The sequence below is a fragment of the Cryptomeria japonica genome, chromosome 2 (genome assembly GCF_030272615.1).
Source record: "Cryptomeria japonica chromosome 2, Sugi_1.0, whole genome shotgun sequence".
NCBI classification, from domain to species: domain Eukaryota; kingdom Viridiplantae; phylum Streptophyta; class Pinopsida; order Cupressales; family Cupressaceae; genus Cryptomeria; species Cryptomeria japonica.
Genome location: NC_081406.1, coordinates 578,104,057 through 578,332,209, shown reverse-complemented (window position 1 = coordinate 578,332,209; position 228,153 = coordinate 578,104,057). Strand labels below are relative to the sequence as shown.

The 228,153-nt window shown below is 37.2% G+C and overlaps 2 protein-coding genes across 3 annotated transcripts; both read right to left on the bottom strand.

Annotated features, from left to right (window-relative positions):
- Window positions 1–22,676: 22,676 nt before the first annotated feature.
- Window positions 22,677–24,098, bottom strand: LOC131866671 (uncharacterized). Its single transcript, XM_059215475.1, has 3 exons — window positions 23,859–24,098; window positions 23,214–23,312; window positions 22,677–23,075 (listed from the first exon to the last, which is right to left on the bottom strand). The coding sequence occupies exons 1-3, from the start codon at window positions 24,096–24,098 to the stop codon at window positions 22,677–22,679; spliced, it is 738 nt and encodes a 245-aa protein (XP_059071458.1).
- A 24,446-nt stretch (window positions 24,099–48,544) lies between these two features.
- Window positions 48,545–211,451, bottom strand: LOC131051195 (uncharacterized). 2 transcript variants are annotated; one of them, XM_057985593.2, is made up of 7 exons: window positions 211,213–211,447; window positions 188,891–189,063; window positions 188,677–188,729; window positions 135,673–135,787; window positions 86,029–86,151; window positions 49,923–50,133; window positions 48,545–49,169 (listed from the first exon to the last, which is right to left on the bottom strand). In XM_057985593.2, the coding sequence occupies exons 1-7, from the start codon at window positions 211,348–211,350 to the stop codon at window positions 48,984–48,986; spliced, it is 999 nt and encodes a 332-aa protein (XP_057841576.1). In that variant the 5' UTR covers window positions 211,351–211,447; the 3' UTR covers window positions 48,545–48,983. The 2 variants fall into 2 exon arrangements, with proteins under 2 accessions (XP_057841576.1, XP_057841585.1); XM_057985602.2 differs by lacking the exon at window positions 86,029–86,151 and having other exon boundaries at window positions 211,213–211,451.
- Window positions 211,452–228,153: the final 16,702 nt, after the last annotated feature.

Here is a 228,153-nt window from a genome sequence, read left to right as displayed (position 1 = left end):
CCAGTATATCTCTAGACGATTTTCTATTGGCATCTTATTGCCTTTGATGTCTTTATACATGATAACCAGTTATTTTATCAGTGTTTTTTCCCTTGGCCTAAGAAAGAAACTTGAATTATGGATCGCTTGATCTTAGGGAGATTTCATAATCTTCCTCATAAAAATCCATTTTAGTTTGAAATTTCAGTGTCTCTATATATTATAACCAATTATTTTATCACTTTTTTTCATAGGTACTTCGAAATATGGATCACTTGATCTTTAGGAGGATTTTGATAATGTTCCTTTTAAAAATCCTTTTTAATGAAATTTTATGTTATCAATTCCCTTCTATCCCTTTCTTGGTGGTTCAACATATTGAATTGTCATATTTCTAGTGTTCCACAGGGATGCGTCCACCCCCAAAAAACTGTCTCTGAGGCTTGGGGATTTGGGGAAACATCCCCCCCACAACACCACCACTTACACCAGCTTTGTTTGGGATGCTGCCAAGTTGCTTTCTATATGGCACATGCCCTTACATACTGATTGCAACCTTTAACTTCGTGAAAACTAGTTGGCCATTCATGGGGAACTCACAGAGATGTTATATTGCAGATTCTATCTTGAAGATTTCAATTCACCTCTATTTTTATATCAATACCACTCCCCTAATCACTGCTCTGCCACCATCCCCTCGTTTTCCACAAAGCCCTTAGTCCCCTGGTCCCCAAAACCTGTCCCCCCATCAGGATACTCTATGGAACAATGCATATTTCAAACACATTTACAATACTCACTCACACAAGATTTTTGACTTGTATTTAGATTGGTCAATTGAGAAATCCTTTATTTTAGCATTTAGAATGTTTATTATGCACTTTTCATTGTATCAATTTTAAAAACACAATAAACTAATCAATTAGAAGTTATTTTGATTACATAGTACATTGTTCAAATGTGTTAAAAGTGGACTTTAATTGAAGGAAACAAATATAAATATTTATGAGTGTTTTTTAGTGCATGGATTATGGCATCCATGGCAGAAAAACAAAAATCACATGAGATCGTGATTATGGTTGAAAGGAGCTTGTGTCACTTGGCCTAGCATAATTAGTAACAATAGTGTTGTAGTCATTGTAGCATTACTCAAGATTAGGATTGATATGACAAACCAAAAGTATAAATGTTTAGTTGGGATTTAACTTATTAAAAATGATGGACTAGAAAATGTTTTTTTTTTCGCATGCATAACTTTTCTATACATGTACGTGTTGCTTTGTGTGTGCATGTTTGTTTTAATGAAAGTAGCTTCTTTTTTTTTTTTTCCTTGTAGGCCTTTTTAATTTGTGGGACTTGTAAGTCCCCAAGGGTCTAGTAGAAACTCACTACCAAGTCTACAAGCCTTGGGTGGCTTAGATTGGCTTGACTTGAGACTCAATGAGTTTGCCAAGCACCTAATGAGTTTAGGAACATTAATTTCAGAATTTCTTGACCATCCATTAATATGTATGATTTTGGATGCAATATTTTTATAAAGGGTGACTTGAAAGGTATATTTTATAGTCTAAAACCTGTTTCTAGAATAAATCCATCAACTCAAATTAGCAAAGGTTAGAAGCCCTTTTTCCAAGTCCAAATCTAGATAAGTTTAATTTTTTTTACTATATTATCTATAAATTAGTCGATAGGAAACTAGGAATTCGTAATAAAATTTCCTCAAATAGGATGAGAGTCTATGATTAGATGGGTTTAAATCTTGTTAAATATTTCATGAATACATATACTTATCCATTTACAAATTATGACACAATAATTGTTCCTTAAGCACAATGACGTATGTTATCTTGGAGTGTCCAAAATAATGATATTTAAATTGTTTGCATTGATGGTCACATTCTTTTAAAATGACACATTGAGATACATAGTCTTCTCTAATCTTCTAGGAAACAATCAAGATCATCAATACACAAATATAGATGAAATGATACTAGTAATTTTCATGTCCCCTTTGTAGTGCCCACTCTCTTTTTGGCTTGTTAGACTCGTGGTTTTGAGGTTTTGTGTGGCTTAGACCCTTTTTGGTGGTGGTCGATTTTGATTTGGATATGATGCTTTTATATGTCTTTTGGATTTATATGTGATATTTTTACTCTATGCTCTATGGATCATTGGTATAATGATAATTTACATGTTGTTGACTATGATGTGATTATATGATGTTATTTATGCTCAAATGATCACACGATTATTGAGATGGATTATATATGTGTTGTTAGGATTTAATCATTATATTTATCGATGTTTATTTGATTTGACATACACTGTGTTCTATCTTTGATGTGTTTGGGTGAAAGGGAAAAACATCGCACTACTCTTTATGAGCAAGCTATGTCGCTTCCATTATCTTTTCACGGTATGATATTATATGGATATATATATGTTCGACAATTTGTTTATGCAGCTATAGGTATTGAGCATCGACTCCACCTGAACCTTTAGGTCTAAGCGTGCTCTCTGACTCAATGGTAAAGTGGAAAATATGGAGTTATCGATCAGACCTTTGATGTGACCATTGCTCTTACAGGAACGAGTTTCTAGTCAGGTATCCTTGTACTTGGGTTGTTTGGTCATGACAATATTAGTCTTGTTGGCCCTTCGTGTTTGTTAGTCGCGGTTCGTACTCTTGTGTTTAGTTTAATGTTTATCCAATATTATTAGCGAGAAAGTATTAATATTAATATATTAATGGTAATTGAATATTAATGATTAATTAATTAATGTAATTGAAAATTGTTGCAACATTATATTAATTTAATTTGTGGAGTTTAAAGATTTAAATTATTTAACTATTTTGAAAGGATTATTTAATTAGAGAATTAAATATTTATTTTGTTATTTAAATGTGCCCATGATAAAATCTATTAAAAAACCATTAATATTTGATTGTTTTAAAACTAAATATCTTTCTTTGGTAAATTTAAAATGTTTAAATTGTTTTAAAGGAGAAACTGTTTTAAATAAATTTAGATAAATCAAAATATGAGTTATTGGAGATAGTGGGAAAACATCTTGCATGCAACATTGAATGAGGAGTTACATTTTGGAAAAGTACATCTCTTTCTTTTTGGAAAAAGATTGGGGGGAGAAATTTGGGTTCTCATGAAGAATTGTGGTGAATTTCTGGGTAGGGGTTTTGGAAACAAATATGGGGGAAATTTGGTTTTGGGAATTTTTTAGGAAAAATTGAAAATAGAGGACAGAGGAAAGGGTTGGAAGAATTTCTTGGAGATTTTTGGATTTGTGTTCGTTGTATTTTGCGGATTGTGATTAGCGAAGTCGTGGATTTCTTAAGGGTTTCTACTTCTACCTCTATGTTTGATTCTAGATAGCGTAAGAGGTAGGGATTCAGTTTCCCTTTTTATTTGTGAAATTTCTTCACAGTTTGTATGAAAATTAGTTTGTTTTGTTTTTTTGTAATGGGAAAATTAAATGAAATTGTTTGTTAAATGGGGAATTTTGGTTATTGAATTGACTGTGATTCTGGGTTAAATTTTTATGTCATGGTCTTAAATTTATGTACTCATGGAGTTTATTTCCATATGGATACCATGTAATGTAACTGATCATCATATGTATATTCTCATGGTAATGTACCTTGTAATAGATAGTGTTAATATATTTTATGAGATTTTCTTATGTTCTTGTATGTTGGTTAATGTTAGTACTTGAGTAACATCGTTGTGGGTGTTGGCTTGATGATGATTGTAATGAATGACTTCATATGTTGTCATTGATGGAACATGTACACACACATATGTTTGTCTACCGGTGTTATTTCAAAGTTAATTGCATTATATTGCGACCAGTATTAAAAGTTTTGCTTATGATGGTGTCAAACTGGTACATGTCGTCATCCGGTATATACAAGAATGTCTCGACACCAACTTGAAGATCCAATGGAGATTATCAAAGAAGCAATGGCGGACAATCGGTTTATATGTTGACAGAGATTAACTCTAACTGGTATTGGTGTTCCAACCGGTATTCGTTAATTGTGTGATGAGTTATCATTGGTCGTGATGAGTTATTCTAATCGACAAATTTTGGCGGTATTTTGTGATGAGTTATGTTTGATTGTCTAGATACACCGCACCTAGGAAATTGTGATATAATTTCTAAGGCCGACATAAAATCTAAATGTCTATATAATGACATTATGATGAACCTTTTTGTATGAGGGAAGGAGATATGTTATGCGATGATTTGATGCGAAGACAAAAGTGTTAAGTTGTAGAATATGTTGGTAATGTAGTTTTGAGTGCGCAGAAGAGGATCTATTCAAGAAAGTTGTGCTACTTCTAGATCACACCATCTGTTGTTTTCTAATCACTAAAACACTCAAATCCCCTAACCGAGTAATCTCTAACAAATTTCATTGTACAAATCCTCTAACCAGGTGATCCATTAGTTTGGATTCATAAATCCTCTACCAAGGTTACTCCTAATAGGGTACTACCTTTAACAAGGTATAGCTTCTAACTGAGCTTTGGGATCTTTAACAGGATTCGCTCCTAACAGAGCATTTTTGTAAACCTTAACCGGTCAGTTACCTATTACTGCAGATAGTTAACTTGTGAGTCCCATCTCACCGTGGTTTTTTCCATTTGGGTTTTCCACGTATAAACACTTGTGTTATGGTGGATGTTTTAATAGTGGATGCACTAATATCATTTTGGATTACATGCATAGTGTTTAACAAACTTGTTAAGTATATCTATCGGTCAGTGTTTAAAGTAGTATTGTTTTTGGTGTCACTGATTCACCCCTCCCCCCCCCTCTTAGTGCTATATAAGTCTATCAATTGGTATCAGAGTCTAACTTCTTTAAGGCTTAATCGCTTGGAAGGAAACCCTCAAGCCACCATGGGGGATATGAGCTACTTTGAGATGGCTAGAGTGCTTGAAGCTACCAAGGATGAGCTTGAAACTCTAAGGGTTATATTCAAAGCATGACAAGTCAAAATGAGAGAGCTAACTGAACAACTATTGGAAATATCTGATAATAGTTCTTCAGATGCAGCTAATATTGATGCATCAGCCAAAGAAGTTGAAAAATTGAATGGTGAAAAGCTAAATCTAAGAAGAGAGTTAGAATCTCTAACTATTCGAGTGAGTCGAGTTGGAAGCTAGGAGTGCAATTGAAGACCTTGTCAAAGAGAGAAATCATGAGATTGCCAAGATCAAACGAGAGAATGCTACTTTGCATGAGCATTGGCATGCAGAGAAAGAAGAAAAAGAGGCCTTGCAGCTAGATCTTGAAATGGCATCATCTCTGAAAGAGACTCTTTCAAAACACAATGAAGATCTTACCAGAGAACTTACTGAAGCCAATGGAAAGCTGGAAAAGTTCAATAAAAGTTCTACCATGCTGGATGAGTAGATCTAGTTACAAAGGATGAAAGATGATACTTCTGGACTAGGTTTTAACACATCTGAGAAAGGAGAGTCTTCGGGTACAAAGAACAACATTCACAAGGACAAAACTGCTCCTAAGGCTAACAAGCCTACAAGTAAGAAAGTTTTTAAACATGTTTGCTTTGTTTGTCATAAGCTTGGGCATACTGCAATTGTGTGTAGAAGCAAACCTAGTGGAAATACAAGTTACAATGCAAATGCTAGGTATGTATCTAAGAGATTTGAAGGTCATTGTTTCACATGCAAGATGTATGGACATAGATAAGTTGAATGCAGTTATGGAGCAAATAATCCAGTACTTCACATGAATCCAAGACCTAATTGCAACTGGATGAGAACCTATGATAACCGGGGTAACATGAATTGGCAGAGACCCTATGTCAACCGGTTTAGTCCATTTGAGATGGAAAAAGTAACCAATGTCATTTGCACCATTGGTAACAATTATGGTCATGTGGCTATGAATTGCAGAAGGTGATTTGGAAGAGGCAATGCAGGACCTTAGAGATCATCTGGAATGACCTGCTATCATTGTCATAAACCAGGACACATGGTGAAGTTTTGTAGATCCAGAAAGAACAAACCGGTTAGTTATTTTAATGATCAAAAAGGAAAGCAGAAGGTAAATGTTGAGGAAACCAGAGAAGAGATGAACCGGATTTGGAAAAAGAAGAGCAATGATATACCTGCAAAAGAATCTAATACTTCACCCAGTGTGGAGATCCTGCATCGGTGAACTAAGCCTATCAACAGGGCTAAGGGGAGCATAGTGGTAAATCTACTTCCGAACCCCTTGAAAGATGAGAAGTAAGAGAGTTCGAATTTTGAGTTGTTATGTGTGAAATCTTGATATCTTTTGTCAATTGGTTTTTTAAAAGTTCATCAATCGGTTTTACACTTGTTAATATTGTATGCATCGTCAAGCGGTGTATTAGAGTTTGTAACCCTAGTGGTCGAGCATTTAATGTAGTAAGTAAAAAGGATAAAAGCGAGTTTTACTATGTTATTTTTACCTTAAATGCATTCGAGAGAGAATTCTTGAGCACTTGCAGAGTGAAGAGAGAATAGCTAGCTGGTTTTAGTCAAATTTGTGTCATGATTTGCGTGATTGAAGCTGATTCAAAGGTTAGTGAAGGCTGAACTGGTGTGCATTTGAGAAATCAATCGGTAACCGAGGCAGTGTGTGAATTGAGGTATTTCTTTGTAAATCCTATTTCAAATCTAGTTTATCTTTAAATGGTATCATCATCTGAGCAAGTAGAGAGCTTAATGATCACATCAGAACCTATGGAGGTTGTAGAATCAGAACGAATTGTGTCTTATAATGCTTTATCTCAAGCTCCTGACGGAGTCATTGTAAAAGGAGATTTGTCTAGCTACATTTATTGTAAAATTGAAGATTTAGGATCATTGTCAATTTATTCTCAGTTGAAAACCCTTTGCGATAAGAGCGGAAAGATTCAACTTGAGTATATTAGGGTTTATGAGAAAGGTTTTCATAATGCAGCTTATTTTCTTGAGGGTTTTGAAGAGGAACATATCCGAATCATTTTGAGTCATGTTCATGGTGAGAATATGTATTTGGAAAGGACACACACTATAACCAAGGAGGCTATTCAAGATCTGACTAATTTTTGGTCAATTGGTGAAGTGCCTAAGCTGAGGCAAATTTCTAAGGAGACGGTAACCATTTTAACCTCGTCAACCTCTGATGGGTGTGTTTTTTTTGTTAATAACATTAAGGACCCAACAGTTAAGCTGGCTACTATGGTTATAGACTAATGGATATTCTATTCTAGAAGAATGAACAATGTACCATCTGTAGCAGTGCATACTGCCTATAAAATGATTGTTGAGAATGCAAATTATAACCTTTGCGAGGCCATAAGAAGTCAATTAATGTTGAATCTACAGTCAATCATGAAGGACATTAGTCAAAAGTTCAAGTTTGGTCAGTTACTGATTGGTCTATTCTTTTACTTTCAGAATTTCCTACCGGGAATTGGTGATCTAGAATGGTCTAAAGACCTACCGGTAACCGCTCAAGTCAAGAACAACATTAAGGCTGTCAAGAACACCTTCTCGACCGCAATGAACAAATATTTCAATGAATTTCAGAAGAAAATGAGTATGAGGATAAGGCTACCAGAGGATGTGAAAAACTTTGCTACGGACATCATTTTCACAGTCACCACTGATTTCTGTCTGATGGAAGCTATTGAACTGAGAGAATGAAATGGAAGACATAAGCTATGAAGTCATCTCCAGTGGACAAAAAGAAGAAAAGACTGGATACTGTTTAGGAGCAAACTGCAAAAGCTAAAACCAATAGTGTTCCAACCAGTAGTGGTAAAGGAAAGAAGAAAAAGGCTGAGCAAGCGCCTCCGGTGACAAAAAGTACTAGAGTGACACGAAGTGTCCAAACTAAAAAGGAACCGACACCTAAGGTATACATAAAGAAGCAGATTGCAACAAAGAAAACAGGTCGACAACTGATTCTTCAAGCATAATTTGATGAAACTGATACTGAGGAAGAACCAAGGAAGGTAAAGGCAACTAACAAGAAGTCCAAACCAGTTGAAGCCACCTCTCAGCAGACTATTCCCATTAATGCTTTGCCTTACAAGCCTATGTCTAATTTTGAGAGAATGGCAAAGACATTGGGAAGAAACAGATTTGATAATGTCAAAGAATATTTTGATTCATTTGATGAAGATTAGAAGGAACAAATTGTTCAACAGGTAATCAGTTATTTGTGTCATTACAATCGATTACCTCATGATCTTGAGAAAGATATTTTTGATTCTTTATATACTATTCTTTTGAATAAACAGGAGGAAGCTGTGAAGAAAGAAAAAGAAATTATTGATGACGTGTTTTTGCAATATTTTCCTGATTTGTCAAAAGATGAGTTAATTGCATTGCTTGAAAAACACAAAGCTCTATTTTCTTTTAAGTCAAGGAGATTGAAACTACTCAGTGGGAAGGTGCAACCAGTTGGAGTTGATACACAACAGATAGTGAAGGAAATTCAGAATATGCGTAAACTGATAGAGTCCCAATAGGATAATGAGCAAGATACTGTGGACTTACCGGAAATGGATGAGGAAGAAATAGTACAAGCTGATATTGTCTATCCTATCAAGAAGGATGACACTACTTCCCAACCGGTAATTTTTGTTGATGATATTCAGGATACAATCGATCTATCTGGAAACATCATTGTACCAAATATGCAGCCACCTGAAATTACTGATTCGTAGGTTAATACAGTGAAGATACTGTCAACTCAACCAAGTGTGGATATTCCACCCCCACCGGCAAATGATCAGCAAGTGAAACCCCAACTCCCACCGGTTTCACAGGCTACTCAAGTGGAACTTGTTGAAAAAGTTGATAAACAGACCGCTGAAAAGGAGAAGGAGAAAGGACAAGAGGAAGAGAAGACTAATAAGGAGACATATGCTGAACTAGAAAAGGCATTAGTTAAACATCAGCATGATGATGATGATGACTCATTTGGCATCAAAGAGCCTATAAATGTTGATTACATGAGTGCATCAGAATTGCTGGAATTTGCAAATGTGATGCAATCTCGAGCTCAGAAGAAGAGGCTTAAAGAACAGAGAATGGAAGCCCAAACCATTCAAAATGTTGTTGATATTTTGTCAAGCCTTCTACCGGAAACTGCTATCGGGAACTTGTTAACTCCCATTGGCAAGCTTGGCCAGTTGGTTGCTGATTCCTCTGACCAACTTAAGTCCCTTGAGGAAGCAGCACAGACCTATGCAGAGAAGAGCTTCAGGAAGAAGCGAGGAGAATAGATCATGAAGGATATTGATACAGGGAGAATTGCCCTATCATTGAATAAAGATCTGTTAAGAAAAGCTATTGAAACGGGAGGGAAAATCCTTGTGTTTACATGTAATGTTTCATTCTTTTATATTGATATCAATCAAAGGCGAACAGAAACCGAGCAAAAACTGGAAAGAATATGTCATGCTTACATACCTTTACAGGATTCAATTTTAGCTTTTGGCAAATCTGTGGATGATTTGCAAAACAAGTTAGATGTTTATGATTGTGAAAAAGCAAAAAGACTCCGATCTCTGAAGGAGTTGAAGAATTTACTCAAACCAAAAGTGGACATGTTACAAAGAGCATAGAATAATGCAGAAGCAATTTTGGCTACTCCAGAGACGTGTACACTTGATTCAATGGAAGAATTTTGTACATAGGTCATGACTACAATCAAGCTCACTGAAACCTTGCTGGAGACATGGGGAAATGATTTTTCTCAATTGAAGCGTACTTATAGTGACATTTTTCTGAGAATTGCACTGAACAATCCTTAACTTAGACTTTCAAGTTTTGTATATGTAAACTTTTGCGCAAATTTTTGCTATATATGTATATATTTTACTTTTTCAATTTGGCATTGTTGTCAAAGGGGGAGTAGAAATATGTATGTGTTGTAAAATTTTTATTTATTGTTAAGGGGGAGTAGGACATTTTTGTAAGCACACTTAGTTGTATAGTTTGAAAATTTTCTAATTGTTGCCATCAATGCCAAAGGGGGAGATTGTTGGCTTGATGATGATTGTAATGAATGACTTCATATGTTGTCATTGATGGAACATGTACACACACATATGTTTGTCTACCGGTGTTACTTCAAAGTTAGTTGTATTATATTGCTACCGGTATTCGAAGTTTTGCTTATGATGACATCAAACTGGTACATGTTGTCAATCGGTATATACATGAATGTCCAGACACCAACTTGAAGATCCAGCGAAGATTATCAAGAAAGCAATGGGGAGGACAATCGGTTTATATGTTGACAGAGATTAACTCTAACCGGTATTCGTTGATTGTGTGATGAGTTGTCACCAACCGTGATGAGTTATCCTAATTGACAAATTTTGGTTGTATTTTGTGATGAGTTATGTTTGATTGTCCAGATACACTGCACCTAGGAAATTGCGATATATGTTCTAAGGCCGACATGAAATCTAAATGTCTATATAATGACATTATGATGAACCTTTTTGTATGAGGGAAGGAGATATGTTATGAGAAGATTTGATGTGAAGACAAAAGTGTTAAGTTGTAGAATATGTTGGTAATGTAGTTTTGAGTGCGCAAAACAGGATCTATTCAATCAAGTTGTGCTACTTCTAGATCACACCACCTGTTGTTTTCTAATCACTACAACAATCAAATCTCCTAACCGGGTAAGCTCTAACAAGCTTCATTGTACAAATCCTCTAACCAGGTGATCCATTAGTTTGGATTCATAAATCCTCTACCGAGGTTACTCCTAATAGGGTATAGCTTCTAATAGAGCTTTGAGATCATTAATAGGATTCGCTCCTAGCAGAGCATTTTTGTAGACCTTAACCGGTCAGTTACCTATTACTGCAGATAGTTAACTTGTGAGTCCCATCTCACAGTGGTTTTTCCCATTTGGGTATTCCACGTATAAACACTTGTGTTATGGTGGATGTTTTACTTATAGTGGATGCACTAATATCATTTTGGATCACATGCATAGTGTTTAACAAACTTGTTAAGTATATCTATCAGTCAGTGTTTAAAGTAGTATTGTTTTTGGTGTCACTGATTCAACACACCCCCCACCTCCCCCCCAACCCCCTCGATGCACTAATATCATTTTGGATTACATGCATAGTGTTTAACAAACTTGGTAAGTATATCTATCAGTCAGTGTTTAAATTAGTATTGTTTTTGGTGTCACTGATTCAGCACACCCCTCGCCCCCCCCAAACCCCCCCTCAGTGCTTTATAAGTCTATCAGTGGGGCCCAAGGACTATTGCTAGTTATTATTTGTACATCTTTTCCTTATCATGTTGTATCATGTTACTCAATGCAAATGTATGGTTTATTCTATTTATTAAAAAAAAAATTATTCACATTTTCTTTGGCATCTTTGTTTAAGACCTTCAGGCCTCATAGCAGGGTGTTACACCCTTTATGAAATTATATATGTTATCTATTTTTTTGCATATTCTTTGGTCCTATTTTCTATTTGTGCTCTTCCTCTTCCTTCCCTTAATGTTTGTATAAGATCTCCAAAGTCTTTGAGCTTGAAGGCACACTTAGTCTTCTAAGTGTTTGTCAGATGCCAAAGTTTCAGAGTTCCTCATTTATACATGTTTTCCCATCTAAATCCAACCTTTCCTTGGCCCTTTGTTGGATTTTTTGACTTCTTCATCGTGTTATGCTTCTCATCCTTCATCTTGCTCTTCGTTTGTATTTGTGAGACTTTTGGTCATGTAGCACCCTTGACTCCTAAACTCTTATATTCTCACCTTTGTTTCTAGGAAGATTATTTAAAAGTTAAAGTTGTGGATTCTCATGTACATGTGGTATTAGAGAATAAAACTGGCATTACTTTCATGTAATGAAACAACTACAATATGAGGCTGACATTTTTAAGATCTAGTATCAACCATTGTTGTGGAGGATATAAAAGGTACACGTCCATTCAGGGAGGATCGTCTATTAGTTTCTATAGAAGTTGATGAAAAATCAACTCTACATCTCCCAAGGATCACCTACATGCAAACCTGTCACGGAAAGAGAGAAGCAAAAAACAAAGCTATGGAGGCCAGAATTCAATGATCCAGAAAAGAGGAGTCATATTGATTGTGCAAGATTAATGCAATACAATTACTTAAATTACAAAGAGAGAATCCTTATAAAAGGATACTAGAAACCCTAAAAGAGAAAACCCTAAAGAATTATAAATGCCTAAGTTTAGCTTAAGCGCAGAGTATAATAGACTAATAATTAAAGAAATAATTATTAGCCACAACATGATAACTCTAACACCCCCCCTTAAGATGAACTTAGGGAGTAGCTAAAAACAATTAAGGACTAAAAATGCATGAAAGTAACAACAGGTCCCGATAATCATGGGAAAAAACTCATCTCCTAAAGAGAGAAATACAAGTGAAGGATTGAAGAAGCCTCCAAACAAGAGAATGTTCCAGAAAACAGGAACAAACGATAAACATGAAGAAAACCATTGAAGCATGAAGCTGCAAACACTGTCAATCTGAAGAACCTCCACTGAAATAGAAGATGATCGGGTAGAGAAGACTGTAATCTGCACGAGTGCCCTCAAATAACACTACTCGAATCAAATGGCAAACAAAGGCAAACAACTGAACTCGAAGATACAAATGGCAAAAACACTAAAGTCTGAAGAGTTGATCAATCGAATATGGAAGGTTGCCTCCAAAAATAGGAATGAAAGAGTGTCCATATGGTAAATGATCCATCTCACCAAAATGCATAGGTAACCAGCCACTGCATCCGCCTAATACATAGGAACAAATATTGAATACTTAGCTCACTCCAACAAACCAAGGAAGCATTAGAACCAACAACCAACAAGAGAAACCCCCCCATAATGCTGACAAGGGAGAGGTGACAGGTACACTGAAACTGAATGCCAAGAAAAACTACATGATGAAGAACTAGGAACATTGAGAGTGCAACAGAAAGTACAAACACATATAAAGGCTAGTGGCGTGGAAGGAACACTCACTTGACACACATCATAAGACTAATGTCGTAGAAGGAACACTCACATGACAAAGGTAGATGGCAAACAAAGGAAAACATGAAACCCCCTATGGCTCTTTATAATGGAGTGCGAGTACAATAAGGCACAAGATGTGCAAGATCTCAAGCATGCAAAGTATAGTGGCACTATATCTTGGTGTGTTTGCCAAAAAACAAAAGCTTACAAAATGAAGTATACAATGCTCAAAGAAGACAAAAAGGCTGGAAATACAAAAATAATAGCCAAAGATCAGTCATCCCACACAAAGAAAAGGATCTCGGGAGCTGAAACATCCAAGATATTCACCAAAGTGCATATATGCAAAACACTAAATAAAATGTACCTAGAGAAAAATTTGGAAAGAAGACCCATACCACTGGAAAGTGCACAGAACTATCTTTCCAACGATATCTCATGTGCCAAAAACGGAGTTCGGATGCTCAAGATATGCCTCTCGGAGTGCAAAAAAGAACTTTTGGCTTTGACGTCAAAAAAAGACACCAAAATGGAAAAAACAACAAATCTCGCCTCCAGATCTAAAAAGAGCTCGAAGAGAGCTTTCCGACGATATATTTTTTTCCAAAAAATGACTTTGTTTGCCCAAGTTATGGTGAAAAAACCACCCCTATCCAAAAGGCTTGCAAGAGGGGCCTAAGTGGTTACTGGGCGGAGTTGTCAGCAGAGGTTGCACGTAGGTTGAGCGGTGATGGCAGGTTAGCCGGTAGTGACTGCAGGCAGGGTGGTCGACGACGGTGACAGATCGGTTAGGTGACTATGGCGGTGAACAAACCGCCGATGGTGACGTCTGTCGGTAGCGGTTAGCAGACTGCTGGTTGTGGCAGTGATTAAACCGTTGGCGACAGTCAGCGATCTCGTGACTACAGCATCTTGGGAACACCGTTAAACTGCCCAATAATAATTTTTAATATATATATATATATTTTGGTGAATTTTCTCGAAATATGTGCCTAAAATGGGCAAAAACCAAAAAAAACTTTCAGAGGCCAAAGTTGTCCAAATTGGACAAATTTTATATGAAAATGGGGGTTTTGGGGTGTTCTAGAGCTCAATGATGAGGTCCGTTTGAGCCCAAAATGCCTAAAAACAAATAAGCACCCCATATCCAAATAAAAAGCTCTAAAAAACTTGAAACCCTCAAAGCTCCAAAAAATCTTCAAAAAACAAGAATAGGCATCAGTAGATCCGAGCTCTGATACCATATAGAATTTGATTACTGAACCCCACAACTCTGAAGATCACCTGCAATCAAATACCTTCCACGAAACAAGAGAGAAGAAAAAAACAATGCTATGGAGGCCAGAATTCAATGATCTAGAAAAGAGGAGTCATATTGATTGTGCAAGAATAATGCAATACAATTACTTAAATTACAAAGAGAGAATCCTTATAAAAGGATACTAGAAACCCTAAAGGAGAAAACCCTAAAGAATTATAAGATGCCTAAGTTTAACTTAAGCATAGAGTATAATAGACTAATAATTAAATAAATAATTATTAGCCACACCATGATAACTCTAATAGTTTCTATATACAAACACTAGTAGAAAAAATATTGAGCACTTGTGTTTGAGTGTGTGGATCTAAGGGTGAAAACCCACATATTTATTTGAGATCAAAGGATGAAACTTGGTTTGATTTCAAAGGGTAAGAATGTTTGGAGGACAATCTTACTCAAATGTTGCATTGAAGCTTCATTGTTCGCATATTCAATTGCTTTATAGTGGTGTTATTTATTGTTTGTCATGGGCATGTCCATAGTAGTCCATTGCAATTATATCCTTTGAAGATACACTCTATTTTACATGTATTTTTAGATTTTGTTGTAATAAGGAAAGTATTGGGAATTGCACCTATTATTTGTTGTTCATTATTAAAAGAAGTCTGGGAGCTATTTTTTCATTTATCGTATGTAATGCAATGATATTGTTGATGCACAAACAATAATTTTAGTTTGAGTTGTCTAAGATATCGATGAATTCTAGGGCCTATAGTGTTACACATAATGTGTTTGTGGGCGGTTAAGATTTAGATTTGTAATATTGTTTGGGTGAGGACATCAAATCAAATTTTGCAATCTTGCGAGCCTGCGAATTTAGAGTTTAACTTTAAATATTCTATCTTTATGCAATACATTTATAACTCAACCATATGTCACTTGAGGGAGACCAAGAAACGAGGCCAATTTGTAGAGAGTCAAAAGACAACTCTCTCCTATATAACCCAATCTAGAGAATAACAATATATTAGAAAGAGAAGAGAACAAATGTAGATAATCAAGATGGTTGGGTTGAAAGAAAGTTAGATGTGTTCCTTGATATGATAGCATAGTTGCTTCAAAGATGGGTAGTAATATGAATATGCCTAGATAGCTAATGAGTAATGTGCTTCTAAGGGTAACAATCTAGATGCCACTTAGTGATGCACACAAAAGATTTTTCAAGTTTCAATTGCAAGATCAATCTAACTTACTTTCTTGAACAAAGAGGTGGAGGTTGTAAAACTTGAAGCTCATATCTCACTATTTGAGGATATTAAGGTTTATCATGCAAAATATAGAAAGAAGATCCAAGATATACACACTAGAGGGTGATACAAGATTTCCTACTAATGTTAAAAAAGGAGTATGATACATATCTTCTCTTAACACCATGGTTCCTTCTATGACGCTGTCTCCTATTGATAATTCTTTCTTGGAAGAAAATTGGGGTCCTTTAGACTTTACACCACACTTTTGTGGAGAATATAAAGTTCCTAAATTTAAGACTCGAGCCTCGAAGGACCCTAGTGTTTCTTTTGTTAAAGCTTCTTCTAATTCCATTCCAACCTCTTGTTCTTCCAACACGTCTTGTTGATGATCAGGGCTCTTTAGACTTCAACTTAATTGAAACTTAGAGTCAACCCTCTCCTCTTGACATTTTAACAACCAATAAAGATCCTACACTTGATTTAGAAAGATATTATGGAGTTGGTTTCAAAATCCTTTCTAAGCATGGATACAATGGACATGATTTAGGATGTGTGCAACAAAGTATTTAGGCTGATGAGAAATCTACATCACACTTTTATAAACAAGGTTTAGGTTTCCAACCTCCTCTATTGACATCTCCTTCCCCATTGTCTAATGCATTTGTCTTCTTCTCCTAACTTTTCATCACAAGAGAATTTTGTTTGACCTTCTTCAAGCCAAATTGATTACTCTCACTTTGAAAAATTGAAGCAACAATTGTACACACAAATTCATGGCCATTCCACTAGTGAGTGCCACGATTTGGAGTGTAAAATTCAACAACATATTATAACGGGTGTCATTCAAGTGTTAAGTGACAATGAGTTGCACCCTTATCTTATCCCTTCTAAATAACATTTAGTTCCTATTATGTTGCTCCTCATATGTGACATTAGTAGCTTACCTTTTTGGGACTCATTTGCATTCATGGTGTTACAATTTCATGCACAATCATACTTGGATAACAACATAATAGCCTATTTATTCATGTCTTTGTGCTGGGGGAAAGAATAGTTTTCAAATCATTCAACTTCCTAAGGATTGACTTTCCCTTTGTTGAGTTGAATCTTTTATAGCTTGATATCCTTTCTTGCATTGAGTTGTTTTTCATTCATATGGATTTCATCCTCGCTTGGAAGTGTGTATCCTTGCATCATGCCTCTATTGGAAGAATGTTGCAAATATGTGCTTGAGAGATATTTGAGAGATGTGTTGTCATTGATGTCAACATATTTCTCTACCTGTGACAGTGATGCAGTGAATTTGAATGAGTTAGCTTCTTCAGTATGGTGAAGATCAGAGTTTCTGGATTAAAGGGTTTGTAGATGGTTATCTTGAGTTGATTCAGTTCAAGTTTCAGAGGTCCACATGAAGATTTGATTGAGTTATGAGTATCTGTTTTATGTCGGGTTTTTAGTTGTTCAATGATGACAAAGTGAGTATTTTGCTTCGCATTGTAATATCTTGTTTTGCGGATTTGGTGGTATGTTTGGAACGTTGGTGTGTATCCTCAATTCAAGTGGTTCGTGGTTTGGAGGTCCGCAAGTGATTTTTCAAGGTTGACGGTCGTTACAGTTAGTGTTCCTAAGGTTCGATATGAAGATGTTGGTGATTCTTGTAATTTATGTTGGTGCGGATGTTGCTATGGCTAATCATGATGCTTGTGGATGTTTCTAGATCATGTGCCTTTTGTGTTGGTAGTCTGCATTGATCGTTGAGCTTGTAATTGATGATTTTCTTCGGTATATTGGTGTTCATGTTCTTGGCCAACCGGATGCTTGTAGCGTGTTGTAGATGTTCGAGGCATAATTGTTGGAGGTGTTTCATGTCCGAGGTGATGATTTGGGTCCATGCTATGTCTTAGCCGACATTGCTTTGGTCCACATGTGATAATTTGTATCTAATCAATAGCTATATCATTGTAATTGTTTTATGTGTGTTGAGCCGACCTTGTTGATCTTTCCAAGGCTGACGTCATGTCTAAATAAATGTAATAATCTTGTGTGAGGCAAGAAGAGTGGATGGGTGTGAGTATGTATGAGAATAATGTATTGATCTTTCAAAATCAGAGAAGAAGTGTGAAGAAGAAAATGAAAGTTGTTATATGCTTAACTGGAACTGTGACCAGGCATTAAGGATGTTATTTCTCAGTTCATGATTTCCAGAAGTAATTCATAATTGTTTGTAAGGTAGTGAGCCTTCCTTGGGTTGTAGCCCTTTTTATTTTGAGAAGTGAGTTCTAGGCAGTGTGCCTGAATGCAAGTGCATTCCCCATTGTAATACTTCTAATAGAGTATACCTATTTTGTGGGTTCATCCCCACTGTGGTTTTTCCCCTAACAAGATTTCCATGTCAAAAATATTGGTGCTATGTGTGTTTATGATGTGTTGCTCATTTATGATTTCATGTTTAATTATCAAATCTAAGAATAAGTTCAAGTTATGTAGGTTTTTTGGTGACAACTGATTCACCTCCCCCTCTCAGTTGTTTGTCCTATTTCTATCAACCTCGACTAAAAGAATCACTAAGAAAGTTGCAGCAAATAAGAAAGCAATGATTGGTGAAGAGTTGTGACCTCCCCCCTCTCTACATGAAGATATAATTAAGAGGTTGAGTCATTTGATGAAGAAAATCAAGCAAGGAGAATTAATTTAATTTAGAGCATATCAACTAAAGTTGAAAATAGGATTTCATAGTCCATTGAAAAAGCAAAATTCCAAGTATAAACAAAAGATACATAAATATATTATAAACATATTTGGAAAATGGAGTATATGCAAAATTTATGAAGAATAATGTATTTATAAGTAGATTATTGAATGGGATCAAAATTTCATAAATATATATAATTTGTATGCAACAATCAAGCAATCATCAATCAAGTTCATCGAATAACAAGGATGATAAAATAGATTGGTAAACTAAGAAAGAGATCTGCAAATCAATAAAACCATGTTTGGATTTAATAAATATTTTGGTATGCATGAGTACATGTTTGATATGTGTGCTTAATGTATGTAGAATGATAATGATAATGATTTGAGGCATAGTTCCTCACATAGTGATATAGCCAATAATATGTATGCAACATTATAATATATTTGATACATTACCTCTCATATATGTGTTAGATTTATTGTCATTGATGTCAAAAGTATAAAGACGGATGTTTGTCATTGTTGTAAAAATAATCATGCATGAATAGTTAAACATAACAACTCAAAGGATCCTAGTGTTGAATCTTAGATCACTAAAGTGTGATTGCCCCAATATATAAACAAGTAGTTTGTGAGGACATGAAAGTAGTACTAGATCACACACCACTAGTCTATAGAAGAAATGGATTAGATCAACTATGACATGTTGTTGATGGATTTGTGAATTGTGTAACAAGAAGGTAAATACTAGTAGTGACTGGGTATTATGGAGACATGTGCAACCACACATAGATTAATTCATGCTTGTATTAGGCATCTTGAACAATGCTGGTAGGAGATATTGCAGGATTTCTCACAAAAGTCAGCAATGTTATTGGAGATATGTTAAGGAAAGCTTAAGATGCTCTATTGATCACTTGATCACATTTCGACAATGAAAATATAGCTGAAGTACATTATAAAATGCATTTTTTATATACATTGGTATGGGAGCATCATTATTCTTACATTTGGTATGAAAAAGACTTGAATACGAATAAAAAGAAAAGAACTGAAAAACATAAGCAACTAGCAACAAGTTTCAATAGCATGCTCAACATTTGCATATTCAATTTCCTCTTCACTTGAAATAACACTTACGAGTGGAGCAAAGGCCTCACCTTCACAAATATTTGACATACCTTGTCTTCTCTTCCTATGTCTTTATATACCTCATTGTCTATATGCTTCAATTTGGTCTTTTGAAAGTTTTCTTTCATGTTTTTACTTTCGATGGCTGCTACTCCCCCATCAGTCCTCCACAAAGATGCTAAAAATTGATTGCTAATGACAAATTTGTGTCAAACATTCTTTAAAAAAAGCATAATTTTATCTCTTACTACTTGAAAACCCATGTTTTCCACTTGCAAAAAGAATGTAGGGACTGTTGGAATTCTCAAAATGGCTCATTGTCCTCTTTTGTGTGGCCCAAGTATTGAATATCGGATAATATCTTATATCTTTTCATAAGGGTGGAACAATTTCGTTGGCACCCTTCTTAGAGGCATTGGATATTGAATAATATATGATATTTGATACCTTGTTTAGGATAGGGAGAGAGAGAGAGAGAGAGAGAGAGAGAGAGAGAGAGAGAGAGAGAGAGAGAGTAATTAGGGGGAGGTGGAGAGGGGAGGACATGGAAGTATCAAAAAAGAGAGAGGGAAAGAAGGGGAAAGGGAGATGGGTTGGGCAAGGGGCGAGGGAGATAGAAGTCCAAAAGTGAAAAGGGCTTGAGGGGGTAGGAGAGAGAGAGAGAGAGAGAGTAATTAGGGGGAGGGGGAGAGGAAATGAGATGGAAGTATCAAAAAAGAGAGGAGGAGAGGGAGAGAGAGGGGGATTGGCAAGGGATAGGGGGAGAGTGATAGATAGAGAGAGAAGGGGAAAGAGATTGAGAGAGAGAGAGAGAGAGAGAGAGTTGGGCAAGCGAGCGGGGAGAGAGGAGTTGAGAAGAGGAAAGGGAGAGAAGGGGAAAGGGATCTAGAGAGAGAGAGAAGGGGAGAGGGAGAGGGGGTTGACAAAGGATAGGGGGAGAGAAATAGATAGGGAGAGAAGGGGAAATGGATCTCAAGGGATAAGGGGAGAACGATCTAGATAGGAAGAAGAGGAAAGAGATCTAGAGAGAGAGTAATTGGGAAGGGGGGGAGGAGATGGAAGTATCAAAAAAGAGAGGGGGAGAATGGGAAAAGGAGAGGGGTTGGGCAAGGGAAGGGGGAGATGTTGACAGGTGTTTTGACACACTCACCAACATTCAGGTAGTTTATGTGAACACTCACCACTTCTCCTAAAAAACAGTAAGTTTTGGGAAACTAACTATTCCAAGGTCTCTATAGTTGGGTCTAGACGATAATGAGAAACTCAGTGGCTGATGCGATTGTACCTGTCAAGGGGCCTGTTGATTGAAACAACTTCGAATTACCTATTTTTTTGTATTTTCTAATTTAGATTCTCTCAAAATAAACAACAAAATATAGATCAGGGAAAACAAGGAACTAATAATGAAATCGATACAATAACAACTGAATGATCCACACAGTCAGAATTTCGTAATCCAAATATGATCAATATCACTAAATCAACATTCAAACAACGAGCCCTAGAAAGTATATAAATTCAGACAACTTCACATACCAACGGAAATGAATATCACCCAACCAATAATTGCCCTATTAATTTAATCATGATATACCATTTACATGCGCAATATGATTCATAAAATAATAAAGCATCCAAAAGAACTAGTTGTTGATTCAAATGATAGAAGTTACCAGATCACGAAGAACACAACCATATAGAACACACAAGCAGATAAGGCAATTCACAAACTGTTTTTTGTATTAAACTTCAAAGAGAATCGCAAAATCTTCTAAACTTATAAAAATATGCATAAAATCTCTTATGGAATCTCTAAAATGGACCTCAAATCATCAATTCGCAAACCATTACAATGAATTAAAATCTCTAATTTATAGAGTTTCATGTCCTAAATTCTAGGAATTGAAGCTATCTAAATTAAGCGTTACAAAAACAAGGAGTCATAGTTGACATACAAGTCTCTGCCTTAAACTCTAGTGAAACTACTAAGTAACTATCACTACGAAACATGTGTTCCCTAAATTGGTCATTACAGCCATGCAAAATTTGCCCAAAAACTGAAGTTGATGTTGCACAGCAGTTGAACTCTCAGCTCTAGTGGCAACCAAAAATATCTTCAAAAAGCTCTCAAAATTGCATGTACGGTAACTATGTGTTCATCATTTACTTCTTTTTATATCTCTTGTAGTTACTAACAAAATATGCAACTGTATCTATAGGAGGATCAGCAACATACGAAACCCGAAACTCGGACTTCTTCAAAGTTTGTTTTGCCTGCTCCCATCTACTAACCAACTTATCAATTACTCCTACCGCATGTATACATTGAGAAGTAAAAAATGAGTACCTATCCATTAACTCTGAATTAAACTCCATTACAGGTGCAAAATGATAAGTCACATACTGATCCCATTGATCTAGCACTACACCTTCCTTCATACGACCGTCTTTCAAAATGTCATGACAATATGCTCCTAACAACTTCTTCACAAAATTCTCATACTTACCAAGCGGTTTCAATAGAGGAGCATGTGTCTCCAATATATTTGATTTACACTGATCAAGAGCTTCTACCTTAAATTCCATCATAAAAATAGAAGATTGTAAATTACCAAAATTGTCTCCTCCCAACAAATCTTCATTTTTAATCACTTCGTCACCCAAGGCCAATATTTTATTCAAATTTTTACTTGGCGAAGTCTCTGATCTTCACTCCCCAATTTGTTGAGCAATCTCTTATTACTTTCTCCATTTTGAGGATCTTTTCATAGATACCTGTTGTATGTTGTAGGAAAAGTCTTACCTTTCAAACATTCTCTTTCGCCCAAGACTTTGTAGTGATAGCTACTTTCCTTGTTTCAATCAAAGTTCTTACATCACCCTCTGGAAGTGATGATGTGGAAGGCAACATGTCATCTGTTCTTGAATCTGAAGGCTTCCCCATTTCCACAAGTAATTGTTTATACTGATATAACTGTGCCTTTACTTGTAGTTGGGAACTATGTTCTTTCTCCATTCTACTCCTTATTGTGCTAGTAGCAAACTCTAAAGTGTCAAAGCTCTACCCACTTTGTTTTCCTAGCCTGACCTGTGACACTTGGTATTTTGAAGGGCCCTGTCCTTCTGTCTCCACAGGAGCTGCAATATCTACAATTACTTCACCGAAGCCAGCTCAAAACAAATGGTGAATTGTCTTAGCCTTCTTTGTTTTCTTTGGCTCCTCTGTATTGGCCTGCTGCAATGTGAGTTTAGGTAACACTACTTTCTATTTCTTATCAAAAGTGAAGGTTAGCCATTGTGGTGTTCCCTAATCTGTGTTCTCTTCTTCAGTTGTTATTTGTGAAGTCATCCTTCCAGCTTCATGTAACGACTCTTCCTCATTTTTCTCTTCTTCTTCAACCTGTGTATCCAAATGAGCTTGGACCTCTTCCTGAGCGGGAAGCACTGGTATAGAAATTTGTTGTTGTTGTTGAAGCACTTGTTGAGCCAAGTTTGCCCGTAGAGCACCATCAGTATCCAACTGTTGTTGATATTCTTCTAACTTCTCACTCACTTGCTCATTGAAACCCTTAGTTGGCTCTTGACTTTGTTGTTCCTTATCTCCACTTGATGTATCTTTCAACAAATTTTCTACATCTTGTGGAGTAAGAACCAACCTTTCATCATTCTCCTCAAATTGTTTTTGCTCAATTTCCTTCTCTTCATCCTACTATTGTCCTTGTAGACCCTGATCATCTACATCCATAGGAGCTACATGCAAAAGTTCTGATACTTTTTGTACGATAGGCTCCTTTGATTTCTCCGCACTAGAAGGAGTCATTCTCTTTCTCTTCTTTGGTTCTACCTTCTTTGGCGTTGGCTCAACCTCCTCTTGGTCTGAGTCGGACTCCACATTATGAATAGTTATTGTTTCAGTTGTAGGAGTCATTGTAGGTGCAGGCATCTGTGAAACAACAAAAGATACAGTAACAGTTGTTCTAGCCAATGGTGGAGGTGGTGTTGAAGTAGTTGTAGCAACAAACACAGTTGATGTGGTTGTTGGTGTTGTTGTGGTAGTAGTAGTAGTAGTAGCAGTAGTAGGAGTAGTAGTTGTTGTAGCAGTAGTGGAGGCACTAGAGGGTTGAGCCTCTTGAGAAGGTTGTCCCGTTGTTGATGTAATACCCTCAATAGAAGGCCTAATAGGATGAATCTCTGCTTGTGATTTGGTCCCTAGGCTCGTTGTAGTTCCCAAGCTTGCCTATTTCGCCAGATATTCTGCTTCTTTCATTTTCTCATCTACTTTATGCTTCAGTTCTTGTGTAGTCAAAAGAATTTTGGCTTCCTTATGAGGATCTGTAGAGGTATTCTTCCTTGACTCTGATCTAGTTCTTCTTGTATACTCCTTATGTACCCTAGATTGAGGATTATCAGTAGGAATATTCTTTTGTTTACCTTTGGAAGCAGTTGGTTTAATCCTCAAACTTAACTAGTTTCTTGTTCTATCTATTACCGCTTGAGAAATTGTATCAATGTCTACTACCTCTTGTTGTGACCATTTGATTGGAGGTAGTGGCCTCTTATCTATCTCTGTCTCATTATACACTAGATCTAACAAAATACCATCATCATGCAATTGTTTAGGTATATTAGTTTCAATACCAAAATCTCTTATTTGTGGAATAGTGAGGCGATGATAATATTTCTCCCTTTCCTCAAAGCTATCCTGAAGATTGGCCCAAAAATCCTCCATGGCAGGCTAATATCCTTCATATATCGTTGGCATTAGTTTTTTTAATTTATTATATGGATCATAAAATTGTCTTGAATAATTAAAAGGCTTTAGTTGTAGATTTTGCAATTCTTGCAAACTAGCCTTTGCCACATGAATTTTCTAGCATGAAAAGTATGATAAATTCAAGTGGAAGTCTTCACCTATAACACCTGTCTTATGTCTTGATGCTAGTGAGTTTTGTAGGTGTACCATCTCTCTTGCGTACTCCAACAAAATCACTCTATCTATACAATATCTAGGCAACAAAAATAGTTCTTCAGTGAACCCACTTACTCTCAAATAAGTAGATCAAGAATAAATTTGATATCCCCTGTTAACCTTATAATAATAGGAAACAAGAATGCTTCATTGATTCTCTTATAATGTAACCTAGATTGTTTCAATGAAAATTGTGTATAATACTCCCATACGACATTATGTCCTTCTTCTCCCAATCTGCCCTCAGTCTACAGCTCTATAAATTGACCTGATCTAGCTGCAAGCCAAATAACATAAGACATGAAGAAAAATTTCTTTGTATTATGCACTTCTCTAAGATAGTCTCTAATGTTATCTAACAAAATTTGAGCCCAGTCATAATACTGTCATCCATCCAAAATTGTTAGCATGAATGAGAACATCCATGGCTGAAAGTGTCTACATGTAGGTTTACCAAATGCCTTGCTAAGTATTGTGATTAAATCTCTTTGTAGTTCTTTGAAATCCTGCCTCAAAATTTCATTTGCTTTCAGGCATGTCTTTCTCTCCCCCTTGAGCCATTCTTCATTCATCCTTTTCTTGCATTGGTTCATGTTTTGGTTCCATTCTCTTTCACCATCTTGTTCCCCTTCAACCAATACTTCCCTCCTAGTGGGAATATGAAATACCAAGGCCAACATATTCGGCAATAAGTCAATCACCGGTCTCCCATTAGCCTCTACACATTATTTGGTATCGGGATTACAAAACTGTGCAACTTTCATTATGAATTCTAGCACCTGTACTGACTGTGGGAAAACAATCACCTCTACCAAACTGGATCTCTTTATCCCTCTGTGCTCTCCATCTAGTCCTGATTTCTCCAATTGTCTTTCTATATCATCAAGCTCTATGTGCCTGATATCTATGTTTGTGACCCATTGGATACTATCTTCCATCTTGGAGGCATATGTTCACCCCTAGTACTGATATTTCATTGTGATAGGCAACTTTTCAAGATCCTTTATCTTTCAGGAAGATTCCATCAAACAAAGCTAACCCTACAAAACAAACTAATCCAAAATCAAATACTACTCAAAGAAATATCACTTCAAAAAGAGCTCACCTCGAGATTTTGGGATCCCAGGGTTCCTAGGTAAGGAAACACAAAACCACAAAGAAAACTCGGGAGTCTGGAAGTCCGGGGTCCCGAGCTAAAACCCCTAATAGAACTAACAAACTCAAAACCTCGGGGTTCCGGGATACCAAACTTACCAAAAAACACAAAAGAAGACCACTTCGGGAACTCAGGTTTTTGAAGTGGTGAAACCCTAACAATGAAAACAAACCCGGGACTTTGGGGTCGCAAAGTTCCAGGGTGGGACTCTAAAATGCAACACGGAATTTTGGAAACCCGAAGTCTCGGTAAACTACAAAAATGGAAAAGAAAAAGGAGCTCGATACCCTGGGACTACGGGGTTCTAAGTTGAAAAGACATGCAAAAACTAACTCGAGAACTCGAGGACTCGGGTTTCCAAAGTAGTGAAACCTAAGACTACCATTCAGGAACTCGGGAACCCGATTTTTTGAAGTGCTACAAAACAAAAAACAAACCCTAAGACTGTCATTTTGGTAACTCAAGAACCCGGGTTTCTGAAATAATAGAAAAGCACACAACCCCTAACCTGAAACTTCGGGAACCCGAGATCCTGAGGTTAGGGTACAAAACCAAAAACTAAAGAAAAACAAATAAAACAAGCAAAACTTAAGAAATCAAAACTATAAAAAAATAAAATCTAAGCTAAAACACACAAATCCGAATAAGGAAGGCAAGAAATCCACCCATCTGGCACGAAAAATGAAGGCGATGCTTGATCGGGAGTGCGAGAGAGCAAAGATGCGAGGTCAGAGCTCTAGATTCGAATGAGTGAGTGCACAAATGAGCTCAAAAATGGCCTCCAACCCTAATTATACCCCCAACCAAGCACCTCATTGAATGCGACTTTGGGGACTCGGGAACCCGAGTTTCCGAAGTGCAACACAGACAACAAGCTCAAAAGCTCAGGGTTCTAGGCCACAAACAAACAAAACGGACAACCAACCTGGGAGTTCGGGAACCCAAACCTCCGGGGTGATAACTCCCAAAAGCAAATGACCACTTCAGGATTCTAGGAACCTGGATTTTCGAAGTGATGTTCCGAAACAAAGAAAACACAAACTCGGGAATTCGGGAACCCGAACTTCCAAACAAAACACTCAAAACTAACAAAAGGTCACCTCGGGAGTTCGGGAACCCGATTTCCTGAGGTGGCCAAAACAAAGACTAAAAACAAGGAAAACTAATAGAAAAGGACAAAAACCAAAAAAGGGGGACCCGCATTTTCATGGGAAAGAAAATGATGGGACTAGATATGCAGGGCATAACAAATGGCGACTATCTGGAAAAAATGACTCTAGGCATTTTAGAACGTCAAAATCTTTGGTTTATCTGACGCCTAAGACTACCATCATTCAAAACAATTTATAAGAGCAAACGATGAGTGAACTCATGAACAAGCAACCAAATCTAGAATTGAACAAGATCAAGTCTTAATTGTGTGTGCTTGATTTATCACTCCATCGTTTTCAATAGTGAAGATAAACAAAGGAAATTAAGCTCAAGCTACGTAGGTGAAGTCAATCAACTTGTTTCATGCAAGGTTGTCTTGGGCATAGCTTTGTTGCCAGTCGGGCATCCATAGCCCTGACAGAGATACCTCTGGTTCTTGTTAAACAGTGCTCCACTACCGACCAAGCGTCCATAGCCCTGGTGGAGATTACCTGAAACACCCAAATTTAGTCGCAACAAGTTGATTATTTCTTTTCTCTTTTTCTTTTTCTTTTTCTTATTTTTATAGAACATATTTCACCTCATAGAGTATAGAGAAATTATTTCTTCACAACCTTAAAGCAACTTTCAAATATTGAAGTCCGATTACTAGGTTGGGAACCACGGTGGACAACGTGAAACATCCTGACTTATGATTTTTCACTTGGAAACAAGTTCTCTTAACATCTTACAAAATTTTCTAATGTAACTTAGTGTGATGATGGTGTTGAATAATCAGGTTAACCTTCACCAATTGAGAGTCAAGAACTCAAATCATAACTAAACCATTATATATCACCTTGGACGAATGTAGACAAAGATTTCAAGATTAACCAAGCAATAATGAAGTTATAAAGAGCAAAGAGTCGAAGTTTGTCAATATTTTCCAATTTGTTATGTAAAGAACATCCATCCTACAGAATCTTCGAAAATAACATGTGTCCCGACACAACGAAATGAAAATGAACTGAACTAAACAAACGAACCAAAGAGAACCAAAAGGAAAACACAAAAGCAACCAAACCAAAAATGAACAACCAACATGCAAACCCAAGAAGACAACAACAAAACAACTAACTAAAACAACATGACTAAACTAATATAGTACAAAAGATCCAGCTCTACTAAGGATTAATCAAAATAATGCTTGAGAAACTGGCCATTGACGGGCAATGGTACAAGTTCTCTAGTCAAAGAGCTCAATCAAAAGGTGTTCTCTCCAAATATTTCAATAATCTGATAAGGACCTAACCACAACCTCTCAAAATTAGGGTGATCACCTTCTTTTCCTTGGCCTTGTCCCCTAAAATAACTAAGTCAGAGATCTGAAAGGCTTTCACCTTGGCTCTTTTATCAAACCATCACTTAACGACTGTTTGATGCTTAGCAAAGTGTTGTAGGGTATTTATCCTTTTCTCATCAAGTTTTAACAAATTTAGGAGGCGAACTTCTACCTGGTCCTCAATTTCAAGTTCTTTCATCAGTTGGAGGACAAGGATTTGTAGATTGACCGAGAAAACAGGGTTCTAGCCATAGACAAGATAGTATAGAGAAGTTGCCAGGACGGCTTTAACTTTGGTTCTATCAACCCATAGGGCGTATCACAATTGATTGTACTAGTCCCTAGGGTTCTTCTCAAGTAGCTTCTTAATAACATCTGAAATGTTTTTATTCATTGATTCGGCTACCCCATTTCCTTGTGGATAATAGTTAGATGAGAATTTCAAAACTACTTTGTACTCATATGACCATTGCATCAATTATGCTGAAGTAAAAGTAGGGCCATTGTCATAAACCAGAGAAAACGGCATACCAAATCTAGTGACGATATACTCATCAAGGAACTTGAGAACAACTTCTGTAGTGGCATTCTTGCATGCTATGGCCTCCATCCATAGGGTGCAGTAATTCATTGCAGTTAGAATGAACTTGTGTCTTGCAGACGCGTTAGGATTAACAACACCGACAAAATCCAATGCCCATTGGCTGAATGGTCTTACCTCAAATACTAGTTGGAGAGGCATGGCAGGGTTCCGCTCCCTGGAAGCAATCATTTGACATGTATGCCAATGTCTGACATGTTCATGGGTATCTTTAAAAATATTGGGCCAGTAGTATCCAGCCTTCAAAATCTGGTGTGTTGTTGCATCTGCTGACCCATGGCTTGTACCTTATTTCCCATGGAATTCCTCTATCATCTTACAGGTTTCCTAGTGATCAAGACATCGAAGGTAAATACTTTCGTAATTCTTTTTGTAAAGTGTCAAATCCTTGATCATATAATTGGCATTCTTGAGCCTTAAGGCTCTCCTTTGTGTAGTTGTCAACCCCTCAGGACACTTGTTATTCAACAAGATGAAGACCAAGTCAGTGTACCATGGGTCCTGAGTGAATGACTATAATGTATATTGTTGGCACTGGATATGAGGGGTATCAGTTGCCATGGCTTGTGACAAACCTTGACCTCTAACTAACCTCATTGGATGCATCTCTAGATCAAAATCTTGTAGGATGGCCATCCATTTTCCTTGGCATTCCCCCAACTCTGATTGCATAAGTAGTGACTTAACTGCTTGATCAAGTACAATTGCGTACATCTTGCTCCTTAAGATATAATGTCTAAACTTCTTAACAACTCTTACTAGGGCAAAAGCTTGCTTCTCAAGAGTAGAATATCGTACCTCAACATTCTTGAAAGGTGAACTCATAAAAGAAATTGGTTTCTCGTCACCTCCCTGCCTTTGCGTTAGAACAACCACACCAGAATGTAAAGAAGAAAAAGAATAAATGTAGAATGGCAGGGTATAATCCGAGCTTGTCAGTACAAGAGCCTCTACAATATACTTCTTGATTTGTGAAAATGACTCCTTAGCCTCAGAATTCCACTCTACTTTAGCATCTTTCTTCATCATCTCGTTCAATGGTTTGACAATTTCCACAAACCTAGTGATGAGCTTTCTTACAAAATTGATCTTTCCAAAGAAAGATCTCATCTTTTTTTTACTCCCAGGCATCTGCAATTTTAACAATGCTTCCACTCGATCTGGGTAAATGGATATTCCTCTTTCGGAGATCACGTGACCATGGAGCTTCCCTTCAACAACCCCGAATACAATTTTTGGGATTAAGGGATCCCATACTTTCGACATCTTTCTAAAATTTTACGCAGTTGGTTTGGATGATCTTTCCCAATTTTAGAGAATATGGTGAGGTCATCCATATATATGATGATGCATTTACCAATCAAGCCCTTGAAGGTTGTTTCCATCACCCTCTGAAATGTTGCCCCAACATTGATTAGCCCAAATGGCATCTTGCGGTACACATAGGTACACCACTTTGTAGTAAATGTCGTCTTCATGCAATCTTCATGGTTCACCAACACTCGGTTATATCCAAAATAACCATCAAGGAAAGACATCATCTCTGAACCATTAACAAATTGTAACACCTCATCCAGGGAAGGTAGTGGATAATTATCTTTCTCTAATGCTTTATTGAGGTTACGAAAATCAACACAAAGTCTAATCTGTCCATTATTTTTCCTTACTGGCACTAAATTAGCAACCCAAGTGAAGTGGCGTGCAGGGAAACTAGTCGTAGCAGTGAGCAATTTTTGAACTTCCTTGAAAATCAGGGGTTCCATCAATAAATTGACAGGTCGTTGTTTCTGCTTGAATGGTTTCATATTGGGTTTCAAAGGTATAACATGTGTAATAATAGATGTGTCAAATGTTTTCAGGTCTTCATATCCCCATGCTAGAACACCAATGTATTCCTTCAGGATTTGTATGATTTTTTCCCTCTCAATGGGAGTGCAAATCTTCCCAATATAAACTATCTTCTCTTGACCTTCTTGACCAATATTGTGTGGTTCATATTTTCTAGCATCTGAATCAGTGGTCAGTCTTTCTTTTATCCTTGGAACAGAGTCAAAAAGCCACTCTAAAGTGACCATACCTTTAGGAATTACGTTTGTGGGGAGATTGACAATTTTTTTATTATAGTCTCCATCAGTGGTGTCTGATCTATCATCTTCATCAATAATCTGCTCCTTGAAAGCACCAGGATTAGCAAGGAAAGCTAGGATGTGTTTATCATCTTCAAAGACTTGGCAATGCTTGATGTTGTCGGGTACGACAAGTGTGGAGACCAACTCTACAGAAAATATTTTCAGAGGAGACTGACTTACTCGTTCCAATGTACTTGCTTCTATAGCCAATGCATCTAATATTCCATTTCTTTTTCTGGGCACTAACTAGATGTCGAAAGCATCGAAATCCTCAATCAGCCCCCTACCCGGTTTCTATATGCTGCTAGCTTTTTATCATGACATGCATACTGACTTCTTATTTGCTTAACCACCAACTCGGAATCTCGTTGTACTTTCAAGCATTTGGCTCCCTTTTTATGGGCAAAGAGGAGTCCTCTAACTAGGGCTTCATATTCAGTCATATTGTTGGTGCAAGAGAACTGGAGTCGATAGGAGGCTAAAAAGGTTTTTCCTTTGGGACTGGTTAATTCAACTCCGACTCCACTACCTTGTTTGGATCTAGATCCATCAAACTTTAGAAGCCAAATTTCATCCTTTAATTTCTTTATATTGTTTTGCTTGGTTTCAGCAATCAACGGGGTAGGATTTCTTTATGAAAATGGTTGTTACCTCTTTAATTTGACATCTTCTAGTATTTGAGGTTGTTCATTTGCATGTTTTGGGAGTACTTCGATCGTAGTGGAGGTGAATTGCTCCGTTTGAAACTCCATGGGAGGTTGAGTCTCCTCATTCTCCTTCTTGCCTACTTCGACTAGAAGGACTTCCTTTCTACATCGCTTTGGATGGGGAGCTTCCATTTTGATTTCCTCTCTTTGAAGAATTGCTCTTTGATAATTCAGATTTTCACTTTCTTCATGTATGGTATCATAATCAATATCTTCATAAGGGATTGGACTCATCAACTTTGTAACTTCGTTTTGACAAGGGATGCAGGATATCTCTGAGTGTTTTGATGATGTATCCTACACCATTGTGGAAGTAGTAAATCTTGTACTCTCATGTTATCTCCTAACAAGCACATCCCCCGGTTCATTCCTGCAATGAAATCCTTAATTCTCCCCATATGTTCTACAACATCCACTTGATGGAGTTGGGGAATGGGGGGTGTAGAGAAAGTGAGAATCTCATTCACTCTATAAACTCTCGGGCTTACTTCAACATATGCTACTTCTTTGGGAGCCCCATAATCTATAACCAGTTTCTTCAACTTGGGCTCACTGTCAATTCGTATCTGGTTACTTACACCTTTCCATGGAAGCCACAAGTATGTAAAGAAAGTTGAAAAGTAACCTCCTAAAGTCTTTGACCAATCTTTGTTGAGAAGCATCTCATATACATCCAGAATATCAACTACTTGAATGTCAATGTAACGGGATATGCGTGGATCAACACCCAACTCAATATACACATCTTTCAGCTCCCCAATCACATTTACCTCAGTCTTGTCTACTTGTACCACTTTGTTATTTATACTCACCGGGTTAAGACCAAGCTTCTGACGTATGGAATAAGGCATCATGTTTCCAGAAGCACCCGAATCTACCAAATAGTTATGTGGATCCTTTCTGCATATCTTTAGGCTAAGTAGGAATGGAGGGTTCTCGATGACATCATTGTTGATATTAGCATTAACTTCATTTAAATCAGGCATCTTAACCTCATTGCTCTGAGATTCCAACTGTTCTAATTTCTTGAGAAGGGCCTTCTTCTATTCGGGACAATATCTTAACACTTCCATTAGTGGCATAGTTGTTGCAGTCCTCTCCATCTCCTTGGTAATGTCATACAATCCTTTTACAACATATTCTTGGCCTTGTCCTTGTCTAGAACATGTCCCTTGAAAAGATTGAGGAGGAGGAGGATTGTTACTTGTGTTTGCATCTCGAGGTACAAATCCACCTTTTAGGGGAGGTGGTTTTGTCAATAGTGCATTGCCTTGACTTCTAAGATTGTAATTGTTTCTAGTTTGGAAGGCTTGTGCATCGTAAACACATGGTTCACTTTCGGCTTCTGCTTGAAACTCTTTTTAAAGGAATGTGTCAACCAACATTGCAGTATTGACCTTTTCTAGTTCTTCAGTAGAACACCCTTTCGGCTGCGAATCTGCTTGAGCAATCTTAATCATTTTTTCGAATTGAGCACAATTGACTTCCGAATGTGATGTTGTATCATGCATCCTGCACTAATTAGTCAGTAAATTCATATCCACCAAATTGACACTTTGCATGTTGTTTTAGTTATCTCGTGTCATGATGGTCATGATTTACTCCGTCGTTGTTTGGACCCATGTTCCATTGTCTGTTGTATGGTTTGGAGTTATATCTTTGGTTTTGATTCTGATTATTATAACCACATTGATTATTATATGATTGGGATTGGTTATATCCTCCTAGGGGATTCATTTTTAGTTGACTAAGATCTGAAGTAACTTGCGGAATCATCTTCTTCAAAGCTTCTACCTCGGAGGATATGTGTGACCCTTGACTCCCAGGTGCCAAAATTGGGGTTTGGTTTTCTATGTCTAAGATACCATAGTGTTGTCTTGTCCCATGTATTTGGTCAATGTATTGTGTTTGGACAGGGCTAATGTTGGCATTATTTTGCCATTGCAAAGCTTGTGCAACAAATTGTTGGTTAGCTTGTGGTTGGGGTGCATAAAAAGGGACCGTGTTCATTGTTGGGGCCCCTATCGACAAAGATGAAGGTACACCGAGGAGTTGGTTGTAATTTCCCTGGTTTACTCCTATAGGCAAGTTGTATCCAATCCCCCCAGTCATTTGATTTAATTCTTGATTCATATTGATTGTCAAAGCATAAACTTTTGCCAAGGTATCCCTTTGATCTTTAGGCACACTCTTCTTAATAAACATCGCAGTCCAAGGTTCAATGGCCTTTAGATAAGAATCAATGGCTATGTTTGGTGCCACTTGGTAAGGAGCCCATAATCTCTTGTATGCCCTTTGGAAGTTGGTATTGAAAGTTGTCAAAGGTTCGTTAGGCAATTTCTTTAGGGAGGCAAATTGATGGTATAGGGTTCCAGGATCGACATACACCCAAAATTGATTGATGAAAGATTTTTCTAGAAGATCCCAACCATCAATGGAGTTTGTTGGTAGAGTCAGATACCAATTATACTCGTTCTCTCCAAGTGAATATGGGAAAAGTTGACATACCACATCTTGATGTTGAATGTTGTTACAAACCACTGCGTCCTTAAATGCTTCGATATGCTCTTCTGTAGACCTAGGTCCCCCAAAGTAAAACTTAGTACAAAATTTGTCTAGATTCCTAGGTAGGTTGTGAGTTCCTCCAGGTATGTTTCCCAATGGTGTATGATCTTGGTTGAAGTAGTCCATTGCGGGTGGTGGTGGTGGATATTGAGTTATGAAGGGTGTAGCAATGGGTTGAGTAGGGATTAGTTGGTCTTGTACGTTGGATTCAAATGATTGCATTGGTGGGTCTATTGAAGAATGTCCTTTAGCTTTGTTTCTCTTCTTCCTAGTTGCAAGTCATAACTCTATTAAGTCTGATGGGGAAGAATTACTCCTAAGAACTTTGTGAAACCTCTCTGGAGAGAAAGATAATATATGCTCCAGCTTAGTGTCTCAATTTCTTGGTTGATGAGAAGGTGGTTGAGGGTTTCTTTGGGCAAGGAGTTGCCTTTGTGCCTCAGCTTCTATGCGTATACCCTTATGTCTTTCGTTGCCAAGGACTTTTCGTGTTCATAACCAATCACTATGATTCCTTATACTATCCCAAGGAAGAGAGTATAGTTGGGAAATGATTTAGTCTTGTTCATAATTGAGGTTGGGTTGTGTGAATGGTAAAAGTCAGTCTCTTGGGAGTACCATGTTAGGTCATACTATGACCGTGCAATTAAAAGTTAGGAGAAATTGTTCTAGGCCCTCCTTCTAGTGCTAGTTTCTGTTGACGGGTGTTTTGACGCACTCACCAATAGTCAGGTAGTTTATGTGAACACTCACCACCTCTCCTAAAAAGCAGTAAGTTTTGGGAAACTAAAGACTCCAAGGTCTCTATAGTCGGGTCTCGATGGTGATGGGCAGCTCAGTGGCTAATGCGATTGTACCTGTCAAGGGGCCTATTGATTGAAACAACTTTGAATTACCTATTTTTTTGTATTTTCTGATTTAGATTCTCTCAAAATAAACAATAAAAGATAGATCAGGGGAACAAGGAACTAGCAATGAAATCGATACAATAACAACTGAATGATCCACACGGTTAGAATTTCGTAATCCAAATATTATCAATATCACTAAATCAACATTCAAACAACGAGCCCTAGAAAGTATATAAAGTCAGACAACTTCACACACCAATAGAAATGAATATCACCCAACCAATAATCGCCCTATCAATTTAATCCTCATATATCATTTACATGCGCAATATGATTCATAAAATAATAAAGCATCCAAAAGAACTAGTTGTTGATTCAAATGATAGAAGTTACCAGATCACGAAGAACACAACCATATAGAACACACAAGCAGATCAGGCAATCCACAAGTTTCTTTTTGTATTAAACATCAAAGAGTATCGCAAAATCTTCTAAACTTATAAAAATTTGCATAAAATCTCTAATGAAATCTCTAAAATGGACCTCAAATCATCAATTCGCGGACCATTACAATGAATCAAAATCTCTAATTTATAGAGTTTCATGTCCTAAATTCTAGGAATTGAAGCTATCTAAATTGAGCACTACAAAAGCAAAGAGTTGCAGTTGACATACAAGTCTATGCCTTAAATTCTAGTGAAACTACTAATTAACTATCACTATGAAATGTGTGTTCCTGAAATTGGCCATTACAGCCATGCAAAAATTGCCCAAAAACTGAAGTTGACATTGCACAACAGTTGAACTCTCATCTTTGGTGGCAACCAAAAATATCTTCAAAAAGTTCTCAAAATTGCATGTACAATAACTATGTGTTCATCATTTACTTCTTTTTATAGCTCTTGTAGTTACTAACAAAACATGTAACTGCATCTAGAGGAGGATCATCAACATACGAAACTCGAAACTCGGACTTCTTCAAAGTTTGCTTTGCCTACTCCCAACTACTAACCAACTTATCAATTACTCCTTCCGCATGTATACACTAAGAAGTCAAAAATGAGTACCTATCCATTAACTCTAAATTAAACTCCGCTGTAGGTGCAAAATGATAAGTTGCATACTGATCCCATTGATCCGACACTACACCTTCCTTCATACACCCATCTTTCGAAATGTCATGACCATATGCTCCTAACAACTTCTTCACAAAATTCGCATACTTACTAAGCGATTTCAAAAGAGGAGCATGTGTCTCCAATATGTTTGATTTACACTACTCAATAGCTTCTACCTTAAATTCTATTATATAAATGCAAGATTGTAAACTACCAAAATTGTCTCCTCCCAACAAATCTTCATTTTTAATCACTTCTTCACCCAAAGCCAATATTTTATTCAAATTTTTACATTGCTTGGCAAAGTCTTTGATCCTCACTCCCCAATTTGCTGAACAATCTCTTATTGCTTTCTCTAGTTTGAGGATCTTTTCATAAATACCTGTTGTATGCTATAGAAAAAGTCTTACCTTTCAAACATTCTCTTTCACCCAAGACTTTGTAGTGATATCTACTTTCCTTATTTCAATCAAAGTTCTTACATCACCTTTTGGATATGATGATGTGGAAGGCAACATGTCATCTGTTCTTGAATCCAAAGGCTTCCCCATTTCCACAATTGTTTATACTAATGTATCTGTGCCTTTACCTGTAGTTGGGAATTATGTTCTTTCTCCATTCTTCTCCTTACTGTGCTAGTAGAAAACTCTAAAGTATCAAGCTCTCCCCAGTTTGTTTTCTTTCCCAACCTGATTTGTGACGCTTTGTATTTTGAAAGGCCCTCTCCTGTTGTCTCCATAGGAGCTACAATATCGGCAATTACTTCACCATCAGTAACCAATTGTTGATGATATTTTTCCAACTTCTTGCTCACTTGCTCATTGAAGCCCTTAGTTGGCTCTTGACTTTGTTGTTCCTTATCTTCACTTTCTATATATTTCAACAAATTGTTTACATCTTGTTGAGTAAGAACCAACCTTTCATCATGCTCCTCAGCTTGTTTTTGCTCAATTTACTTCTCTTCATCTTGTTGTTGTCCCTACAGACCTTGATCATCTACATCCATAGGAGCTACCTATAAAAGTTTTGATACTTTTTGTACGATAGGCTCCTTTTGTTTCTCCGCACTAGAAGGAGTCATTCTCTTTCTCTTCTTTGGTTCTACCTTCTTTGGTGCTGGCTCAACCTCCTCTTGGTCTGAGTCGGACTCCACATTATGAATAGTTATTGTTTCAGTTGTAGGAGTCATTGTGGGTGCAAGCTTCTGTGAAACAGTAGAAGATGGAGTAACAGTTGTTGTAGCCAATGGTGGAGGTGTTGTTGAAGTAGTTACATCAAAAGACGCAGTTGATGTGGTTGCTGGTGTTGTTGTGGTAGTAGTAGTAGTAGTAGTAGTAGTAGCAGTAGTAGTAGCAGTAGTAGTTGTTGTTGCAGCAGTGTAGGCACTAGAGGGTTGAGCCTCTTGAGAAGGTTGTCCTGTTGTTGTTGTAACACCCTCAATAGAAGGCCTAACAGGATGAATCTCTTCTTGTGGTTTGGCTCCTAGGCTCGTTGTAATCCTCAAACTTGGTTGTTTTGCCAGATATTCTGCTTCTTTCATTTTCTCATCTACTTTTTGCTTCAGTTCTTGTGTAGTCAAAAGAATTTTGGCTTCCTCATCAGGATCTGTAGAGGTATTCTTCCTTGACTCTGATCTAGTTCTTCTTGTATACTCCTTATGTACCCTAGATTGAGGATTATTAGTAGGGATATTATTTTGTTTACCTTTGGAAGCAGTTGGTTTAATCCTCAAACTTAACCAGTTTCTAGTTCTATCTATTACCTCTTGAGAAATTGTATCAATGTCTACTACCTCCTGCTGTGACCATTTGATTGAAGGGAGCCCCCTCTTATCTATCTTTGTCTCCTTATTCACTTGATCTAACAAAATACCATCATCATGCAATTGTTTAGGTATATTAGTTTCAATACCAAAATCTCTTATTTGTGGAACAGTGATGCGATGATAATATTTCTCCCTTGCCTCAAAGCTATCCTGAAGATTGGCCCAAAAATCCTCCAGGGCAAGTTGATGTCCTTCATATACCATTGGCATTAGTCCTTTTAATTTATTATATGGATTGTAAAACTTTCTTGAATAATTAAAAGGCTTTCCACTTCGGAAACTCGGGACTTGGGGTTCCGAAGTAGTGAAACCTAAAACAAAAACCTAAGACTACCATTTCGGGAACTCGGGAACCCGAGTTTCCGAAATGGTAACAAACAAACGACAAACCCTAAGACTGTCATTTCGGGAACTCGGGAACCTGGGTTTTCAAAATAACAGGAAAGCACACAACCCCTAACTTGAATTTTCGGGAACTCGAGATCTTGTGGTTAGGGTACGAAACCAAAAACTAAAGAAAAACAAATAAAACAAGCAAAAATTAAGAAATCAAAACTTAAGAAATAGAAACTAAAAAAAAAATCTAATCTAAAACACGCAAATTTGAACAAGGCAAAATATCCACCTACCTGGCATGAAAAACGAAGGCGATGCTTGATCGGGAGCGTGAGAGTGCGAAGATGTGAGGTCAGAGCTCTGGATTCGAATGAGTGAGTGAACAAATGAGCTAAAAAATAACCTCCAACCCTATTTATACCCCCAACCAAGCACCTCATTAAATGCAACTTCAGGGACTTGGGAACCCGAGTTTTCGAAGTGCAACACAGACAATAGGCTCAAAACCTCGGGGTTTTGGGGTTCCGAGCCACAAACAAACAAAACAGGCAACCAACCCAGGAGTTCGGGAACCCAAACCTCCGAGGTGATAACTCCCAAAAGCAAACAACCATTTCGGGATTTCGAGAACCCGGATTTTCGAAGTGATGTTCCGAAACAAAGCAAACACAAACTCGAGAATTCGGGAACCCGATCTTCCGAACAAAACACTCAAAACTAACAAAAGGTCACCTCAGGAGTTCGGGAACCTGAGTTCCCGAGGTGGCCAAAGCAAAAACTAAAAAAGAAGGAAAACTAACAGAAAAGGACAAAAACCAAAAAAGGGGGACCCGTATTTTCATGGGAAAGAAAATGATGGGACTAGATATGCAGGGCATAACATGAGAGAGGATTCGAAAAGGGGAAAGGGATTGAGGGGGTGGGCAAAAGAGAGAGAGAGAGAGAGAGAGAGAGAGAGAGAGAGAGAGATCTACAAACAAACACACACACACACACACACACAAACAGGTAATTAAGGGGGAGAGGGGAGAGATGAAAGTATCAACAAAGGGAGAGATGGTGGGCAAGGGAGAGGGGGGAGAGGGATGGGTAGGTAGAGAAGGGGAAATGAAGAGGGAGAGAAGGGGAAAGGGATCTAGAGAAAGAGTAATTACAATGAGGGGGAGAGGGGAAAGATGGAAGTATCAAAAAAGGGAGAGGGAGAGAAAGGAAAAGGTAGATGGTGTGGGCAAGGGAAAGGGGGGAGAGAGAGAGAGAGAGAGAGAGAGAGAGAGAGTAGGAGAGATAGACCTATAGCTAGAGGGGAAGAGTGTCCAAATGGAAAATTATACGAGGGATCTAGGGAAACATAATTTATTTAATATAAAATGTTATATCGGGATATATATAAGTTTTTTAATATATATCAATATCATTAATTACATTATATTATATGTATTAGTAATATATATAAATATTTATATATTATACATAATTGTATAAGAGATTATAATATATTATATATTATATATATAGCAATAAATTAAAAAAAATTGATATCCAATAATATCATATATCCATTATCTGCAGATATATTTGATAGCTATTACCTTTGACAAAAATATGCAAAATTGGAAGTTGCCTCGGGATTGCTTTGGGATTTGGCTAAGACATGCCAAACCTAGGAAATCAACACACAAACGTGTAATTGATGAAACGAAAATGGTTTTTTAAGGAGATTCTCAGCTTTCCACCAATATAAATTATGCCTTATTTTGAATTTATTAAATTATTATTATTCATTTTCTATTTGAATTACGACTAAATTCTTGATAGATAGGCTGATTGAAAAACATCTATAACTTTCAAACAATATCACATTTTTTGAATACGAAACATGCGTCACATTCTATGCTTCACATACTATAGGATTAAAAAAAGAAAAATTGAATTTCATAAATTTTTGACCAAGTTATGGTGGTCAAACATACAGATTTTATATTTTTATAAAGTTGTAGTAAAACATTCATAGTTAATTATTTACTTCGAAAAAATTACAAAAAAATGTGTCTCATCCAAAAATGAGTCTTCTACTTATATCTTAAATCTTATAAAAAAATATTATGATTTGATTGTGGTTAGGGTGGTGAGACAGACACCTGCTTTTTATCCTTTTCCTGAAATTTTAGTACTATTGCATTGAAATTTCAGATTTTCACCAAATAGAATTTTTTTTTTAGAAAATAGCTAGTAGCATAGAAACTACATTCAATTTACTACGAATTCTATCTTACATATTTTTGAAATAACGTTAACTTATTCAAAATTTTATGTCAAATTGTCGAACTCTATTTTTCTAAATTTTCATCGCTACTTAAGGGCCTAGTTTGGCCCAGCATGATCCTACACATACCCTATTCATGTTTCAAAATGACTATTTTAGCCACTAGTATATATAGTAAATGTTATTTTTAGCCTCAATTATTTTATTACTTACTAATTTTGGATGGTTATTTTTAGATGATCTTCTAGATCTATTTTGAGAACTATATTTTTAAGAAGAAGTGATTTCAATATTTCTTTATTTTATATTATCTATTTCAAACAATGATGTATGTCTTTAGTTTATTTTGTATGCAAGTGTTCTATTTTCAACTTTAAAACTTTAGTAGTTTATTTTGTATTTATCTTGAAATTTTTGCATTCCTAGAATATGCAAAACATTGTGAAAACTTATAAATAAGAGTTGCACATAATTGTTGTTGAACTTATTCTTCAAGTTGTTTAGTGTAATAGATTATTTGTGTTGGTTGTTTATTGAATATCATTTTTTTTGATATTATAAGTTTGGTGTTATAGATTTCATTGAAGTTGGTGCAGCTTCATAGACAATTTCCAATATTTGATTTGTTAATCTTGTGCTTAATCCAATTCAAGCTTAATGTTGTACTCACACTATTTAGTCTTTGTGTTTAGCTAGTGAATGTTTATTAGATGTTATAGGTTCTCATTTCAAGAAAAAAGAAAAAAGAATCTCATCTTGAGTGGAAATGTTCATAAGTCTTGTGCCGATTGTAGACACCTAAAATTTTTATCATCCTAATAACACTTGATTTGCTTGCATTTATCCCCTTTTAGTATTGATTAAAACAAAACCAACTATTTATTTAACCTTTTTCAATCATCTTCCTATTATTCATTAAATGAATTCAAATCATTTAATTAATTAATTTATCATTTTAAGCCTCAATTAAATAAATTAAGAGTTCACCCTTGGTATCCCTATCCTCCAAAAATAAAAAATATATAATATATTTATTTAATTCCTCTCTTTTCACTTCTAGCTATTACTGTTAGGAATTGCATGCAAAAAATATCAATTATATGCGAATAAAGATTAAATAGAGGAATGAAAAACACATAAATAATAACAAAGAGGAGACAATTTTAACTCGTGCAACGTCCACCAAAGAGAGAGTCCAATATTATTATACAGTAAATCGAACTAATTACAACCAATAATCCCTTGCAACTCAATACCACTGCAAAATGCTACAAAATTATCTACAGAAAAAAAAAACCCTTACCCTTTGCCTTTTTATCAAGACTTATGTCGGTTACAAAATTAGGGTTACAACATGTCAGCCAATAGAAAAATAACACCCAACGCCTTTATAAAATAATAAGTCTTTTTGGCCTCGCGGGGCACTGTCCCTTGACCTCAACTTGGGGGCACTGCTCCCAAACCCTCGTCAAAAATATGAGGGGAAACCACATCGATAGAAGTAGGGAAAATTTAACCTCCGAGTTTGATTAGGTTCCATATAACAACAATTACTTGATTAAACCAATTAGTTAACTAGTAAATCCACTTGCACATTCCTAAGCATGCTTAAGCCATGTTAAAACTTGCACATGGCATGCATGTACATAGCCCATGCTTTCCACTTCTCCAAAAAATATTCTCACTCAATCTTGTCCATCAATTCAATCTAGAAAATCTTAACTCTTCACATGTCTCTACAAAACAAAATTTTTGGTCCTCCATTAACATCATTTTTTATTCTTGCCATTGATCTTCTCCCAAGAAGATCTACACAATCCAAATAGCTTGAATCTCAGACATCCTCAAGTGCATCAATCACAAAGTATCACTTGGAGGCTCATCATCTTTTCAATCATGTCAATTAATATTATGACACACCTTAAAACTAGCGAATGAAGCAATAGTTGAGGCAAATGTATGTGATAATTTCCAAGTCTTATAACAATTGATAGAATAAATTTATCATGTAATTATTTTTTAAGTTTTATAGCAATTCATAGAATAAATTTATCACAATGTTTAATTGCATGAAGATTATCAAATTGAAGTGCATTTCAGACTATTGAAAAATATGCTTTGCATTTAGATCTATAGCTCTTGAATCTTATACTGGTAACTATTAGTACACATGCTTAATGAAGATATCAAGTTTACTAGGTGCATTTTTAATGGAATTTGACACCACAATGGGTAATTTATTGCATGTTTTCATTCTCACAAAGAGGGCTTTCAAAGAATAAATTGCTAGCTTTGGTTGACATAATCTAAGAAGAGGTTAGCAATTCCACAAGATTATGGATAATTATTGCCATCTATGGTTAGTTCTCACTTAGAGATTTGGTTGAATATTTGTGTAGCATTTTTGGTAGGAGTAGATATTTTCTTTCAATTGTTCAATTCAATTTGTTGTAACTTTGGTTTTCCTTCTTTTTGAGTTTTGATTGGGACCAAAGGTGGTGTGAGAACTATCATTTTCTCCTACGAACTATGGGGGGAAATATAAGGTTTTTGTGATTAGTTTTCTTATTACAAACAAGTATATGCTAACATGAGGTTCTCATATAGGAATGGGGAGCACAAGTTTCAAGTAATCTTAGGTAGAGATGAACTTGATAATTGTAGGTACAAGTTTGATTAGAAAGGTGAGGTCATTATGGTTGATAACACATCTACAACACTAAGGAGGTAAATATTAGATATGTTGACTCAATGGTACTTTAACATAATCATGTTAGGGTGTGAGGTAGAGGCCAACCAACACTAGCTACAAAAGTTTTTTGAAGTTTGCAAAGTTGTAGGATGGCTGCCAAAGGCTATTGATCATCTCGATTTTCCCATTTTGGATCGAGAGAGGCTGTTGGTGTTGATCAAAATTTGTGTGATAGTATACTATTAAGTATAATGTTGGCCACTTATTGTTAGTGGGTTAGTGGAATGGTAGTTGATAAGTTGTTATCATATGGACAATTGCACGAGAGGTAGGAAAGTGAATTTTTTTATAAGTCATCATAATCCTTTGTAAAATTTATTAAGGCATGATTTATAAAATCAAATTAGTCGATGTATTTCATCTCTCTACAATCTAATGTGTGTTCTTTAAGTTTCTCGTTAATGCGTCATCTATTTGTCTTTTATTTTCTTATATATATGTTATATAGTATTACGCTTCCCTTTTTGGTAATTAGATTGAATTAGTTCATCACTTGCAATAAATTAGCTAGGATTTTAAGTATATGTAAGCAATAGATTAGGATGTAACATATTTTAATAAAAATCTCAATGATTTGTTGGCGATATTGGAAGAAGGTATTGTACATACCCAAAATTGCATCAATTGACATTTTTGGTTTAATGATGATTAAATACTTATACTAAGAAATTATAGTGTAGAGAACGACAATTGATCTTCATTCTCAAAACAATCTTGTAAATCAAAATATGTTAGAACCTCTCTTCAAAAATGTTCTCTAGTCCATCTTAGCCTCTTTGTGATTTTCCTTGTTTTCCAGACCCCCTTATCTAGTGTTCCATTGACTTGGACAAAACTTTTGGTTACCCATAGACAACAATTTTAAAATCACCTTGGCCTTGACAATACCATTGTGGCAATTCCATTGGGTTTGTGATGATTTTACCCACTTTAACGAAAAGTGAATTCTTATGTAATCTCCCCATTTTTGGGAGAAGAATTGATTAATTAATTTAATTAGTTAAGTTGTCCAAATTATTATTATTTTTCATGGATAGCTTAATTAATTATTTTAATTAATAATATTAAGTTAATTATTTATAAAGTTATCAACTAAATTAAAAAATAAAAGATGACTCTATATTTAATTAATTTAATAAAGTGACTAATTAAATATTATATCATAAAGTCACTTCTAGAAGCTTCTAGAGATGAAATGAAAAAAAGTATAAAGGGAGATCTAACTGAAGCTTCAAGGCAGCTTGGATTGGTTTTTTAAATTGAATTGAGTTTTGTAGAACCACAGGGTATCTGCAGACTATTGTGTTTGGGAACAAAAATTCGCATAGATAGCATAACTGAGGGAGTGCAAGATCTTCCGAAGGGTTGCAGATGAGAGTGGGAGATAACTCAGTCTTCCACATTGTGCCTAAAGAGTTTTGTTGCATCTTCATGATAGGGAGGTTCATGGTGTCTACATCAAATCATATTGGGTCTCCTTAATGCATCGATTTTCTATTGAAGAAGGAAGGCGACTTCATTGAGGGTTTTTTTTAAAGGGAATAAGGAGGTAGCTGCTTATTACAGGTCTGAGACAAAATAGACTCCTTCCTACAAACCCTCGATTTTGCCTTTATCCCCTTGTTTGAGCATTGAAGTTTACCTTGAAGGACAACGCTGATTTTAGAAGTTTAAGGCGATCCATTTTTGAGTGCTTGAGGGAAGCAATAAGAAGAATATTGTATACATACCAGATCTGAAGACAAGTCAAAGCTGATTACTAAAACCCCACGATTTTGCTCACAGCTTCCCATATTAGCATCGAATCTCCTCAAGAAGGGTAGCGCCACACTTGAGGGTTGAAGGTGATCGTTTTTGGAGAAGAAATTGCCATCTAGCAGCTGAACATCAATTATTATTAGACCATCTTGCTGCAACAGGGGTGATTCTGGATTAAGTTCGATTTGACAGTTTGGGGACTTCATCATTCGTGATATTGCTTGCTTCTTCAGCTATCAAGGAAGGCGATTTGTAATCAGGTTGCACTTATTTCATATAGTTATAATGCTGATTGTGGACATGAGTCCTCAGAATTACTGAGTACTAAGTGAATAAAGTTTGGTCACTAGTACTGCATTGTAATAACCCATCTGATAATCATTTTGAATAAAAAGGGAGGAGTAAGATTGCATTCTGATTATATGATTGTCTAAGGTGTCATGCCAACTGTTTGATAAAAGGACAGCAATCTGTTGGTGTATGTTTGTGTGTCTAAATTGGCATAGAACTCTATAATTTAGCAGCATATACATCTTGGGTAATTGTCTTATCAATTAGAAGTCATTTATAGTTGATCTTCCATGAGAAATATGTGTTTGATGACCTCTATACCAATCTGAAAATTCTGAGACAACCACATCAACATAACACGCAAAAATTATAAAACCGCATAACGCGCAGATTGGAAAGTCAGCTGTTAGCAAATATTCCTTGTATTTTCAATCAATTCACTACAGGGGATATTTCATCTTAGCACCAACCTCCATGTCCTTGTTCTTTGTTTGTCCAAATCTTGCATCTTATTTTTTTAAGCCAACATACCACACATTTTATACATCATACCAACATCTACAACCAAACTTTGATGTAAAAGTGGAAAAGGACAATGCAACTTATAACTCTACCATTCCTCTACTATAGCCACAATCAATTAATTTTCCTTTTTTCTCATTTTATTAATCATTCCCTACCCCTACCTAATCTTGAGAAAACCCATTCAATTGATGGTGACAAATATGAAATTTTAAGTATTAATTTGAAGACAATTTTCATTCTTCCACTCTAGACCTACAACATTTGGTCACTTCTTAGTTTCTTTGTTGGTTTATCTTTTAAATTATATTAGTCGTTAGATTGAACTAATCAATTTAGTTTAGAATTTGCTAGGTTAGATAAGTTTAGTGATAATTTAGATCAAATTATTTTTATGCCATGAATCCTTCTTTTCAAAACCATTGTTGTAAAATAATCAAACATTGCAAACATAGCATACAGTCTATTTAAATTTTCAACCAAACACACATAGCAATCTTCTAAATCTTGAAAAATAAACCTTGTTTATTTGTAAAAACAAAATTAAATTGTCAAACATTTCACAACATTTCTTATAATAATAGCAACCTACAACTTTCTTATTAATCCTTCCAAAAATTATCAAACTACATTTGCAACTCTATATAGACAACCCTGCTACAATGCTTGTTGAACTTACAACATTTCCGTCAGCTATCTCAAACAATATTTTCTTACCTAGCAACCTTCTTAGCAAACTATAGTCTTATTTACTCTTCTTGCGTGTTACCCTCGGTGACCTCAAGAAATTGTGCATGCCCATTTTTGGTTATTTATGTAAGCAATGACTTTTTATTTTAATAAATATTTTTAAATAGAGATTGAGAGCTTCCGAAAGTTTACTGAGTTTTGGCAACAACACTTAACTACCACCATCACTTCAATATTTCACTTTGAAGACATGGAATGCCACCTTCACCAACTAGTTGATTGGTTTGCAGTCTTCAGATCATTTTTGTTTGTCATTATTAGTAGCAATTTCTTATGCTTTCCATTTAATTAGGTGCTTGATTTTTCTACTTAACTATTCATTAACATTGCAATTGTTTTGCCCTTCTATCAACAATAGTTGTCTAGCACCCCATATACTTATTTACCTTTATATTGTAAGTAACTTAGTGTCCTACTCATATAATCAATTAAGGATTTCGAGTCTTCCTCTTTTGGCAATGACAGAGGACCACCATTGCCACATCTTTTCTTCTTAATTGACTCAAATGAAGGTTTGGTGTAACACAACTTAATGATAGGAGCTACGGTGGAATAGTTAATAGACTTGGTTTATTATTTTGCCCCTATTCTTTAGAGTTCTTGGACTACTACCATCAGTGTTTTCTACCTACTTTTTACTACCTTAAGTTGTATATCTTTTGGTTTCCTTTAGAGATAGCTAAAGTTTTAGCCTTCACATTTCAATGGTGTTAGAAGACATCCACAATCATCAAACATTTCATTTTGGCTTGCTCTAGTTAGGGTTTGTTACTTGTCTAAAGGACTTAGCACCTTTTTGTCTTCACGCTTTCCTTGTTGCAAAGTACCAATCCCACAATCAAGCTATTTGATTTCTTTATATGTGTCAAAGCTTATGCCTAGGTTCCTCTTTGAATAGACAACATTCTATAGAGTGGGAAACACATGTTGACAACCTTCAAACGTGGGGTTTGTGCCTCTATGTCTTTTAATTGACTAACCTTCATTAAGATGGCCATCACTTTTGCAACCTGTTTTAATTATCAAAATCAAGCCATGAAAAGGATTTTGGGCCCAAATTTTTCTTCCATCTTTATTAGAAGTGTATTACACCAATTTATCCAGCTAGTTTTCCTATCTCTTTACTATTAGAAAAAAATCATGTATTGTATGCTCAATGATGGAGATTCTAGTTTAATGTTATTAAAAGAGATACAATGGTTCATGTTCTGAAACCATTTTGTAGCTAGAGCCTAAACTACTAGTTTCTCTATCAAGTTTACCTTCCCTTACTAGCTATGTTATGAATACCCTCTGCCCAATTTTTCCATTCACTAATCCATGTGGGTACGGAAATAAACCAAAGATATTTAGATTTCATGCATTTTCAAGTAATCAATGGCTTTGGATTATTCCTACGTATAGGTACATCTAAGATTGGAGTTTGGAGATTAGAACTGATGCAATTATTTAGTGGACTCCAATTTTATGCACGTTTTGGCATGGCCAACTAAATTTTATGCAACCAAATTTCAAGAATAACATGTCTTATACAATACTGTGCGTAGATCAATGTAATTAAATGTTAAGTAGAAGCCACTAGGTATAACCAAGAAAACATAAGGATGAAATAAGTGAAAACAAGCTCAATGTGAGGATGCGCACAAGCCAAATTCAAAAGTCAGATGTTATTGGTAAAAAAATTAATGCATTTACTAATGGACAAAGATTTACCCTTGTAGCCTAATGGAAAGCAACTTCATCAAAAAGATTGTAATAAAATCAAATATGAAATAAGAATAGTGTCGTAGATACAAGTTACACATACATTTCAATTTTGACAAATGTTGATTATTTAATCTTTAAGAGAAGGGAAACTCAATGCACTAGTTACACAAATTTAAGATTGTATATTCCTATCTTGAGATGGGCTGGATATTTTGTGTTACTAAAATTTAATGTAGGATGCATTTCTCATAAAAATAAAAAGAATTAATGGACCTGAAATGAACATAATTTTTACTTACTGTACTGAGTTTGAAAAAGAATCAAAAGCAAGGACTTTCACTATTCTCTTTACAGGGGCATAAGCCACTAATCACATATGGACAAAATTTGCACCACTACAAATAAGATGAAGTTATTTCATATCAATTTGAAATGAAATGCTATTCAATATACTCAATAATGGTTAAGTTTTAGAGTATTTATGGAGGAAAAAAAAAGTTGTAAAATGGGATGTTATCTCTATTTTGTCCCTTGTAATATATAAAGCATTTATCTCTTAAAGTCATTCCTTACAGTTACAAATTAAGGAAAGCAAGCCCTACAAACAGTTTTCATGTATATTATTGGGTTGATACACGTGAATGTTGAAGTACTTGATAATTCTTGAATTGTCTCTTTGTTCTTACCAATATATTCCTAATTGAAAACAGTTGTATCTATTTCCTCTCTTTGTCCTTGAAAGCAATGGAATTACGTGTAGATGTCAAATGCAATAAGCATTACAAAGGCCATGCTAGAACCTCCAAAAACAATGAAATGAGAAAAAAATCTCAAAAATGTTTCAATCCTGTAAATGATGCATCCACTTGTCAAGAACTGTATTTGAGCCATACCACGGTCTAGAGATGTCATCAGCTCCAACAGGAGAGTGATAGACACCCTCTAAAGTTATATTTTTGGCTCCTTCTAGATGAGCTGAGACTTCAGGAACCACTCCATCTCCCCACACGTTAGCTTTACCACACACCTATCAATTGCATATCACGTAGAATAAAATATGCTTATACAAAATAAGGTAAGCATAGTTCTTTCTTATGTAGGAGCAGCTGCAAAGAAACATAAAGAAAGCAATAGAAAATGGAAACAACTCCGTCTAAATATGTTCATAAAAGTGATCATTAATTTATAATATTGCAACCCCTATAAAGAACTGCTATTTTATACACACTCAACCATAGTAAATTATCATTAGATGTATTCTGATACTGCATAAAACTCTTTGTAGAGCTAAATGTTTCCTACTCAACTACTTCCAAAACAAGATTTTAGGTTAAAGTCTTATTTTCCACAAGGTATAGGTGCTCAGTATATCAATCTGTAACTGACGATGACAAACTGATATGATATTTATTTAAAAGTTAGTCTGTTTGATTAAAATACAGTAATAACATGATATAGGTGAACTAGAATCTTTATACTTGCCCAAAACCTGTTATGTTTGCCAAAAGTGATTTTTAGAACAACATTTCCCGTTTGTGGTAAGTAAAAGGCTAAAGCACTAGTATATTAAGACATCAAAAACTTTGACTAAAGAGTTTTTTGTGAATGAGGACTCTCAAACCACTTACAAACAATAAGTATTGCATCAATATTTTATTTCACTGTTAATGTAATTTTGCTCTCATTCAGAATTTTACAAGTGTCAATAATTAAACAAAAAATGAGAGATATCAGGAAGCCTTGCTAAAGAAGCAAATTAGAACTATAAGAAAAAAAATACCTGCTTGTATCCTTGACCAACAATTAATGCACGGAATCTTGAAGAATTTAACTGGTTTGAGGAGCTCTTATCCATGTCATTATCAATTGCTTCAATAGTCCCTTCATTAGGTTTTACTATAAGATTACCATCAACACCTGCAACAGTTTCCATTGAGCTACTGGAAAGTTTGATACTTTGGTTTTTGAAGAAACGTTCTCCTTTAACATACCTAGAAAGTGGAGTTTGGTTACAAAATTACAATTATTCAAATAGCATTTAAAATGAAAAGAAAAAGAAAAAAATCAATAAAACTATCCAGATAGTACCTCGATTTAATTTAAGGTACTCATTCTTTCTGAAAATTATACTTGTTTACAAGGGAAAATACAAGGAAGTAAAGTATCCTCATTGAAATGTATTAAATACACAAGAATTAGTTTTAAATTACCGAAATATCCATAGGTTGAAACAATGGGTAATTATTTCCAAAATGCATTGATAAATTCAACTAACATTTTTGAGAAACAAGTAATGAAATGTACATGAGATAAATAAAGTAGATTCAAGATCAACATTTCTAACAAAAGACTCTTCATAAGAGAAGACTTCAATGGACACAAAAAATAGTTTTTTAAATGTTAGAAATAAGAGTAAATATTTATGTTGATGAGCATTGTGAAGAACCCTCTTTTCTGTTCAAATGCATTTCATGCCCTGTTTTTCTCGCAGAAACCACATTTTCTTTCTGATTTCTTTTGCTACAACTTGATATTTGATACCTTCAAATTCATACAATCTCTATTCATGTTTTTTGTTGAGGTGAGGATCCCATGTCCTAAACTTCTTGCCCCATTCAAATCAGCAGTGAAACGGGACAGCCCTCAACCATCTAGAGGTAATATTTAATTTCAACCATGGTAACTAATTTTCTAAAGCTTTTAAATAAACATTAAATTAATTACAAAAAACATTCAAAATCAAAATGCAGAAATGAGCACAAGTAACAACAATTTGCACTTGAAATCTGCATTCCTTCAAAAGCTTACAAGGAAACCTCCACAACTGCCAACTATAGCTACACGAAATTCTTACACTTTACTAAGTTATTGAACTTCTATCTTGCATCTATCTCTATACTATTCAGCTAAAATATCTAATCTTCCAACATAGAAATCTTTTCTCACATAGAAGATGACTTGGAAGATAAATTTAAATCATGATTGATTATCTACACTTTATTAGACTTAATTAACTAACAAAAAATTCTGATGATCTAATCACTCGAGTGAATTCAAAATAGATATAACTCATACTACTTACACGTTCACACTGAACCTGTGCAGAAATTCCAAAATGAGCAATAAACTCAACACTCCCTCTTGGTAATGAAGGAATTCTTAACCAATCTAAGTTTCTATCTATATGCTTCAACATTCCCTTTTTCTAAGGGCTTGGTCAGAAAATCAGCTAACTAAAGATTCACTGCTTCCTAAAGCCTGGAAGACTCAATGATGTTACTCATCAATGCTATGTAGTTAGGTAACTTCTTTGGAGGCCTACTCTCTCTGAATGTTCTCCTAGGAGCCTCAACACGCTCTTGAGCATCACTCAATGTCTATTCAAATCATCAAGATCTCTCCTAACAAAAGAATGGTCTTAAGTTTCTCCCTCCATACTCGAAGGCTACTATCATGAACTAGAAACAACTCAAATCTTTGGAGATCTAGCCTTCGGAGCCTCCTATTCCTCATCCTATATTACTAGAACTAATTCCTAAGATTTTCTAGATGCAAAGTCCTCAAACTTGACATCCCTACAAACTACAACATTCCTCAGCTTTGGAATGTAGATTCTATATGCCAAAGTCTCACTATAACCTACAAATAAACCCTTCCTACAAGAAGGTTCCAATTTCATCCTCTTCTCTACAAGTATATGGAAATATACTAGAAAACCAAATATATGGAAATGACTCACCTTTGGCTTCACACCACTAAATATCTCCTTGTGACTTGTCCAACAAAATCCTGTGAGGACACCTATTCTGGGTGTAGACTATTCTAAGACATACTTCTGCCCAAAGAAACATTGGCAAGTCTAGGTCATGAATCATGGCTTTAGAAGCCCTTACGATTGATCAATTCTTCCATTTTGCAACCCCATTCTATCATGAGTTGTACAAATCTGTCAATTCCCTCTATCCCTACCTCCTTGCAAAAACCTTCAAACTCCTTGGAGGTATACTCTCTCACATTGTTCGATCTCAAGATCTTACTCTTCCCTATTAAGTTCTCAACTAATGTTTTTAACCCCTAAAACCTACTAAAGACCTCATTCTTGGTCTTTAAGAAATAGATCCATGTCTTGCAAGAGAAATCATCAATGAAAGAAACATAGTACATGCTTCCTATAATTGATCTTATTAACATTGGTCCACACACATTCGAATGCACTAAGATTAAAATCCCCTTATATCTATGCTCACTGCTTGGAAAAGCAGCCTTGGCATGCTTGCCAAGTGTGCATCCTCTACAAACTCCTTGTTGTTCAATGCTAAACTCTGGAGGTCCTATGACAATCTCCCTCAAAATAGCTAACATTGCATAATGCAGATGGCCCAACCTCTTGTGCTATAACTCGCACATTTTATCACTATTATGGAGTTGGCTCGTCCTACAATAACCCAATTTGCAATGAATTTCATCACATTACAATCCTTGCTTCAAGCAAAGGGAGCTTTGAGTCACATGCTACTCAATGTGGAGTTGATTTCCTCACCTTATGCTAAAAGCAATGCAAGGGTTGATGTGGCAAATTGAATGTTTAATGAGCAATACTTTTGGGTACCTACTGCAAAGTTCGTAAAGGTAAATCTAATTCTCCATTATGTTTTTATTCATATTTTTATTTTATTTGCTTATTTTTGTTCCACTTATGGTAATGTTTCACAATAATTGCAATTCACAATGCCTTTGGTAGTTCTCCTATGGAGAGAAGCCCACAATGGGCTACATATTGTAATGGATGGAATTTGCCACCTCAAGGATGATGGATTCACAAGGGAAAATTATCCGTCCAATTACCTCTTCGAACAAGCGCAACGCTGAGCCAGGGGATAAAAAGAATGCCCTGGGTCTGTCAGAGAACCGAGAGAACCTCTGGCTAACATTGCGAGGTTCTGTAACCGAGACAATAGTGCGGACCCCAAACTGCAGTGCGGAACACAGACTGCAACGTGACACGCTAGTGTCCTAGGTGAACAGAACATAGTATATGGTTCTTGCAAACAGAACGCAAAACAACAACAGAAATAACTAAACTACCAACTATTTAACAAACTAACTAATTACAAATAAATGAATACAGAATGCACAAGATACGAATAAGATGAACTATATACTGCTAAAACAGAAATATAAAACAGAAAGGACAGAGAAAATGAAGAACTAGAGAGACGCTCAGATCTAGGACGCAAGCACGGCGCGCGACACTGTTGTTTATGAGTCCTGCAAACACTAAATCTCAAAATCCAAGGACTGGACTAAACCTGTACCTGCGCACATTGGAAAGGGGGAAAATGTTGGCGCTGTATAGGGGCCTGCATCAGTCAGACCCCCGTTTAGGTCTTTCCACCGCCACAGACAGCCAGATTGGAAAAATAGATAACTTGGAATAAATTGCTAAATTGATAAATAGATGCAAGAAGAAATCTAATTCCTATTGCATACAAATGAATATTAGAATATTGGTAAATACACTTATTAATGCAAAGGACTTATTGCATGAAAGTGAAATAAAGAGAGAGTAAGTTTGAAAATCAAACCCTCCTTGATACTTGGCACTGCGAGCGTGATGGAGCTCACTTGGTAGATGATTGGTAAGAAGCTGCCACGAGGTCAGGAAGCTTGATGTTGGTATTGATAGCTTGCCTTTGATGTTGATGTTGCTTGAGAGAGCTTGAGATAGCACAAAGATCAAGATAGACAAGAACCCAAAGTGGGAACCCTTTCAAATGAGTTGAAGAGGGTTTTTAATTCGAAGCAAGCATGGGGAGCCATTATGGCACGACTCGGGCCAAGGGACATGTGTCGGTGCGCATCTGAGTCACCGACACTTTTGAATTATGACTGTTTTCCAGGACGTTAGCACGGCGCGCAAACGTCCCCGCATCGCGCTGCCATCCGTTGGGAACAGGCCCCAAAGGGTTTGTAGGGCTAAGCAATAATCCTTGGAATGAAGGCCTTACAATGACAAATTGTTACAATTTCGATCACAGGGTCGTCATAAATGCCTTAGGCATCATGCACAAGTGTCATAAATGCACCGGGTACAATTTAGGACACTACATTTTGCCCCCACTTTAGTGGACTGATCAGCTTCAGGGATCAATCGCACTAAAGTAGTTTAAAAGACATGTTCACCAAGCTCACGCTGTGCAATAAATGCACTTCGGAGACACTGCGGAAGTCGCAGGAGTCAGGTCCGTGATCACGAATGATGCCTCCAAGTTTTGGTGAAGAGATGTAGCATTTGAAAAGACAAAGAGCATGCTGCAAAACAAAAAAATGTCAGCACGAAAAACGGAGGAAGCTACTCATGCGAGAAGAATGATTAAGAAGCATTAGTCCAAAAAGAAATGAAAAATCAAATGTAGGCGAGTATATGCCCCCTCGTGTTTTGCCCCCACTAAAGGTGGGGAAAACAAGAAGGAAAACGAGGCAAAATTGTCCCAAAGAGGGCAGAAACCATTTTGGGCAAAAATTTAGCCTATATACTCAAAAGTGGGCCCATGGAAGGGTCATTGTTACTATTCACTACAGGCATTCAAGCTCAGAATTGTATAGAGCTAGAGCGAAAATGCCTCGCAAACGGGAGCTTAGGGCGAGTATGATCGAGAAGCTTCGCACCGCAATGGAGCAGAGCGAGGAGCTCGACCAGGTACGGTTCGAATCACACTCATTTTTGTCATTGTTTTGCATCTTTTTAGGGTTTTTCGCAAAACCACAGCATAGGCATCCAGGGGACGCGTTGCCATTCGGCCAACGCTTATCCATCCCGGATGGGCGTTGTCGTCATGTCTGGACGCTAGCATCCTGAAGATGCAATGTCGTCTTCTAGGTGCGCTAGCGTCTGCCGAAAATGATGGTGAAGGATTCTAATGGAACATTTTTTGTTGTTTGCATGTGCAGAGATTGCCCGAGATGCGGGAGCACACTGAGGGGCATTTATTGCAAATGCTACGTGACAGATTGGAGGATCTCACACTGGCTGAGCACCGACTGCTGCGAAGGGTCGGCCTATGGTGGACTTACATGCTCCCTGAATTCCAGTTTCATGCCCCCATGCTACGGGCATTGATGGAGTGCTGGGGCGCCGATACCATGTCATTTCACCTACCCACGGGGGAGATGATTGTTACATTAGTGGATGTGTACCGGATTCTGCGGCTTCCCGTCAGAGGGGAGCAAGTTAGCACCACGATCCTATCATAGCGATAGCTCATCACTCAGCAAGAGTGGGCCTTAGGTTGCCGTATAGATAGCACAGGGCATGTGTATTTGCGAGCACTTGGCCAAGGCCGAGTCCTCATTCCCCTCGTCTGGCGCATCATGATCACGACCGTAGCACTACAGGTCCTGACGGATAGCCGAGGATCAGAGCTGGCAGCAGGGTTCGTGCCTCTTATCAAAGAGGTGGAGGAGAGACAGATCGTATAGGCATGGGGCCGCAACATGTTGGCTCATCTATACTATGAGATTTCACGGTACGTGCACCATGAGTACCATAGTTTGACCGTGTGTACGCTACTACAGGTGTGGGCCTTCGAGCACATTACGAGCACCCGACCTGTAGGATTCTCGATGCCGATGACCTTGGACATGCCACGGGCACACGCCTATCCTCTATGGTAGGGAGCGTGGCGTACGGGAGACCTCACCTTTTGGAGCATCTCATTTGATCAGATCGAGATTGGTGACGTCGTTTGGCAGCGGTACTGGGAGATGGGAATCTGGGTTGCAGACCGACTGCAACTACCACGAATGTAGAGAGGTCGATTCCTACTCGAGCGGCAGGATTATGTGGTGATGCCCTACTACTGGCACTGATGCATGAGACAGTTTGGACAGGGGTAGATAGTGCCACCTGTCGCTCCTACGTACGCCTGATCAGCCAAGAGCACTCTGAGACCCCAAGACCTTCCTCACCCCACCATGGGGGATGTCCAGGATAGCTCCAAGGGTAGTGACGATGACGACATCGATCCACAGTTGGATATCGATGATGTCCGAGTCACTGTCGACTTCACGGAGTGGTGGGAGAGAGCTGCTCCGACATCGATCTTCCCACCAAACGTAGCAAGAGATGCGGGGGCGCTAGGAGAAGACGAGCCCGAGGGCTCACCAAAGGCAGAGGAGGAGAGACCAAGCCAGTGGCAGTGAACGAGGAGTGCGAGTCCAGATAGACCAGTCGGGAGGGCACTCCCAATAGCATCAGCTGTTCCACCAACAATTGCCGCAGTTGGCATGGAGGGGTCTAGCAGCAGAGCTCCTCCGTGAGATCCAGACTGGCAGGCGGGTGATCCTGGTATGCATATGCTATTTTCTATTCATGTATTTTTACTTCTTTTGATACGCATACATAAAGATAGAGATTTTTGATATGACGAGGTACTGATGCAGAAACTCTTTGTGTTTGCAAAGGGCATGGCGGAGTGGCTGAGTTTTGTCTATCAGTCACTCGCAGAGAACATCCCAGATGTGCAGCCTCGAGGTCCTGTGCTAGATGCCTATTGGCCCATCCAGGCGACAGGACGACACGTCCGTGTGTTCGAGCCTGTAGCATGGCTGCAGACAATGTATGAGGAGGATCGTGTGGAGCTAGTGCAGGGAGCAACATAGCTGGCCACTATGACAGGGCAGCGGGATCAGGCCCTGCAGGAGGTACGGACTGTCCTAAGAGAGAGAGACCAGGCAGTGATGCGAGCCGAGAGTGTCGAGAGGACACGTGACGCTCTGCAGAGCCAGGTCGATGACCTCCAGTGACATTTGGATGCGCTCAGCAGGGTGTCGCAGGTCACCTAGACCACCCTTGAGTGCGTCAGCTGATGACGAATTTGGATGCTGCACACCAGCGAGAGATCGACCTGTGGGAGGAGTTGATGACGCAACGGGAGACCGTTGCGGAGCTACGAGGGGAGCTGAGGGGTTTGGGTTCATGGAGCACTACAGTTGCAAGGTCGCAATCCACCTCAGTTCGACATCCTCTGAGGAGAGAGAAGAATCCACCAGCACCAGCCAGCTCAGGGACACGTCCCCTAGCTCGACGTCCACCAGCACCGGGCCAGGATCCATTAGCACCAACGGGCTGATACATTTTAATGTAGATAGATGATGTATAGCATTCTTTTTTATATGTACACAGATGTATCAGACACATACGACAGCATCACGTGTTTTTGTAGTGATGCGATACATGTACATGATACATTATACATATATATATATGATGGGATACGACATTTTGATTGTCTCTCTTGTGTTATTATGGATGGATGTTTTCATTTGTATTATATGCTTATGTGATGTATGATGTAGATTAGATGGCTATCATGATTTCATTTACACGTCGTTATGTTTATACATGCATGGTGAAATACTATGATGATCTATGGGTTTTAGAATAGAGCATATGTACACGCGCACACACACGCGGACATGGCTATGCACAGTTACTTTATAACACAATATTGGAGGCTTGTGTTGACAAAGGATACACGTCATGACATGACCACCATAGGGAACTAGGCATCATGTGCAGGACACATATTATACATTTTCCAACACATAGTATTGATGCAGGTGCACAACGTTGATAGGCTCTTTGAGAGGAATGCCATCCATGGAAGACAAACCATAGGCACCAAGTCTAGGCATCATGTGCAGGACACATATTATACATTTTCCTACACATAGTATCGACGCAGGTGCATAGCGTTGATAGGCTCTTTGAGAGGAGTGCCATCCATGGAAGACAAACCATAGGCACCATAACCACATACAAAAGCGACGATGTAAGGACCTAACCAATTCGGACTAAACTTTCCGCGTTGGTCGGGTGGCGCATTGACATTTCTCTGGTTCTCATAAAGGACCATGTCACCTATTTGGAATGTTCCGGGAAGCACATTTTGGTTATACTAACGAGATTGAGATTTTTGATAAGCCTGGAGGTGAAGGGCCTTCAAACGACGCTCATCTAAAAGCTCCAGCTGATTCAGACAAAGAGTGCGATAAGAGTCATCATCAATAACCCCTTTTAAGGAGACACGCAAAGAGGGGATCTCTAATTCGAGAGGCATGATGGCGTCAGCGCCATACACGAGGTTATAGGGCGTTGTTCCTGTAGTCATACGGACACTCGTGCGATAGGCCCATAGCGCATAAATTAATTGCGAGTGCCAATCCTTACCATGATTAGTGATAGTCTTGCGCAAGATTTGCTCAATGGTTTTCTTAGATGCTTCCGCTTGACCGTTGGACTGTGGATAGTAAGGAGTGGAAAAGCGATGCTGAATGCGAAACTTCTCGAGGAATTGCTTGACTTCCTTGTTCTTAAATGGCATACCATTATCAAAAATGAGGGTAGCAGGTATACCGAATCGAGAAATGATGTTATCCATGATAAAACCACAAATCATGTCAACGGTAGTCAAATGCAGTGGTACCGCTTCGACCCACTTCGTGAAATAATCTGTGGTGATAATAATGAAGACATGACCTTTAGACAATGGAGGAGATATTTTACCAATGAATTCCAGTCCCCAGGTCTGAAAAGCCCACAGAGAGACTTGACTACGGAGCTCCTGTGCGGGGGCTCGAATCAAGTTGCTGTGTTGTTGACAGTGAGGGCATTTCTTAACAAAAGTAAAGGAGTCTTGGTCCATCGTTTGCCGATAATACCCCATATGAATAAGTTTGTGCACCAAAGATCTACCACCAAAATGACCACCTCTAGAACCCGAGTGGGCTTCTTGAAGAGCCACAGGGATCTCGATTGTTGTTAGACATCACAAAAGAAGACCATTGTATGACCTCCTGTATAATATGTCAGATAAGAGAATATAACGGGTAGCTAATTTTTGAGTTCACGCATGTAAACTTTTACTAGCGTCTTCGGGAAAACTTTCGGTCTTTAGATAATCGAATATATGTGCAAACCATTCTCCTGAGTAGAGATGAGCACATATGAGATTGTCTTGATATGTGCTATCTGAAACAGCCGGAGAGCGAAGGACTTGCACCACAAAGTGATACTCATCCTGACCAAAATCGGGGCCTACAAGGGAAGTTGCGCTTGCCATTGCATCGACATGATGATTTTCTCTCCGGGGGATGCTATCAATCGTGTAGGTAGCGAATTGTTTCAGTATAGTCAAAACTAAATCTTTATACTGAGACAACTTCAATTGTTTCACGCGATAGGCACCTGTCACTTGATTTACAATGAGTTCGGAGTCTCCATGGATGCAGATATGTGTCACATCCATGGCTCGCAGCACAGAAATCCTGCAATCAACTCGCACTCAAAGATGTTATTGGTGCAATGAAATTCTAAGCAGAATGAAAGACGAACCGGTTTTCCTTCAAGTGAAACAAAGGCTACACCTGCTCCGGAACCAATTTGACATCTTGAACCATCAAAATATATGTCCCACACAAGGCCTCGATCAATGATCAAGACATTCTCATCGGGGAAGAGATCTAAGGTGGGAAAAGATTTGCCTGAGGGAGTGTTGGCTAATTGATCAGCGATAACCTGCCCCTTTATTGACTTCTGAGAGATGAACTTTAGGTCAAATTCAAAGAGCAGCATTACCCGTTTAGCCAACCGTCCCGAAAGATCAGATTTAGCAAAAAGATGCTGAAGAATGTCATTTTTGGCAATGACCCGTGTTTCTGCATGGAGAATATAATGCCTTAGCTTCTGAGTCGTGAACACGAGAGCTAAGCACTGTTTTTCCATGGTAGAATATTGGGTCTCATAATCTATCAACGTTCGACTAATGTAGATCAAAGTCATGTCTTGTTGATAGGTTGCTCCCGCATTTTTCAACCCGAACGGCATGACAACATAGAAAAAGGCCCCCCATGGGGTCGTGAAGGCGGTCTTATACTGATCGTCTGGGTTAATGCAGATTTGATTATAACCCGAGAAACTGTCCATAAACAAAAGCAAAGCATACCCTACGGTCGAATCGACGATCATATCAATATTCGGGAGAGGAAAGTCATCCTTGAGAGATGCCTTATTCACATCCCGAAAGTCGATGCAAATGCGGATTCTCCCATCAGGTTTTCTCACTGGTATAATGTTCGAGATCCAAGGCGAGTAGTCAATAGGCCGGATAAAGCCAACTTTTAAAAGCTTCTCTATCTCAGTCTTGACCAACAAAGCAACCTTAGGATTCATCTTTCAAATCTTTTGTTTCACCGGCTTAGCATCAGGACTAAGCACAATGTTGTGTACCACAATTGACTCATCAATGTCAGGCATCTCTTCATAGGACCAAGAAAAGATGTCAGGGAATTGGTGTAACAACTCGGACTATTCTTTTGATTCTTCAGGGGGCAAGCACTTCCCAATCTTTATTACTTTATCAGGAGCCTTATCACTCATGACAACGTCAGTAGTCTTCCTGCGTAAGAGCGCACTATTGTCATCCGGATGAGAAACAGATATTTGCTCTTAATTACGGGAAACAAGTGCCCCCTGTGCAGCAAATTTTCCAAAGTAGGTTTGAGCATTCAAGCAATATGGGAATCGGCGTTTATGATGATAAGAGGGTAGTTCCTCATAAACACCTAGAAATTCCTTCAAGGATTCTTCTAAGGAGAATAAGTCCAAGGGAATCTCGGGAGGTGATGCACTAGTATCAATGAGTTCTGGATGGACAAGCTTCAGAGTCAGGGGATCGATCAAAATCATGTTTACTATCAACCATGGTTTCGCCATTCGTCTCGTATGACAATACCCTAGTCCAGTGTTGTGGTGGCAAGGTTCGGCCTCTAAAAGAATCCGAATACCTTGCTCATTAGGCCTACAACCCCTTCCATCGTACCCAAGTTGAGAAATCAGCTTGTATCTAGGACCATAGATCTCTTGAATCTCCTTCCCTGATGGTGGATTGGTATAGAAAAGATGATCCACATGGTATGCGTCACCCAACTTTATGGATGCATAATCATCCTTCGTAGCCGAAGTGAATGCTATCTTTGGAAAACTCAAGTGGACAGGATCTACTTTGTATTCACCAACATGAGAATCAGTGAAGTCCCAAGAACCCTAGTCGTCACCTAAGCATGCATTAACTCTCGATGGAGAAGACGATTTTACTGGAGATTGCTGTTTAAACGGCGGCTCCAGCATTTTCGTCTTAGGAGTGTCAATCGTGAGACTCAGATGACTTCTCCTTTTCAGCAACTTCCTTAGGGATCTCTTCTTTCTTATACTTTTCCTTTTTAGGGGAGGTGGCAGAAGAAGAAGTTATCATCGAAGAAGATAAATTTGGTACCCAATTATGAAACGAGGGTGCAGCGGCAGCCTGACCCACTGCGGCAATTTGACATAACTGCATAGCCTCAGGGTCATCCCTAACTATGACAACCCGGTTATCAATTACGAACTTCACCGCTCCATGAAGCATAGAAGATATGACTCCCAAGGCATGAAGCCAAGGTCTACCTAGAAGAAGGTTGCATGATAAAGGTCCTAGCATAACGTGCACAAGGTTTGGTATAGTTACCGGTCCAACCTTCAAGGATAGTATGATTGGTGCAGGGCACCTAGACATGAACATGATTTTTTTTTCTTTCAAGTTTTTTGTTTTCAGTTTGCATGATGTAATAAGGATGAATGTCAATCATCCATAGGTGTAATTGATCCTTTTTGTGTGGTCAAGGAACTCTAAGGTCATTCTATAAACCTGGAGTTAGCCTTAGTCCACTAGGATCCTTCTAGGTCCAATAGGGCATTTTCTCATATTAATGAGTTTTGGCATTAGGAGGTAGATTTCTAATGTTTAGTAGTCATTTTAGACATGTTGGAACCATTTAGAAGTCTGAAATCATTTTGGAGTCTTAAAATGCAAAAAAAAAATGTAAAAGTTGCAAAAAGTTGCTTTGACAACATTTAGCAACTTTGACAACTTTTTGAAAAGTTGTTAAATGATGGTTCTAACTGCCCCAACCCCCTCAATTCGGTTTAAACTGATGTAGGACGCCTATTTAGGCCCTCACATCGATGCCCAAGGGGTGGGATGAAGTTGGAGCAATTTGTATGGAGAAGACACTTGAAATTTTTGAATAAAAACCAATTTTCTGAGCAAAAACGTGATTGTACAGTTTTGTACGGACTGTAAAATCAAAAAACAGGTCCATGGTTGCATAGACATGTGAGATACCTTTCATTTGGGTCTGATTTGAGTGAATTTGGAGTTGTATTGTGAAAGTTATTGAATTTTTTCTAAAACTGCTGTAGAAACCTAGGGTTTTAAGGGTTTTGTGACTAAATGGACAATATCTTGCAATTCCAGAGGTATTAATTCAAACCCCTTTGGAATTTGCAAGGTCTGATGATGTATTTTAATATCCCAAACGCTCAGGATCTGGTGAAGGCGTTTTCATGGTGTACTTGCAAGCCCTAGGTTGAATATCCTCATGTATTCAACCAAGCAGATTGGTATATGGAAGAAATGGTTTAGGACAGCAGTAAGAAAGGTCCTAAAAACCATTGGAACTTGTCTTAGAGGGGTGAATACACCTTCCCAAATCACTGCCCCAGTCTTATGTACCCATCAATGAACTTTATGCTTGTGTTCCATGCCTAGTCTGGCCAATTAGGCCTGTGAGCCGTATAGGGTTTGGTGGTGCAGGAGTGGATTGAGGCTCTGCCCTTTTGGGAGTTGTGTTGTCACCTTGAAGAGGTCCCAAATCAGTCAAAACAGCAGCAAGTTGTTTGAGAAATTAATCTCTTGTTACCCGATTTCCAGTTGTGAGACTTAGTAGCCTAGTAGGCCTAAAAGTGAAGTTGGTGTTGTAGGGTTTGGGGAGTCAAACCAGTTGTTGGATTTTGGTTGTTTAGGGTCATAGATGGTGTCCCTACTGCTGTTTATCGTCAGAGAGTGGATTTGAGGCATTTTCCTTGTTTGAGCCTCATTAAGGGATTGAGTCACTGAATCAACTTTTGTGTCTAAGTTGAGTAACCCATAAGGGATTGGGTTTGGCCTTGGATAGGTCTTAAGGATTGTGTGAGGGTGGTCTTACACTTCCTTGCCAAGTGTGGGTAAGGTAGACTAGGTTGGAATAGTCACCTTTTGAGTCTGAAATACGGTGAGCCTATTTGACACTTCCTGTTGTGTGCACTCTGCACCAATGATAGTCCCTACAACAATTTTTCCACAGTTGTCAAAACCTCGAATGTACAAAGAGGACGCTGCCAAAGATTTCAGATCTACCTTGATCTTCGGTAGCGAGTCCAGTCCGCAAACATTAAGTGCAGATCTAGTATCAACCAGAGTTCGTCTGATACCCACACCATTCACATGGACAATAATCATCAAAGGATTTGCCAGATTCCTCACCTCAGGGGGCAGAAGTTCGTGCGGATAGAAAGTAATATTCGGCGAATCCACACGAATATGATTCATCAATGCATTCACGTCAGCCGGTCTCGCAGAGGAAGGTAGCAAGATCTTTTGCAAAGATTCCTACATCATACCTTGGTATACCGGGCCGGTTTGAAGCAAATCCCACAGTGAGATCTTAGCAGGAGTAACCTTAAGTTGCTCGATAAGATCATAATCACTCGGTCACTTGTCCGCCGGTAAAGGTGCCTTAGGAAGAGTCGGTTGAGAAGGTGGTAAAGAAACTACTTGTTGTTGTCCGGAAACTTGCTTGTTACATGTGATAACCCGTGGTGGGACGCAACCCCTCCCCTCCATGGCTATAAAATAAGACAGCCTGCAGACCAAAGTGGGAGGCACGGGAATAAAAGGAAACGGGAGGAAGAGAGGCTGCAGACTGCTAAAAAGGTAAGCGGTTAGTTTACATGCCACAGGAATATATATGTGTGTGGACGTGTGTGCCACACACACACATATGTTTATAATGGATCTGTCATATGTGATATTTCACCAATCTCTTTGACAGAGTTTTATCATAATAGTGTCTCATGTATATATACAAATATATGTACGTGTGTGTATCCACACACATATATATGTATGTATGTATGTAGGATCAATAATAGTAATTAAGAAATATGTAGAGGCAGGCATAAATTATAAATTAAAAATGATAATGAAATATAAACTGTTATATGAATAACAATAATTTGGCTATGTGATGGAGGCTATTGGGAGAAAATCCCCTTAGCCTAATTCGGGATTATGATAATCCCTGGTAGGCAGTATATACTGAGTACTCATATGCATATATGTTAAAGGCTTGGGTGTCGGAAGCTCACTCAAGAAGAGACGGATCTTGTCGGTCCTCTCTGGTAGACTTGGATGATAAGATGTATCATCCAAGGCAGGAATTGATCATATGTGACGATCTTCCTTGGCAGGTTTGGATGTAAGATGCTACATCCAAGACGGGAATCGAATTATCCATCAATTTCCTTGGTAAGGCTTGGAACCATAATGGATTCCAAGAAGGCGGGCATTACAACCGCCTAAGGACATATCCTAATACTTCATTCGTATCCTTTTTATTACCTAGGAATTGAGATTAGTTTTAATTAAGTAATTGAAGTTTAAATGCAAATTAGATTAGTAATATATATTTTGTTGCATTCGAACAGTTTGTTTTGCAGGAAAGTGATCTCTAACTAATAAGGACATTACAGTGGTATTAGAGCATAATCCTGCCAACCTGTGGAAGGGAGACTTAGTTTATGATCACATATCAGAGGAAGAAAGGCATGAAAGTAATGGCCAATCAATTAGCCAAACAACTTAAGACTTTCATGGAGCAAACCAATGAGAAATTCGAAAGAATGAGCCAATTAATCCTCCAAAGTACAAACAACAACAATAGAGATATTCCAAACCCTAGAAGAGAGACACACTCTAATCACACCAATAATGAACGATCTCCTCAAAGTTCTAGACAAACAATTCCCGAATTCCTTCTAGGAGAAGAACGTATGGGAGACGAGAAGGAGCAAGCCACACTTGGGGTGGAAGAAATCGCCCAAATTTATGCTAGATTAGAGCCGGAAGTTCAGAGGGTTGTTTCCTTCAGGGACTTCTGTGAGTCCAAGACTAATGAAGGTAGAAGGAGGAAGCATATGGGTAAAGACCTCAAAGCTAAAGTTAACAAAATGTCCCTACCATGCTTTGATGGGTCAGGGAAGGATATCGCCCAAGCTTGGGTCCAAAAACTAGATACATACCTTTCATACAGCCCCATGATCAAAGGAGATTCTATCAAGTTTGTCATACTCCATTTAACCGAAGCAGCCCATAATTGGTGGCATAATGGTCTCATTACCCTAGGCCACAAAAATATCTCCACCTATAATGAGTTTACTCAAAAACTCATCAGCCGGTTTGATCAGAAGGACTCAGAATGGTACTTCCAAGAGTTAACCCACCTTAAGCAATCAAGAACCATTGAAGACTATATCGACCAATTCCAAAACCTATCAGTAATGGTCCCCGACCTATCCCAGAGAAGGCTTACTTACATGTTTTTAGAAGGCTTGAAAGACTATTAAATTTTTTGTAAAACCCTTGGAACCACAAAACTTAGTAGAGGCCATTAAGGAAACTAGGATGGTCAAATATAATGCCCCCAAGAACATCCAAGCCAAAACATCGCATAGGAATGAGGGACCACCGGGAGAGGCCCTGCCGCTTTTGCAAAAACCCTTGGAGTATGAATCACCGATGTAAGGAGAGAGAGGAACTCATGGAGAAGGGGTTATGTTTCAAATGCAAGGCCCTATGGGGGAAGGGCCACGAATGTAAGAGAGGACAGTTAAATAACACAAAAGAAATACGGGATGAGGAAAGACCCTATAAAAGGGCTAGGTTTGAAGGCAACGAGCCAGGTACTTTGGCGGTCATCACTCAAGGAAGTGAGAATAGATGCTTCAAACTCAAAGGGATAATCAAGGGACAGAAAGTAATCGCCTTGGTAGACATAGGAGCCTCACATGATTTCATTAGCAAACATTTAGCGGCAAAGAGAAGGTTAAATACTCAAGAGTTTGGAGGGTTTGAGCTGATCATGGGCAACAGAGTCATAGATAGGTGCACTAAAATTATACCTCAATTGGAAGTCACCTTGGGGGGACATACAATTAAGAGGAACTTCTTTGTGGTGAATTTAGAGAATGACATCATCTTAGGGATGCCATGGATAAACTCATTGGGCCGGTTCACCATGGACAGTCCAAATCGGGAGATATGCTTCCAATATGAAGGGAGAGAAATAACCTTAAAAGGAATCCCCAATGGCTCTCCAAAGATAGTATCATGTAATAAAATGGAAAAAATCCTTAGGCATGATCAAGGAGAGTGGGTCGCCCAATGTATGGTCTTGGATAAATCTCCGACCGAAGATCAAGCCGTTCATAGAGATATACAACCCATCCTTAAAAGACACAAAAAAGTCTTCGAAGACATTCCCCTGGGCTTACCCCCAAAAAGGGGATTTGAAAACTCCATTGAGTTAGAAGGAGCAAAACCCGTCATTACAACTCCTTACTGCCACCCCCACAAATTCAAAGAGGAGATTGAAAAAACCATAAAAGAGTTATTAGAAATGGGACATATCCAACCAAGGAGCAGCCCCTTTGCTTCATCAATGGTATTGGTCAAGAAGAAAGACGGGACGATGAGAATGTGCATAGATTATAGGGCTCTGAATAAAAAGACTAAAAAATAGATACCCTATTCCGAGAATTGACGAATTAATGGATGAACTACACGGAGCAAGATATTTCTCTAAAATCGATCTAAGGTCAGGATACCGTCAGATTAGAATGAGGGAAGAGGATATCCCCAAAACAACATTCAGATGTCATTATGGGCATTTCGAGTTTTTGGTCCTACCATTTGGTCTCACTAACGCCCTGGTCACCTTCCAGTCATGCATGAATCATACGTTCAGGCAACAATTGAGGAAATTTCTACTAATATTCTTTGATGATATACTCATTTACAACAAGACATGGGAAGAACATCTCCAACACATTGAGGAGGTATTAAATATTCTTGAGTCTGAATCATTATATGCCAAAGTCTCCAAGTGCGAATTTGGGATGAAAGAAATCATCTACCTAGGACACAAAATAGTGAGGCCGGAGTGAATGTTGATGAAGAAAAGATCAGGGCCATCAAGGAATGGCCCACCCCTAGTTACTTAACACAATTAAGGGGATTTGTGGGGCTATGCAGCTACTATAGACGTTTTGTAAAAGGGTTCTCCAAGAGTGCAGCACCCCTTACTGATCTAACTAAGAAAGGGGCTTTCACATGGAATGACAGAGCCCAACAGGGTTTTGAACAACTTAAAATAACCATGAGCTCATGTCCAGTATTGGCCATTCCCGACTTCTCTATACCTTTTGAACTACAATGTGATGCATCTGGGGAGGGAATTGGGTCAGTCCTCATGCAAAAGAAACACCCCCTAGCCTTTGAGAGCCGTAAACTTACCGAAGCAGAATGACACTACTCTATTTATGACAAAGAAATGCTAGCCATAATGCACACCTTGGCCAAATTTTGCCAATACCTTGTCTGTGGGAAGTTTAGTGTGAAAACCGATCATAATAGCCTACGCTTCTTCTTGAGCCAAAAGGATCTTAATGATAGGCAACAAAAATGGGTGAGCAAAATACAAGCCTACGACTTTGATATAGAATATGTAAAAGGGGTGAATAACGGGGTAGTAGATGCATTATCCCGAAGAGTCCACCTCAATATCCTTACCAGCATCTCAAAGGACTGGAAGGAAGAAATCCTAAATGAATATGACCAAGATCCACAAGCAAAGGAAATTTTGAAGGGAAACCCTCCCAATGAAGATTTTAAAGTTAGGGGAGATCTCATCTTATACAAGGGAAGGGTATACTTGACCCCTCAAACCAAATTCAAAAGCAAAATCCTAAAAGAATTCCATGATAACCCCTTGGCAGGACATCGAGGATACTACAAAACTTGTAAACACATTAGGGAAAAGTATGCATGGAAAGACCAAAAAAGAGATGTCCAAAAATATGTACAAGAGTGCCTAACCTGTCAACGCAATAAAACCGAACTCATCCACCCAGCTGGGTTGCTTCAACCATTACCTATTCCCAATCAAAAGTGGGAGAGCATTTCTATGGATTTCATAACAGGGTTGCCAAGGGCACAAGGAAAGGATAGCATTTTTGTGGTGGTAGACACACTCACGAAGTATGCTCATTTCCTTGCAGTCTCCACAGAATACAAAGCCTACCAAATAGCCGATCTATTCTTCAGGGAAATTTTCAGACTCAACGGACTCCCTCAGAATATTGTCAGTGATAGAGATAGCAAGTTTATTAGCCAATTCTGGCAAGAACTCTTCAGAATGGCACGAGCAGTCTTGACCCCTAGTACCAGTTACCATCCTCAAACTGATGGGCAAACTGAAATAGTGAACAAATGGATAGAGGGCTACCTAAGGAATTATGTTACAAGGCAACAGACTGCTTGGGTTAAGTGGCTACACCTAGGAGAACATTGTTACAACACGACACACCACATTTCAATAGGGACGAGTCCCTCTCAAGCCTTGTATAGCTATGAGGCCACAACTTTTGGGGAATTAATAACCCAAGAAAGCAAAGTACCAAGGGCACAAGATTTTGTTCAACAGAGTAGGGACATCATGAAAACATTGAAAGAGAATTTACAACAAGCCCAAAATCAACAGAAGATCTATGCAGATAGGAAGCATACGGAAAGGACGTCTAAGGCCGGAGATCTGGTGTTTTTAAGGTTACAACCATATAAACAATCTTCCATCAAGAAGAATGGGGCTGAAAAATTGAAACCCTGGTTCTATGGACCCTACAAGGTAATTCGAAGGATTGGGGAAGTAGCTTATGAAGTAGAACTCCCCAAAGACAGTAAAATACATAATGTGTTCCATGTCTCCTGACTTAAGAAGCTTCTCGGACAACACTTGGCTCCATGCAGTGAACTACCTCCCCTAGATGATGAAGGGAAACTCACCTTGTACCTTGAGATCATTCTAGATACGCGGAAGATCATTCTAGATACGTGGAAAAGGGAGCTTAGGAACCAAACCATTACCGAATACCTGATAAAATGGAGGAATCTCCCAAATGAGGATGCTACTTGGGAAAAAGAAGAAGATCTAAAAATGCTTGAGGACAAGCAAAGTTGAGATGGAGGGACTGTGATAACCCTCTATTGTATCACATGATGTAAATCTTACCTCGGTATCATAGAAATCTACTTTTTATTTTTGCATTCGTAAACCCTACTAGGATTATTACCCGCAATAAATGTATGAAGTTATTAATAATAATTAAATAAATTTATGCAAAGGGTGAAAGAATACACCAATAATGATAATAGCATATATTAATGAGTTCAGTAGAAATATATAAAATGAAGAAATCAATTATTAAAATAATGTTAATATATTAAATGAGGAAATAAATTATTAAATAATGTTAATATATTTAATATATTAAATGATGAAGAAATGAATTATTAAATAATTAAATAATGTTAATTATTAAAGAGTATTGATATATTATATAAGTTCATTTTAAAAAAAGAGTTAACGCCACGGTTATTACCCCCCTGCGCGAAGTGGTGGGATGGGAGTCGCAGCCCTGGGTTGCGACCACCGTCACACCCCTTCCCATGGAAGGGACACAACCCCTCCCCTCCACGGGTATAAAATAAGACATCCTGCAGACCAAAGTGGGAGGCACGGGAATAAAAGGAAACGGGAGGAAGAGATGCTGCAGACTACTAAAAAGGTAAGCGGTTAGTTTACATGCCACAGGAATATATATGTGTGTGGACGTGTGTGCCACACACACACATATGTTTATATTGGATCTGTCATATGTGATATTTTACCAATCTCTTTGACAGAGTTTTATCATAATAGTGTCTCATGTATATATACAAATATATGTACGTATGTGTATCCACACACACACACACATATATATATATGTATGTATGTAGGATCAATAATAGTAATTAAGAAATATGTAGAGGCAGGCATAAATTATAAATTAAAAATGATAATGACATATAAACTGTTGTATGAATAACAATAATTTGGCTATGTGATGGAGGCTATTGGGAGAAAATCCCCTTAGCCTAATTCGGGATTATGATAATCCCTGGTAGGTAGTATATACTGAGTACTCATATGCATATATGTTAAAGGCTTGGGTGTCGGAAGCTCACCCAAGAAGAGATGGATCTTGTTGGTCCTCTCTAGTAGACTTGGATGATAAGATGTATCATCCAAGGCAGGAATTGATCATATGTGATGATATTCCTTGGTAGGCTTGGATGTAAGATGCTACATCCAAGACGGGAATCGAATTATCCATCGATTTCCCTGGTAAGGCTTGGAACCATAATGGATTCCAAGAAGGCGGGCATTACAACCGCCTAAGGACATATCCTAATACTTCATTCATATCCTTTTTATTACCTAAGAATTGAGATTAGTTTTAATTAAGTAATTGAAGTTTAAATGCAGATTAGATTAGTAATATATATTTTGTTGCATTCTAACAGTCTATTTTGCAGGAAAGTAATCTCTAACCAGTAGGGACATTACATTACAACGAGTGTTATACCCGTGTGCAATGGTGTTATAAGACAGTTGTTTAGATTGCACAAATCTGGCATACAGATCAGACGCTTCTCCTTTGAAAGGCTTTCCATTAATGGACTTAACCTTCTTGGGGGAAGGACTAGCCGCCATCACATGAATGAAAGGTCTCTTACACCTTTGAGGGGCTGCGGGGATGACAATGACATTCATGGATGCTTTCTCTTCGCATGAGGATGTTGAGGAAGGCGACTCATCCTTTGCACTCCTTTTTGGAGGAGGTGCATCAAGGAAGTCGTCTAAGACTTCATCCAACATATCGAAGTCATCTTTCGAGAATGCCTTATCAAAGGCATTAAACTCTGAAAGGAAGAAATCTGACATTTAGATCATTCACGTCAGGTTCACCAAAATGTAATGGTTGGAATTTGCCACCTCAAGGATGATGGATCCATAAGGGAAAATTATCCATCCAATTACCTCTTCGAATAGGCGCAATGCTGAGCCAGGGGATAAAAAGAATGCTCTGGGTCTGTTAGAGAACCGAGATGAACCTCTGGCGAACTCTTAGAGGTTTTGTAACAGAGACAATAGTGCGGACCCAAGACCGCAGTGTGGAACACGGACTGCAACGCGACGCGCTAGTGTCCTAGGTAAAAAAAACACAGAGTTAGGCAAAGGTATCTGGTTCTTGCAAACAGAACACAGAACAACAGAAATAACTAAACTACCAACTATTTAACAAACTAACTAATTACAAATAAATGAATACAAAATGCACAAGATACGAATAAGATGAACTGTATACTGCTTAAACAAAAATATAAAACAAAAAGGACAGAGCAAATGAAGAACCTAAGAGACGCTCAAATCTGGGACGCCAACGCACGGTGCTGTCGTCTATGAGTCCTGCAAACACTAAATCTCAAAATCCAAGGATTGGATTAAACCTGTACCTACGCACACTGGAAAGGGGGAAAATTTTGGGGCTGTATAGGGGCCTGCCTTAGTCAGACCCCCGTTTAGGTCTTTCCACCACCACGGACAGCCAGATTGGTACAGATTAGAAAAATAAATAACTTGGAATAAATTGGTAGATTGATAAATAGATGCAAGAAGAAATCTAATTCCTATTGCATGCAAATGAATATTGTAATATTGGTAAATACACTTATTAATGCAAAGGACTCATTGCATGAGAGTGAAATAAAGAGAGTAAGTTTGGAAATCAAACCCTCCTTGATACTTGGCACTACGAGTGTGATGGAGCTCACTTGGTAGATGAATTAGTAAGAAGCTACCACGACGTCGAGAAGCTTGATGTTGGTATTGATAGCTTGCCTTTGATGTTGATGTTGCTTGAGAGAGCTTGAGAGAGATGGAGAGAGCACAAAGATCAAGATAGATAAGAACCCAAAGTGGGAACCCTTTCAAATGAGTTGAAGAGGGTTTTTAATTCGAAGCAGCCATTATGTCATGACGCAGGCCAAGGGACACGCATCAGCGTGCATTCTGAGTCACCGACACTTTTGAATTCTAATCGTTTTCTAGGACATTAGCGCAGCACGTGGACGTCCTCGCGTCGTGCTGTCGTCCGTCGGGAATAGGCGCCAAAGGGTTGGCATGGATAAGCAATGATCCTTGGAATGAAGGCCTTACGATGACAAAATGTTACAATTTCGATCACAAGGTTGTCATAAATGCCTTAGGCATCATGCACAAGTGTCATACATGCACCAGGTACAATTTAGGACACCACATATATGAGGGCATGGATAGGGCCAAGGAGGCCATTAGTTCCAATTATACAAGAGTCAAGGAGAAGTATCGCCCCATTTGGGAAATCATTAATAGGCAATGGTACCTCTATCCAACATTCCAATTGTGCCCTGATTTCAAGGTGGATGAGGAGGTTTTGAATGGGCTCGAATAAGTCATAGAGTGGATGACACCAAATTCTGGTGTTGGAGCACATATAGTGCACAAGATTGAGATATATAGACTTGCACAAGGAGATCTATTGTCCTATGATATATGCAAGGCAACTCGGTTGTCATTGAAGCCAAGTAAAAAACTATTAATGGCATAATTTAAGTTCAAAAATAAAAACTTCTCTTTTTTATATTATTATTAAATACTGAAACTTAAAGTTGGATAATGAGATTGATTTTTTTTTTCTCATCTCAAATACATGGTGTGAAAGATCTAGTGCTAAGGTACCAAATCTTCAAAGGATTACAATTCTAATATCGAGCCAACCATGTAGTGCTTCGGGTTGTGAGCACATTTCGAATATGTTTGAGCACATACACTCCAAGAATGCAATAGATTGTCCATGCAGAGGTTGAATGATCCAGTCTATGTTCATTACAACCTTCGTCTTCACCATAGACAAATCACGCTAGAGGATGTTGATCCACAATCTAATTAGATCATTGAGGTTGAGGATCGTATCTTTTGTGATGAGGACGTCAATCAGGTTGACCAGGTGGATAGAGAAGTTGAGACAGTAGCCATGGTAGAGAAGGATAGAGCATGAGCAAACACTTTGGATGTTGGTGTGGGTGGAATTGATACAAAGGCAGATATCATGGCTACAACATAATCTAGGACATGTTGACGTGGCTAAAATCATATCGCTACAACTCTATCCGGCCAACGCAGAATAGAATGTTCTCGCTGAGTATCCTATCCTCTCTTGTGCAAGGAATCCCTAATGCTGTTTTTTATTGATCAAAGGGGATGACCTCAAGGTTCCAACTGTCAGTTCATGATTGCAGGATAACTCAACGGTTGATGTGTTTTGTTGGGAGCACAAGGGGCCTTACGTTTGTAACAAGATGGTCTGCATCTAAAATGATGTTGTGTTTCTCAAGCTAGGGAATAAAAGCAAAGGAGAAGGATTTAGGAGACCTAAATTAACAAGACTGGTGTGTGAGTAGATAGATTCAAAATAACCAAACCCTGCTCGGCTAGAATAACTCACAACCTCACAAGAACGGTGCAATCTTCAAGGGAGACTTAGAAGATTTTCAGATTGCAGGTGCATGCCTAAGCACCCAATTCTGGCGCAGCTCAGACGAACACATACAATTGATCTAAGCACGATTTTAAATGCTCAGACTAACCATACATAGGGATACACAATCAGCATATCCCAATGGTATGAACCCGAATCCATCAAATACTTGCACACCAGAATGAATCTATCTAAAACTGCTAAAGGAAACCATGCAAACAGAATAAAACCAAGATGATAAACACCATATCAATGTCCATCTATTGATTTCAACTGCTATTACAACAATATTTGCAGCAATTCTACTCTATTCCTAACTACTAAAATCTACAAAAACTTTAACTTGCTCTAACTCCAAAAACCTAACCCTTTACAATGAGAGGCATCCTGCCTTTTATAGATTTTACAAATTGAACTAGAGGCCAAGATTGACTGCATCTAACAGTCCTGATTTGCCTTCTAGAAGCCTAGCAGCTTTAACCCATGCCCATTTAATCTTCAATTATCCTCCCAACCACTTCCTCAACTACACACAACTATTTGACATCAATTTGGTCAATTTGGTAGTTGGAGATAACTAACCTGTGTCCCCTCACTTTGAATCCATTAGACAGGGCCCACAGGCAGTCTTTTACAATAAAACAGTAAATTTTTTAAACTGATTTTTTGGAATTTCTTCCAACTGTGCATTTCTGAGAATGCATTGACTTGTAGCATTCTGGGTGTTCTTTCATCTTCGTTCTTGCTGGGACTTCAACTTGCGGTTCAGGTGGTGGTGCATTTCCCCGTGCCTCGCCGCTTCGGCCTTGCGCTTTGCAGCGCACTCTTCCATTGGCAGTGCCTAGGACTATCGTTTTGATCCTACGCAGCATTCTCGCCTTCGTCTTTAATCGCGATCAAGTTCTTGATTTGCGTTTAGGTTTTCACCACCTTAGCCTCTCCCCATAGTCGTCGATTGAAGAGAACGTTAAATAAATAAATAAGAGAACTTTTTATCTTCGGCGATTGAAGGTTGATTGTGTGAATTTGCTTGATTTTGACTCAAGCTTATTGGGTATTTGGCGCGACTTTGTATCTATTGATCAAATTCGGCTCTTGAGGTTGTTTTGTGCGACTTGGTGTCTTTTAGCCGGTTTTGTGGGCTTTCGAACTTTGTGTTTCGGCATTTTAGGCCGATTCTGGGAGCCTTAGTTGTTTTTCGGCCTTACGAAGGTCAAGGGTTCTATCGGTGATTGAAGGAAAAATGAGCGAACCTACCCTTGAATGGCCAAAAAATACTTTCACCTCCCTTTGAAAACTCGGCACTTTGAAATTAAATGCATGATTTTGTCAAAACGCAGGGGTTTTGGGCGATTTGTAGACTCGCGAGTTCTTCACATTTTGCCTTAGAAGCCCGAATTTCAAACATAGTTGGCCCTTTGAATTCGCTTTGACCCTTCCTTGGCCTCTTCTCGGATTGACAAGGTCTAAACTATCTTTGGGTTTTGACTCTAAATGCTAAGCACTGGGAGTGCAATCAATTTCAACGGGCATACTTTTGGATTCCTCCCCTATACAAGCAGACAAAATGATCGTCCCCTGTCGAGACAAGGGTGTGTGCAGAACGCACAACAGGACCTATCTTAGATGCCCATGCAGGAGGGCTACAAGCTCCTTTAAGACATAGACTTCTAGCTTTTGTTTTGATATTTGTTTGAAACTTTTGATACCATGGATTTCATCTTCCATGATTTTCGTGTACATTTCACAAGTTACCAAATTCTCCTATCCAAGCCTGGAATCGGAGCCAGGTTCGAATCTGGTTATGATTTGAGCCTAGTCCTCCTTGGATTCATCCCAGGTTCCACCCAGGCAGCTAGGTCCTTTGTGGGTGGTCTTAATTTGCAAGATTCATAAAGGACCCAGCCGCTTGGGTAGAACCCGAGGTGAACACAGGGAGGACTTGGGTGGACCTAGGTTCGTGGGTTCCCAAAATGGGGCCCACGGGTCATAAAGTGCCAATTTTCAATAAAAAACAATTTTTAAATATGTTTTTCAATAAACCCTAATTTCGCACCTATGATGCATTTCATTCATCTAAACAATCGATAGTAGTTCAATTGATACTTGCCCAAGTCTCTATAGACGAGGCAGCTATGGAACTTGAGAGAGACATAGCTAGTGGGAGTGGCATTCCAATCTATAGTGGTTCAATTGATGCTGAATTTGAACCAATTGATGACCTTGGGCTTGGGTTGGATGCTTCAGATGAAGATGAATATGGAGATTAAATCCCATAGATGGCTTGCAATTTGATTTTCATTGTGTCATGACATTTTGAAACTTGAATATTATCATTTTTGCAAATTATGAATATGAATTACATTTACGATATATGAATATTTATTGGCAATTATGGATTTATCATTTATGTATGGGAAAGTTACATAGAATATTTGTATGGATTGTATCATTGTAATAATCAATAATGGTAGTGATAATTTATATAATTATATTCTATAATTTTGATGTTTGAACATATATAATATATGTACACACACACACACACACACACACACACACACACACATATATATGTGTACGTGGTGATGGCAAAAATCGTACTTCTACTTTTTTTGGTCAACACAAAATAGAATGCTAAGTATCCTATCCTCTCTTGAATAAGGAAATCCCTAGTGCTGTTTTAAATGACCAAAGGGGACAACCTCAAGGTTCCAACTATCAGGTCTTGATGGCTTAGGATAACTCATCGGTTTGATGTGTTTTGTTGGTAAACACGAGGGGACTTACAAATGCAACAAGCTGATCCGCATCTAACAATGCCTTGGTCTTCAAACTGGGGAAATAAACAACAAAAGAGATAAGGGTTAGGAGACCTAAGGGCAGTGATGGTAATAGTTGGTGCTACAGGCAGACAAATTTCAAATAACTAATTCTTGTTTTGCCAGAGACACCCTCACAACTCAGTAAGAACAGTGCAAGCTCCTAGGAAATGAGATCACCCGTGAAGGCCCTTTTAACCCGTTCAAACCGCCAATAGGAAGGTAGAGAACGGTGTTAGGGGGGTCGAAATTCCAAGAAGGGACCAAGTTTTCCACAGAGCAGAACGAAAGATAGTTGCAAGGCTGAACGCAAAAATAGAACCAATGAAGGACGTGCCGCGGAAACAAGACCAAAGTGATGTTGTTTCAAGTCTACAGGAGGCATCAACGGAGCTCAGAATGCCACCCAGAAGTAAGTTGAACTTGTGGGGCCCATTAATGCAATTTAAATTAAGGGGACACAAGTCAGTTATTTCTCAGCTACCTAATTGGCCAAAATTGATGTAAAACAGTTGTAGGTAGCTGAGAAAGTGGTTGAATGTGGTAGTTGGGAGTTATGAAAGTTACTAGGCATGGCCTAAAGCTACCAGGCTTCTAGAAGGCAAATCACAGCCACTGCATGGTTTAAATCTTGGAAAGAAGTTTGTAATGGCAGTTAGAACAAATAAATGGAACATTGAAGCATGGTGTTTTGTTGTTTTGTCCTAATTTGTTTGCATGATTTCTCTTCATTTGATTGACTAGTTAGAGTTCAATGGTTTTAACGGTGAAATGTGAGGGTATTTGATGAGATTTCGGGTTCATACCATTGGGGGCTTATTGATTGTAAGTCACCATGTATGGTTAGTTTGAACCCTTTTATTGTGCTTAGTTCAACTGTAGGTGTTTTGTCTCAAGCTGCGCCAGAATTGGGTGCCTGGATGAATGTCCATAGTCTAAAGATCTTTAATTTCCTAGGAGCTTGCACTATTCTTGCTGAGTTGTGAGGGTGTCTTTGGCAAAACAAGAATTAGTTATTTGAAATCCGTCTACTTGTAGTACCAACTGTTACCATCATTGTCCTTAAGTCTGCTAACCCTTATCTCTTTTGTTGTTTATTTCCCCAATTTGAAGACTAAGGCATTGTTAGATACAGGCCAGCTGGTTGCATTCATAAGACGCCTTGTGTTTACCAACAAAACACATCAAACCGCTGAATTACCCAAAGCCGTCAAGACCTAACAGTTGGAACCTTGAGGTTGTCCCCTTTGATCATTTAAAACAGCACTAGGGATTTCCTTATTCAAGAGAGGATAGGATACTTAGCATTCTATTCTATGTTGACTGGAAAGAGTAGAAGTATGATTTTTGCTATCAACAATACCGACGTACCTGTACCTGTACCCAAGGAAATTTTTTTTGCTAATTCCACGATTCCATACCCAATTCCGTATCCGTACCCATACCCGAAACAGTAACAATTATATATCTAAATGTGTTATTTCCTTCAACTAAAATTGCATTTATACTTATGTGATTGATGTATACTAGTGTACATGAGCAAAATAGCTTCTATTTGATGAGGTTATTGCGTCTTTAAGGTTTATTTATTAGAAGATGAATGAAACAAGTTTTAAATCCATAAAAATCTTTGAATTTCTTAGGTTTTTCAATTTTCCGAGTTTGCACCAAGTCTAGGCACCAAATCTAAGTCCGAGTTTGAGTCTTGTAACTATGATACATATTGAAATTAAAAAAACCACATCAAAGAGAGAGCATAGTAATAAATTTTGTTGCATTCTATTGCTATAGTACCCCTACCCTAATCAATTTCTAATCTCGGTTTGACCTGAGTTAGTTTATCATATTATAGTGTTAAAGTCAGATGTTTTGATTTTAGTGCATACTTGTTAATGTGGTTTTCGCACCAGTTTGTATGCAAGTTTATTAGTTTTCCTATTTCGTGTTATTATCTCGGGCTAATGCTTTCATTAAATTTATATATGTATGCATGTATGACTCTTGGTTGCAGGAGATTTCAGGTACAGTACCGCATGGGTGCGAGGTTCGTCTCCACCTAGAATTGCAGGTTTGAGTGTACCTTTTTAATCCTTAGAGTTGGATTAGGTGGTCGTAAGATCCTCGTTTGACCATAGTCGTGCTCAAGTGAGCGTCGTCAGTCGTCGTCAGTATTCTCTTTGGTTGGGTATGCGGGTCGTCTGTCTGTTTGGCTTCTTGGGTTGTGTGTTTTGTGTGTATGGTTAAATTGAATAATTAGTCCTTAGTATTTAATTTGATTAAATATGTGTTTGTGCATTAAAGATTAAGGGACTATATTAAACAGGGTTTCTTTATGCGATTATCGTTAATTTGAATTGCTTGATTTAAATTAGGAGCAAGTTCAATTAAATGGTTTATTTTAATGTTAAATTTAATATGTTTACGCTGTTGGAAAAGAAAGATTTAAATTTAATTGAAATAGAATTAATTTAATCTTGTTGACTTTTTGAAATAGAAAGGTTAATTTCAGTTATTTGAGAAAATCAATTTTAAATTGAAAAAAAAAAACAAGTTTAATTATTGATATAGTTTAAAAGAATGGTTTTTGTGAATTATTTTAAATAAAATATTTTAATTCCAAAAATGAATTTTTGGTCAACTTCTCCCATTTAACCTAGGTTTGAAAATTATTATGGGAGATTGATTTTTTTGGAAAAATATTTTTTGAAAATTTTTTTGGATGGAAAATTTGGGGGTTTTGGAAGAAGAAGGATTTCTTGAGCTGCAGGTTGGGGCTCTCCATCAGATCTTCTCCAGGAATGCTTGTTGAGGTAGGAATTTGTTTACCAATTTGGTTAATTGTTTTATAAAAAAAAAAAAAAATTGGGCTTGAATGTTCTTCATGTAAATTCTCCATTGATTGCTCAAGATTAAGTATTATAGTGAAATTAGTCAGAGTTTGGCTTATTGCTTGAATTTTTGCATGAGATATGAGCTCCTTTTTGTTTAAAATTGTTTATTTTGGAAGGTTTTTCAACAAATTCTTCTATTTTTGAAAACCTTATATATTCTGGAAATTTTTATTTTAAGTCTCAAAATGAGACTGTTTTAAACAAAAATGGGGGTTTGTTGTTTTTAGAAAAGAAAGATATAAAACAAATATTCAATCAAAAATTGATTTTATTGTTAAATCGAAATTTATTGTCGTTTAAAAAAAAAAGATAAACAAAAAAAGAAAATATTTTTCATTGGGGTTGGAGGGCGGGGAGCGGAGGCTCTACTCGTGCCTCCTCCCTACTGCGCAGGTCTGTGACCGGCGCTGGCCGCAGCTCGCTGCGACCCCCGCGGTGGCGCCGCCCGCGGCTAGGGCACGACTGCCCAACCCCTGCGTAAGGGAGGTGGGCCCGACCGCCCTTGCCGCCCCCCCTCCTTTATTTTATATTTTTTTCTTTAAAAAAAAATAAACGTGGTTTTTTTTATATATTTTTTTTAAATAATCAAAAAAATATATATATAATAATTTAATATTATAATAAATGTATTTTTTAATTAAGTTTTTTAATTATGACTGATTGTTCATTAAGTAATAAATTATTATTAATTTGTTATTAATTATTTGTATAATGGAAAATATACATTAATTAATATTCAAATTCTATTATATTATTAATGAATATTTTTCTAATTAAATACTTGATTTGTTAATATTGGTTTTTAATTATTAATTTATTATATTTTATTAATCGCGGATTAATAAAGATATATATTAATTAATAGTTGATTTTGGTATTTTTCTTCATGTGCGCAAGGAAATAATCTGTTAATTGGGAATGGATTATCTATATTTGGTTCCTTTAAATATATATTTCCTTGATCTGTATAGTGTAACTTGGTTCTGGAAAAGACGAATTTGGAGGAATTATTTTTGAACCAGTATGACAATGATGTTTTAATTGAAGATTAAATATCATATTTAGTTGGTTAATGGTTATTTAATTATATTCATGTGAAATTGGTTTAAGAACTCATAATGGTGTATTTATGTATGTTCGATGCTTATGAACCTTAGGGAGTTAGAAAACCAAGAACAACCTGTACCTAGATGAGGTGGATAACTACAATCTAACTTAGATCATTTAGAAAACTTGATCGACATTTAATGTTTAAATCAATTCGGAAAAGATTGTATCTGCTGGTTATTGCCTATGCGAGTTTAATTTCTGTATTCGCTTTTGCTTAAGTAATGGCAAGCCTTGCTTTGTTTGATTGGACCTTGTCGTATGGTTGATTTGGGTACCTGTTTCTGTCCTTGGTCTTGAGTTGACTGTTATTTTGTTGTGGTGTTGTATTGGTCATATCCTTTATGTGGGTGTCGAATGATGATTTGTGGTTGACCATAATTGGTCAGGTCTCTAGTTAGAGTACCGTTAGTAAATGTACCTCTATTGAGTCGTGTTTTGACCAAATGGTTGTTCCCTCCTTTTTTAACACCGTTTGCTTGACCATGTGTGTTCCTTGGTTTCTGAGGTCACTTGAGTATAGTCTAGTGTCGTATGGGAAAGTGGCTTTCAATTGGGGGCCATGCCCAAAGTGGCTGCTGGGTAACCCATCGAAAGTGAGTCTAATAAGTGATAACCTAACAGTAGATTAGAATGTTAATCTCTAAGTAAGATAATTGTGCCTCACACATGGGACGAGTGCTAACACAAACTCAAAATGCTGTGAGAAGGCCTGAAATGGCAAACCATCATCCTTGTCTTCACGAAAGGATGTGTGGGTCCACATGAGGCGATGGGCCGGAGGTTCGGATTAGGTTGCCAGGGTAACCCAGTGTATGGGGCCAGAACCTATGAAGACCTGCCATGGTAACCATACCAGGTTGTATGATGACACTTGTCCCTACGTTCGCTAGTGTGTTGTTGTATTGTCTGGATAGGAGCACTTTTGTGGAGTCGTTCTGTTGCTCATGCCCTTGTGAGAGCCTGATTTCATGCCAGACCTTGGGTTGCGATGACTCAGTTTTGTGGATGCTCTAGTGGACCTTTGTATTTGCTTCGATTATGTTCAGCTGGATCCTTTCCTTTTCAGGGATCGTTTATGTATTTATTGACCGATGTGGTCATTTGTATATTGGTTATGTTTCGCCTTGTTGGCAGGATTGTAAATAATGAGAACCTCATGTATTCTTAACTTTATTAATTATCAGAGGGGTCTTGCAGTTGAGCAGACCCGGAGATGTAGCCCTTTAGGGGTGAACTCCGAGATCATCTTGGTGTTATGTGATGCTTTTGTTCTTATGTTTCATGTTTGGTTTTAGCATGTATGGATGGCATCTTGATAGAATGTATAAATGGATTAGACGAGATTAATTTTAAATGCATGTATGCAGTCCTCTCTTGAATGCAGTAAATTGAAACATGAAAGAATGTAGCTTAAGATAATGGAATATATTCAGTTATTGTTAAGGAAATTAAGTATGGATGGAAATATCTCATTAGTTTATGATAAAATTCAAGTGTGTTGTTAAATTAAATGCATGACTTAAATTCTAAATGAAAGTTTGAATGAAGGGTATAGACAAATCTTAATGGATGAACCTTATATTGTGATTTATATTTTCATCTTCTGAAAGAAATTATCCTTGTTTAAGAATTATCTCGTTATAAGATAATCAACTTATTGGATTTATTAGTGTGAGTTAAGTTAAATGTGTAATTAAGTAATCACGTTGGGAAACTCTTTAGGTGTTAGTTGATGTCTTCCGCCATGTAATCTGAATCTTTGATATCTTGTTGTATCTTAATGTTGTGTAACTTAAAAAAAAAAAATTATTGCACTCTATTCTTGTGTTTTAGCTTTATCCCTTCGGGGTTTCCTGGCGGGGCATTACAATTGCTATCAAGACAATTGAGACAAACACACAAGTAAAACCTAAATTATACATTGATCGTCAGTTAGCTTCTTAGTGAATGCAATTTTATGAGATCACCTAGTAGAGCCCTTGTTTGCCATTGATGATAAAATATTCCTCAACTATAAATCTTTGGTTACACAAGGATAATATGAAATGGTTTATTGTGAGTTGTCTACCATACTTACTGACATATATGAGTGTAGGCTTTTTTTTCAAGGCCTTATCTGTCAAACTGAACAATAGTGTATCTTATATGCACAGTATTACAGTAATCAAACCCACACATACAACAACAACCAGTAAGAAGAATCACACAAGTATATGATTGCATGGTGCAACTTGACTTTGAAAAGTGTGAAATATTTCTAGATAATTAATCCTCAAAATTTATCATCAGGCGCAGCATAGAGTTTAAACACCTTGAAGTTCCCTTGTCTTAGATAAATCTTTAACATCCTTTTAATAAATATTCAAACGTTGACTGCAAATAAAAAGCCTTTTGTTGGCTTGTGGAACTAAGGAGACCAAAAGAGCCTCCCTAAGGTCTTAGGACAGCTAGGTCTTGGCTATGCTTGAATAGCATAGTGGCAGATGAGATGCTGTTTCAAACAAGGGGCCTGCCAGTATTCAGATTGTTTAGTGTTTCTGCAGGTGGCTGCATATGAAATGGATTTCCTTCATGAAAGATAACTACACATACTCAAAGAGAGCCTCAGATCTTGACAGTGAATGCAATATGCCCTCTTGGCAAGATGCAGCAATGAGGCACAATAGAACTATCCTAAAACATAAACTAATCCTATCCTGTCCTAATCTAACCCAAGAGAAAGAAAGAGAAAAAGATAAGGGAAAAGAGAAAAAAGGGAAGAAACTGGGGAAAAAGAAAGGAAAGAAGCAAGAAAGAACCCGAAAAAGAATTTGCTGATCCAATAAAACCATTGACTTAACATGATTTACTTGTAAACATAGAGAAACCACTCGTATCATTGTCAGCCCAAGCTCAACATGTGAGTATGAATGATCTAAGAGTTTACGAAAATGTAACAAACAGAGTTTGCAAATGTGTGTGTGTGTGTGTGAGAGAGAGAGAGAGAGAGAGAGAGGGAGAGAGAGAGAGAGAGAGAGAGAGAGGAGTTAACCATTAAATTGCTTGTGCAATTTGAATCTAGAATATTCATTAACAGACATACATTAACCTCATGAAATAATTTTTTATAGAGCAAGGAATCAATTAAGTTGTAATAGTTAATCTCAGATAAACCAGACAAATAGATTCTCCAGCAAATTGCTCATGTAGGAGAAGTCACTTCTTTGAGTCTATCCGCCTAGTTCTAATATAGCTTGTTCCCACCTCAAGAATCATATAGCCCCATATATATAGACATCTTGACTCAAAAGGCTGTGTTCCCAAATGCAACTAGTAGGTGCTAGGGATTAATGCAAGGGTCAATCAGGCATTAGTTCAGTTCAACCACTAGTACCACAGTCATCATATTTTAATGTGCATAGGTTTGCTTCATGTGCATCTCAACTTTGTCAAGGGATTTATCATTGATAGAATTCCCAAAGAACATTGAGCCCTGAGCTCTAAATGACGATCTCATCATACATTATTGATAGGTGCATATTTATCGTTCAACAAACCCAAAAGTAGTTGGCCATCCACACTCAAAATATTTCACCATTTTAGTGAGACATCCATTGGATCATATTTATCTTATAGTTATTTCTCACCATGTCATGTTCCTTTTTCATAACTAAAAGAATTAATAATATGTTAAGTTGGGCTCAATTACTTTATTTTCGAAAGGGCTACTTAAATATTATTATAGGTCCTATGCAATGTTGAAATAAATGTTTTTAACGCTTTATTTAAAATGTAATTCAAAAGGGGCCTTTGGATGCAATTTAAAAGTATTTTTAAATACTTAAAGGGAAGATTAAATTAAAAATAAAATAAAATAGAGGGCCCAAAGTAGACGCTATGAAAGAGAGGTCAAAGCTCATAACAAAGCACTAGATTTTTGTCATTTCAATTATTTCTTTCAATTTGGAGTTCAAAGTGTTCAAGGATGAAGACCCTTGGTGTTGGAGATCTGGAGGATGAGAATCTGCTTGGCTTTCCATAGTTGTAGTTAAGGATGAAAACCCTCATCTCCATTTGTGGTGATTCTATTCAAGGATCACATTTAAGCTTATTGATTGCTATTGTTCAATTCATATTTGCAAGCAAATTGTTGGAGATATTGAAGATTTAGGGCTTGTGTGAAGAATTATAAATTGTAATTGGGGGGTGTGGGGGGGTGCACTCACCCCACCCCCCTTTCTATAGTTATTGGGTCGCCCTATCCACAATAGGGCATATAGAATGGAGATCTGCCTACTGATCTCTATTTGATTTGCATGCCAGCCTATAGTTCCCTCCCACTTAATTAATCAGCCTGCTAATGAAAGCAAATATGTAATACCTGTTGCAGGAGGTAGATTAATTGTTGTTGTTGTTGGGTGGTACAAGGAGGACCCGTTGAGGTTCTATTCTACAGTTGACCTTTGTACTAGAATTCCCCCCCTGAATTAACTCTCTCTCTCTCTCTCTCTCTCTCTCTATATATATATATATATATATATATATATTGCTGACATTTCGAACATTAGTATATTTTATTATATTGTAATTGAATCATATGATCTTGATTTGCTCTTCACAATGTCTGTATTTTCTATGTGATTATTTGTATGTTGCAAAGTGGCACCGTACTAGCCTAAAAGAGAGCCACCTTCTTGATAGTTATTGTGGAGCTGTCACAGCTCCTCCTCATGATAGTTGGTTGACCTAGCCTATTATTCCACAGCGACCATACATAATTACTTCTTGCATTCATAGAATTCAAGGACCATAGCACCTAAAACTCCATACAATAATGCCATAATGGAGATGTTTCAGCTAATTGTGGAAATTTTTCAAGGCTTTGATGATATCAGGAGTCCTTTTACTAAGAGGGTAACTATTTTAGAGATTGTTGTAAACATCAGATCATGTGTTATTACGTTAGATTTTGATTGTGAAGATTTTATTCTTAAAATGTTTCAACATTTATTTTCTTCTATCTATGCAAATCATGCAGAAAATGTTGTAACTTCTATGCAAACAATTATGAATTTGATGATAAATGAAAGTGGTGATATTTCCTAGCAATTATCATCTATGTTATTGGCTGGTTTGAGGCAAGAGAAAAATCTTTCTCCAGCTGCACAGGTGCTGGCTAAAAATGTTGTTAAACAATATGAAGAGAAATTGAGGCTTTATTTGACAGTAGAGAATGAAGAAGAAGAGAGGTCAACTTCAAAAAAATTCAAAATTCTAACGAACTTGAAATTAGGAAAGAAGAAGATTTAGAAGAAATTGTGTTTTGTGTGTGTGTGTGTGTGGTTTCAAATAAAATTTTTTATTGAGTGTAGACCTAAAATGAACAGGCACAAAATATATACAAATAGAAATAAACCTCTTACTTACCTCCCTGCAATACACACAACTTTTAACTGCGATGCATAACTGGAAACTGGGCAATATTTTTCCACATAATCTAAGAGTCCCCTTGTCTGATCAATAACTCCCGATACTCCTTTTGGAGGTGGCCTGTAAATAATTATATTTTAAGTTTTAACATCTCAATTCATTTACAGTAAATTAACTTTATGTACAAGTATCAGAAAACAGATCTTCAACAAATGGCACTCAATAGTATAAAAGGTACATCAAAGAATGGAGCATCCAAAGCATCTCCCAAGCTATAATTTAAATAGCAAAAGTTAAAAAATATCAAAGATAAAAGAAACTTGCAAAACGAAGCTAAAATTTGAATTTGTGGATGACAAACACAAGTACTGAGTAAACTCGTCTTATTGTGACCTAGAGCTCACCGGATCCTGCTGTTCAAGGTAGATCTGATCTCTGGTCAAGCTAAAATTCCAAGAAATGGTTTTTGTTAAGTTACCTTCAATATTATGCTAAATTATATTCCCATTGCTATATACTTCTCTTGATGAAGAAATAAGTTTGAGAATTGATATGTAAGCAGTAAATTACAGTAAAATAAATTACAGATAATTTCTTTATAATAAATTGTAAGTTTGATAATATTTTTTTTATATTGCAGATCGTTGACAAATATTTTGCTTATACAAGCATCAACATGAGACCTGTTAATGCCCAAAAGTGCACCCGAAAACTTGTTAATTTTAGCACTTTCAGATTAGATGATACTCAGAAAATCAGAATTTGTTTCCAACTAGGTTAATTAGATTTTCAGATTTAAGCATGATAAGAAATGAATGCAAAAGAGACAAGACAAAGTTACCCTGGGAAAACCTCCTAGGAGGAAAAACCCAGCCAGAAAAGATGCTCAGATCTAATTATGGTTTTAGATTCAATTGACAATTACACACTTATTTGGAGTATAGAAGTTGCAGTCACAAGGAAGATGGTATGGAAGACTACACAGCTAGTTTGTTGACAGTGATCATGTTTTACAGTCCTTTTAACTTGTCTTGCTGTGTATGCACCTTTCAACTAGTTGCAGTCCTTTGCTTGAGCCTTCAATGGAGATTCATGGAATTCGTAATCACCAATTAGATCTGCTGTTCATTTGGTTCGCTGTGATCACTAAATGGATCTGCTGTTCATTCATGTCGCTGTGATCACTAATTGGATCTGCTGTTCATTCATGTAGTTCGCTGTGATCGCTAATTGGATCTACTGTTTATTCATGTAGTTTGCTGTGATCACTAATTGGATCTGTTGTTCATTCATGTAGTTCGCTGTGATCACTACTTAAATCTGCACATATATGTAGTTTGTTGTGACCTATTGCTTGTAAAGGAGTTTGTTGCACAAGGAGGATATATTTCGCATTTGCTTGCTAACTACATGATAATAATGTGAGATGTATATGACTTATTTATAGGAGAGCAACCACTCCTAATCAAGTCGGCTTATGATGAATTAATAACCTTTAATTTATTTGTATCACTTTAACCGAAGCCCTTTATTAGATAGGGTCGGCCCTATTCATGTAAGCATGTAGCGTGGTATTAAGGAATGCGAGATGTATAGGGCCCAGCCCTAAGAGTGGCGTGTGGGATGAGAAGGGCCCAGCCCTAAGAGTAGCATGTGAGAGAAAAAGGGCCCAGCCCTTGGCAGATTCCAATGTTGCCTTAAGGCAACTGGAATCCGCATTCTACCTAGTTACAATCAACACTCCCTCTTAACTAGGGAGAAAGATAATCTTACAACCTAGTCACAAGATTAGGGCCCAGCCCTAAGTAATACATACAATGTTTAAATTGTAATTTGAACTTAGCTGACAACTTCAAATATCCCTGAGAGAGGATCACAACAAGTAGCCACAATAGAGCCCATAGTATCCATCTTGTGTTGTCTGTGGAGAGTGGATGCACACTTGCAAGTCATGAATACATACACAATTATTCATGCACATCATGGAGTCTTTCCATGCCATCAATCGCATATATCCATCATACATTGTCTTTACCCTAGTCTTCTCCCAAAGAAGAATGTAACATCACAATCTTCCATCTTGCACCCAAGCATAGAGTGGAGATACATAATCATTGCTCTTCATAAGCATGGAATGAAAATATAGTCCTCCATCTTGCACACAAGCAAAGAATGGAATAAACATAATCGAAATATTTTAGTCTTCCATCTTGCACACAAGCATAGAATGGAACTACATAACATAATCTTCCAACTCGCACACAAGCATAGACTGGATCCACCTTACATTGCCCGCAGAGGGTGGAGAGGATCTTTTCTACCATCTTACATTGCCCGCAGAGGATGGTTAACAATTACACTTCTCCCTGAGAAGATTACAATACCATCTTACATTGCCTGCAAAGCATGGTTGCCAATTACACTTCTCCCTGAGAAGATTACAATACCATCTTACATTGCTCGCTGAGGATGGTTTAACAGTTACAATACCATCTTACATTGCCCGCAGAGGATGGTTTAGTATTTAAAATACCATCTTACATTGCCCGCAGAGGGTGGTTGATACAACACAATGTATCACAGAGGTTGAGACTCCCTCTCAACCAAGGCGGTGTTCTCCATAGCTCCAAATCTATCTCAAGCTTCAAGAGACTTGGTGAGAACATCTGCAACACAGGATTGTCCTGCCATAAAACACTGAATTGTCAGGTATCACTATACAATTCTGATAATAAATCAAAACAGCATAACAAGAATTTTGAGAAACCACACTGCTTCTCTTGATGCAACACTTGCAACAATGTATTTAGCTACAGTAATACTTAATGCAACTGAGGACTGTCCCTGTAGGTCCAAGAGATAGTAGCGGGTGAATGCTTGAAGTGTTTTCCTTGTCTGTAACACTTCTTGACCAATCTGAACCTAAGCAGCTTCAGCCCATAATCAATTGTGTCTTGCAAAACATCAAAATATGCTTGCTTGCAACAATATGCTTAGCTGAAGCACTTGCCAATCAACCTGCTTCTATTCAGATGAATCTACAAGATCATAGTTAGTTGCAGACATACTCAACTTTTTCCAGTTAGTTTCCATATAAGTTTATAATCCATAATTCTAACACAACAATAGAAAACTTGACTTAGAATAATTTCATTAGATCCTTGCCACACTTCTAACCTAGAAGTAATGCATTTTAGGTTTCGATCTTCTATCTCAATTCTGAGCTAATTCTTTCTTATATTAAATCATGAGACTATCTTTATGTCAGAGTTTGATCATCAGAATTAACATTTCAAGTACTTTAAGGAACAGGTTAGAATCTTTACAAAAAAAACCTAAGCTTATCAAATACTCTTTCATACCAAATGTTTTATTGAAAGTCATAGGGATCCCTCTTAATCCTCAATATCAGACTGATAGCCAAGCATCATAGATCATAATTATTCATAAACAAGGATGAGAAATGCCAACTTCACCTTTTATGAATTGGACCCATGGTTCAATTATGATCAGAACATATCCTCGAACTTCTTCTGATTGAGTGAGAAGATCCTTATGCCTTACTTCAAAGCTTCATCTGAAGTCACATCAATCCAAGCTTATGGATTTCTGATGTCAATAAGGCCTTGCTCCTCGACATACATCACCTACTATATGAGGTTATATAAAAATGACCTTAGGTGAGGATCACAACATTCATGATAAGTTAGATGCGTTCTTTTAATAGTATAACCAATGATCCATAGAATGCCGAGACAATACTTATATGACACAAATTAAAAGAGCCAGCCTGTAACCTTGAAAACTTGTACATCACCATACTTCACACTTCATGATAGTAAGTACTCAACTGAAAAGTCAGTTTTATGTAACTATTATAGAATCATTCAATTGATAGTCAAAAACTCAATCAGATCATAGGTGAGGAAGTACTGATAGAATGTTTACAAGAAGTATACTTACCAATGAAGATACTAACCAAGCAATGATAGTGAGAGCCTATACTTCCATGAGACAATAGCAATTAGTAAGCTACAATATATAATAAAATAATTCTGATAAAGGATTTCAGATCAACCTCTAGATATCCAACATCAAATACAAGCATTTGAACAATAAATTCCTAATTCACTTATTTATGACATTAATGAATACTTCATTTACTCAATTAGCAGCGATACTTATGTAACTAGCTTATTTTCCCTTACGCACATAGATAAGGGCACACACAAATTAAATGAAGTTCAAAACAGAGAGGAAATATTCAAGTTCGCAATGTTTTTACAAATATATGAAGTTCAACTTTTCTTCTTTGTTTTGATCTCACTCATTGGAACAATTAAGCACTAGACATTTAATGTGGGCATACTTCCATATTTAATTTTAGTATTTAATTGATCAGATCACAGACAGGCACGTACACAAAATTTCCCCTACTAGGTTTAGGTCTGTTTTAACCATAATTTAATCTATTTCAAAATACTTATGACTTCAATTAATTTATCAATTATTGACAAGTAGATTGTTCATTTACCATACTAGAGAACTAATTATATCATACTAGATAATTAATTTTATCATCCATAATTCTTAATGCAAGTGTCAACCTACGTTACTACTTCAGTTCTAAGGAAGAAGGGGATGGCTATGTTGCCAAAGCGCTCAGAGACCAAGATTCAATAGGCTCCCTCAAGGTTTACAGTTCCAAGCCCTTACCCTCTCTTGGGATCATACCATTGATTGGATTTAGACTGCCCCTCTTTGGAAACAACTCCATTCTCAACTTTCTTAAATACTAACAGTAGTAACAAGTATTAGGCTATAAGCATACTAGCTTGTCATGTATTATGAATATATATGAAATTAAGTATAACTGTCATACATATTGCAGCCCATATTAATATTATTATTAAATTCTGCATAAGATCATTATTAGGTATCATATATTAAGCATGCACTAAGCACATACCCATGCATACCGCCTAGAACAAAGATGTTACTACCTGTAACTTAAAAATGGTTATGATCCGATCCGATCCGAGGTGATATCACTGGATGCTTTGATTTCTTTCCTTTATGTTTCTCAATGTGAGGGAGAGGTCACACCTCCTCATCATGTATGTTCTTTGGCAAGAGACACACCCTTTCACAATCAGATTTGCAACTCTTATTTAAATCAGATCTTAACCACTACATAAAGTTGCAACCAAAAATAATAAGCCCTTAACAACAATCTTAATTAACCAAGCATCCTCTTAAAATATTCGGTTTAACAAGGACTAAAATAGAAGATTCGTTCATTTAGCATTTAATGTTTTCATTGTTATCAAAGTCGTCTTTGAGAGATCCTTATATTTACAAACATGTCACCAAAGAAAGAAAGGACAAGAGACTGAAATTACATGATTAAATATGATCGCTGGTTAGTACGAACCTATCTCTGATATTTCCATCAAGCCTATCTTCAACTTCCAGCCTCATTAACCTGACCTGTGAATGAGACAACAATCTGGAAATAAAGGAGTACTAATTCTGAAAATTGAAAGTTGATCTAGCCTATAGCTCTGATACCATGTTAATTTTAGCACTTTCAGATTAGATGATACTCAGAAAATCAGAATTTGTTTCCAACTAGGTTAATTAGATTTTCAGATTTAAGCATGATAAGAAATGAATGCAAAAGAGACAAGACAAAGTTACCCTGGGAAAACCTCCTAGGAGGAAAAACCCAGCCAGAAAAGATCCTCAGATCTGATTATGGTTTTAGATTCAATTGACAATTACACACTTATCTGGAGTATAGAAGTTGCAGTCACAAGGAAGATGGTATGGAAGACTACACAGCTAGTTTGTTGACAGTGATCATGTTTTACAGTCCTTCTAACTTGTCTTGCTGTGTATGCACCTTTCAACTAGTTGCAGTCCTTTGCTTGAGCCTTCAATGGAGATTCATGGAATTCGTAATCACCAATTAGATCTGCTGTTCATTTGGTTCGGTTTGATCACTAAATGGATCTGCTGTTCATTCATGTCGCTGTGATCACTAATTGGATCTGCTGTTCATTCATGTAGTTCGCTGTGATCACTACTTAAATCTGCACATATATGTAGTTTGCTGTGACCTATTGCTTGTAAAGGAGTTCACTGCACAAGGAGGATATATTTTGCATTTGCTTGCTAACTACATGATAATATTGTGAGAGCTATATGACTTATTTATAGGAAAGCAACCACTCCTAATCAAGTCGGCTTATGATGAATTAATAACCTTTAATTTATTTGTATCACTTTAACCGAAACCCTTTATTAGATAGGGTCGGTCCTATTCATGTAAGCATGTAGCGTGGTATTAAGGAATGCAAGATGTATAGGGCCCAGCCCTAAGAGTGGCGTGTGGGATGAGAAGGGCCCAGCCCTAAGAGTAGCGTGTGAGAGGAAAAGGGCCCAGCCCTTGACGGATTCCAATGTTGCCTTAAGGCAATTGGAATCCGCATTCTACCTAGTTACAATCAACAAAACTAAGCTATTAAAACCTAGCACTTTGGCATAACATGGGAACAATCATGAGTCTGTGGGTAAACTATTATTATGATTGGACCTCCGGATAGGCCGGTTCCTGATAATGATGGATCACCTACTCTAACAAGACCTTGAAGAACAACTTCTGGAGAAAAGGGAGAGGGAATAAATGAGGATAAAAGGAAAAATACAAGGATTACTAAAAAGGGTGATACAACATATAATCTGAAAAGTGACAGAAAAACTCTTCTAAATCGACTTGTTTTACACATATAACATCTCTGCATTCATATCACAAAAGTGTTTCATGCAAAGGATCATTGATCAGAAAATTGAAAGGAAATGACTTTCACAAACAATTAAATTGATAAATCACAATGCATGACCTGTGATTCATGCATGAGACAGAAACTTCAAGAAAGGTTATTTGATAAATAACACAAAAATGAAAATTACTCTCAATCACACAATGAAAAATAACTCAGAAATGAGAAGACATAAACTGATATCTTTATTGAAATTTACTATCATAACTGCAAATGGGTTACAAGAAAGAAAACTCAGCTAGTCTTGAGAAAAAATCCAAAACCCCCTCCAACTGAAATCCTTTCTTCCTTTATGCAAAAAGCCTTCCAAAGGCAAGGATAAGATGACTGCAAGTCAACTGAAAGTCTCCTTGAGTGATCTCCAAGTCAAAAATATCTCCCAATCCGAGTAGGGAAAGAAACCCCCACAAAAAGGCCTCAAACTCTGCATGAATGTGTGAAATCGGGTGTAAACTCTTGGTCAACTGCAGGTTGACCCATGAAATACTCAAAATCAGGCTTTAACTGTTGGAGAACTAGCTGAAACTCATGGATAATTGCATTTTAAGCTCAAATTCGACCCCAAATTCTTAAAATAACTTCACCTCTTTAGGATTCAATATTTTCCCTCCATATGCATATTGGAAACAATTTTAAAGACACAATTATAATAAATATTAATTGGATTTATAACTCATCCAATTAAAATATTCATTTTACAACTTTCAATGTGTCTATGGGTGAAAGGTATTGAATCCTAAAATTTAAAAGATGCACAAAATTCAATTTCCTTTTAAGAATATTGTTAGGAAATTTTAATATATGCAAAATAATTAATTTGAATATTTATTAATTATATTAATGTTGCTAGAAAATGTTAATTTTTTCAACATTAATATAATTAATAAATATAAAAAATTAATTTACATCTTTCAAAAATTATAAGTCTTTAAAAGACTTAGGGGTTTTAAAGCCTCCCCACGGCTAGGCAAAAAACATTACTTATAACACATAAGTGGGAGTTTGGAACTCGACCACTATGTATTAATTACCTTGCATTTTGAAAAATGCGAACCCATAAAAATGGGAAAAAGCAAGGATAAGGGGGAATATAGTAATGAAAACCTAAAATAATTTTTCACTTTGCATTGTAAGTTTTCGGTGAAGAGGAAAACGTCAAGATGTTAGGGTTTGAAGTGAAGAGGAACACTCAGAGAGTTGCGTGATGACTCCTTCTGTTGGCAACTTTCTGGGACTTAACAGGTCTGCTCCATGCTTGGAATTGAAAAGGGATTTCATTAAAACCACGACATTGCATCATTTGAAAAGAATGAAAGGTATTTTTACAATGTTTTTTTTTGCTGAAAAGATAATTTGAAGACTCTCTGCATTTTTCTGTATTCCGACTATGAACTCGACATTTGTATGAGTTTTGATAGTATTTGCTAAGAAATTTCTGCAAATTTTTTTGAAAGAAGCTGCACCTATTTTTATCTTTTCCTGTGATTCTCTGTGTTTTCATCAAGAAACTTAGTTGGCTCGAAACTCTGTAAATTTGTTCGTTTACATGCTCCGTTGGTGGGGTTTTCACACATTTTTCCCATTATCTCTGCACTTTCTAATTCAACGAAACTCTATTGATAAGTATTCTTTACGCACAGGCAGCTATATATAGGTTTTCTATTTTCTGGTGTTTCGAGAAAGAATCTCTGTAATTTGAACATAATATGGGGATTTTGGTTGCATTTTAGATTAAAAAAAAATGCCTCGTCTCTTTGTAAGATATTAACTTCAGTCACATCATCCTCACTGCTATCTTCTTCTGATGTACTTAAGACTTATATTTGCACTTATTGCTGTCAGGACAAAAGCCTTTGAGAAATCCATCACAAATAGGTGCTTTGGGATTCATATTCACATGTCTGTAAGGGCAACTCTCATTTGTACAAACTCCTTGTGCGTCAATCTGCATTCCATATTGGAGCAAGTACCTTTAAGGAACTGTGTAAAAATTGCCACCCTCTCAGAATCATTTGTGCTAGGGCATATGCCAACTTCCTTGTTGGAAGTACCACATCTTGATAAAGACTGAGAATATTGATGCTTCTTAGACAAAATGGATCTTACAGTGTGCAAACTCCATCTAATCTTTTCACCAGCCAAGGCATGACTTATTGTATTTGAAAATATAACAAGTTGGTTTCCATTCCCATCTTTTACATATTTGAAACCACTAGTTGACAGCCTCCTTGAAGTGAAATTTTTTGGGTACTAGTCATACATCTAGTATGCAGAGTGTCACTGTTGCAACTAGATCCCTCATAAGCTACTTGTTTTTTTTTGTTTTCTCCTTGGCATCAACAACTACATCTTGTGAAACATTATCTTTATCCTCTCTTTTCCCTTTCTCTACTATAGCAGTTATCATAGTACTTTCTTCATTATCGTTTTCACAGTGTTTATCAATACTGATTCCATTTTAAGTTAGATCCTCCAAGACTTGAAGCCACTGAGCCGTGCAAAGAGGAGCCATCAACCGATCTTGAGTAATGAGCTTATTTGTTTTGGAGGCACTGTAACTTCCTTGCAAGTATATGCACTGAACCTTTTCTGACTTTAGATACATATTTGATTCTTTTTGAATGAGCTGCTACATATATAGGTCTCTTCCACGGAAGAAGAGATGTCACTATCTTATTTCTCTGGAATAGTGTCAATCTTGGAGACTGAGGATAGCCAGTATCCAGAGTTGGACCCTACAATGATAGTGAAGTGGCGAATTTTTTCTGCTTCAAAACTTGTACTTCCAGAATGTAATATCCCAGTAATTTTTATTTTTATTTTTTAACAATAAGAGATACACGCAATCACCATAACCCATCAAGGTTAGAGAAATAATCCAAACTGCTGAAGGGGAACCCTTCCACCTTTTGTTCACCGAGAGCCCAGTCTGGGAGGGTGAGAGCATACGGTGTTCCGGGGATTGTTAGCAACAATAATCAAACTGAAACTGAAATGCCTGGGCGGCAAGCCAGCCCCTTCTGCTTATCCAGCAGGATAGAAACCAAACTCTTGGCGGTAAACCGGCCAAGGGAAAATGACAAGAAACTGAAATTCAATCACTCTACCGCGTGTTTCAGCAGGAGGACATTGCATTAAGCTATCACTCTACCGCATATTTCAGCGCGAGGACCATTGTATTGAACTTATCACTCGACCACTTATTCAGTGGGAGGACTGAGTACAAAAACTAAATTACAAGACTTAGAAGGCGGCAAGCCAGCCTCTTCCACTTATACAGTGGGAATTACAAATAAGAGCAGAAAGAAGGGATTATCAGTACTACTGAAACAACCTTACAAAATAGAGATGAGATGAGAAGAGTAATTGCAGATTTCTACAACAAGACTATAATTTTCTATTACAACTAATCTGCAGGCTAAAAGTACAATTCAACAGCCTATGGAAACATCAAAATACTCATAACTCCCTCATTTTTCACCCGAATCAACTCAACTCAATCCCAATCCCCCAATATAACACTAACAAGAACATCCAACCCAAACTACAACCCCAAACAACCCTTATTTAATTTGCACGCATCCCAATGCAATATCAGAAACCCACGCCATACCTAGGAATTTCGATTTTGTCTAGAAAAATCAATGCTCAATTAAACTTGCTAAAAACTTACACAATGTATCGCCATGGCTAGGAAGGAAGGATGAGCCGGTACCTAGAATGATGGAGTCGCCTGGTTAAAAGGTGTGAGCAAAATATACTTTCAGCAGTCCTGCAACCAGCAAACCAAAAACACTCAAATCCCACATAGAACACTCCACAATCTACAACTCATTCACCAACGGCAATAGGAATACAAGGACACAACTAGGTACTATCTTGCAAGTACGAAACTGAGACTTAGCTAGGAAGCCATACTTTGAAGCTCAGATTTTCAGTAGCCAAACCGGCAGCATAACGATGCAATTTTTAAAGATCCTCAAAATGGGAGCCCAAGTCTCATATTTATAACTTCACACACCACAAACCCAAATGCAATTTCCTTCAATTTCAATGCCTTTCATTTGCATTTCACTCCACTACATGTGGACCCCAAGTGTGGCGCCATTTCCCACAAGTCAAACCTCACGCCTAAGGCAAAGACCCACGTTACACTTTGGCAAATATTAGAGATAAGTCATAAAAAAATAATATCTTTCTCAATATTTCGAAATCTCTTTAATAAACATGAAATTCGCCAAGAACTTAGGAAAAATAGGCATTAATCCCCATTTTAATAAATCAATCGTCAATAATCAGATTAATTAAATATTAAACCTTAGGATAAGGAATTAATATTCAATTATTTCACATATGGCTCTGGTACTGATTATTGACACTGCTAGGATGAAACTGAGTCAGGACGACCACCAAAACTGCTGCAAAATCAGAACCCTGTCTATTGCCAAAAATAGAATTGTGCCACACTGCCACTTACTAAAAATAGTAAGTCAAGAACTAATGCTCAGAAAAGCATGATCATCGCGTCCAGAGGCAAAACATGGAGAGCTCAGTAGGACAGTAACACTAGAATGGCCATTCCTTGACTTACTAAAAATAGTAAGTCCTCGTTTCATCAATGCTGGACCCTCATTCTTCATTCCACCTAGCCTACGGGTCTCAGGAATAGGCTAATGGACCACTGGAAGGTCATCAGTGAGAAGGGGACATTACACAGAATAATTGTGATTTTCTCTCCATTTGCAATATTGATATTTGCTTGTTATATCCCTTCAGACTCCAAAACTTGGGCTCTCTTTTTTCCTTCTGCCTTTGCCTGCATCTCCATGGCTGCCTTTACATTTTCTTATGCTTCGTATATACCGGAAAATACACTCTGAACAATCATAAAGTTTCTATGAGTTGGGCTCAACCCTTGTGGGAGCCTCATTTAATCCCACTCATAATAAAACCTCTGAAATTTGCAATTCTTTACCTGTCTCTGCACATTAAACAAACAATTAAAAAAAACACTAATTCTCCAAGTAACGAGAATGACCTTTTCTTATTTGTCTTCCAAGATGTTTATTTTTTTGTCATGGGGATCTTGATTAAATAATGCAAATGTATAGGCAAGATCAGTAGGCATTTAGTCATTGCTTGGATCTTTTGATCTAACCTACTTCACTTTTTTGACTTTTTCAGCACAAGGAGGAGACTGAAAGGGAAAAGATGTCGAATATGCAGACCTACGACTTCGAGAGCAGGCTTATGCCAACCATATACCCCCAGGCAATGGCTGGTTCCTTTCTTATCTCATCTAAGCATTTGCTTTGTTTAATTCAGTTCTTCTCCTTTGCATAGGAAAATAAGGATCACTCTCACGATCTTATGTGAGAGACCATTTATTCTGTAGATTACTTCTCGTAATCTTTTCAACTGTATAAATATAATGAATTGAAAAACAATTGAAAGATTTCACTTATGTGACTGTAATCTTTGCCTAGGTACTTAAATTTTCCATTAAATTGTAAATATTATGAAAATTTCAGTAACAAGACCAATACAAGCTCTTGCAAGCACAAACATGGGACTAATAATAGCTCCTTTCAAGCAACCACACTAGAAACCACCTAGGAAGACCAAGAGTCGCAACTTATAATCCACTTTATTTAGAGACCACTTCCACATTAAAAACCAACTATGAAAGACCAATAGTCACAACTTAGACTTCCACATTAGATGTCCCTTTGGGATTTGACCTTGGATCTCCACAATGAGAACTCAACGCTTTAACCAATTAAGCTCAACCCCTTTGACGATATTATTATTTTTATGAAACATTTATCCACATATATAGTCATTTCTTTGATGATCAGTTTCCATGATAACCAACACTTTTATGATCTTTCACTTATGTATATTCATAATAATTACAAGGTAATAGGGCCCACATTGCACACAAGATCCTAGTATCATTCCTCCTCAAATTGTGCTTCAGACTGACAAAACTTTGGATGCATGTAATTCCATATAAGCTTCCCTTGTCTATAAATTAATATAAATGTGAAAATTATCATGCAACACTTTTCTTTGGTAACTTGGAGCTTCCGCAATTAATTAGGTTTTTCATCTTTGAAATTTTTAGCTGCATATCAAGTCATCTCTTTCATGATCAATTTCCATGGGTTACCATTTCATCTATGACCCTTCACTAATGTATAATGGTAATAATTACTAGGCAAGGGTACCCATAAAACACAAGCAGTTCTGAATAACGTTAATGCTAGAGAGAAGGAAGGTGCTAAGAAAGTAACTCCATATTTTCACCACAAAATATGTTTCAGATTAGGATAGCTTTTCATGCATCTAATGTATTTCAGCCTTTCTTGTGCCATACTTATAGTTATTATCAATGTGGGATTAGTTAAGACCATAAAAAGAGACAAAACTGTTGTCAAAAATAAAGTAAGCGACTCTATTAAATGATCAAGGAGCAATTTAAAATGGTGCGATCTCATCAGTTTTGTTAATTAAAAGAAATAATCAATCAAGAGGTGTGATTTTAAATTTGTGAAGGGTGCAAACAAACATTATAAGGCAGCAATATCTGAAGGGGTGCAATTTGGTTTTGGGGGATATTAAATAAAATTTGATTTGTTTTCAATATGTTTATGATAAGACATGTCTCATTCAAGAGAGGTCTTAAATCAAAGGAATGCATCCTTTCTTGGAAGGGTATATGGAAGATATAAGATCATATTGAAAAGAGTGATTGGGAGTGTGTGTGGAATGAAAAAGATCTTTGAGAAAAGTGTGAGTGTAGAAATATGTGAAGTATAATCATTATAATACACAGCAATATATGAAGACTTTAAGGGCAGAAATATGAAGATAAAAAGAAATGTATGAAGGTAGTCTTACATAAATACAATAGAAGACCATATTGCAGAGATATAAAAGAAATTTGGAGCAGATATAAAGAAAGAAAAAGGGCAGATATATGAGTTAAACTATGGCAAATATATGAGCCACATTGAAGCATCTCTTGAACAGATTGTGTGCAGGAGTTGGCTCAGATTTGTAGCAGACCTTATGTCTGATAAGAAGCAAAAATCGGAACAGGTTTTGGATCATATATTGAGCAATCATAAAGAAGACTTTGGACTAGAATTGTGAAGCATATTGAAGAGAGTTTTGTGAGAAGCAATATGGCAAATTTATAATGAGTTTCATGAGGAGATTGTGATCAGTTTTGTGGAAATTTATTGTCACCATAATAGCAGTTGAAGAAGAGGGTTTGTGTAAAAAAAAGACATTGACAAGGAGGAAATATGAATGAGGGATTGGTGCCTCTAGTAAGTTGATGCTCACAAACTGAATGAGGGGACGGTGCCTCTAGTGGCAAGGTTCTCATGAATTGAATGAGGAGTTGGTGCCTCTAGTAGGTTGGTGCCTATAAACTTTGTAAAAGAAGAATTTATTTAAAAGCATTAATTTGCCATGTTTTTCTCCCGTAAGGGTTTCCATGTATATCTTGTGTTCTATTTATTTTGCATGATAGTTAGATCTTATGTGAATAATAATATGCAATGAATATGCTTCTGAGATTAAGTTATATGCTTATGATATTAAGTTATATGCATATGATATTAACTCATTCTTCAATGAGTTAATACCCTTGATTGCTTTGAAAACTTCATAACTCTCTATTAAGTTTATAACTAACTCCAAAATCATGTTCTATTTTCAGTCAGCCAAATATGTAACTGTGAAATCTTATCAATGCATAATTGTACCTTTTCTTGTCCTTGGCTGCAAGCTTCTTGTTGCTGAAATTTAAGTTGAAGCTCTAATTCTTCCATAGAAATTTGTGCAGGTTATTTTCTCCTTATGAGATTGCTTGTTGTTGCCCTTGCTCATCTTTGTTATGCTTCTCATTCCTTGAGCATTGTGGATAATAATTGTACCAATTCCCAATTCTCCAATTAAGAAATTATCCTTGATCTTTGTAACATCTTCTTTCTCCAACCTTTGCTAAAACTGATTAGCTTTAGCAACATTCTTGCTGCTAGTCTTATCCCTAATGTACTGCCCAAGTACTCTACCATACACTCCATGAAGTGTAGAGCTGCATGGCTTTCATATTGTCCAAAAGTACATGTATTTCCTGCAACTTTCTGATATATGCTAGTAATAAAAATTGTTTGATTTATTGCAAGAATGTTTGTTGTGAATTGACATAATTATTGTCATTCTTTAATGTCTCAACCTCTACAACTCCTTCATGAATCCTATGGTGGCAAACATGTTTGGAGCTTGATTTCAAACTTATGATATGTTGAGTTCCTTTATCTAGCTATGATCCTAGGGAAAGTAACTAAAAAACACACTATACTTGTTCCAAAAACCTTGAATATCAAAATGACATCTATCTTGCTTACCACCTTCCAACATCAAGCATCTTGTTGTCCCAGCAACTCAATTCTTATGGGTTCTTTTAACTATGACTAAATCATGTTGACGTGTTTTTAATGACTATGCCTAACATAGAATAAAGTTGCCCAATAGTCATTTTGCTCTCTCTTGATCAAAGTTCAATCATATGCTAAGATTGCAGTAAGTTCAAACAATTGACTCCAAGGTTCCGGTTATGCAATGGATGTGACGCAATTGGCTTGATGTGATTTGCCAGTTATCCAAGGGGATATACGCACACTTAAAGAAGATAACTTCGAGGATTTTTTTTCGAATGATTTAGCAATGAGAGGCTTTATATTTAGGACCTTTTTGGATTGAAAAATGCTAAAAGTAAATAGGAGAGGGTTTAGAAAAGCTATGTTGAATCTAAGAACAAAGGAGACAATGATTGCTTGAGTGAAATCAACCGCATTTTGTTTTGACAACTTCGTACAATTACGCAAAGGGGGTGCAATCTTCAAAGGTTGTGCAAGAAATTTTCACAACACCAATGAACACCATCAAAGAACAATGTCCATCTGATGATCGAAGTTGATTTTCCACATAAAAAGGCTCAGACTTAACTTGCACTGTTAATAACAATCAGCTATTAACAAAAGGTATGAGCAAGGATTTCACTACAAACAATATCATCAATCCCATTCATCTAAATGCTGAAAACAAATCTACTCTAGGTGAGGAAAGCAAGATCATGCAAGCTCTGAAACAAGACAAGTGAGCACCTTCAAGAGAACAATGCATCACAGTTTATTATTCCAAAAGCTTATCGCAACAATCTTAGATAATCTCTCCTCTTACAAATGAGGAGATCACCCCTTTATATAGGCCTCCAGCCTTGATTAAATGCAAACCCTAATTAGGGTTTGACCCAAAAGATTCCACACATGATGCAACAAGGTGGGAATAAACATTAAATGCCCATCATGCCCATTTACAATAAATTCCTGCCTGCTAAAAATGGCATCCACTATGTATTAAATGCATCATTATCTATCAAGTTTGCCCATAATGTCATAAATATTCCTCCATACAAAAATCAGCCATAATGCCATAAATGCACCATTACCTCCTGAACGCGACGGCTACAAGCAAAAAGATACTCCACTACCTCAACATGCGTTGACCCAACTACCACTTGGTCAAATATTCCAACCATGCATGTGCCACTACGTCAAAAGATTTCCATCCAGAAATGGATGACCATTATCTCGCTCATTAATGGCATATGCAACGAACCTGGTGATGACGGCCTCCAATTCTCCTACTAAGACACTTGGCACACTTTCCATCTTGAATTCCATCAAGGCAATTTCTTCTTCACACTTGGAGAGAAAGTTCTCCCAATCTGCAGCCAATTCCTGAGTCCTTCACATTGTACTGGAGAATAAGGAAACATTTTCCAGATGCATTCTGAAAAATGATTCCACAAAGAAATACTCATGCAACCTATCCCTAAGGAAGTCCATCGTCAACTCTTCTTCAATCACTCTTCTGGAAAATCATGCCTTAACTGCCTTAAGGATTTCTCCTTGTATTTTCCTGAATGAGTCCCTCAAAGAAGCAAACTCCCTATGGAACCTTTCAAAATATTCCTTTCCGATGCAGACGGCATAAAACCATTGCAGGATATCATAAAAAATCGTTCTCTTGGACAACTTTCCCATCAATCAACGTCTGCCTGGGAATTTTCATTAACTCTCGGAGTCGCGAAATAGTTAAGTCCTGATAAATGTGCACATTGTCCCATGAACTATCTGCAACCTGCAACTTGTTCAAGATAGAAAGGATTTTTGAGTGAAAACGAGCCAAGTTCTCAATGAATCCACCTGTTGAAGTGAAAACACCTTCCACCCACTGCTTAGAGCACTAAGCTCTCTTCCTTACTTCTTCAACACCATCAACAGATTCCTTACGAAGAGAGGTGGGAAGAACAAAGAATGGATCTTCCTCTCTAACGGGATTGAAATTTCATACATACTCGCACAAGGCCCGATTTTTGCTCTTCAGCCTTTTATGTTTTTCCTTCATCTTTTTCATTTTCTCCTTCATGTTCGAGGAAGATTCTTCAAAATCTTCCACTATTTGTGTCGTGGATGCACGCCCCAATTCGACTTCCCTAACTGCACATTTATTAGGCGTGATCTCACTAATGTCTTTGTCTATTATAGGCTAGGCCAAGTGCAGCGTCCTGGATCTGGATTCATCATGTGTAATCTTAGAAAATTTTAGGGCTGCCTTCTTTTCAGCTGGTTTATCCATCCTGCTTAGAAGTCTTTCCAATTTCTGCGTGGGATCCATTTCCTCTTCTGGCTCTCTTCTCATTCTTTCCTAGAGCCAATCAGGAGCAGTTGTCGGTTGATCCTGAACTTCCATGTGCACTTGCTCCCGTGAAACTTTCTCCATGTCTTCAAAATGGTTTCGATGAAACCATCCTGCTCTTCCTCTTCTAGATATGGAGGAACTTCCTTCCTTCGAACCGTTGGTTGAACTAGTCTATGAGAAGCACAAGCGCTTAGCATATCTTGTGTCGGCACCTTATCAAAAATATTATCCTGAGGTTGACTTCTTGGAGCTTCCTGTTCAAACATCTCCACTTCCTGCACACTAGAGGAATTGGTTGGCGATTGTACCTCTTCCATCCTTGGCCTCTTCTGCTGAGGCTGTTCCCATTGAACTTCTAGTTAGACTTCTGGTTGGGCATCCTTCCTCTTCCTTGCTCTAGACTTCTTAGGAACATTCATTTCTTTACTATGTCTAACTCCTTCTTGTTGGATTTCTCTCTCTCCAGCTTGGGCTTGCAATGATCCTTATGTGGCATCACTATGGGAATCCATATTCCCATCAATTGGTAGCTCAGGTGAACATTTGCTTCTTTCAACGTCCTGATGTGTGAATCAACCCAATGCCTTGTAAATTTTAGAACTGGCCTAGCCAAAACATCAAAACCACCAATTTCAGGTTCTGACCAAATCTGGAGCCTAGATAGGTGTATCCTTCAACTTTTCAAATCCTAGTTGTATCACTGTCATAACCCCTCCTTGGACATGGGATTAAATAAAGACGATAATTAAAACATTTATTAATTAAATAATATTGGAAAATCGTCTCATTTATGAGACTTCACGATTTTCCTTTAATATATGATTATTAATATTTATTATTTGTTATGATTATTATTTATTATTATTGTTTTATTTTAATGTAACGTTCATATTTCAATTATTAATATTATATTAACTATTAAAGAAGTTTTACCATTAAAACATAAAATAGATATATTGAATATATTACACTTACCATATAACGTGCTATTTAATAAATATAAAATATAACATTGATTGTCGAAATACATTATAATTATTATTTGGAATAATATCGTATTAATATGATACCATAAATAGAACCAATATTAATATACAATACGAATTTCTTATAATCAATACCTTATAAATCAACGCTAAACCTGGACTATATTACAAGGGCGTATTGCACCTAGCGATCGCATTGTAGGGAATCCAGTGCGTGTAGATTAAGGCACCCGAGAGGAGATACGGGTGGACCAGGGAGCGGTGACTCCAACAGTCACCGCCGCATGTGCCTTTGTGATGTCCCCATCCTTTTTTACATCGTGCCAACCAAGTTACCTTGACACAAACATAATTCAAACCTTTCGATGTTAATATTTTATATCAGCTATCGTTAATGTATCATGGCATATATATATCTCCAATATCCTCGATATTCTGACTACTAACAATACTCTGTTGTCTCAATTGAGTCATTGATGCTAAGTATTTATCTGCAGATCTCAAAGACGTATATCTGTCGTCATCGACATCTTCAGCACCAACAATGATTATATTTGGTATAATAAGAGAGCGATATAATCAAACAAACTATTCCTTGTTCCATGGGCATCATGGAGTATTAATACAGGTGGCATAAATAATTTTTGTTTTGTCTAATTTCAGATTAAGGAGTATTGTAGTGCACAGCCAATTGTGGTCCTTGAGGAGGCCGATCCTTATCAAAGGAATATCAACACTTGAAGAAAGTGTTATAAATTAAACATCGATATCAAAATACAAAGGCATGCCACTATCCATGTTTACGATCATTGCGACCAGAAGTCGCCATTCGGTGAATATAAAATAATGGAATGGATGCCTTAATAGAGGATTGTGATAAGAATGGCATCAACTTACTACCTCTTATCTTGAGGAATTGATTAATAAGGAGCGATCAAAGAAAATTATACTAATCACTAAGATTGCGATTTATGAAATAACAAATAATCTTTAGTGTACAATCGATTAGTTTAATGAAAGGATGTATTTTCCTTATGAAGCGACACAAGACGGAAGGGACATATCTCATAGTATTAGCCTACCCTATCAATTTGCAAGCTATAAGAAGACTATCGATCTCTCTCAATGGAGAGGATGGATTGTGTTTATATCTTATTTCTTATTCCAGTTTGGAAGAGCTCGAAGTGAGGAAGGCCAAAGGCCCATAATCAGGTGCATATACCAATCAGATTTATATCCGAGGCAACCCCATCGTCGTTACAAGTATTCATTGCCAAAATCATAAACAACATACCATATAATTTTTGCAAGTGATTATATCCATATCAGAAACAACAATTATATTGCTTTAAGCGATATTACTTGTTATATATTTGCATGTATGAAGAGTCATATTAGAGAACACAAAATACATATTGCTTTAGGCAATATCACATCTCATTGCATATTCATATTGCCATACTTGACATATTAGAGATCCTAAGAGATCATTGCACTTAATGCAAATCAAATCAATTCACTTTCAGCATATATATTATTGTATATATCACAAATAGTAGGTGATATTGTTCTTATCCTTCATTACATAGTTCAATTGCACAAAAATAGATAGTGTAAGTGTGAGGAATTGATGTAATTGTCCCGATATTCCTAGATATCCTAAAAGGGGACATTACAAATGATGTAATTGTCCCGATATTCCAAGATATCCTAAAAGGGGACATTACAATCACATCCTGATCTTCCTTCACTTGATCTGGCACTTGAATGATCTCACCAATTCTGATCATGTCAAGGGGCAATCTGGAAAACATTCTTTTCCTAATCTCAAGATCATCCTTGGCATTTGCCCAAAAATCCTCCAAGTAATTTGTGCCTCAACTCATTCCAGCGACCATCCTGATTTTGTTATATGAATCAAAGTAGGATCCGGTCGTATCGAATGTCAAGTGGTAAAATGCCAATTCTTCCATAGACTTTTCAGCTGCTACCAATGACGGACACAATTCCACATAGTCGCCTACGACAACAAGGAATTCAATGGACAACTTTTTCTTTTTCAGAATCATGTCGTAAGTTGTCAATTGCCTAGTGAGTTCCAGCAATACCATTTTATTCAAAGGGTATCTTGGTAACTTGTGTGGCTGAAAGGCAAATCCTTGGACCTGGATATAAGTAAATGTTGGAAACTGAATGTACAAGGCTCCAAATTTCTATATCAGTGCTCTAGCCTCTGGCGACACCCTTGTGTGAAGTTCTCCCTGCAATAGTTTGGTTAGATACATTGTGAACGTATCATTCACCGACTTGAAAGAATCAGTACTATACAGGTGCAACTGGGATAGCATTCATGGACCTTAAACTGTCCCGGCCCACATCCCATGGGCCCCTTTCCTGGCAAGCCATCGAAACTACCCATCCTTGCCAGCGAATAAATCACATATGAGCTCATGTAAAAGGATTGGATCTACTTCTCCTTCAGATTTTTCAACTGTTCATGCACATAATGACTGATCAATCTTGCCCAATCCACTATCCCGTTGGCATTCATAACTTCGCCAATGAAGAACATCCCGGTTTCAAATGTGAAGGCATGCAGACATCCCATTATCCTATTCAGCATCATCACAAGGTCCACATACTCTTTCTTGAAGTCAAAGCTGGTGATCTGTTTAGGCATCTTAGAAATATGTGGTCTTGAGGCATCTTAGAAATATGTGGTCTTGACTTCCGCTTCCAAGTTTTGTTGATCACCTCAACACATCTTTCAACACCAGACTCATATACTACTACAGCTCTATCCTTGAGTCTGTAAATCATTGAATGATACCTCGGAATCCCAAAAGTTTCTCCAATAGCCCTGGCTGTTAGGTTAGCCAGAAGCTTGCCATTCGATGTAAAAATCACTCTTCTTTCTCCATCATAGTGCTTTGCGCATTCCAAAATCAATTCTAGACATTGAACGCCGGGAGGGAAGCCTGCAGCTGAGACAATTCTGCTCTTGACAAATTTAACAGCAGTAGGTGATGGATTGCGTCCAACAATTCTGAAAATCCTATTTTGGAAAGTACCCTGCTGGAATGTTCCCAAATTGGTGTCACTAATTTCCTTCCAATTGGAACTAATCTTTGACTCTGGAAGGAATCCCTTCATCTCATTCTTGATCAGTGCTTGCTGGGAAGTAGCCGCAGCCTTGCTAGATTCCGCCATTCCTACAAAACAAAGTAAATTAATATTAAAATCATTGTAAGGAATTAAATAAAATGATGGAGAAGAAATTCCTGCTGATAAATTCCTAATTCAGAATAAAATAGAACCTCCGCAAACACGATACTTTGGAAAAAAAATAAACTCTTCGAATCTGATTTTTTTCCACCTCTCTAACTTCAAATTTCTCCAAATTGGGCATGAGAAATGAATTGTAATTCATCGTTAAAATAGAATTTCTCCATCAAATTGCACATGAGAAATGAATTGTAATTCATCGTTAAAATAGAATTTCTCCATCAAGTTGCTAAGTTGGCTAGGGGTTAAACATAGCAGTTGCATGTAAAATTTGTCATACTTTCCTTGACAACTCGCCATGCAAACGGGTTATGCCATTAACATTGAGTTCAAAAATGGAATTTTCCATTATTCCTTAAGTTACGTGTCATAAATTTGGAATATTCCTTTTGCATGTTACCAACTTGCTGATTGTGAGAATCTTTCCATTTCGAATTCAAAATGATATCTTTGAAAGATTTTCCTCTTCACTTCGAATTTTGACAATTTATCCACTTGGAAAGAAATCATGATCATCCTGACTTTTTGGAGAGAGAAAATTTTATCCAGGGAGAATTTTTTTGTGCTTTTTGAATTCATCTTGTTCCAATATAGATTTTTCAACAATTTGTCACATTTCCTATTTTTTAGGAATTTTTTCAAATTTGAGTTCCGAAATTCAGGAGAGAGAAAACTCTATCACTTGGCCAATTTTGTCTTTGCCTTGAAATTTCAACTTTTGGTGAATTTCTATTCCTGAAAGAGGAATTTTGATTTTCTACCCTAAGGGGATTTTCCTTTCCTCTCTATCCTTGACTTAATTTCCATGCCCCTCTTTCCAACTTCTTTCTTAGGTGTGGAATTGACCTTGTGGAGGAAAATCTTGTTTGGAAGGAATTCCTTCCTTACCCTTATCTAGTGTTCTTCCTCTGATTTGGGCACTATATTCATGACAAGGAGGAATTCAAGGGTTGAGGAAGGATTCCTCCATTACCCAATTTTACCACTCCTTCCTTGATCTTGGGTGCTACCTTGACCATATGGACGAAAATTAACATTTGTTGACCTTTCATGATGCCCTGGGTTTAGCGTTCCCTTCCTGAATTGGTCGCTAGAATCACCTTGTGAAGGATATTTGGAGTTGAGAAGATTTTCCATTAGCACCTAAGTTTGGCACTCACCCTCCTTGACTAGGCATTGATTTGATAGTGTAGAGGAATTTAGGTGTGGAGAAAAATTCCTCCACAACCCCATTTTGGCACCATACTCCCATGCTTGAGCGCTAGATTGACCACCTGCAAGAATTTTGGTCATGGAGGAAAAATACTCCATTACCCCATTTTGGCACTCATGGCCCATGTTTGGGCACTGGATGACCTAGGTGAAGGAATTTTGTCATGGAGGAAAAATCCTCCATGACCTCACTTTGGCGCCCATGCTATCTTTGGAATCCATTCATTGCCAAGGCAAGGATTTCCTTGGACTTTGCCAAACTAGGCCATTTTTGCTTATTTCCGGATTGGGATGCCATTCAAGATTGAAGTGATTTTCTCTACCTTGAAAGATTTTTCAATGCCTCTCCACTTCTAGAATGAATTCCACGCTTAGCCATTCTTGATCAACTGTTTGCTTTTTCAGACTTTCCAGATTTAGGCAAATATTCAGGAATTCTCAGTCTTCAATGTCGAGACCTCTACCTGTGAAGAACCTACCAAAAATAGACTTACTAAAAATAGTGAGTACTTCAAAATGTCAAAATTAGGGCAAATCAAGACGAGAGGACACTTACTAAAAATAGGAACTGCTAAAAATAGTAAGTTTGATTTTTGGCAAAATAAAGACAATCCGGGAGGCAGTGAAATCCCTAAAAAATAGGAACTTTCTAAAAATAGAAAGTTTCTCAAAATTCGCTCAAATTTCACCAATATCTTCCTTGAAAGGGTCTTGATTCCAATGCAATGTTCAATTTTCTCAAAACCCTGAGGAAAAGACCCCAAATCTAAGTCTGAAAGGGTGAAACCCTAAAATGGACCAAACGAGTTCCAAACAGCCAAATTTCTTCAAACAACTTGAGACTTGATCCAATTCATCCAAAACACTTGCAAACTGAGGAGACCGAAGAGACTATTGCGACAAGACCCAAAGAACCAAAATCAAAAGACTGAGAGGACCTAAAAAGTAGGGGTCCCCATTTGGAATGGGGTGATGTGTGATTAGGCCACAACACCTCCACTAGACCAAAAATTATTTCAACATCATAATTGTCTTCAAGTTTAGAGTTCAACCCCAAGGAATGACCCATTAATTGCAAACACTAAAATTGCATAGCTTTGTTAGCATTCACAACATGTACCTTATGTTCATCTATGGTTAAATTGAGTTTTCTTCTTATCCAGGTGCATGGAATGATTAGATTGTCAGCAATAATGATTTTAGACTTATCAACATATTTATCCTTCATGTATCTCAAAATATAACTTGGATCCCATATTAGAATGCACAAGCCACTTTAAGCAAAAGGATCTATGTGCTCTTTCACTTTCCAACCAATATTCAAATGCTTCCCATGATGGCAAGAGTTTGGACATTTACATTCATAGGCATGTATAGTGCCATATGTTAATTTACACCAAGAAGCACTTAGTGAATTACCTTCATGACTGTTTAGCACAAAAAGCGGATGAAGATACAAATATATCAAACTACCAATACCACCTTCTTCCTTAACATGGTTAAGAGGAATCTTAATGTTCCATTACTTCCACATAAACACAATCCATTACATATAGAAAATGTTAGGCCAATGTTGATTCATAAATAAGCAATACTATAAATTGAACGAAAACCAATATGAGAAAAGAAAATTGCTATTACCCCACTAAGCATGTCATTGACTTTGTGTGCAAGATGGTCATTTGCTAACTTACCTCCAATCATAATGACCAATATCATGTCACATGTATTTGCAAATGCAACCATGGTTTGGACAATTGCACTCTCTATCCAAACATCAAATTTGAACCCAACCGAGATGGTATATATGTGACTCTACTTACCTTGTTTTTGAGCTGCTCCATTGTCACTTTCTTTGAGAGCACTATCAGATGCGAGGTGACATGCCTTTAGACCTTGCATTTGACCCATGAGTTTCAAGGTCTCTTTATTATAGTTATTCTAAGCATATCCTATAATCCATGCACTCCATGATACTTCCTTTGGTTCCTCCACAAGGATCACACATGTATTTATGGACAAATTAGAAATTTGATTTCTAGTTAGTCCTTCTAGCACAATTTTATCTAGTTCTTTGGGCCAAGGATGGATAGGAGAATCAATCAACCAAATTTGCAAAACAAAAGCTGATTTCTTTGACTTTTTATGCAGTCCACATGCATGATGTTGAATCATACCTTGTTGATGATGAATGCTTTTCTGTTGCATCTAATGAGTTGTGACTCACAAATGAGATATTTGACCACCCCTTGACGACTCATTATTTGCTATGAGCTTTGAGAATCTGTCATATAGTGCGCACCTATTTTCTTTGGAGCATATTGGGGTTTCACTGAGTTTGAGAGGTGTTTTGTGGACACCATTAGAAATTCTTGGAGCATCTTTTATAATCATGGAAACTTCACATTCAACTAGTAATGCTTGTTTCTCATTGACTTCATAAAGAAAAATATTTTTCTTATTATAAGTCATTAAAATACTTTTTTTGGTTAAGGGATCCTTACCTTCGATTTGCATAGTGGATTCTTAATGTTCTTCCTCAATGTTGTATTCCTTGTCAATGTCTTGTAGCTTTGATTTTGACCTTCCATTCTCTTTTAAGGAACATTTGTTTTGGATCCTGCTCAATAATTTCTTAACAATTTATTGTGATTTTTCTTTTAGACTTGAAGAGCACACGACTATATTGAGAGGGGGGTGTGAATCAGTGTAATACAATCTTTTACTTTTTCAACTTAACAATCACAATAACATCAACTGCACATTATCAATACCAAGAAGAATACATGATTTATGTAGAAACCCTTACGGGACAAAACCATGGCAAAATATTTCTTATATAAAACTCTTTCTTACAAGCTTCATAGGCACCAATCCATAGGAGACACCAATCCCCTCGATTCGTAGGCACCAACTTATTGGAGGCACCAACCCTCACAATTGAGCACTAACTGAGAAAGAGACGCCAATCTCTTCTAGATTGGAAGGCACCAACCTCTCCAATATCTGCTCCAAAAACTTCATTTATTTCTGCTCCAAATCTGCCTTAATCTTTGCTCCAAATTTGCCATGTATCTCTACTCAAGTTCACCTTATATGTCTGCTCCAAATCTGCCTTATATCTCTGCTCAAGGCCTGCAATAAAGTCTGCTCCAAAATGATGTATTGATTTCACCTAGGTCTGCTCCATATTCTGACCCAAACCTGTTCCAAATCTGGCATAATATCTGCAATAAGTCTGCACTAAATCTACTCTTTATCTAATATTTTATCTTAAATTTTATCTTTATCTGCTCTTAATCTGCTCTTTATCTGCTCTTTATCTAATCTTGACCCTGCTCTTTATCTACTCTTTATCTTCTCTTAAATCTTCTCTTTATCTGCTCTTAATCTACACCTTGTCTGCTCCTTACTTCTTCAAAACAAATCCCCAACATCCTTCATATTTTCTGCTTTTCAAATTGTCTTAGATATGCTTTTCAATCTGCTTTTTGTCTGAAAGATATTCTTTAATTTTGTTTTCTTTACCGACTTCATCTTTTATTTAAATTTTATACCCCATTCATACCTTCTCACCCAAGAAGTTGGCCTCATAATAATTTTAATTTAATTTCACCAAGGAGGTCGGCCAGCTTTTGCACATAAATAAATTTATTTTATTATTAAAACATAGGTCGGCCAGCCCTTAAAATTCAAGGACTTATCTTTGAAACTCAATAAATGTTATTTTACTAAACCTCCTATGACATCAATAATCAATCGTCTTGACCTTAATTCCCCCTTCGACATCAACAACAACAATCTTATGAACAATCTCAACTAAACGCCTTTGATGTAAATGTTGTTCAATTCTCAATTCAATATGCAAGATATATTCTAGTTATATTTTATTGATCTATGTACTGTCTACTTATATGATAAATCTGATTGTCTACTTTTGTATGGCAGGTGAGAGGAGCATTTTATAATTTCTATATCCTTTTTCTTAAATGCCATATGATATATATATATATGAGAGGGGAGGATCAAGCAGTGCCTTGACCGGTCATGTCTTATGGACATGACCGATCAAGACACTACTTGATCGCACCCTTTGGTATATAATATCAACCAGTGTTAAACATATTTGTCAGCCCGATATTAATCGGTGATCACATAACACATAACATATTTGCCAACCCGATACTATTCGAGACCTACGTAACATGTTTAACCAATATGCCAATCGGTATTAATTATGGCATTTGGTATTGCAAGGTAACCGAAGTGAATCGGTGTCTATGTTAACAGACACCGATCACTTAACTAATGATTATATTCATTAACCATTGATCGGTGCATATTATATTCGAAGTCATACTGATCGGTATATAGTTATATTAATGCTTCGAATGTTTTCCTTAACACCCGATATCAATCGGTGTGAGTTTATTACGTCTCCCAGCTAACAAGCGGTTCAAGCATAATAATTAAATACTAATTGATGTTCAGTTTACCGATAATCATCAAATCGGTTTTGCGATGGTTATCTTGATTTGCTAATCGGCGAATGCAAATAATATAATAGATTATCACATCGGAATTCTATATAAATAAAGAGTGCTTATCAATTGAGGGCATGATGATATTCATTTGAATAATCGATAGGATAAATGATTGAATGAAAGACTTCATTTATCTCTCATTCAATCATTTATCTTACCGAAGCTATCTATGCATTAACACTCCCTCTTAGCTAGGTAAGATAAAGGCAAACAATATATTCAAGCATCACAGTTCAAATCATAGTTACCATTCTCCACTCAATCTAACACTCTAGAAAATTATATCACCTAATCACATGATATAACCTAAACACGTGATACAAATGTCCATCACGTAAATCTTATGATGACAGGATATCACCTAAGCATGTGATATCAGTATTGTCTAAACACGCAATCCTTAAGGATAATCATAAATTCTCATCTTATCCAAGTTGTGGTATGTGCAAAAACACCTTATACAAATGTCATATCACCTAATCACATGATATGAAGTATCACCTAGACATATGATACAAATGTCCATCACGTCAATCTTGTGATGACAAGATATCACCTAAGCACGTGATATCAGTATTGCCTAAACACGCAATACTTAAGGATAATCATATGAGAAAGATTTAAATTCTCATCTTATCCAAGTTGTGGTATGTGCACTAACACTTCATATGAATGTTTTACCACAACACAATCATGGCTTCATCCATGATCCACCAGAGATCCACCATGATAACTGGTTTGGACATTATAAGATCGTCACCTTATAATGTCTCTATATAAGTGTTCATTATCTTGAGAGATCGTCACCTCTTAGATATGAATCCAGGGGATAAAATCCAAAAAATGTCTTGTCATGACAAAGAAGTTTACACATTAAACATGCAAATATAGATTACAAAGCAAATTACCTTTCTATCATACCTAAACCTTTTCTGAAGTGATCAACCTTCACTCTGAAAGAGGTTTAGTCAGAATATCTGTAGTTTGATCTCCAAGGGAAAACCCTCCTACTCGAGGGAGAAACACCCAGCATAAAAATGTCTTCTTTATATATCAAATATGTCTAGCAATAATGCAAGATACGGGCCCAATATATATTGCTTCACTCCTTGAAGCAAATTTCACAAGAACAAATCTAATTGGCCTTCTTCACAGGATCGATCTGCTCTAACTAATATATAAACTGCTCTTCACATAAATTGAATGGATCAGAGAATGAGTTTGCATCTTCTATATATATGAGGGAGGCACCCTTTCACAAGGGGTTGGTCCTCAATGATACCATCTGTCTCTTCACAAGGGTGGCCACTACAACATCAACACTCCCTCTTAGCTAGGGAGGAATCCTTGTTAATAATATAGTTATGAAATGACATCCACCATGGCTACTCCTAGAGGGTGGAAAACGATTCATCACGGTACCCAACATGATGACATTCATCATGGCTATTCCGAGAGGGTGGAACATGGGCCTTCTCCTCAAACTTCACCCTCACAGAGAAGAGTGTATTAACAAGGGCTTTCTCCTCAAACTTCTCTCTCACAGAGAAGAATGCTTTAAGCATATCTTACTGATGGTGTGGCTCCCTCTGAGCCTGATATCAACCTTCTGACCTCCTTGTCTAAGGTTGCTTCTGATGAAATGTTAGACTCCCTCTGAATCTGATATCAACCGTCTGACCTCCTTGTCTAAGGTTGCTTCTGATGAAATGTTAGACTCCCTTTGAATCTGATATCAACCATCTGACCTCCTCTTCGAAGAACCAGATTGCAAGGACAAACTGTATGGGTTCTTCTTCTTTGATAAATACTTACTGCCATCAACTCAGTCCTATGACTGTAAGCATCGAGTTCTTTCTCCCTTGAATGAAATCTCTTATGCTTCTTGGTCTGTCCTTTCTTTATCTCGAAAGATCACCTGCAAAACATGACTTATAGAACTTTGGTATGTACTTAGCAAATTCACCACTAGTAGCATAAACAAGAGCCCCTATGTTCAACATTGCTTCCTCATGGACTGTTACACTTCTGCAGGCAAATACTTGTTTATAGATGGAAATGTGAAATCTCAAAATCTCCACTTAAAGTCCCCTCCATATTCTTCCTGAATTCTTCATCACAAATAGTACATCAAAACTCTATAGCCTAAAGAGCAACAAGCTCTTCATCACTTTTAACTGCTTTTGTTGTGATTCCAAAGAAGTCCTGCATGTAAGGGGCAAGTTTCTCATAGTACGTTGAAGAAATTGAAACAAGATATTCAAATGCAGCTTGTCGTGTGTGGACACCTACTAACAATGTTTGATTCACAAATAACACGCATAATGTAATTGCATGAATTAATAACAACATAGGAAATTCATGACCATTAATCAAACATGGATTACTTATCTCTTTGTTTATCAGTCTTCCTCGCAATCCAACAATTGTTCATTCTTGATTCTTTGCACTTGAAGATTTAGATCTCATTTGATGGTTGCTCTTTGATACACATACTTTTAGTTGTTGTGTTCATCTGACATAACCAGGATCTGTGAGATGTTGAGCCCATATGCCACGTACACGACACTCAGCAGTATCAATGTGGCATCGATCTTCCTCAATAATCTTCCCAGCCATGCATTCAAATGAAGACCCTTCTCTGTGAATCTGTACATGCTATGGAAAGAGAGTATCGAATTGGTTTTGTCTACAGTAAGACCGTCGTTTCTCATGTCGCTCTCTGACTGGCAAATATATGAGTATTGTTTCCAATGTTGTGGCGCTAGCGCCAAACAACATTAAAGATAAACCTTAATGCCCAATTCAATAGATGGAACTATTAATCACAAAAAACTTGCTAAGTGATTTGATACGCAGACAATCCATCAGATCTATGTCAGATCGAGATCTTGCTGCCTCCCTTGAACTTTCGTTGTTGATCAAATTTTTTTATTTTTTTTATTACTACAACAATTTGTTCTAGTTTCATACAGACATTTGTGACTGCATCTTGTCTACATGTAATTGCATTGTCCAGCAATGTCTGTTTCCGGTCATCTTGAACGTCTACTTCAGCTCCTTTCTCAAAAGCAAATGAAACGTATTTGCGTGACCCTGTCGAGAAAACAAGATGAAGAGAAGTCTCTCCACATTGCAATGCTTTGTAGTGTCTGCTTGGAACATGGAAGATCATCTCTCCCGCATTTTGATGCTACATACTCTATCATCTTTGTAGCGCAACTGTATCCATAATTGTGCTCATGGGGTGTGTCTACTATGTCATCGCCTCTGCAAAAACAGCCTGCGATAATATCCATCAACTTATGTATCATTACTCTATGAATGTGATAGACCTCTTCATGTGGCATGTTCGAACCCATCCTCGTACAGAAAGGCACTTAACAAGATAATATTGTCTGATGATAACAAGGCACTGCGAACAAGTGTTCATCCAGAGTGCACTGGCTACTCTTGTGATTTTATGGGCAGTTAGAGACACATATCCGACATCAAACTTTGACTTGCAACCTTCCTTATTGCCTTGTTCGATTTACAAAGAATCACTCCCTGGTGATTCCACAAAGAACTTGGCTCTTAATGTGCAAACTGCAGTTGATTCCCTGAGAGTAGAGTTGATCTTCTTTAATATCTAGATTGCATTAGAATAGGCAATTGGGATATCCAAATCACCACGCTCAAAGAAGTTCCAACCTAGACAAGGAGTTGTCTGATTGCTTCAACAAATCTGATAGGATCTTCAAATCTGATGGTGCTACCCATTAGAAGAATTTGATGTTGAATATATGCTTGTTTGAATTTTCCACAAAATTGAACAGCCTCAGGTTTGATTTAACCTGGCTCTGATACCATGTAAATGTTGTTCAATTCTCAATTCAATATGCAAGATATATTCTAGTTATATTTTATTGATCTATGTAATGTCTACTTATATGATAAATCTGATTGTCTACTTTTGTATGGCAGGTGAGAGGAGCATTTTATAATTTCTATATCCTTTTTCTTAAATGCCATACGATATATATATATATATATATGAGAGGGGAGGATCAAGCAATGCCTTGACCGGTCATGTCTTATGGACATGACCGATCAAGACACTACTTGATCGCACCCTTTGGTATATAATATCAACCGGTGTTAAACATATTTGTCAGCCCAATATTAATCAGTGATCACATAACACAACATATTTGCCAACCCGATACTACTCGAGACTTACGTAACATGTTTAACCGATATGCCAATCGGTATTAATTATGGCGTTTGGTATTGCAAGGTAACTGAAGTGAATCGGTGTCTATGTTAACAAACACCGATCACTTAACTAATGATTATATTCATTAACCATTGATCGGTGCATATTATATTCAAAGTCATACTAATCGGTATATAGTTATATTAATGCTTCGAATGTTTTCCTTAACACCCAATATCAATAGGTGTGAGTTTATTACGTCTCCCAGATAACAAGCGGTTCAAGCATAATAATTAAATACTAATTGATGTTCAGTTTACCGATAATCATCAAATCGGTTTTGCGATGGTTATCCTGATTTGCTAATCGGTGAATGCAACTAATATAATAGATTATCACATCGGAATTCTATATAAATAAAGAATGCTTATCAATTGAGGGCATGATGATATTCATTTGAATAATCGATAGGATAAATGATTGAATGAGAGACTTCATTTATCTCTCATTCAATCATTTATCTTACCGAAGCTATCTATACATTAACATTTGACACCAATGACAACATCAATGATAAACTATCTTGGCATAACATGACATAAATGACAATTTTGTCCATGCCCCTTTTAAATCAATGACAATATTTCCAATAGGTCTTTCTTCTTTCTTCATCAACTCTTTTCTTCTTTATGTTCTACTCTCCTATTTTTTCATTCCTACCTCCAGATTTTTTCAGAAACTATTTGCTTAGATTTTGCATTTTCTTTACCAAACCAATAAAATGTTTTGGAGACTTTTTTCTATAATTTCCTGTTATGATTTGTAGGCTAGCAAGATCAAGAGGCTCTGATACCACAATAGTCCCTTTCTAGTTTTTTTATAAACTCTGAAATTATTTTGTATTTACTTTCTAAACAATATCAAGACAATATTGCAAAACTAACAAGCAACATGTAAATACTAATATGAATGGTCCAAACCTCTTGCATAACAACTGATAATGATATAGCAATTGGCAACTCACTTACAAACCAACAAACTGATATTAACTAAATACTGATGTAAATAGCTACATACAACCAACCCCTATGCATTTGTAATCCAGAATTACATAGATAAACAAATAATAGCAAGTTCCAACTATCAAGACTGCAATAGCATGATCAATATAGAATATACCAATAGGTACAAACATTAATCATTGATGCAAACTACTATTTTAAATATAAAAATTGTTGTTACAACCTGGCATTCTAAATACTCATCACAATGACGACGTATTGTAGCAGGACTATATCAATATTATAAAGTCACTATAGTGGCACTGTAGCAGACTGAAACTAAATAAATTGTGAACTTTCAGCACAAATGTGATTTCTAAATAAAACTGCCCCAAAAGCACAAGAGGGTTTACAACTTTTCGTCCTCTAAATTCCCATACTCAAAGAGTTTTCATCCTTGAGTGAGAAGATGAATACAATTGCTCAAGCTCTAAAAAAGGGTTTGATTTCAATAAACAATGAATTACTCCCTTTGAGCAAGTCTCTTCCTTTTATAAACTCCTTTTTGGCCCCTCATAATTTGAATTACCTTTTCCCTCCAAAAATGTTCACCACAACAATTTAATGAAGTATTATGTAGGGACTTATTATGTCCCATTTAGATGGCCTACTTTATAATAATAATAATAATATTTAAGTTGTCCTTTTATAATGTTTTAAAATGAAATTGCTAGGACTAATTTAAAATATTATTATCAAATTATTTCCCCAACTTTATCCCTTAGCTTATGGGAATTAAAGAAATAGGCTACATATCTCCCAATCATTTTAATTTTGGAAGGAGGACATAACAAACTTTTGTGATGAAGTTTAAGATTGAAATTAAAAAATTTAGCATCCATACTCCTAGTATCAACAACATTAGCACACCTATAAGGCCCTATTTGTATAAGAAAATTATCTCCCAAGTTATGTTTTTTCTTACAATAACAATGAGCAACTGATAACTACAAACAATATTCCATTAAAACAACCTAATCACTTGGATACCGAGGTAACTTGTATAAAAATTGAAACCACACACCCCGATATAAGTAAAGGTGGGAAATTGGATATACCAGTGTTGGAAAACTCGGCGAGCTGTTTCTAGACTTGCAAGTACTCGTGAGCCATATTTGGCCATAAGTCACTCGTTAAAAAACTCGCAAACAAGTTTTGTATTGAATTGTGATGAGTTTAACTTGCAAAATTGCAAGAAATCAGCTAAAAAATCGTTACAAAAAACAAACAAAAAAACTTAAGTTTCGAAAACCTAAAATATATACACCATTTTTATGCATTTCCCAACCACCACAAAGGAGCTATTTTTGACACATGAGAAATAAGCATGACGACACATGAATAAAGCACAACTGAAGGTTTTCTTCGATTTCTTGATCAAACTTTGAGTCTAATGTCGATAGTCTACTGTCTTGCATTACATATTGAATATTCCTTGTATTTATCAACTAGTTGTTTGCAATCGCAATTCCCTGACATTATGCTAATTGAATAGTCCCTGACATTATGTTAATTGAATATTTCCTGACAAAACAATAGATATAATTCGCAGTACTGTGTTAACATTCTGGTGTTTTCTAAGGGTCCATCTACAATAATATTTCCATTAATCACAACTGCTATTATATTTAGAGAGCATGAAAATATAAGTTGTAAACCACACAAGAAAACACTCTTACTAATGGAGGAACATTCTATATGCAAGAGATCAAAATATGTTCACTAAGACTCCCTATATTTATCAACTGGTTTTATTGAATAGTCTATTGTCGATAGTCTATAGTTTGCAATAAGATTTGATGTAGATTTCTCAAATACAATTGTGAGTTTATCTTCTTCTGTTAACTTTCTTCGTAACGAGAAATGTGAACTATTCAAATCGAATACCTATTCATTGCATTTGGTAAAATAGTGTGACTACCACACAAGGATACAGTCTTTTGAAGGCTACAATAACTATATTCCATGAAACGATGTCTCATTCCTTCCTATGTTAAAACACTTATGAGAATCCAATATACAACTGATTTATGTTTTGACAAAAAAGAATTTGCTAATTGTTGTGAGGAAACTCATGTGACTAAAAGGTGGCAGAAAATGAGACAAAATGTACACTCGATCAGTAGTAAATAAACTATTGATGCTTAGAACTCTAAGATCTTATAGCTATAGCAATGCAAAATAAAGTAAATTCTAGGTGCAAATTTGCTTCGTCACCAAGACAAGCAATAAAAAACTGCTACCAAAACATAGCATTTCCAGCAATTTTTGAAAGACTAAAAGTGAAACAATTTTTATTCATCTCAATGTCAAATCTGTTATACCTGTACTAATTTTTATGTTCTCTCACTTTTGCTAGATTAAAAGAAAATGGCTTCTGCAAGTAGAGCTGGTGGCAAAAAGAGGGACACTTGTTGGAAACATGGGAGACAGGTGTAGTGCAAGGAGAGGTTATTTGTAACCACTGCTCTAGGATTACGACTAGTGGCATAAATCAGCTCAAATATCAACTTGAACATATCACTTGCCGAGATATTACACCATGTGACAAATGTCCCGAAGAGGCTATGAGGGAGGTAATAGCAATGCTTGCAGCATATGACCATAAGAAAGCAAAAAAAAGAGAATAAAGGCAATGGCAGACCCAATGGCGTATTTGAGTTCTACAAGGTCACATGAAAATATGGGGGCCTCTTCTTCTCTTGGGCCATGAATATGAGGACCGGGAAGTGTGGGAAGCCATATGGCTAACTTTTTTGTTCCACGGAACACTCCTGGTACACAACCTGAATTGCAAGGCACTACATGGAATAAGGAATTGCAACATGAGGCAAAGTTGGCATGTGCTAGATTTTGGTATTACAATTATATCCCATTCAATGTTGCTTCTAGTCCATATTGGAAGCAACTAGTCATTGCATTGAACGTGGCAAGTAAGGGGTTCAAGGCCCCAAGTCATCATGAGTTGAGTGGGTTGCTATTGCAAGATGAGGTCCAAACAACACACTGACTATTGGAAGAACAAAGGATAATTTGGGAAAAAAGTGGCTGCACATTCTATCTAATGGGTGGACGGATGTCAAGAATAGAACACTCATCAACTTTCTAGTTGCTTCAAGGGGATAGTTAGTATTTTTAAGATCAGTAAATGCCTCCAATGAAGTGAAAAATGCATAGACCTTGTGAAAGATGTTGGATGAGGTGGTGATGGAAGTGGGAGTGCAAAATGTCATTCAAATTGTGACCGATAATGCAACTGCAGATGTGAAAGTCGGCAAACTTCTAGAGGCTAGGCATCCAACATTATTTGGAGCCCTTTTTCTTCCACTGTCTTGACTTGCTCCTTGAGGACATAGGGAAACTAAGTTGGGTGAAGAATGCGGTTGAAGATGGAAGAATATCACAAAGTACATCTACAGCCACACATGGGTCCTAAATCTTATGAGAGCACACTGATGGTAAGGATCTCATGAAATCTGGGGTCACATGCTTTGCTGCTAATTTCCTCATCTTGCAAAGCAAATTAGCTACATTACCCAACTTGAAGTGGATGATTGTGAGTGAAAGATGGTTGGAGAGTCCTTATTCCAAGAAACCTAAAGTAGAGGTCCTGAAGGCCATTTTTGATGATAGATTTGCCAAGATCATGGAGATCATTAATATAAGTTTTCAAACTTTCAATGATTTATTTTTTAATTTTCTGATATTACAATTTGCTGATTTTGTTAATTTTTTTATATCTAGGTGTCAAAACCATTGGTGAGGGTTCTACAAATGGTGGATGGGGATCAAAACCCCATGGGGCGTCTATATAAGGTCATGGATGGGGCCAAAGAGGTGATTCAACATTTGTATGGGTTAAACAAGACCAAATATAAACCCATATGGCACATAATTGATTGGAGGTAGAACCGACAACTCTACCAACATATCCATGCTGATGCCTACTATTTAAGCCCCAAGTTTTATTTCTCCCCTACTTTCAGAGCAAATGCAAAGGTTCTTGTTGGCCTCGACACATTTATTTAGAGATTAGTTGATGAGAACCTTCAAGACCTCAAACTCGATGAGTTACAGAGTTATAAGAAGGCTGATTGGCCATTGTTTTCTTCACCTAATTGCACTTGTTGAAGAGCCACCCTATTGCTAGGTGAAAAAAACATGTGTTTAATTTTAATTTACCATTTATTTCACTCTTTAAGTTTATTAAAATCTTTACTAAGTTATAAATTGCTTTCTTTATCCTTGAAGATTTGTGTTGGGAAAATTATGGTGCCACAATGTCTAATCTTCAAAAAGTTGCCATCGGCATATCATCTCAGCCTTGTAGTGCTTCTAGTTATGAGTGCAACTAGAATGTTTTTGAGGCCATTCACACAAAAAAGCGCAATAGGTCAACTCAACAGCGCTTGAACAACCTTGTCTATGTGCGGTACAACCTTCGATTGCATGAAAAGAAGGTACAAGGGCAGTGTTCACATGAAGCACTTGATCTAGATGCCATTGATCCATATTCAATAGATTGGATTGCTGCACAAGATGATGTGAATGCTGATGTGGATCCAATCTTTACTGACAATCACTTAACTAAGTTGGAGAGGGAGGCAGCTTAATGGAAGGCAGACATGGCAGCACATGAGGAGGAGGAAGGCAAGGTTGGACATCCAACAGAGGCACCTATTGAGGCACCTATCACTATGGATGAGGCGCTTGTTGAGGCGCCTATTGAGGATGTTGTAGCTACTTTAGTATCACCCACACAGCAGCAACAATCTTTTTTGAGATTTAGCCATAGATGAAATTTATGATTTCTTATTTTCATTAATACCAAAACTTGAACTTAATATGTATGCAGAAGTTGTAGTTGTTTTGTGGTCACGATATGTATTTAACTCAAATTTATTCAGATGTTGCACTTGTTCTTTTGGTCTATGGTATATATTTAACTCAAACTTTGATTTATATATGATGGAAATCAGTAATTTGTTCTGCAAATTCAGTGTATATGTGTGTTCTTTAGAATATTTTACGAAATTATATATTTTCAAATGTTCGACAAATGTGTCAAGTTATTGCCGATTTTTCCTAAGTTTTTAAAAAATTTGGGCCAACCAAGTGATTGCCAATCGTTTTTGAGATTTAGTCATAGATGAAATTTATGATTTCTAATTTTCATTGATACCAAAACTTGAACTTAATATGTATACAGAAGTTGTAGTTATTTTGTGGTCACGATATGTATTTAACTCAAATTTATTCAGATGTTGCACTTGTTTTTTTGGTCTACGGTATACATTTAACTCAAACTTTGATTTATATATGATGGAATTCAGTAATTTGTTCTACAAATTCAATGTATATGTGTGTTTTTAAGAATATTTTAAGAAATTATATATTTTAAAATGTTTGACAAATGTGCCGAGTTATTGCCAATTTTTCCCAAGTTTTTTAAAAATTTGGGCCAGCCAAGTCATTGCCGAATCCAAGTTTTTCAACTATGGGATATACCAATTAGTACACTAATGAATAACCATTATGGCATTATTAGAAATATGAACATGATTTTTTGTTCTCTAAATCTGTGATAATTGACATTAGAAAAGCATCATTCACCTTTTAGTAATATTCCATACTCCAACTAAATGCCAACTATAGATATTTTTTTAAGAAGCAGCAATTTACATGAACATTATCCAACTCATTGAATGCTTGAGCTTGTACCAATGAAAACACCAAACATAACATCATGTGAAAAGATTTGGCTTTTAAAAAAATTCACCGAGTATGGATGCAATTAACCCCAATCAATAAGTGTTTTCCTTTCACGCATGAGGCTAATTAGATACAGGATACAAGATCCAATTTTTTAAAGTTGATGCTTCAATTTACCTTGTCACCCGATTCAAAATTGTGATTATTAAACTGAATTGAACTCAAAAAAAAATTTAGTAAAAGAACCTAGGCAACCATGAAGATCCTTTGGATTCAATCATCCTTTCCTAGTAATCGCCTTTTGACAGTTCCATGAGTTATTATGATATTTTTCTGCACATCCCTTGAAATCGATCAACTGAGTCACTTCAAATTACAGAGTTCCGTGACTCGCGGCAAGTCACTCGAGTTAGCGGGCCAGGTGACCCCAGTCGGGTCACGGTGACCGTGACCCGAGCTCGGACGGGTCAGGGGGCGTGACTCGCCTGACTCGCCGAGTCAGCGAGTCACTCCCTGACTCGCCGAGTCCGAGGGTCGTGACCCGGCCGGCGTCACTTAAAAAAGTGCAATCCGATCACTCTAGAGGAAATCGACCCCGAGTCTGATTGGCTCACTGAGTCCACCAATCCGGTCTTCACTGATGAGGAAGGACCTTGAGTGGGTTGACCAGGCAGACAAAGAGGCTGAGGCTGTGGCTATGGCAGAGGAGGAGGATAGAGCACGATCAGGCACAACACCTATGGCTACTCAGACTGGCACATCACAGGCAGAGACTATGGCTACTCAGTCATCTTGGACCTACCTTAGATGCCTTTCTAGGAGGCAAATAGACGAGGCTGAGCCTGAGCCTGAGCCATAGACTTGTTTTTGTTTACACTTTACAGTTACATATATGTTTGGGAACATTTGAAGTCATGGATTTTATATACATTGGACAACATTTATAACTCTATATATCTATGTTTTCTAATTCCTTCAGCTACAATTTACATTTCTACGCATGTGATGGATGTATGTTTATGTATATGATAAAATTAGCTTCTATTTGATGATGTTATAGTGTCTTTAAGCTTAATTCAATAATGGGTGTATGAAACAAGTTTTAAATCGTTATAAATCTCCAAATTTCAAGGGTTTTCTTATTTTGCCAAGTCAAGAGCCAAGTCAGCCTTGCCGAGTCAAAGCCGAGTCCGAGTCTGGGAACTTTGCTTCAAAAGATTGCAAGGGCAACATCAAATCAATATTCTCCTCATCCAAGCTACATATTACCCAATTATTTGAAGACACAATCTACCTAGTACTTGACTCGTAATGTTGAGCACACACTATAACCAACTCCAAAGACTGAAATGTAACTAGAAATGAAGTTGCTTTACTTGAATCAATCCATTTTCAACCAATTTGCTAGCCAAGTCACTTCCTGCTTTTTTTCCCCTGATCTTCTACGACAAATTTAACAACACTGTATTGGATTCCAGCATACCTTCATGTAACTCCCATGCTGAAAATGGCTCTTCTTTGACCGTTTGAATCTCGAAAAAAATAAAAAATTGAGTACACTTCTCACTGGAAATGAAAATCAGAACCTAAAAATTAGATTGACCAGTAGTAGTCAACAAGAATGATGAAAAATAGAAGATACCAACCCTAATACTCTTTCAGCAATAGTTGCTGCAGTTGAAAAATCTTTGCCATGAAGTCAAAATCAACTTTCAAAACTTATAGAAATCAGAAAATAAACTCTATTTACTGTCATCAACAGCAGAAAGATGGATTCGAAAAATTTGAATGAGTAACATTCCACTACTTATATAGTGTATTTGACTTCTACTCCTTCCAAATTGCTTAAGTGAACTGAGAATATCTTTCCTTTTCCATATTTTAATATTTCCAAACACCAAAAATAGGTGTATGATACTACACATAATCATCTAAAAAGATCAAGTCAGGAAAATAAATTTACCATTTTGCAAGTCAAAAAAAAAAGAAATATTAAAAAGTGCAGCCAACTTATTTCTGATTTAGACACAACTGTTGTCGGCATAAATTGCCTATTGTTATGGTTGATAATATTTGTTATCCGACAAGGTATTAATTAATTGTATTGAGTGGGTTGTCAGTCTCGGGTAGTTATGTGTCGGTCGGTTAACGGTTGTGTACCTCTCGGCAACCGTCGGGTCCTTTAAATATGTCATGTATTGTCAAGGAAGGGGGAGGGTATTGTCAGATCTAGTGTAATCCTTGGCCGACCATCTTTGGTCTCTTCTCAATAATAATTGAATGTGCGAATAAAGATATATTTTACTGCTATGTCTGGTATGCATTGTCATGTACATTATTATTTCCTGTATTTAATTTACCAGTTGTACCAGCAAACATTTTGGCACCATTGCCTTAAAAGAAATCGGGTCAGCCTTGAGTGATTCATGTCCGTAGATCCCATCAAAGGTGAGAAGAGGCCATAGGGTGGTCAAGACCAAGCGATTAGGTGATCTACCTACCCTTGACCAGAGGGAGCACAGAGACAAGTCGAAGCCTGGAAGTACTCGGAGTGTTGGGACGCTGGAGGTGGACATGTAGAGGACGCGCACGTGTCTGAGAGTGCAAGGAAAGCACCAAAACATAGCGGTCAGAACAATTCACTCAGGTCCGACACACTTGGAAGTACTCGAAGTGTTGGGGACACTGAAGGTGGACGTGTAGAGGACGCTTGCGTGGCCAAGAGTGTAGGGAAAGCACCAGAACGTAGCGGCCGAAACAGTCCACCCAGGTCTGGCACACAAGGCGAATACACACGTACCTTCCGAGTGAAAATAATGTTGAACACCCAGGAGAAGCAAAAACTGCCGAAGTTCACGGGAGATGGGTCGGAGGACTCGGTACGGCATTGCAAAACATGCATAACCATTTGGGAGGCAAATGGCCAAGATGACAAGGACTACTGGCTAAAGGCATTTCCCACCACCCTTCAGGGGATCGCCATTGACTAGTACATAGACCTCTATGCCCAACACAAGATGAGATGGAGTGATCTGAAGAGGGCGTTCCAAGAGGAATTCAAACTCTTGAGGGATGATAATGAGATCGTGGCCGAAATCTATAATACTAAGCAAGGGAAAAAAGAGAGTGTACGCGCTTACAACCGTAGGCTCAAAGAACTGTTGAACAAGATGGAAAACCAGCCAGCCGACGGGTTGAAGAGGAGGTGGTTCACAGAGGGATTAATACCCTCACTGCGCAAGAAGATGAAAGTAGTGCCTCCGTCCTCATACGTCGATGTGTACAATCGAGTGATGGACATCGAGAGTGAAAATAAAACCTCCTCCCGAGAGAAGCGGAAGACCGATGATGACGAGAGCATCAAAGGTAGCAGTGACAAAGAATCCAAAACCGTACGAGCCCTTCAACAGGATATGTTGAGAATGGTGAAAGAATTGAAGGCTGAGAAGGGAAACAGCAACGAAGGTAATGAACTATGGTGTATTGAGTGCAAAAGGGAGGGGCACACGAAAGGTAATTGTCCTAGAAATATGTTTTGTGAAATTTGCCAAGTGCTGGGGCATTCAATCAAGGAGTGCCTGTATAATTTGAAGATGAGAAGTACACAAGTACTCTTCACACAGGGAGAGTCGAGCCCATCAAAATCACAAAATGTATCGCCAAGTGGTTATGGAAATCAACGAGGGCGAAACCAAATACAGTACGACTCCAGAGGACGGCCTATCATACAGTGTCAGCAATGTAGTGAATGGGGACACTTTGCGAGAGACTGCCATAACAGGAAAGACAACATACAATTATTGTGCAAATGGTGTGGACAAGGTGACCATGAAGACACCAACTGCCCGAATCAGAAGGGTATTAATATGCTGGACGTGGAGGAACAAGAGGACGTAGTTTTGGCAATCACAAGAGCACAAACAAAGAAGGCAATGTATTCAAACTCTGGTACGGAAAAGGAACAAGCCGAAGTAGAACAAGTGTTGGCGAAGGAACAAGTAACTTCCAATGGAACTGCAAGTATGTCATTGCGGGAGTCAGAGAAGAACATAGTCTGGCAGGTGCTACAAACAATCGTACCCATCAAGGTGGTAGACCTTCTTCAAACTATGCCGCAACTGAGAATGGCAATTGCACAGTCTTCCAGAAACAATGTAAGCCACATGAGGAGGAACTAACGGGAAAACCATCAGCCGAAGGGAATGAGTCCAGTGATCCAATGTTGTTGACAGTGAGCATCGGGAGGAAGCCGGCGGTCGTTGAGATGGAAATAATGGGGAAGAAGTTGACAAACACCATTGTCGATGGAGGCTCAGGAGTAAATGTACTGCCAAAAGACACATGGAAATGTCTGGGGAAGCCGAAGCTTTGGCCGCCAACCTTCCACTTGGTAGGTGCCAACCAGCACGACATCCAGCCGTTGGGAACATTGATGGCACAAAAAGTAATGATTGGGACACAACAATTTTTCTTGGACTTTGTAGTTATCCGGTTACAGAAGAAGTTGTACAATGCACTCCTCGGGAGGGGATGGTTGGTTACTGCCAAGGCGAATCATAATTGGAAGCGAAACACACTCTCGATCGAGAGTGACGAGAGGAAGCACATCATTGACTTGAGGAACTAGGCGGTGAGTGAAAAATTGGCACCCTCGGACTCTGAGTCTGAGGGTGGAGAGTTAGGTATGGATGGAGGAAGGAAAGGCATGAAACCCAATGATGAAGGGGTGCTCAAACTAGAAGATTGCTCTGAGGATGAGATGAGTTCTCTTAATGGATTATTTCACTGGCAGATGGAGGATTATGAAGTTTTCCACCCCGACTGTAACATGCTACAAATTGGCCAAATTGAGGAAGTACAAAGTCCGTCGTACGATATTCATCTGTGCACATCTGGCGTTCGTGTGTCTGGGCTGTACGAACAGTTACCAAGTGAGCCTATACCGTATGAACAGAGGTCGCCGAGTGGGAATGGGGAAGTATCTAAGGTGTACAAAGAAGAAAAACGGTTCACATCAGCCAAAAGTAATTCAGTCGTACGGTTCAGAGCAGACAAGAGCAAGTTGGCTCCTGAGAGTCCAGGTTGCGTCGACGTGATGAGGTTACCACACGAAGCTAAGAGTCCCAGCAACACCGTACAAACTAGAGAAGTCGAGTGTTGGAGATCTATACGGTCAAGGGAGAGTCGGGGAAGCAGACTTGACAACAAGACAAAATTGAGAGAGGGAAGGGACATTCCCATCCAGCCACAAGAGAAGTCGAATCCGTACAGTGCAGGTGAAGAAGCAAAAATACCGTATAGTGTACGGTCGATACGTATGGTCAGCACGCAAGCACAAAGCAAGGCGAGGAATCCGTACGGGGTACGACAAAGCACCATTCCGTACGGCGTAGCTCATCCACCCATTTCGTACGACATAGTCCATTCAATTGACCCATACGACGTACGGCATAAACTGCATAGCGAACATGGTACGGTGTACGGTGAAACCATACGAGGGATATCGCACTAGTGGCATCGTACGACATACATGGAAGTCGTACGGGCAGTGTACAGGAGGCATTGCACAACATACATGGAAGTCGTACGGACATCGTACATGAGGTATCGTACGACATACATGGAAGTCGTACGGACATCGTACATGAGATATCGTACGACATACATGGAAGTCATACGAACATCATACAGGAGGCGTCGTACGGTATACAAGGAAGCAATCAGGGAGAGGTTGTTCGACCACGCTACAGGTACGACAACCAAAGGCAGAGGTCGTACGACAACCAAGAGAAATCCATACGGACCACAGGAGGAATACCATACGATCAAGGAAGCCATATATAAAAAACTCGAAGGCATCAGCTTTGAGTTGGATGAAGAGAGTCTCAAGCCACACACCTATGCATCGTACAACCAAGAGAGAAGCACAAGCCTGTACGACAGAACAAGTCTATACGCAAGGAGGATAAGCCCATATGGAAGGAGAATAAGTCAAAAAACACAATACCCGTACAGGAGAATGCACCCTGATCAGAATTTTGACTTCATTGGCCTCGTTCCTCACGTCTTAAAAAAACAAAAAATTGATGCACGCCATGGAGTTCCGTGTGGGTTTGAAGGTTGTAATATGGTGTTGGCGCTACCCCGGGACCTTGCGAGGGGCGCTGCCCCTTGACCCCACTGGGGGCGCTGCCCCCAAACTCCCGCAAGGGGCACTACCCCTTGACCCCGTTGGGGGCGTTGCCCCAAAACCCCATTTGATTTGGCAGGTACACTACAAGTTGGGGTTGTCCAGTCGAAGTCGCTGTTTGTTGTTAGTCTTCTCGAATATTACTTGATGGTTGCTTGTTGTCTGGAAGACGACTTTTTCTTTTGGGGGGGATGATATTGTCGGCATAAATTGCCTATTGTTATGGTTGATAATATTTGTTATCCGACAAGGTATTAATTAATTGAATTGAGTGGGTTGTCAGTCTCGGGTAGTTATGTGTCGGTCGGTTGATGGTTGTGTACCTCTCGGCAACCGTTGGGTCCTTTAAATATGTCATGTATTGTCAAGGAAGGGGGAGGGTATTGTCGGATCTAGGGTAATCCTTGGACGACCATCTTTGGTCTCTTCTCTGTAATAATTGAATGTGCGAATAAAGATATATTTTACTACTGTGTCTGGTATGCATTGACATGTACATTATTATTTCCTGTATTTAATTTACCAGTTGTACTAGCAAACAACAACTTTTTCCATGCACCATAATCTTCAAATATTTAAAAAATGTGTGTTTTTTCATTTGTCTTCACATAGCTGTAGTTCCTTGGCCACACTTTTCGAAAAAGACAAAAGTTCTAATAGTGTGTTTCATAATTTCTTTGTTTTGTGCTAACTAGGACTGATTTTGTTTTACCATCCAGCTGGAGAAGGCGTGGTTCCTCTTTACTCCAATAAGGACCAGGGATTAATCTTGTTTCACCCATTCATCTACCACCTGCTATTTGTTGCTCTTATAAATGCAAAATGAATGTGAAACCAAGAATTGACAATGTGATCCTGATCAATAAATGACATTTGGCCCGCGGGAGTCAAAACAAATGAATCCAATCAGTAAAAATTTTCCACCTCCTTAGCTACCATCTATCGTCTCCATTCAAATGTCAAGCATTGGAATAGAAGCACGGAAGGATCAATTCTTTTTATTTCTAACCACCACTTTCATTTTTGTAATTGGGCCTTTTTTTATCTTGGTTTGATATCTTTTTATTGCTAATGTCATCATTTCAAGTTGGTCATAGCTTTTAGAGGAGATAAATCTTTTGTATTTTTTGGTTGCACTTTTTTCCTTTTCTTTTTTCTTTTTATTTTAAAGCTGTCTTTTTTGTTTGCATCTTTTTCAAAACAGGGCAAATCTTTTAAAGACGGCAATTAACATAATTTTCTAATATTTTTTAATGTATTATATTATCAATTATTTATTAATAATTAATTTTTTAATTTTAATAATATACAAAAGGATTTGATAATTTGAAATACTGGGATTTGATATAACAAGAATTGATTTGACTAAAAAACATTACAACAAATTTACATTTGACACACGATCACTAAAGTAAGTTATTGGTTCTAGTACAAGTGCGAGTAAATTCCTTGGGTATTAGTATGGGTTCGGCTATATTGTGTGTGTGTGTGTGTGTGTGTTCATATTTATAAATTATAAAATATAAAAAACAATGATAGTCATAATTTCCAATAAATAGAATATTTAGATACCTCATATTCATAATTTGCAAAAAGAAAATACTCATAAATTAATAATTCAAAGATTATCAAAATGTCATTACACAATAAAAATTCAAAATTACAATCAAAATTTAATATTCTTCATATTGTTCTTCATCAAAAGCATCAAAGTGAACATTTGATTTAATTTCATTTGAACTACAATCAATCGAAGTGCCACTGCCACTAGTTGTGTCACATGCAAAAGTTGCCTCATCTATAGAGACTTTGGCAAGTTGTGCAACGATAGCATTTAAATCAGCACACTCAATACTTAGATCTCAATTCTTTGTCACACCCTTATTATATTTAGGTGTCTTATCTAACAAGAGATGAAGGTTAGAAAGTACATAGACCAAATCATCAACCTTTTCTTCACTCAAATAGTTGTGCTTAACTAAATGGATGGAGTATGTACTCCAACTTTACTCAACTAAAGAAGAACTCACAACTTGTTGAATTTGCATAAACAATTTAGTATTTTATTCTATAAATATAAAACATAAATTATAAAATATAATAAATAGCACAATAGAAGCAAATAAAAAACAAAAATATAAAAATTAAAAAAGATACATACTTCAGAGAGAATTTTAATTGAAAGAGGCTACAAGTAAATAGAGCTTTCCCCATGTATGTACCACCATTCATGAGCATCTTTCTTGTATTTTTATTGAAGAGCAGAAACATCATGATTCCTTGAAGATATGAAGTGACCAAACTCACTCACAATAACACTTTTGATATCTTCATCTAGAAATATTCTCCAAAATGCAGTCTTGTAGCTAGTAGCAACCTCTTCATCCCTATACGATGGAACCCTTCTTAGCAAGGAAAGTATCTCTTTGCTACAATATTTTGGTGACAAATAAAATGCTAAGAGATCTAAGGGTGTGATCATCTTGTTCCAACGATCAATGATGATCTATTGCACGCTTTTGTTCCATTGGGTCATGTTCATTGGCTTCTTTTATATTTCGTATTTTCTCAACCATGGAGTCCATGCCATCACAAATTTCACCCAAACATGGGTGATCAATATCAGCATACCTAATCAAGGTAATGATGGGCTCAGTGAAACTCAAAACATATTCCACACAAGCCCACCACTCATCATCTAGGATCAATGCTTTTACTTTTTCAACTCTATCTATACTTGACTGCCTCCATACACTCCAATGGTTGTTGATGACCATAGAACGCAATGCCTCTCTCACCTTCAAAGGTCATTTTAAGAGGATTGTGTGAGATGCAAATCAAGTTTCAGCAACCTAACAAGGTGTAAAAAAATGTGTCACATATCAAAATTAAAAAATTAAATTTATATTACCTTCAATAACTCCAACTTGGAGAAGGTCCTAAAGATACCTTGTGATATATGATGATTGGTCACAAACATTTGAATATCATCGACCTTAGTGTAGATTTTTTTGATTGGGATCCAATCTTTTGCAATATCAATTTTAGTGAAATGCACATGGTGTCCAAAAAATGTGACCATAAGTACCCTCCACTATAGAACTAGTTGCCCTACAATTTTTAGTGTTGCCCGTTATCACTTGGACAATATTTTCAAGGTCCATCATTTCAATGGATTCTATGAGGATATTGGCAATGAAAGTTGCATCTTTCACTTGCTCCTTACAATCCACTGCCTTCAAAAGCATAGCCCCTTTAGGGGACACTACTATAACATTGTGCAATGGTCTATTTTTGCAATTTTTCCATCCATCAAAAATGATGGACAAACCTATTTTTGGCCATGTATCTTTGATTGCTCCAAATGATGCCTCTACTAAAGCTTTCTCCTTCACCAATAAGGTGATTCGCATATTTTCATACCTGAGACTAACATAATCTGTTGTATTGGAAATATCCAACCAATATGGTGATCTAACAAGGTTGAAAGGAATCCCATTGCCATAAATGCAATGATCAATGCTCTAATTTGCAATCTCCCTTGCTTCATTATTGAAGGCCTTTTCCAATGGGTCTTTTTATGCGAAGCCGAAACATTCTCTTCTTCAAAAGATGGTGGCATTAGGATAAAAAGATGTAGGCCAATCGTTTGTGATAAGCCACTAGGAGTTGTGCAAGCTTTTCTTGGTAAGGGGATGTGCTCTTTCCTTTGATCTATTACTTACCATGTCAACATCCTCTTGTTCTTTAATATAAGCCAATATTTGATGCTTTGAAAACCCTTGTTTATTTATCCTAGGAAAAACTCTTATTCTCTATAAAGGAATATCACAAAAGTGAGCTTTCACTTGAGAGTACGAGCTCCTATACTTTTTTCCACATTGGCTACAATGCCAAGTATAATCCTCACCACCAAGATGTTGTTCGATCACTGTCATGTCACCAAAGAGGTGACGATGCGTCAAATTTAAATGGATTCTCCTTAATTTGTTTATTTAAATGGTATTTATATATTATATAATTAATTTTTGTGTCTTTAAGTATATAAATAAACCAAAAATATATAAAATATCAATAAGATTTTTTTTTAAACTCAGCAAACAGCACAGCAAATGTGGTGGGTTCTGATTACTTCGGATTAATTGCAAGTTTTTCAAGTGTAATGCTACTACATAATACAAACACAACTAATTTATATCATGAGACTATTTATCTAAGTAGCACGTCAAACACTAAAAATTTTGATAACATCTAATAAATTAAATACAAGAAGTAACAATAAGATGACAATGCATACAAGATACAGGAATAAAATATATCTTTATTCGCATATGAAATTATTATAGAGAAGAAGACTAGAGATGGTTGGCCAAGTATTCCAATTGATCCAACTCTATCATGCTACCTTCCTTGATGTACACAACATATTTAAAGGGCCTAACAGTTGCCAAAAAGAACACAACTGTCAACCCAACTGCGCTTATAACTACCCGAGACTGACAAACAATCAATACATTGTTGGATAACCAATATTATCAAACATAACAATAGACATTGTATACTGACTGCAAATAGCACAACAAACGCAATGGGTTCTAATTACTTGGGATTAACTGCAGGTTTTTCAAGTGTAATGCTACTACATAATACAAACACAACTAAAAATTTAAAAGTTTGATAATAATGACTACTCAAAAAAATTGATTTCTCTTTATTATTTATTTAATCTTGTAAATGGTGTACCTTCTCTAAAACCATTGCAAGAATGCTGCTTTGAAATGTATTTTCACATTGTTATGTATTTGAAGAGTGTAAAATCTACGCACAAATGAGGAGTTCCAAGAGTCAACAGAAGAGAAATTCCATCGAACCCATACTCTGCCAAGTACACACGTGCTAGCCAACCTCCTGCTGAATGACCAATTAAGGAGATTTTCCCACCTTAAAAAATGAAAAATGTAATTAATACCAGTAAAAGTAAATCATAGAAAATGGTGACACACATGACAAACTTTTAACGAAGAGATTTGTTCATGTTTACTCTGTAATCAAAAAACTTAAAACATGTATTTTTCACATATTATGTCCAAAAAAAACCCTACAAGTTGCCAGTAGAGAATCTGTAGAAAACAATTTTGAAGTTTCTAATAACAGGGATACCCTTTTTTAACATATAAAAAAAAAAAAGATTCTAGTAATAAAAAATAACAGATATTCATACTAGTATTGTATATCTACTATCAATCTGCTAACATTCCACACTAGGACTGAAGTTAACAGTTGAAGCATGCAAATGATCACATAGCAGAAGGGGACTCGACTTGTCATTTCCTCACAAAATGTTCTATAATTAAAAGTACCATAAAAAGAGTCCAAAGTATCCCCAACATTTCTCATATTACTAACATTATTGCAGATACCATAAACATTCATTAACCAGCTCCGATCAAAAGTATTTATGAAAGTACTTCAATTAACATTAAATTAACATAAAAGCATTTATAATGGTCCTGAATTCCCATCTCAAAACAAACGGTATGACATAATCATCAGATTATCACACATTGATAGGAGGAGCAATCTTACACCATCAGGAATTCCAATTCTAATAAAATCATTACAGCTAGAAGAACCAGATGAATGATTCAGGGATCATTGTTCTTAAATGAATCTGGATCTATGCCTTGTGATCAATGGTATGCTCCATCTCCTCCAGGCACTTCTGCTGGTCCATGACAATAACTCTAAGGGTAGCCACCTACATTCTGAGATCCTCCAAATCAGAATTTCTCCTTCACTTTTCCTTTCTTAGAGGTCCTGACTTCTGCATCTCCCTCAAACAAGTCACTTGCATTCCGACCATGCTCAAAGGCAAGAGATAAATTTTGTCCACCTTCACTTTTCCTTTCTTAGAGGTCCTGACTTCTGCATCTCCCTCAAACAAGTCACTTGCATTCCGACCATGCTCAAAGGCAAGAGATAAATTTTGTCCACCTCAACAGAAATGAGAAATGCCAGCAATAATGAGGACCGAAGTCTCCTCCAATTTCTTCTTAATATCAATTATGCTCTTTTTCAAACCATCTATAAGCTACCCAAGCTCTCTACTATGTTTTGGGTTAGAAGGGATGAACTAATCAACATCGGTCAGAGTTATTTCAACATGGCATAACTCTGACTGATGTTGATTAGAGCGTCCCTTCTAACCCAGGTAATGACACTTATAATATACAAAACTAATCCTTTTGACTTTACTAATCCACTTAAAATGGTCTACAATCCATGCCAACTTTTACTCCCAAGTGTTGGTGCATATTTACATGTTATTGTTAACCCACCTTGTCAAGATCCTTGATCACCAATTGTGAGTATTCCTTATGAAGCATAGGTTTAACATTATTCTCATGCAGTATTAGAACTAAGGGGGCAACTCCCCAAGGTTGATACTAGCTCTCACAAGCTTGTGAAAGTGTAGAGAGGAGGAACTCCTGGACATCATTATGTTTGTTTGAACTTGGATCTAGAGGACAAAAATTATCTCTTCTTATAACATGAAATTTATACCAAATTTGTGTTTGTAAGGCAAAGCTTAAGGTGCAGATTTAAAACTTGTTAAGTGCACACTTGGCTCACGAATACTAGCAAGTAATTTTCAAGGTCGTGTTACTTGACCTCAAAATCACCAATTTGTAGGACCAATTTTTTGCAAGTTTTTGGCCAATCCTCAATAAGTTAATCCCCAAAACTCATAAGTTAGTGGGATAACTTGCCCATAGTCACATAATGATAGTCATTTTTCACATCTTTTTCTTCTAGCTCCCACTCCTTCAACATGTTGACACAATCAACATCAATTCACAAGTATAAAGGTCTATGCGGTCTCGATGGCCTTAATTTGAGATTTGTGGTGAGGGCACTACCTCTCAACCTGCTCTACATTGCAACAACCTAGACCCCACAAAGGGCCCTACCCCTTGACTCCACTCGAGACCGCCACCCCCAAGCTCCTACTCTAGTTTTAAAAAGCAAAAAAAAAATTGCTTTGAGCCCATGATTTCTACGGATGAACCTTGCAAATATAATATCACAAAGTTGTAATTTGTAATCAAAAAACACTATGACATACATTGAAGTTGTTTATCTATCTATAATTTAAGGAAAAACTACTTATGACTACATGCATGTTTTTATAGATTATTTAACAAATTTATGTGTATTTAATGTTTGAAAAAATGATTTTTTTTTCCAAGTCATGAAGTACTAATCAAAGTTCAGCCCTCCAAGTTTTTTGCCTAATCCAAGTTTATGAACTATGGGTGAAGATCTGAAGAGATCATGATCCATTTTCAAGTCCTAACTCGACCTGTTGTGCAATTGAGAGAAAGATTAGACAAAAACCTAATATTATTGAACTGCTCAACAAGATCTACAATCCATGCCCACTTTGTCTACCAATTGTTAGTCAATATTTGCATACCATTATAAACCCACATTATCAAGATCCTTTCTCTGAATGCCCACGTCTTGTATTAGCCCCATTAGGCATTAAGGTGTTATCCATCTTGGTTTATTTTGAATTGGATCCAATTAGATACAATTGTGTGGTACTTTGGGTGCAGGTTTATTTAAGCCTACCTTTGGTAAGGTAAAGCATGGTTTTCCTTACTATAACATAGAAGGTTAACATGTGGAGTGCAAAACATTACACAATGATATCCAAATATATGATTAATGTTTGACTATGAAAACCTAAAATTTTCGGTGGGTGCAGTCGAAGAATGTGCCAAAACAAAAACTAGTGTTTAAAGCTTTGTACAAGTGTGTGCCTAAACAATGGTGCGTGAAATACAAAATAGAATGTTTTTTATTTTCTCTCCCTAGACTATGGGGGCATATGCTTAGATAATGGTAAAAATGTAAGCAAAGGAAAGACCTTTCTGTCTATTCTAAAAGGAGCACAAAGGAGTTTATAGGAGTACATGCAAGGGGTTAGATGCATGAAATAGTGTGAAGCCACAGACAAGTTTGAAGGCACATTTTAACAAAGTTTTGACACATCTTCAAAAGGAAGCATGTGCTTCTACAAAGAAGGTAATTTTTTTGAAAATTTCAACTCTAGTGTATAGGCATGCGCCTAGACAATGTGCGTACCAATACAAAGTAGGTATGTTTAGATTGTAGTCTAGTGTTCAAGTGTTCCTTGAACTTGAGACGCATGCTTCAAGAAGAAAAGTTTTGAAAATGTGTTGATTTCAATGTTCAAGTGCATGACTACCAACAACCACACACCTATAAAAATAACAAGTGTATGAATAGGAGCATGAGAGTGCTTGAAAATGCATGGGTGCACATCAAGGAACAAATATGCACCTATATAAAAATCACTTTTCAGATGCATGAGGAAATGTAGTTCACGCCTATCAAAGAGATTCAAAACATCAAGGTAGAATTTTAGGGTTTCTCAAAGGGTTAGCTTTGAGCAAAGTCATAAAAATCACCTAAAGCCACTTATCAATTAGTCTATTTTTAGCAAACGTTGTTTCCAAAATGAAATGCATATTCTAGGATTTGCTATTTTTCGCCAAACCTATTTAGCATTTATAGCCCATGCTATATTTAGCACAAGGAACCCATCCTATTTTTAGCATTTTCTATTTATACCTTGGAGTCAGCTAATTTTAATCTCTTGTTATGTGAGAGATGTGAGCAGTACAACATAGTTTGTAAAAAATTCAATCTACAGCTTCATTAGAGGCTGCATGGTTCTAGTTTTAGTACTAGAGGATAAGATTTTGTAAAAAAATTGCATTTCATCTAATCAATTATCCTTAGAGAAGTGGCAATTAGTTTTTTATTTATTACTGTTATCAATGAAGCCTACACCCTTGCTAAAGTTGTGAACTTCAGCTGCCTATTGAAACATGGGAACACTTCAATGTTGTGGGTAACCTAAAACTGAAGTGGACCTCCAGAGTAAGCTGGTTCTTTTCAAAATCTTCACCTAAACTAACAATTTCTTCAAAGAAAAGAGTGAGGAGGAGGACATATAAAACTAAAATCTAACCCTAAGGTGATACACCAAAATGAATACCTGAAAATCTGGGCAAACTGATTAACACACGAAATAACCAGTAATAAAAAGAAACCTTGCACAACTCAAAAAAATCATAACCTCTACATCAGCACTTCATAAGAAGGTTGTAAAAATAATAATCTCAGCAGGAGAAAAGATGTTTTTTCACAACCTGAGGTTACTCTTACAACTGGCCTGGCACAACCTATGACCTGCAAATAATTAGAAAAACTCCTGCATAAAGGTGCTAACAGCAACACAATCACAAGGATAAAAGACATCACTTGAAACTGTATTAGCACTAAGCACACAAAAACAAGAAATCTGAGAAGGCAAAATATGTATTACTGTCAAAAGGTGTCAACAAAGCTTATCAAAACTCTCTGAAACTGGTTACAAACTCCTTCCTTTCTGCAGAGAGAACTCAACAAATTACAAATATGCAAGAAGCAAAAGGTAAGAACCCTTGAAATAATGAAGTCTTGCAGTATATATGCTTTCCAAAAAGCAGATAATGAATAATATAAATCACCTCCTCTTGGGCAAGCAGAAACATAAAGCCCACTTTTGAAGACCTAAAACAGGTTTGAAAGGGAACACACTTGAGCAAAAGTCAAGCCAGCCCATGCCTTGCCATAAAAGCTCCTAAATCCCCCATAAATGACCACAAAATATCATCTGACTGGCCTACAAGCCTTCATAAATGTAAAAAATATCTTGACTTCATCAATAAATGCAAAAAATATCTAATAAAGTGATTTATAACTTATCACTTTAGTAAATACCTTTCTTATTACATTTTTACATTTTAAGCCAAGATATTTTTTGAATAAGAAAGATATTTAATAAAGTGATGATTCATATATCACTTTAGTAAATATTTTTATTATTTAAATCTATTACACTTCAAGCTAATGCATTTAATAAATATAAAAAATAATAAAGTTATTTATTAAAGTGACCATTTAAAACTTCACCTTTAACAAGTAATTTATTATTTTATTTTATATTTTTGGCAAGGTGGCAATGCCACTTGATATATTTTATTAATAATAAATAATTTTTACAATATATTTAAAAACTGGTTCAAACTGAGCTCCCAGAAAAAAGAACTAGCAAGAAAAACTCTAGTCATTGCTCATCAACATGATTATAGAAAAGAAGTAGTGAACAATCCTCTAGCCGAAGCTAGTTACAAAATAGAGATCAACAAAGGAGCATGCAGGCTCTTTTACACATAGGAACATGCAAGCTCGTTTTACAGAATAGGAGCATGCAAGCTTATTTACAAAATAAGTTCCTAGGATATCTTGAATGCCCTGCAACAAAGAACTCCTGCAATCAAAATTGGCATGCCCCTGCACCAAAAAACAACTGCAACCAAAAAATATATATACTACAAAACGCAGAGAATTTACAAGAAACGCAAGGTTCCAAAACATGATTGACACCAACGACATGAGATCTGCGGTCCACCATTATAGACAAATGCCAAAGGAGAAGAGGTGAATGCGGAAATGCTAGAGAGAAATGAAGCCCAAAATTTTTATGTCGTAAATGAAAAGAAAGAGGAGATATATCATACAAAACTGACAAACCAAAAGAAGCGGCGTACAGAGATAATCATGAAAACAACGCTACGTCAAACTTTAAATGACATATGAAGGACGGATTCCCAATATGAAAATAAATATCTCCATATTTCGCACCAGAAGAGAGTACCAAACACACAAACAACATCAATAACAACCAACTCATCATTAATGAATGCCAAGTGATGATCAAGTAAAGCAAAGTACCTCAAATCAAAACCAAATGGAATTATGAAAATAAATACCTCACCAAGGGAAGAGAATATCAACTCGTATAAACAAGCAATCATATAATAAGAAAGATTAAATCCTCAACTTTCTACAGGCTATAATTAATAGGTTTGGGAAGCTCATCAAATCACCCCCCAATCGAGAGGAATCAATAACAGTTTTGTCACAACCCATATTAGCGAGGCAATCAGCCAATGCATTACCTTCACGATAAGCATGCGAGATGATGAGGTGCTCAAACGTATCAAGAAGAGTCCATATTTGTTCAAGAATATACCGGAAATGCCAATTATCAGCTTTTCTTGCCTTGCAAGCATTAATGACAATAGCTGAATCACCTTCAATATGAAGGTATTTAAAATTCAAATCCTTAGCCATAGCAAGACCTTCTAGAAGAGCACAAGCCTCAACCATATTATTTGTGCCAGGAGAAATTGGCATAGCTTTTAATGCTAATAAAGAACCCAAATGATCACGAAAAACTATCCCTATTCTTGAATCACCAGGGTTTCCACGGGAGGATCCATCAAAATTCAATTTACAAAAAGGGGCATTAGGAGGATGCCATTTTATGGAATTTCTGTCTACAGGTGTTTTCCGAATCCTTGGAAAGGCGGGTGATACAAGAATAATGATACTTTTCCAAGAAGAGATCATAAAATTGTCCCAAGAAGAGAACTCTGAATTCATGTTAAAATATTTCTGGACATGAGCATTAACTTGCTCAATAATACTTCTTTCCAAAATCCCAAGAACAACTGATAAATCCGATGAGTCGCATCTAAAAATGTGCTTGTTTCTTTCCCACCAAATGGCCCATATGACTGAAGTATAAACCACAAACAAGCAAATAGAGAAGATGAATACAAAACTGGCCAAGACTGAAACATGTCCCATAAAGATAAAGGTAAAGGGAATGAAAGAGATAACTTTTGCAGGACAAAATACCAACAACTACTCGCAAACTCACAATGAAGACAAAGATGATTGACATCTTCAAGAGCTTTACCACATAAGACACAAGAAAAGGAGGCTGCAATATTAAATTTGACTAAATGATCACTAGTCAAAATTCTATTTTGCAGCGCGAGCCAGGAAAAAACACCAGCTTTAGGTAATACTGAGTTATTCCAACAGAACAAAAAGGCACAATGAGGAGCATTTTGATTGGCCATTTGTTGAACAGCAAAATATCCTTCTTTAACAGAGTAGTTTCCCGATTTAGAAGGGCACCAAATAAGTTGATCTTTGATGTTAGAAAGGAAAGCCACTCGGTCTTGCAAAACAGATTTAAAATTTTGAATTTCCTGCAAGGACAATGGCAGAGTAGAGGGATCCTTCCATGAGACCTTGTGAGAAAACAAATCAACACTATCTACATAATCAACCAATCTAACTCCCCATGATTGAGAAAGAACAACTGAAACAAAAGCAAGAGAATCATGCTGCGAAAGAGGGGGAAAGCCATTCCAGGAGTCTTTCCAAAAAAGAATATTCTCCCCCGAATGGACCTGCCAGGACAGAAAATTAGAGACCGCTTCCCTACATGAGATCATAAAGTTCCCAATAGCAGACCCATGTGGAGGATTAGAAATTGTGAAGATCCTAGCAAGGTTCTGGGAATCCAAATACTTAGCCTACATAATTCGGCACCACAAAGATTGGGGCTTAGTATACATAGACCAAACTAGTTTGCCCCCAAAAACCCTATTTCTTTTAGATAAGTCATGAATCCCAACACCACCAACTTGCTTGGAAAGAGACATCTTGGTCAAAGAAATCAGTGGAATTTTTTTATCTTCTGTCATGTTATTTTTCAAAAAGAAAAGATCGAATAATCTTTTCGATTTGGGAGATGACTGATCTGGGAGCTTGAAGAACTGAGATATAGTAATTGGGAATGGTAGATAGGACTATTTTAATGAGAAGTATCCTACCTGAAAGAGACAACCACCTAGCCTTCCAAGCAGAAATACAAGATTTAAGTCTCTCAATAACCGAATTTCAAATAGAAGACTTAGCAGATCCCATAAAGAAAGGAATCCCCAAATAGGTAGAAGGAAGAGAGTCTACTGGGAAACCTAAGATATTCACAAGTCTATCAGCCACCGAGGAGTATTAAAAATGAAGATCTTGGATTTATGGGGGCTAATCTGTTGGCCAGATCCAACAGTATAAGTATCCAAAATAAATTTAATATGAGTAGCCTCTTGGATAGAAGAAGACCCAAATAAAAGTGTATCATCGGCAAAAAGGTTATGAGTGATTGACATATCAGAGTTAGGAATTAATACCCCTTGCCAAAAGCCCAGATCCCTTTGCTTAATAACCAATCGACTAAAAGCTTCTGCCATAATGATAAATAAGAAAGGAGATAAAGGATCTCCTTGTCTAGCACCCTGGGTTGAAGAAAAGTATCCAGAGGGAGCTCCATTAATGATGACAGAAAATGAAGCAGTAGAAATACAACTCTTGATCCATTTACACCAGCTTTCAAAGAAACCAAATTTTCTCAAAATTTTGAGCAAAAAAGCCCAGCAAACTTTATCATAAGCCTTCATCATATCAAGTTTGACCACAAAAGCTGGGATATTGGACATATTTATGGAATGTAAAGCTTCATGAGCAACAATTGCTCCCTCATGAGTTTCCCGACCCGGAACAAAACCTCCTTGTTGAGGAGAGATGATATGAGGAAGGAGAATTTTAAGTCTTAAATAAATAGCCTTGGTGAAGATTTTGTAAATAGAGTTGCACAAAGAAATGGGTCTAAATTCAGCAAAAGTTTGGGGATTCTTAGATTTCGGGACAAGGAAAATATAAGTGATGTTAAAAAAATTTAGGATATAAAATTTTTAGGATATACCCACCCCTCCTAGACTCTTCCAAAGCCATTAATAAGTCAAAACCAATAAAATCCCAACATTTCTGAAAGAACAAGATAGTAAACCCATCAGAACCTGGAGCTTTGTCAAGGGCCATGGAAAAAACAACAAAATGAAGCTCATCTAAAGAAAAAGGCCTCATAAGAAAGTCATTATCCTCATGGGAAACAAGGGAGGGGATAGAATCTAAAAGCAAATCCACATGATGATCCATGGACGAAGAAGAAAAAGAAGGAGATAACAATTCCTTAAAAAAAGACACCCCCTCCTCTCTAATCTGTTGATCTGAATTAAGGACATAACCAGACTTAGAATCCTTAATACTAAAAATTGTAGAAGCAGCTCTTTTAAGCTTGGCTTCAGCTTGAAAGAAGGCAGTATTCCTGTCACCTTCTTTAAGCCAAACCTCACAAGACTTTTGCTGCCAATAGATTTCAACCCGGGAGCAAAGGATCTCCCAGTAAGCTTGCAATTTCTTTTGAGCATCATTAGTTGAGGAATTAGTGCCATGTCTAATAATCTCCTCATTAACAACCTTCAAATCATTGGCAATTGCCTCTTTTTCATGAAAAATATTCTTAAAGACCAATTTATTCCAAGTCATAATTTGAGATTTCACGAATTTCAGTTTGGAATAAAACTGGAACATCTTAGTCTCTTCGCAAAACGGAGCACTTATCCACCATTGCTTTAATAAAGAAAGAAAATGAGGATGAGTGAACCACATTTTCTCAAACTTAAAAGAAGGTCTAACAGAGGGAACATGATCCAATTTATCAAAATTGAGCAAAATTGGGAAATGGTCAGAATCTGAGAAGAAAAGGAAAAGTTGCTCAAACGTAGGTTTAGGGAAATAAGAAATCTATCAAGGCGAGAGGAAATCTAGCATTTAGATCTCCTATTAGTCCAAGTGAAAGAACCATTAGAAGGGAAAATATCGAATAACGCACTATTTTGTACAAAGGAAGAAAAGTCATTAATAACCTTCTGAGCTGTAGGATTACCCCCTCTTTTTTCATTCGAGGAAAGGAGAGCATTAAAATCACCCCCAAGCACAATAAAAAAATCATCATATCGTAAAAACAATTCAGATAAGGAATCCCATAAGTCAGTTTTATCTAAAGGAGAAGTCGGACCATAAATATTAAACAAAACAAAAGAGACTTCAAACCAGTCAACCTTTAACAACTGCCAATGAGAAGCAAAAGATAACATCTCAACTTTGACTAATTTAGGATTCCATAAAGTTATAAGACCACCAGAAGCACCCAAAGAAGGAACATGAATAGCTTTCCAAAGTGACCATTTGGAAATTATGTTATCAAAAGAATCCTGAGAAAGTTTAGACTCTTGCAATAAGATGATGTCCACTTTTGAAGAATCAAGAAATTTCTTGATCCTTCCCCTTTTGTCACGGGTATTTAAGCCCCTGACATTCCAAGATAAAATCCTCATTTATCACAAGGAGAGCAACATGCCCTCCTTGTTTTGACATGGGAAGAAAATTTCTCTACAATAGTGGATTGAATACTAGCCGCAATCTCCTCCTTTATTTTAGCCAATTTTGGCTTTCGACCCCTCTTCTTAGGAGTTTTAACAATAAGGGGGGAAACAGAAGGAGATTGCTCCAAGGCTAGCTTATGAGAGAAATCAAATCCATACACATTAGAAACAGTTGAAGAAGGACTATCAATAAGATTCACATCCACACCTTCAACTGAACTTGGCTGAGAAGAGGAAACATGACAACCATCATGGACAGACCCCGAAGAGGCAGAAGTAGAAGAAAAAGAAAATTCAGGAAATTCCTTTGCAACAATCTCATCAAATAGATCAGAAGAAACTTGTTTGATATCCTTGAAGTCCTGCAACCTGATCACTGCTGTCTTAAAATTCTTTAGGACTGTTAAAACCATGTTTGAGCTGTCCTCTTTTGTTCATTTGCTATCCTATAGCACGCTGGGCTCAACCCTTGTGGGAGTCCATTTTACCCCACATGCCGAAAATGAACATGATCAGATTTGTAGCTGCACACGAAATATACATATTAGATAAAAATATGCCTATGTATGATGATTTTCTTGATTTCTTCTGATCTGATATTTCTCCTTCTGAGATTCCTCTATGATGCTGACTATATGCACCTAATGCATGTAGGGACTATATATACATGCATGCGTTAGTATACATGTTAGGAATGTAATCAGCCATTGCTTAGAACAAAATGTTCTAACTCATTGTATATTTAACTCTTTTGCAGATACCAGAAGGAAGGCAGATGTAGACAAGGACGAAGCAACAAGACAAAGGCAACATCAAGGGTACTCCAACCGTACAAGTCATTCAGGCAATGACTGGTTCCACTCTCAACATGCTCTCCTTTCTTTTATACTCATGTATACATGCCTATGTATTTCTTTCTTGCACCAGTTGTGTATTGCTAGTCTCACGGCTCTTTGTGTGGGACACATGCTTGAATATCAATAAAAATATTTCCTTTTTTTAGATGAGATGTCTCTCTCTTTTGCTGCCATGAACTAGAAGCATGAAATGTAATCTTTAGTTCATTCTTCCTTAATATAATTTGGAATGCAATATAGCAGAAGTAATATGTATCTTTGTTCCATTTTGTAAAAACAAGCAAAACTTAACCTATTTTTCAGCTAGAAGCAAAAAATAGGTAACAATTACCATGCAAAATCTTTGTAAACAATATATATGACCTTTTGCACTTAAATCAATCAATAGTAATTCTCCCACCTACATATTGTTGGAGTTGTTATTCATGAAATATATATTGCTATTATGATCCTATATTTGTTATTCATTATAGTTGCACGGAAACCTATCTCTTGTTGAATTTTTGTATGCTCAATTTACCACTGGCAATGACACAGTGTTGCCCTCCCAACCATAGACGATAAACTCTATCATCACCCCCGAGCACATCTCTTCTCAAAATATATATCTTCTATATGATTGAGTGTATATCTATATGAATGGAGATTCAATCTCCTTTAAATGCACCGCTTATGCCTTTTCTCCAAGAGTCGGCCCTCTCCTAAGCAACACATCTCAATACAAAGAGATGGTGGACATCCAACTCGGCCTCAATCAATTACTATTAAAGAAGGATGCTAATCGGCATGCATTAAGACCTTAATTATGCTTAACACAAATGAATATAAATCGGACCTATAATTGTCTAAGGCCGATAGGCCAATTAGACAATTATATTAGCTATGTCGGCCATAGAAGGAATCCGACCATAGCTACAACCATCAACACTCCCTCTTAGCTAGGGAGGAATCCTTCTCAATATTTGAGTCACATAGTGACATCCACCATGGCTACTCCCAGAGGGTGGGTCCATCATGGCTACTCCCATGTATGGAAAGGTAAGCAAGCACAGGTGCTTCATCACAGAGTCACTCAACGTGGTGTTGTCAACTCAATATGACGTTCACCATGGCTACTCCCAGAGAGTGAATAAGCACAAATGCCAAGTCATGGAGTCTCTCACATGACATCCACCATACCTACTCACAAAGGGTGGATCCACCATACTGTAATGTCCCCTTCTCATTGATGCTCTTTTAGTGGTCCATTAGCCTATTCCTGAGACCCGTAGGCTAGGTGGAATGAGAAATGAGGGTCTAGCATTGATGAAACGAGGACTTACTATTTTTAGTAAGTTAGGGAATGGCCATTTTGGTGTTACTCCACTACTGAGCTCTCCATGTTCTGCCTCTGGACACGATGATCATGCTTTTCTGAGCATTAGTTCTTGACTTACTATTTTTAGTAAGTGGCAGTGTGGCACAATTCTATTATTGGCAATAGATAGGGTTCTGATTTTGCAGCAGTTTTGGTGGTCGTCTTGACTCAGTTTCATCCTAGCAGTGTTAATAATCAGTACCAGAGCCATATGCGAAATAATTGAATATTAATTCCTTATCCTAAGGTTTAATATTTAATTAATCTAATTATTAACGACTGATTTATTAAAATGGGGATTAATGCCTATTTTTCCTAAGTTCTTGGCGAATTCATGTTTATTAAAGAGATATTGAAATATTAAGAAAGATATTGTATTTTTTATAACTTATCTCTAATATTTGCCAAAGTACGTGGGTCCTTGCTTTAGCGGGGGAGTTGACTTGTGGGGAATGGCGCCACTCTTGGGGTCCACATGTAGTGGAGCGAAATGCAAAGGAAAAACACTGAAATTCAAGGAAATGGCATTTAGGTTTGAGGTGTGTGGAGTTATAAGTATGAGACTTGGGCTCCCATTTTGATATCTTTGAAAATTGTGTCGTTATGCTGCCAGTTTGGCTACTGAAAATCTGAGCTTCGAAGTTGGCTTCCTAGCTGAGTCTCAATTTCGTACTTGCAATATAGTACCTAGCTGTGCCCTTGTGTTCCCATTGCAGATTGGTTAATGAGTTGCAGATTATGGAGTGATTGATGTTGGATTTGATTGTTTCTGGTTGCTGGTCGCGGGAGTGCTGAAAGTGAAATTTGCTCATATCTCTTAACCAGGCGACTCCATCCATCTGGGTACCGACTCATTCTTCCTTCCATGCCATGGCGATACAATGTGTGAGTTTTTAGCTGTTTTGATTGAGCAATGATTTTATTAGACAAAATTGAACTTCCTAGGCTAGGCATGGGTTTTTCTATTTGCATTGGGATGCATGCAAAATAAAAATGGGTTTGTTTGGGATGTGGCTTTGATTGGTTGTCATTGCATTTGATGTACGGTGGGATTGGGATTGATTTGAGTTGATTCGGGCAAAAAATGAGTGAGTTATGAGTGTTTTGATGTTTCCATAGGCTTCTGAAACTGTACTTTCAGCCTGCAGATCAGTGTAACAGAAAATTACAGTCATGTTGTAGAAATCTGCAATTATTCATCTCATCTCATCTCTATATTGTAAGGTTGTTTCAGTAGTACTGATCATCCCCTTCTTTCTGCTTTCGTTTGTAATTACCCACTGCATAAGTGGAAGAGGCTGGCTTGCCGCCTTCTGAGTTTTGTAATTCAGTTTTGTAATTCAGTTTTGTAATCAGTCCTCCCGCTGAATAAGTGGTCGAGTGATAAGTTCAATTCAATGGTCCTCCCGCTGAAATATGCGGTAGAGTGATAGCTTAATGTACTATCCTCCCGCTGAAATACACAGTAGAGTGATTGAACTTCAGTTTATTGTAATTTCCCTTGGTCGGTTTACCACCAAGAGCTTTGATTTCTATCCTGCTGGATAAGCAGAAGGGGCTGGCTTGCCGCCCATGCATTGTAATTTTCAGTTTGATTATGATTGCTAACGATCCCCGGAACACCGTATGCTCTCACCCTCCCAGTCTGGGCTCTCGGTGAACAAAAGGTGGAAGGGTTCCCTTTCAATTGTTTGGTTTATTCCTCTAACCTTAACGGGTTATTTGTTGTGGATGAATTGTTATTGGTCTAAAAACAAAAAAAAAATTACTGGGATATTACACATACCTACTCGTAGAGGGTGGAACAAGGGCTGCAACCTCAAACTTCTCTCACAGAGAAGAATGCACAACAAGGGTTGTGTTGACGTGTATTTTATATACAATCATACACAGAATAAAATACCAATAGGCATCTTATCCTCTCTTGAGAAAATAGTCTCTAACTGCTGAAGATTCGCATAAAGGATCAGTTAGGTAGACTCCAAGGTTCTTTTAGTAGGGTCTCTACGTGTGGACAAGCTTCCAGCGGTATGATGTGATTTGCTGTTTCCTCCAAGGGGCCTTACTTATTCCGAAAGTTCAAGATTTGCTAAACTAAGAAACTTTTCAAAAACAACAAAAGAGTAGGGTTTGAAAGAGGTCTGATCTAGTCTAACCCTATGAATAACTTAGTATGGACAAGACTTGGCGAGATTCAACCAACTTCAATTTTGCCATAAGATAACAACTCAATTGAAATTAGTGCGATCTTCTAAGGTAATAAAATGATATTCAATGCATCAAAGATCATGGACACTACCACGAAGGTACATATCCAAGATACAATAATGATTGAAGATTAAGGGGTTCAAGGTATTCTCCAGTCGACCATGCAAGGCGTTCCTACAATCAGCAAGAAGCTAGTGGTTTGGATTACGAATCCTACCAAAAATCAAGTCTCACACTATGTCCTTCAAATTAATAAGCTACTTTGATTGAGCATGATTCAAGTAAATCAAACAACCATGAAGATAACTTAAGAAAGTTGCAACGAAACACCATAACTTTAATATTTCATTGATTTCCAAATCATCATATACAACAATTTGCTTGAATTTCTCTCTTCAAAACTCAATCTTGCTACAAAATAAAATTGCTTCTAACTCTAATCTTTCTTCTCTATTACATCAACTATTGACTATTACACTATTAACTATTACCAAATGAAATGAAAAATGGGGGTATAAATAGCATCCCCAATTACAATGAACGGTCCAGATTGAAAGTAGATCAACAGTCAAGATCATGACACCTAAAACCCTAATTAGGGTTTGTTACAAATGGCCTCCTTTTTACTGAACAATATTAAATACATAGCCAAATATTAAATTTGGCACAAAAACCTAGGAGACATAAACCAATGACAAATAAGGTGCCATGTCATCTATAACAACCTTTCATCTAGAATCTTATTCCCTTTCCAATGTTCCTTTTTGGCATATGCAATGAATCTTGTCACGATTCCTTCGATTTCTGCAATTGAAATCTCGGGAAGATTCTTCATACTCTCTTCCAAGTGGATGACCTGATCGAATGCATCTAGAAGAGCTGCGTCCCATGAAGCTTCAAGTTCCTTTGTTCTTTCAATCAGGAGCATGGTAGCAAACATTTGATCATATTGCTCATCTGTAACATTTGCGTCCTTGCAAAAGATGACCTTGATTCTATCCTCTAGCTCCTGCATATCCACATCTGTCTCGACCTCGATCCTTCTGCCAAGAATGGTACGAAGTACCTCAAATACTCTGTCCTGGATCGGATTGATCACCTCTTCAACTCGGCCACATCTAACACTGATGTCTTCAAAGAAAACACTCTTCATATGGAGTAAGGTTGACCAATGAAACAAACTGTGAGATTCTCCCTCCAAGATCTTCTCCTGCACTAAAATCTTCCTTGAAGTATGTCTTATTACCTTCAAGACAGGAATGATGACGTCCTTGGTATGGGCAAATGCAGCTACTGTTATCATCAAATTGTGGATTATCTCAAGAACTTGGATAGCTTGATGAATAATCTTCATCATCCTTGTTACAAACTCTATGGCCACTGTATGAGATCTATCCATCCAATTACTTGTACGTTGGACCATGTTCCTGAATCTCTCTGCTTCACTGATTGATTGAAGTGGAAGTGCTTGCACTGGTGATCTAGCTGGATCCTGACGTCCCAAAGGTTCATTGATGTGACTGAAATACGTCCTCCATGCACCGACCTCTCTCTCAAGCTTTCTATTCTTCTCCATTTCTTCTCTAAGCTTGTCTTTCAATGCCTCAAATGAGTCGGTAGCATCATCTAAAGTCTTCTCTACTGTGGATGGTCCTAACTCAAAAGTCTGTATATCATATTCCTCTGCTAGGATCTCACCTTCATATTTGCCTACTGCCGGTGTAGCTATCTGCAGTTTTCTGGATCCAGTTTCATCTCGAATCATCTTGGACATCTTGGTAGCCTTCTTCTTCTCTGTTACTTCGTGTGAGCGTCCAACAAGGCTCTCTAAATCAATTGCATTGTCCTCTACTACGATCACCTTAGTTAATCTTTCCTTCAACCAATCTGGGATAATCGATCTTGTTTCTTGAACTTGAATCTCTTTATGCACTATTTCTTCTTGTCTGGGAGGAGATGTCATTTCATTGTCTTCTTTATCTTCATCTAACTCATAGTCCTGGAGAGATCCATCTGGTGACCCTTGCTGTGCCTGTCCTCCTTCCTGCCTGTCGTTCTGTACCATAGACTCCATGGATTCTTCCACTTGAATTGTTCTCTTCTCAGGTCTGGAAGAAGTACCGGATGATTGATCTCTGTTAGCCCCTTGTTTCCTCTTGGAAGATTCTCCCTTTCCAGGTCTCTCTTTCCTCTTCGAACCTCTTGGATGGAGATTGCCCTCACTGGCACATCGAAGATTTCCTTCACCTGAATTTCTAGGATTAGGATTGCCTTTACTCACACTAGCTCCACCTTCGGCTAGTTTCTCTTCCAAAGTGAAAGTCATAGCTATGCCTTGTTCTCTCAACCTCTGATGTTGTATGTCAACCCATCTGCGAGTACAAGACAAGACTGGTGCCATCAAAGTATCTAAATCCACGACCTCGGGCTCATTCCAATCTAACCTTATTGTTTTGCTTTCTCGATCATAGGAAGACTGGATATGTCTGCCACTGTCTAGAGCTTGGTCGGCCACTCTGTAAATCCTGCATTTCCTAATGAAATCCAAAGGTAATCTAGAATGCATTTTTCGTTTCACTTCAAGATCATCTAAGAGATTCATCATAAAATCTTCAATCTGATACTCATGTCTAAACTTCCTGCCGACTATCTCCTCTAAATGTCCATGTGGATCAAAGCTTTCTCTCAGAGCAAAAGATGAAAAAGAATACAAGGCTAACTCCTTCTCTGCGTCATCCATGGCTAAAGCATTAGGACATACCTCAACTGAATTACCCAAAATGATAGGTACTGGAACTCCATTCTGATGTCTGTGTCTGAATGCCTTCACATATGCTGCCAACTGTCTTGTTACTTCAAGTAACACAATTCTGTCTGTCGGATATCTCGGCAACATGTATGGAGGTAAAGGACATCCATGCACCCTAATATAAGTAAACTTGGGAAACTGAATGAACCAAGCACCGTACCTCTTTATGAATTCCTGGGCATCCTGAGATAACCTGTTGTGAATTCCACCTTGCAACGTCCTTGTGATGTTCATCGTGAAAGTATCATTAACCAACCTATAGTTGCTCCCTGGTGGATGATGCAAGTAGGCATAGGAATCACAAGCTCTGACCTCGCTGGGTCCTCTTCCAATCACTCCTCTGTGAGGTAGTCCTGCGTACTCAACACTCCTAATCAAGGCATAAATGACATATGAACTCATGTGGAAGGACTTAGTAGCCTTGAGTCTCCTCAACTGTACGTCCAAGCAATGGCTAATAATCCTAGCCCAATGTATGGTACCTTTTCCCTGAACGATCACCTGGATGAAGTAAAACATCCACTTCTCAAAATAGAAGGCATGAGGGGCTCCTATAACTCGGTTGAGTATGGTAATCAAATCTCTGTACTCCTCTTGGAAGTCAATCATGTGCGGTGTGTTCGGGACCTTGCTCAGACGGGGACGGCTCTTGAGTAACCAGTTCTTATTGATAATGCTTAGACAAGCATCTGGATCATCTTCGTACATTGATCTGGCTCCTTCTGTGCTCTTGTATATCATGTCCCTGTGCTCTGGAAGATGGAAAGCTTCACTTATAGCTTCCTCTGAAAGGTACGCCAAAGTGTTTCCCTCTTTGGACACGATCGTTCTGGACTGTGGATCATGATGACGAGCACACTCGATCATCAACTCATGACACTGAACAGCTGGAGGAAAGCCGGCCGCCTTAATGATGCCACTCTCTATTATTCTCCGGGCGACAGGCGATGGCTTGCCAATATAAGGGATCTCTCGAAACTTCTTCGTGCTAAAGTTGCCTAAGTTTGTATCTCCAATGTGGCTCCACTTCGACACGATCTTGGTCTCCACTTCTTCAGTCTTCTGATCTTCTTTCATGAGAGCTGAACGACTGGTGGATGCTCCCGCCTTCGGGGTTGCCATACCTACACAACATTTCATAATGAGAACTAGATTTTGCAATAAATAACATAGATTAGAGAATAAATTTTAGGAAACTTCATGATAAGTCTTGAGTTATCATTTCCTAAAATAAAACGATTGAGCTAGGAATTCAAAATTTCAAAAAAATCAAAATTTAAAACATGACGATGAATAAATAAAACAATAAAATCAAATCGCCATACCTCAATAAAGAGGTAACTCTAGAATGCAAAAAGGACAAAATCGCCTAGGCAAAAAGATCGAAAATAGCCTTCAATGTAATCGTCTTAGCAAAATAGCAATTCGCCACCCTTTGAGTTGCCTTTGACGTGATCTTCAAAATTTGTTCAAATGGATCCTCAAGTTCGCACAGATAAATCTCCAAGTCTCGCACCACCTTTGGATGATGTTAGCGTCACCTTGGATGATAGTTCGCACCACCTTTCTTGGAATGAAATTCGCACTTCTCCAAACACAATTCGCACTTTCTTCCTCCAATCGCATGTGTGAGATGATAAATAATATTGTGAAAATGAAGATTTCACCTCTCCCTTTATAGAGCTCACCTCACCATTCACCCCCAAGGCCGACTTGGTAAAAATAAGGCAATTTTAAACGATTTTTTAAATAAATAATAAAGGCCGACCTCCATTTCTAAATACCAAGCGCTCCTCTTGATTTTTATTAATTAATAAATAATTAATTAAATGCCTTTATTATTTAAATAAATAAATTTCGATTTTTATAAAGGCAAAATAATTAATAAATATTAAGCGCAATATTTAAATGCTAATTAATTGAGTTTTTTGAATTTATCAAACTTTAGCATTTAAAATGAATTCAAAGATGTTTATTTAGTGCCAAAATTTTGAAAATGGTAGATACGTACCTCATCGCCCTGGTCCCTTGGAGAGGGACAGGAGCGATCCACTATTTTGGTCATGATTCTTGCGTTTTTGTCGTCCAAAGTCTTCATCTCCGCGTTCAAATCAACCACTTTGTCGGGTCCTTCGAGTTTGATTGTCTTGCTTGTGTGAACAAATGCCTTTATAACCATTATCGCCCTGGTCCCTTGGAGAGGGACAGGAGCGATCTTCATGTTTTCACGTCGATCTTACATCTTCGAACTCCAATTTTCATCATAAGGCAAATAATAACATCGCTTGTTCATTCCATGCTCGTCCCACTTGCTTTTCACAAGACATTTTGATGTTTAAAGGATCATCGCCCTTGTCCCTTGGAGAGGGGCAGGAGCAATCCTTGTCTTTTCTCCATTTTAAGCTCAAATTGGTAATACTTAACGTCCATTTCCCTTTGCATCGCCTTCCAAATGATGTCTAAAACCATGTGCGACTTTATCTTAACGTGATCTTCAAAGGATATCATGTGTTTTGGCAAATATCGCCCTGGTCCCTTGGAAAGGGACAGGAGCGATCTCCATGTCCTGGCTCAAATTTGTAAACATTTGATCTTCGTTCTTCGTTCATTGTCTTCCAAAGGACGTCCCTTTACTTCGCCAATCCTTGCATTGTCTTGATTTTGAAGGAGCATGAGTGTTTTTGCAAAAATCGCTTTGGTCCTTGTCCAAAGGACAGGAGCGATATGAGTTCGTTAGCTTGATTGATAACACTTTGACATTCAAAACCTTTGGTATATCATCTTCGAATGACACCTTATACATTGTATGACCTTGTGAAGTCTTGACTTAACGTGATTTTTGCATGAATCAGTCAATACATTCAATATCGCTCTGGTCCCTTCCTGAGGGACAGGAGCGAAGTTCAAGGTTTTGAGTTTGTTCTCATGTTCTTCAACTTGCCATTACCTTCAATGCGTGAAATGACATCCCTTGATTCTCCTTGGTCGCTTGAAACTTGCTTAACTTTTGAAATCTATGCCTTTATGGAAATATCGCTCTGGTCCCTCCCTGAGGGACAGGAGCGAACTGGGGGGTCTTAGTGTAAATCCATTCAATCTAGCAACTTTGGATACTTCGTTCTTCATCGGGACACTTCGAAACGCCTTTGCCACCTTGTTCTTCGCCTTGGAGTGTCCTGAACTTGGAGGAACGACAATATAATCATTATATCGCCCTGGTCCCTTGGAGAGGGACAGGAGCGAATTTAAGCATTTTGGTCCTTTGTTGGCATTTGGCAATCTTCAATTTATCTTCAATGAGTTCATTTCACCTCCTTCCTTGCCTTCAAACATAAACTTGACTTGATCTTCGCCTGAATCTCGCCCTATGAAGAATATCGCTCTGGTCCCTTGGAGAGGGACGGGAGCTACAATGTACTTCGCCCTGGTCCCTGACTGAGGGACAGGAGCGATTTTAGCATTTTGGACCATTTTTCTTCATGTTTGCTCTTCAAGTTATATTCATTCGATAAAACATATCCCCTTGGACATCTTCAAATCGTCAAGTCGTTGAAATCCTGCAAGGACAAAGCAATATTTGATTTGTAGCTCCGGTCCTTCACTGAGGGACAGGAGCGATTTTGATTCCTGGAGGCACCTCTGTGCTTGTGAAAATCTTCAATTTATATTCAACGGAAAGATCACACTTTTCTCTATCATTTCCAACTCGAAATTCACGTTGACCCTGCAAGGACAGTAAGATATTCGAAAATGAGCTCCGATCCTTCATTGAGGGACAGGAGCGATTTTGCTCCTACAGGCCAAAATATCATGATTTTACAAATTTTATCACTTCACAAGGCGAAAACAAATCATTTACAATGCCCAGGATCAAAAATCAAAAAACTCAAAATCTGGTCAAAATTGGTCAGTTGGTCAAAATTCACATTTCATCTTAAACACTTAGACAAATTTAAGCTCTGCACTCAAAATTCCAATTGAAAATAGACCATTCTGGCAAATTCATTGCATTCAAAATTTGCATCCTTCAAAAGGAAGCTCAAAAGCTCTCAAAACTAACTAGATTCTGGCCTGAAAAGACGGCAATTAAAACCCTAAGGCTTGACCCTAAATCTAGACAATTGACTGACTAACAAAACCCTAAAAGCGAAGCGAAAAGCGAGCGAAAAACGAGCAAAAAGAGGGGGTCCCCATTTGCAATGGGGCGATGTGTGAAATGGTCACAACAGGTTGATACCTCAAACTTCTCTCTCAGAGAAGAATGCACAACAAGGGTTGATACCTCAAACTTCTCTCACAGACAAGAATGCATAACAAGGGTTGAAACCTCAAACTTCTCTCACAGAGAAAAATGCACAACAAGGGCTGATACCTCAAACTTCTCTCACAGAGAAGAATGCATAACAAGGGCTGAAACCTCAAACTTCTCTCGCAGAGAAGAATGTACAACAAGGGTTGATACCTCAAACTTCTCTCACAGAGAAGAATGCATAACAAGGGCTTGCACCTCAAACTTCTCTCATAGAGAAGAATGCATTAAACAAGGGCTTGCACCTCAAACTCCTCTCACAGAGAAGAATGCATTAAACAAGGGATTGAACCTAGAACTTCTCCCTCACAGAGAAGAACTCATTAACAAATCTTAATGATGGCGTGGCTCCCTCTGAAGCTGAAATGTTAAGCTCCCTTTGAAGCTGAAATGTCAAACTCCCTCTCAACCTTCTGACCTCTTCGTCCAAGGTTACTTCTGATGATATGTGAAACTCCCTCTAAATGTTGATTCTTCCTCTGCGAAGAAATGCAAGCAATCTTCCTTCCTTGAATGCAATCTTTGATTCGTCTTGGAAGCATTTTAGAGAGAGATAATGATAGTCAGGGGAAATGTCAATACAGGATTCACTATTCAATGAAGTAGCATGACTTAATGAAAATTCATGAACATTATTCAAACATAAAGAGTACTTATCTTTTATATTTTTTCTCAGCAATGGAATTTCCATTCACTTGGATTGATCACACCGAAGCACCTAGTGATGATCTAATGGTTGGGTGGCCTTTGGCCCTCACCATCACTCATCATTTGTCCACAATATCTGCTCAGTGCATAGCTTAAGCATCATCTGAAGAACTGCCTTTAATACCATCCATAGCAAAGTGATGGATTAACCTAATAAATGTGACAGAAATCCACCCATTCAACAGTGCCTGAAAAGAAGACGAACAGGACCTCTAACCAAACTTTTGCCCAAAGCCAAAACCAATCGATTCAAAACAACCGAATGAGAAACACCACCACAGGTGATGATGAAAGAAATTGATCACCCAAAAATGCAAGCTGCAAAATTTAATGAGGATTATTGGGCAGAATGTCGATCTAAGGAAAATTCCTTGGGTAGATCAGATGAACGAAACCACCATCAAGAGCAGATTGATCAAGCCAAAATAATGTGAGCACCTACGAACCAAGGCAAATGGAGAGCAGACCACACAATGACATATGCCGACTAAGCAAGTTCTAAACTATAGAACAAGAGGTAATCGACACAAGCAATGATGATGTTGTCTGCAACAATACATACATTTGTCACTGCAAACTCTCAACAATAAGCCAATATAAATCGACTTGATCTGACTGAGGAGAACGCAGGCCGGTAATACGCATTGACCAAACTGAAAAAACACTTGATCTGTCACAATAGCAACGAAACCCGATCTAATGCAAAATGACACCAATGAAATGGCATTGCTAATCGCCAAGAAACACCTCTATAAAATGCAAGTCTAATGGAAACTCCAAGAATCAATGCCAAGAAGGAAAAAGTCCCCCCCTCTCGACTGGATCAGCCGCCACAAGGATGATGAGTCACACAGATCAATGACACGGGATATACGCCAACACATCTCTACAAAATATATCTCATTGGATCCACAGAGATCTGCAAATCGTGATCTTGCCAACCACGATCACCCGGCCAAAGGAAAGTACTACACAAGTGATTAACACAAGTCCAAACTTTGATCGGGCCAATCAAAATGCCAATGATGGAACGAAGCAAGTCCTTTGACTGTGATGTCAATTATCAAATAAGACTTTGAATAGCTCAAAATGAGCCTACGAAATAGCTGTGTTAACCAAAATACGAGCCACACAAAGTAGGGCCGCCAAATGCAAAAAAAGCACATCAACACAACCACAAGGGTGCAACCCACAACATTAGCATCGGCCTGGATCTCATACTTGCACTCGCCCAGAGTGTTCCACAGCTGATTGTGCGGTCACGCAAGACGGACACAATCATGTCCGAGTTGTCAATGGGCGTCACAATGGCCGTCACCCAGTTTGAGTGCCCCTCCATTGTGTCACGTAGTACCAGTGCTTTCGTCATGATTCCTCGCTTGACCAGAAATTCTTCATTCTACTCTAGTTTTGGTTTTCCCTTTGCCTCTCCTCTGTGAAGTGTATTGAACTCCCTCAAAAACACAAGATCTACCTTCAAGCAATTAGGCTCTATAGAAGGAACCTGGCTCTGATACCATGTTGAATTTTTGTATGCTCGATTTACCACGGGCAATGACACAGCATTGCCCTCCCAACCATAGACGATAAACTCTATCGTCACCCCCGAGCACATCTCTTCTCAATATATATATCTGCTATATGATTGAGTGTATATCTATATGAATGGAGATTCGATCTCCTTTAAATGCACCGCTTATGCCTTTTCTCCAAGAGTCAGCCCTCTCCTAAGCAACACATCTCAATACAAAGAGATGGCGGACATCCAAGTCGGCCTCAATCGATTATTATTAAAGCAAGATGCTAATCGGCATGCATTAAGATCTTAATTATGCTTAACACAAATGAATATAAATCAGACCTATAATTGTCTAAGGCCAATAGGCCAATTAGACAATTATATTAGCTATGTCAGCCATAGAAGGAATCCGACCTTAGCTACAAACATCAACATCTCTTACCCCTTGGAACGCGTCTCGGAGACCAAGACACATCCCAATGCCGGAGACCTTGCCTGAGACGTCTCCAATTGCAAGAGACTTTCAACCCTTGTCTCTTGAAGACTCCCACAATCTCCCACACAAAAGGTGTTGACTCCCACACAAATAAAACAAAAATCCCTAAAATTAAAAGTTAAACGCACTAGGAAGTTGGAAAATAAACACACCACAGAAGGGGAGATAGGAGCCACGCAAGGTAGGAGTCAACATGAGCTAACAAGACCACAAGTATTTGCCATTTGGTTATTTTTAATTCGATGCAAAACTCAAAAGATATTAATAGTTTTTATATTCTTTTGCTCTTTTAATTCCTTTAAGTAAACTTGCGATATACACAATGGGGGTAAATTCTATAAGATCCTTGAGAGTCCGGAATTTTCCTATGATATACATTTTCTTTCTTCATTCTTGTGAGTATGTCTATGTTCATATGCTCATATATATAATCTATATTCACATTCTCATATATATAGTCTATATTCACATTATCATACATATAATCACATAGAATACCAAAAGGATTAGCAATGTTGAAAGATTCAACTTGTTGGTTTGGGCCATTTTAAAAATATACACCTATTTTCAAATTTTCTATAATTATTAAATTATAGAAAACAAATTGGCGTCTCCCACATCTCCTATTTTTTTAAATAGTTGTACCAGTACTAGTACCAATCTTCAAAGTCTCCAAGAACCCCCGTCTCAGTGCAACCTTGTTATTCACTCAATGACATTTATTATGCCTCTCTTTCTTATAAATTTTAATTGAGATGTCTCGTTATTTGTACTACAAGTAGAATAACTTCAATGAATTTGCAAGCTTTGTATTGCAAGTGATCTCAAAGTTGTATCTCGTGGCTTTGTACCAAGCCTTACATTCAATTTAGCCCTAGCATTCATGTTTATATGTTAGCCTATCCACTATCTTGTGCACTTACCGTACTTAGTCTTTGTTTTTAATTAAATGGTTTGTGTATCATAAGATTTGATTTAAGTCAAAAAACTTTAAAAAACTTGCCTAGAATTCATAAAGCATCTTAGTCTTTTACCCTAGGTAAAACCAAAAAGATACAAATTTACATTTTATTCAGCATAAATATGAACCACAGCAAAAAATCATTATAAAGATTGTGAATTGCAAGTATATATTATCCAATTTTAGGTTAGATTTTAATTTACAAGGAGCTTCCTCTTGTAATTTGGAAAGCAATTTCACTACACATCTGTTTCATTTTGTGTCAAATTGAAAGATGCAAATTAAATTGCTAACAATTATGATACTCACTAGGAGTTTAGTTAGATTTATAATTTTAAGTGTATAGATATGACACTTTATAAACATTTGGTACCAATAATATGCTTAGGAGTTCACAAACAAGTCTATTATATCTAAACTATTTAAGACCAATTCAGTGTCAAGTTAGAGGACATAAGACAACTCACTTTTTTGTGGAATAAGGATTGTACTCCTATTTCTATAAAGGAGGATTTTTCATTATTGTAATCACTCACATTTATTTTATCTTCGAATATACTTTTTATGTGGTCGTTGATCTATGTTTGGAAAGTACAAAGTGAGTGCTTGTGCTTTTTCTTTACTACTTGTTAATGTAATGTCCCTATTTCTGGTTCATTCCATCATTCCTAGAAACTCCAATTTTCTTGGAGAGAACCAACTTTATTGGAAAGGTATTTTGATAGTGGCAAAGAGTTCCTAGAGCCAAGATGACTACAATGGTACTTTTTTGTGTGCAGATCCGACATTTTCGAAGCACTCCATGCTTCTTGGAGAAGTTTGTCATCTTGGTAGAGCACCAACCTTCATATAGACAGATTCCCTATGCACTTATGGTATTGGTGGTGTGGTCAAAATTCATGTCTAAGCATTTTAATATTTTCTATAATGGTGGTTGTGTGAAAAATAATTAAAATATTAAATGGTTAAATGTTTAAGTTGTTGAAAAGTGGAAATTTAAAAGACAACTTATACTTAATTATTTAAAAAAGGTAAGTGTAGCCCCATTTTTAAACAAGTCAAACTTTAAACTTTTCGTGTCAAAATCCTTGAACTAATAATCTCATGGTCGAAGAAGTTATAAATGAGGGGTTTTGCATTGAAAGGGTACAATTTATCAGCCTTCTTGCCTACTCGCCAAACTAATCTACATTATTGACGAATGTTGTCAAAATAAGTCAAAATGTCGATCATATTTTGAAGGTGTCTCCCAAATATCTAAAATGGACAATGAAGTTATATCTTGATCTCTCACACCAAATTAAATTTATGGATTGATCTTTCACATAACATTGACAATAGAAGTCCATCGACAAGTTGCTACATGTTAAGAAATTGCGGAACTTGAGGAATTCACCTAACAAGGAAAAGTTTGCTAACCCTAAAAGAAAAGACCGATATGCTCTTAAAAGAGAAGTCAATTATTATCTCATCAGTGAACTATTGAAGTTGCTCAAGTTTATTTAACATCGACATATTCCCAATTCAAAGAAATAGGTTATTGCAATTTGTTTATCAGTGATCTTGAAAAGTTGGCTAAGTACATGCAAAGGCCAATATCTATGACTTGTTTCAGTTTTTAAATATGTCGATGCATTCCATCCACAAAAAGTTAGTTGTAAGAGCTCATTCATCGGAGATTTAAAAAAGATGGCCAAGTTTGTTCAAACACTTTGGGAAAGTTGTTGGTTTGTTCAAACACTTTCAGTGACAAAGTCATCATCGGCAAGTTGGTTTATATTCCAAAGAGGCCGATATACTTGTATGCGGCATGCTTTCGAAGTTTCACTCACTTGTCGGGGAATTTCTCAAGTTTCCAACGTTACCAAATTTTCAATTCATTAACATCATTGGCAAGTTGTTTCAGTTTCGAAAGATGCCGATAACATCAGAGAGGAAAGAAAATTTTTATAACTAACATAAAATTAGTTATAAAGTTTGACAAAATAGACCTGTTGTGACCTAACCACACATCACCCCATCCCAGATAGGGACCCCCCTAGCTTTTAGGCCCTTTTGGTCATTCGGTCTTGGCTTTTTGTGTGTGTTGGTAGCAATCTCTTCAATCTCTCCGCGTTGCGGGCGTTGCAGATGTTCGGGGATCAGTTAGAGCTAATCTGCTTCTCTGTCGAACGAATTCTATGAAGTCTAGGGCATGTTTTGTCCTTTTTCTAGGGTTTTGCCTTTGTCCTAGATTTTAGGGGTTCTTGTTAGGGTTTCGGGAGAACTGAGCATACGACTGGAATCAGGACCCTTCAAGGGAACTCCCAGTAAAATTTGAGCCCAAACGGAGCAACTTTCTATTTTTAGAAAGTCCCTATTTTTTAGGAATTTTACCGAGTCCCGGAATGTCGCCATTTTGCCAAAAATCAAACTTACTATTTTTAGTAATTTCTATTTTTAGTAAGTTTCTATTTATAGTAAGTCATTCCTACACCTTGTCTAAGGATCTAACACTGACACCTGGAAAGTTTCTATTTTTGGAAAGTCAGTACTGGCAGGATCAGTTAGACAAGGCGACAAGGATCAGGCGTTCGTAGACATTTCTAATTCCGGAAAGTCAGACAGTAGACAAAGAAAGCCAGAAATGGGTCAAGTGCTGGAAATCCATGCCTAAAATGGAAAGCTTAGGAAAACACTTCAAAATCACAAGACGTCAAAATATTCTAAGTTTGGGAGATTAAATGGTGGAAAATCCATGAATCCATGGACATGGTGAAAATGCTCCCAAGTCTGGACTGGGACACCAAAACGAGGATGCCAAGGAGAGGTGGAAAATCCATGAATCCATGGACATGGTGAAAATGCGCCCAAGTCTGGACTGGGGCGCCAGAATGAGGATGCCAAGGAGAGGAGGAAAAATCCATGAATCCATGGACATGGTGAAAATGCGCCCAAGTCTGGAATAGGGCGCCAAAATGAAGATGCCAAGGAGAGGAGGAAAAATCCATGAATCCATGGACATGGTGAAAATGCGCCCAAGTCTGGAATGGGGCGCCAAAATGAAGATGCCAAGGAGAGGTGGAAAAAAATCTATGAATCCATGGACATGGTGAAAATTCCACCCAAGACTAAAAAAATTGAAATTTCGCCTAAGCCATGGAATCCAAGGAGTCAAGGAGGAATAAAAGCAAAACTCCCCTCGGGCGAATTCTCGAATATGCTATTTTTAGACACCAAATCTCGACCAAGTGTGGAAAATTTTATAGATTCGGAATCAGGATGAAATTCCCCATCCAATGAACTTGATTCCTAAATTTTAGGAAGATCCCTCAAAAATAGGGATGTGGAGAAGAGGCATGAAAATTCCTTCAAAAGCAGGAGATGACAAGTTAGAATGGAATCGAGCAAATCCTGAGAATATCCTTCGATTTCCCTCCAAAATTGGAAAGAATGAAATCAACGAGTTGGCAGAAGGAATCTTCCAAGTATGACGCATGACTGGGAGCATTTAAGGAAAATTCTAAATTTGAACTCATGAATGTAATTGCTAAATTAATGCCTCTTGAGAAATCTATATAAGTTTGGAAAGGCATTTCATTTCTCAAGTGCGAGATTCAAGAAAGAAGAAGTGGAGAAGTGAAGAATATTCATACTTAGTCTCTATTTTCATCATTTCGAGGTGCTTCCAAGATGGCAGAACCAAGCAAGGCAGCTACTATCTCCAGGCAGGCATTGATCAAGGCGGAGATGAAGAGTTTTCTTCCTCATTCTCGGTTGAATTCAAGATGGGATGAAGTCAACGATACTAATCTAGGCACGTTCAACTTGGCTGCATTCAAGATCCGAATGTTCAGAACAACAGGGCACAATCCATCCCCGATAGCTGTCAAAATTGTGAGAAGTGGAATAGTTGCAGCACCTGGTTTTCCTCCCGCTATTCAATGCCCAGATCTGGTTTTGGATTGTGCAGCACATTACAATCTGGAGCGGAAAACAATCTCAACACCAAATGGAAAGTTACTAGCAACATTGACACCAAAGTCAATTGGTGAAGCTTTTGGAATACCTTCACATTATTCCATGACGTACAGGACCAGCAGCGGAACTCAGGCAGTATATGAAGCAGGCCCTACCAGGTGTGCTGATTTGATCAACAAGTGGTGGTTGTTGAAGCCTAGAGTGCACGCTTCCAAGATGCCCAAAACTCTCACAATCTTCAAGTTCAAGCAAGAGTATGTGGACCTGATAAAGAAGCGAAGCAGAGTAATGGGATGCCCACACTCAGTGAACTTTGAGGCTTGGATGTTCTTCTACATAGGCGAGATCATGAATTCAAATACGCTGATCGACTGGGCTAGATTGATCAGTCACTACTTGCATGAACAATTGAAGAACCTAAAAGAAAAAAGGTCCCAGTCCTTTTTCATGAGCTCCTACCTGTTCTAAATGCTTGCACGAAGGGGAGGATTCGATGGGCTGCCAGCAAGAGGAATCATGGGTTGCGGACCAGCTCAGTTAAAAGTGCATGAATGTTATCCCCAGCTACATCTCTCCAATGTTAGCTCTTACAGGTTGGCGAATGACACCTTCACCATGTACCTGACACGACTTATGCAAAACAAGTTACACATGAGGTTGTCTCCACAAGCAAGTGCCTTGGTCCAGAGGTATGGCACTGCATTCTTGCAATTCCCCAAATTCACCTACATCAGGATGCAAGGGTTCTCCTTCCAGTCTCACAAATTGCCCAGATATTCGTCAGACAAGCTTATATTGCTCGAGCTCATGAGGCAGTTAACTGCCTATGATCAGCTACAGAAGAAGAAGAAGCAATCTATTGAATTTCCAATTGTCTTGGGGGATTTCATGGAGATATGGCCAGGTTTAGAGGTCGTTGAAAGTGCAGCAGGGGAAATGGCATTCTATCGCCTACCATTTTACACATCCAGGGCCCAATATGATCCTTACAGCCAGATTAGGAAGGTTGACGGTATCAAATTCATACACAGATTTCACTTGGAGGATTATTGGGCAAGTGTCGAGGATGACCTTGAGGTCCGGAGAAGAATGCATTCCAAACTGCCCCTCGACACCATTAGAATAAGTGAAATTCATCAGGTACCGGATCAGGTGAAGGAAGATTCAGATTTGACGCAACCCGAATTCAAGAAAGTAAAGGATCAACCTATCCAGTTGCCAGATTGGTCAGAGCCTGAGGTAGATGATTTGAACATCTTAGCTAGACCAGTGCTAAAATTCACTAAGCACTAGATTGACAGGCAGATAAGAAAGTTGGTGGAAGACAATGTCCATCTAACATACCAACTAATGGGAAGTGTGGATTCCCACAGTGAGGCAACTGAAAGCTCTTCACAGGTTCAGGCAGGAAAGGAAGCCCGGATAGATAAAGGGAAAAATGCCCCAAAGAGACCAAGGACAACAAAGAAGAGGGATATCCAGCAGGAAATCCCACATGAGGTTCAACAAGAAGCCCAACAAGAAGAACCTCCACGAAAGAGAGCAAGAACAACAAGGGAGCATTCACCAGTTAGTTCCTCGAGCGTGCGGGAAGTGGAGATGTTTCCACAGTCCACAGGTCCACTTCTAGGGAACGTTCCAACACCCGATATACTTAGCATCAATGCCTCACAAGGCCACCATCGACCAAAAAGTCAGAGGCAAGAAATTCCCCAGCACGAAGAGGAGGTTCACCGAGATAGCTTCGTGGAGACTATCCCTAGTGAAATGGAGGAAGAATCCCAAGAACAGGAGCATGTAGAAGATCATAGCCATTCCATCCCCACTCCAGACTGGTTGATAGGTAGGCTGGGGAATGAAGAAGAAGGAGGAACCGATCCTGCTCAGGAGTTAGAAGAATTATTGAAGAGGATGGATCGGCCACCGGAAAGAAAGGCCCCCCGAAAGTTTTCCAAGGTGGTCAGGGAAGAATCTGGATCCCAGACCTTGCACATTGCTGAACCTGCAGTGGATAAGGATAGGAGTGAGATTAGACAAGAGGATTATGTCATCAGACAAGTTGATCTTGGCCATGCTTCCATCGGTCAAGTTTTGGGAGACTTTGAAGATTCCTCCTTAGGCATGAAGGAGAAGTTGCGGAAATCAAAGGCAAAATGTAAGTGGCTGAGGGAGGAAAATAGATTCCTATGCGAATACGTTAGGAGTTTCAAAAGACCCCTCAGGGAAGCAGGTCCTTCATCCACTCCTCCCTTCCTTCCCAAGGAAGTAGTTGATGATGCAGAACTTGTTAGAGCAATGGCACAAAATTCCCGGGAATGGGTAGAGGATGTCTATGCTGAGGCAGGAAAATTCGTTGAGTATCTAGCTCAACTTCATTCGAAGTTCGTGGCCCTCCTAAGCAGATTAGAGACAGCAGAAGGACTATGGGAGGATGTAGATGTTTACCAAGACTTAACCATTTCCCGACTCAGGGCTCTGACGAAGACTCCAAGGCAAACTCTGGTGGACAGGAAAGTGATCCAAGAGAATGAAGCTTATTATTTTCCCCGATGGTTCTATGCTATCTGTTCGGGAAAGAATTGTTGGCATTATGTGAACCGGCATGGCATTATGTAAACCGGCATGAAGACATAATGATATTGTATGTTGTCATTGATGTCAATATGGGACATAGTGTGAACCGGCACATGTGATAAGTGAAGAGAGAGGAACCGGCATATGTATGAACCGGTTTATATGCCAAAGTGAAGCGGCATATTTGTTCAAGGTGAACCGGCATGTAGTTATGGGAACTGGCACATGGAAGCATTGTATGACTACCGATTGGTAGGTAGCTTCCACTTCGGGGTTTTCGGTTGGAGTACCTCAAGTCTGTGTGACTCAATCGGTGATCTTTGTGTGATGAGTTAGCAGTATGATGAAGGACAAATCGTGTTGCCACGTAAGCTCTGTGTGCGTGAAGGATCTTGCATGAAGATGACTATTCCTATTTACCTCGAGAATGTGCGAAGTCTGTCAAACGGTGATAACGCGTGATGGATTATCAGCCGCCATGAAAACGGTGGATAATGGACGATGGAGAATATCTTGAGATCGATTCAAGATTGTTGCATTTAATGCAGCATGATTCAACGGTCAGGATCGAACCGTTTGAATTGCTTAACCCAACAGGTTTAGGGTTTAGAGTTTTTTGCTACCGACCCGTATGTTTCCTATAAGGTCGATGTTGGGTTTCCTTCTGAGGTTGTTGGCAAAAGTTGTGAGTGTGTATCCAAGGAAAGTGATACGTGATTCTTGCCAGACCAAAGGAGAGAAGAGATACCTGCAAAGTGAATGTGCAGAAGGAAAAGAGGAGCCTAAACGGATCTGCATTAGCATTAAGTGTTGTTAACAAATCATTGTAATACTTGTTGATCTCTAATCATTTCAATAGTTGTAAAATCCCCTAACAGGGTAGCCTTAACTGGCTTGATTCAAAATCCCTTAAATCGGGTTGTCTTAACCGGCTTGTTTCAAATCCCTTAACCGGGTAACTCGAGGCTAATGAGTTCTGAGAAGCTAGAGAAGCTTAGGAGATCCTTTCAGCTATTGAGTTCTTGAAATCCTCTAACAAGGTGACCCTACCAGGTTTAACCCTTAACCGGGTATCCCTTAACCAGGTGATCCTTAACAGGTTCTGACCAGAACCTATTGTAATGTCCCTAACTGGACAAGGCTCCTAACAGAGCGGACTTCTATAGAGTTCAAAAAGCAGCTTGTGGGTATTCATCCCCACCGTGGTTTTTCCCAGTTGGGTTTCCACGTGAAAATTATGTGTCATGTGAAATGCTTCTATCTTGTGATGCTTTGTTTTATCTGTTAAGCACATGAAGGTTCTATGTTTTATGCCTGTCTATAAAACATATTGAACTCATTGTTGTGAAGATCTGATGGTCAAGTTTACTGGTTTATGCATGAGAATATAATGATACTGTAGTATTGAGTTAAGAGGAAAGCTTATTGAGTGACCGGTTCATGACCGATTGAGCTATACTGGATGTTACCGGTTACACTCTGTTTTACCGGTATCCCTGTTTATCAGTCATTTGGAGTATTTGCTGTCAAACCGGTTTTTGACTGTATTTGTGTTTGTACTGATTCACCCCCCCCCCCCCCCCTCTCAGTACCAGTTTGGTACTAGTGGTTCATCATTGAGTTATCAAGAACACCCTTGACAAATTCAGCATTGACTCTGTCACCTTGAAGGAGTCTATAAGGGGGATACAGGAAGAAATCCTTAGTGCCATGGAAGCTTTGTTTACAAGGAAACTCAGTGACGGAGGAATAACAGTGAACTCCCTGAAATCCCAGTTGCACGATTTCTTCTTCGCCGGCTTGTTCCCTAAGGAACATTTTGCAAATGTTTCTTCATTCTCCGATATGATGAAGAAAATGCAGGAAGTCATGATAGAGTGGGAAAGCTTCTTTTCCAGGAGCGAAGAAGAAATTGCCTTGATGGAGTTTAACATTGAAAACGTGCCAAGTGTCTCCATCGGAGAATTGGAAGTTGTCGTCGGCAGATTCATTGCATAGGCCATAAATGAGCGAGATAATGGTCGTCCATTTTTGGACGAAAGTCTTTTGGTTGAACAGTAATGGCATACTTATTGTTGAAGGAATATTGACTAGGCGTGGGTCAAGTCAATGCATGTCACCACCGGATAGGGAATCTTCTTGCATGTCGCCTTCTCATTATGGTTTTATGACGGATTCTTCGTGCATGTCGCCGTCACTTGGAGAATGATGGGCATTTATGATGGTGTCGGTTATATTCTGGGCATGGTCAACATCATGTTGCACATTTAATGAGCTAGTGGGCGCTATTTTAGGCTCTTTCAAATTAATTGTACATGGGCATAATGGGTTATTAATTGCTGATTCCCACCTTGTTGCACCTTGAGTGGGGAATCTTTAGGGCAAACCCTAATTAGGGTTTTGCATGTAATCATGGCTTAAGGCCTGTATAAGGGGGTGACCCCCTCATTTGTAAGGAGGAGAGACTATCGTCAGAGATTGTTGCTAAGAGTTTTTGAAGCAAACACTTAATACATTGTTCAATTGTTGGTGTGTTCTTGTCTTGTTTTGGAGCTCGCATGGTCTCATTCTCTTCATAGATTAGATTTGCTTTCATGCTGTTAGACGAACTGGATTTGATAGGATCGCTTGTTGCAAAATTCGTGCTCATACTTTTGGTGTGCAGTTGATTGTTGCATACCGTGCAAAGTTAGCCTGAGCCTCCGTTATACGTGTATGTTTAACTTCGATTATCAGAAGAGATTGTTCGATTTGATGGTTTCTCTTGATGATTTGAAAATCTTTAACACACCCTCTGAAGATTGCACCACCTTCGTGTAGTTGTACATTGCTAGCAAAGCGAAGCGTGGTTGGATTTTGTGCAGGTTACCCCATCTCCTTGTTCATAGGATTAGATTACTTTTAGTCTAGTTTTCCTCTGCCCTATTCCTATTTACTTTCCGCATAATTCAAAATCCGAAAGATCCAAAAACCAAGAGCTTTTATTGCAAATCATTCGTATAAAAAAATCCTTGAGCTTGCATAAGTTTCTTCAAACATACATAAGGCCCCTTGGGTTATCAGCAAACCCATCAAACAACTGAGTCACATCCACGCACTGAAGGAACCTTGGGAATTAGCCGTCTGAACTTTAAGTAATCCTAGCATACGGACTAATCTTGATCAAGAGAGGATAAGGTGACCGTTGGTGACTTTATTCTGTGTTAGATGCGGTCATAAAAAACACGTCCACAAGACCCTCTTAAGCCAGCATTACAAACTATTAAGCAAACATAATTGACAAGTGAAAAGCCAATTCCACAGCCTTTGCTAACATCTTCTTCCTTGGTCGGGCATTTCATTAAGTTGTGTAAATGGTTCAAGTAGTCGAAAGTTAAAATGAGCAAGGTAGTTATTATAACTATCTAAGAAGTTACTGCATTGGTGGCCTATGTTATCAACATCGAATTGCAAGATATGCAAAGAATAGATTAGTTGAAAAGGCTTTGGAAACCTTCTTCAAGCAAATGCAACTGGACAGTGTAAATTTGATTTACCAACCTATGCCAACATTCTCCTGCCCACATGTATGAGATAGGAGTTCTCAAACAAGTCACAAACATCTACCAATGCTTATTAATCTTTGTCCAATATTACAATTGCAATTGCCACAAGTCAAAATACATGCAAAATGTAAAGCACAAACCCGACGTATGAAGAGTTAAAAATCATGCCTCAAAGAGATGTCATCTCAAGGAATAGAATGAAATGATTGCAGCTAGTGCAGATTACCATTTTATTGTTAAGGCTTGAGAAACTTTAAAGCAAATATCGGTGAGCAATTAATTGCTGCATCTTCAATGCTCGTGCCAATATGGGAGCTTACGAATTAGTTATGGACATGCACCAAAGAATAGCAATAAGGAGATTTTTGTCAAGGATTATAGTTGACAAAATTCATGCTAGATATGCATGCAAAAATGCAGAAGCACTCTGTTGATGCGAGAAATTGTACTACCACTCTTTCGGTCAATGCAGAATAGAAAGCTAAGTATCCTATCCTCTCTTGTATAAGGAAATCCCTAATGTTGTTCTAGATGATCAAACGAGGCAACCTCAAGGTTCCAAATGTTAGGTCTTGACGGCTTAGGATAACTCAATGGTGATGTGTTTTGCTGGTAACACGAGGGGACTTATGGATGCAACAAGCTGGCCTGCATCTATCAATGCTTTGAATCTCAAGCTGGAAAAAATATGAGCAAAAGGGATGGGGTTTAGGGATCCTATGGACAACGACAAATACAATTGATGCTGCAAGTAGACAGATTTCAAATAAACTAACCCCTACTTAGCCAGAGATATACTCACAACTCCACAGAGATAGTGCAAGCTCCTAGGAAATTAAATATTTTCAAACTATGGACATTCATCCAAGCACCCAATTATGGCGCAGCCTGAAGCAAACACCCACAATTGAACTAAGAACAATTTTGGGTTCAGACTAACAATACACGGAGACCTACAATCACCAACCCCCAATGGTATGAACCTGAAATCAAATCGGATACCCTCACATTTCACCATTAGAATCAATGAACATTAACTAGCTGATCTGATGAAAAGAAACCATGCAAACAAAAGAGAACAAAAAGACAAACACCACACTTCAATGTTCATTGATTTGTTTCAACTACCATTACAACAATTTCTTCCAGCAGTCATATTCTACTCTTAATCTACTAATTGCTAACATCTAAAAATCTAATTATCTAACCTTCTAACTACTAAAATCTAAACCTTTACAAAAGAGAGGCACTGGCCTTTTATAAGTATTACAATATGAATCAATGGCCAGGATTGACTACATTCAGAGGCTACAATATGCCTTCTAGAAGCTTGGCAGCTTTAACCAATACCTAGCAACTTCCATAACTTCCCAACTGCCACTTTCAACCACTTTCTCAACTACCTACAACTGTTTTTCATCAATTCTGCAAATCAGGTAGTTGAGGAATAACTGACCTGTGTCCCTTTTGTTTAAAATGCATTAATAGGGACCCACAGGTAGTTATTTTACAATAAGTAAATTCTAATTTACAACTTGATTTTCTATTGTTTCCAGTTGTACATTTTCTGAGTCTACATACTCTCTAGGTAGCATTTTGTGTTCAACATACTTCTCGTAACATCACTTTGGTCTTGACTTTCAACTTGTCGCCAATGGTGGTCGGAGTTCTTGTCTGCTAACACCCTTTGGGTCTAGGATGATCACGATCACATCTTGAATTGGTGTACTGGACTTCCCTTTGAATCCAACATCACGTCGTGCAACTTCCTATTCTCCTTAACATCTCCTTCTTATGCTTCAATCCAAACCTGAAAAGAAAATGCAACAGACCAGGAATAAAAATAAAACGACACAACCCCCTTGATCACACTTTGGTAGCAATTTTGTGCTTTAGAAGCTACAATTGGGCCTTGAAGATAAATGCCATGGTGTTTTAATGCCTAGAGATCAAACCTTTGAGCCCTTCCTTTCTTCAGTGTTTTTTACGGCGTTTTGGCTTTTTATTTCTTAACACTCTTTTTGGTATTTAGCTCAGCTGGTTTAGGAGGCTCGATGATGAAAGGCGTTTGTGAAGGCAAAATGTTTCCCCTTTTAAAATAAACTACGAACTTTAGTTTTACTTTGACCCCCCCTCTGACTTGGCCAAATACCTTTCGGTCAATACAAGAGCACTTTATTTTATTTCAATGCCCAAGACTTACGTTAACTGTTTCAACCCTATTCTTAGCTCTTTTGGTATAATCTTCAAGGTCCACAAGGCGAAAATAATAAATGGGCTTTGTTTTTAAATCATCTAATTTTATATTTCCTCCCACTTGTTTTAATGCTTTAAGCACTTTTTGCTTATTAATGCTTTCATCGGTATATGATGGGTATATTTTCGGCCTTTGCAAGGCACGACAACAAAATGTTTCGGCTTTGATAACTCACGAACTATATGCACTTTGACCTTTTCGTGCCCTATTAATATTGCTTTGATACATTTCAAGGCTTTTGATTGGGTCTTTATCAGCCTTTATAACCAAAATACCATTCAAAGCTTTGTTTTATTTTCATCGACTTTAAAAATAATGCTCAACTCGTCGATATTTTTGTCGACATCTGGAGGGGTTTGGCAGAAAGAATGATAGAAACGGTTCAAAAGAAATACCCCAACTTTATTGCTTTCACTTTGATTTTGCGGGGTATTCTTCGGCATTATTATCAGCTATTGCAGAGTCGTGGTGGAGAAAAGAGTGATGGTGACAATGATTCATTTCGTCGAACTTCACCATTGTGTGCTTCGACCTCAAGCAATGCATTTCAGGACTATTTTCGGCAATGTGGAGAGGCCCAAGAGCAGTTGCCGGTGTCATTTTCTACTCTTATCTCGACATATTTGATGGGGCATGGTGACAAAATGATTTCAAAGAAGAAAAATTTGCACTCCCTTCATTGGTTTCAACCTTACACTAAGCATCGGGGGGATTCATTTGGCATCAACAAGGCATTGGAAGGCTTTACGGGGTCTTTGAGCAAAAGGATGTCGATCTTTGTTTTGAAAGAAAGATCATAAATACCGAAATTTTGTTTTCTCCTTCCAGTTTTCCTTTCAACACTTTCGGTGGTTTGCTCGGTAAAAGCTAGAGATGAAAAACAACCTTGGCAGATTTGTCTTGTCTCAAAACCTTTGGGCTTTCAGTACTTTCATAGGCAGGGCAAAACGATGTCCCTATCTGGAACAGGGCGTGGTGTGATACACACAACATACTTCAAAGACAAGGCACATATGTGATTTGACAAAAACAAAATCTCAATGATACATCTCAAGGAATCAAATGAAATGATTGCAAGCATGTGCACAAAATGTATTTGGTAAAGGAGTTTCAGAAACTTTCTAATGAATGCCATTGACGGGTATATACTCAAATTATTTGCCGCCATCCTTCATGCCCTCGTCATCGAAACCAGCTACGAGCTAAGTTTTGTTGTGGCAAATATTCTCATTACTATGTGTGGGAATTGTCAAAAATGTGGAGAATTCAAGAAAGGTGATGGACAAAATGCCCCAAAGAGATGTATTCTCGTCAGCTCTAATGATTAAAAAGTTTGAAGAAAATGAATTCCGTTAAAAGGTTTTAGAAACCCAAATTCCACTTTTCCTTGCACGGCCTGTTATTTTATTAACAGATTAATAGAATGCAGATATAAGACAATTCAATCAGATTTTGCACAGCATATACCCTAGGAAAACCCTCCAACATGAATGGAAAACCCCAGCAACAAGATCTCTTATTATATTCAATAAATAGGTACAATAAGATGCCTTACAATTTCAGTGTAAATCGCTTCACTCCTTGAATCTGTCTGCTGAGAATACACGAACTATTTCAGATGATACCCGATCTATCATAGAAGTGCAAATTGTTGTAGATGTATGCTGACTGCTGTTGATTATATTCGATCTGCTGTAGATGAATACAGACTGCTATAGATAATATTCGATCTGCTATGTCTATTTGATGCAATGAAGAGAGAACCGATCTATATTTATACCCATACGTGGGTGCCTTTTCACCAAGGGTCGGCTCTATTCCAATCAACACGTCTTTCCTCAAGGGTGGCGGACTTTTACCAAGTCGGCCCTTTAACAAAATAATTATGTTTTGGTTAACAAATCGTTTTATTTAAATCAACATATACAAATATGCAAAGCCGAAAGGCTAATTACATACTTGATTGTAGTTGGTCAAGGATACTCCCACCACTACAATCGACAACACTCCCTCTTAGCTAGGGAGGAATCCTTCCTGATATCTATGTCATGGAATGACATTCACCATGGCTACTCCTAGAGGGTGAAACAAAGTTCATCACGAAGGCACTCAACATGATGACATCCATGATGGCTACTCCCATGTATGGCTATGGAAAAGTACACAAGTGTCCATCACGGAGTCACTCAACATGATGTCGTCATCTCATCATAACGTTAACCATGGCTACTCCCAGACAGTGAATAAACAAAAGTGATGTTGTCATAGAGTCTCTTGACATGACATCCACCATGGCTACTCCCAGAGGGTGAATAAACAAAAGTGATGTTGTCATGGAGTCTCTTGACATGACATCCACCATGGCTACTCCCAGAGGGTGGTACAAGGGCTTTTGCCTCAAACTTCTCTCTCATAGAGAAGAATGCATTAACAAGGGCTTGCACCTCAAACTTCTCTCTCACAAAGAAGAATGCATTAACAAGGGCTTGCACCTCAAACTTCTCTCTCACAGAGAAGAATGGATTAAAGTACATCTCAAGAAATCACTGATGTTGAGACTCCCTCTCAGCAAGGTCTTCATTCTCCACAACTCCAAGATTGTCTCGAAAATGCACAAACTTCACTTTGGCAAGGGACTTGGTGAGAATGCCAGTCGTTTGTTCATCAATACAAATATATCTCAATTGAACAGCTTTCCTCTGTACTATATCTCTGATGTAATGGTATTGGATCTCAACATGTTTTGTTTTGTCATGAAACACTGGATTGACAGATAGCTTCACAAACCTTTGATTGTCACAATGAATAATAGTTAGCTCCAATGTTTGTCCAAACAATCCTGCAAGGAGGTTTCGAAGCCACACTACTTCTCGAGTTGCTACACATGCTACAATATATTTTGCCCCTGTTGTGCTTAGTGCCATTGAAGACTACTTCTTGCTGCACCAAGAAATCATTGCAGACCCCAAACTAAAGCAACAGTCAGATGTATTATTCCTATCAGTCACACTTCCGACCCAATCAGAATCAACGTAACCTTGCAACTTCAAGTCTGCACTGGAAGTATATTTCAAACCATATCCTATTGTGCCACGCAAGTACCTCAAGATATGTTTTGCTGCAACTAGATGAATATGTCTTGGTTCACACATAAACTGACTAAGAGCACTCACTGCATAACAAATGTCAGGTCTAGTATTGACTAGATACATCAATGAACCCATCAACTGCCTGTACATAGTAGGATCTACCAAATCTGAACTAGCTGCAAACTCCCTCAACTTCTTCAGATTTGTTTCCATAGGTGTAGACATGGACTTGTTGTCCATCATCCCAAATCTCTTCAAGATATCAATGGTGTACTTCTTGTTATCACTTGAACCTCCACCCCTGTTTGCTAAGCTATCAACTCAGCAGGCTTGTGACACATGGGAACCCTCCTAGGCCTGCGGGTTGCCTAAAAATTGGAGTGAACCTCCAGAGTAAGCTGGTTCTTTTCAAATTTTGCACCTAAACTAACAGCTTCTTCAAGGAAAAGAGTAAGGAGGAGAACATGTAAAACTGAAATCTAAATCTAAGGTGATTTGCACCAGATGATATTTTGAAATCCAACTAAGCAAAAGATACACAGTATAACAGTGATAATAAACCTCTTTTACACTAACCAACAACCCATGATCTTTGCATCAATACTTCATAAGAAGGCTGGATAATCACAATCCTAAGAGGAAAAAACCCCTTTCACAACCTAAGACTGGTAATTACTAAAAAACACAGCTTATGACCTGCAAGAACATATATGTTTCTGTATAAGGCATCAACAGAAAGTGCAATTTTAAGGGGGGCAAAAAGCCAACCACAAAGAACTGACTAACACTAAAGACACAATAACAGAAAAGATGAGAAGTAGAGAGGGAAGCCAAGCTATTATCCCTGCCAAACAGGTATCACCAAGCTTTATAATTCTTGAAAATGTGTTACAAAAACATTCCTTCCTGCAGAGAGAACTCAGAAATTACAGTCTGCTAAAAAGATGAATGAAGAACCCCAACAAAAATGAAGGCTTCTAGTATATATGCTTTTTTCCAAGGCAGTCAAAAAGACTCCACCTCCTCCTCTTAGGTCGAGCAGACTCAAAAAACCCACCTTTTTGGCCCCAAACATGTCTGAAAGGGAATGTACTTGAGCAAAAAAGTCAAGCCACCCATTCTGCAACCATAAAACCCCTTAAATGCATCATAAATGACTCTGAAATATCCCTGACAGGCCTGCAAGCCTTCATAAATGCAAAAAATATCTCTCTTTGACCTCCTAATAAATGAAAACAAATATCTGATAAAGTGATTTTCAAAAAAAATTATTACCTAATTGAACATTTGTTTGATTTTTTATTTTTTATTTTTTTATATATTAAAGTAAAGATTTTAATAACATAAAAACAATAAAAATTATTTCATTAAAGTGATAAATAAAATAAATCACTTTAATGAAATAATTTTATTAACTTTATTTATTAAATAATAAATGTAATTTAGAAAATATATTTATTAAAGTGTTTCATTTACACTTTAGTAAATAATTTCCTTTATTATATTTATTACATTTTTACTTTAAATATAAAAAAAAGGAAAAAAAACAAGTGTTTAATTTAGTAATGATATTTTTTTTTTAAATACTTTAAAAAAGGCATTCATTTACATTTATTAGGAGGTTATACTTCCTAAGTGATTTAAAATCACTTAATAAGTAATTTGGAAATAAAAATATTAAGTGATGTTAAATCACTTAGGAAGTAATGCAAATACACATTAAATCGCACCCCCCCCCTTAGGTATTTCACGGGGAGAAAGAGAGGGGAAATGAAAAAGAACAAAGGCGAACATAGGCAACGATAATATATTTTAGGGGAAATATAACCCTAAAACTCTCATTTCACTCTTCATTTTGCATTCGACTTTCTAGAAACTTCGCTTGGAAGCTCTGCTAGGCGCCGCTAGGGTTTGAACTGGGCATGAAAGGAGGAAAACATTAGTCATTTTCTGTTGCTAGGCACTGAAATGAGTGCTGGGGTTCGAGTTCTGCTGGAAACGGTTAATTGCAAAAACGAAGTGCCATTTGATGACTTTCTGTGCATATTGGGTGCCAAATCTGCGAATTTCTCGCGTTCCTTTGGCATTTGAGACTCCCTCCTGTTGCTGCGATGCAAACTTTTGGAAGCTGGGCACTTTTTTGTCTGATTTCTTGCACATTTTCAGGTCTCCATGGGTTTTTAGAAGGAATTGCAGGTATCTTCGCCATTAATGGCTGCTACTAGTAACCCTCCTTTTGCTTTTTTGCTGTTCTGGTTCTGATTTTCTGAGCATAATTCCGAAAATAATGGTTTTAATCTCCACATGTTTCATTCTTCATAACATGCCAATGAAACCCCTTAAGATTTTTCTTAAAAAAAATGTGGAAAACATATTGCTGTGTATATCTCTGAATGACTATTTTTAGGAGATTTTCACTCTGTTTCCATTTTTCAATTTGATCTTTCTCAATTCTGAAAAAGACTTTCTGAGCATAATTCCTTTCGAAAACAATGGTTTAATCAGATTTTTTCTTAAAAAAAAACTAAAAAGATGTGAAAACCATATTGCTGTGTGCATCTCTGAATGACTGTTTGGACTGAAAATGGTGGAAAAAACATTATAAACCCTCCTTTTGTCATCTGCCATTATGCTGTGCGTTAAAATATGTATTTTATGAAAACTGTAGCTGCATATATCTACAAAATACTCTTGAATCTGAATATCATTTGCAAGGACATAGCCGTCTTGGAATTGTTGAAATATCTGATCAATAATGCCTCTTCCAGATTATCATAAAAATTTTCAGGCTAGATGCATAAAATGTCCTCTTAATGATCATTTGTAAATATTTGCACATCTTGTTCATGCTCCTTGCATGCACCTTCTCTTATACCCCTTGGAAAAAGCATATTAATGTTGTTTGAAGATCCGTGCACTTGCTGTCATGGAAGATATGTAGTTGCAAATAATCAGATAGAGATGCACCTCGAATAATTCATTCATTTCATGTGACATCTACTTAGCCATTAGCTTGATATTTTGATGGCTGCTACTACCTTTGTTTTGAATATAACAGCAACCTGATCATTTACTGCTCTTCTGCATCGAAATCTTTAACATAAGGTTATAAAAAAAAAAAAACACACTTCCTTGCTTTGCAACAGTCATTGCTCCCCAAGCATCCCACTGTCTTTGACTCTATCATCATCTCTACAAAACTGTCTTGACTATCCCCTGTACTCCTTACAAAGTGACTGCACCATATTTGCAAGGGTTTGTATGTATCAACAACAGCAACATTTGCTTGATAAGATTTCACTATCCTTGCATACATCTTCTAAGACATGTGACCTGTGTGCATCTCTGAATGACTGTTGTCCATACTGACTTTGATTCTTGTCTGTATCATTTTCTGAAATATGACTGCATGCCTTTGTGAATTGATCACTATGATTGTATCTTTGATTATATGCATCCCTTCCATAATTGTGTTTAATGGTATCTTGCATTGTGTTAGAAAATCTTTTCGTTATGATTCTGAAAATGCATTGTATTCCTTACTATTCGCTGCCCACTGAGTCTGAAAAAACTGAATGTTGCATTTTCTATACTTAGTGTACAGCTTTATGTATGCACTGCATATCTCATTAGCATGCATAAATACCTTGTCCACGTCCTTTAAAAAGGACAGTCTTATCATGCTTATTGGCTGATCATGTGATCGCATACTTGCGTTTTGTTACACTTTTTTCATCACCAGCTCTGATATAACTTAATTGTATGAGGCCTTGCTATTGTTTCACATGAGCTGGGCTCAACCCTTGTGGGAGCCTCATTCATTCCCACTCATTTTTGTGAATTTCATGACCAGCAAGCTGTCCCTTTTCCTAATCCTGCACATGAAGCAAACATGTTAGCAAAAATATGCATATGCATGGTGATTTTCCTTTGATCTGATATTTGTCTTTCGAGATGATCCGTGATGCTAGTTATATGCATCTGATGCATGTAGGGATTATAAATATATATATGCGTGCATTAGTACACATGTTAGGAATGTAGTCAGCCATTGCTTAGAACAAAATGTTCTAACGCATTGCATATTTTAACTCTTTTGCAAATACCGGAAGGAAAGCAGATACGAACCAAGGTGAAGCAGCAAGACAAAGGCAACGTCGAGTCTACTTCAACTGTTCCAGTCATTCAGGCAATGACTGGTTCCATTCTCAACATGCCTTCTTCATTTTTTGTACTTGTGTATACATATCTATATATTTCTTTTCTGCACTTGATGCATGTAGCTAGTCTCACGGCTCTTTGTGTGGGACGCACGTTCGAATATTAATAAAATACTTCTCCTTGTGATGAGATGTCTCTTTCTTTTGTTGTTGCAGACTAGAAGTATTTAAAAATGCCATCTTTAGCTCATTCCTTAGTGCAGTTGGAAACACAAAAATAGAGAAGTAGTACACACTTGTTTTATTTTGTAAAACTAGCATATCTTAACCTATTTTTCAGCTAGAAGCGAAAAATAGGTAACACTTCCCTTGAGTTAGTATGATTTCATTGGGTCTTTACCATACCTCTAATCCTAGAAAGTAGTGCATAAGACCTAAATCCTTCATCTCAAATTCAGAAGCTAACTCCTTACATTTGTCAATGAGATGATCTTCTCTAGTGATAAATAAGTCATCAACATTAAAAACCAAAATTGGAGCATCACCATTTATTACCTTGAAGTAGAGATTTGAATCTGCATCATTCTTGAAGAACCGCAAGCCCATTAGATATCGATCAATCCTCCCATACCAAGCACGAGGAGCCTGCTTAAGGCCATACAAAGCTTTCTTCAGTCTGCAAACATGAGACTCCTTCCCATGAATCACAAAGGCTTTAGGTTGCTCAATGTAGACCTCTTCTTTAATTACCCCATTGAGAAAAGTTGTCTTCACATCCATCTGATGTAGCTTCCATCCTTTTGTTGTTGCAATGGCAATAATGATCTTAATAGAAGTATAGCGGGCAACCGGAGCAAATGTTTCTTCATAGTCTATTCCCTCCTTTTGAGAGAATCCTCTAACTACAAATCTTCCTTTTTATTTCTCAATACTTCCATCTGTTGCATGCTTGATTTTGAACAACCATTTGGAGGATACAACTGATTTACCTTCAAGTCTTGGAACAATGTCCCAAACATCATTCTTAATAATGGATTGATATTCTTCATCCATAGCATCTCTCCATACATGCTGACTTGAAGCTTCCTCAACACTGGAAGGTTCAGATTCAAGGAAATTACTCATTAATGCAACATAGCTTGAAAATTTCTGAGGTCTTTTGCTTTCTCTGAATATGCCTCTAGGAGCTACACACTTTTTTGCCTCCTGCGTAGTTTTCCTAGGCCAAAGAGGTCTCTTCTTGCTTATGACAATGTCTCTCAGACCATCAGTAGGTTCCAAGGATTCAATTGGATCAACAATCTCTACAGGTTTAGTGGACTCCCTCTGAATCTCAGGAGTATGATCAACATCCATGTCTTGAGGAGTTTTCGGGTCATCATCCTCTATCTCCATGCAAGAACCTTTAGATCTCATGAATGCAACATCTTCCTCAAATGTAACATCTCTACTAACCTCTATCTATTTCTGTCCTGGAATGTAAATCCTGTAGGCTTTTGAAGTTTCATTGTAGCCCACAAATACGCCTTTCTTGCCAGAAGGTTCCAACTTGGTTCTTTTATCTTTAGGTACATGGACATACATTGGACAACCAAAGATTCTCAAATGACTGACTTCAAGCTTAACCCCTGAAAAGGCTTCTTCTGGAGTCATATTCTGCAATATCCGATGAGGACATCTATTCGGAACATATACTGTTGTTCTGGAAGCTTCTGCCCAGAGAAAGGTTTGCAAGTTTTGGTCATGAATCATGGCTTTAGCTGCTTCAACTATGTACATGTTCTTTCTTTCTGCAACCCCATTTTACTGTGGGTTGTAAGGGACACAAAACTCCCTCTTAATTCTTGCCTCAATGCAGATATTACAAAAGTTTGCAGAAGTGTATTCACCCCCATTATCAGACCCTAAGACTTTAATCCTCTTCCCAGACAAGTTTTCTACTTGAGCCTTAAACTCTTTAAACCTATCTAGGACTTCTTCAGACTCTTTGGACTTCAAAAAATAAATCCAAGACTTCCTAGAGTAATCATCTATGAAAATTACATAATACAAATATCCACTTATGGATGTCATTGACATTGGACTACATAAATCAGAATGTACAAGGTCTAACATTTCTTTTGACCTACTTTCACTACTATGAAATGGACTTTTACTAGTTTTACCCATGGCAGAACCTTTACAAGTGCCATCATCTCATGACTGAGCTTAGGGACACCATTAACCATTTTCTCCAATGATGGAAGAGCCTTGTAGTGCAAATGAGCAAGTCTTCTATGCCATAGCTCGTTGGAACTAGTAGAGTCATGTAGGAGAGCTTGACCTGGACGGATAGAAAGCTTGTATAGACTTTCATGCCGATTCCCAATCACACGTGTTGTCTTGATACTAGAGTTCTTTGGCAAAGAAAGAACTTTCCCTTCTGAAAATGCTGAAATGGAGACAAGGTTCCTCTTGATTCCCAGCACAAACAAGACATCACTTAGGTGGAGAGGGATGCCAGATTCTAAGTTGAGAGAGGTGGAACCAAAGCCTTTTACCGAGTAGCATGCATCACCTCCAATTATCACTTGAAGATTGGTCTTTCTTTCCACCAAGTCTGAAAGACGTTCCCTATAACCTGTGATGTGACGAGAAGCGCCACTATCAATTAACCAAGTGATGCTATCGATTGGAACATTGCTTGATAGGGCGGAGATGAATAGAAACCCTTCTTGGTTGTTCTTTAATTCCTTTTGTGGAGATACTTCACCAACATCCACCATAGAAGCATATTGCTTTGGCCTTGTCAAACAATCTCTTGCATAGTGACCATACTTGTCACACCTAAAGCACTGGATGTGAGAGAGATCTTTCTTCTTCTTAGAATTGGGTGTGGAAACTGAACTTCTATCTCTACTTCTCTTGAAGTTGCCTTTTCTCCCATCTCTTCCTTTCTTCTTTGAAGTTTGAGATGCTAGAACATGATTTTCTTCATTGTAAGAGCTTCGACCATTTCCTCTCGTAGCCAACCTAGATTCTTCTTGGATACAATCAGCACGAAGATGGTCAAACTTGGGAAATTTGGATCCCCCACTAATACTTTGAATGAATGGTTCCCAAGATTGAGGAAGCCTATTCAATGCCAACATGACTAGATCTTTATCCATAACTTGATCTCCAATGGCGCATAGTTGATCTCTTAGCTAAAAAATATTCATGAAGAATCATATGACAGTTTCTCCTTTCGCCATCTTGATTTGATGAAGTTGTTGCCTTAGAGAGCTAGGGCTCTACTAGTGTTGTTGATCTCATAGAGTCCTTCCAAGGTTTTGAACATATCTCTAGCCGTTGACATCTTGGAGATAAGTGGCACTAAATGGTCCTTCACCGAATCAATCAACATCTTCTTGGCCTCTATGCTATTCTTCTTCATTTGAAGTTTCTCAGCTTCATCGGCTGGTTCAGACATTGCATCCTTTTCTACGAACTGAAGTAGATCATTTTCTTCTAGTGCAATTAGAATTCTATATTTCCAAGAAGTGAAGTTTGATGTGCCTTCAAGCCTATCCTCCACTTTAAGTCCATTCACCATTTTCGCTTGCTAAGAACTACTCCTTAGAATAAGAACAAATAGTTGTTTATAGAGAAACCTGATCAAGATCTACTTCAACGTGGCTCTAATACCATGTTATTTTATTATCAGATTAATAGAATGCAGATATAAGACAATTCAATCAGATTTTGCACAGCATATACCCTGGGAAAACCCTCCAACATGAAGGGAAAAACCCAGCAATAAGATCTCTTGTTATATTCAACAAATAGGTACAATAAGATGCCTTTATAATTTCAGTGTAAATCGCTTCACTCCTTGAATCGGTCTGCTGAGAATACAAGAACTATTTCAAATGATACCCAATCTATAATAGAAGTGCAAAATGTTGTAGATGTATGCTAACTGTTATAGATTATATTCGATCTGCTGTAGATGAATACGGACTGCTATAGATAATATTCGATCTGCTATGTCTATTCGATGCAATGAAGAGAGAACCGATCTATATTTATACCCATACGTGGGTGCCTCTTCACCAAGGGTCGGCTCTATTCCAATCAACACATCTTTCCTCAAGGGTGGCGAACTTTTACCAAGTCAGCCCTTTAACAAAATAATTATGTTTTGGTTAACAAATCGTTTTATTTAAATCAGCATATACAAATATGCAAAGCCAAAAGGATAATTGCATATTTGATTGTAGTTGGTCAAGGATACTCCCACCGCTACAATCGACAACACGGCCTATGGAAGAGAAGCGACCAGCAAGTGAACAGTTTCACAAAATGCTTCAGAAATATGGGTACATGATGGATCGATGTTGCAAATATACACCGATGAACATATATGCAAAATATGGAAGCTTAGATAGAGAAAGTGAACCTTTGATAAAAGAATGCTTCAAAGATAGGTCATATCATGGAATGCAATGAAACCTTAAACTTCATCAACAAAATATACATTCAACATTCAGTGACTGTGTGGAATTCTTCACATTCATATGGAGATAGGTCATGCCACAACTACAAGAGATGTATGTGAAGCTTTAGAAATTATTTGAGAGATGAAACTCACTATGCAAGGTTCTCAATAAAGGTTTATCAGATTTGAATATTATATTGGATTTCAACTTCTCGACTAGGACGTGCAGGTTAAGGAGGTTTTGATTGAAGAAGATGTGACTTTAAATATCTTATCATTTCCTACTATGCACCATCTTATGCTCGCCTATGTGAAGAGTTGCTCGCCTATGTGAAGAGTGTATCAATTCATGCTATGCAACAAAGAGGACAAATTCAGACAATGGTCGGTTCCAAGAAGATCCCCAAGAAGTATCAAAAGCAAAACAAGTGAAGATTGCAAACTACATCAACAATATTAATAATCTTGTCTTTCTTCAAGATTGCAATTTTCAAATTCTCATTTGTAAAAGTGACTTAAGTCACTTGTTGTAATTGAATTTAGAATTTAGACTTTTTTTTTTTTGGTAAAAATTAGGTAAACCTAACTTGTTTCTAAAAGGTAGTTACTAAAAGTGATCACTTAATTAGTTATGCGAAGTGTTTACCAAATTTGGTTATTGTAAGTGGTGACCTAAGTTGGTTATCTTAAGTGGTTACAAAGTAGTTATCTTCTAAAACCTATAAATACAAGGCATTTTCATTGTAAAGGGGGGAGACTCATATAGAGGGAAGATTCTAGAAAACTTTTGGTTTTCACATTTTGTACTCAAAGTTTCTGGACTTGTATATTTTCAAAAGAATAACAAAGAATGCATTTGATTCATATGTCTTGAATGTGTTTATGAGTTATGATTATCAATTTCTTGTATGTTAAATTGATAATCCTTTTGTGTATTGGTGGAATCCATTAATTTTCAATTCCAAAATATAAGTAATTGATGAAACACATCATTTCTTGGTATCTTGAATTATATGTGTTAGTACAACTTATTTCTTTGTATGTCGAGGTTTGTTATCTTTCTTTCATCATCACTGCATATCTAAAACATATCTTGTGCTTAAACCCATTTTGTAATTGTTATTCATCATGAATCTCAAATGTTATTCATATGTCTGCTGTTGGGGTTTTCATTAGTTATCTCTCTTTAGCTTTGTGTTTTCTCCTTTATGTACTTTCAAGTTAAAAGTACACAAAAATCCCAAAAACCCCCATCACACGAGTGAGCTGCTCTTCTCAAACACAGAGGAAGATTGTGGCTTCACTGCAATCTCTCCATCTGTTGGCACGGTTGTCACTGGTACTTGGGCAAACAAGGTCAGTTTCAGAAAAACAACTACAGTGACAAATCTGTTTACCACCAATCAGTAATTGTTTTTGATAATTATAGTTGATGCAAATAGACCTCATTGGAGGTATTGGTCTACCTTGGACACCACTATATTGCAATTTATCTGAATTCATCAATAGAAGTAAAACACACCATTCTAGGCTTGGCGTGGGACCCTTGGTATGCTATTTGTCCTTCCAATGAAATAAATCTTTCAAAATTGCAATTATTATTTGCTGTAATAAAAATCAGAATTCTGATTTCTTGATTAGTCAATTATTTCATAGTAGAAAAAGTCCAAAAAAATGTCATTGTTGTGTTTATTTTCCTTTTGAGCATTGTATTACCATTTGGCATCAAAAACTCAAAAATACAAACCAAACCAAACACTTCCTTTCGCCAGTCAAAGAAAAATCGGACAAGAGAATAAACAAAAATCAGAAAAAAATTCAGTTCACTTTTTAGTTCAGTTTGAGAAAGGACTTTCATACAGGGATCAAATTTGTGTTTGTTAGAGAATTTGTGAGGAAAATATATATTTATTTATAATTTTGCAAGAATTGCTATTTCCAAAATAATCTAAAAAATCATTTATTTTATTTGCTAGTCATATGATACAAACTTAGACATACCATTCTATGGGCCAGTATCAATAAAGAAAGGCAACGAGTGAGATTTCAAACTTTTAGCTTTCAAAAAAAGATGACAAGGCAAGTTTTGGAAGGCGATGAGGTATTGAGGATGTTCATGAGATTTCATCTTCTAACCGCCTTTCATTTTGGTGAAGATAACTTGCTTGAAACCTAGCCCTCACATTTTGCAACTGAAAAAGGGAGCAACAACAATTGAAAGAGAAGTCATAAGACATGGAAATTTTGTACAAAAACAAAAATACCAAAAGGTGATATGGAATGCAGGTCAGTTGGTGTGAGGAGCTATGGGACTTCAAACCACCCATACCAATTAAATTTGATTTTCCATAGTTCGAAATGGGATGCAATAAAAAGATCACTGATATGGTATTGTGAAGAATCTTGGGTCAAAGTCACAAACCCAATATAAACCAGGTGTTTTTCTATTCACTTGAAATTTAGTGAATGATATTTGAGTAATATTCTACAGTGATGTTTTGTGAATATTTTATCAACATTTTTTAGTACCATTTGACTACAATAATAAGTTCAGTCAGCATTATTTAATATTTATCTAAATTTTGCATTAGTCAACAGGCCCTTGGTTTGCTGGTGAAGTTGAATGGGTCAAAGTCACAAATTCAATATAAATCAGCTTCTTTTTTGTCAATTGAAATTTAGTGAATAATATTTGAGTAATATTCTACAATGATATTTTGTGAATATGTTCACATTTTTTAGTACCATTTGACTACAATAATAAATTCAATCAGTATATATATATACTTCAAGGAATTGCCGGAAACTTTTTTAAAAAAGGATATTTCAATTAACATGCAAATAACCTAGACATTAATATTGATCTATAGATCTCAAAGTCAGAAGTGTATATAAAATTTGTATCTGTTGCATAAAAATTCTACCGTTGATCTTCATTTGGCATTCCTTAAGTCTAGATGAATTGAGCATATATAATTTTGTATCAAGTTTGTTGGAGAGAAATGCAAAGACATTATTTTATTTTAATCCTCTTCAATGCTGAAAGAAGTCGGTGTTGGTCACTGTTATGCATTTCTTTGGACTAGACAAACCGAGAATTATCTTTTGATGAAACTGCCAAGGGATTAATCTCGATCCACAACTCAGGTAACTGCATTTAGTTTTCAACTTCCCCATTGCTGAACGAATTATACTATTGTCCCTTACCAAGCAATTAGTTTGATTAGAAAAGAAATCAAAAGCAAAAAATTTGAAGTTTTGTAATTTTGTATAATCACCATCAGCAAGTTGGTTTGCTGTAGAAATCGCGTCTTCAATTTTTTTGAGATACCTGCAATTAGAGAACAGATGGGTAATCAGATACATACTGCTCACTTCATATGGCCCAGGGTTGTCAAATTTGAAGTACCATTTTTGTGAAATCGACATTCTTGAAGGTAGCATCCAGTACAATAGGCCATAAAAGTTAATGAAGAAAAATGTTGTGCATACCAGTCTAGGACTGGTCTTGGACGAAGTGTTCCTTTCCAATAATTCCCATCTAATAGTCCAGCTGCATTTCGTAGCCAATCAGGTCGAGAAACATTCGCAACAACAGTGCGAACACCTTTTGCTTCCAAGGAAGAAGACAATTGTTGATAATCACTTGAATTATTACCCAATCCCTGTGTTCACTATGGACTCATCATTTCTAGAGAAGATTAATAAGCAGAGTCATCACAGAAAAGATAATAAGAAGTTAAGAACCACAATGATAATCATTATCCCAAATAGCCTTGTAGCTTGAGACAGCCAAAGCCAATGAGAAAATTGCAAGGATAAATATTAAAACTAGGAACCTAAAAATAAAATGTTTAAGCTTTCTATTCAGAGAAAGAATGTTGAAATATTAGAGTACTCATAATTTGGACAAATGCTTTGTGGAATGGAATAACTAGGTTATAAGCATATCATTTGAGGTGTATTTCTCCCTTCAAATCTACATATATATTTTTGAATAGCAAAGATTTGAAATAAACTGTAATTATATGAAGCAACGAGAAGGAATGGTTATATAAAGAAGACGAAGAGCCTGTTTAAAATACAGCAACACAACATTGGAAACACTTTAAAAACAAACTTAGTAGGTCATTCTAATCAGACTTGTGCATTTAAATCTATTCACTAAAATTTAAAACCTGTTAGGAAGAACATCTATTTTCTAAAAGTCAAGTTAAAGATTCTCATGAAACAATTTTGGAGCAATATAATAAAGGAAGCTTGACAAATTAACACTCCTCTATGATATCTACTATCCCTAATGTGGATTTATGTGTTTTTATCAAATTCCTTTGTATTTTTCTGAACAAAAAGAAAACAAAATTGAAACTATTTGTAATGCTGATACAAACAGTAGTTGATGGAAAACACTTGGAATTTCCCAGTGAATGATAACACTCAGATCAGATATTACTGGTAATCAATAGGACAGAGGTTAGTAACCTCACCAAACAATATTTTTATTCAGTGACAATTCAGTACATTACTGTCACATTGAACTGAATACAAAACATCAGAAATACAGGCCAGAAATCACCAACAAAACTGCCTGGAATAGATAATAACCGACAATGTATGGAATTACGACTATGATTGCAACTTCTACGGCTGTCCTTGTGCTGTCATAAACCTGTTTGAACCTGTACTGACCTGCACAGCAGCATTTGAAAGGTGTATGGCAGCAGGAAAAGGGTTTGAGGTTGTCATATACTGGTCGCTCCATATTGGGATGATGGAATCAGCAACCAGTGATCTTGAAGGTGCCTGTAGCATGCATTTATGAGGGTAGAGCTGGATGAATTGATTGTCAAACCATATAATCTCCTCCTGGAATTGTGGCACACCAATCCTAGACAATAAATCTGCAATAATACGAGCAATCAGCTTCCAAACTAGACACAGCTTCTGTAGAATCCCCCTCCTCAATGGCACTGCGGGAAATAGTAATTTTGACCAGCTACAATAACCCCAAAAATGGCTATCTAGGGTTTTCTGATAAGATAACAGCCCTGATTTTAGCCATTTTTGGGGTAGGGGGATGGTTATATATATATACTAAGTAACAAGGTTCGAATTTGAATTCAAATTCAACAGTCATGAAATTCGGATGAAATTCGACAAGGGAAAAATTCAAAATAAATATTCGGATAAAATTCGCCTTATATAATTTTGTTTATTTTAAATATATGTAATACTATTGTAAATATATGTAATAGTTTAAAGTTCGCCTTATATCAGAATTATTTTTAAATATAATTTTGTTTATTAATAAATATATGTAATACTCAGCCTAAACCTGGCAGCTACTGTGACCCAACAGCCACAGGAGAATAGAAAGAAGCCGCAACAGTTTAACTCAGCCTCTTCACGCACTCCACAACCTCTTCACGCACTCACCTGTGACCTCTTCACGCACTCCAACTTCAAAAACCCTAAAGAAAATCCGCCAAAAGTCTGCCGAAAATCTACATTGTGTGTTTACAGAGGCGAAGAGCAGCGTTTTATAAAGAAATTCCGCCTAAAATCAACAAAAACCCTAAACGCTTTTCAAAAACCCTTAAAAAAATGCTCTTTAAATTTTTGCTTTAATAAAAAAAGTGACATTCTGGCCGTACAAATTTATGGCCGAATTTGAATGCATTTTTTATAAAAATTTGAAATTCGAAAAAAATCGAACTCCATCCTTGAAATTCGTCGTATTATGTGACTTAGTATATATATATATATATATATATATATATATATAGAGAGAGAGAGAGAGAGAGAGAGAGAGAGAGAGAGAGATGTCAATAACTGATAACAGCAATAAACTATCAAACAATAATAAAATTAATCATGAGATCCATAATTGGGGTTTGGGAGTGGAGACCGTAATGGATTTGACAAGCAGCAATAATAAGCTGCACAAGGTGTTAGATGTGAGAAAAACTGAACAATAGAGGGGGTGTGGGGTTTCCTTCCCCCACAAGTTGGACGATTGAAAAGATGAGGAATAAATGAAAAAAATGTATTTTAGGGAAAAATTTGCTATTATACTATTGCTATGGGGGATGCCTAGCTGTCCCCTCAGACGTCTCCGACTAACCTAGGGACAGTTGGGTGTCCTTGCATGGCCCAGGGATGTTTCAGGTGTTTCCTAAGGTTTTTCAAGCACCCATATCGTCCGGCCATCCCCAAAATAGCAGTGGGGATGGGGACGCAATCTCCAAGGGTGGGGAGGCATCCTCGTAGAACCTTGCTTGCAAATACTGTAACTATTAACACCAATCCTAAAATCATGCACAACAAACTCTGATTTAGGCCACCATGCAACCCCTAATATAGAATTGCCAATGGAAGAGATAAGGGATTTCGTCCTAACCTCTCAATGTGTGCAACCAAGGATTTCTGGCCTTGAGTGCAAATCGAATTCAAACTCAAAATGAAGAATTGCTCAAATGAAATTGGATGATCTAGATGAAGCTAGGTGCCATTTTTAGATACCTTTTTTTAATTCAAACCTAGGATACAAAATTCCCTCCAAGTGTTAAAAAAATACTTTTTATTTGATTTTTTAATTACTTTATTATTATTATTATTATATTAATTGCCCCGTAAATGTACAACTTGAGTTGGCCTAGTGGTGGAGAACTTGTGCTCTTGAAACAGAGGTCACAAGTTCAACTCCTACAAGGGGGTAGGGTATGTACACCTTATCGGCTTCGGCCTATTACCTATCAAAAAAAAAATTGCCCTATAAATGAAAGATTGATAGTCCCAACTAGGAACAACTCTTGTTCAACCTTTAGCCTATAGGAAAGAAAAAAATAGGCTATAAGTCTCCTCTATGAAGCTAATTTGAAAATGGTGACATGATATCCTCTTCTTTATTACACCATCCAGACCTTAGTGGCTATAATTCCTCTTGTACCTTCATCTTGTTCTATCACTTCTACATCTTCAAGCTGAATTGTCTATTACACTCCCAATAAGAGGAAATTTAAGTGCTAAAAGATCTCATGTTGTTATTTGCGCCAATTAAAAGTTGTTTTTCTGCTCACTAATTCATTCAATGGAAGTTTGATTTCAATAAAATTCCTAAAGACTCATCTTTGGCGAAACACATCCCTAGAAAATTTCCATATTCCCACCAAATTCTTTAGTAAGCTAATAGCAATCTCAGCACAATGCATTGCTAATCTACCAAATAACTTTCCCCTATTCATCATAATGATACCCTTCCCTAGCATGATCCATTGTAAATATCCATTCCCTCTTTAGTAGAATAAAGGGTCTCGGACTTGGACTCAAACACAATGAATAGGCTGAGTCACAATCCATTGTAGATATTCATAACCTTAAGTAGAGTCAAGCCCTCAATGAATAGGTTGAATCACAATCCATTGTAGAATAAAGGGGCTCAAACTTGGCTAGCATAATCCATTGTAGATATTCATAACCATAAGTTGAGTCAAGCCTGACTTCCCAGGGGCTTGGACTCAAACTTGGCTGAGTCTAGGTGAATTCCATCACCTGGACTCGGCTAGACCCAAATTCTTTTTTTTAGTCTCAAAATTTTAATTCTTTTTCGGTTTATGACATGCCCCTAGAATATACATGGAATATTACATTTAACTCCCCATATTTATCTTTGAGTTAGTCTCATTCTCTTCATCAAAATATAAACATGAAATATAACATTAATTTCTTATGCTTTTAATTTATATTTCATGTATATATTGGAGGATGTTTGAGAGTGGTTTCAAATCTCTAGGAGTTATAATCCAAATTCTAGGTTTTAGATCTTATAAATTTTCAGTCTTAGTCAAATTTCAATAATCAACAAGCTCCTATCAGCATTCTCTCGCTGTCTATCACTCACTCTATCTGCCCTAAACTCTACACCTATCTCTCTCCCTATCACTCTTCCTCTATCTCCTCTCTCTATCTCACTCTCTCCTTTGTTCCCCAAGATCTAGACCTATCTCTCTATCTCTCTTTCTCTCACCCTCAGACCCCAGCGAGGGGTGCTACCCTCAACCTCATTTTGGTGTTGCCCCCCAACCCCCATCAAACTATAAGTCTAAGAAAGTGATAGACCAATAATGAATCATGATCATAAAAATCTCAGAGTTCCGTGACTCGCGGTGAGTCACGCGAGTCAGTAGGCCGGGTGACCCCTGCCGGGTCACGGTGACCCTGACCCGAGCTCAGACGAGTCAGAGGGCGTGACTCGCCTGACTCACCGAGTCAGGCGAGTCATTCTCTGACTCCCAAGTCCGAGGGTCGTGACCCGGTTGGAGTCACTTAATAAAGCGCAGTAAAAAAAAAAAAAAAAAAACGTAACATTTTTTAATGACTTTTTTCGCCATTTCCCTTTCTTATAACACCCAACGCCTTTAGAAAATAGTCTCATTTGAAAATGTAATTCTTATACTGTAATACTGTCATACATCTTTTCAAAACTAGTTTTTCAAGTACTATATGTATATGTATAACTATATCAGCACAACCACCCCGCCACCCCCCCGTCGTCGTCCCCCTGTCGTCCCCAAACTTAGGCCCTTGGTCCCCCCATCTTGGAAACGCGTCCCCTCGTCCCCAATGTCCGTGGAACACTAGAAAAATAGGAAACCATAGTTTTGCAACCAGCTGAGAGGAAGAGGTGAAAAGCTTGCACAAATCACATTGGGGCAACACTACAGTTCGATTGGCTCACTCAATCCACCGATCTAGTCTTCACTAATGAGGACCTTGAGTGGGTTGACCAAGTAGACAGAGAGGCTGAGGTTGTGGCTATGGCAGAGGAGGAGGATAGAGCATGATCAGGCACAACACCTATGGCTACTCAGATTGGCACATCACAGGCAGAGACTATGGCTACTCAGTCATCCAGGACCTACCTTAGACGCCTTTCTAGGAGGCAGATAGACGAGGCTGAGCTAGAGCTTGAGCCATAGACTTGTTTTTGTTTACACTTTACAATTACATATATGTTTGGGAACATTTGAAGTCATGGATTTTATATACATTGGACAACATTTATAACTCTATATATCTATGTTTTCTAATTCCTTGAGCTACAATTTACATTTCTACGCATGTGATGGATGTATGTTTATGTATGTGATCAAATTAGCTTCTATTTGATGATGTTATAGTGTCTTTAAGCTTAATTCAATAATGGGTGTATGAAACAAGTTTTAAATCGTTAAAAATCTCTAAATTTCAAGGGTTTTCTTATTTTGCCGAGTCGTTGCCGAGTCATTGCCGAGTCCGAGCCAAGTCACGAGTCGAGTCAGCCTTGCCGAGTCAGAGCCGAGTCCGAGTCTGGGAACTTTGAAAAATCTACATAATACATATCCCTTGTTGCAAATCTTAGATGCCTTCGTAGAAAGGATGCAAGATCCTCTTTGTAATGTCCCTACTTTGAAATACAATTTAATAATGAATAATAATAATAAAATTAAAATACAAAAGAATAAATATAAAAATTAAAATTAAAATATAAAAGAATATAATTACATATAATTAAAATTTGATTAAAGTTAATGAATGGTCAAAAGGCATGAAATGATAAGTTGTGACTCCCTCAAACGTGGGATATAAAAGGGAGAAGAGAACCTCATTTGAGGGGGGGAGAATTTGGAAATGAGAAGTGCAGATCTGATTTAAATAAGAAGTGCAGATCTGATTGTGGAAGGTTGAGTCCCTTTCAAAGGGCAGAAAGTATGAAGAGTTGCACTCTTTCAACGGGTGCTAATGGTGAAAAGGTTTGTCTCTTGCCAAAGGACATACATGATGAAGAGGTGTGACCTCTCCCTCACATTGAGAGATATAAAGGGAAGGAATCAAAAGCATCTAGTGACATCACCATCGATCAGATCAGATCAGCATTGTTATTAAGTTACAAGTAGTAACGTCCTTGTTCTTGGTGGTATGCATGGGGATGTGTTGAATACGTATGCTTAATATATGAAGCCTGATAATGTTGTTATGTAGAATTTAATAGTAATACTAATATAGATTGCAATATGTATGACAGTCATACTTAATTTCATATATATATATATATATATATTCATAATACATGAGAAGTTAGTATACTTATACTCTGAATCATGTTATTTTTGTCAGTATTTAAGAAGATGGGATTGAGTTGTTCCAAAGAGGGGCAGTCTAAATCCAAGCAAAAGGTGGGGATCAGCGACCCATAAGCCTTGAGGGTATAGACCCAAGATAGGTAAGGGCTTGGATCTGTAAAATTTGAGGGAACCTATTGTATTTGGTCTCTAAGTGCTTTGGTAACATACATAGACCCTTCTCCCTTAAAACTAAAGTAGTAGCACAGTCTGATATTTATATTAAGAACTATGAATAATGAAATTAATCATCTAATGAGGAAAATAAATAAGAACTTGTTAATAACTAATAAATTGAAGAATATCAATGATTGGCTTCATGATTATTCTTTCAATCAATTTTAGTATATTGAAATAGATTAATTATATTAATCAAGTAGGGGGCATTACAAATGGTATCAAAGCTATGATCTTGTCATCCTGCAGGGTAAAGATGAATCCATGAATCTTTCTAGTCAATAAGAAGAAATCTAACAATACGTGTATTCACGTGTATGCTTCATGTTTGCATATATCCATGTGTATGCTTTGTGTTTTTTATTCATATTGGTGACTGACTTAGTTTGAGAAAATTGAAATCTACATTGCTTGAGGACAAGCAAATTTGGGAAGGGCGGACTGTAATGTCCCTACTTTGAAATACAATTTAATAATAAAATTAAAATACAAAATAATAAATATAAAAATTAAAATTAAAATATTAAAGAATATAATTAAAATTTGATTAAAGTTAATGAATGGTCAAAAGGCATGAAATATCCATTTTGATACTTCCCAACTAAAGTTGAGAATGTGGATACTTTTCCATTTAATATCCATTTTGTGCAAGATGCTCATTTTGCTGCTTTTTACCCCAAGCGATCCCTTTTGGAAACAACTAGATCAAATGTGACTCGAGAGACCACCAACACAGTTATCTCACTTTGAGCTTACCTTGTCTCTGTTTTTGTAAAAAGGCACATGGTTGGTTGCATTTGAAACATCTTTCCAGCCCACAATCTTAATTGTTCTATTCCTATAAATCCTGGATTTCCAATTTCAGTTGCCTATAGGTGAAGATCTTGTGCTTGAAATGTGGAGTCACAAGTTTGAATACTAAAGGGGATAAGGAAAGCGCACCCCATAGTCTATGCACAATCCACACATGTAAGAGGTGTTATCATATTCAGCAAGCTGCCTAAAGTCCACACACGATTAGGTGCACAAGATGCCAAGTAACATAGACCAAGGTATGTGCACCCAAAAGTTTAAGCATAGTCTCATGCATAGGGTGCTCTTGTATGTTGTAAGTTGTCAACATTCCATGAATTGTTAGGTGCACATGGTGCCATGAATCACAGACTAGATATTTGTGCCCCATAGGTCAAGCACAGTCACATGCATGAGGTCATCTCTATCATGTCCCTTTTTCAAAATTTCTAAAATTGCAACTTACTAAAAATAGTAAGTGAGCAATCCCAAAATAGCAAATCAAGATTAATTGACAGTTTGGGAAATAATAATAAAGTTGGTAATTTGGTTGAGATTTGAATATTATTCAATACCAAATATATTTAAACTTAAATATTTCCCTCATTTTGGCATGAGCAATTGGGAAACTTCACTTGACTTATCTTTTTGGAAACTAATGGTTTTTTGGCATGGAAAATGGAAAATGGAAAATTTCTTGGAAGTTATAGAGGTTTTGGGAAATGGAAGTTTCTTTGGAATTTGTAGAAGTTTGGAGAATAGAAGGAAAGTTTCCTTTCCTTGGGAGTGGGATTTTGGTGCCAAAACATGGATTTCGAAAGTGCTTTAAATTATACAAGATATTGGCTTCATTTCTCATTATTCATGTTGCAAATTTTATCAAAGCTTATGCTTGTTTCTTCAGTGGCTAATAAACCGGTGGAGGAGACTGTAGAACGGGATGTTTGAAGGTTTCCAAATGATCTAAGGATGGGAGTCAGAGAATTACTAGGTGGTCTAAGGCAGGAGTCGAGGATAACCATAGAACAATCTCACTCAGAGACTATCATTGTGCATATTTGATAACAGCTTCATAATTTATTTTAGCTTTTGTAGGGGTTTTGGTTGAGGGTTTGTGTGATTTGTATTTCTGAGTGTGTTTAAACCCTTTGTAGCATTGAGGCTGTGGGTTTTACTTCTATTTGAGCATTTTCTCATGTGTTTTTCTATTAAGAACATTAATTAAGAATTTGGGGAGTTTATCTGGTAGTCGCAGTGATTTATCTCAATGTTTGAGCTCCGGATTTGGGGTTCCTTTTGATGTAATTTGCAGCAGAAATATATTATTGATATCTGATGTATTTAGCAGCAAATGTGATGTAAAACCATGGAAAAAACAGTATTATACATTCTACATTGGTTTCATTGAGTTCTAGTTTTGTTTGGTTGTGTTTTGGAGGGGTTTTCGGTATACCCGATTTCACCATTTATGTGTATTTTGCAAATTCGAGTTGTGTTGGTTGAAAATTTTGTATACTTAGGGGAAATATACAAAATTGTGATTTCAACCACAGCACACGAGTAAAAACTCTCCTAATTAAGGGAAGGCTCCCCCTATCTAACTAAAACTGAAATAAAAACAGGATGGGACAGCAGTCTTCCTTCTTTTTTTAAGAAAGACAATATCCTTTTCTCTTCACAGAAAAGGATAGCGATTGAATATGAACAACAGTAATTACTTTCAAGTGAAATGAGAGAAAGGAAATGAAGTTTCCTGAAAGCGCAAAGACTTCCGTCACTTCCTTCGGGACGGGACAGCAATATCAAGCTCAAAGACTTGACTATTGGAAGTCCTATCTACCCTTTCCTATACTAAAATTTACAATGAATAAAAGATAACAGCTCAAAGACTGGAATAATCTATTCTTTCAACATAAAGACAAGAAATAATGCGAGCTCAAAGACTTGCTGCTATTTCTTATCAAACAATAATTTTTCTCAAGAATGGAGGCAAGCTCAAAGACTTGCTGCTCCTTCAAGAGAGTTTCCTATTCTAATTAATCTTCTCTACTTGCAGCTCAAAGACTTCAAATCAGATTGGACTAAGCTCCTTTAGAACTACTTTGCATAGAAGAAATAAAAAGATTCAAACTCAAACATGTAGCTCAAAGACTCAAAACTTGAGTAATCCTTCTTTAATATTCTTCCAAAACCTTCAATTCACATACATAAGCTCAAAGACTTCTTGCTGTAAATTTGGCAGAGTTTTTGCTTGCTTTCCAAAAGATATCAATTACAATGGACCTCTCAAGTATTTATAGAATAGGAGGCTTGAGAAAAAGGTGGAAGGATCCCAACTAATTTGAGAGATTCTCTCAACCACCAAGACTCTTTTAATAAATAACTGAGACTTCATTAATTAACTAAGAGTTATTCCAACTAACTAAGACTTATTCAGACTACAGTCCTAATCGGACACAACTTGTAGTTACCTTACATGTAATTACAAAAGTACAAGTAATGTGTAACTTGCATTTTACATAAACTACTTTTACATGTATCTTGTTAAAACAAAATTACAACTAAGAAATTACAAAAAGAGAGAAAATTCAACTAAGTGCTGAGAAACACTTAAGTTGAATTTTGTGAAGACATGAATCCTTGAAACTTCCGGATGCTCGCTTGTAGTTCCTCGGGATTCGGTTCATGAGTGTTCTTAGCAACTACCATAGTCTTCACAATAGTGTCGTGGCAACGGAGAAGCGCGGAATTGTCTTTATCCAAGATGGACTGAATCTCATGCAAAAAGGCTTGGTGTTTCATCAATGTTTGAATTGAAACTGCCGAGAATTGTTCACTCCTCCATTCACCATGAATCCTCATCTGTAAATCCGCAAGAACCTCTTCTTCTGGAATTAGCTCTCCATCCTGACTTACTATATTGCAAGAGGCCCTTTCACAATGTGAGACAATACCTTGATAAACTTCATCCCGGAATCTCCTTGCATCACTGATCTCTTCGATGAGGGATTTAAGAACAAGAGTCTTGTTTTCCATGAGTTCCTCGAATTCCAAGTACATGACCCTGGCAGAAATGATGGCGTGATCCTGCAGGATATTGAGCTGTTGTTGGGGCATGGTACGCCAGATTGCCAGACTTTTCTCAACACTTTTCAGATTCTTTTTGAAAGTGTTAGAAGTCTGATCCAATTTCTCCTCAATGGTTTCCAGCTTAGACATTATTTGAAAAATGTCTTTTATCACTTGCACGCATTGATCATGAAGCTGATCAACCCAGGAATCCAGTGCTTGTACTTTCTGAGCAGCTCTTTCCACTCCACGAATCGATTCTTGGGAACCAGAAGAACCTATAGAGTTACTCCCTTCGGCAGCAGGTTTTGTGATTTTATGGATGGCTACCATGAGCTGTCGATTTTCTTCTTCTAGCTTGTTTTTCTTTGCAAGAAGATCGTCACATCTTTGCACTAGTGAAGCAACAGAAAACTGAGCATCATGTTTAATAACCTCATGTGTTTGCTTGCCCAATTCTACCTTTGTAACCTTATAATCAGTAGCTGACATTTCATCAAGTGGTTTATCTGCAATAGGTTCCACAATTTCAGCTACTTTCATCTTGTTGCTATCAACAGTTACCCTGGAAATAGTCTTCGCCTTCTTAGCAACTTTGGATCTGGACTGTTTGAGTTGCTGGTAGTCAAAGGCATCAGGTGAGATCTCTTGCTTCTTTCTTTTCGGGGTGAAAGAACTAAGCCATGGAGGCAAAGTCATCAACTCACTTCCTGTAGCAGCTGTAGGCAAAGGAGAAGCAGTTTCTGTTTGAATCACCGTGGTCACCCTGGGAGGAATATCTGTTTGAATAGCGACTATGTTTTGCTCAGTTACCAACGGACATGAAGATTGCCTCATGAATTCTTCAAAACCAGAAGTGGAAGTGTCAATTTCTGATAATTGAATGCAAATGGGAATATCTTCAGGAACTTTCAACACACTTTCTCACTGTTGATCAGGAGAAGGCTCGTATGCCGAAATGGGAACTGCATTCTGAGGAGACTCATCAATGAGCAAATCAGGAGGAGAAAGAGGCGTCTCAATGGAAACTGGAGGAATGACCTCATGAGGCGTGTCTAGAACTGGAGACTTAGGCGCATCATCAAATTGCTGCCCCTCTTCTGGATTATCCAGATCGACCACCTGAACATGGAACCGTGATTTCTCCTTCCCACGAGTAGTTGTCTCTTCAGGTGGAAGCACTATTGCACGACTAACTCGTAATTTGACCCTTGTGCTTGAAGATGAAGCACCCTCCTTATTATCAATTTGAATCTCAAACTTCCGTCCAAGAGGCCCTGTAGAATCATCTTCTTTACCAACCTTGATTTTGATAAGTCTAACAGCATTGTTTTTCAACCATGCGTTAGTGTTGGCCAAGATAGGCTGAAATCTGTCAAGAATGGAGAAGCACTCTTTATGTGACCATTGGATCAAAGGAAGTGGAGCTTCCTCAACCCTCCGTGAAGTGTATTCAGGATCAAGTATACGCCCGTCATCAATCATCCCTTGTGGGATATCTGCCAAGTTCAAGTCAACAATTTGCTCAACAGTGAGCCTGCAGTAATCCATCTTCAGAACTTCAGCTTCTGTGCGGAGATCTGCCCAGATGTCTTCAATGCGATGAACATGCACAAAGGATTTCTTGATCTTTTCCTTCATACCTCTATAATCAAAATCAGCTCTAGGTTTGAACCTCTTAAGCTTGATTTCCTGCAATTCAACCTCCATGGCCTTAGCCTTCACAGATGTGACAAGGGAGTATCGACCAATTTTCAATGGATTTGTGCTGGAGATCCCCATTCCAACCTTGTGTCTAGCAGACTGAAGAGTATGAACAGCCATAATCTGTCTTCCCAACTCCATAAGAATTATCCTATCGGTCGGGTATCTTGGAAGCATGTATGGTTGTCCATCATAGCACCCAATCCTCATGTAGGTGAAGGTGGGAAATTGCAGGAATAAACACCCATACTCAAATACCTTGACCCATGCCTCATCTGATACTCGTTTATTTCTGAGATCCATGTCAAACTGACACATAAAATATCCAAAGAATGCGTCTTGGACTCTTCTGAAATGTATTATGCTAGGTTTCAAAGGCAGCTGGTCATAATATTCCCAAACTGGTATGAGCGAGCGATCACCCTTGGTAGAAAGACCTGGAAAGTGTCTAAGTGATGCTACTAAATATACCAAATAAGAATTCATAAAGAAGGTCATAGTGGTAGGAACCGCTACAAGTTGTTCGCACAAAGCATCGCTGATGATTTCACCCCATGAAATGTGATGCGACTGCCGTATGAACATGATGAATTGATACATCCATGGCTCAAAGACATTAGAGTGCTCAAGGCCTAACATTCTGCTGAGAAGAGTGATGGTGTCTCCTATCTCCCACTTGAAATCACAACGGTACAACTTTGCCCATCTTGAGAAGGAAGGACGTGGCTCATGAATCCACCTATTGATGTGGCGCTTGCAATCTTTTTCTCTTTTCACATAATACTCTGCTGCACTTTCTTTGGTGATTTCCATATAAACAGGTGCAGGAGGTATTTTGAAGACCTTCTCGATTGTATCCGCATCAAGACGAATTATGGCTTCACCATCATCATTTTTTATGACTCTTGACTCTTTGTCAAAATGATGGGCGCATGCAAGAACAAATTCAGGTTCTAGGGCAGCCACTGGGAAAGAAGACGCATGATGGATATGGCTGTCCAACAACCGCTGCAAGTTGTTATCCTATGGATCTTCTACCCTGTGAATGAATTCTGCCATATCAACGTGCCCTATTTCTGTGTCCCTGATGCGATCCAATGGAGAAGATACCTGGGAAGGTGCAACCTCATTCTGGTATTTGTCATATTTGTATTTCATTTTCTTTGGAGTTGGCGATGCCGGCAAATCTGACATTGATTGCGAACCTGGAATGCTGTGATGAAGACTTAAAAGGGTTAAGGCCACATCATAATCAGCTGCAAATATCATTCTTTCTTTTTCAAATGGGTAAAACTTTGATCTCTGAATTTCACGGTTTTGTGAGAAGAAGAGGGAAGACATGTAGAAATGGGAAAATCTTGACTTTGACCAATTTCGGATCTTGGGGGAATTTTCGCAAGTATACAAGTTGGAAAGTACATACATGCAATCGGGATTTTAAAACCCGAATACAAGTATACTTGTAAATTCGAAAATGGAGAAACGGATGAAAAACGGGATTTTGACTTGCGGGAAATGATGGAAATGGAAAGTACGGATATGGGGAACGTGAATGGATAGAAATGGGAATATCCGGGATAGTCATTTTCATGAAAATGGGAAGATCTTTTCAACATGTAATCCGGTTTTCAAAACCCGAATTTGCAAGAGAGGGGTATTTCACACTTTTCAAGCTTGGAAATTTAACCAAAAATGATTAAATTCCTTAACCGTAGGGGAAGAACAAGAATTTCCAGCGAACTTGTAATCGAGATTAAAAATCCCGAATACAAGCTAAGATGGAATTTTGAGAAGAATAATACAATTTAACAATTGCATTTCAAAGGGAAGATTTCTTTCATGAAAACCAATTTTAAGGGAAGAACAACACATGCGAAGAATGTAACAAATAATGAAAAATGAAGAAAACATGAAAATAAAAAAAAGAAGAGAAGAAAGGAAGAACATACCTTGATTAGAAAATCAAAATGCTTCTCCAACAATGCAATACTTCTTGAGATGAAGAAGCAAAACTGGACTATTAAACCCTTATCACGTTTTTGTGAAAATGCCCCCAAAAATGGCAGCAATCTTAAACTTGGAGGAGCAAAATGCCAATGAAAGTGTTCATTTCAAGTTTGTTGAAGCAAAACGATCAAGGTATTTGCTGAAGCAATAACACCAAAGGTATTTGAAGAGGTAACAATGCCAAAGGTTTAAAACGCAGCCAAAGAGAATCACGTTTTTGCAAAAAATGTGGTATTCGATACACATTCAATGGATTATTAAATGTCTTGAAACCAATCCCATACTCCACGCCTTAGTAGAAAAGAGCAAAACGATTTAGGAGTGTGCAAATTGTTATAGATTTAACTCCTAAAAACATGGCATTAATAAATAGCGTGGTTGCTGATTTAGGGTAAAAACCAGCGAATGTATCCTTCAAATGGCATGAGAGATGTCCAACAATGCATGAAGATAGGATGCAAACCCAAAACACCTCCTTCATCCAACGATTCCTCCACAAATTTCGCCTTGAAAAGGTCTAAAATCGTTTTTCTCTTGCATTTCGGGTTTTGAAGAGCCAAAGGCAAGTTCGTTTTCTTCAAAAGGAAGCAAATCGGGTTTTGGATATAAAACAACAAGTTCGATTTTCACTTTTTCCCTCTTTCATGCTTAAAATCGGGTTTTAAAAGACAAATGACAAGTTTAAAATCTCACTTTTTCACTCATTAAGCCAAAATCGGGTTTTTTTGGACAAATGACAAGTTTAAAATTGTCAAAAATGAACTTTTATGTTAAAATCGGGTTTTAAAAGACAAACTGCAAGTTTAAAAATACTTGTAAGGGGGAAATAAAATCCCTACAACAAGTATTAAACACTTGCACACATGTAATGGGGATTTAAAATCCCTATTACATGTGAAAACCATTAAAGTAGGGGTTTTTTGAACAAACTGCAAGTTTACTTGCAGTTGAGCCAAAAAACCCCTATTTTAACTAAAAATGACCAAAAAACAACAAAAAGATAAAAACATTAAATGGGAAACTTAAAATAAATTACAAGTGACATATTTGAAATAAAAAATGCACATGTAAGTGATCAAAAATTCCCCTACAAAGACCACAACAATGAATATCATTAAAACTTGCAGTTTGAAGAAAATTCTCCACCTGCAGTCTGGGTTTTAAAACCCGAAATTGAAGGAAAGGCATAGCAAACGAACCCAGAATTGGACGAAATTTGAAACGTAGTTCGAGAATGGACTAAGGATTAAGCCAGTCCAAGGATTAGTCAAAATTCTGCCTCAGGAAGCGTGCCATAGAGTAATAATTTTTATTTTTTCATAAAAATTCCATCGTAGTGGTCCTTCATTTTTGGAAACAAAAATGAGGACAACAAGTTGAAAGAAGTTTTAGTTTTTAGATCTGATATAAAATTTTAGCAAGGGACATTACAATCTCACATTTTAAGCTACCCATAGTCCAAGCTCACTTGGGTAAACAGGATACCAAGCATCATAGACTAGGTTATGTGTATCCCTTAGACTAAGAACAATCAGATGTGCAGAGTGGTCTTATAGTTTAAGGTACCTACATCCCAAGCATAGTTAGATTATATGTTGTCTGTAGTATAAGAAAAGTCACCTAGGCAAGGTGGTTTTAAACTATAAGGTGTCTACAGCCTGAGCACATTTAGCATGTGTGCGCCCCATTATCTACGCAATGCCACATGTGTTGGGTACTGGGTAGTTAATGCCTTATAAGCTACTTACAGTCCAAGCACAATTAAGTGTCCAGAGAATCGGCCATGGTGATCCAAGCTAAGGTGGCCCCATCTGGGTACGGTCACACACCTAAGGTGTTCTCATATGTTGTAAGATTTCTACAACCAAAAGACAGCTAGGTGCACATGTTTAAATAAGTCAGATCCGAATTTGATTCTAACAAAGTATGTGGCATAGTGCAGACGTGTCAAACAATTTGTTATCTACAAAGAACAGTTATCTATTTAGTTCAATTCCATATCAATTATCACCGAGTTTGTTGTCAATTGTTCTAGTGCGTTGTCAAGTCAGTTAGCTAATTTCTAGGAAGTTTGTTGAGTCTGCAATAGATATATATAGATTTGTAATATGTTAATGAATAAAATGTGCAACTAGTGTTACAGTTGCTCCAATTTCTAATTTGGTATCAGAGCCATTCTATCCTTTCTTGTTTGAAGTCACAGATCTGCTTCTTAGATGCAGCACCAATATTTCTCTATGAAGCATTTGAAGTTCAGTATGTCATAAACCTAAGTTGATAAGTTTGGTACTGAGTTGATATGTGAGGACCTTTGGTGTATTGTCCCCTCCTGGAATTGCCCAAAAATAACAGTCTCATCTAAGTCCAAAGAAGAAATTTATTTACAGTTTTAACTTTACAAAACATTGTCAAATGTAGTACATGATGTAAAGCAAAAACATTAATAATCACTGAGAGGGTAGGTTGGTATAATAACATCTACATTTATAGGAAATAACGTTAGATAACAATTTTCATAATACCACATAAATGAATACCTGTTTTATGCTCTAAATAGAGTGGAATGAGTTTTAGGAATAACTGGTAATCCGGAGTGGAGCCCTGCAAACAGCTTAGGAGAGATGAAATACACACACATATACATACATACATACATACATACTTATATATATATATATATATATAGTGTTGCATTTATGTTCATAATAGATTCTAATAGTTGTAACAAGTAAGACATAAGCTCACTCTAAAGGCTTATTCATGTAATGAACATAGACTAGGATGAACAAGTGTGGTGCCCAAGAGACTCCCCCATCTAGGCTCGAGAGCGGACTTAGCCCCCTTGACCCCACATGCCCATGCCATCGATGAGGTGGCCTACCTAGTGGAGTGTCCTATCACCATTTTCCTCCACTTGTCACGCCTATCCTATGTACCATATTTACATATCCATTTAGTATGAAAAGGGGAGGAGGGCTGTTACAATAAGGTGCCCAGGAAGTCTATACTTCATAGGCCCAAGGGCAGCATCCTTATACCCCCTTGGCCTCATGGGACTCCCCGGTCTTAAACCATGAGGTGGGGTGCCTATGAGATAACCCCAACACCGTTTTCCTGACTATAACTTGTAATATCCCAGTAATTTTTTTTTTGTTTTTAGACCAATAACAATTCATCCACAACAAATAACCCATTAAGGTTAGAGGAATAAACCAAACAACTGAAAGGGAACCCTTCCACCTTTTGTTCACCGAGAGCCCAAACTGTGAGGGTGAGAGCATACGGTGTTCCGAGGATCGTTAGCAATCATAATCAAACTGAAAATTACAATGCATGGACAGCAAGCCAGCCCCTTCTACTTATCCAGCAGGATAGAAACCAAAGCTCTTGGCGGTAAACCGACCAAGGGAAAATTACAATAAACTGAAGTTCAATCACTCTACCGCGTATTTCAGCAGGAGGACAGTACATTAAGCTATCACTCTACCACATATTTCAGCGAGAGGACCATTGAATTGAACTTATCACTCAACCACTTATTCAACGAGAGGACTGATTACAAAACTTAGAAGGCGGCAAGCCAGCCTCTTCCACTTATGCAGTGGATAATTACAAAAGAAAGCAGAAAGAAGGGGATGATCAGTACTACTGAAACAACCTTACAATATAGAGATGAGATGAGATGAATAACTGCAGATTTCTACAACATGACTGTAATTTTCTGTTACACTGATCTGCAAGCTGAAAGTACAGTTTCAGCAACCTATGGAAACATCAAAACACTCATAACTCACTCATTTTTTGCCCGAATCAACTCAAATCAATCCCAATCCCACCGTACATCAAATGCAATGACAACCAATCAAAGCCACATCCCAAACAAACCCATTTTTATTTTGCATGCATCCCAATGCAAACAGAAAAACCCACGCCTAACCTAGGAAGTTCGATTTTGTCTAATAAAATCATTGCTCAATCAAAACAGCTAAAAACTCACACATTGTATCGCCATGGCATGGAAGGAAGAATGAGCCGGTACCCAGATGGATGGAGTCGCCTGGTTAAAAGATATGAGCAAATTTCACTTTCAGCACTCCCGCGACCAGCAACCGGAAACAATCAAATCCAACATCAATCACTCCATAATCTGCAACTCATTAACCAATATGCAATGGGAACAAAAGGGCACAGCTAGGTACTATATTGCAAGTACAAAACTGAGACTCAGCTAGGAAGCCAACTTCGAAGCTCCGATTTTTAGTAGCCAAACCGGTAGCATAACGATGCAATTTTCAAAGATATCAAAATGGGAGCCCAAGTCTCATACTTATAACTCCACACACCTCAAACCCAAATGCCATTTCCTTGAATTTCAGCATTTTTCCTTTGCATTTCGCTCCACTACATGTGGACCCCAAGAGTGGCGCCATTCCCCACAAGTCAACTCCCACGCTAAAGCAAGGACCCACGTACTTTGGCAAATATTAGAGATAAGTTATAAAAAATACAATATCTTTCTTAATATTTCAATATCTCTTTAATAAACATGAATTCGCCAAGAACTTAGGAAAAATAGGCATTAATCCCCATTTTAATAAATCAGTCGTCAATAATCAGATTAATTAAATATTAAACCTTAGGATAAGGAATTAATATTCAATTATTTCGCATATGGCTCTGGTACTGATTATTAACACTACTAGGATGAAATTGAGTCAGGACGACCACCAAAACTGCTGCAGAATCAGAACCCTATCTACTGCCAATAATAGAATTGTGCCACACTGCCACTTACTAAAAATAGTAAGTCAAGAACTAATGCTCAGAAAAGCATGATCATTGCGTCCAGAGGCAGAACATGGAGAGCTCAGTAGTGGAGTAACACCAAAATGGCCATTCCCTGACTTACTAAAAATAGTAAGTCCTCGTTTCATCAATGCTAGACCCTCATTTCTCATTCCACCTAGCCTACGGGTCTCAGGAATAGGCTAATGGACACACATATACATACATACATGCATACATACATGCATACATATATATATATATATAGTGTTGCATTTATGTTCATAATAGATTCTAATAGCTGTACCAAGTAAGACATAAGCTCGCTCTAAAGGCTTATTCATGTAATGAATATAGACTAGGATGAACAAGTGTGGTGCCCAAGAGACTCCCCCATCTAGGCTCGAGAGCGGACTTAGCCCCCTTGACCCCACGTGGCCCATGCCATCGATGAGGTGGCCTACCTAGTGGAGTGTCCTATCACCGGTTTCCTCCACTTGTCACGCCTATCCTATGTACCATATTTACATATCCATTTAGTATGACAGAGGGAGGAGGGCTGTTACAGAAAGGTGCCCAGGAAGTCTATACTTCATAGGCCCAAGGGCAGCATCCTTATACCCCCTTGGCCTCATGGGACTCCCCGGTCTTAAACCATGAGGTGGGGTGCCTATGAGATAACCCCAACACCATTTTCCTAACTATAACTCCTCTCCCTTTTATCATACCAGGAGCATTCAGAATAATGCATAATTCTGGTTCACTAAATTGATGTGAACATAACGTATTTCCAGGCATTAATCAGTAAACATAAATATGCAGAATGTTGACATGTCAACCAGAAATATGCATACTTGTATGCAGAAACTGATCATAAATATTGCTATAGAATTTAATGTGTATGTATACAAGGATGCATACCTTTTGTTCTTATTTACTGAACTTTGGAAGTGCTTAGTATATTATCTCCTTATTCTGATCTGAAAGTGTTATCTTTTTTTGTTATAGCTGGGCGGATGGATTCTTCAGACCTTCAATCTGATTGTTCTTCCTTAAGGCAGCGATACCCTTAATTACAATCATTATTGGTTGCTCATAATAAAAACGTGAATATATTCAAAACATACAACATATTAAGCGCATTCCTATGCATACCACCAAGAACAAAGATGTTACTGCCTGAAACTTAATAACAGTTCTGATCTGAACTGATCGATGGGGATGTTACTGGATGCTTTGATTCCTTTCCTTTATATCTCTCAAAGTGAGGGAGAGGTCACACCTCTTCATCATTTATGCCCTTTGGCAAGAGATACATCCTTTCACCATTAGCACTCTTTGAAAGAGTGCAACTCTTCATTATAAAAAATTTAATTATGTTTAATTATATTCTTTTATATTTTCATTTTAATTTTATTTTTATTTTTTTAACTTTTAATTTTATTATTAATATTTACCTTTAAATTCTATTTCATAGTGGGGACATTGCATTCGGTTGTATGTGTTAGCTCTTAAATATATTGTTTTCTCTTAGATACGAAGACCAGTATTTCTTATAGTGTTGTCTACGCTATATGTAAGTTGCTCACCTAGGCACCCCTGCTTCTGTGGAAATAGAAGCTGCCATCAGAAATTATTGCCATGGAAATAAAATTTGCATCCAGAAGTTATAAAGCCTCAAATGTTGTTCGGTGTGTAAGATATTGGATATCCTAACGTGCAAGAGGAGCCGCCAAAGGTGAAGAAGCCAGCGACCAAGCCAAAGTCTATTGCAGACAATTCTAGCCAGCTGCGAAGCAAGAAAATCGCAGTTATTTGCAATCAAGGGACTGTTAAAAGTTTTATTTTGTTTTCTAATGGAAATTTTCGAAGGGATCAGAAGATCACTTTCCATATTGTTTTATCAGCCCGTCAAAGACAATGAAGCTTATTGCAGTATAACCATTGCTGAAGAAACACCAAATGTTGATAGTGATGATGACATCATTGAAAATGAAGAATGTGTTCTATTTTGAAGAGGCGAAACACTTTGAAGATAGGGAAAGATGCACTAGAAGATAGTTAGATGCTCAATAGTCTAAGGTATTTTTGGATTGAAGAAACTATATCTCATTGGGGTTATGAGACATACATGTGAGGATTGGTGTTCAATAGCTCAGATAAGGATCCAAAATCTAGAAGTTCGGCATCATACCTTTAAGAAGGTGATGAGACACTTTATGTGCAAATGGTATCCAATAATATTGGAAACTTGAATGATAACTAGGTGACTATACCTGCAATTGAGGAGCAGCTTGAAGAAGACTAACTGGCCCGATAATTGTTTTTAAATAGTAGCTTTTACATAATATATTGTTTTGATTTATGTTCATAGTCAATTTGTACTATGTAAATTCCGTTATTCCTTAAGAGTGAGTGTTAAAATAAGTCATATCTGAATTTGAGTCTAACTGTGTATGTGACATAGAGTAGACATGTCAAACAACTTGTTATCTATAAAGTTTTGTTAATTGTTTAGTTCAATTCACTGTCAGTTATCACCCAGTTTGTTGCCAATTGTTATAGTGTGTTGTCAAGTCAGTTAGCTATTTTATAGGGAGTTCGTTGAGTATACAACATATATATATATATATATATATATATTTGTAATATGTTAATGAATAAAATGTGCAGCAACTGTAACAGCTGTTCCAATTTCTAATCGCAAAGGGCAACACACACCATCAACTCTAAATGGACTTATCATTTCCTTTCCTCCTCGCAAAAGAATAAGCCATTTTTTCACCTAACAACCTTTCCCATTGAAAGAAAACTCCCAACACCAACCTTTACCACCAACTGCTCCTAACACTTTTTCTCCTGTAAAACATTATAAGGATAAGTATATGTTTTCCAGTAAACCAGAACAAGTATGTAGATGGCATTTCAAGAATAAGCGTTTGTGATTGTAAACAACGAAAAGACGGTATTTGCAAGCCTGCAATTGGCGCGTGTTTTATTAGTTAAACCGATGGCAATTTGAGCCCATTTTACATTTATGTTACTATTCAGCAGGCTGTGGACAAATTCAAAATGCTGAAATACAAGAAATGCAATTCAATTGTAAGAAAGAAACTCAACTGGAAGAATTAATGCAGGTCGATAGCCGCCTCCTCCTCCTCCTTTGGCATTGGACATGCATTTGAAATCCCTTCTGTTGCCCTTCACTTCAGAGAGTGAGAAAGGACACGCTGGAATGACCAATTTTGTTGTGGCCATTACTGGTCAGGTTGTAGCATTCGCTTATTACTACGCTCAAAATTGCATGCCCATTTTCAATGTAAATGTGCCGAGTGCCAAAACGCAAGCCTTCCATTATTTAAATTGTTTTATTTTATTTTTATCCCATCATTTTCGGAATATCCTTGTGATCTCATGGACAGGATTTTAGTTCTATTTTCTGTGGGTGCCGTTTAGGCTATAAACTAGCTTTTATATATAGAGAGAGATATGGAGGCTTTTATTTCTTATTTGTACTTAAAATTTCACATTAAATTAAATAATGAAACATTAAATTAATTTATAAGTCTATTAATTTAATTTAAATAACTAAAGGTTATCATTTTTATTTTGTTTTAGGCTTATGGTGTAATTTTGTTTAGGTTTATAATTTAATAATATTTTTAATGCCATGGGTTACAATTCAATTTGGTTTTGTTTGAATGTCTAGTTTGGTTTAGTGTTAAGGGTAAAGTTTGTTAGGGTTGATTTGTGTTTAGTGTTATGTTTATATTTCAATTTAGTTATCGTTGAGTTTGGTTCAAGTTTTTGGTATAATTTAATTTAGGATTAGGGTTCAATATGGTTGTAGATTTCAAACTCATTTTAGATAGAATGGGGTTGGGGTTATAGTTGAATTTTGTTAAGAGTTAAGGTTATGCTTCAATTTGGTTTAGGGTTTATTTCAGTTTTCATTTAGAATTGTAGTTCATTTATGGCTATGGTTTAGTTTATTTTAGTGTTAGGGGTGGAGGTCAATATGGTTTAGCGTTAGCTTTTGTTTTTTTAAATATTAGGGTTAGGGTGCAATAGTGTTTACAAGTAGGGTTATGGTTGAATTTCATTAAGAGATAGGTTTCGTGAAATTTCGTGTAGTCTTAAAATGAAGTTATGATTTGGTTTATTATTTTGATCTAGTTTGTTTTAGGGTCAAGGTTTACATTGGTTTAGTCTTAAATTTAAGATTAGCAATTATGAATTATATTATTTTTCTTCAATTTAAATAAATTCTCTAAGGCTCTATGCGACTTATCTAAAAATAATTTAATTAAATAATATAGTTGATTTAGTGTTATGGTTAGAGTACAATTTCATTTTAGGTTACAATTCAATCTAGTTTAATGTTCATTTGTTAGGTTTGAATGTGGTTTATTGTTTTTTTAATATTATGAATCAATCTATTTATTGTTTAATTTGGATAAGGGTTAGGTTTTATTTTGGGTTATGGTTATGGTATAATGTTCATTTAAGATTAGTATTCAATTAGGTTTAGTGTTTATTTAAGATTAGGGTTCAATCTAGATTAATTGTTATCCTATTTTTAATGTTATTATTGTTTCCCTCTTTTGTTGCAATTTTTCGTTTTATAATACACATTACATTGTCCCTCTGTCTCCCTACCCCTACCCAAAAGGTCAACATTAAGTTAGTGGTATTTTGTTTATGGTTATGGTTAATATTCAATTTGGTCTCAATTCAATGTGGTTTAGTGTTAATTTAAGATTAGGGTTCAATCAAGTTTATTGTTTATTTAAGATTAGGATTCAATGTAGTTAGTTTTGTCTTTTTTATATAGATGAGGGGTTGTAGCCGAGAAATTTTATTAATTAATATATAAAAATTTGCAAGACCTAGTTCAAGTCAACATACCGGTAGGAAAGAACCAGGAAGAAAACCTCTAGTTATAGCTTAGAAACCTATTTCTAAGTACATTTACAATGAGCCTTCTTAGCCAGGCTATGAACATATGACGCGTTAAACCCACCGAGATAGGAATACATACAAATATTTCATGAAGTTGTGAATGCCATGTTGCTTTGAATTTAACAATACATCTTTATGATATGATGACATACATCGATTATCACCCTCCAAGCTCTTTGAGCTCCTATAGACACCACACACCACTAGAAATCACAACTTAGGCAAACATTAGTATCCATCAAAACCATGTCTTCAGGTTTTCGTTTTTCAACTTGATTTCCCTTTTTCATTTTTTTATAGTGATCATACATGAATGGTGGCATTATTCTTAGTCTTTGTAAAAACTTTACACGAGATATAGCCACAAATTTCATTCTTGTTCTTTCAGTTGGTCATATTATATCAATTGTGGCTTTTGTAGGTGTTAAACCTTGTGACTTAAGTATTGTCAATTCCCAAGCCAATCTCAATAATATTTGAGTTGTAGATCATCTTTGTGTTGCACTAATGGGAACTGTATGTGGATTTTGATCCTCAAATGGCAATCCTGAGTAACTATCAAACTTAACCGTTACATACATTGGAGGTTTTGGTGGCATACTTCTAGGTTTGTATACAATATTTTGAACATATCCTAAAGCACCATTGACAAGACCTGCTTCTATCCACAGATTAGAAGTTAACATAACTCTTGCATTTTTAGAGATCAACAATTCCATATCAAGCTCTTCATGAGAATTTACTTCTACAACATTCAGATTTCCAACTTTGGTTGCCATACTATGTGCTACAAGTTCCTTCAGAGAATTTTTTTTTTTCTTGTTATGATTGTGAACATTATCATTTCTCGAGAACAAATGAACATTGTTGTCAAAATCTTTGTTCATTGCTAGAGTGATCTTTGAGTTAGCTCTTGACATCAACAAATTTTAATCATCAATAGTAGGGTGTGCATCGAGCTCAAGTTTGCCAATAGTTCACGTAATTACTTTTGTTCAATATCTTCTCCATCTTACCAAAATAAATTTTCCAATGTTACCTAGTTTTGAAATCTTGCCCCAATAGTTTTGCTCGTTTGTTGCTCTCATATATTGGTTTGTCTTTAACCGGAGGCAATTGACCTAGATCTCCAACTAATACCATAGAGATACTTGCAAATAATTTATTTTTTATATTGCATATAATGAGAGAAGACTATTACAAAAACATTTGTTGTTTATATTGCATATAAACAGCAGGTCCAACCTTCATCCATTAAACAATTTTACCAAGAAGTATAGACAGAGATGTAAACCAAATTAATACATATAATATGTTAATGCCTTATTCTAAAAGGAGCCACTATACGGCCATGTATTATGTCAATTATCCTCGAGGAATTTGCTCCTGCGGAGCATCCATCCATGTGGTCCAACCCCTGGGGCCCTCCATCCACACAGCTTGTTTTCCGTCAAGGAGTTCTATGAGCATCTGAATCTGATCCTGGATAGGGTCTCTCACTCTGACCACCTCTGCTCGCAGGGTCTCAAGAGCCAGGTCCACCTCTTTCTTCCCTTTGAGTGTCCTCTTCCATTTATACCCGTTTTCCATCTCGTGAAGGAACATCCTTGCATTTCCATCCTTTATGAATCTGAAGAACTTGTTCTTTTCTACATTCATCATTACTGATACCTGCAAGAGAATTCAATGAAGGGTGAGTCCACGAAAAGACTCAGTAGGGGCCCTACTTGATCCCTGAAATGTATCTTCATTTCTTAATTTCCAAATGTGTCATAAAATCTCAGAAGTAAGAACATACCAGAAAAGGTTAGTGTCCTTCTTTAGATCTTTAATATATCCAATTATAACATCAAGAACAGTAAATTGAACAGGAAATTGAATACCAAATAATAACCAGATTTCTTTAGCTATCCTACAGTCAAAAAAAATATGTTTAACTGAATTAGGAACCCTGTAGATATTACAAATATCACTGTTGTTGTGATCTTTTCTGATTGGTAACCTGTTTAAAATCAACAACCATTTAAAACATTTCTCTTTAGGAGCAACAAGGCTACTCCAAAGCCTATTGAACACTTTCTGCCATTGTTTAATTAAAAAATCTGCAGACCACAGCTTGTTAGCATGGGAAATTATTGCTTCATCATAAGTTAAGGTCTTATAAATAACACTAGTTTTAATATTAAGAACTGAGATGTCATTATTCCACAGAAGATCCTTGCAAAATTCTATATCATTATTGCATTTCTTGGGCAAGAGCTTTTCACATGCTTTTTGTAGCATACTATATGTGTGTTTATGTGAACTCGAAAGGTTAAATTTAGTTCTAAGGGTATCCCATTTCAGAAGCCTATCATCCTTAATAATATCTTTAAAGCAATAGATGCCTTTTTCCACCCATGCTTTAGCAGAGCACCCCTGAGTAAGGGCCAAGGGTTTGGATGAGTGCAAGAGATTCCACCAAATGGATCTAGTCCCATGGATAAACTCATTGTTGCTGACTCTAAAATTGTTGATGAAGGGCTTAACACTACTCCAGGCCTTCCAGATAGATTTGAAGACATTGGACCCTTGTACTGATACCTCGAAGTCTCCAACCACAAGGTCACAAAAAGGGAGGGATTTCCAATTTTTGGCCTTCTTTGGTATGGCCTTCAATATATTATTCCTAACCAGCACTTTCCACGGTTCATTCCCATCAAGAGCCTGGAAGATCCACTTTGCTGCAAGAGCAATCCCTTGGATTCTCAAATCCTTAAGTCCTAGCCCTCCCAGGCTCTTTTCCTTATGGCACCATTCCCATTTAACAGAATGGATCTTCTTTTTACCTTTTCCATTAGACCACAAGAAAAACCTGATGGTTTTCTATATTTCTAGGATCTGGTAATTAGAGAACATCCACACTGATGAATAATAAATGTTGTAAGAAGATAGAACTTTTTGGCAAACCTGCATTCTCCTGGCAAGTGAAAGATATCTATTATCCCATCTGTTAAGCTTTTTTTCTATTTTGGTTTTAATCCATTGCCACATTTCTTTGAGGGATGGGGATATTGCAAATGGAATTCATAGGTACCTGACAATCTTTTTAGGACCTCCCCATTGAATCCCAAACTGCTGCAACCAATCCAGAGGCTGCTCCTCCCATCCAAGCATGGTAGATTTGCTTTGTGAAACTTTACCTCCTAAAATTTCCCCTAGAAATTTGATTTTACCTTCTAAGGCTTCCAAGTTATGTTTGTTGATATCTAAAAAGAGTGTTATGTCATCAGCAAATTGTGCATTGATCAATTCTTCCCCATTTGGAAGTAGGATTCCCTGAACTTTAGGAGAGATAGTAGAGTCTCTAAGAATGTAGAACAGGGCATCGGCTGCAATAATAAAGAGAGCAGGGGCTAAGGGGCAACCTTGTCTAATGGACCTGCCTAAAGAAATGTTTTGAGTCAGGGATCCGTTAACTTCAACCTGAGCTGAAGCATCTTTGAGAAAAATCATAATCCATTTGCATAATTTTGCTGGAAAACCAAAAGCTTCTAACATAGTCAGAATAAATCCCCATTCTACCCTGTCATAAGCTTTTTCGAAATCTAGGAGAAACATGGTTGTGTTTTGTCCTAAAGTCCTCACCCATTCCATGGCCTCCCAACTGGTAATTAAATTTTCCAGTATATATCTTCCTTTGATAAAACCTGTTTGAGTGGAACAAATAAATTTAGGGAGAATGTTTTCCAATCTAATCGCTAGAGCTTTGGCCAAGACTTTGTAGGAAACTTTAAGGAGTGTTACCGGCCTCCAGTTTTTTATAAGGGACTTGTCCCCATCCTTAGGAAGTAGTTTGATAATCCCACTGTTAATTCGTTCCCCTAGAGAGCCAGTGCTAAAGGCCTTAGTGTAAAGCTCATGTAGGTCATGACTCACCCAATCCTCATTGGCTTTATAGAATTCTATCGTCAGCCCATCCAGGCCTGGGGATTTGTCATTATTCAGGTTCTTAATGGGATTTTTTACTTCTTGTAGAGTGATGGGCCCTTTTAGTGCCTGAGCATCTGCTTTTGAGATTTTAGGAGGAATAATCCTTCTGCACTTTTCTCTTGCTTCTCGGGAATTAGCAGTTTCTTCGGATGAGAAAAGACCTTTATAGAATTGGAAGAATGCCTCTTTGATATCTTCCAAATCTTTAACTTCTTTGTTTTCTACCCAAATCCTTCCAATTTGTTCTCTACATTGTTTTTGTTTTAGCATATTAAAGAAAAATTTGGATCCTTTGTCCCCAAATTGCATCCAATATGCCCGAGCCCTAATTATGGCCCCTCTAGTCTTAGTTTGCTGATGTTTTCTAAGTCTATCTCTGGCCAAGGCTACCTCATGGGTAAGTTCAATATTGCTTGGATTTTCTTGAATCTTAACTTCACACAGGTGGAAGTTTTCAGCTAGATTTTTCTCTTTCCATCTAAAATCCCTTGCTTTCTTTTGCCCTATTATTTGAAGCAGCACTTGCCAGCTATCCACATTTTGGTTCCATCTTTCCACACAAGATTTCAACAATTTATTCCTTCTGTTAAACATCCTAATGATCTTAACTGCACTCAACACATATGTATCTAAGAGAAGGCTAGAATTCAAAAAGAACTTATCCTTTGGAGTTTCCTGGCTCTTAGGGTAATCCCTAAGTCTGACCTGACAAATGATAGGATGATGATCTGAAAGAGTGGTGGGAAGAACTGAAACAGGACTACCATTATTACCTAGGTCAAAGGAGAAGTGGTCTTTATTAGCATAGAACCTATCAAGCCTACAAAAGATCTTGTGCTTCCCACTCTGGAAGTTGCACCATGTATACCAAATTTCAAAGTTATCTTTCTTTTTGCAGAATAGAGGGTCAAACAGTTTTTTTCAGTTTTTCATTCTTTCCCAGTGAATTTTCTCCATCCCTTTCCATTCCAAAGGCTTACCTCCATACTTGTCTTCCTGAGTTTCAACCATATTAAAATCACCTCCTACTAACTAGGGGATATCTGGCAATGTGGCTATCCAATCCCATAATGCAGTTCTATCCCTGTAATCATTGGGCGCATAAATGGAACAAATTCCAATTCTGAATCCATTATTGTCTAGGGACACCCAGACCGCTCTGTTACAAGGTGAGCATCCTTGGCTTACTATGCTCTCCTTCCATCTGGGGTTGATAAGAATGCCAACACCTCCTCTACCTTTGTCATGATTTGAGGATATCTTGATAGAGTCTTTCCATATAGAGTCTAGGTTGACATCCAGGGTAAATTTTACAGCCTTGAGTTCTTGTAGCATAATGAAGTCTATATTCTTATGCTGATTAACAAACCTTCTGACCAATTGTTTCCTATCTGGAGATTCCAGACCCCTAATGTTCCAAGAGATGCACTTCATCTATGATCAGTGTATTGATTTATTCTTTGGATGCTTTAAACTTGTTAAAGCATCTTGGGAGGTCTTTCTTCTCCTCATTAATCCTTCTATTTATGGAGCCTCTATTTTTGGATCCCAGAGGCCTACCCCTTCTTCTCTTAGGAATTTCCTCGAGACTTTCATTATCCATAGTCCACTCTCCTTCATCTCCTAGACACTCTTCTCCCTGGTCTATCTCAACTACTTCCGACTCCTTCCTAATGATCTCCTAACTGGGGGTCTCCAAGGTCTCAGCATTAGACTCCAAAACCTTCAAACTATCTAGGAGGTCTAGAGTAGCAAGATAAGTACCATCAGCCTTAGGGTCAGCAACAATGACCTCGATCACACAGGACTCTTCAAGCTCTACAAACTTCTTGGGGGGAATGACAGAGATCGAATCAGGAATGGGCTCAGATTGAGAGGGGAGAACAACCTCGATGGTGAAGGGAGGCTCCTTTGATGGAATCTCCTCGAATGAGACATACATGTCTCCCGACCTTCTGTGAGAAGTTAAATTCATCAACCTGGCCTAGCTCCCTCCCAAACTCAGCTCACTACTCACACCGACTATATCCTTAGGGTTATGAACACCAAGGTTATCACCACTAGAGATTAGGCTAGAGAATTTCATTTCTGAGGGGACCTCAAGACCATCATCTTCCATAGGAGATGTTAAGTTGTTGTCCAGATTAGACTTATTAATTAACTCACTAGGACCATTTGCCCTATTTTTTTCCAATGCTAATTGTTGTGCATTTTTTCTTCTTCTTTTTTTAGGGTTTTTCCCTACAACCTGAAATTCTCTAATTTATCTGCTTTAAAGCATTTGAGATTGCAGAATGGGGGTGAGGGGAACACCAGAGTTACCAGAATTGAACATTTTTCCATCTTCCAAGGGTTTAGAATTTTCCCCTTTTAACAGGTTATTGATTTTTTTACTAATACGTTTGAGCTTATCCATATTTGGGATCCTTTCATTAACAGGTGACGGGTTGTCGGATTGATTGCGAGGCCTATCCGAGCCCTTAGTTTTATTAATAATCGGGCAATTCCTGCGGATATGCCCTTCTTTCCTGCATAAAAAGCACACATTCACCCCACCAAGGATTTCAATAGGGCAAACCATGACTTCTTTTTCAAGATTAATATAAACCATTTTGAGGAAATCACACCCAGGATTAAGTGATAACAAAACCCTAGCATCTAAATGAGGAATAAGCGAGGATGAGTTATCAACCCGAATAGCTTTGCCTATCGGTTCCAGAATTTGGGGTATGAATTTCCATAGAAGCGGAGGCACCTCTCGGATTAGAACCCATCTAGGGCACGAGAGTGCAAGAATTTCTTCATTAACCGCTTCCGGTGTCCACTCTAGGGCATGAAATATGCATTTCCCAACAGACTAGTATTGTTTATTGAGCACTTCTTTCTGGATTTTATGATCTTTACAAAAAATTACAAACAATCCTTTTTGAATGAGTCTACAAAATGATACCAAATAACCTAATTTAGTATTCCAAACATTCCTAATCCAATCATCAATGAATTTACGAGCAGGGCATTTATCCAAATCCATAGTAGCAAAGACAATTGCAATATCTCTAAGTCTATCCTTTTCCATATTAATTTCTCTACACATTAACTCATTAGGAGAGATGGAGATAGATTCCTGGGCCAAGTGAGGGTCCTTACCTTCTCTACAGGGGTTGCCATTAGAGTTCGAGACAAACCTCGCGCCTTCACTGACAGAGGGAGAAGATGAAGTAACCACATCCTTGAATGACTTAGGTTTAAAAGGGGCATTGATGTTAAGATTTGCAGTGCTTCCAGAGGAGTTCTCCATTAACTGGCATTAATCGCCCACACAAGGGAAGGCAGAGAGAAGCGACGGCGAGGAGGAGGCCCTGCACACAAGACAATAAATGATCTTACCTACGTGGGAGGCTCACGTATAGCCCCACGTCAGTGCCTACGGCTCTGCATCCAAGGTCCAAACCCTAGGTCGAGACGAAGTTGCCACTTGCAAATAATTGATAAATATTATTTATAATATTATATATATATATATATATATATATATTGCATTTATTCTAATAAGACATCTTTATTATAATTGGTTTTCATTATGTATTTACCTCCAAAGTTGATATTACCATTTTTTGGAAATGCTTGACGAAGTCTACAATCTATGTTCTCGAACAATTTCTCTCCAATGAAGCTCATTTCATCAATCAATATGTATTTGACATGATGCATCTCTTTTTGAAAAGTTGTCAATCTTGTTCCTTCTAGTTCAATAAAATATTTTATTGGAATTCTCAACTTGGAATGAATTGCGGATGCACTTATGTTGAATGTTGCTACTCCAGTTGGTGCAAGCAGTAGAAGGGGAGACTGATTAGGCATGGCTGCACTTATCAAAGCTTTACTGATTGTATCAATCAAATATGACTTTCATGTTCATGTTGTTCCTTGAATTATCATATGCAATGGCATCACATTTTGATCCATATGATAGTGTGACATAATAATGCTAAATGTTTTCTCTTTCTTTTCACTCAGACTTCCATAATTGATACATTGTGGTATATCTTCATATATAAGACATCCATCATCTCTCATTTTATTAATAAAATTGATTGCTTGAGTTGTGTATTCATCACCTTGATATTTGTTAGACCAATGTGTTTGTCTATCAATATCCCTTCTTCCCAACATATCTATTTCAGAAACCTGCATTATCTGACCATGATGCAGTCTAGATATGATTCCCCATCCATGCTCTGTAGTGTTTTCATGAAAAAAATCATTTTCAATTTTTGAATCACTAAAATTGTCATTATTTTCTATATTTAGTGTTCGTTCCACATGCCAGGGGTTACAATTAAATGACTCCCAATTTGATATTATGGAGTCATTATCAGGACCAATATCTATTCTTCTGTCACGAAAAGGTTTGTACAATAATAATTTTGAAAAACAAAAATCAACAAATTTTTCTAACTCGCGTGAAGGAATGGATAGGAACCTCGGAAACACTCTAACTATTGTTGCCTTTTCCTAGGGTTCTATTTGTTAGCACTTTTTTGTCTATTATTATACATCCACGATCTAGTTGCATCAATCATTGAGGCAACTTTTGGATAGAGAATGGCCTTGTTTTATATCCATCGATAAATGATTATGTGTTTTTGTCATTACCATTCTCATCATTTATAGCTACGGGTTTGATACTTCACGTGAGACATTGAGATTAACAAATTGTCTACTACTTTCAATTAGTGGAAGTTCTAATAGCACGTGAGACATTGAGATTAACAAATTGTCTACTACTTTCAACCAGTGGAAGTTCTAATAGCACGTGAGATGTTTCTTGAGCTCCAACATCTCTTTCAATAATAGTTTCATTTAGAAGTTTCCCATATGCTCCTATTGGTAGATCATTTGGGTTCTCTATATTTGCAAGATGCATTAGCATTTGATGGTACGTTTCTGAGCTCTTCTCTTCTTTTGCTGCATACTTTGCAAAACATTTTATCACAACATGTTTTGAGAGAACAAGTTGCCAATTTGTATTAGCTCTCCATATTTACAATATTCAACAATTGTGTGAATTGACTCCGTCGTCATTTTTTGTTGCTTCAAATTTCTTTTCACCAGTGTCTTTGTCCTCATATAATTTTGAGCCATGTAAATTTTAAGTCCAGGGAGCATTGTACCTACAATTTATTTGAATGATTTTTATTTAATACTTTTCTCTAATAATATATTTACTATATATATAATTACACTTTCTCAAAGTGCATACCTGCAAACCATTCTTCCTTTTTTATTTCTCAAGCATGCACCTTCTCTACAAATTGTATATCTTTGTATGGTGTTTAAATTTTCTTCATAATCTCAATCATTATCCATTTCAACAAGTTGTCTAGTATTTTTTAAACATGGATGTTGAGAGAAATTCTGAAATGCCTACAATAACAAATATGAATGTATTAATTTGCTAATGTATAAAGTATTAAGATTTATATTATATTTAATAAGTTTGTGAAAACCATTGTAATTATACCTATATGTTTTGTTGATGAAGATTTTCTTTTGCATTCCATGCATGAACTATGCAATGGAAATATTTTTCAATAAATTTTATTTCTTGTTCATTTGACCAATCTATAGTATCCATATTTGGTGCTCCATGTATCCACAAAAATCTGTGAACATGTTGTGATCCTCTATGTTGCCACTCATATCTACACTAATAGTCCTTCACATTGAAACCTGTTTCTAGTAATTGTTTTCTAAAATGTGAATGTCTTAAGTGTATGTAGTGGATGACTATGTGAGGATAGCCGATAAAATTTTGTTTGTTCCAAATTTGAGCTTCACGTGGATTACTTGGTGTTATTCCTGACATTAGTGCATGTAGATCTGGCCAATACAAATCAGTTGCACTTAGTGTGAAGAATATTGTTGGCATTCCTACTTGATGTAGCATGTCAAATAATTATGCCCTGCATTTTGTCCAATATGCTCTAGTATCTCTTAATGTTGCCCCAAATTGCATCAACTTATCAGCTAAGTGTGAAGTTGGCAATTGCTCCATGTGTTCGTGCTATTCATTTATGGTGACAAGCAACTCTTGAAGGTTTCTTTTTGCTAATATTGCACTTGAATTATGTGCTCGATGCCTCATTATCATGTTCATCATGTAGTTCCTATATCTTGGGTGCTTACCAAAATGATGATCCCTATAGCGAAGCAAATTCTTAACATACTCATGTAGGTCTACTCATCTAATTCGTGGTTTTAAACAGTCGCATCTACCATCAACAAATACTGTTGCGAACGCCATGTCAAGTAATCCTGATGTAGCATATTCATTAATTGGAGACACACCAATTGCAGGTCAATCAATCATTCGTAGAGGATCTGCAAGTGGGTTATTAATTTGTGCATGGATTAACTCCATTTCTTTTTGGACATTGGGTGGTTTTGATGTCATTGATGTTGTGTGATCTATTATGTTACTTTCATCTGTCTCCATAATCGGACCAACGAATATTATTTGATTTGAGTCAGAATCAAATTCCATATTCACTCTGTTCATTTCCTTGAAAATATTGTGTTCATAATCTCTTTCCACATCATTTGGAGCATTAACATCAAGTGTGACATCAGAATAGAACTTACAATGTTTTACTTTGTATTGTAGTGCTATGTATACACGATCTCTATTAACTACATAAAATTATAATTTGTGCCACATTGATCTCTTCGGCGAACAATAATTATTTGCAACTCTTTGTTTGAATGAGACAAAAAATTTGCAATTCGTTCAATATTTTGTGGAAAACTTATTGTGTGACCTTATATTTATATTGACCACATGTTGCATGTGTCACCTGTAAAATTGGATTTACGCGAGCAATCAACATTTCTTCTTCTTGAGTTAGATTGGCAAGTTTTGTAGATTGTAGACTTGGATCCATGTTATTTGAACAAAAAAATCTGTTATTTCTTTTTTCTTGCTAACATCTATTACAAAGAGGACCTTTCGATGTGGGCATGATTTTTATTCCAAGGTGATGTTCCTCGCAGACACAACACATTGTTGGAGAAACAAAGATATGTATTTGGTGTTGAAACATCAGTTGAAGATTTTTAAAATCATTTTGAATCATTCCATTATCATTGCATAAATTCTGTATATTATTTTCTCTTCTTTCATTTCCTGTAGGTTCTCATACATGTTGACTATTTTTAGGTACATACTCATTGGATGTTGATTCTTCATTGCACTTTCGACGTTGTTCTTCCCTTTGAACATTTGTCATTTGTTCTTGTTATCTTTTTTGATATTCTCTTTGATATGCCCTTCTATTTTCCCTCAAACGTTGTCTTCTTTCCTCTTCAAATTGAAAATTAAAACTTTCACATGGGATAAACTAAAATTGTTGTCTTTGAATTGATTGGGGAGGAGCTTGTTCACTATTTTCTGTTTGAGAAATAGCACATTCTTCTGGATTTTTTTGACAATCTCTTCTTGTTATATTTCCTTCTTTACAAATTTGGTTTTGTGATTGTTTTTATGCTATCTCTACTCTTCTTCTAGTATAACTTTGTCTGTTTGCTTCATTACAATTTACATGTTGCTCTTCCCTTTCAACATTTTCCATTTGTTCACATTTTCTTCTTCGATATTCTCTTTGATATGTCCTTTTATAGTCCATTTGATAATCATAAATATTTTCATTAAAGAGATTTATTTTTTTATGATAAGTGCATCTATTTTCCCTATTACATTTTTCCCTACATTTCTTCATGTCAATTAATGATTCAATTGAATGCATTATCATTTTTAATCATTCCTATGTTTTCCTGAAATGTTTAACATTGCAATGCAAGCATGTAATATCAGATAAGTTATTATAATAGGGGAAGAGCACCAGTAGCCGTCATAGCTAACTTTGTGCACCCACATATCCTAAACGGTACATCGGATTTTGATTTTTTTTTTTAGTTGTCTTCGTATGCGACTTAACTGCTTATAGCTATTGATCTGGATTTTGGGTAGCAACGATGCACACTGTGGAATCAGTTATGCGCACAAAGGTCAAAAAGTACACATTTCAAAGTGTCACCTGATACCTAACTAAAGATGTTCTAGTAACCATCAACTCAAAATCGCTAGTACTTGTTGACAAATGTCCCAATAGTGGTGCACAAATGTTCCAATAGTGGTACACAAATGGGACAAATTTTCCAATAGTTATGCACAAATGGGCCAATTAATTACAAAAAATGATCAGCTATTGGTACAAAACAAATTTGTTAATGGTGTTTTTGCTATGACATCTATTGGGGGTTCAACATGACAATAAGGTGACGGTTATTGGAACTATGTTATCTATTTCCGCTCTTCCCCTAGTTAAAGTAACAATCATGGAAACAAAAAAATTTATCTATGCATTAAACAATGTTAAGGTAAAGACCATTTTGGTTTCATAACAAAATTATCAATAATAATGATTAATGTAATATAATTGATTTAATTAATTTACAAGCTTGATGGAATATATATGTTGAATATAATGCAAGTTAGTCATTTAATTATAGTAAACATGTTCTCATTAAGTAAGTTTATATATGTAACTTTAATATTTATTATTTAATTTATTTAAATTGATTTAAATAAATTAGATGAAATTCAATGTTATTTTATTTTATCTTTCAAATTTAATGCAACTTCAAGCTTGAATGTTTTCTATCTTTACTTACATAGTAATCATCTCAGTGTATGCATGTAATGTAAAATAACTTGTCATAACAAATTAATATATGTAAAAAAAAATTCATATATCAACTTCCTATACATTAATTAAAGTAAACACTTTAAATGCACATCATTTTGCACATATGGTAGAGCAAAATTTTAGATTTCGGTCTGAAGAAGAAAGAAAACAACATCAATTGGACTATAGAAGGACATATCAGAGAGAATATCAAAAAAGAAAACATGAACAAATGGAAAATGTTGAAAGAGAAGAGCAACATGTAAATTGTAATGAAGCAAACAAACAAAGTTATACTAGAAGAAGAGTAGAGATAACAGAACAACAATTACAAAACCAAATCTGTAAAGAAGGAAATATAACAAGAAGAGATTGTCAGCAAAATCCAAAAGAATCCGTTATTTCTCAAACAAAAAATAGTGAACAAGTTACTCCCCAGTCAATTGAAAGGTGGCAATTTCAGTCTATCCCATGTGAAAGTTTTAATTTTCAATTTGAAGAGAAAAGAAGACAAAGTCTGAGGGAATATAGAAGGGCATATCAAAGAGAATATAAAAAAAGACAACAAGAACAAACGACAGATGTTCAAAAGGAATCTAACAACGTCAAAAGCGCAATGAGGAATCAACATCCAATGAGTATGTACTTGAAAATAGTCAACATGTTCGAGAACCTACAAGAAATGAAAGAAGGGAAAATAATGTACAAAATTTCAACAATCATGATGGAACACTTCAAAATGATTTTAGAAATCTTCAACTGATGTTTCAACACCAAATAGATAGCTTTGTTTCTCCAACAATGTGTTGTGTCTGCCAAGAATGTTATCGTGGAATAAAAGTCATGTGCACATCAGAAGGTCCTCTTTGTAATAGGTATCAGTGAGAAAAAGAAAATAATAGATTCTCTTGTTCAAATAACATGGATCGAGATCCACAACCTACAAAACTTGCCAATCTAACTCAAGTAGAAGAAATGTTAATTGCTCGCGTAAATCCAATTTTACAGGTGACACATGCAACAGGTGGTCAATATAAATATAACGGTCACACAATAAGTTTTCCACAATATATTGAACGAATTGCAAAAGTTCTCCCTCATTCAATCAAAGAGTTGCCTCAATTATTTTTCACCAAAGAGATCAGCATCGCACAAATTATAATTTTACAGTTAATAGAGATTGTGTATACATAGCACTACAATACAAAGTAAAACATTGTAAGTTCTATTAAGATGTCACACTTGATGTTGGTACTCTAATTGATGTGGAAAGAGATTGTGAACACAATATTTTCAAGCAAATGAAAAAAGTGAATATGGAATTTGATTCTGACTCAAATCAAATAATATTCGTTGGTCTGATTATGGAGATAGATGAAAGTAACATAATAGATCACATAACATCAATGGCAACAAAACCACCCAATGTCCAAAATATGGAATTAATCCATGCATGAATTAATAACCCACATGCAAATCCTCTAAGAATGATTGACTGACCTGCAATTGGTGTGTCTCCAATTAACGAATATGTTACATCAAGATTACTTGACATGGCATTCCCAACTTTGTATGTTGATGGTAGATGTGACTAGTTAGAAACATAAATTAGACAAGCGAACCTGCACAAGTGTGTTAAGCATTTGCTTTGCTATATGGATCACCATTTTGGCAAGCACCCAAGATTTAGGTACTACATGATAAACATGATAATGAACCATCGAACGCAAAATTCAAGTGCAGTATTTGCAAAAAAAAACCTTCAAGAGCTATCTATCACCATAAATGAATTGTGTGAACACATGGAGTAGTTGCCAACTTCACACTTGGCTAATAAGTTGATGTGATTTGGGACAACATTAAGAGATACCAGATCATATTGGACAAAATGCAGAACAAAATTATCTAACATGCTATATCAAATATGAAAGCCAACAATATTCTTCAGACTAAATGCAACTGATATGTATTGACCATATCTACATGCACTAATGTCGGGAATAGCACCAACAAATCCACGTGAAGCTCAAATTTGGAGGAAACTGAATGTTATTTAATCGACTACCCTCACATAGTCACCCACTACATGCACTTAAGACATTCACATTTTAGAAAAAAAATACTAGAAAAAGGTTTCAATGTGAAGGACTATTGGTGCAAATATGAGTGGCAACATAGAGGATCACCACATGTACATGGATTTTTATGGATACATCAAGCACCAAATATGGAAATTATAGATTGGTCTAATGAACAAGAAATAAAAACTACTAAAAGATATTTCCATTGCATTGTTCATGCATGGAATCCAAGAGCAAATCTTCATCAACAAAACATACAAGTATAATTACAATGGTTTTCACAAAATTATGTACTATAA

Excerpts from the sequence above, each read along its gene's own strand:
- LOC131866671 (XM_059215475.1), bottom strand. The coding sequence starts at position 24,098 with ATGGAGGATTTTTGGGCCAATCTTCAGGATAGCTTTGAGGAAAGGGAG. Across the intron at positions 23,313-23,858 it reads TTGATACAATTTCTCAAGCG|ATGCCTGCACCTACAATGAC; the intron begins GTAATAGATAGA and ends GTTGTTTCACAG. Across the intron at positions 23,076-23,213 it reads TTGAGCCAACGCCAAAGAAG|GATGAAGAGAAGGAAATTGA; the intron begins GTAGAACCAAAG and ends GGACAATAGTAG.
- LOC131051195 (XM_057985593.2), bottom strand. The coding sequence starts at position 211,350 with ATGGCCACAACAAAATTGGTCATTCCAGCGTGTCCTTTCTCACTCTCT. Across the intron at positions 188,730-188,890 it reads CCAAGACCAGTCCTAGACTG|GTATCTCAAAAAAATTGAAG; the intron begins GTATGCACAACA and ends CTCTAATTGCAG. Across the intron at positions 49,170-49,922 it reads TTGGTCAAGGATACAAGCAG|GTGTGTGGTAAAGCTAACGT; the intron begins GTATTTTTTTTC and ends TGCAATTGATAG.